This window comes from Dysidea avara, chromosome 9, assembly GCF_963678975.1.
Source record: "Dysidea avara chromosome 9, odDysAvar1.4, whole genome shotgun sequence".
Taxonomy (NCBI): Eukaryota; Metazoa; Porifera; class Demospongiae; order Dictyoceratida; family Dysideidae; genus Dysidea; species Dysidea avara.
In genome coordinates this window covers 15,634,551-15,895,930 of record NC_089280.1, presented here as the reverse complement: position 1 = coordinate 15,895,930, position 261,380 = coordinate 15,634,551, and the positions used below count along the sequence as shown (strand labels likewise).

General features: G+C 38.3%; 21 protein-coding genes and 2 long non-coding RNA genes across 62 annotated transcripts in view; 11 read left to right on the top strand and 12 right to left on the bottom strand.

Annotated features, from left to right (window-relative positions):
* Window positions 1-3,337: 3,337 nt before the first annotated feature.
* LOC136267359 (uncharacterized) lies at window positions 3,338-15,761 on the bottom strand. The gene is made up of 13 exons (XM_066062478.1): window positions 15,678-15,761; window positions 14,658-14,759; window positions 12,168-12,617; window positions 11,997-12,043; window positions 10,627-10,880; window positions 10,278-10,565; window positions 8,518-9,923; window positions 8,122-8,368; window positions 7,990-8,030; window positions 4,291-6,944; window positions 3,959-4,237; window positions 3,575-3,901; window positions 3,338-3,513 (listed from the first exon to the last, which is right to left on the bottom strand). Exons 10-13 carry the CDS (start codon window positions 4,343-4,345, stop codon window positions 3,446-3,448), a joined length of 729 nt encoding a protein of 242 aa, XP_065918550.1. The 5' UTR covers window positions 4,346-6,944; window positions 7,990-8,030; window positions 8,122-8,368; window positions 8,518-9,923; window positions 10,278-10,565; window positions 10,627-10,880; window positions 11,997-12,043; window positions 12,168-12,617; window positions 14,658-14,759; window positions 15,678-15,761; the 3' UTR covers window positions 3,338-3,445.
* LOC136267357 (uncharacterized) lies at window positions 7,628-8,675 on the top strand. Its single transcript, XM_066062476.1, has 4 exons — window positions 7,628-7,743; window positions 7,791-8,069; window positions 8,135-8,464; window positions 8,525-8,675. Exons 1-4 carry the CDS (start codon window positions 7,689-7,691, stop codon window positions 8,593-8,595), a joined length of 735 nt encoding a protein of 244 aa, XP_065918548.1. The 5' UTR covers window positions 7,628-7,688; the 3' UTR covers window positions 8,596-8,675.
* On the top strand, window positions 11,617-12,720 carry LOC136267358 (uncharacterized). Its single transcript, XM_066062477.1, has 4 exons — window positions 11,617-11,741; window positions 11,795-12,088; window positions 12,175-12,495; window positions 12,542-12,720. The coding sequence occupies exons 1-4, from the start codon at window positions 11,681-11,683 to the stop codon at window positions 12,595-12,597; spliced, it is 732 nt and encodes a 243-aa protein (XP_065918549.1). The 5' UTR covers window positions 11,617-11,680; the 3' UTR covers window positions 12,598-12,720.
* Window positions 15,762-15,767: 6 nt separating the features above from the next.
* LOC136267350 (trafficking protein particle complex subunit 10-like) lies at window positions 15,768-29,313 on the top strand. Its single transcript, XM_066062459.1, has 23 exons — window positions 15,768-15,853; window positions 16,809-16,905; window positions 17,164-17,311; window positions 17,899-18,077; window positions 18,626-18,815; window positions 19,334-19,543; window positions 19,768-19,932; window positions 19,981-20,139; window positions 21,428-21,533; window positions 23,237-23,316; window positions 23,452-23,543; window positions 24,901-25,041; window positions 25,118-25,230; window positions 25,467-25,588; window positions 25,636-26,037; window positions 26,123-26,279; window positions 26,326-26,636; window positions 27,451-27,557; window positions 27,656-27,773; window positions 27,822-27,873; window positions 27,958-28,034; window positions 28,087-28,137; window positions 28,777-29,313. The coding sequence occupies exons 1-23, from the start codon at window positions 15,823-15,825 to the stop codon at window positions 29,179-29,181; spliced, it is 3,513 nt and encodes a 1,170-aa protein (XP_065918531.1). The 5' UTR covers window positions 15,768-15,822; the 3' UTR covers window positions 29,182-29,313.
* Window positions 29,314-34,830: 5,517 nt separating this feature from the next.
* On the top strand, window positions 34,831-63,599 carry LOC136267422 (trafficking protein particle complex subunit 10-like). Its single transcript, XM_066062573.1, has 18 exons — window positions 34,831-34,933; window positions 37,107-37,244; window positions 38,248-38,300; window positions 38,359-38,431; window positions 38,977-39,171; window positions 39,537-39,769; window positions 40,576-40,740; window positions 40,789-40,947; window positions 57,715-57,814; window positions 59,432-59,511; window positions 59,648-59,739; window positions 61,096-61,236; window positions 61,313-61,425; window positions 61,689-61,800; window positions 61,847-62,255; window positions 62,336-62,492; window positions 62,539-62,848; window positions 62,997-63,599. The coding sequence occupies exons 7-12, from the start codon at window positions 40,636-40,638 to the stop codon at window positions 61,208-61,210; spliced, it is 651 nt and encodes a 216-aa protein (XP_065918645.1). The 5' UTR covers window positions 34,831-34,933; window positions 37,107-37,244; window positions 38,248-38,300; window positions 38,359-38,431; window positions 38,977-39,171; window positions 39,537-39,769; window positions 40,576-40,635; the 3' UTR covers window positions 61,211-61,236; window positions 61,313-61,425; window positions 61,689-61,800; window positions 61,847-62,255; window positions 62,336-62,492; window positions 62,539-62,848; window positions 62,997-63,599.
* A 10,542-nt stretch (window positions 63,600-74,141) lies between these two features.
* LOC136265540 (uncharacterized) lies at window positions 74,142-78,315 on the bottom strand. Of its 7 annotated transcripts, none has more exons than XR_010705589.1 (8): window positions 78,041-78,315; window positions 76,260-76,403; window positions 75,797-76,200; window positions 75,598-75,750; window positions 75,091-75,548; window positions 74,681-74,791; window positions 74,421-74,488; window positions 74,142-74,365 (listed from the first exon to the last, which is right to left on the bottom strand). XR_010705589.1 is itself a non-coding variant. In XM_066060413.1 (8 exons), the coding sequence occupies exons 4-7, from the start codon at window positions 75,378-75,380 to the stop codon at window positions 74,480-74,482; spliced, it is 363 nt and encodes a 120-aa protein (XP_065916485.1). In that variant the 5' UTR covers window positions 75,381-75,548; window positions 75,598-75,750; window positions 75,797-76,200; window positions 76,260-77,683; the 3' UTR covers window positions 74,142-74,365; window positions 74,421-74,479. The 7 variants fall into 7 exon arrangements, 3 of the variants coding, with proteins under 3 accessions (XP_065916485.1, XP_065916483.1, XP_065916484.1); XR_010705588.1 differs by lacking the exon at window positions 78,041-78,315 and adding an exon at window positions 77,708-78,014; XM_066060413.1 differs by lacking the exon at window positions 78,041-78,315 and having other exon boundaries at window positions 74,671-74,791; window positions 75,091-75,148; window positions 75,206-75,548; window positions 76,260-77,683.
* Window positions 78,316-79,061: 746 nt separating this feature from the next.
* LOC136267515 (uncharacterized) lies at window positions 79,062-84,059 on the bottom strand. The gene is made up of 9 exons (XM_066062681.1): window positions 83,546-84,059; window positions 82,698-83,483; window positions 82,441-82,631; window positions 81,268-81,562; window positions 80,910-81,223; window positions 80,491-80,680; window positions 80,282-80,448; window positions 79,727-80,110; window positions 79,062-79,679 (listed from the first exon to the last, which is right to left on the bottom strand). The coding sequence occupies exons 1-9, from the start codon at window positions 84,057-84,059 to the stop codon at window positions 79,062-79,064; spliced, it is 3,459 nt and encodes a 1,152-aa protein (XP_065918753.1).
* An 18,495-nt stretch (window positions 84,060-102,554) lies between these two features.
* On the top strand, window positions 102,555-104,123 carry LOC136267397 (uncharacterized). Of its 2 annotated transcripts, none has more exons than XM_066062539.1 (2): window positions 102,555-102,601; window positions 103,262-104,123. In XM_066062539.1, the coding sequence occupies exon 2, from the start codon at window positions 103,438-103,440 to the stop codon at window positions 104,077-104,079; it is 642 nt and encodes a 213-aa protein (XP_065918611.1). In that variant the 5' UTR covers window positions 102,555-102,601; window positions 103,262-103,437; the 3' UTR covers window positions 104,080-104,123. The 2 variants fall into 2 exon arrangements, with proteins under 2 accessions (XP_065918611.1, XP_065918610.1); XM_066062538.1 differs by lacking the exon at window positions 102,555-102,601 and adding an exon at window positions 103,036-103,151 and having other exon boundaries at window positions 103,208-104,123.
* A 7,502-nt stretch (window positions 104,124-111,625) lies between these two features.
* On the bottom strand, window positions 111,626-117,600 carry LOC136265853 (uncharacterized). Of its 14 annotated transcripts, XR_010705777.1 has the most exons (9): window positions 117,364-117,578; window positions 116,999-117,049; window positions 116,607-116,680; window positions 116,068-116,141; window positions 115,359-115,462; window positions 112,465-112,600; window positions 112,174-112,412; window positions 112,083-112,125; window positions 111,626-111,915 (listed from the first exon to the last, which is right to left on the bottom strand). It is a non-coding gene; the product is annotated as an uncharacterized lncRNA (long non-coding RNA). The 14 variants fall into 14 exon arrangements; XR_010705768.1 differs by having other exon boundaries at window positions 112,465-115,462; window positions 117,364-117,600; XR_010705776.1 differs by lacking the exon at window positions 116,068-116,141 and having other exon boundaries at window positions 117,364-117,574.
* A 9-nt stretch (window positions 117,601-117,609) lies between these two features.
* LOC136265852 (uncharacterized) lies at window positions 117,610-118,652 on the top strand. 2 transcript variants are annotated; one of them, XR_010705765.1, is made up of 8 exons: window positions 117,619-117,710; window positions 117,767-117,838; window positions 117,891-117,923; window positions 117,979-118,044; window positions 118,098-118,152; window positions 118,206-118,300; window positions 118,354-118,444; window positions 118,500-118,652. It is a non-coding gene; the product is annotated as an uncharacterized lncRNA (long non-coding RNA). The 2 variants fall into 2 exon arrangements; XR_010705764.1 differs by having other exon boundaries at window positions 117,610-117,710; window positions 117,767-118,044.
* A 3,528-nt stretch (window positions 118,653-122,180) lies between these two features.
* On the bottom strand, window positions 122,181-127,006 carry LOC136265872 (uncharacterized). Its single transcript, XM_066060809.1, has 8 exons — window positions 126,268-127,006; window positions 124,584-124,655; window positions 124,427-124,531; window positions 124,123-124,380; window positions 123,730-123,830; window positions 123,260-123,404; window positions 123,036-123,209; window positions 122,181-122,982 (listed from the first exon to the last, which is right to left on the bottom strand). Exons 1-8 carry the CDS (start codon window positions 126,284-126,286, stop codon window positions 122,414-122,416), a joined length of 1,443 nt encoding a protein of 480 aa, XP_065916881.1. The 5' UTR covers window positions 126,287-127,006; the 3' UTR covers window positions 122,181-122,413.
* Window positions 127,007-132,127: 5,121 nt separating this feature from the next.
* LOC136267514 (ankyrin-1-like) lies at window positions 132,128-147,203 on the bottom strand. The gene is made up of 21 exons (XM_066062680.1): window positions 147,032-147,203; window positions 140,596-140,637; window positions 140,453-140,535; window positions 140,345-140,394; window positions 140,188-140,284; window positions 139,753-139,848; window positions 138,511-138,621; window positions 138,354-138,453; window positions 138,165-138,285; window positions 138,053-138,116; window positions 137,911-138,000; window positions 137,132-137,248; window positions 137,040-137,078; window positions 135,750-135,872; window positions 135,639-135,700; window positions 135,506-135,586; window positions 134,203-134,271; window positions 133,993-134,156; window positions 133,885-133,914; window positions 132,315-132,401; window positions 132,128-132,263 (listed from the first exon to the last, which is right to left on the bottom strand). Exons 1-21 carry the CDS (start codon window positions 147,201-147,203, stop codon window positions 132,187-132,189), a joined length of 1,875 nt encoding a protein of 624 aa, XP_065918752.1. The 3' UTR covers window positions 132,128-132,186.
* On the bottom strand, window positions 147,204-150,834 carry LOC136267513 (uncharacterized). The gene is made up of 17 exons (XM_066062679.1): window positions 150,760-150,834; window positions 150,533-150,699; window positions 150,269-150,311; window positions 150,164-150,223; window positions 150,055-150,118; window positions 149,893-150,003; window positions 149,748-149,839; window positions 149,639-149,693; window positions 149,546-149,581; window positions 149,476-149,501; window positions 148,966-149,034; window positions 148,679-148,760; window positions 148,237-148,326; window positions 148,084-148,181; window positions 147,990-148,030; window positions 147,699-147,778; window positions 147,204-147,389 (listed from the first exon to the last, which is right to left on the bottom strand). Exons 2-17 carry the CDS (start codon window positions 150,657-150,659, stop codon window positions 147,204-147,206), a joined length of 1,260 nt encoding a protein of 419 aa, XP_065918751.1. The 5' UTR covers window positions 150,660-150,699; window positions 150,760-150,834.
* LOC136265871 (uncharacterized) lies at window positions 150,768-155,186 on the top strand. The gene is made up of 19 exons (XM_066060808.1): window positions 150,768-150,869; window positions 150,933-151,072; window positions 151,123-151,185; window positions 151,235-151,392; window positions 151,477-151,545; window positions 151,601-151,708; window positions 151,773-151,833; window positions 151,880-151,936; window positions 151,984-152,184; window positions 152,233-152,366; window positions 152,413-152,490; window positions 152,541-152,606; window positions 152,658-152,758; window positions 152,810-152,894; window positions 152,949-153,075; window positions 153,126-153,191; window positions 153,618-153,747; window positions 154,833-154,897; window positions 154,953-155,186. Exons 1-19 carry the CDS (start codon window positions 150,833-150,835, stop codon window positions 155,061-155,063), a joined length of 1,857 nt encoding a protein of 618 aa, XP_065916880.1. The 5' UTR covers window positions 150,768-150,832; the 3' UTR covers window positions 155,064-155,186.
* Window positions 155,187-166,280: 11,094 nt separating this feature from the next.
* On the top strand, window positions 166,281-169,461 carry LOC136267227 (uncharacterized). 2 transcript variants are annotated; one of them, XM_066062313.1, is made up of 3 exons: window positions 166,281-166,320; window positions 167,924-168,066; window positions 168,115-169,461. In XM_066062313.1, the coding sequence occupies exon 3, from the start codon at window positions 168,206-168,208 to the stop codon at window positions 169,442-169,444; it is 1,239 nt and encodes a 412-aa protein (XP_065918385.1). In that variant the 5' UTR covers window positions 166,281-166,320; window positions 167,924-168,066; window positions 168,115-168,205; the 3' UTR covers window positions 169,445-169,461. The 2 variants fall into 2 exon arrangements, with proteins under 2 accessions (XP_065918385.1, XP_065918386.1); XM_066062314.1 differs by having other exon boundaries at window positions 167,924-169,461.
* Window positions 169,462-170,614: 1,153 nt separating this feature from the next.
* On the bottom strand, window positions 170,615-185,034 carry LOC136265890 (nose resistant to fluoxetine protein 6-like). Of its 6 annotated transcripts, none has more exons than XM_066060832.1 (4): window positions 175,931-175,995; window positions 175,606-175,879; window positions 172,912-172,950; window positions 170,615-172,849 (listed from the first exon to the last, which is right to left on the bottom strand). In XM_066060832.1, exon 4 carries the CDS (start codon window positions 172,786-172,788, stop codon window positions 171,790-171,792), a length of 999 nt encoding a protein of 332 aa, XP_065916904.1. In that variant the 5' UTR covers window positions 172,789-172,849; window positions 172,912-172,950; window positions 175,606-175,879; window positions 175,931-175,995; the 3' UTR covers window positions 170,615-171,789. The 6 variants fall into 6 exon arrangements, with proteins under 6 accessions (XP_065916904.1, XP_065916902.1, XP_065916901.1 ...); XM_066060830.1 differs by having other exon boundaries at window positions 170,615-172,950; window positions 175,606-175,728; window positions 175,772-175,879; XM_066060829.1 differs by having other exon boundaries at window positions 170,615-172,950; window positions 175,606-175,710; window positions 175,772-175,879.
* On the top strand, window positions 180,040-181,084 carry LOC136265891 (uncharacterized). Its single transcript, XM_066060834.1, has 2 exons — window positions 180,040-180,649; window positions 180,732-181,084. The coding sequence occupies exons 1-2, from the start codon at window positions 180,040-180,042 to the stop codon at window positions 181,082-181,084; spliced, it is 963 nt and encodes a 320-aa protein (XP_065916906.1).
* Window positions 181,160-182,547, top strand: LOC136267512 (uncharacterized). The gene is made up of 2 exons (XM_066062678.1): window positions 181,160-182,077; window positions 182,389-182,547. The coding sequence occupies exons 1-2, from the start codon at window positions 181,160-181,162 to the stop codon at window positions 182,545-182,547; spliced, it is 1,077 nt and encodes a 358-aa protein (XP_065918750.1).
* A 2,440-nt stretch (window positions 185,035-187,474) lies between the features above and the next one.
* LOC136267211 (uncharacterized) lies at window positions 187,475-198,803 on the bottom strand. Of its 3 annotated transcripts, XM_066062302.1 has the most exons (12): window positions 198,770-198,803; window positions 192,524-193,152; window positions 188,794-188,847; window positions 188,652-188,740; window positions 188,537-188,605; window positions 188,451-188,489; window positions 188,340-188,396; window positions 188,131-188,284; window positions 188,018-188,083; window positions 187,884-187,968; window positions 187,578-187,817; window positions 187,475-187,522 (listed from the first exon to the last, which is right to left on the bottom strand). In XM_066062302.1, the coding sequence occupies exons 2-10, from the start codon at window positions 193,145-193,147 to the stop codon at window positions 187,963-187,965; spliced, it is 1,158 nt and encodes a 385-aa protein (XP_065918374.1). In that variant the 5' UTR covers window positions 193,148-193,152; window positions 198,770-198,803; the 3' UTR covers window positions 187,475-187,522; window positions 187,578-187,817; window positions 187,884-187,962. The 3 variants fall into 3 exon arrangements, with proteins under 3 accessions (XP_065918374.1, XP_065918372.1, XP_065918373.1); XM_066062300.1 differs by lacking the exons at window positions 187,475-187,522; window positions 187,578-187,817; window positions 187,884-187,968; ... (5 more) ...; window positions 188,652-188,740; window positions 188,794-188,847 and having other exon boundaries at window positions 188,855-193,152; XM_066062301.1 differs by lacking the exons at window positions 187,475-187,522; window positions 187,578-187,817; window positions 187,884-187,968; ... (5 more) ...; window positions 188,652-188,740; window positions 188,794-188,847 and having other exon boundaries at window positions 188,855-193,152; window positions 198,785-198,803.
* A 2,522-nt stretch (window positions 198,804-201,325) lies between these two features.
* LOC136267208 (serine/threonine-protein kinase ATR-like) lies at window positions 201,326-233,322 on the bottom strand. 9 transcript variants are annotated; one of them, XM_066062288.1, is made up of 88 exons: window positions 233,139-233,321; window positions 232,288-232,407; window positions 232,094-232,197; window positions 231,812-231,878; window positions 231,656-231,759; window positions 231,524-231,606; window positions 231,257-231,371; window positions 230,706-230,836; window positions 230,291-230,447; window positions 230,031-230,138; window positions 229,880-229,977; window positions 229,560-229,667; window positions 228,215-228,305; window positions 227,974-228,159; window positions 227,875-227,929; window positions 227,751-227,818; window positions 227,081-227,177; window positions 226,918-227,012; window positions 226,671-226,756; window positions 226,532-226,621; window positions 226,422-226,477; window positions 226,274-226,360; window positions 226,184-226,222; window positions 226,050-226,125; window positions 225,888-226,001; window positions 222,315-222,356; window positions 220,723-220,819; window positions 220,595-220,669; window positions 220,399-220,446; window positions 220,300-220,344; window positions 220,157-220,249; window positions 219,719-219,820; window positions 219,570-219,668; window positions 219,158-219,238; window positions 219,016-219,111; window positions 218,571-218,656; window positions 218,450-218,521; window positions 218,237-218,356; window positions 217,653-217,751; window positions 217,491-217,599; window positions 217,363-217,431; window positions 217,124-217,212; window positions 217,021-217,069; window positions 215,792-215,887; window positions 215,584-215,651; window positions 215,461-215,532; window positions 215,282-215,396; window positions 215,172-215,225; window positions 214,078-214,161; window positions 213,972-214,026; window positions 213,823-213,924; window positions 213,585-213,646; window positions 213,370-213,486; window positions 212,693-212,798; window positions 212,566-212,639; window positions 212,381-212,457; window positions 212,236-212,326; window positions 212,114-212,179; window positions 211,766-211,881; window positions 211,589-211,715; window positions 211,476-211,540; window positions 211,369-211,422; window positions 211,017-211,116; window positions 210,833-210,876; window positions 210,723-210,780; window positions 210,592-210,666; window positions 210,426-210,532; window positions 210,232-210,362; window positions 210,122-210,177; window positions 209,957-210,067; window positions 209,838-209,906; window positions 209,670-209,722; window positions 209,539-209,572; window positions 209,362-209,486; window positions 209,158-209,287; window positions 209,017-209,106; window positions 208,910-208,963; window positions 202,764-202,817; window positions 202,622-202,710; window positions 202,507-202,575; window positions 202,421-202,459; window positions 202,310-202,366; window positions 202,101-202,254; window positions 201,989-202,054; window positions 201,855-201,940; window positions 201,701-201,788; window positions 201,549-201,650; window positions 201,326-201,493 (listed from the first exon to the last, which is right to left on the bottom strand). In XM_066062288.1, the coding sequence occupies exons 1-88, from the start codon at window positions 233,236-233,238 to the stop codon at window positions 201,434-201,436; spliced, it is 7,608 nt and encodes a 2,535-aa protein (XP_065918360.1). In that variant the 5' UTR covers window positions 233,239-233,321; the 3' UTR covers window positions 201,326-201,433. The 9 variants fall into 9 exon arrangements, with proteins under 9 accessions (XP_065918360.1, XP_065918364.1, XP_065918362.1 ...); XM_066062292.1 differs by lacking the exon at window positions 215,584-215,651 and having other exon boundaries at window positions 215,805-215,887; window positions 233,139-233,322; XM_066062290.1 differs by lacking the exon at window positions 218,450-218,521.
* Window positions 233,323-233,371: 49 nt separating this feature from the next.
* Window positions 233,372-253,852, top strand: LOC136267210 (uncharacterized). 3 transcript variants are annotated; one of them, XM_066062298.1, is made up of 4 exons: window positions 233,372-239,630; window positions 249,233-249,663; window positions 250,109-250,230; window positions 253,107-253,852. In XM_066062298.1, exon 1 carries the CDS (start codon window positions 233,789-233,791, stop codon window positions 239,366-239,368), a length of 5,580 nt encoding a protein of 1,859 aa, XP_065918370.1. In that variant the 5' UTR covers window positions 233,372-233,788; the 3' UTR covers window positions 239,369-239,630; window positions 249,233-249,663; window positions 250,109-250,230; window positions 253,107-253,852. The 3 variants fall into 3 exon arrangements, with proteins under 3 accessions (XP_065918370.1, XP_065918369.1, XP_065918371.1); XM_066062297.1 differs by having other exon boundaries at window positions 233,372-239,635; XM_066062299.1 differs by lacking the exons at window positions 249,233-249,663; window positions 250,109-250,230; window positions 253,107-253,852 and adding an exon at window positions 241,487-243,381 and having other exon boundaries at window positions 233,372-239,635.
* LOC136267511 (zinc finger BED domain-containing protein 4-like) lies at window positions 243,476-244,614 on the bottom strand. Its single transcript, XM_066062677.1, has 4 exons — window positions 244,548-244,614; window positions 244,173-244,475; window positions 243,738-244,014; window positions 243,476-243,671 (listed from the first exon to the last, which is right to left on the bottom strand). The coding sequence occupies exons 1-4, from the start codon at window positions 244,612-244,614 to the stop codon at window positions 243,476-243,478; spliced, it is 843 nt and encodes a 280-aa protein (XP_065918749.1).
* A 5,470-nt stretch (window positions 253,853-259,322) lies between the features above and the next one.
* Window positions 259,323-261,380, bottom strand: part of LOC136266997 (inter-alpha-trypsin inhibitor heavy chain H5-like) — a 5,788-nt gene continuing 3,730 nt past the window's right edge. The window contains exons 5-7 of the mRNA XM_066062054.1: window positions 260,544-260,747; window positions 259,692-260,204; window positions 259,323-259,635 (exon numbers count right to left, since the gene is read on the bottom strand). Of these exons, the coding sequence (XP_065918126.1) occupies window positions 259,418-259,635; window positions 259,692-260,204; window positions 260,544-260,747 (935 nt within the window). The 3' untranslated portion in view covers window positions 259,323-259,417. The remainder of the gene's footprint in view (window positions 259,636-259,691; window positions 260,205-260,543; window positions 260,748-261,380) is intronic.

The window sequence follows — 261,380 nt, the reverse complement described above, 5'->3', positions numbered from 1 at the left end:
TCATACAGTTACAATCAAAAATATAGCCTTCACATGCCATTTCAAAACATATATTTTCAACATTTTCCTTGAGGGAGCATGTCCCCAGACTCCCTAGCTTGACATGCTTTGCACATGCAGTTGAGCATCACATGAATAGTGGTGTAGCCAGGAAATATTTTTACCGAGGCATAGTTTATACATTGACCTAATTAAGAGGGTCCGCTTCTGACTCAACTGATTTACAAATACTTCAAGTATGGGTGGTACAGCATTTGCTGGTTGACTATCTTGTTGGATGGAAGAAAGACTCTGAGTATTTTTCTACATGCCATAAGTAATGCTCCAGCTTAGTTAATGCTACAGTATGGCTCCCATGCTTCAGTTATTAGACTAGTTTAATTGCATTCAACACAACTTACTCGGAGATATTTTGAGTTGTCAGGTCATCCGTGGACTGCAACGGAGGTCATAGTCATGCACACTATACTTTTTATTGATCTGATGTGATATTTAAGTCAGAGATTATCTCTTTCATGATTCAAAATATCTCCAGAGTAAGTTGTGTTGAATGCAATTAAACTAGTCTAATAATTGAAGCATGAGAGCTATACTGTAGCATTAACTAAGCTGGAGCTTGAGCATTACTTATGGCATGTAGAAAAACACTCAGGGTCTTTCTTCTATCCAACAAAGTAGTCAACCTGCAAATGCTGTACCACCCATACTTGAAGTATTTGTGAATCAGTTGAGTAAGAAGCAGACCCTCTCAATTAGGTCAATGTGTAAACTTTGCCTTGGCAAAAAAAATTTTCTGGCTGCGCCACTGGATGATAATAAGGTTAGTGTTGAGTCAGATAGCTAGTGAATGTCTGGACATTGAAAATAGTGCATGAGGTCTGGAGTGAGGCTGAGGTTAATATCAAACCAGGGAAGTATTTCAAAAGATTGAGATTCTCTAATAGAACAGTCATGGCATGCAACGAGAGAATGAGAACCATTAAGAGTTTATCCCCAAAAGGCTGATCTGCTCTTGGCATGATGCAAATGCAAGTTACATATTGTACTGAGCGGTTGCTGTCCTTTGAATACCAATTGCTACAACTTAGAAGGTCAATCAGAAACAATGCATAATATTTTATTTGCATGCAAAACTACAAAGATATTAGACAATAAAATGTCTGTAGCTTCTGAGGGACTATAGATATGCCCCCAGACCCCTGCTCTAATATGCCTATGAACTCGAGAGCACATCCAATTTCAAGCTATTGTTATTATTTGTATATGCCAAGTGTTTGCAGTTGAAGTGACACTTATCCATTATATTGTATCATATGAAGAACTTCTCTGCACAAAGAAAAAAACACAAAATAAAAGCATAATGCATTTCTGAAAAGCATAAAACAAGCATAATAGGTGGAAAATTGGGGAAATGCCAAAAAGCATAATAGGAAAATTTTGGAGCATAATAAATTCAAGCCTAACCATTATTAAGCTTTCAATTGGCTTTGCAGAATGCAGTATTGTTAACATAACCTGTTATGTCATACAAAACTACTGTATAGTTTGTACCCATAATTTATGCCCAGTTTTTACAGAGCTGCACAGTGGCAGATCCAGAGGGTGGCTCAGGGGTCATGTGCCTTCCCCTCCCTTCACTACCACCACCACCCAAAAATTCTCTATACAAGATCAAACAAAGCAGTCAGACAAATAGTCTAATAGAACAGATATTACATGTAACACTATTAAGAGTCTCCCACTGAGTATGAAACTTGCATCTGCAGCCAGGGCCACCCAGAGAAATTAAGGGGCCCAGGGCAAAGAATTAAAGTGGGGCCCCAGAGGCAAAGAGGTTTTCATTCTGAATCACAACTCCACCCAAACTGTAAGTTGAAGACCAAAAAAAAAAAAAAAGGTCATAACCTACTGACAATGACAATAGCTACCCCTCACCAACCACATCTCCTTATCTATAAGCTTGCTACACTGCTCCTCTGAAGAATACTGTGACTGCTCTATTAGAGTATTTAGATCTGACTGCTCTATTAGAGTATATCGATCTTCTTAACAGATATTCAAGGGGCCCTTCATAGGGCCTTCTGGGGCCCGGGGAAAAATGCCCCAGTTCCCCCCCCCCCCCCCCCCCCCCTGTGGGCGGCCCTGTCTGCAGCCACAACCCATGAGCATGCTTAGCTATGCATCCTGCTAGGAATTAAATTCACTTGGTCATCTTTATAATTATTGACAATTGCTCATAGCTGAACTCATGACTGTCACTGATCCCTCCATGCAGCTAACCCTGGATCCACTTCTGCTGCATATATACAAAGTACGATTAATGGATGCAGCTAATCAGGGCCGCCCACAGGGGGGGGGGGGGGGCAACTGGGGCATTTTGCCCCGGGCCCCAGCCTGAAAGGGGCCCCAGGAGGCCCCATGAAGGGCCTCCTGAATACCTGTTTAAAAGATCGATATACCCTAATAGAGCAGTCAGATCTAAATACTCTAATAGAGCAGTCACAGTATTCTTCAGAGGAGCAGTGTAGCAAGCTTATAGATAAGGAGATATGGTTGGTGATGGGTAGTTATTGTCATTGCCAGCCAGCAGGTTGTAACCTTTTTTTTTTTTTTTTTTTTTTTTTTTTTGGTCTTCACCTTACAACTTGGGTCAAGGGCCCCACTTTAACTCTTTGCCCTGGGCCCCTTAATTTCTCTGGGCGGCCCTGCAGCTAATTATGTATGCATATCACAATATGTCATGTAGCAATATACGTATTATGAAAGAGCGACATTCAACAATAGGTAAACAGGCAGTGTTATTGTGTGATGCAGCTGTAATTGCGTATGGTTCAAGCAATCAAAGAAACCCCAAGAGAAAAGACTCAAACACAAATCTCTTCTGCATGGCAAAGTTTATAAAAACATGTCAAGAAAATAGCTGTAATAAAAATGACTGGTCATACATCGTGGTGTATTTAGAGTATGCATAGTAAAAGTTTAATGGCTTTATAGTAGTAAGGTGACTCTTTAAGATGGACACAGAACACGGTTGAAGTCCAGACACGAGCTAACAGGTCTGTGCTGGCTTAGTGGCTGATATGCAGCAAAATCCGCAGAAAAATAAACGTTTGGCCAACATTATGTAAGTGACAAATTTTGTAAGAATTCTTTGCTTTGTGATATACGTAATTGTACCAAGTTTTCTGTAGAAGTTGAGCAATGTGTAGCGCTACTATCATAAACAACCATTTAAGACATTATGGCACCTGTTCAATTGGTTTACAGATGACATACATGCTACAATTGCAGTGTGAAATCAGTTAAGCTACGTAAATTTATGTATCTTGCATTCATAATCACTAAAAAATATTAATATTAATAATACATTATATATATACATACATTAGATAGTACATTTTTGGCTAAGTATATACAACAAGTACATGTATTGAGGAGTTTTACATTAGGAGAAAAATCCAGACAAGGCATCCAACAATGATGAAGATGATGATGATGATGCCTCACTATTTCCTGCGAATAAGGAAAGGAAACATTGTAAACATGTATATAAATCCAACTGGCATATACGTACCTTTACTGATAGTCACTTGGTGAGTTAGTTGATCTACAGTGCTTCCATCTCTTACAGTGAACACTAGACACTGATATTTGCCATCATGTTTCACAGAGTGAACAGTGAGGTGGTGAGTGGTGCCTTGTAGTGACCTGAAGCTTGGAGACACAGAAACAGAGTGATCATCATCTCCATTTTGGATGATAGAACTTTTATGAAACCATCCCACCCAGTAGTGATTTGGATCACCATCCACTTCACATGATAAAGTGATGGGTAAACCAGGTCTAGTAACAGTAGCATTAAGTGAAGAACTGACTATCTTTGGTTTGCGATCAGATACCACTGAAATAATATAGACTGTAATAAAACCATTCTATACAATCATCTTGTCCTATTTACCTTGAACTGGTTTACTAATCACTTCATTCTTGTTGTTAGTGTTACATTCCAAGTCGAAAGAAATATTACTCTTCAAGCAGGTAATCTTGAAGTTGTTAACATAGTTTGCACGTTGTAGAGTGGGACCCGCTGCAAATCCTCCTTCAACTGTACAATTCGGACCCATCCCACTAACACGTATATACCTAGGTTTGTTTACTCCTGTAAAAGTACAGCTTCCATTGGCTGTTTCTCCAGTATAAAGGATGCTTGAAAGATTAAGCTCAACTTTAGCATCTCCTATACAGTATCTGTATTCCAGAAATGTTTCAACATATGAGTGAGATCCTCACCTTTATAGATCAGTACTAACAATATGAGACTTGCTGTTGTAGCAATTCTAGTCATCTTGATTGAAGATTATAATTGCAGCAATATCAGTTAGTCACACTATAGCTGGTTTGAAATGTTATAACTACTCAGCACAGAATATGTGTTGCTTTTATAGGCTGGTTGTTGATTTTCCCTCACCCACCATCAATTGAGTGTACTTCCCTTTACCAATAAATGTATCAAATGTGAGAAAAACACCTTAGCAATTATTTACATTTTTATCAAAACAGCTTTACGAGAACTGTAGATTTACAATCTGTACCGGTGGTGCACTTTATTTTAGTCCTGCTCTCGTATGTACGCAGTCATAGCCATGTACATTAAGCTCTAAACTTTTCTAGCTATACTAGGTATGATCATAATATGATATCCTAAGTTGTGTTTTAACATTTATTGTTTATATGAATTGTTCTATACAGAAACTGAAATAATACATCACCATTGGCTGTTATAATTGTGAACCACATCACAAGTATACACAGTGCTATATATAGGACATTACATATTCTTAACTAAGAGCACATACATAATATTGTGATCTGGCATTATTATGGAGACTGAGTATACACTGTTGCTTTAATGCTTAAAGAGCAACATGTGTTATGATGTGCAGGAGTGAAGATTCACAATCTGGTGATAATGGATATTCATAAATGATGGGACTTGTATGGAAATCTTAAGTTCCCCTAGCTATATAGCTGGTTTACTGTAAACCTGGCATGGCCTTTAGCCCACACACATGTACAATAACTGTCCTGCTTGAACTGCTTACATCACTCATGTGGTAGACTATAATCCCTTTAGCCCACACATCCATATGTCTGGTTATTGTTAGTATTCAAAAGATTGTCGGCTTTTTCAAAGTACAGGAAATTATGACAACTGTGTCACATTGTGATGAAATTACCTGGAGTTTCTTCCTATTGTGTATGTTTCCCATGCACCTGTGTGTAGACTATGTAATGATAACCTTGTACAAGCATCCATATATGGTATGATGATTTTGGATATATAAATATTATACATTTCCTTACCTGATGGAACAATCACACAACTTTTAACATTTTCCTATATAGGTAAAATCAATATACCAATCATCATCAGTTAGTTTTCCATTAGGGACCTGCAAGAAAACTATAAAGTCTGCTGTAGGTCAGAGTTTTTGTTCTCCATACAGAAAGAAATTTCGGCTTGACTTGTTATCTCCATACAATTTGTGTTCTAAAAAGTATATAAAGAAGCCACACAACTATGATTTGCGACTTTTGCATATAATTGATACTTGGACAGTGACTTCTCTTACATCAGAAGAGTTGACCATTTCTTACTAGCTATCCCAATGGGATGCACACAGAGGCTAATGAGCATTATTGCAGGAAAATTTCTTTCTTACATTTAGTGACAAACATTATCAGATGAGACTTGTAATGTTATTTCCCTAGCTTGAAATGCTATAAACCACTCACATGATGACCTCTGGCCCACACATACACATGTGTGTCTACTCATTGTAATCAACAAATATATTCACTGCAGTAAGTTATGATAACAGCGCCATACACTTCCCTCTTATAATAGATGAACACTGACTTGCTAGTATACTAAACAAACCTAAACGGTTTTTAAAGTGTTCAAATTGTGTACATTTACACTGCATTATATGTTTATTTTCAGTGTATATTGAGGTTACTTTCAGTCTTTGACAAATTTTGTAACTGTATAGCTACGTAGCTATAGCTTCAATGCATAGTGATTTGTTTTCATGCTAAGGTCTGTTAGTTATTTCACAGGTAAAGACATCATAACATCAAGAGCATATAGGGTTAATAGGTCAGTACAAATAAAAACATATCAGCAACAACAAAAAAATATTAAAATAATAAGCAACAGCATGCTCGTGTTAATTTGATGTCAGTACAGTTAACTAAAGGCAGTGACTGAAAAAACTTTAACTGAATGTTCATGCTTCATGCAAAAGTTGATAGTGACATTTTACCTTATAATCTTTTACTGATAGAAGTGTTTATAATATTTTGATCAGGTGGCCAACAAAACTAAAACAAAAGCTGCATGTGCATGGCATAACTAGTAATTAAATTTACTGACAACTGTTGACTGCAGCGTCTCGAGTTGTCCTATAGTTGTTGGCTATAGGTATTCTCTAAGTACATTTTTCTTGAGTTCAGATAATTGTGTAGCTTGTTTTGGGTCCATTACTGTACCTTTATCATCAATTATCGACATCAACTTACTATCAATTATCAGAAGGACATTAATTCAGTAATTAAGTTGATGTGAATCCTTCTTAATTGACCCAAACAATATATAGCCTTTGCTTACTGTCTCCAAGTACATTTACTGAGCCATTGTTATGTGCATGAAAGGACGTATATATTTGTGAGAATTAAAACCTAACTTAAACAAAAATTCTTTTCAGAGCCCATTAAATTAATGAGGTAGCATATAAATGTATAACATTTGTCAGAAAGCATCATTACTATACATAGGTGTGATTCTGCACAGCAATCATTTATATTAAAGTGTCCAGTTCCTGTTAGGTTGGGTAATCCAAAGGCTGCAGCACATGTTGCTGTCAGAACTTCAGTGCTGGCCACTGTAAAGCATTAATAATAATAATTATACAAAGCACACAAATGTCTTGACTAATATGGGAAATACCGCAGCCAATTACGTATATCATAATGTCATCCTATATAATTCCCTTTAGGGCAATTGTTTGTGAATGATCACAATGGGTAAACATTTTATAGGTGGCAAACCATTAAGCATTCAAAGAAACCCAGGGACACAAATCTTAATTGTAAAACACATCTGACAACTTTTCCAGAAGCTTGTTAAGGACATGACTATATATACAAAAATGATTAGAAATATGTGCATGGTGATGCACAACATAGATGAGGTATAACTGTGCCATATAGGTAGCCATCTTAAAATGACCATCTCCTTACGTTCAGTTCAGTAACATTTCCTCTCATCATTAATCTTTATACTTTGATCTGTTATGTAGTGCTACTACATAAGATTAATGATAACATAATATATTTGTTGTATGTTTGAAAAACGTCCCAACATCTTGAATATTTATAACATATACAGTTTGTAAATTTAAAGTTCCCGCAAAATTGTATTGATAAAAATGCAAACAATGGCTAAGGTGATTTCTTATATTGATAAACTGACTTTTGTATTTTGTGTAAAGGGAAGTACTTACAATTGATGGTGGGCCAGGGGAAGTTAACAACCAGCTTATAAAAGCAGATTTTATCTGTGCTAAGTTATAACATTTCCAGTGTAGCTAACTAACTGAATTTGCTGCAATTTTACATTAATCAAGATGACTGGAATTGTTACAATAGCAAGTCTCATTTTGATAGTACTCATATATAAAGGTGAGAATCTGCACTTAGTTGTAACATTTCCAGATCACAGTGTTTAGGGGATGCTGAAGTTGAGCTTAATATTTCAAGTACCCTTTATGCTGGAGAAACAGTCAACGGAAGTTGTATTTTTACTGGAGTAAACAAACCCAGGATTATACGTATCAGTGGGATGGGTCCAAATTGTACAGTTAATGAAACAACTGTAGCTGGTCCCATTCTAGAACATGCAAACTACATTAACAACTTCAAGATTACCTGTTTAAAGAGTAACATTTCTTTCGACTTGGAATGCAACACTAACAACAAGAATGAAATGACGAGTAAAACAATTCAAGGTAAATAACACAACACATGATGTATATATTGAATGACAATCTGCATACTTACTTTACACCTACAGTGGTATCTGAAGATTCCAAACCAGTAATAATCAGCAATCCAGTTAATGTTAATGTTACTAGACCTGGTCTACCCATCACTTTATCATGTGAAGTGGATGGTGATCCAAATCACTACTGGGTGGGATGGTTTTATAAAAGTTCCATCATCCAAAATGGAGATGATGATCACTCTGTTTCCATATCTCCAAGCTTCAGGTCACTACAAGGCACCACTCACCACCTCACTGTCCACTCTGTGAAACATGATGGCAAATATAAGTGTCTAGTGTTCTCTATAAGAGATGGAAGTGTTGTAGATCAACAAACCCATCAAGTGACTATCAGTAAAGGTACATAGATGCACAGTCGGTATTTATATGTTTATAATATCTCCTTTTCTTACTATATAGGAAATAGCAAAACTAAAACATCATCATCATCATCATCATTGTTGGATGCTTTGTCTGGACTTTTCTCTTAGTGAAAACTCCTCAATACATGTACTTGTATACTTAGTTATATCCTGTACTGGTGTAGATATGTAGTACGTATTAACATGAATTTTATTTACACGCAAGTTTAGTAAATTAGTAAGAAGTACAATAATTCTGAGGAATCCATGTCACCCAACTAGCCTATAAAGTATAGAGAACAGAATTTAAAATCATGATCAAGAAATTACACATAAAACATATAACATGCATGGCAAACACCACATCATGTTGTTACTAACCATTACCTAAGTTGTGAATGGTTAGAAGAAATTCCTGTTATCATTATAAAAGCTAAGGGAAATTTGGTAGATGTGTAATAGTTCAGTAAAGCTAGTGCTATAGCTGTCTAGTACTGAACACTGCTAGGTATATGATTGGGTTGTATGGAGTTTATAATAATCCTTTACAGCAAGTGAAATACTACCTCATTATACATTAGCTTTTGCATACACACAAACCATACAGCAGTACATTTATGTGTAGCACATTACAGTCCATGATTACATTAGTGACAACATTGCATCGAGAATGAGCCAATTTCTTGTAAATCTCAGCACATTTAATTTTGTGTAGGAAGATTTACAGTCTGGTGCATGATAATAGATATTCAGAAACACTGCATTATCATATGGGACTTAAACATGTTAAATTCCCCTTGTTTTGCTGTGAATCCGATCACTCATGTGATGGCCCAGCTTAAAATTTAACCCACACATACTCACTGTCATATCATACAACAATTGTCCCCAAGAAAGTTAGGCAGCAAGGTGATATTACCCATGCTGTACCCTTCAGTACACTGTATGGATAAGTTTTGAACAATTGCACTTCACATAATTTTTTTAATATGGCAGAGAAGTACAGACTCGGAGACGTACTAAGCTAAAGGATATATTTTGTGTAGAGTTTTGGCAGTCCAGACTATAAAATGCTGGCAGAGAGCATTGCTATCTATGAAACAGTGTAAATCATTTTACAAAGACCACCTTTAAAAACACATTGCAGAATACGTTAAGTTTAGCATTTCTTCTATTTTTTTATTGGCTTCAAGTAATTGTAAATGTATTGCTGTAAGTATGAATTGAACTAGCTATAATGTATCTATTATCTTGATTATGCATAGCTTGCTTGAACCACTTACATCACCCATACATATATGGTACATATACTGCATAATTTTCCTTATACAGCCCACACATCCACTTGTCTCTCTATTACTAGCGTTCAAATCATTATCCTCTTCAAAGTACAGGAAATTCTTTCAACAATGTCATGCTATGCTTGTTTTTTCCTTACTGAGTTGTATACTTCCCACCTGTGTGAAGTGTGTGGGCAATACAATAACTTGTGTGAATTGTATACAAAATATTTATTTGTGTATTTAGATGATGTTGGCTATAAGCTGGCAGATTGTGTATACGCTACTGAAGTATTTCTGTGTTTGTTAACAAGGAAATTTCAAGTGCATGGAGATTAGTAGCTACTTTGATATTATTTTAGTATTACAAGTTGGAAAATGTATATTATATAGTTATACAATGGCCACGAGTGTTCTGCCTGATATAAACGCACGAGCCTGAGGGCCGTCAGGCCCGAAGGCAAGTGCGTTTATACAGGCAGAGCACGAGTGCACGTTGTATAACTGTTAATAGTGTTATGTACCACTCACCTAATAGGTGGGGAGAGTCTCACAAGACAACTGTAACACTTATAAAGGCCAGGTTTCTAACATCAATTGTGGGTAACCAAGCCGGGCGTTGCGATGACGTTCCCCCTGCAGTACTGCAGCCACCTGAGATACTGAAAGCTAGTACGCTATGGGTTATATCACTAACCTGCATTCGCTGTTCTACTCTCATCATGTAGTGCTCAGCATGTCAGCGTGATCACTCAATCGCCATATAGACTAAGCACCAGACTAATCACCATAGTGATTCTCTCGAGCGAAAAAAAGCAGCTAAATAGACGGTTTAAGTAAACAAAACCTAACTACTAAACGATACTAGTCTAATTCTTACTATTCACGCTGGGAGGTGTCGTAGTGGTCTTGGCCACCGGCACTTGTGCTATGCTGCACAAAACCACAGCCAGTGCAATATCTGTATATTGCACTGCGGTCGGTGCATTAGTATAATGCACTCGTTGCGGTCTACAAAACCGCAACCAGTGCATTTATAAGTTATAATGCAGTCTGCAGCAGTGCAATATACAAATTATGGCACTGGCGGTGCCTTTGAACTTCCCACGCAGAGTGGTACATATAACATTTCATCTGCAAAATACACACATGCAACATCAAGTATAGTTGAGACAAGGTACACCATTAACATTCATGAATTGTGTCACGGCACAGTGCTATCGTGTGGGAAGTTACATATCTGCAAGCTTTGCACACTCTGGTGATAATTGGTGGTTAATGACAAACATTACCAGATGGGACTATAGTAAACTTATATGTCCCCTTTGATAAACATATTTTAAACCACTCACATGTTGACCTTTAGTTCACACATATCTACCTGTTGTTAAAATAATTGCCACTAAGTACATTCACAGAAGAGTTATGATACCAGTGCCTGGTACATTATCCCCAGTTTCAAATACTTGCTGAGTACAGTACAGCCATGAATTAATAAAATTTTGCATGTACAAGAACAGACTAATGTTCTTTAATGAGGACACTACTCTATAACAACTTCTGTATCCAACATGTGCTTAGATAAATAATGACTTTTACACTATTATGTCATTAATTGGATCCATCATCAAAACCTTGACACCTCCTACCCCAACACAGAAGTCAGTTGACCAGTGTTTCTGCTCAGTTAATTCACAATGTCTTATTGTTAAATGTAATGCAAGGTAGCTAAGACAAAAAAAATCCCTGAAGTAAAATTCATACTACTATAAATATTATTTGGTCTGAGGGGAACCACATCCATTAATTAAGGGGAACCACATCCATTAAGGGGAAGTTAACAGTTAGGCTATAAAAGCAGCTGAGTAGCTCACATTGCTCAAACGGTACAAACCAGTATATATACTTATAATATAGTGTTTTGTCAATATACAATGGAGTTCACTGGAATCATATCAACAGTTTTTGTACTAATGTCTGTTGTCTGTTTTATGGGTAAGAGATCATAAGTTGTAGTTGGCTGTATAATGTACATGTTGTTTTTACAGTTTCTGGAAACCAAGTAGAACTTAACATTTCAAGTACTATATATGCTGGAGAAACAATAAGTGGAAGTTGTACTTTCACTGGTAAAGATCAGCCTAAATATTTATGCATCAAAATGAAGCATGTAAATTGTACAATTGAGGGAAAGTTTATGAGATATGAACAGTTACAACACTCCAACTACACTAACAACTTCAATATCACCTGTTCAAAAAGTGGAATCACTTTTGACTTGACTTGCTTCGCTGTGACTAGTACAACACAGGAGCATGTAAAGGAAAACAAAACAATTCAAGGTAAGCATAATAAAATTTCACATGCATAGGATTTGTCTGCAAATTGTCACAATGCATATGCATTTAGTATGTTGTTTACCATGTAGTGATATCCAAACCAAAGATAGTCAGTCCCTCACTCAATGCTACTGTCACTAGACCTGGTCTACCCATCACTTTATCATGTGAAGTGGATGGTGATCCAAATCACTACTGGGTGGGATGGTTTTATAAAAGTTCCATCATCCAAAATGGAGATGATGATCACTCTGTTTCTGTGTCTCCAAGCGTCAGGTCACTACAAGGCACCACTCACCACCTCACTGTTCACTCTGTGAAACATGATGGAAAATATCAGTGTCTAGTGTTCACAATACAAGATGGAAGTGCTGTAGATGAAGTGACGCATCAAGTGACTATCAGTAAAGGTAACTGACTCCACAATAAATTTCAACATATACTTCTTTGTTACAGAAGAGAATGATCAATTTTCCTCACTACTTGACATCGTGCCAAGATTAATGACATAGAACAATTCCACAACAATGAACTGAATGAAGCATGTATAAAATCATATAATTACTGTGTATAAATACAACTGTATTGTGAATTTTAAAATGTTGCCAGATTTTTAAATAAATTGTGTTAACATGTATATATTAATAGTTTACACATATTAGTTACATGTGGGTATAACATAACTTACAATCATATACTACACGTGTAGGAAACCATCTACACTATACCATATACAGCATATAGCTGGGCATAGATATAACATGCAATTAGCTAGTACATCTCTGTAATGTGCAGTATTTAGCTTTGCTACGCGTATAGTTAGAAATACACATGTGTGTAGGGTGATGCTATACGTATATGAACTTCCATACAGCCTAACTGTAGTGGATGAAATGTATTGATCAGTATAACATGACTAGGTACCTAGTATAGCATGTATTATTGCAAATAAACGTGTAATGTGGATGTCAGTTGTCTAAATTGGAGCATATAGCACATGTGAATATGTACATATGTGCAAGTCATATCCTATAGGAAGAAACTATGGCTTCTGTTGGACTATACAAACTTCCACATTGTATATAGTGTGTCAGTCTCTGAAAAAGATGTCACTATTATCGTAGCACTATTCTGCAAAGCAGTATCCATCAGTACAGCTAATACCAATACAATGTTGGTGGTCATGAACTTTCGCATGCTTTATACACATTCATCATTCACAGCTGACTTGTGGTACAGTATTTCTCTACAACATATAGAAAATTATTCATTTGAACATGGTACTACCTACACAAGTATGCATGTGGGTAGCTGACTGGGAAAGTACCAACAACACTACCACACATCCCATTAGTTTCCACAACATGACTGTGTGGGTGATAACTACAACCACAGACAGATGTGTGTGGTTTAAAGGCTACTTTGTTATGTGATGTGAGTGGCATAAACTATTTAGGGCCTTATCAATATATACAAGGTCAAAATTAAATACTAATGTTATTTAGGGAAATTTCTGTATATACAAGGTCAATAATACTAATGTATATAGGAGGGGATTTAAATAAGTCATCTAGTATGAATGAATATGTACACAGGAAAGGTGGAACTTTTGAATAAAAGTCACAAAACACATTTCTGCATAGTGCCAGAGTCACACAGAAACACACATGTTTACTTTAGTGACTGTAAGGGGAGTAGATACGTGTAGCTGTACTTGTAAAATAATTGTGTGGATTGACCACACCCCTAAATGATCAGAACATGCTTGCATGTTTTAAAAGATCAGAGGATATGCCACGACTATGCCTTTTTAATGATGTAGAGAGTGAGCAATAAGTGCAGTTTTTGCTATAGAAAACTAGACATGGCAAACCATATTCCTTAATAAAATTATATTGTGTAACTCAATTGAGATAATTAATAAAGCAGTCACAACTACACGTAGCTACTAAAAAAATATTGATCTTGGCATTAACATCATTGCAGCCATTTCTTGGCTCAGCTTGGCTGTTTTGGTTTAGATTCTCATTGTGAACTCAATACTCATAGAGGCTTAAATTAAAATTCTAAGTACTATATTTTCTGGAAACTGATTGTCAAGACCCACAGATTGCTCTAGAGGTCGTAGCTGGAGTGACTTCAGACAATGTTATTGGCTTGGGGTGGCTGGCAAAGCTATGCAAACATGAAATTTGTGTTGTATGACATTGTGGTCCATCCTGGGTGTGTAATTTCACCTGGAGCTTGGCATTTATGACACTTAGCCCCCAAGTGTCCACCCCCAACCCTTTTGTGAGGAACTGTAGTCCAGCAACACTTGTGGTTGGAAATTGTAAGGCTTGCTTCTTGTACTCTAGATGCTCTGAAAGGCCATACATTTCTCCATCTTCAGGGAAATTTCACCCACATAGCTACCAAAGTTGGTGAGTTATTACCATTTCAAAAAATAAAATACTGTTTATGTATCTAGGAATGTACATCATGCCCAAAAGGTAAGTTTTCCAATACCAGGCCACATAAAAGTAGTGTATATTTACATACTCAATAGCCATAGGTTTATTAATGTGCATACCTTCCAAGACTGCTCCTATCTACACAATGATTATTTCCAAAACATTTTTTCCCCTCTTTCTCAGTAGCAGTAATGCACGTATCATTTGTATCCCCAGTCAGGCTACATAGAGGAATATAGGGGGGATTGTAGGAGGATTTACAAACAAGTTTGCCCCCAGTACTGGGTTTTTTTTACTCGGGGCTTTAAATCACACAGTCACAAGTAGAGACTTGTGTGCAGGCTAAGCCCACACCAGCTCTGACATGAATCGCCCTTCAAATACGGCAGGAATCAGTAGGGGATTAGACAAAACCCCTTAAATCACTTAATCAAAATTTTCCGTGATACTCTTAGGACTTGCCCATTCATGTTAACAAACGTAGTCACATTAGTTGCTGCTGTCCCATAACTGAATTTTTACAAGTTGGTCTATATAATAAATTCAGTGGTCGGTCTTGTATTGGCTTGGGTGATTAATCACTCATGGGCTATTAGCCTGCAATTGGCATGATACATATCAATTGTATCATATGCCCTCATAGTTTGTACAGTCATGCCCCGGGCCTAACAGCCCTCGAGCTTGGGTGTACATAACAGGCAAATCACTTGGACCCACGATACAACTATTACATGTGTCCCAGTAGTGGTTCTTGCAAATTCTCACTTAAGTCCCACACAGCCCATACTGAGGGTAGGGGCTTAACATTGATAGGCGCATAATTAACACTATTGTATGGTATCAGGCATAAAATATGTAACAAAAGCTCAAAGCTAAGGTTCAAAAGTTAAAGTCTTTCCAAAATAAAGTGATGGAGCTCCATTTCCTCCCCCTTTGTTACTGACTACACCAGTTACTACTTGCACAATATTAAAAAAAAAAAGTCTAGTCATATTAGCATAGATACTACGGCTATAGTATCTATATTAGCCTTTTTAAGAGATCACGTTTTTTACTTAATTTTTAGGTTTCCCAAAATATTGACCCACCGCATAAGATTAATTTGTCATGGCCTTACTAAGACTTAACTCATAACATACCGGGTATATCGAAAGTAGTGAACAGACTTCTAGGTCGAGCCTTTGAAAAAAACACTTGGTTTGCTTAATAATAATCGATTGTGGGTTTCAAATAACTGAAGGAAATTATCGATCGATTGTGGTATTGATTAATGTTGTACTCGCGATGCCAGGGGATCCACAGCCAGTGATCTATTGTAAGTACTACACTTGTGTGTCTTTAGTTGTGTCTGTAGTAGCTATTTGTCGAGTTCTAGTGGCACCATTCCGTATAATTTATTAAATTTAATCAATCACCACTTAGTTCGTATGCACGTGTGTTTTCGTCTATATTCTTGTAGTTTTTGTGTGTAGTTGTATGTATTTTGTGTATGTGTGTGCTCCAGTGCAACATAACGGTCAATATATTTAAATGGAATCATCATAGATGTAAATTGACGCTCATGCAGCTCGATGGGCACAACCATAGATAGTAGAGAGAGTCCCCTATAGACCTTGTGCATTCTAAGGCGTGGTCAGGCAAAAACCGGAAAAAGTTACTACGGTTTCAAGTTTCATGATAGTTTACGAGAAAAGTGAGGGCAAAGGTATGGAGCATTCTATTACAAAAAAACCTTCCCTAAGCAGAATAATTTGCCATGCCACAAGTTTATTATGTACTTTTACCTAGTAAATTTATACCAACGCTACTCTATCAATACAAGTCCTCCATATTAGCACTAAAAAGCTTCCCAGGAATAGAATACATACGTATTTTGCCCTCAAAAAATGACGGAAGCATTATTTTGATGATGTAATAAAGTGCCACGCCTTAATGTGCACATGGTCTATATAATTGGCACAACTAGACCATTTACGAAATAAACAGCAGTGTATGTACTACTATGTAATCTTAATTGCAGTGTGATTCAGTAGGATTTTATTATATAGTTTACCAGTTGATATGTATAAAAAGCATTGTGGTGTCTGCAACAAGTCAACTTGAATAGAATAGAGTGACAAAAAGCCAGCACAAAGAACTGGCCACTTGTGCCTCTGTGTACAGTTCACTCGGTGCATACCCTTTACATAGTCAGATCATGGCAATGCATGAGCCACTTGTTGTACAGTGTAGAGTTTCTGATGCTATTTATCAATCATCACTGTTAATAGGTAATGGTAACAAGAAGTTGTTTGATGTGGTGATCAAACAGGAACTACAGGAGAGACTTGTTGGCTTACACAAGGCATCCACTGCTACTCCTACCAAGTTAGTACTGAAATATTTATATATTGCGAATATGTACATGTGGAACTTCTCCCAGAAGGTTCTTTGTATAAAAGGAGGCCTTTGTGTAAATAGCAATTTTAGTCCCAACATTACTGAGATCACTTCTGTATTGCGGCTAAACCTTTTGTCCCAACAGTGTCCATTGTAAAGAGTTACACTTTTAACCACTGTGGTATTGACATACAAGTACATGTGTATTTCTGTGGTATATTGCTTGTACTGCTGTTTTGATCACAGATCAGATGATGGTGTTGCTACTACCTCGTTCAGTCCAATATGTCGAGGTTTCAACTTCATCTCTCATGACAGTATCCCAGAAGAGGAGCAGGAATGGATGACCTTTTACACTGATCCATGTCTGCATCTCTACTGGACTGACTGTTGTGTGAGTTGCATAGGATACCGCATGTGGTAGACATAGCAGTGTACATGACACAGTAGTGTATATATACCACAGTACTGTTGATGATACCAACATATACTATATAGAGGGAAACTTTGGTGGGGGTAAACTTTGGTGAATAGCAAGCTAAATTGCATTTGGCGAAATAAACTTTGGCGAATTCAAGCCCATGCAATCCATAGCTATTCTCAAGTGTTACAAGTAATTGGCAGGTTAAACTTTGGCGAATTTGTAGTGAATCATTAAATTCACCAAAGTTTTTCCCTCCCAAAGTTTCCCTCGATACGGTAATACTCTTGGCATATGTTATGAAAACATTACAGGGCTTCTGGTCAACTGCTGTTTTTTATGCTAACCTTAAAGGAGTAGTTTGAGTGTTCTTTCTTTGCTATGTAATGTGCACATTGCATCTTTTTTAAAAACACCAGTCTGTTGGAGAAAGCATACATGTATGTGTTATTATGTTTTTGTCTGCACTGAACTGAATTGAAACTAAGTATATATGAATTACATGGAATTATGAAAGCTAACAATTCTAATGTAAGAGTGTATTGTTACAATTACTCCAGGATCAAGAAGAGTACAGGACACGGGTGAAGCCAGACATCACCTCTTGGATAGAGTCAGTGGAGAAGGTGTACAGCTCTGTCAACTGGTTGATAGTCTACTGTATTACCAAGGAGACGAGGAGCAAGAAGAAACAACTTGGGGAGAAGATCAAAAATGATTTTTGCACTAAGCCCGAACAGTAAGATTGATATACAGTACTGTAACACTGTAGTTTCCTGAAGGTTACTGTTTTATCTTAAGATATGCCTAGTTTCTGTTATGAGCACAAAATATAGGATTCTTTTTGGTAGGTATCTTGGGATGTGGAATACTGTGTTTGATTGTGTAAGCTTACCTATTTTGCCTAACATAACTGAGCTATTTATGCTGGCCTCAAGCTTTTTGCAGTGCCAACCTTCTCTATGGAAGTTTCTCCCACCATAATTTAGTGAGCTTTAACAGTAGGTACACTGTTAATGAAATAATCTACCTTTCTTTTGAGAGGTGCTATTCCATTCTCCAGACTTTTTAATAGGCTAATAAGTCAATGTATTAAAAAATAAAACTCTCTAAGCATGTGACTTCAGCAGAATATCTCTTTTTGAACAACACCCCTAATTGTGGACAACATGAATTAATCCCTGGATTAAGGATGCATTTTCTATTAATTGCCCAATTATTAGAATAGTTTCAGTTCATGTTTCATTCTATACAATACACATCCTATACTTATCTTTCTGTCTTCAGGTACAGTATGTTGAAGCTGTTTTCATCTGAACCGTCACGTGTACAGGAGTCATGGCACACATTGGTGATGAAGATCAACAATTTGTCATTTGCCACCTTCCAGAGGAACATGCAGCCCCACATTGATGAAGTGACCAAAATGGATGGAAATTGTAGCAGTAATGAAACCTACCAGTTCTTTCTTACAAAAGTAATGCATACCACCATAATACTGCATAGTGTGAGATATCTCATGTGTATCAGAAGTATGCATGTGTGAGGGGGAGGGGGGGGGCTAGTTTGGCTTCTATGTACTACATACATACATACATACATACATACATACATACATACATACATACATACATACATACATACATACATACATACATACATACATACATACATACATACATACATACATACATACATACATACATACATACATACATACATACATACATACATACATACATATACCATAGCTTTGTGTGAGAAAATCTCTACAAATTCCAGCCAAAGTAGTACAGGTTTTTCCCTTTATATGTATGTCTTTTTGTTTCACTATTTTTAGCAGATTGATCCAGTCCTTAATTTCAAATACACTAGCACCTAGAGTTAATAATGTAACTCTTTCAGCAGAGGCACACTATGACTGCAACAATTATTTATCTGTGAAAATGCAGTTCATTTATTTGTATAAATATTTATATTCTATTTGCCCTCCAGCTTGACATTGCCATTGGCTATGAGATGTGTTCACAATATGACATAGCACTTTTGTTGTATGATGAACTACACTTGTTGTTGGAGCAGACGATGATGAAACATGCCTCAGAGACTCGTTCCCAACATCCACACTGGCTGAAGAAAATGTTGTCTAGCTGGTATCAGAATTGGGACTGTCCTGATTTGATGCACACAGAAAAGGCTTGGAAGGTCAGCGAGTGATTTGTGTTAAAACTATGTGATGGATAGTTTGAGCATTTGTTCCGGGTATCAAGTAGCATTCACTTTACTCATAAATCTTGTTTAGTTTATCTTTGTGAAATTTGAATAATGAAGACAGTAAATAGCATGTGATTCATGGATGGCCACTTTTTTATTACCAATATATGTTTGTTATGTATGTTAGTTGCGTGTTGTCTTGTTGTCTCTTATAGTATCTGGTGTTGATCCACTCCTGCTCAGCCCCTCTGATCACCATTAGAACATTTCTCTTCATGAGGGTGGCAAGCTTGTTGAACGTGTTGGGTCGTGGCTGGTTACTTACTGATCGTGCTCTAGAAGTACTCCACTCCACTGCCAGGGAAACCAGAGCACTAAAAGTACAAAGACTATTCCTTCAACTGATACATTAATATCTTTCTATATAGTTTAATTATCCTGACGGCACATTTGAGGCATGGGCGTATATGACATGCATGGAGACAGTGTCAGCCATTTTAAACCAAGTTAGCCAGGTAACATTTAAAGACATGACATCTTCATTGTTGCTGATCCGTGCCAGCCTCTGGGAATATGGAGTAAAGAAGGTAATCTGGTACTTACACTTTACCATGTTCAGTTGTCTTGTATAAAGAGTTATTATCCAAGCTTCTGGTTTAGTCACTGAAGAATTCTATGTGATTAGTTTAGTATGGTCATCATTGTTTTGTTATCTGTTCCTGTTACATCCTCATCACATTTTAGGCAGCTAGCACTAAATATAAATTATTTGACTATACATATCACATGAAAGCACTGTTCTGTGATAGAGGGAGGTACTAGAATGATGTAGTGAAACACATTATAGTATGTACACATTGAGCTGAATCCTCAAAAACATTTAATAACTTATGGATGCAATTACACATGAGCTTGAAATTTGGCACACTTGTAGTACTGCTAGACCCGCTAAAAATATTTCAAAAACTTTTTGTTCAAAAGTCTGATGTAACATTTACGGTCAATCAGAATTTTCACAATACATTTCCTATGGGGAAGCCACAAAAGTACAGTGTCCATTGTAGTGTTTTCCTGAATTGCAATGAAGCCAAACTGTATGTCTCTGTTGCTGTCACCATTAACTATCTGGTTGGCTGAAATATTTACTCTCTTGAGAAAAAATCCACTTTTAATTTTTAGCTGTTTTTTCAGGATCCAGCGCAACTTGTACATACTATAGCTGTGTGCATAAACAATCAGAAATGTAACTAAAAGGTTGTAGCCCCTCCACTCTCGTTTTACACCTTGCGCTGTTCAAGATGGAGATACTTTAATAGAGCTGTCATATACTCTAATAAAACAGTCAAGTATGGCCAAATGTAATATCAACAGTGTTGGCACAGTCAGTTACTTTTTAAATGTAACTTGTTACATATTAAATATTATTTACAACTGAACTATTTAGTTACAATTACATATTTATTCTTATAACCCCTATACCGCATCACAATGTCTTAAAGTGGTGTTGGCAATAGCCTGCTAGCATACGGTTGTGCTAAACACAAATTCAGGGCCAGTAATATGGCCTTGCTTGTACTGTATGTCTTTCTCTCTCATTGCCTCAATCAATAATTGCTTTCAATCAATCTCATTTCAGTAATTATGGCAGGTAACTACTATATTTGTACAACTAGCAGTATGGTCATGACAGTTGACTGTTGTATTAGAGTATTTTAGGTTAAGTCCATGTTTGTGTTGTGTCTGCATCTTCTCAAACTTTAAGTAACAAGTTTACTCTGGATAAAACACTTCAAATAATATTTCTACATAACCCATTGTCCATATAGAGAACAATTCTACAGAATGTGCTACTGAGATTATGTTTTAATACTATAGTTATATAAGCTTGGAGAGATATGCCAATTAGTGCCCACCAGCAATGCTCCTGATGAAAACCAGATCAACAGGATCACATCAGGAATAACACAACAACCATCCTGTGGTATGTTGCTAGTGTAGCCATTAGTGATTTACTCCATAACATTTATTCAAGCACTTACCTTAATTGTATTTGTTATTTTTGAACTTCTTTGTACTGATTCTATTGAAATATTTATTTATATGTATTCCAACCTGCCAATCCATACTCTTGAGATTTTCACCCTTGAAACAGCTAATCATGTCAAAAATGGCCTCATAACAACAAATTAATACAATACACATACACTAAACAATGTACACATTGCAGAACACGCAAATAAACTCTCCTCCCAATTTGGTCCCCCATCTGTGACAAACAGGGGAATGAAACAAAGTAAGTCTAAGACTAGTACCTTTTATAACTGGTGGTTGTCTGTTGTAAAGACTAAAACCCACGATCATTTTGTGAATGTACTACTATATAAGTAATGAGAGAAAGTTATGAAATTGGTTGTAATACAGATATTTTTTGGAGGCTTCAAGAAGCTTATTGGGCAAGCTAGCATAAAACAAGCTCCTAAGAATCGTGAATACGCAATATAACATCTAGGTCCCCACTAGTTTTCTGTGACCCCTTTGATGTGCTTGCACTGTATTGCATCATTGAACTTCATATCTGCTATGTAACACTGAGAAGAAAATGTCCAATATATACCATGCAACCTCATCTTGTGAGAGTGTGAGTGATTAAATAACTCACTAATTAAAGGGCGTGACACCCATTTCACTCGTGAGTATACATCCCATTTTTTTCTGGGATAAATACTCACGAGCGAAATGAGTGCCATGCCCTTTAATTAGTGAGTTTTTAAATTTATTTATTTATTTATTAAGGCTTTACAGCACAAGTGCTGAAGGTCTGTAGGACACCTGGTCCTACTGCCTTAATCACTTGTGCTCTCACGAGATGACTGGTACTGTAGCTGCAAGTGTGACATGTTTCATCTGTCTTGAATTTCAAATCCTTTCTTTGTATTTAATTCTTTTGTTACATAATCGTGACTGGTAAATCCATGCATGCCGCATCAAAGGACATAATCGTGTCACACATAAAGCAAATTTTGCATGTGAATGCATGCCCCAACTATTAATGAATGAAAGCTAAATGGTCATTTTGTGTTACCTAAAAGCAAAGAGCAGCACAGTAAATGCCCCTACAATCCAGTCACTATGGAAATTACGGATGGTTTCCATTGTAAACATGATAGTCAGCACAAACACCCACATGGTGATGGAGAAAAAATGAGTGGACAATTAAAGGTATCACTATCTCCATGATGCATCCACTGTAGCTACTGCAGTAGTGCAAAAGGTATGTATGTCTTTGGCCTAGCAAACAGCTAGCAGTGAAGAAACCAAACCCATAGTATTCACCATAGTCAAGTTATGCTTGGCTGAAGACATTAGTCAGACAGTTAGTCAGTCAGTAGAAAATTTACATTTGGTAGGATCAAGAGTTCATAATAGAAGAATATGAACTCTTGGTAGGATGAAACAAAGAAGATCATGTATAGCTACTAGTGGATATTTAATCCATGCTCAGTCAATAATATAGAAGTAGGGCTAGTATACACGTACATAATCTTTCTTCTTTTAATGCTTTTATTTCTATCAAATAAATTTTCCTTTTATTTTTTGTAATAACATAATTCACTTTTAGTGAACCAGTGTATATCTTAGTTACACCAGACACTACAGTACTGATTGTAAATATCTTTCATACAGCAGGTGGGGATTCTGAAGATCAAGGTCGGTTACTAGTGGCAACACTGATGTCCAAACAGCAGTTCACTTCAAAATACTTGGTAATTTGATTACATGTATGTGTTGAAAATTGCCATGTAGAACCAGTGTTAGTGTCCAATATATCAGTGCGTCATAGAAAGACTTTTTTACCAATTAAACACATATACTAGTATACATGTTCTTTGTTGTTATAGGAATTAGGAGAGATGGTGATTGGTGCATTTAAGCATGCTGGCAGGAAGAGGACTGCTTGTAGTGTTGGACTAGATATAGCTAAGTTCCACGTGTAAGTAAGCGGCTACATATAGACATATTGTAGCTGCTATTTACATGCATATGTGTATAAGAGCATATTCTCCCTCCCTCACAACCTTAAAGGGGTTTTCTACCCACGTAGAAAAATGTTGAGACATTCTGATATACATATATTATTCAATCTGTATTGTGAGTGGTACATAAAGGTTCAGTGTTACAGATCAAGATATCCACTGAGCGTATACAGATTCAGGCTATATAATGACCAAACAGTAACACAGGCAAGCTTTATTTATTGGTACTCTTTGTATATAAAATCTGTTGTGGCTCCAACTGAACAACTTGTGGCATTTTTCATGTGACTGATCATTGAGCAGTATTGTATATGGATGATATAAACTAGTTATCTTCTTTGTACTCTCATGTGCATGTGTGCTATCTAAGCACCAAATGATCAAGATAATAGAGCAGCCATATAACCTAATTTGTAGCTGCTCCTACAATTTTCTTCCTTTTCTCTTCTTCAAAATATACATACATGTTAGCAGTGATCTGTTTCTAAGTAGATACACTTCAGCCAACCTGGCGCCAAACAAGATGTCATGTTATTTTATTTAAAAAAAGACTCACAGTGGTGCCATAATTTGTTGGCCTAACATCGACAACACATCATAATTCTCTTTCCCATTCAATAGTTTCCTACCTTGCAGCTATTATCAGTTGACCATGGCCTAGAAGACCAGCTTGATGTACACAGTGTTATACAGTAGTTTGTGCCTTACAAGGTTATTCACAATATATTCAGACACCAGCCAGTTTTCTCATCATTTTAGGTAGGTTTTTGATAAGGTGCAAGTACCCTACGACAGGTAATTTTGATAGAAAGAAAAGTTGACAAATCTACATTTTATGAATTAACTGTTGACAAAAATCACAAAATCATTGTTCAGATGCTTATTGGAATTTGAAAATATGAGAATTGATGAATTTAACTAATTTGTCAAATTCATTCAGTTTTTTTTTCATGATAATATTATGCATGTTTTGGTGGTTGAGGGGTCAAATGTAGCTAAATAAGGGCAAGCAATAGAGTGTCATCAAATGTGGTAGGCTATCCAAGTCCACTAATTCTACCAGTGCAGACAGAAAATTAGTATGTGCAGGTTTACTGGTAGAGAAGGATCTATAAAGCTATGCTGTGTGAAAAAGGGCATGATCTCTCATAAATCCCAGGGTTAAATGTCCATTCAGTGCTGATGGGCTAATCTGCATTTTTACAATGACTGCATTGTTAGCTTCACTGCAGCCATTCTTTGCTGGCATTTCTGAGTGTAGTGAAATGATATCATAAAATATGTGGTTGTGTTCTTATCACTTACAATATATAGGGAGTTGGGACTGATAGAAGAGGCTGAACGTCTTCTCAGTGACATGTGTTCACTGTACTCCCCTGAGAACTGGACAATATTTTCAGCCAATGCCATATCTTTATTGGCCAAGTGTCAAAAAACTCTACACTTGGATTCCAAGTATCCTTAACAGGCACTACTGTATTACTCTTACATGATTTTGGTCAAGTCAGGTCACACTTCTTAACCTATTTAGATATTTACTGTCTTGCCTGTCACTTGCTGTGTTACCCCAAGGAGTGGGAACATCACATGATCCTCATCAATGTTTGGATGAAATAGTGGAGCTGTCAAAATCAATCAGTCAAGGTGAATATAAACACCTTCGATAGGATACATGTGTGTCTAATTTTGTAAGGTGGATGCATGGCTTATCTAGAAAGCATTTTTACCTTGACACAAGTGTATAAGCAAGTACGTAGCTTGCATAAACTTGTCAATAAGTAACTCCAAGTTCTGTATTGTATAATCAAAGATCGTTTTGAACCATCCATCAATGGTTTACTTTATTTTTCTAAGTTTATTCAAATCAATTTCTGTAATAGAAAATGGAGTGCTAGACTGGAACCCACTATTTTCAATTATTAAAGTAATTCCTGATAATTCTGAATACATGATTGAAAACACTGTTACTATGACAATCAACCTGCAATACAATGGACAAAAGGTATGTATGTTTCCCTCTTGTTGGATGATTATGTGTATTATTCCTAGGACTTGATAGTGGACAGCTTGTCTCTCCTATTAAGGACGTCAATCAAGTCACTACTTCAGTCACCTGAAATTGGTCCTGGTCAGTCAATTTGTGGTGAAATAGATCGTCCCAAGACACCGGATGATAACGAACAATCGCACTTTACAATCGGAGCAGAGAAACTTGATGATTTAGACATCAATGGAGATTATAGTAACTGTTCAGACTATAGGCCACTGTGTGATGTACAGGCTCATGTGAGGAGGACACTGAGTGAGACATTCTCATCTTATTCACTGGATCGGGCCTCACTTGGAAGAGATGCTGCTTTTGATGAGGAAAGTGATGAGCCAGATTTTGTGATCTCCTCTAACAAAATTGTCCTACATCCTGGTGAAAATGTCCTCCAACTCTCTGGAGAGGTACTGTACACACACCCTATCATACATACTGTTAAACCTGTGTTAAAGCTCTATTTCATGCTATATTTTTTTGTGTTTTCCTTAGCCGGTAACATCTGGCCAATACTATGGTAGGAAACTCACTTTGAAAGTTGGACAGCTTTCTTTCATCACTATGGTAACCAGTGCCCATTGGAATAAAGGTGTCCCGGTACTGCTAAAACCAGTGGACATCTCATTTGATCTAGAACCTACTTTAGGAGGTGGTTGTATTTTAACATGTTCATTTGTTATATAATTTTGTTGTAGACTTCTATGCTGGAGTAAAGCAAAAGTGTAAGATAACAATTTCGACTGGTCGAGAAGACATCATTCCACAAGATGGTGTACTGAGACTTTCCTCCAATACAGGAATCAAGTTTGTTCCAAAGCCAGATTCCAAAGAACACTTGTCAGAATTAAATCTGACACTTCCTACAGTAGATAAGTGTTCTGATTGGTCAGAATATGTGACAGTGTACTCTCCATCTGTGTACAAGGAGCCCAAGTTACTATTAGTGGGTGGAGATGATGATTTTGTGTTTCCTGTTGCTTCAAAACCAACTGCTTGGAATCACGAGGTGTGCAACATGTGGTTGATCTTGTGTGTGCACTCGCTCCATACTCATGTAATGTTAGTATCTGAACATCCCCACAATGACACAGAAACAATTATTATTATTATTATTAGAGCAAAACACTTCAAACTAAACTATGAGTAGTGACACTCATGTACCATCAAATAGTCATGACCTCAAAGAAAAGTCAAATCTCAATATTTCAGTAGTAATACCAAGTGCAGTGGAACCCCAGCTATCCAGACCCCACTTATCTGGATTGTTGGTTAACCGACCAACGGAAATGATTGCTCTATTGGAGTAGTGACTGTTCTATTAAGGTAGTCAAAATACAAAAATATCTACCAATGTTCTTTATGCTATTTTAAACTCATTTATGCACAGTTTCAGAGATATACATTTTTCAGACTTATGGACCACCCATGGTCCCAAGGAGTTCAGATAACTGAGGTTCCACTGTATTTTAATGCCCTAACTGCTATGTTAAGAACAACACAATGTGTGTCATCACTATCTAGCTAAGAATTGCTACTTCTTGTGGATGTGAACAGTGCTAATCACTCTTTTGTACATAATAGTCCAACTTTTTAATGGTGATATATAGCAAGTGCAAAATCCTTACAAATGTATGTACCATGAAGCAGAAAGTAAAACTAGCAGAAAAAATGAAGCTGTAGCTGATTCTGAAAGACAATGTATAGTCATAGTTTATTGTAAAAGTGCAAAATTAATTTTTTCCTTAACAGTATACGTACAATGTAAGCATGTATACTGACATAATTTATTCACATTACAATGACCTCTTATTGATGTCTAGGTGGTGATCCATTGTCAATGGCTGATGCCCATCCATGTGGCAACTTTATCTGTGACTTCTCCAGAACCACTGAGTGTGAACCATCAGATTTATTGTACACCTGACAGGTAGGCTGTACGCTAATATTGGTTGTGCTGTTATTGTGATGCCCTATTACATACACAGTACATTCAGGACAGCTTCACTATTAATTGTGTTGTTATAGGTCGTTTCTTCAGTTCTCAGTTACTAGTCACTGGCCACAAGGTGTGAAGCTTTGTGAAGAGCAGCTCTCTATTCCAAATGGTGCCTCTTCAGAAGCAATACAAGTCCCAGTACCTGAAGTAAGTGTACTGTAAAATGTAGTGTATGCACTTTAAATTTCTTTCTAGATTATGTCAAACGAAGAAAATTTTTCATATTTATGGGAGATACAAAGATCAGGTATGTGCGGTGTTTCTCCTTGCACACATGTACTTACTCTGTTGTACATTAATAAGACCATAGTGCTAATTTGTTCCCTTGTAGATTTAACTGTTAATGAGCCACTAAACAGTAAATGTTCCTTTGATCTCAGTAGTCAGCTGATCATGGATAATGACATGGTACAGTGGTGTTGTGTTAATACAGTGAGTAACAGGTCTTGTTTTGTTATAGGGACACTTGTCTGTCAATCACAGCTATCCTTTCACACTTCCTGCAGTGTCGGTATGTAAAATAACGTGTTCCCATGATTGTGTACTTCTATATGTTCTTGTGTTTCATGGATGTTAGTTTTAAGTGCAAAGTGCTACACACATTTGTTTCATATGGTGTGGTTACAAGATGGTATGTACCTATGCCACTTGGGGTACAACAACATAGCAGATTATAACAGTTGGCCACTGTACATTCTCCAGCCATTTAATTTATAGATTACCTACTGGACTTGGAAGAGGATGCCAACCATTTTTCACAGGCAAAGATTGATATACTCTAATAGAACATTCAGCTACTCTAATAGAGCAGTCACAGAGCTTGTTAAAAGAATGCACCTAAAAAAAACTTATGCCATCAACTAAGGGATCCAACTTTTCTGTTTAGGCACCACTGTGTAACTTATCACTGCATGTGGCATATTATACTTCAGTATTAAAGTGCATGTGTGGTGCACAATTCAGCTTTGTATTTAGGCTGCTGAAATAGTTTTGTATATCAAATAGCTATCAGTTGCAATCTCAAATCCCTAGAGGCATGCCCTCAACTTGGCATGCTGCACGTGATCTTCATGCAATGTCAGATCAACTTTGACCCTGATCTGACATTAATGAATGACTGGAATTACCACTTTACCTGTATATCACACAGGCCTTGTACTGTATAGAATGTACAGTGGAGTCAGTTTCTGGTCGAGGTGTGACAGAGAACAACTTGTGCCAGTTAAAGGTTGTTGTCAGATGTTGTTCACCATTGGGAACTGATTGTCCCAACAAGTTCCACTATTCCATCCTACATGACTCATACTGGCGTGTGCTAGAGGGTGTGAGTGGAACAGCTTTAGTGGAGAACGCCAGAACTGTCTACATTAACGTTGATGTTGTGCCTCAAATGTATGGAGAATTGCCTCTTCCCATAGTCGATATCACAGAACATTCTAGACGACGTCCTTCATTTAAGGGAAGCAGACAAGAGGATGTGTTTGTACCTGTGGACAAGTCACTGGTGTATAACTCATCTCGTGGAATGAGAGTGTGTGTTTATAGTGAATCATGACAACTTCCCTGATAGGACCACTATATATATACTATGCACTGTATATTATTATATTACATGTGATAATCATGATATTATGTACGTATGTACCTGTTTGGTACACAAAATTATTGGACTGAAATTGTAGATTAATCGTGAGTATACTATTAAGACACAATTACTGTATACTCTGAATGTAACAGTAATGGACAAATTTCATAATAATGAAAAAATTGACCATTGCCCCTAGCAACCTAAATTTTACATTATTTGCAGCTGTTGATGTCTTAAGTCACCTCTCCAAGTTTTAAAAATATAGCATATATAAGTCATGAGATATGACATTTTGAAGTTGTAATTTTCCCATACATTGTCAATGAGAGGGGCAACAGTTGCCCCTTCTTGCATGGTAATCACACAAATCATGGAATTTAAAGGATGTCATATCTTTCTACAACTGGCAGGAGCAACTACTCTAAGTGTCTTATCCTTGGCTATATAGTATAAAACTCCCTCCTTGAGAGTAAAACTATCTTGAGACAACACGATCTCCTTTGCTTCCTTATCCTCACTTGGCAATTCCCTCTTCTCCAGATAAATAATAATCTGTTTTACCTTTGGGTCTGCTCTCTGTAATTCATGTATGGTGGTAGTTTCACAATCCTGTACTTGGGGAAGAGCTGCCACAATACCAAAAGAAACATCATCACACTCCTTAGACTTACCAGGAAGGGGATACCTTGATAAAGCATCCGCACTAACATTGGGCTTCCCTGCCCGGTGGGTTATCTCTAAATCTAGCTCTTGAATTGCCATGCCCCACCTAGCCAACTTCCCTGAAGGATGTGGTGTGTTTAAAAGAGCCTTCAAAGCTTCATGATCAGTAAAGACCCGGCAACGATACCCATATATGTAATGGCGGAAATGCTTCAATGCCCACACAACTCCAAGTGCTTCCAGCTCTGAAACACCATAATTTTTCTCATGAGGTTGCAGTGTACGACTGGCGTAAGCTATTGGTCTCACTCTAGAGTCATCTTGTTGCTGGGCCAAGACAGCTCCTAAACCTTTAATTGAGGCATCAGTTTCCAATAGAATCTCTCGATCAAAGTTTGGAAAAACTAGTACTGTGGTTCCTGTCAGAAGCTCTTTAATCTTTTCAAAAGTACTCTGGCACTGTGCAGTCCAACAAAAATCAACACCTTTACGAGTAAGAGTAAACAAAGGTCCAGCCACTCTGGAGAAATTAGGAATAAATCTCCTATAATATGAAGCTAAACCCAAAAATGATCTCAACGATTTCAAATCAGTAGGGGTGGGAAACTGTTGCGCCGCTTCCACCTTCGCTGGGTCAGCAGCAACCCCATCCTCAGAGATGATGTGTCCCAAGTACTCTACTGTCTGTCTCACTAATTTACACTTCTGTGGCTTCAGTGTTAACTTGGCTGATCTAAGTCGGGAAAAGACTTCCTGTAAATTCATCAGATGCTCTGTGAATGTCCTGCCCATCACAAGAATGTCATCAAGGTAAACCATGCAGCATTCACGAGTCAGCCTTTTCAGTACCACTTCCATTAGCCTCTGAAACGTAGCTGGTGCATTGCACAAACCAAATGGCATGGAGTTAAATTCATATAATCCGGAAGAAGTAATAAATGCTGACTTCTCTCTAGACTCTGAATCCATATATACCTGCCAATGTCCAGATGCCAGATCAAGCGTAGAGAAGTAATGGTTCTGTGCTAGCAAATCCAAAGTGTCATCAATCCTTGGTAGAGGAAACACATCAAGTTTGGTCACAGCGTTTAGCTTCCTGTAATCCACACAAAACCGCATTGAGCCATCCTTCTTACGCACAAGAACAACTGGACTAGCCCATGAACTCTTGGAAGGTTCCACAATTCCTTGTTCCAACATACCTTGTACTAACTCTACAACTTTGTTACGGAGCGAGAAGGGCATCCGCCTTGGTGGTTGACGAATTGTGCATGATCACCCGTATCAATGGTATGTGTCACTAAATCAGTTGACCCAAGTTCAGATGGATCTAATGCAAATACATCAGCATTCTCCATCAGCAATTGCTGTAATTGACTCAGTTCATCCTCACTCAACTTGGCTTCGCTTAGTTGTAAATGATCCAACAATCTAGTGGACCTGTCAATTGGGGAATCTCCAGCACTTACACAACTAACGGTATTCTGACCACTTGACTGAATATCACACTCACTCTGCTCACTGTGTTCAGAAATGTCCAGGTCTGGGTGGCTCCCTACCAACTCCGCTGATGACAGTATTGCTTCAAGAGGTTCCACTTTTCCAATCACTGCTCCCTTCTCAATGTAAAGTGGCTGCGAACTGGTATTTGTTACAATTAATGTAATATTAGATCCTTCATTGGACCTTACAACTGCTTCCTCAAATGACAGTTCTTCATTTCCTTCCCCTGGCTTGAACATTGAGAGTGAAAGATTCTGAATTCCAGTCACATGTGCCCTCACTAATTTCTGGTGCCTGGCTGGGACTCTGGTAGCCTGTAGCAAACAAACAACATGTGTTAAATTGTCACTTACTTCAACAGATTCTTTTACTAGGTCTTCTGTTGGTTGTACAGCTTCTTCCATCATCTCGTTAGGCTTAACCTCAACTCCATCTAGTGTACTTGTCTTCACAGTACCTTGTAAAAGGTCAATCACAGTTCCATCACCCCTCTGGTGAATCAAAGTAATTCCAAGTGAAACTAGCAAGTCAGTTCCTAATAGTAGGTCTACAGATGCATCTTTCTGTACTTGCACCACTGCGGTCACAACAGCATTGGATAAGGATAATTTCACTTCCATTTGACCGATAATGTTCAAAGGCTCTCCTCCATAATTCTTTAGCAAAATAGAGGTTGGTTCTAACCTCGACAGAGCATAACGCTTCCACTGGTTGAGGTCATCAAATTTAGGCCGGTCTTGTTTTAGTATTTCTAGAGCAAACTTCAGTGACATTATACTGGCAGGAGAACCAGTGTCAAGCAATGCTTGAGTTGGGAGTCCATTAACACTAATAGACATCTGGACTATTGGCCCTAGTGATCCCTTCTGCCCTGTAGTGATCCCATGCATAGTATCTGTCCCCTCACTAATCGCTGCTTCCTTCACAGCCTCATTCAGTTCTTGTCGCAGTTTCACAATACGTTGCTGAACATCTGATGACCCTTCAGTTGGCACCACTGCATTCATTCTCTTAGTGACTGTGCCTGCTTTTAGGTCTTGTGTTGCTGAGGCTGGAGTCTCAGGCTTCTTGGATGGAACCCTGTATGGACACTCGCTCTTGTAGTGCCCTGCCATTCCACACTGAAAACATTTAACTCTGCTACTACTTGTTGCTAGTATTGCCTTACTGACTGTCTTATGGCTTCTGGTTTGATCACCAGTTCTATTATTACCTTGGTAGCTTCTGGTGTAAGGCTTCTGGTAGTTATCATTTCCACCACTCCCAGCTATATTGAGTTCATGCCTCTTGGCTCCCTGGTGAGTTGCTGCTCAAAGTTGCCTTCCAGTCCAGCTACTTTCTGTTTCAGCTCCGGCAATAACCCTGAAACAACTGATATGCCAGCACAGACTTACCCATGGCCTGTGCTGCAGAACTTCCCCTTGGTGCTTGGGAATATGCTTTCTGGTAAAGACGTCGTAGATCCTGGGTATACTCATCTACAGTTTCACCCCTCTTCTGTTTCCTGTCATGGAAAAGACCACTCTGAATTGCCTCAATCTGAACCGGCATAAATCTCTTGGATAGCTCTTCCACCAGCAGACCATAATTTGTTCGTTGTTCTGTAGAACAAGATCTATAAAATGCTAAAGCAGGTCCCCTCAGCCGAGTAGTTAGGTTGACTAGTTTAGCCTGTGCATTCCACCTAGCTAGAGTGGCTACCATCTCAAACTGTTCCAGCCAGTCCACAAACGTCTCACCATCATCTTCTTTACTATCACCAGCAAACTTTGTCAGTGGTGGTAGTTGCTGTGTAGCCAGTGCATAGCCTTCTGATGCTTGAATGGTGGCTCCTGTTCCTACTGGCTCCCCTGTACTGGTACTTGTAGTAGAACAAGTTACATAAACACTATCAGTGCTACTTACTACGCCTTGTGTACTTACACTTTGGGCCATCATCCCATTTGTATTCATAGTTCCCACTGGACAACTCTGATTACTCTGGCTACATCCTGCACTAGATCTAGCACTCATAACACTGTTCATTGTTGGTAGAGTCCCCTGTCACTGGTAGTAGACAACGAAAATGACTGTTGGCCGGTAAATACTGGTCCCCATGGAGGGGATGACATTCCAGTATTAGTTGTTGGTCCATGTGGTAAACCAGTAGCTACTTGGGGCCGTTGTAGTAGTAGCGGTGTGATGGTTGTGTCACCCGTACTCCAGGTAGTGGCATATCCACTTGATACAGAACTATCTTGCTGTCCTAACATGGAGGTTGTCCACACTAGTGTAGGATCCCATAGTGGAGTTGCCATGGAAACCATTAAGCCTTGTGTACTACTACTACTACTACTACTACTACTACTTTTAAGGGTAGTGACATTCCCAGACCATGGGGATGACAAAACAACATCTGTGCTAGCCCTACTAGAAGTAAAGAAACTCTTAGAAGTGGAAGAGGTCAAGGTAGATTCTGGCAAAACAACAGGTAATTGAAATTCTCTAGACATGTGTGTACCACTCCTTGATAAAGTTGTCCCTGGACTACTCACCAAATGGCTTCCTACAGTCTTATCACCCCAGCTGTTCCCAGAAGAAACCCCAGAAGTCACAGATAGTCTAGTCTCCAAAGATGTGGAAGGGGTTCTGGCTCCTTCAGACCTCTGTTCTCTGACACCGTCCTCCATAAAACTTGATTGTTCTGGCAGCTTTGGTAACTGCCGTTTTTGAGTGATACCCAGGTTTACTGGCTCCTTTCTCTTTTTCAGGGTAGCTACCTCATCCAATAGTCTCTCTTCCCGTAGTTCCCACTTTTTCCGCTCAATGTCCACTGCTTCATAGCACTGCAATTTAGCCTCAGTCTCAGCATACTTCAGTTTCATTTGACTTTCCTGAAGCTGTTGCATCAACAATTCAGTCTGTATCTGTTGGTCTGCCAACTCTGCTTGGAGCTCAACTAACTTTGATTCAAGCTGTTCTTTCTCCTCATGTAATGAGTGTACTGTCTCCAATGCTTCACTATAAGTTGCCTTGGTAGTCTCTAAAGTCTGGTGTAACTCTTTTAGTTCTGCCTCACCATCAATCCATTTTGCACTTTCTGGATTAGCTTCTTTCAGCTTGAGATTCTCTGCCTGTAGCCTGTTTACCTCCCACTGCAAACCATCCAGCTTTGTTCGCAAAGTCTCCATACTCAGTAGTACCAATACTCAGTCTGTTCCGCTGTTTCTCTTCCTGTTGCTCTCTCTCCCCAGACAAGCCCCCAAATGTAGCAACTTTATAGCAAGCGTACAGTCTTAGTGTTAACTAGTTACACCAATAGCAGAGTTTATCACTTATTATCAGCTTTTCTTATGGCAGACTGAAATATCAATACAAAAACTAGCCTATTTATATTAACCAAAGATTACATCAACTACAATTACATCAATACCAAAGAAATGTTCTAATGTCACACAGACTAAAGTTATCATTTATTACACATATCATACTACTGAGATATTAATTTTACAGGTCTCTCTTATTTGTTAGTGGATCAAGGGTTGGCAGCTTAGAGAAGCTGGTGAAGAATAAGGTGACTTATCTAGCTCTTAAAAATAGTCTACCTCTTAAGTCTAAGAGGATTAGGTTGTGTCATTTACTTATTTATTTATTTATTTATTTTATTCTGGGCAGGAAGCTCAGCTAATATGCCCAGGAAAAAAGAAATACAGCTATTTTATTGTTAATTAATGGGATAGGTTTGTTTGTAAATTACAAGTCAAAATCATCAATTTCAATTAGCATTTTACACATTTGTCGTTCTTGAATGGAAATAGACAAGCATGGTTTAATGAAAAATGTAAAGAGTAATACTATCTAGCATACATTTTATGTTGAGGAGCCAATCTGTATAAAAGGGTGCAGCATTCAAAAGTCTGGGTGAAAAAAGTTGTGAAATCAAAGTGGTGGCAATAAAATTGCTGCAATCATGTTGATGATAATAATGGATTTGTGGAATATTATATCATTAACATCATTGCAGTCATTTCATGGCAGCCACCTTTGATCCTTTGATCTTATACAGCTTGGCAAATTTCACTTTTTGTATTTTATATATTATAATATACCTATAACCTGGCTTTGAGGTTTGTTTTACAAAAATCATTGTTCTTATCTACAGATGCAATGAAGATGATATAAGACTAACTATAATGCTCTACCAATACAGAAAAATACCTACTGATCTGATACCAAAAACCAATCTATGCTGATATAATTTCGTGCTTGCTTGTCAGTTCATGGTTATATAAAGTTGTTATTTGCAATAGTGTTTTACAACAAAGTCAATTCCTTCCAAGTTAGGTATACATGAACATGATTATACATTAGGTTTTTGCATTGCCTGTTTTATAAGAGTAGTGATAAGTTGCAGTTGCTCAATATTTCTGAGGGAGATAATAACATGGGATGTCAAGTGCATGTCATGGTGGGATTTTGAGTAGTGTTTGTAGTCTTGCTAGTGTATATCTAAACCAAAACAGCCAAGCTGTAAAAAGAGTGCGGCCCCCAAAAAGGCCAGGGTGAAAAAAGATGTGACATCCAAGGTGGCGGCCAAGAAATGGCTGTGATGGTAGGTTAATGACAAAATTTTTAAGTATGACAATACAAGTAAATTTGGTGCTGAATCCTTTTTTGGGGGCTGCACTCTTTTTGTTGCTTGGCTGTTTTGGTTTGGATATCACTTCTTTTTGTATTGCAAGCCACAAAGCCAGCCATAAACTGGCTTTGGTACTTCCTTTAAACTTGTTTTGTTTCTTTACTGCAGGAATTGTGGAACAAAAGAAGTGGCAGTTGTGTGTATAGCTTTTGGTCTGATTAAACATTTGTATATTTAACACTGAACGATTATCACGTACTGTAGTTAATAAGGTGACTTCTTACATAACTGAACTGTAGCTGAAACTCTCATTGTTTGTAGCTGAACTCTTTTCAGGGTAACTTGTTTCTAGCTGCACTCTCCACATAGTGATTTGTTTCCAGCATATATTCCTACAGGGTGGTTTGTTTGTAGCTGATTCTCTATAGGGTAACTTGTTTCTAGCTGAACTATCTTCTGGGTGACTTGTTCCTAACTGATCTCTCTACATGGTGATTTATTTCCAGCACATATTTCTACTGGGTGATTTGTTTGTAGCTGATCTATAGGGTAACTTGTATCTAGCTGATATTTCTACAGGGTGACTTGTTTCTAGCTGATCTCTCTACATGGCGATTTTTTTTGTAGCTGATCTCTCTACACGGTGACTTGTTTCTAGCTGAACTCTCTACTGGGTGACTTGTTCCTAACTGATCTCTCTAGATGGTGATTTGTTTCCAGCACAAATTTCTACAGGATGGTTTGTTTCTAGCTGATCATCACTGTCAATAGGTAATGGTAACAAGAAGTTGTTTGATGTGGTGATCAAACAGGAGTAACAGGAAAGACTTGTTGGACTACACAAGGAATCCACTGCTACTGCTACCAAGTTAATACTGAAATATTTATTTATGTATTGTAAATTCTTAATATACACACGTGGAAATTCTCCCAGCAGGTTCTTTGTATAAAAGGAGGCCTTTGTGAAACAGCAAATTTTATTGCGGCTAAACCTTTTGTCCCAACAGTGTCTATTGTAAAAAGTTACACTGTTAATCAGTGTGGCATTGACATACCGCAAGTACATGTGTATTTCTGTGGTATATTGCTTGTACTGTTTTGATTACAGATCAGGTGATGGTGTTGCCACTACCTTGTTCAGTCCGATATGTCGAGGGTTCGACTTCATCTCTCATGACAGTATCCCAGAAGAGGAGCAGGAATGGATGACAATCCATGTCTACATCTTTACTGGACTGACTGTTGTGTGAGTTGCTGCATGGGATACTGCATGTGGTAGACATACCAGTGAACATGACACAATATGTGACTGGATCTACGAAAACTGGTCTTATCACCCAAGACAGGAAGTTTGATTTTTTCATACAAACACAAAGCTTTATGAATGCACTATCAAATTTCACTGTCACAGTCAGTTGACCAGAGTAAAGTGGTCTGCTTTTGCTATTTGCTTTTTTCAAACACAGTGGCGAGCTGTACAAGTGGTCTGGGGTCTTGATGGAACCCTGGCCAACCAGGAGGTGGCTGTGTGTGGGTATACAGCTCTGTGGTATATGATCTGTGCTGTAAATTCCCTTTCATTTTAGCCAGCTTTGAACCCTGAATGGCCCATAACTTGGCCTAATTCATCCCAAAACGTTCCTCTTCAATTTTTAAGCAGCATCTTGCCTGCCTTCCAGGTCCCCCACCTCCCATCCCTTTTGGAGCTCTCCTGATACTTGGTTAAAAAAACTATCTAAAATGGTGGGAAACTTAGCTGTTGACTACCTCTTTAGTGGATGATATGGAAGGTAATAAATTGTTGTAAAATGTGTGAAATTTTGGTATGCGTAGCTACCACCATTGACAAGCTACAAAACTCTGAAGATTTAAAACCAGCATTTCTTGATATTTTTAAATGGGCGATAAGACCGGTTTTCCCAGAGACATGCAGTCACATATTGTATATACCATTATAGTACTGTTGGTGATACCAACATATAATACTCTTGGCACATATGTTATGAAATGCAACATTACACGGCTTCTGGTCAGCTGATGTTTTTATGCTAACCTTAAAGGAGTAGTTTGAGTGTGCTTTCTTTGCTACATAATGTACACATTGAACTTTTTTTAAAACACAAGAAAGCGAGTATGTGTTACTATGTTTTTGTCTGTACTGAACTGAACAAACTAAGTATATATGAACTACATGGAATTATGAAAGCTAACAATTCTAATGTAAGAGTGTATTGTTACAATTACTCCAGGATCAAGAAGAGTACAGGACACGAGTGAAGCCAGACATCACCTCTTGGATAAAGTCAGTTGAGAAGGTGTACAGCTCTGTCAGCTGGTTGATAGTCTACTATATTACCAAGGAGACGAGGAGCAAGAAGACTTGAAACAACTTGGGGAGAAGATCAAAAATGATTTTTGCACTAAGCCTGAACAGTAAGATTGATATACAATACTGTGACACTGTAGTTTCCTGAAGGTTACTGTTTTATCTTAAGATATGCCTAGTTTCTGTTATGAGCACGAAATATAAGATACTGTATCTTGGGATGTGGAATACTGTGTTTGATTACATAAGCTAACCTATTTTGTCTAACATAACTGAGCTATTTATGCTGGCCTCAAACTTTTTGCAATCCAAACCTCCTCCATGGAAGTTTCTTCCACCATAATTTAGTGAGCTTAAACAGTAGGTACACTGTTAATGAAATAATCTACTTGAACATCTTACTTTTGAGAGGTGCTATTCCATTCTCCAGACTCTTTAATAGGTTAATAATTCAAGGTATTGAAAATAGAACTGTCTAAGCATGTGGCTTCAGCAGAATGTCTCTTTTTGGACAACACCCCTAAGTGTGGACAACATGAATTAATCCCTGGATTAAGGAAGCATTTTCTATTAGTTCCCCAATGTTAGAAAAGTTTCACTTCATGTTTCACTCTATACAGTACACATCCTATACTTATCTTTCTGTCTTCAGGTACAGTATGTTGAAACTGTTTTCATCTGAACCGTCACGTGTACAGGAGTCATGGCACACGTTGGTAGTAAAGATCAGCAATTTGTCATTTGCCACCTTCCAGAGGAACATGCAGCCCCACATTGATGAGGTGACCAAAATGGATGGAAATTGTAGCAGTAATGAAACCTACCAGTTCTTCCTTACAAAAATAATGTATACCACTATAATACTGCATAGTGTGAGATATCTCACATGTATCAGAAGTATGCATGTGTGAGGGGGAGGGGGGCTAGTCTGGCTTCTATGTACTACATACATGCATACATATACCATAGCTTTGTGTGAGAAAATCTCTACGAATTCCAGCCAAAGTAGTACAGGTTTTCCCTTTATATGTATGTCTTTTTGTTTCACTATTTTTAGCAGATTGATCTAGTCCTTAATTTCAAATACACTAGCACCTAGAGTTAATAATGTAACTCTTTCAGCAGATACACACTATAACTGCAACAATTATTTATCTGTGAAAATGCAGTTCATTTATTTGTATAAATATTTATATTCTATTTACCCTCCAGCTTGACATTGCCATTGGCTATGAGATGTGTTCACAATATGACATAGCGCTTGTGCTGTATGATGAACTACACTTGTTGTTGGAGCAGACGATCATGAAACATGCCTCAGAGACTTGTTCCCAGCATCCACACTGGCTGAAGAAAATGTTGTCTAGCTGGTATCAGAATTGGGACTGTCCTGATTTAATGCATACAGAAAAGGCTTGGAAGGTCAGCGAGTGATTTCTTTATTAGTGTGTTAAAACTTTGTGATGGCTAGTTTGAGTATTTGTTGTGGGTATCAAGTAGCATTCACTTTGTTCATAAATCTTGTTTAGTTTATCCTTGTGAAATTTGAATAATAAAGATTTGTGTACAGTAAATAGTATGTGATTCATGGATGGCCACTTTTTTTAATTATCGTGGGTTTTTGGTTATAGTGAGCAGTCATTGTGTTCCTATTAGTTTACAATGTAAGGACTCACAAGTGGACACACTGAGGCAGATTTTTAGTTGTATACTGTTTACTTTCTCTAAATGCAAAATACTAGTAGTTTAGCAAAATGGTTAGTATCCACCACATTCTCCAGACCTGGATATTTAAGGGGGGGGGGGGGGGGTGTGCCACTCTGAGATGCACGTGGGAAGAATCGCATGCAAGAATTAAGAATTTTGGCAAAATTTACAAGAAAAGGAAACACTGTTCATGTAAGAATTTTACAAGGCTTCTTTTCTTAGGAACTGCAACTACCCTGGCAATGAATCATGAAAGGGAATTGTTTTCATTAGTTGATCATGGCCAACTGCTTAAACACTTCAGAAAACAATAGCAAGAGTGGTGGGTGTCCATGGAACCTTTCGTCTGTACCTTTACAAGCACAACAACAATCTATAATCAAGCACTGAATGTTTCATAATGAGTAAAGGTCTTATCAGTAAAGCAAACGTTGCAAGATTATAATGTTGTTGAATTAGTTTTCACGCTGCTATATATGCCCCAGTAGTACCAATGTATGTTGTTATGTATGTTAGTTGTGTGTTGTCTTGTTGTCTCTTATAGTATCTGGTGTTGATCCACTCCTGCTCAGCCCCTCTGATCACCATTTGAACGTTTCTCTTCATGAGAGTGGCAAGCTTGATGAATGTGTTGGGTCGTGGCTGGTTACTTGCTGAACGTGCTCTACAAGTATTCCACTCCACTGCCAGGGAAACCAGAGCACTAAAAGTACAAAGACTATTCCTTCAACTGATACATTAATATCTTTCTATATAGTTTAATTATCCTAAGGGCACGTTTGAGGCATGGGCATACATGACATGCATGGAGACAGTGTCAGCCATTTTAAGCCAAGTTAGCCAGGTAACATTTGAAGACATGACATCTTCATTGTTGCTGATCCGTGCCAGCCTCTGGGAGTATGGACTAAAGAAGGTAATCCAGTACTTATAAGTTCACACTTTACCGTGTTCAGTTGCCTTGTATAAAGAGTTATTTTCTGGTTTAGTCACTGAAGAATTCTATGTGATTGTTTTAGTATGGCCATCATTATTTTGTTATCTGTTTCCGTCACGTCCTCATCAATTTTAGGTAACCACATTAAATTTAAATTATTTGATTATATAGATCACATGAAAGCGCTGTTCTGTGATAGAGTGTTAATAATAAATACTTTAGGTTTAAGGAAGAAAATCCATCCCCCCTGGAGGAAGACTGAGTGTGGCCCCGACTAGACATTGGGTGACCTGCAGTTCGAATCCTGGGGTTGGAGGGATTTTTTCCCTACTTTGGCCCCTTTCTGTTACACCTTTCTAGCTGTAAGTCATTAAGTCTAAGTCCTTGAAATTAGGTTAAGTAATCCTAAGGCTGCAGCACATGTTGCTGTAGACCTTCAGTGCTGGTCACTGTAAAGTGTTAATAATAATAATAAAAATAAATAGAAGGAGGTACTAGAATGACATGGTGAAATACATTAGCTGTATACATAAACAATCAGAAATGTAACTAAGAGGTTGTAGCCCCTCCACTCTCGTTTTACAGGTGTATAGGCCTTGTGCTGAGTATACATATTTGCTAAGATAGACTAGTTGGTTGTTACTAAAGGACATAATGAAGGCACAAAATAATTGTTTGGGCGATTGTGAATGCGTATTTCTACCCACCGCATATCAGCCTTTGAACAGACCATAGAACAGCTACTGCTACATTGAAATAGGTTAGTAACTTACAGTCCTGAGTACTTTATTTAATATAATAACTTATTTACTGTCCAATAGTGAAGTTAGTTGGCTTAACTTAGTAACCAATCCGACTATCGGTGCAACAGTATCACAAAGTCTGTAAAGTCACTATACCACCTGTATTTCAAACTGGCGAAAACAAATAACCTCAGTACAAAGCCTACCTATGCTGAAGTTTTATACGGGCTTCATTAGTGTTTGATTCTCTGCTTTTATCACTGAAAGAATTTGCTCGCATGGGTGCGTACAGACAAACATTGGTAGATAGATAGATAGATAGATAGATAGATAGATAGATAGATAGATAGATAGATGTTTTTATGAAACAATTTCAGTAAACCAGGTGTGCACCCATAGCTGTCCTTTGGCCAGCTGTGTGCGTGCATCTGGTTTATAAAAAGCATTTCAAACTGCACTGTATATTAAATACATCAGTACTGCACTATTATCTGCTGCAGTATTGCATTTCAAACTGCACTGTATATTAAATACATCAGTACTGCACTATTATCTGCTGCAGTATTGCATTTCAAACTGCACTGCACTATTATCTTGTATCTGTGAAATGTCTAGCCAGTTATTTGGTTGGAATCATGGCCACACAGATTGTATTTCTCAGCAGCAGAATCATGGATTACCATGCGCACTATACAATTTATGTTCTGTTTGGAGTTTGAGTGTCTTTTCATAATTTCAGAACCACTTCAAACACTCCATATTCGCGTTTTCTCAATCATTGTCTAAATAAACCAACAGAGCTCCATACAAGATCACATGATTGCTTATAAGGCTTATTTGGGAAGACCCACTGGCTGAGTTTAATCTTTTTCACTTCAATGGATGTTGTATTGCCAAAGTTGACAAGCAGAGGCCCCTTGAAATATTGTTTGCCCTATGTGAACCTCGATGTATTTGTGTTGAGCAAGCCTGGCACATTCAGTGAAAGATAATCCTGGGAGGGAGGAAAATTGTGATCATAAGATTGCAAATGGTGGGCATGAGTGCATGAGATTGAAACCTAAATCATGAGAATGCCTCTACGCATGTCCTTTTTTCCCACTGAACCGCTTATTTTTAATATATATATATATATCTTTCTGTGATATAGTAGTGTATTTTCAATTTAAAAAAACCATTGCATACAATTACAAAAGGTAATGTACTATAGGAAAAAACAAACTTTTACCAAAGTACATAGTAAACTACTAGCAAGATTAATGGTAAATATTAGTTCTGGTAGGCAGCACAACCAACAGGACGTATTTTCATTTCTATAAACCATGGAGTGTGCCAGATTCTTCTGTCATATGAAATAAAACCCTGCCGTCCTCCATAGTTGTAGTTGAGGTTGATGTAAAAGCAATTTTTATACCACCATCCACCCGGAGCAGTACTGCCATGTCCATCAATTGCACAGTTTCCCCCATTTGCGTCATTATCTCTATCCCGTGTGGTAAATGGTCGTCCGTTTAGTACATGTAAACTAAATGGATCAGTTGGAGTAATCCCAGTAAATCCTGATATACTTAGTTTATAGTTTGTACTTGGTGATCCTACACTGAAGTGATTGTAGTGGAGATGAGTCTTTGTTCCGTTGGAATATGTAAGATCTATCCATAGTTCCCATTGCCCTTTACTGGTTAAACAGTGTAGGGAGCGCAGTCCGTACCAAAATTCACTGTATAAACTGCCAAATCCTAGTTCATATTCTAACCAGAATCGATGAAAGTCTTCATTAACACCTTGTTTTCTCCTTTGGATTACTATCCATCCTCCACCATCAGTCTGTGTGTCGCAGTATCCTTTCACTGTACTCCCATATATATAAGAGCAGGGATCCATGAAGATGTGTAGTCCAGATGACGGCCTGCCTGTATGAAAGTAGTTGCCATTACCTTTAGCTGAAACACGACAACAGTTATCTATCACAGATCCATCAATTGTTGCTGCACTAACTAGCACTAGTACTGTTATAATAATGGTAGTCATCTTAGAAACAATACAGACACTCTGCTTGTAAAAGATCAAATTAATGCCGTCAATATAATTTAGTGTTTGGTTTTTGTTCTACTGCCTAATAAAGCTAGTTTAGGGTGGTTTGTATATATAGTCATACACATATATGGTAAATTATGGGTACCTTGTACATTACTATTTTTATGTTAAAATGCCCCTCCCTTTCTTGTTTACACCAATAAACCAACACAGTAGGATGATAAATATTTTGGTTAACCACAATTCCTGTTTCAATGTAAAATTATTTATCAAATTTATTTTAGTAGACAAGTTAGCAGTGCTGTACATTCAGTGTTAAAACTGATACAGACTATCGCATGGTAGTATATGCATCCTTCATCATTTTTACGTAGATGTTGAGTGACTAAATTCACTTAAAGTGTATATGTAGGTGTGTGCAGTTACATGAGTATTGTGTAATTGTGGTTGTTCCTTTTCCCTTTTCTGTCATACAGTTTTATTAGGCAATAACATGTCTCTTGATCTGCCTGTGTGTCCATCAATTTGTTAGAGTTCATGTTAACTAACCGGAATAGCAATTAGCAAAAAAACTTTTGAATTCACCAGACTTCCCTAATTTTAATTTTAAGGTATGTATGCACCAACACAACTCTTTTCCTGTCAGTATTTTGGCTTTTCACAACAGACCTTGCACTCTTTTACAGAAGCAGACTATTTGCCAAACTACGTACGAGCTTCCATGGAGTGTTTTGAGCAGTACTGTTTATAGTGTTTATTCCCTGATCACACACCAAAACATATGCATTTTAAGCAGATGCGTGCCAACAAAGGGCTGACTGTGGGCATGCACCTGGTTTCCTGAAATTGGTTTGGGAATAAGTTGATGTTGTGCTGCTTCTAAAAACCAGGCGCTAGTTGTACAGCTGGAAATATATTTTAACTTCTGTTTTGTAATAATGCAAATATGCATAGTTATTATAATTTTGGATTTTTTAAATTGGTGAATTATTTTGTAATTCTCTAATTACATTGCTGTGCATTGCTAAGGAAGCGCATTTCGAACAAACTGTTTTAAAAAACTTATTACGCACAGAAATATTTTGTCAAGTGTTTTATAGCTTGCCTATAGTGTTTTTTCCCATAAATTCTCTATAAAGCCTCAAGGCTACCCTTCGTTTTCATTCACATACATAGGGACACACCCCTTTTCCGAGTCGAAGAGATACACATTTTCTAGTTGCTTCAGAGACCTGCTACAGTGTTTTCAATACATGAAGGACCCAATGGGAAGGTAGTTCAGTGAAGTTTATAGAGTCGCTACACCCGGTTTTCAAACTAGTAAAAAGAAACCACTTCAGTGCAAACTTTGCCTATGCTCAAGTTTAATACAAGCTTCATGTAGTGTTGAATTTCGTAGGTTGGCTGCTTTTTATCACTAAAAGGATTTGCTCACGTGGGTGCGTACAGACAAACAGATAGGTAGATAGCACAGATAGATAGACAGACAGACAGATAGATAGACAGACAGATAGTTAGATAGGTACACGAACACGTTTTTATGAAAACAATTTCAGTAAACCAGGCACGCCTGGTTTTAAAAGCATGTTTCTGCATGTGTGCATGTCTGTCCACACTCCCATGTGAACAAACAAGCTTCAAGAGTACAATCTATAGATGAAGGCTGTTCAGCTTTCTTATAAACCATTTTTGTCATATATACCTTAAGGGGGTGTGGCCTGACACTGCTTAATGAGGCTTGCCTACGTGCTGTAACAGACATTTAACAACCAAAAACAACATAGCAGTCTTGTAAGCAGCCCTATTTATACAATCATGGACAGCTAGAGAACTTTCATAAGAAACTGTCTGGGTGTCATACTGTCTGTGTGGTATCCAGACTATCTGAAGGGGTAAGTGAAAAAAGGAAACATGCGCCATTTTAGATTTTTTTTTAAATTAGAAAGGCTTGCTTTCACTATTTGAATAATGTTGTTACTTTGTAAACAACAGAATTTAAAAGTTAATGGCAGCCTCAAATCAATTTTAGCAAATATTAATTCCCACCATGTGGTCACCTAAATTTTCAAATGACATTTGTCCTCTTTTGCCGCTGGCCCCTTAAACTATAAAATAGTTGAGAAGACACATTTGTGCATAATTTGTGGTTTAAAGTATTTATTCAAGTTGCTCTTTCTTAGCAATGCATAGCAGCATATTTAATTAACCACAAAATAATTGGTCAATTACAAGATACATTTAATTACCATGCCAATGCAGGCTAAGAGCCTGCGGGCGATTAATCACCCAAACCAACTACTGGATTCATTATGTAGACCAACTTGTGAAATTTGATTATGGGACCGCAGCAACTGACATTGTGACTACATTTGTTAACATGAATGGGCAAGTCCTAACAGTATCATGGAAAAGTTCAAATAAGCGGTTTTACAAGTATTTTAAAGCTACTGCATCATTTTACAGACCGTTAACAGCATTTACTAAACATCTATAGGGGTAAGCTTTGCTGTAGAGTGTTAATCTCGTGCTGCTCGAAAAGTTGGCGTGTCCATATTTGAAAATGTGGCGAACCGCTTGTGAATATGTTATAGCACTAGTTCTCACCTTAAACCAATGTTTCTTAACTCATAGGATGGCAAGGGTGACAAATCACTTCCTTCTGAGTGCTGTAGGATACAAAATCAAAAGTATGGTTATCATTACGTGCTCGATTACGTGACCAACAATACATTCCCACAATCCATACTCTATTATCTACGCTACAGAAAATTGCATTGTCTTTGCAACAACCAGCCATGCGCGGTTTGAGCATGCGCGTGTTTTGAATAATAAAACGCGCGCAATACTGCGGTTTTCCATGTCCTTGCAATGCAAAGCGTCATGCGCTAATATTGTGTCAGTATGCGCAGTTCTTTGAATACACCTGTAATGTTCTGTGGCTGTCGAGTTGTATGCGTAAGCATGCCTAAAGTCCTGTGAGTCAGTAGTCGTCACTGAAAATCCGCTGTTGAACAACTGCGCACCACATGCTTGTATAGCGCATGACGCTCTGCATTGCAAGAACTTGGAAAACCGCTGTACCGGGTATAACAGTACGCAGGTATCGAAGCCGTTCAATTCCGCGTCAGTTAAATCATTGCATAACCGGAATTATGCACACCTTTACGGCAAGTATACCAGGAATGGTAGGATCATCACTAGTTAGCAAATACCACAACCCTGTATTGTATGCATTTGCTCAAACCGTGCATGGCCGGTAGTTGCAAAGACAATGCAATTTCCTGTACTGCGGTTTTCCAAGTTCTTGTAATGCAAAGCGTCATGCGCTAATAATGTGTCAGCATGCGCAGTTCTTTAAATACACCTGTAATAATCTGTGGCTGTCGAGTTGTATGCGTAGGCATACTTGAAGTCTTGTGAGTCAGTAGTTGTCACTGAAAATCCACTGTTGAACAACTGCGCACGTACATGCTTGTATAGCGCATGACGCTTTGCATTGCAAGAACTTGGAAAACCGCAGTATTATGAGATATGATCTCCGCGGACCTCGAGGGAATTAGTTCCGAATCCGTCACAGAATCAAGGAAGCTGATGGTCGTCACCACCCTTGCCCAACTCCGGACGAAGCGCGACCAGATCATAGAACTGGATTCCGCCATCGCGGCGAAGATAGAAGCAGAAGAGGCGTTTGAGGAGGAAACGATTAGTGCTGACACTTACCAGCTCACTCTAGAAGAAAGGATTGCCTTTCTTGCCGAGTTCATCCGCAAGGCGGGTCTACCTCCACCACCTGTAGTATCCTCACTTCCAGTGTTGCCACCCACCTCAGCAGCTGACACCTCAAGTAGTACAACTCACACAGAGCCAGTACACGTGAGTCCTAGCAGTATGCATACACATGACACATTAGCTACATCACATGCATTCCAAAACGTCAGCCGGCTCCCTAAGTTATCTCTCCCTACTTTCAGCGGAGATTCCCTACAATGGCAAACGTTTTGGGATTCATTCAATGCAGCAGTTCATTTGAATCCAAGCCTTAGTGGTGAGCAAAAATTTAACTATTTACGTGCACAATTGCATGGTGATGCTTCTCGTGTCATTGCCGGTTTCCCCCTCACTGACCACAATTATGAACACTATCACCTTGCTGAAGGACAGGTTTGGCCAGTCTTACAAACTTGTCAATGCTCACATGGAAGCACTTCTTAATTTAGGAAAGACATCCAACAGTTTATGTGGTTTACAAGCCTTTTATGATTCAGTAGAGAAGCACATGAGGGCCTTGTCATCCCTAGGCAAGTCCTCTGATTGTCCTCTGATTCATATGGCTCCCTGTTGACTTCATCAATTTTAGCTAAGTTGCCCATTGAGACTAAGAAACACATGGCACGTGAGCACTGCAATTTAGAATGGACCATCAATGATGTTATGGCTAGCATGCTCAAGGAGATACAAATCCTTGAGATGAGTCAGTGTGTGGGGAAATCCGTGAGCTTTGACAACACCATGCCTACCACTGACACCTTTCATGCAAACACAGAGCGAACAACACGCAGTCACCACTCCCATGATGAACGTCAGAAACGGGAACCAGTTTTTGTGTATTGTAAGGGTAATCACAAACCCATTAGGTGTACCAAGGTTGTTGATCCCAAGGAAAGGCTGGCAATTGTACGAAGAGAGAATTTGTGTTTTAACTGTTTAGCAAAACACAAGGCAACACGGTGTCACTCTAAGTTCACCTGTAAAGAGTGTAGGAAATGACACCATACCAGTCTTTGCCAAGCCTTTCTTGTTGCAGATGTACCATCACCACCTGCCAGCACCTCCACACAACCTGTTAACACTGCCACACAACCCACTAATACAGCACCAGCAAACACCCAACAGGCTTCAACTGAAGCCTCACTGACTACAATGGCACCATTGTCAGCACATTATACTAGTGTTTGTTTGCTGAAGACTGCAAATGCTGTTGTTTCATCAGACACAGTTAGGGCCGAAGGGAACATTTTATTCTACGAAGGATCATTTGTTACACAACAGTTGGCTAATCACTTACAGCTTCAGCCAACCCACCACGAAACAGTATCAGTTTCGTCCTTTAGGGCACAAGTCACTTCTCCTAACAGTCTTGATGTAGCAACATTGTTTATATACACCCTGAGAGGCAGCCGTATTCCTATCTCAGTCCTTATTGTGCCCAAGCTTGCAGCTCCAATTAGGAACTCAGTGCGTGCCTGCCTGAAAGACATACCGTACCTCAAGGACCTCCCACTTGCCCATCCAGTGACCTCAGATGAGAACTTTGAGATTTCTGTCCTCATAGGAGCAGACTTCTACTGGCATTTCGTCCAAGACTGCATAGTTCGGGGTGAAGGACCTACCACTGTGCAATCACACCTTGGCTACCTACTGTCTGGCCCACTCCCTTTGCCCCACCCTGTGGAGACTACAAACCTTCATATTGCCATCCTATCGTGTACCAGTGTGACTGAAAGTATGGATGTGTTTTGGGAGTCAGAATCTGTAGGTACTGTGCCAACAGGAGAAACCCCGGATGACGTCTTTCTTCGACGATACATGCACACACACATCACTGAGCAGCCTGATGGAACATACAGCCTACGTTTCCCATGGAAAGACAGTCACCCACTACTGCCATCTAACTACTCCGTATGCTCCAGGCGTACAAGGTCGCTGGCACTCCGGCTAGCTAAGACACCAGAGCTATTGAAGATGTATGGAGAAATCATCAAGGAGCAGGAGAAACGAGGTTTTATTGAGAAGGTGAATACCACTAGCAGTCAGGCCAACGTACACTATATCCCTCACCATCCTGTGAGGAAGGAATCAGCCACAACACCAATTAGAATAGTGTATGACTGCAGCTGTAAGCAGTCCCCCGCTACACCAAGTCTGAATGACTGTCTACACCCAGGCCCACCATTTCTCAATGACCTCTGTGCAATCCTTCTCCGTTTCCGCCAACATAGTTTTGCCTTTTCGGCTGACATCAAAAAGGCTTTTCTTCATGTCTACCTTGCTGAAACTGACAGAGATAGCACACGCTTCCTATGGCTATCAGACCCTACGGATGAGCATAGCCCATTCATCACTTACCGGTTTAGAGTAGTTTTGTTCGGTGCCACTAGCTCCCCTTTCATGTTAAACGCTGCACTTACGTTCCACCTGACTAAGTATGTTTCACCAGTAGCCAAGGATCTTCTCAGTAACTTGTATGTCTGTCTGTTCACATGCGCTGTATCCAGAGCTGTGCATCTAGAAATTGTTATTGATCTAACCCATGAGTGTTTTTTGCAGGCATTTCGACGATTTACCAGCAGGAGATCTCTTCCGAAAGTGATGATATCAGACAATGCTACCACCTTTTTAGCCGCCGGGGAGGAACAGCAGAGTGTACTGTCATCTGCAGCATTAGCAGATAACCTTGCCAGGAGGGGTGTTGAATGGCGCTTCATTCCCAAGCGTGCACCCTGGTTTGGTGGTTTTTGGGAAAGGTTAATAGGTTTGACGAAGTCAGCACTGAAGAGAGTCCTAGGCCGAACCCATGCCACTCTTTGAGAGTCTTCGAACCTTGATAACAGAAGTGGAGACAGTACTGAACAATCGCCCCCTGACCTATAGCTCACCAGATGTGGATGATCCTTGTCCAATCACACCTGCCCACTTATTGTATGGGAGACCAATTATCACCTTACCCCACTATGATGTAACAACGGATGAAATTGACGATCCAACTTACGGTGATGATTCTGATGTACGAAGAAGAGCCAAGGTTCAGGCAGTAATAATTAGTCATTTCTGGAGGCGGTGGAGTAGGGAGTATCTCACTGCCTTGCGTGAATTTCACCGTGCGTCGGGCAATAATGTGCAGACTGTGAAGGAGGGAGATGTAGTCCAAATTCATGATGACTGCCCAAGGATTCAGTGGAGACTGGGAGTCGTGGAGCAACTGAACAAGGGTGCGGATGGACTAATTCATAGTGTGCAATTGAGGACGTCTACCAGAAAGACCAATCGCCCAATAGCGAAACTTTATCCATTAGAAGTGACAGCAGAGAAGACGACCACAACCACATCACAGATGGTGATATGCCTACATCTTCCACCAGACCTGTTCGCACAGCAGCAAAGAAGGGACAAGAGCAGATGAAACAATAGACTGCACTATTACGTGGCCCCCTGGAGGATGTCACGGACAGTGATTAACACAATTAACATTGTAGACTGTTACTATTATTAGCCGTTGTAATTGTTATGCGCATGTGTGATTCTAACACATAAGTTCAGTTGGTATTCAGTGTGAACACGTGTAGTAGCTTCGTTCTGATCTCGCACATTTACGCCACTATACTCCACAAGTTATTATATTTACAAATGTAACGGGTTACCTAAGTAATATAGTTACTGTAAAGGATCTAATATTATGTAATAGTAACAAAGTTACTATCTTATTAGTAATCCACTGAGTAACGCCTAGCCACAACAGAGTAGTGAAGCCTACTGAATGAAGCTTATTCACCAGCTTCTTACTTATAACCAAGATTTGCACATTGTCCAACAATGCAATCATGTCACATGATAAGGTGGTAGTTTCGCACGTGACAGCTTAAGGCTGTGAATACAAAATAATATAATATGTAATATTATTATAGTTACTTTATTTTATGGGTAATGTGTAACTGTAACTAAATAGTTCAGTTGCATGTAATCTAATCAAAAACAGCCAAGCTGTGAAAAAAGGTGTGGCCCCTAAAAAGGCCAAGGTGAAAAAAGATGTGAAATCCAAGGTGGCGGCCAAGAAATGGCTGTGATGGTAGGTTAATGGTAAAAATTTAAATAACGACAATTCAGGTGAATTTTGTGCCAAGACCAAGTGGCACCAAATTCACCTGAATTGTTGTTATTAAAATTTTACCATTAACCTACCATCACAGCCATTTCTTGGCCGCCACCTTGGATTTCACATCTTTTTTCACCTTGGCCTTTTTAGGGGCCGCACCTTTTTTTACAGCTTGGCTGTTTTTGATTAGATATCACTTCTTTTTGTATTTGTATACCCCAAAGCTGGCCATAGGCTGGCTTTGGGGCTTTTTTAACCTATCCTATTTCTTTACCACAGGCAGAATAAAAAGACAGAGCAGATTTTTAATACTTCAACTGTTTTTGATTTTATCAGTAATTATATAAATATATTTATTACATGTCTATTATTCCCTACTGGATAACTTGTTCGCAGCTGATCTTTCTACTAAGGGACTTGAAATGTAGCTAAACTCTCTACAGGTTGATTTGTTTGTAGCTGCACTCTCTACAAGGTGATTTGTTTGTAGAAGAACTCTACAGGATAGTTTCTTTATCACTGAACTCTCTACAAGGTGACTTGTTTCTAGCTGGCTCTCTACAAGATGACTTCCTCTACCTGATTTCTCTACAAGGTGACTTGTATCTAGCTGAACTATCTACAGGATGATCTGTTTGTAACTGAAATCTCTACAGGGTGACTTGTTTCTAGCTGATCTCTCTATAGGGTAACTTATTTCTAGCTGAACTCTCTACAAAGTGGGTTCTTTGTAGCTGAACTCTCTACAAGATCACTTCTTCTAGCTGATCTCTCTATAGGGTGACCTGATCTCTCTGTAGGGTGACTTTTATCTAGCTGAACACTCTACAGGGTGATTTGTTTGTAGCTGAACTCTCTACAGGGTAATTTATTTGCAGCTGAACTCTATGCAAGATGATTTGTTTGTAGCTGAACTCTCTACAGGATGGTTTCTTTGTAGCTGAACTCTCTACAAGGTGACTTGCTTCTAGCTGATCTCTCTACAGGGTGATTTGTATAGCTGAACTCTCTACAGGGTGATCTGTTCATAGCTGAATTCTCTGGGTGATTTGTTTGTAGCTGAACTCTCTACAGGATGGTTTCTTTGTAGCTGGTCTCTACAAGGTGACTTGTTTCTAGCTGATCTCTCTACAAGGTGACTTCTACTACAGGGTGACTTGTATCTATAGTTGAACTATCTACAGGATGATGATCTGTTTGTAGCTGAAATCTCTACAGGGTGATGTGTTTGTAGCTGAATTCTCTACAGGATGACTTGTTTCTACATATAGCTGATCTCTGTATAGGGTAACTAGTTTCTAGTTGAACTCTATACAGAGTGGGTTCTTTGTTGCTGAACTCTCTACAAGGTGACTTCTTCTGGCTGACCTCTCTATAGGGTAACCTGATGTCTCTGCAGGCTGACTGTTATCTTGCTGAACACTCTACAGGGTGATTTGTTTGTATCAAAACTATCTATAGGGTGATTTTTTTATACCTGAACTTTCTACAGGGTGATTTGTTTGTAGCTGAACTCTCTACAGGGTGATCTGATATCTCTACGGGTAGATTTGTTTGTAAGTGAACTGTCTACAAGGTGATTTGTTTGTAGCTGATTTCTCTACAGGGTAATTTGTTTGTAGCTTAACTCTCTACAAGGTGATTTGTTTGTAGCTGAACTCTCTACAGGGTGATGTGTTTCTAGCTGATCTCTCTACAGGATGATTGTTTGTAGCTGATCTCTCTACAGGGTGATTTGGTTGTAGCTGATCTCTCTACAGTGGGTGATTTGTTTGTAACTGATCTCTCTACAGGGTGATTGTTTGTAGCTGATCACTCTACAGGGTGATTTGGTTGTAGCTGATCTCTCTACAGGGTAATTTGTTTGTAGCTGAACTCACTGCAAGGTGATTTGTTTGTAACTGAACTCTCTACAGGGTGATTTGGTTGTAGCTGATCTCTCTACAGTGGGTGATTTGTTTGTAACTGAAATCTCTACAGGTTGATTTGTTTGTAACTGAGGTCTCTACACGGTGTTTTTTGTTTGTAGCTGATCTCTCTACAGGGTAATTTGTTTGTAGCTGAACTCACTGCAAGGTGATTTGTTTGTAGCTGATCTCTCTACAGGGTGATGTGTTTGTAACTGAACTCTCTACAGGGTGATTTGTTTGTAGCTGATCTCTCTACAGGGTGATTGTTTGTAGCTGAACTCTCTACAGGGTAATTTGGTTGTAGCTGATCTCTCTACAGTGGGTGGTTTGTTTGTAACTGAAATCTCTACAGGTTGATTTGTTTGTAACTGAAGTCTCTACACGGTGTCTTGTTTGTAGCTGATCTCTCTACAGGGTGATGTGTTTGTAGCTTAACTCTCTACAAGGTGATTTGTTTGTAGCTGAACTCTCTACAGGGTGATTTGGTTGTAGCTGAACTCTCCAGAGGCTGAATTGTTTGTAGCTGAACTCTCTACAGGGTGATTTGTTTGTAGCTGATCTCTCTAGAGGGTGATTTGTTTGTAGCTGATCTCTCTACAGGGTGATTTGGTTGTAGCTGATCTCTCTACGGGGTGATTTGGTTGTAGCTGATCTCTCTACAGTGGGTGATTTGTTTGTAGCTGAACCCTCTACAGGGTGATTTGTTTGTAGCTGATCTCTCTACAGGGTGATTTAGGTTGTAGCTGATCTCTCTACAGTCGGTGATTTGTTTGTAACTGAAATCTCTACAGGTTGATTTGTTTGTAGCTGAAGTCTCTACACGGTGTTTTGTTTGTAGCTGATCTCTCTACAGGGTAATTTGTTTGTAGCTGAACTCACTGCAAGGTGATTTGTTTGTAGCTGATCTCTTTACAGGGTGATTTGCTTGTAACCGAATTCCCTATATTGTGTCTAGTTTCTAGCTGATCTCTCTACAGGTTGATTTATTTGTAGCTGAACTCTCTACAGGGTGATTGGTTTGTAGCTGAACTGTCTACAGGATTGTTTCTTTGTCACTGAACTCTCTACAAGGTGACTTGCTTCTAGCTGATCTCTGCAGACAGTGACTTCTTCTAGCTGATCTCTCTACAGGGTGACTTGTATAGCTTAACTCTCTACAGGGTGATCTGTTCATAGCTGAACTCTCTACAGGTTGATTTGTTTGTAGCTGAAATCTCTTGTTTCAAACTGATTTCACTGTAGGGTAACTTGTTTGTAGCTGAACTCTCTACAGGATGGTTTCTTTGTAGCTGAACTCTCTACAGAGTGATGTTTTTTGTAGCTGAACTCTATATAGGGTGATTTGTATGTACCTGAACTTTCTACAGGGTGATTTGTTTATAGCTGAACACTCTGCAGAGTGATTTGTTTGTAGTTGATCTCTCTACAGGGTTTCTTTGCAGCTGAGATCTCTACAGGGCAACTTCTTCTAACTGAGTTCTCTCTTGTTTCTAGCTGTTCTCTCTACAGAGTAACTTGTTTGTTTAGCTGAACTCTTTACAGGTGGTTTTTTGGTTGCTGAACTCTCTACACTGTGACTTGTTTGTAGCAAAATTCTCTACAGAGTGACTTGTATGTAGCTAAATTCTCTACAGAGTGATTTACTTGTAGCTGAACATTGTATAAACTATAAAGTGACTTGTCTGTAGCTGAAATCTCTACAGGGTTACTTGTTTGCAGCTGGTCTCTATAGGTTAACTTGTTTGTATAGATGAACTCTCTACAGGGTAGTTTCTTTGTAGCTGAACTCTCTCCACAGTGACTTGTTTGTAGCTGAATTCTCTAGAGAGTGTAGCCAAACTCTCCACAGGGTGCATGACTTGTTTATAGCTGAACTCTCTTCAGTGTGACTTGTAATGTTCTGAATCACTACAGCGATATATCTGTAGCTGAACTCTCTATAGGGTGACTTGCTTCTTGCTGAACTGTCTATAAGATTAACTGTTTGCAGCTGAACTCCCTACAGAATAACTTGCAATGTAATAGAATTCTATAATGGATTAAATAAATTAGCTGAATGCTCTATTAGGGTGACTGTTCTATTAGAGTATCTCGATCTCGCATATGTTACACCAAGAGTAAATAATGGAAGAGAGAGTATCCAACTGCACCTTCTAGCTCAGACTGTTTGAAGTGCCCAGGCATGATTTGAAGTCAAACAGTCTGAGCTAGAGGGTGTTTATTACTTCATTCAACACTTACTTTGATAGCACTACAGGATGGCTTCTCTACTTGACGTGCTCATTTTTGATGCAGTATATGGCAGTTGGATACTCTCTCTTCCATTATTTACTCTTGGTTACACGTAGTTGGCTTTGGAATCATAACTCAGTGGTTTGTAATCCGATTCTTCTGTACTACTGCAAGGACTTTCTATGATGATTATTCCAGCTACACACTGATTTTCAGCTCACTGCTCTAAACGGTTTGCCTAGTAGGCGTGAAAACTAATAGTTTTTTATTCATAAAAATCGATCGCGTAATTGTGGGGTACTGATGAAAGCCGGAATGGAACGGAACGGAATGGAATCAATAGGGGCGTGCGCCAAGTAAAAAAAATCGTTTTAAACAGATTGTGTACTGTTTCCAACTTTCACACAATAACTAGAATTGTGCTAGAATTAGTTCGCTTCTGCTATAAACATGCTAGAAAACATTTGCTCGACAACTCTATTTAATGCCCACTGCAAGAATGCGTTGTGTAATCGTCTAAGCTGAACAACGATCATCTAGCTAAGTTGTTAACCTATTTTTTTGTAAGCACTGGTAATATAACATACTGCAGTTTGCGAACTCTCGTAAATCACTGCCAATAATGGTAGAATTATAGTCGCTTCAGAAAACCAGCGAAACATGTACAAAAAGGTTTGAATACCGCTACAACATGAAAATACTACAGTAGTTTACCTCTTGGAATGGTAAGGAAGTACTTCTACAACAGGATTAAACTAAACTGGATGGATTTTATTTACACACACCTTACCATGTGGTGGGCATTTAATAGAACTTTTGAGCGAACGATTACTAGCATGCCTATAAACAGAAACAAACTAATTCTAGCATAATTATAGTTATTGTGTGACAGTTGGAAATAGCGCACAATCTGTTTTAAACGATTTTTAACTTGGCGCGCGCCCCGATCGATCCCGTTCCGTTCCATTCCGGCTTTCATCAGTACCCGTAATTGTGACACAGGTTGGGTTTTGTGTCATATCTCGATGGCCTTTAACTGGATTCCTTTCAAACCACAAAAAGGCACTCCTACGATAGTTACTCCATCTACATAGCAATTTTCAGCTCATTCCTTCAAGCGGTTTACCCTGTGGGCGTGACAGACCTTCGACCTTATTTTACGCAAATAATCGGTCATAACTCGGTAAACGTTTATCGGATTCCTACCAAACTTGGTACTGAGATTCGCCTTAATGAGCCCTTTAAGTGTGCCAAATTTCAGTCCAATTGGAGCACGAATTCGTGTTTTATGGCGGATTTTGCAAAGTGTGCGAAATGAAAAAAACGAAGGAAAAAAACCCAAACTTTGGCCGATCGTATCTCAGAAATGGATGGAGCGATTTTCTTCCAATTTGGAATGTGGACTCCCCTACCTAGCCGGCACTTCTGTAGCAACTTTGGTTTCAATCGGATAAGGAATCACGGAGCTACAAAGGTGTGAAAATCGCGTTTACTTTCTTCCTGTAAATATACTCACGGTGTGGCGCGCCGGCTTCTTGGGCCGCACGACACACTACCGTGTGTCTTGATATGTAACTAGTTACTTTTAAAAAGTAACTTCCCCAACACTGGCTAGCATACGGTTATGCTAAACACAAATTCAGGGCCAGTGATAATGGCCTTACTTGTACTGTATGTCTTTTTCTCTCATTGCCTCAATCAATGATTGCTTTCAATCAATCTCATTTCAGTAATTATTGCAGGTAACTACTATATTTGTACAACTAGTGTCATGACAGTTTACTATTGTATTACAGTATTTTTTGGATTGAATCCATGTTCATTGTGTCTGCATCTTCCCAAACTTTAAGTAACGGGTTTGCTCTGGCTAAAACACTTCATATACATAATGCATTGTCCATGTAAAGTACAATTCTACAGAGTGTGCTACTAAGATTATGTTTTAATACTATAGTTATATAAGCTTGGAGAAATATGCCAATTAGTGCCCACCAGCAATGCTCCTGATGAAAACCAGATCAACAGGATCACATCAGGAATAACACAACAAAGTGGTATGTTACTAGTGTAGCCATGAATTAGTGATTTACTCCATAACATTTATTCAAGCAATTACCTTAATTGTGTTTGTTATTTTTGTACTTTTGTATTGATTCTATTAAATTATTTATACATAAGCCGACCTACCAATCCATACTCTTGAGATTTTCACCCATGAAACAACTAATCACGTCAAAAATGGCCTTGTAACAACAAATTAACACAATGCACGTACACTAAATATTGTACATACAGCCTGTATTGCAGCACACGCAAATGGTCCCCCATCTGTGACAAATAGCCTGGGATTATAGGAATGAAACAAGGTAGGCCTAAGACTATTACTTTTTTTCTTTTATAACTGGTGGTTGTCTGATGCAATGTAGCTGTAGAGACTAATACCCACAATCATTTTGTGAGTGTACTACTATATAAGTAATGAAAGTTAAGAAACTGTTGTTTATATTGAAATTGGTTGTAATACAGATTTTTTGGCAGGCTTCAAGAAGCTTATTGGGCAAGCTAGCGTAAAACAAGCTCCTAAGAACCAATATAACATCTAGGTTCCCACTAGTTTTGTGTGACTCCTTTGATGTGCTTGCACTGTGTTTCACCATTGAACTTCATATCTGCTATGTAACACAGAGAAGAAAATGTCCAATATATATGGTACCATTCAAACGCAACATCGTCTCGCGAGAGTGCGAGTGATTAAATAACTCACTAATTAAAGGGCGTGACACCCATTTTGCTCGTGAGTGTACATCCAGTTTTGTTTGGGATAAATACTCACAAGCGAAACGAGTGCCATGCCCTTTAATTAGCGAGTTTTTAATTGCTTGCACTCTCACAAGATGACATTGCATTTGAGTGGTACTATAGCTGCAGACGTGTCATGTTTCATCTATCTTGAGTTTCAAATCTTTTCTTTGTATCTACTTTTTTGTAACATAATCATGACTGGTAAATCCATGCATGCTGCATCAAAGAACAGAATCGTGTCACACATAAAGCAAATTTTGCATGTGAATGCATGCCCCAACTATTAATTAATGAAAGCTAAATGGTCATTTTGTGTTATCTAAAAGCCAAAGAGCAGCACAATAAATGCCTCTAAAATCCAATCACTACAGAAATTACAGATGGTTTCCATTGTAAACATGATAGTCAGCACAAAAACACCCACACAGTAATTGAGAAAAAATGGGCAGACAATTAAAGGTCTCTTCATGGTGCGTCCATTGTAGCTACTGGAGTAGGTGAAAGGTATGTATGTCTTTGGCCTAACCAACAGTGAAGAAATCAAACCCATAGTATTCACCATAGTTAAGTTATGCTTGGCTGAAAGCATTCATCAGATAGTTAGTTAGTTAGTAGAAAATTTACATTTGAGTAGGATGAACATTGAAGATCATGTACAGCTACTAGTAGATATTTAATCTACACTCAGTCAATAGTATAGCCATGACTGAAGTAGAGCTAGTATACGCATAGATGCTCTTCTTTTATTTCTATCAAATGAATTTTTCCTTTTACTTTTTGTAATAACAGAATTCATTGTTAGTGAACCAGTGCATACCTTAACACAGGAAAAATTACACCCCACACTACAGTACTGATCTTTCATACAGCAGGTGGGGATTCTGAAGATCAAGGTCGGTTACTAGTGGCAACACTGATGTCCAAACAGCAGTTCACTTCAAAATACTTGGTAATTTGGTTACATATATAGTGATGAAATTTGCCATGTAGAACCAGTGTTAGTGTCCAATATATCAGTGTGTTATAGAAAGACTTTTTAACCAATTAAACACATATACTAGTAAACATGTTCTTTGTTGTTATAGGAATTAGGAGAGATGGTGATTGGTGCATTTAAGCATGCTGGCAGAAAGAGGACTGCTTGTAGTGTTGGACTAGACATGGCTAAGTTCCACGTGTAAGTAAGCAGCTACATACTGACATATTGTAGCTGCTATTTACATGCATATGTGTATAAGAGCATGTTCTCCCTCCCTCACAACCTTAAAGGGATTTTCTACCCACGTAGAAAAATGTTGAGACATTCTGATATACATATATTATTCAATCTGTATTGTGAGTGGTACATAAAGGTTCAGTGTTACAGATCAAGATATCCACTGAGCATATACAGATTCAGGCTATATAATGACCAAACAGTAACACAGGCAAGCTTTATTTATTGGTAGTCTTTGTATATAAAATCTGTTGTGAACAACTTGTGGCATTTTTCATGTGACTGATCATTGAGCAGTATTGTATATGGATGATATAAACTAGTTATTTTCTTTGTACTCTCATGTGCATGTGTGTTATCCAAGCACCAAATGATCAAGATAATAGAGCAGCCATATAACCTAATTTGTAGCTGCTCCTACAATTTTCTTCCTGTTCTCTTCTTCAAAATATACGTACATGTTAGCAGTGATCTGTTTCTAAGTAGATACACTTCAGCCAACCTGGCGCCAAACAAGATGTCATGTTATTTTATAAAGACAAAAAGACTCACAGTGGTGCCATAATTTGTTGGCCTAACGTCGACAACACATCATACATTCTCTTTCCCATTCAATAGTTTCCTACCTTGCAGCTATTATCAGTTGACCATGGCCTAGAAGACCAGCTTGATGTACACAGTGTTATACAGTAGTTTGTGCCTTACAAGGCTATTCACAATAATATTCAGACACCAGCCGGTTTTCTCACCATTTTAGGTAGGTTTTTGATAAGGTGCAGGTACCCTATGACAGGTAATTTTGATATAAAGAAAGGTTGACAAATCTGCATTTTTATAAATTAACTGTTGACAAAAATCACAAAATCATTGTTCAGATGCTTGTTGGCATTTGAAAATATGGGAATTGATGAATTTAGCTAATTTGTCAAATTCATTCAGTTTTTTTTCATGGTATTATGCATGTTGTGGTGTTTGAGGAGTCAAAATTAAATGTGGAAAAATAAGGGCAAGCAATAGAATGTCATCAAATGTGGTAGGCTACCCAAGTCCACCAATTCTACCAGTACAGACAGAAAATTAGTATGCACAGGTTTACTGGTGATGTGCTGTAGAGAAGGATCTATAAAATAGCTATGCTGTGAAAAAGGGTGTGACCTCTCATAAATCCCAGGGTTAAATGTCCATTCAGTGCTGATGGGCTAATCTGCATTTTTATAATGACTACATTGTTAGCTTCACTGCAGCCATTTCTTTGTTAGTATTTCTGAGTGTAGTGGAATGATATCATAAAATATTCTTATTACTTACAATACACAGGGAGTTGGGACAGATAGAAGAGGCTGAACGCCTTCTCAGTGACATGTGTTCACTGTACTCCCCTGAAAACTGGACAATATTTTCAGCCAATACTATATCTCTTTTGGCCGAGTGACAAAAAACTCTACACTTGGATTCCAAGTATCCTTAACAGGCACTACTGTATTACTCTTACATGATTTTGGTCAAGTCAGGTCACACTTCTTAACCTATTTAGATATTTACTGTCTTGCCTGTCACTTGCTGTGTTACCCCAAGGAGTGGGAACATCACATGATCCTCATCAGTGTTTGGATGAAATAGTGGAGCTGTCAAAATCAATCAGTCAAGGTGAATATAAACACCTTCAATAGGATATACATGTGTGTCTAATTTTGTAATAATTTGTATTTGTAAGGTGGATGCATGACTTATCTAGAAAGCATTTTACCTTGACACAAGTGTATAAGCAAGTACATAGCTTGTGTAAACTTGTCAATAAGTAACTCCAAGTTCTGCATTGTATGGTCAAAGGATATACTAGATCGTTTTGAACCATCCATCAATGGTTTACTTTATTTTTCTAACTTTATTCAAATCAATTTCTGTAATAGAAAATGGAGTGCTGGACTATTTTCAATTATTAAAGTAATCCCTAATAATTCTGAATACATGATTGGAAACACTGTTACTATGACAATCAACCTGCAATACAATGGACAAAAGGTATTTCCCTCTATCATTGTTGGATGATTGCATGTATTATTCCTAGGACTTGGTAGTGGACAGCTTGTCTCTCCTATTAAGGACATCAATCAAGTCACTACTTCAGTCACCTGAAATTGGTCCTGGTCAATCAATTTGTGGTGAAATAGATCGTCCCAAGACACCGGATGATAATGAACAATCACACTTCACAATTGGATCAGAGAAAAGAGAAGCTTGATGACTTAGACATTAATGGAGATTATAGTAACTGTTCAGACTATAGGCCACTGTGTGATGTACAAGCTCATGTGAGGAGGACACTGAGCGAGACATTCTCATCTTATTCACTGGATCAGGCCTCACTTGGAAGAGATGCTGCTTTCGATGAGGAAAGTGATGAGCCAGATTTTGTGATCTCCTCTAACAAAATTGTCCTACATCCTGGTGAAAATGTCCTCCAACTCTCTGGAGAGGTACACACACCCTATCACACATACAGTTAGCATCTGTGTAAAAGATCTATTTCATGCTAATATTTTTGTATTTTCCTCAGCCGGTAACATCTGGCCAATACTATGGTAGGAAACTGACGTTGAAAGTTGGACAGCTTTCTTTCATCACTATGGTAACCAGTGCTCATTGGAATAAAGGTGTCCCAGTACTGTTAAAACCAGTGGACATTTCATTTGATCTAGAGCCTACTTTAGGAGGTGGGTATATTTTAACGTGTTCATTTGCTTTATAATTTTGCTATAGACTTCTATGCTGGAGTAAAGCAAAAGTGTAAGATAACGTTTTAACTGGTCGAGAAGACATCATTCCACAAGATGGTATTCTGAGACTTTCCTGCAATACAGGAATCAAGTTTGTTCCAAAGCCAGATTCCGAAGAACACTTGTCAGAGTTAAATCTGACATTTCCCGCAGTAGATAAGTGCTCTGATTGGTCAGAATATGTGACAATGTACTCTCCATCTGTGTACAAGGAGCCCAAGTTACTGTTAGTGGGTGGAGATGATGATTTTGTGTTCCCTGTTGCTTCAAAACCAACTGCTTGGAATCATGAGGTGTGCAACGTACATAATATTACATGTGATATAATAATATACAGTGCATAGTTTATATAGTAGTCCTATCAGGGAACTTGTCATGATTCACTATAAACACACACTCTCATTCCACGAGATGAGTTATACACCAGTGACTTGTCCACAGGTACAAACACATCCTCTTGTCTGCTTCCCTTAAATGAAGGACGTCGTCTAGAATGTTCTGTGATATCGACTAAGGGAAGAGGCAATTCTCCATACATTTGAGGCACAACATCAACATTAATGTGGACAGTTCTGGTGTTCTCCACTAAAGCTGTTCCACTCACACCCTCTAGTACACACCAGTATGAGTCATGTAGGATGGAATAGTGGAACTTGTTGGGACAGTCAGTTCCCAATGGTGAACAACATCTGACGACGACCTTTAACTGGCACAAGTTGTTTTCTGTCACACCTCGACCAGAAACTGACTCCACTGTACATTCTATACAGTATAGGGCCTGTTTGTGATATATAGGGAAAGTGGTAACTGTCATTCATTGATGTCAGATCAGGGACAAAGTTGATCTGACATTGCAAGAGTTGAGGGTATGCCTCTAGATTGCAACTGATAGCTACTTTAATTTGACACACAAAACTGTTTTAGCAGCCTAAACACTGTATTTTAAGCCTAATTGTACACCGTATATACCTTTAATCTATTTTCTATTTCTAGATGAGTGTAATGCAATGTATCTCTAATGCATATACTTTCATTGCTAGAATATTGTGGCCATATACTGTAGTATCATACTAAAAACACCACCGAAGACAGGTTAACAAGGGATGCACACATGCAGTGATAAGTTACACAGTGCATAAACTGAAAAGTTCAGAGTTCAATTCCCTAGTTGATGGCATAAGTTTCTTAGGTACACCCTTTTAACAAGCCCTTTGACTGCTCTATTAGAATGTTTTGACTGGGAGAGTGGGTGAATGTTCTATTAGAGTATATCAATCTTTGCCAGCAGAAAATGGTTGGCATCCTTCCCAGTCCAGTAGGTAATTGGGTGATCTTTAAATTAAATGGGAGAATGTACAATGGCTAACTGTTATAATCCTCTTTGTTGTAGTACCCCAAGTGGCATAGGTACATGCTACCTTGTAACCACACCAGCTTCTTGAAGTATGTACATGCACACAAATAAATCACTTTGCAACAAGTACGTGTAGAATTACACAATCATGGGAACACATTATTTTACATACCGACACTGCAGGAAGTGTGAAAGGATAGCTGTGATTGACAGACAATTGTCCCTATAATATAAAACAAGATCTGTTACTCACTGTGCTAACACAACACCACTGTACCATGTCATTATCTATGATCAGCTGACTACTGAGATCAAAGGAACATTTACTGTTTAGCGGTTCATTAACAGTTAAATCTACAAGGTAACAAATACGCATACCCTATGGTCTTACAACAGAGTAAGTACATGTCTGTAAGGAGAATACTTGCAAATCACCATGCATACCTGATCTTTGTATCTCCCATAAATATGAATAATTTTCTTCACTTGGCAAAATCTATAAAGAAATTTAAAGTGCATACACTACATTGTACAGTACGCCTACTTCAGGTACTGGGACTTGTATTGGTTCTGAAGAGGCACCATTTGGAATAGAGAGCTTCTCTTCACAAAGTTTCACACCTTGTGGCCAGTGACTAGTAACTGAGAACTGAAGAAACGACCTACAACAACACATGAGTGTATGTAATTGTGCATCACAACAACAGCACACAACCAATAGTAGCATACAATACATTGTTACCTGTAGGGAGTACAGTATATCTGATGGTTCACACTCAGTAGTTCTGGAGAAGTGACAGATAATGTTGCCACGTGGATGGGCATCAGCCACTGACAGTGGATCACTACCTACAGTACACATCAATAAGAGGTCATTGTAATGTGGATAAACTATGTCGGTATGTCGTATGTATACCGTTAGAAAAAATTTGTTGATTTTTTGTTTTTACAATTTTTTATCTATTATACATTGTCTTTTGGAATCAGTTACAAACTTTGAAAACTTAAGCTTCAAGTTTTTCTGCTAGAGTATCTAGAATCAATTTCTGCTTCATGGTACGTAAGGACTTTGCATTTGCTATCACCCTTCAGAAGTTGAACAATGTGTTATAACATGAATGCACACACAAAGAGTGATCAGCACTGCTCATCACATCTACAAGAAGTAGCAATACTTAGCTAGCTAGTAAGGACACACATTGTGTTATTCTAATAAGGTACAATGTAGTAGTTAGCACATTAAAATACTCGGTATCTCTACTCAAGTATTGAGATTTAATTTTTATTTGAGGTCATGAATTGATGATGGCACATGAGTGTCACTACTCATATTTTACTTCTTATGGGATGTTATTATCTACAGTTGAAGTGTTTTGCTTTTTCTGGGAATGTACAGTTACTAACATTGCATGAGTACAGAGTGAGTGCACACGCAAGATTAACCACATGTTGCAAGATTGCTGTATCAGCTCAATCATTCAGAATTACCGTACATTATCATAGATAGTATAATATATATATTATATTTATATATATATATATATCTAATCCAAAACAGCCAAGCTGTAAAAAAAGTGTGCGGCCCTCAGAAAGGCTATGGTGAAAAAAGATGTGAAATCCAAGGTGGCGGCCAAGAAATGGCTGTGATGGTAGGTTAATGGTAAAAATTTTAATAAAGACAATTCAGGTGAATTTTTGTGCCGCTTCACAAAATTTACCTAAATTGTCATTATTAAAATTTTTACCATTAACCTACCATCACAGCCATTTCTTGGCCGCCACCTTGGATTTCACATCTTTTTTCACCATAGCCTTTCTGAGGGCCGCACACTTTTTTTACAGCTTGGCTGTTTTGGATTAGATTTCATTTCTTTTTGTATTTGTATACCAGCTTTGGGACTTTTTTAACCTACGTTTTTTTCTTTACTACAGGAAGAAGAAAAGATGAAGTAGATGTACTTTAAATATTTTATCAGTAAATGTACAAATTATATATACTGTATAATACATATTTGACCGCATTTGCGAAAAGGGGTCTTCCACACACATCCAATTTGCCAACTTTGACAATTGATAACTTCAGATTGGAAAGAGCTATTGCCTTGATATTTGGGCAGTGGTGAGCACCACTATAACTGAATACATGGTGAAATTTTCAGGTTAATATGTTACTTGAACACTGAGTTATGGTCTCCAACGTTTACGGAATTGGATGTGTGTGGAAGACCCCTTTTCGCAAATCCGGTCACATATATTGATTACAGAAATCTCCATGGTGGTTTCTTTGTAACTGAACACTCTACAAGGTGACTTCTTCTAATTGCTCTCTCTACAGGGTGAATTGTTTGTAGCTGAACGATCTACAAGGTAACTTCTTCTAGCTGATCTCTCTACAGGGTGATGTGTTTGTAGCTGAATTTTGTATAGGTGATTTGTTTGCAGCTGAGCTCTTTACAGAATGGTTTCTTTGTAGCTGAACTCTCTAAAAGGTAACTTCTTCTAACTGATCTTTCTACAGGGCAATTTGTTTCTGGCAGAATTTTCTACAGGGTGATTTCTTTGCAGCTGAACTCTCTACATGGTGGTTTCTTTGTAGCTGAACTCTCTACAAGGTAATTTCTTCTAGCTGATCTCTCTACAGGGAGATTTGTTTGTAGTTGAATTCTGTACAGGTGATTTGTTTGCAGCTGAGCTCTTTACAAAATGGTTTCTTTGTAGCTGAACTTTCTTCAAGGTAACCTCTTCTAACTGATCTTTCTACAGGGTGATTTGTTTGTAACTGAACTATCTACAAGGTAATTTCTTCTTGCTGATCTCTCTACAGGGTGATTTGTTTGTAGCTGAATTCTGTACAAGTGATTTGTTTGCAGCTGAGCTCTTTACAGAATGGTTTCTTTGTAGCTGAACTCTCTACAGGGTGATTTGTTTGTAGCTGAACTCTCTACAGGTGATTTGTTTGTAGCTGAACTCTCTACAAGGCGATACTTCTAGGTGATCTCTCTACAGGATTCCTTGTTTCTAACTGAACTCTCAACAGGGTGATCTGTTCATAGCTGAACTTTCTACTGGGTGATTTGTTTGCAGCTGAACTCTCTAAATGGTAGTTTCTTTGTAGCTGAACTCTCTACAATGTGACTTCTTCTAGCTGAACTCTCTACAAGGTGACTTGTTTCTAGCTGATCTCTCTACAGGGTGACTTGTTTCTAGCTGAACTCTCTACAGGTGATTTGTTTGTAGCTGAACTCTCTACATGGTGGTTTCGTTGTAGCTGAACTCTCTACAAGGTAACTTCTTCTAGCTGATCTTTTTACACTGCATATTTGTTTGTAGCTGAGTTCTCTACAGGGTGATTTGTTTGCAGCTGAACTCTCTACATGGGAGTTTCATTGTAGCTGAACTCTCTACAATGTGACTTCTTCTAGCTGAACTCTCTACAGGGTGACTTGTTTCTAACTGAACTCTCTACAGGTGATTTGTTTGCAGCTGAACTCTCTACATGGTGGTTTCTTTGTAGCTGAACTCTCTACAAGGTAACTTCTTCTAGCCGATCTTTCTACAAGGTGATTGAGTTTTTTGCAGCTGAACTCTTTACATGGTGGTTGCTTTGTAGCTGAACTCTCTAAAAGGTGACTTCTTCTAGCTGAACTCTCTACAGGATGATTTGTTTGCAGCTGAACTCTCTACGTGGTAGTTTCTTTGTAGCTGAACTCTCTACAATGTGACTTCTTCTAGCTGAACTCTCTACAGGGTGACTTGTTTTTAGCTGATCTCTCTAAGGGTGACTTGTTTCTAGCTGAACTCTCTACAGGTGATTTGTTTGCAGCTGAACTCTCTACATGGTGGTTTCTTTGTAGCTGAACTCTCTACAAGGTAACTTCTTCTAGCTGATCTTTCTACAGGGTGATTTGTTTGTAGCTGAATTCTCTACAGGGTGATTTATTTGCAGCTTAACTCTCTACAAGGTGACTTCTTCTAGCTGAACTTTCTACACAGTGATTAATTTTTTTTGCAGCTGAACTCTCTACATGGTGGTTTCTTTGTAACTTAACTCTCTACAGGGTGATTTGTTTGTAGCTGAACTCTCTACAGGGTGATCTGTTCATAGCTGAACTCCCTATAAGGTAACTTCTTCTAGCTAATCTTTCTACAGGGCGATTTGTTTGTAGCTGAGTTCTCTACAGGGTGATTTGTTTGCAGCTGAACTCTACATGGTAGTTTCTTTGTAGCTCTACAATGTGACTTCTTCTAGCTGAACTCTCTACAAGGTGACTTGTTTCTAGCTGATCTCTCTACAGGGTGACTTGTTTCTAGCTGAACTCTCTACAGGTGATTTGTTTGCAGCTGAACTCTCTACATGGTTTATTTCTTTGTAACTGAACTCCCTGCAAGGTGACTTCTTCTAGCTGATCTCTCTACAGGGAGATTTGTTTGTAGCTTAACTCTCTACAGGTGATTTGTTTGCAGCTGAACTCTCTACATGATGGTTTCTTTGTAGCTGAACTCTCTACAAGGTAATTTCTTCTAGCTGATCTCTCTACAGGCCGATTTGTTTGTAGCTGAACTCTCTACATGATGGTTTCTTTGTAGCTGAACTCTCTACAAGGTGATTTCTTCTGTAGCTGATCTTTCTACAGGGTGATTTGTTTATACCTGAACTATCTACATGATGGTTTCTTTGTAGCTGAACTCTCTACAAGGTAACTTCTTCTAGCTGATCTCTCTACAGGAAAATTTGTTTGTACCTGAACTCTCACATGATTGTTTCTTTGAAGCTGAACTCTCTACAAGGTGATTTCTTCTAGCTGATCTTTCTACAGGGTGATTTGTTTGTAGCAGAACTCTCTACAAGGAAACTTCTTCTAGCTGATCTCTCTACAGGGAGATTTGTTTGTAGGTGAACTCTCTATACATGATTTGTTTGCAGCTGAATTCTCTACATGATGGTTTCTTTGTAGCTGAACTCTCTACAAGGTAACTTCTTCTAGCTGATCTCTTTACAGGGTGAATTGTTTGTAGCTGAACGATCTACAAGGTAACTTCTTCTTACTTATCTCTCTACAGGGTGATTTGTTTGTAGCTGAACTTTCTACAAGGAAACCTCTTTTAACTGAGCTCTGTACAGGGTGAATTGTTTGTAGCTGAACTATCTACAAGGTAACTTCTTCTAGCTGATCTCTCTACAGGATGATTTGTTTGTAGCTGAACTATCTACAAGGTAACTTCTTCTAGCTGATCTCTCTACAGGGTGATTTGTTTGTAGCTGAATTCTGTATAGGTGATTTGTTTGCAGCTGAGCTCTTTACAGAATGGTTTCTTTGTAGCTGAACTCTCTACAAGGTAACTTCTTCTAGCTGATGTATCTACAGGGTCACTAGTTTGTAGCTGAATTCTCTACATGGTGGTTTCTTTGTAACTGAACTATCTACAAGGTGACATCTTCTAGCTGATCTTTCAACAGGGTGATTTGTTTGTAACTGAACTCTCTACAAGAAAATTTCTTCTAACTGATGTCTGAACAGGGTGAATTGTTTGTAGCTGAACTCTCTACAGGGTGATTTGTTTGTAGCTGATCTCTATACAGGTTACTTATTTCTAACTGATCTCTTGAATTCTGTTCAGGGTGACTGCTCTATTAGGATGACTGCTCTATTAGAGTATCTCGATCTTGCACTTGCTACACCAAGATTTCGTGTTATAATAACTCCGTGGCTTTAAGGCTGATTCTTCTACACCATTGAAGAGCCTTTCTAAGATGATAACTCCATCTGTACAGCGATTTTCAAAGCATTACCCCAAGTGGTTTATCTGGTAGGCGTGGCAAGCATAATAATAATAATAATAATAATAAAATTCAAAAATTAAAAATTAGCTAATCTCGATTGCGTAATTGTTACACACTGTTGATTTTTTCGCTGTATCTTCCTGGTTTTTAGCTCGATTTCTTTCAAACCACAAAAGGTTTGAGGTTCAATAGTTAACCTATTCACCCACCGATTTTCAGCTTCTTCCCATACGCGGTTTACCCTGTAGGCGTGACAACATATTGGTGTTATTTTTCGTGCATAATCGCTCATAACTCTTTGCCTGTTTATGGTATTCCAGCCAAAGTTGGTACTGAGATGCGCCTTTATACCCCCCTTCTGTGTGCCAAATTTCAAGGCAATCGGATAACGCGTTCGCGTTTTATAGCAGTTTTTGTAAGTGTGCGAAAAGAGGAAGAAAAATAAGAAGAAAAAAACGAAGAAACTAAGCCAACTTTTGAAGTCGAATATCTCAGGAATGCCTGAAGCGATTTCGCTCAAATTTGGAATGTGGAGTACTGAAGGTGGAGAGAATCTACACAGCAAACTTTGTCTTGTTTCATCAAGGCAGCACAGAGCTACGGAGGTGCGAAAATTGCGTTCTCTTTCTTCCTGTCAATATACTCACGGGGTTGCGCGCCGGCTTCTTGGGCCGCACGACACACTACCGTGTGTCTTGATATTTTTTTACATGAGATATTTACAAGCTATATACAACCACAATGATAATAATATAAAACACTTAAACAGTGGGCAGAGAGGCAAACTCTGCACAGTCCTGGGATGATGGTATTGTTGCCATTACAGAAGCAGCATTGCCACGTTGAACATCAATGGCAACTTTCTGAATCAAAAATTGGGTGGTCCTATTATCACCAGACTGTTCCATTACCCAGGAACCTATCCACCTCACTAATGAGCGTGCACATGATCCCCAAGCACCCAGAATCTCAACACATAAAGGGGAGAAGTGAAATGATGGAATCAGAGAATACTTTCTGAACTTAGCTGACTCTGCAGAGTTTGCCAGCCGGCTGGCACCACTTGCAGAAGTAGATAAATTAGATGGGGCCAGGGTGTCTGAACAGGTAAAGTCCCAGAGCAAAGCCCCGTGACCAAGGAATCAATGACATGCCATCTGGCCTCTTACCATCATTACGACACACACCGACTGGCTCCAAAACAGCAGGTACACCTCCAGACACATCCAGTCAGCCTTTTTGGGTTACCAGCCAGCCAGCCTTTTTGGGTTACCAGCCAGCCAGCCTTTTTGGGTTACCAGCCAGCCAGCCTTTTTGGGTTACCAGCTAGCCAGCCTTTTTGGTACACCTCCAGACACATCCAGCCAGCCAGCCTCTTCACATCCAGCCTTTTTGGGTTCCTGTAACTCAGCCCGGATTTTGGTGTCCCGTTTAGCACCAAATTTTGATGTGACTTCCTTTTTTCCAGGTGAAAATTGTGCTATCTCCTATTCCAAAGTCTATCCATCTTGCCTTCTAACTTATCTTCCCAAAATGACTTACAGGCTTCCCTTGATGATCAATTATTTGCAAGCATTTTCAACACCTCCACAATCCGTGACCAGGCTCGTTTACGTGCTGTTGCTCACTCCTCTGGTGTCAGCAGTGGCTGGCTGAAGGCCATCCCTCAACCAACATTGGGTTTGGCCTTTTCTCCACATGAGTTTGTTATCGCTGTCCATTTATGGTTGGGTGTTCCTCTTTTCCCATTGTTACCACTTTGTCGTACATGTTTGTCTGTCATAGATCAGTTTGGTGACCATCTTCTTGGTTGCTCTCATGGCCCACTACGTATCCAATGCCATGATGCTCTTGTTTCTATAGTACATCATGCTCTACTGCAAGATCACCCTGGTGTTCTCCATGAGCAAAGCATTGCCTCTGATCAAACTCGTCCTGGGGACATTTACCATCCTGATTTTACTCTAGGCCGTCCTGCTTACTTTGACCTCTCTGTCAAGTGCACAACTCAGCCTTCCTTTATTTCCGCTGCTGCATCTAAGGCTGGGGTAGCTGCTGCTGCCGGTGAGGAGGCTAAGGATGACCATTAGGCCATATTAAATATTTGGAAACTGTTAACAACCATGGTGGTGAATTTTTTCCCCTGGTTTGCGAGTCGTTTGGTGTTTGGACACCATTTGCTTTATCAACCTTATCCACGCCGGATTGCCGACCGTACCACTGTTAAAAGTGGTATTCCCAGACAGTTAGCAAGGAAACAATTGCTTCAGCGCTTGTCAGTTACTCTCTGGCGATATAATGCCAAAATGATCCTGAGGCATTATGGCTTATGCCCAGAAGATGGCATATAGACTTGTTGAACTAAGTTATTAATTAAGGTTGTTTTGTAGTTAAGGTAGCTAGTTTTGTAGTTAAAGTACTTAGCTTGGTAGTTAAGCTAGTTAGAATTTTGTATAGCATATTTGCTTTAGCATACAGTCAAACATGTCTTTTCCCTCCAGACACCAGAGCACGACGAATAGTTTCATTCACTGCAGCGTGCCGAGGAATACGGCCTCCACTACGCCTGCAAGATAAACCGTGAGTTCCAAAAACATCAACTTTTAATACTGCCACAAACACACCGTGACACGTATGCTCGACAACGATGGGAACACCAAGACGTAGACCAAGAGCAATCTTCAAAGATTCATTAGGTACAGGTAGAGCACCAAGCCACGCACCAGACTCTGAGGAGGAAACTGACAATAGATATAGTATATTCTACGTACGTATGACATTATAAACGCATATTAATTTTATTTCGAGGTGTGTAGCCGAGCCAGCATCCACAATCGAAACTTCACACTACAGTCGGTTGCAGGATTCTTGAAAAAGGTATGCCGTACCGTGAGTGTTTCCGTAATGCTCCTTGTGAGTAAATTTTATTGTCCTTGCCACGGATTCAACAGCAATTGAACCACACTAATCTTTTTCCTCAGTCCGGCTGATCCGGCGTCACTACAGATAGTTTTCCAGCCCACGGAATGTTTACGGCACGGGAAGAGAAATTTCAACAATTCTGCAATCGACTGTAAGTGGGCGGTAAGTTACCGTATAGCGGGAAATTTTCGAAAGGTTAAATTTTCGAGAAAGAGTGCTTGATTGGAAATTCGAAAAAATATTTTCGAAACAATGCCTCTTTACCGCGCCGCACAGTAGATAATTAATTCACAGAGGAAACTAACAGTGCATGGTTGCGTTCATCTCATACATAGCTGCTTTGATTGTTCAGTATAGCTAGATAAACACCCAATCTAGCTTTGATAGAATCTCGTCTAGCTACCCTAGAGTCTTCCTTAATTTGTAGGTTGAACCATGTTGCTTGGCGGACTTCGCCTCAGAGGCCTGCGGATCGAGCTGCGGATTGAACCATAGCTAAGTACATGGCGTTTTTCAGCCCATAAAGATGTTTGCTGATAATTATAGTCTTTCCTAGTAATTTCTGGTCTCTCGAGCTCTTATAGGCTTCAAGACTCATGGCGTCATTCGTGCTCACTCATATACACGCGCATGCATGGTATTTAGCTATAGCTATATGGCTAGCTACTTGTTTGTGCCCCAGTGCCTAGCTATAGACTAATACATTAGGCCTATAGATAACTGATATAAGTAGAAACTATGCATGCGTGCACTCGCAAAAATCATTCATATATATATACCTAACCATACTTTCTTTGATTGTCATTTCAAAGCCGGGATGTACTATTTTCGAAAAAATATTTTCGGAAACACATTGTTATTTTCGAATTTTTCGAATATTTAACCTTTCGAAAATTTCCCGCTATACGGTACTCTATTGCAAGGGGTGTCACTGTTAGGCGCAATCTGTGAATTTGCGCAGTTTATAAATTGCGCTGCGCATTTTGTGAATTCATAAAATGCGCAACAATTTATAAATTGTTGCGCAATTTGTGAACTACCGTAAGAGCTGCGCATTTTATGAACTCTTTGGATTCTGGTCCATTCAGTGTACCGCCGTTACGTTCTTGGCTGATCAAGTGCGTATTATGGCTGCTTTCAGAGAGGTGTAATAAGCCCCACAGATTGGGAAGTTTACTGCTCTGCCCACAGATTGGTAGATGGCATGGATTGCAAATGATGCTACCAATAATTATCGTGTTTACGACTGGTTATTAATGATTCTAATGGTCTAATGTGATCCAATTTTTTCATTTTCTTTTATATAACTTTAATAAGCCCCTTGATAGCTATATGTTTACTACAAGGAACATGGGTCAAGACGGTTCCGCTTTCTCTGTATTGACTATCTCTCCCTCCAAGGTTCCTTTGCGTACTCTGCAGTTGGATTGGATAAGGTGCATTCTGTCTGATCAAGTTCCTGCATGGAGCACACATCCAACACCACGCCCCTGATGTACTAGCTAGAACACAATATTTATATTCAGTATAGATCTAATTGATTTTTTAATATTCAAATTCAGCTTGTGACAAAGTTACAATTTTAACTTGGAATTAGCTCCAATACAGCAGTTAGCTATACACAAACACAGGCCCATTCTTTGAACAGCATGGCCCTACAAAGTTAAAACTGTTTTCGTCCTGTGAGATTGTCACTTCATGCCTTCTTAAGCACTGTCTGTGGTACCCCCATGAGTAACTATTGCACCTGACCTATACAGAGTTCACACACATAAATACAAGATTCGTTAATGTAACTAGAGCTTACCAAGGGAGTTGTATCATCATCCACCAAACCAATCATTCCACAGGAATGGCAATAGTCATTCAATGGTTCTAAATAAACAAAAAAATATATATGTTTTCTCCACAGGATTATAATTATCACAAGGCATTGACTTCTATTGATGCACTATACTACGTATAAATGCATGTGAACACCATACTATTGACCTGGATGTCAAACCAATGCATGCACATAAGTGTTGTCTACAATGTTTAACTTAACAATGTTTAACTTTTGCATACTGCAATTTCATTCTTTCAGCATTCTTTCGGTACTCTAAGTCTGCTGCCTCCCGAATTGCCTTATGGCGATCACAAGTAGTGAGGTGATCATATGATTTTTCACTGTTTTTGCTAACAGAATAATAACATATTGCTATAAACATAAGGGCATTGCTGAAATCACATAGACAGAACACCAAACACTACAGTTATAACAAAACCTCCATGCTTAAACAACTTGATAAAAGAAATATAGGCCTCACACAATAAGGACAAAGATTTTCACTGAAACTAAACATTTTCACTTCTTGATATGAAAAAACCTTGATCCCACAGAATGTATTTATACACGGCTTGTGTAGTTATAACTAGGAGGTTTCACTGGTCAAAAAAGCTATAGCAGTCTACACAAAATTGGTAATGATTTGTACCTCTGAGACTCCGACTCCATGTGATCAGGTGGTGATGACGTATCATCTGTAGGAGATGCTATAGGAGATACAATTTGATTTGACAATGGTTTGTCAGGTAACAGTGGTGGCACACTTTGACATGCTTGCTGTGGTGACATCCTTGAGCTAGTTAGTGGTGATGCACTTCTACTTGGTCGCTGTGGTGACATCTTTGAGCTAGATGGTGATGTACTTCTACTTGGTCGCCGTGGTGACATCCTTGAGCTAGATGGTGGTGATGCACTACTACTTGGTCGCTGTGGTGACATCCTTGAACTAGATGGGGGGTGATTAACTTCTACTTAGTCGCCGTGGTGACATCATTAAGCTAGATTGTGGTGATGTACTTCTACTCAGTTGTTGTGGTGACATCCTTGAACTAGATGTTGGTGGAAACACAGTTGGTGGTAATTCATCAAATAGCAGTGACACATCATCTAGTTGAAAGCGCCACATGATTTTTTACATCACTATTGAACCACTAACCATCTTTGATAAGATCAGTTAAATCCTCTTCCATTATACAATGGTCAACTCCTTCGGGAAGTTCAGCAAATGGGGCTAACCTTGGTGGCTGGCCAAACACCACTTCATATCAGCTTTGTTTTAAAGTGCGACATACTTGAACATTTAAATTATCTGCAAGGGCACATTACATATTAGTTGGGCTCATACTAGTACTTACATTGAATACATGGCAGCCAGTCAGTCAGTCCAAGATACACAGTTGGAATCCTTGTGCTCACATTTAAATGCTTGCAACTGCATTTCTACAAGATGGTTGCCCTTTTCAATTAAACCTTGTGACTGTGAATGGCAAGGTCTACCATTGATTATTGTCACTTCTCCTGGCCACGACTTCAATATCTCTCTAATAACTTCATTAACAAATTCCCTTCCATTATCTGACTGCAGTATTTTGGGGAGCCCAAAATATGGGAAAACCTTGTGCACAAGCCCACTAGCTACTTCAATGGCACTCTTGTTTATCAGTGGCCATAGCACGTGAAACTTTGACCAGTGGTCCATGTAATGTGCAATGTAGCAATAAGAATCATCTGGCATGTGCCTCATATCTATCAAATCAATCTAAAATAAGCAAGAGTGAATAATCCTCTATGTAAATTATACTCTCTCCCACAACAAACCTGATAACGTGTTAAAAATCCTGATGAAATGATTGGCTTCAAAGGAGCAGTACAATTCTGTGGCTGCTTCAGCTGGCAAATATGGCATGTGCTACAAAAATATTGAGCTGCCTCCCTTGGCAAACCTTCATACATTCTTTGGACCTACAATAGTAACACAATTAGAAATTATGATAATTGTGGGCAAGTTTGTTAAATACACATACTTAAGAATGCCGGGAAATATAATTAGACATACAAACAAAAGTGGGCAAAGTGTGAAATAGGTACTGCTATCAAATACTAAAGAAAATAAATGGCGCCTCTCAGAATGTTTTAGTTGAAAACCATACAAATATGAGATGAAAATGAGTTTTGAATAGTCTTAGTGTATCAAACATCAATCCTGTATTTTTAAAAATCATCAAAACCCATTTTTTGTCTGCCTGACTGTCTGTCTGACTTGTCACAACATCAGAGGCCAAACCAAAGCAAGCAGTACATGGCCACCACAATAACAAACTCACGGATAGACCTTTATGGTTCTGACAAGTGTCTGTTTTCTGTTATATTACATGATCATCTCCTTCATGCAAGGAAACCATAATAATAAGGTGTTAAATTTCTGTATAGACACTTTCCTTAGAAGAACAAGTCAAACAACTATTTGACATTTAAACTACTGACAGATACAATACATGTAGCTTCAATGATACAATGACATGACTGGACCACACTCTTAAACAATCAGAACACATACATGCCACACTTCAGAGCCACACAATTATGTCCTTTAATTGCAGTCAGCTGCTGTTGAAAACAAAACAATGGGAACTGCACTCCTATACCTTTAAGTATTATCAAGACACTCTAATAAAGCAGTCATAGCCAAATGTGTATAACATAGCTATGCCATAACAAGAACAGTTAACACACTAGTGCAATCAGAAACAAGTTGATATTGTGCTACTTCTAAAAACCAAGCACCATGCAGCTAGCTAACTCATCTGGAATTAACCATTACTATTTTAACCAATTCATTAATTATATCCCTGATAGATATATGCCAATATATTATGGTCAACATCCAAACCAAATTTTCAAACTCTTCTAAAGTTATGGCTGTGAATATAAGCACTTGTAGTCAGTATATTCACTGTTCAAATTGATTTCTTTACTCAATTTTCTACTGTGTAGCACTATATTCCCAAAACTACTTCCACAATAGGCTAAAACATTAGTCGATCATCTCAGCAAAAGCCTGTATTGCACGCACGTAATGATTTCTTTTATTATCTCACCAACTCAGTACTCCAAGGAATGGGCTCACATGTTTAGTTACAAAATTAAATTAAGCGTGGCTTTAATATAAACATAGGACCACCCCATCTTCACTATATTATGCAGTCTCAGTGACCATAAAACTTGGTGACACTTTAATAATATGACAGCGTACACGATTCTTATACCTCTGCAAGCGTTTTCTTGTAGCCTACATGCCCATTTTCCGTTGAGTGCACACGTTCTAATATATCATAAAACTTCTCAGCTGTTGCCACTATGCGATGATGACCAAAGACAGTTTTGTCATTATCATTCTGTAATATAGTTTTGTGAAGAGAGGCACAAAAAACCATCATTTCTTACTCTTTGCTTGGCTGGCAGACATAGGACATTTTCTAACTTCAACTCTAGATAGTTTAATAAAGCAAACTTCTTCGTTTTAATAACCCAGAATTTGAAGGAGTTTGAAACATCGCTCAGCCTTTCAATTCCATTCAAAACGTCTATGATTTTCTTACTTAGTAGCCTTCTCCTCTGATACTGTCTTGCTTGTAGTGGCGTGATCAAAATACTTCGTTCTGCAGAACTTTTCGAACAGCTCTCTGTGACCTTCTTTCGACATACTGACTAGCTAGCTAACTCGTTGAAGCTCACACCTCGCAAGCACTATAAGAACCACAAGGAGCTAGGTCTCGTGAACCACCAGGTGTGAAACGAAATTAGGTCTAAATCGCGTGAACTACCAGGTGTGAAACAATAATAGGTCGTAAATTGCACACTCGATCGCATCGCACCGTGTCCTCATTCGAGCTGCGCAATTTATAAATTGTTGCGCATTTTATGAATTCACAAAATGCGCAGCGCAATTTATAAACTGCGCAAATTCACAGATTGCGCCTAACATCACTCCAATATACACTGTACTACGATCTGCGACCGCGGTCAAAGCTAAAGGTCAATGAACAAGGCCGACTTTTCACGAAGAACAACGGTCAAACTGTTTTCCCAGCACGGTCAAAGCTTCGCGAGTAAGTAGTGTACGAAAATATAGCGAAAATAAACGGAACCAGGTCCATGGTCAAGACAAAAATTCGATGAGTCAACGGTCAAAATCGAAAATCCATCTTGACCAGCTTTGACCGCGGTCGCAGATCGTAGTACAGTGCTTATTGGAGTGACTGTGGGGGAATGTCACGATAAGAACACTGGTTCGTTCGATACTCGTAGGATTACTGGGAAGACGATACAAATATCATACTACAACTTTTATTGATCACATGTACAAGCGTGGCATAATCACGTGATTACAATCTATAAATAACTTACATTACGTATTCTATAATTACTACTACTAATAATAAAGGTTACTAGTTCATCTCGACATCCTCCGGGGAGGGGGCCGTAGAATTTTGGTCCACTCTGAAACTCGCATTCTTCCCCTTCTGGCTGCATCTATCTGAGGACGACTATCAGGTAAAGTGGAGGAGTCGGTAGTACATCTCTTGCTGCTTCAAGTAGGATCATCAGATTCTGCATTGGTCACTTCAGGTTGATCGGTCTGTTTGTTTTACCGGTTGAGGTGCGTATGTTTGCCGCAAGAATCAATCCATCACCACCAGGTATCAACTCTTCAATGCCAGCTAATCTCCAGTCCACACGGGGTTTATCATCATGTATTAGCACAATGTCACCTGTCTTGGCCTTCTGTTGGTTGTTGCCTGAAGTCTTATAGGATTCTCTTAACGATGTCAGATATTCATGCTTCCATCTGGAACAAAAATGTTCTATGATCAGTGCCTGTTTCTTAGCTCTCTTCCGGATCTGTGCTTCATCTCCAATAGTAGGATCTGTCAGTTCATCTTCCTCAACATGTCTGTAGGGTAGAGAGGTGATACGTCTTCCATAAAGCAAATCAGCTGGTGTTAACGGATCTGGGTCCAGGACATCACTTGAGACATAGGTGAGCGGTCGGTCATTTAGAATGGCTTCAATTTCTACCACTAGAGTTTGTAGGGTTAGGAGATTAATATGTGCTCTTCCCAAGACTTTCTTAAGGCAGCTCTTCGTTAGCCCGATCAACCTCTCCCAGAACCCCCCATACCAGGGGGCCCTCTTTGGTATGAATTCCCAGGTTATTCCTTGTTTACTCAGTGTTTGCTAGATCTATTGAATTGAACAGCTCAGTTAATTCCTCCGCAGCCGACATAAGTGGATGCATTGTCGGAAATAACAATTTGAGGTAAACCCTTGCGACTGGTAAATCTGCGAAAGGCAAGTAAAAATGTTTCAGTTGACAGATCGGTGACTACTTCCAGATGTATAGCTCTGGTTGTGGCACACGTAAATAAACAGATATAAACTTTCACCTCATCTCTGTCTTGTTGGACATAGAGTGCCCCAGTGAAGTCTACTCCAGATACTGTAAATGGGGGTAAATCTTGTGTTCTAGATTGTGGAAGAGGTGCTGGATCTGGTGCCATGTATGGCTTTCCTTGATGTCTCTTACATATGGTACAGCAGCGCAGTAAGCTCTTAACATATTGTCTTGCTGTGGGAATCCAATACTCTTGTCTTATAGCAGTAACGTGCTATTGACACCAGTGTGGTACAGTTTGACGTGTATATTGAATACGATGAGGGCGGTAAGATGGTGTTTAGGTGGTAATAGGTACGGAAACTTGGTAAGTTGACTCAGCGGTGCATTATGAATCCTCCCTCCACATCGGATAAAACCATCATCATCAAGGAAAAGACGTAACTGTCGCAGCAATGTCAATTGTTTGCTTCTTTGGGAGGTGGACATGAGACTGGATCTCTTTTCCGTACACTTGAAGTTGACAGCTCTTCACCCATTTCATCTTGGCATGATACAGTTCTTGTGGTGTCAGCGTTCCTGTTTGCTTGGTTACACCAGGTTTACAGTTTGCTATGAAACAGAGGACATAAGCAGTGGTGACAACAAGCTTACCAAGGCTGCTGAACTTCTTCAGATCAATGACACAGTGTAGTCCCAATGGTTCAGTAGTAGGCTGAGATGGAGTAAATTCTTCAGCAGTGATTACAGCAGCATGAAGTTGAATATCTGGTGAGGACTGCCATGTTGGCCAAAGGGTGTCTCTTGTAAGCCATGATGGGCCAGATGACCAAAGTGTAGACGACTTCAGTACGTGTGAACTCAGTCCCTGGTCAGAAGGTCAGCCGGATTGTCATCAGTTGGGCAATATCTCCACGGTGCATTGCTGGTAAGATCCTTAATCTCAGTGACACGGTGAGAAACAAAGGAGGGAAGCTTCTTATTACTTTGAATCCAGTAGAGGACGATCTGACTGACCAAAGGTGTAGTGGTATGGCCTGTAATGACAAGGAGTTAACAATAAACTTGCTTACCCTGCTAGCAAGTACGGCAGCCATCAGCTCCAATCTTGGTAAAGTCAAAGTCTTTACTGGTGCTATTCGGGACTTGGCAATAATGAAGTTTACTTTGTCTCCAGCTGTGAGGTAAGCCACGGTTCCATAAGCTTTCAAACTGGCATCAGCAAAAACATGTAGTTGTAGACTTGTATCAGAACTGTTAGTAGCAGAATAATGTCTCAGCATGGAAACAGTGGTGGCATCTTCAATTTCATGGGCTATGGTAAGCCATTCATCCTTAAGGCTGTTCTCCAGTGGGTCACCCAACTGATCTTGTGTTGCCAGAGTTTCTTAAGGAACAGTTTATCCTGGACTGTGACTGGAGCCAGGTAACCTAAGGGATCAAACACTCTTGATGATTGTTGGAGTACCTGACACTTTGTGATTACAACGGTAGTGTGGTTCTGAGGAAGGATCATCTTTGGGATAAAGTGAAGTTTATCAGTAACAGTGACCCACTGCAAGCCAAGTACATTGACTAAGGTAGTGCTATCAGCCACGTTCTCCTGTTGTGCTAGTGTTGAGTTGGGTACAACTGGATGCCCAAGCTCGAAGATTAAATCTTGCCTCAGACATGATGGATCTAGATTCATGATAAAACTGAGTGGCTTGCTGTGATGTAGTACATCCTGTGATTATGTTATTAACATACAGATTTCTTAGCATGTTAGCTGCTGTTAAGAGTGTGTGACTGTTGTAGGTGGTGAAACAGTACAGCATGTAACATAAATGGTGAACTGGTTGCACCAAACAATACTACTTTGAAACGGTACACCTTGAACTCACAGTTGGGGTTGGTTACATCTGACAACCATAGGAATCTTGTGAAGTCCCTGTCATGGGGATGGAGCTGGACGTGAAGGAAGGCCTTCTCTATGTCTGTTGAAATACCAAAACTGTGACCTCTGAACTAGGGCTGGGACGAAGCTTCGAATGTTTCGATGGTTCGAAGGTTAAGTAAACTTCAAATTTTAAAAGTATCCTTCGAAGCTTCGTAATGCACTCATTGTTTACGAAAGAATTACAAATAAATGTCGTTGTCTTTATTGCAGCTGATTATTTATCTTGCGCGATCGATGTTCATCTCTTCGCGAGTGCCACGCCCACTTTTAAACCTACGCATTTTAGCTTGTTATAGCCTTGAAACACCTTATAAAGTGATAGATATTGCAGGAAAACATTGATTTAGCCATTATTTGGTGTTTACCTACGCATGATTGCAGTATAGCGGACACGCCCACTTGCAATCGATCGATCGCGTCATTCAGTACTGCTGCTATACACTTTCCAAATGCTTACAAACTTATTAAATAGGACTAGAAAGATAAAACTTAAGAAGGATGTTAGTAAGTACAAGAAAACCTGTAACTTGAAAGCTAACACCGAAGCTTCGAATGTTCGAACATTTTACAAGCGAATATTCGAAGGTAAATTTCAATATTCGTCCCAGCCCTACTCTGAACCTAAGGAGAACAGAACACATGTCAGTAAGAAACGGTAGGCCAACCTCTAAACAATCATTTAAGCTTGGTGAGTCCTTGGATTCATGACAGCTGCAGTCGTAAACGATTCTTATTGGCATTGTAGTTGAGTCCTTTCGGACTGCATGATGTGGTATGTAGTGACAATTCTTGGTGAACGTTGGTATTGGTACTTGTTCAATAAAACCTAGTTGTTCTTGTTCGTTTAGGATGCTGTCTTAAACATGTAACAGTTTAGGAGTTTGCACTAACTTGTTGACTAGGAAGCATGTTCTTTTCTCACATATAGATCTGTTACTTGGTAAGGGAGGATGATTTTCCTTCCACGGAAATCTTGCAGTATACGACCCATCATTTCTCGAAATACAAGAGTCAATGTAGGACTGTATGGGTTCATTGTCAGTGTTACAGGAAGGTGATGTACCAGATGCCTCAATAGCCCAGAACCTTTGCAAGTCATATTCGTTGGTCTGTAAAGCAGCAATGTGGAGAGCACTTGTGGTTGTGTCAACAGATTGTGGGAGTGGCCCTGAAAGCACATATCCTAATTTTGATTTCATGGCTGTGGGTCCATTTCCTCGGATGATGTGATCTTCGATGATGTCCCAGTAATGATCTGCTCCAATAAGCAATGACAGCTCAAATTCTTTCTCAGAGGTAACTGGGTGGGCAAGTGTAAGCCCTTGTAGGTATGGTAACTGGGTAAGTTGTGATTGAACAGCGTTCTGGAGAGGGGCAGCAATGGTTGGTACGATCAGAACAGATAATGGTAGCTTGATGCCAGTCTTAGTTTCAAGATAGATCTTTGCTACTTCCAAATGTTGAGGTGATGGTATCTGTAATGCAAACGCTGATAGATAAATCATCTCTTTCTTGAGTGGCTGTAACTGTAAAGTGTTCGCCAGAGACTGTGACATGAAAGATCGTTGTGAGCCTTCGTCAAATAAAACGTTTGCTTCAGCATGACAATTAGAACTGGAAACAGTGGCAACAGCAGTTTTGAGTAAACATACGTTTCTGTTGTTAGAGTGAAGAATTGTCTCTTGTGAGGTAGAGGAAATGGTGGTAACTGCAGTGTTTGGCAAAGCTGGATTCTGTGTAGTAGTCTCAGTGGTAGGAGGTGGTGCTTACGTTTGCAGTTGCGGCACCGGTTCTTCGATTGGCACTGTGAGCTCTTGTGATGAGCTAGGCAGTTAAAGCACAGTCGTTGTTTGACTATCTCCAAACGTTTCTTAGAGTCAGCAATGGCTACACAATTGGATGGAGGGTGAGAACCAGAACAATAAACACATGGATACTTCCTCTTGATCTCTGGGTTACTAGTGTTATGGGCGTTAGCAAGGAATGAAGCAGTAGGATGCTTGTGGGAAGTAGATGTAGTGGTTTCTAGAATACGAATTTCCACAAGTAGTGCACCTTGTAGCTCACCAAGTGTCCATTCTTCACTTCGCCACTCTCTGGCTAGGTTTCTCTTAACCTCAGTAGGCAGTTTCCCAAGAGTGATGGGCACAAGTAAATCGCTGTAGGAGTCACTGTTCTTTCCAAGTGCAGTAAGGCTTCTGGTGTGACTCTCAATAGAATCGTGAAACTGTTGCAGGCTAGTGAGAGAGTTACTAGGGCTTGGTAGGTCGATGAGTGCCTGCATATGAGCATGACCAACTTGTGAGGTTGAGCAAATCGACTACGAAGCAGTTCAACTGATGGTAAATAATTGTTATTGGTAAGAGGAAAACCCGATATCACTCTGGCCGCATCCCCTTGTAATTGAGCTCTGAGATAATTCAGTTTCTGTACGTTGCTTAATACAGGGTTTAAGTTGATGGCCGCCTCAAAACTGTCCCAAAATGGTTGTCACATTAGGGGGTCTCCGGTAAACATTGGAATGTTAAGCTTAGGTAGACGACTCACATTGTATCCAGAGACTGGGTTCTGTGGGGGTGTAATGGCTGTTGAATCAGTGGGTGGCTGTTGTGGAGTGTCGTCTATGTGAGTTAGGTCTCCTTGTTCAGTGACAGACTGTGAACTAGTGTTTGTAGGTCGAGGAATGACTGGCGGTATTGAGGTTGTCGGAACATCTGTAACTGCAGGCGATATTGGTTTTGAAGGACGAGTTGTTTGAAAGCGAAGTAGAAACTGAAGTTGAGCAATCTTTTCGACGATATTGGTTTGAATTTCTTCGCACTCGTAGATATCTGTCTCTAATTCTTCTTGTTCAATCAGCACTGTTTTTCTATCGAGGTTCGTCAAAATTTCTTTCCTGCGTTGTAAACCTTCCAACGTGGTGGTCAAAGTGATCGCTTGAAGGTCTGTTAGTAGCTCACTACTGTCCTTCTCTAGTACTTCTGTGACGCTTGTGAGAGTCTTCTTAAGATGTGATCGGTGTGCGCGACGAGAGGCGCGAAGCTTCTTGAGTTCCTCCATGAACAAACTGTTGAACGCGTAGCGAACTGGTCACAGCACCAAAAAATGTGAGGGAATATCACGATAAGAACACTGGTTCGCTAGATACGCGTAGGATTATTCGGGAGGAAGACGATACAAATATCACACTACAACTCTTATTGATCACATGTACAAGCGTGGCATAATCACGTGATTACAATCTATAAATAACTTACATTACGTTTTCTATAATTACTACTACTAATAATAAATGTTGCTAGTTCATCTCGACAGTGATACCCCCTTGTATTGGTGACATGGGTACGTGCATGGATAAGTCTAAGTGCGAGGAGTGTGAAGCAAAACTTGCAGACAGCCATGGAAAACCATTTAACATCTTAAGTCTTCCTGTGGAGCTTATAGTTTACATCATGTCTTTCTTGGCTACAATGCGCGACAAGGTGAAGTTTCGATACGTTTCTCAAAAACTACGAGTCGTCAGCGAAACACCGTCGCTATGGAGTGAGTTTGTGTGGCCACTTTATGACAGTCGAGAAGAGCGTTCTCTGATGAATTCGCTGAATATCTGTGGTGAGTACATTAAACGATTCGTCGTACCTGATCATGTGACACCGTCAACACTATTTGAAATGTTGAGCCATTGTGGCAATGTAACGGAACTTAGTCTGCCACCTGTAACTCATTTAGACTCCGAACAATTAAGAATTGCTGTCCATCATATGAAACATTTGGAGAAATTAGAAGTACAACTAAGTACTGATATAAATCCCTTGCTTCTTATTGACGGGTTGAAAGAACTCACAGTACATGTACCACAGCAATATCATTCACTGTGCTCTACATGGGTACAAGAGTGGATGAAGAAAGGCTTTGTGCCGTGTCGCTTAAATCTTATTGCTGAGCTTTATGATCAAGAAGAAGCAGTATTTCTGCAGTCATTGTTGCAGTGGAGTTTCACGCCGCTAGTAGGTTATACATCGTATTTCAAGCATTATAAAAGCTTGAGATTGCCATTAAATCTTTATCCACCTATACCAGCCAATCAGTTAGTGTTTGGTCAAACTGTCACACTGCCAATCATAAAACCAAGCAGTTTTGGAATATTATTAGTCCAGGATATGGCTATTGTAACAGACTGTATATGTGATGATAGGGTAGTCAGGAAGGTAAATGCTGGTGTGTATAACTTTTTTCAGAGTTTTGTGCTTAATGAAGCTATTGATAATCTGAATTGTGTCACTGAGTTTGATTTGACAAATGCTGAGACACTTCAATCTGAAAATTTGGAACAAGTAGCAGTTGCTTGTCCCAATCTTCAACGTCTTAACATACAAGGTAATCATAACTGTTTGCATCCTTTACAAGGTCTCCGCATGATTGCTAATCACTGTCATGAGTTGTATGGACTTAACTTAAAGTACATTTCAGTGACAGACATGGAAAGTCACCTGGGATTATGGGAGATATTGAGCAGCATGAGTCTTTCTCATCTGGTAGCAGAGGTATGCGTTTTGCATAGTAATTCTGATGGTGAGTATGAGCAAAAACTGATAGGTTTGTTTCGAAAATGTTACACTCTACAAGCATTACAATTTGACTCTTTTTACGATGATGGATCATGTGATGTTTGTACACATAGTGGCATCAAATGGTCATTGTTGTCCCATTTTCCATCACTAAAATACTGTAACCTGTATGGTGATCACCCAGATCTTGTACAGGATGTTATCAGTGGTTGTAAAGAGCTTATGGTTTTCTTCTGTGAGTCTATTGCGTGTCTCCTGATCTCACCAGTGCTCACTGCCAATTTGCAGCAGCTTTACATTGAGTCAGGTGATGCTAACATCCCTGAGATCTTCATGGAGACAGTTTCGGGTCATGGTAGATTACTACATGTTGTCTTGTTTGTGAACTGTCTTACCATTGAAGGAATTGTAACTCTGATTAGGAACTCTCCTGAACTACTGAGCTTCATTATTCACGCAGAGAATATCATAGGACGAAATGAAATCACAGTGGTGGATGATTTAGGAGACAGTTTGCAGAAGAAATTCCCTGATAGAAAATTGTTCAGAGTTGGTAGCTTTACAGTTGGACAAGTTTCCCGTGACGTCATTTTAGCTAGAACTGATTTGCTTCCTCTATGGCCTATAATGTAAGTATCTGGTACATAGCATATACAATCACGTGCACTTTAGAGACATCATCTCTGTAATCATACTCCCATGCACATCAGAACAAGATTTACGTAAATCAATAAATCCTATATACCATCATATTTTCCTGTTCATGTTGTACACGTAATCCATGATTTTAATCTTTGGTAAGAATTGCAAATTGATGAAACTTTTAAATTGGTATATAGTCTGTATGCAGCAGACCTATCATGTATAATTTCAACATCATAATGTTTACCTTATCATAAGCTTCACACTGCATGTGACGTAATAAGTATAGGGTAAATAACCAGCATTTGGATAAATGCTATATAAACAGGTGCAATTTAATCAAGATATACTCTCATTTGCTGCTCTGCATGGTTATGGATGCATGATATTGCAATCATGGTGCACAATGCATGCTATAGCCAAGCAACTGTTGAACATGTAAGAGATGCAACTTGAAGGGTTTGGTGCTACACGCATGCATGGTTTTGTATTCCTAGCAGTTTAGTGATAGTCATTTCTTATAATGGTTATAGTATATCTGATTGACTCATCTTATATCTAATCCAAAACAGCCAAGCTGTAAAAAAAGAGTGCGGCCCTGAGAAAGGCTATGGTGAAAAAAGATGTGAAATCCAAGGTGGCGGCCAAGAAATGGCTGTGATGGTAGGTTAATGGTAAAAATTTTAATAACGACAATTCAGGTGAATTTTGTGCCAAGACCAAGCGGCACCAAATTCACCTGAATTGTTGTTATTAAAATTTTTACCATTAACCTACCATCACAGCCATTTCTTGGCCGCCACCTTGGATTTCACATCTTTTTTCACCATAGCCTTTCTCAGGGCCGCACTCTTTTTTTACAGCTTGGCTGTTTTGGATTAGATTTCACTTCTTTTTGTATTTGTATACCCCAAAGCCAGCCTATGGCCAGCTTTAGAGCTTTTTAACCTGTCATTTTTTCTTTACTACAGGAAGAAGAAAAGATGAAGCAGGGTGATTTCTTTGTAGCTGACCTCTCTGCAAGGTGACCCTTCTAGCTGATCTCTCTACCGGATGACTTGTTTGTAGTTGAACTCTCTACAGGGTGGTTTGTTTGTAGCTGAACTCTCTACAAGGTAACTTCTTCTAGCTGATCTTTCTACAGGGTGATTTGTTTGTAGCTGAATTCTCTACAGGGCGATTTGTTTGCAGCTAAACTGCTGAACTCTCTACAATGTAACTTCTTCTAGCTGAACTCTCTACGGGTGGCATGTTTCTAGCTGATCTCTCTACAGGGTGACTTGTTTCTAGCTGAACTCTCTACAGGGTGATTTGTTTCTAGCTGAACTCTCTACAAGGTAAATTCTTCTAGCTGATCTTTCTACAGGGTGATTTGTTTGTAGCTGAATTCTCTACAAGGCAATTTGTTTGCAGCTGAACTCTCTACATGGTAGTTTCTTTGTAGCTGAACTCTCTACAATGTGACTTCATCTAGCTGAACTCTCTACAGGGTGACTTGTTTCTAGCTGATCTCTCTACAGTGTAACTTGTTTCTAGCTGAAATCTCTAAAGGGTGATTTGTTTGTAGCTGAATTCTCTACAAGGTAACTTCTTCTAGCTGATCTTTCTACAGGGTGATTTGTTTGTAGCTGAATTTTCTACAGGGCAATTTGTTTGCAGCTGAACTCTCTACATGGTAGTTTCTTTGTAGCTGAACTCTCTACAATGTAACTTCTTCTAGCTGAACTCTCTACAGAGTGACTTGTTTGTAGTTGAACCCTCTACAGGGTGATTTGTTTGTAGCTGAACTCTCTACAAGGTAACTTCTTCTAGCTGATCTTTCTACAGGATGATTTGTTTGTGTCTACAGGGCAATTTGTTTGCAGCTGAACTCTCTACATGGTAGTTTCTTTGTAGCTGAACTCTCTACAACGTAATTTCTTCTAGCTGAACTCTCTACAGGGTGACTTGTTTGTAGCTGAACTCTCTACATGGTAGTTTCTTTGTAGCTGAACTCTCTACAATGTAACTTCTTCTAGCTGATCTCTCTACAGGGTGACTTGTTTCTAGCTGAACTCTCTACAGGGTGATTTGTTTGTAGCTGAACTCTCTACAAGGTAACTTCTTCTAGCTGATCTTTCTACAGGATGATTTGTTTGTCTCTACAGGGCAATTTGTTTGCTGCTGAACTCTCTACATGGTAGTTTCTTGTAGCTGAACTCTCTACAATGTAACTTCTTCTAGCTGAACTCTCTACAGGGTGACTTGTTTCTAGCTGAACTCTCTACAAGGTAACTTCTTCTAGCTGATCTTTCTACAGGGTGATTTGTTTGTAGCTGAATTCTCTACAGGGCGATTTGTTTGCTGCTGAACTCTCTACATGGTAGTTTCTTTGTAGCTGAACTCTCTACAATGTAACTTCTTCTAGCTGAACTCTCTACCGGTGACTTGTTTCTAGCTGATCTCTCTACAGGGTGACTTGTTTGTAGCTGAACTCTCTACAATGTAACTTCTTCTAGCTGAACTCTCTACAGCATGACTTGTTTCTAGCTGATCTCTGTACAGGGTGACTTGTTCCTAGCTGAACTCTCTACAGGTGATTTGTTTGCAACTGAACTCTCTTACATGGTGGTTTCTTTGTAGCTGAACTCTCTACAAAGTGACTTCTTCTAGCTGATCTATCTACAGGATGACTTGTTTCTAACTGAACTCTCTACAGTGTGATCTGTTCATAGCGGAACTTTTAACTGGGTGATTTGTTTGCAGCTAAACTCTTTGCATGATTGTTTCTTTGTAACTGAACTCTCTACAAGGTAACTTCTTCTAGCTGATCTCTCTACAAGATGACTTGTTTCTAACTGAACTCTCTACAGTGTGATCTGTTCATAGCGGAACTTTTTACTGGGTGATTTGTTTGCAGCTAAACTCTTTGCATGATTGTTTCTTTGTAACTGAACTCTCTACAATGTGACTTCTTCTAGCTGATCTCTCTACAGGATGACTTGTTTCTAACTGAACTCTCTATAGTGTGATCTGTTCATAGCGGACTTTCTGAGTACTGGGTGATTTGTTTGCATCTAAACTCTTTGCATGATTGTTTCTTTGTAACTGAACTCTCTACAAGGTAACTTCTTCTAGCTGATCTCTCTACAGGGCAATTTGTTTGTAGCTGAATTCTCTACAGGGTGATTTATTTCAGCTGAACTCTCTACATGATGGCTTCTTTGTAGCTGAACTCTCTATTAGGCAGGCCCGTAGCCAGGAATTTTGAAAGGGGGGTTCTTTTTGACCAAAAGTGGACCTTTACTTGCATGATGATTAATAAAGGTACTGAGACTGGGTGTGCGAAGCACACCCAATCTAGGGGGGTCTGGGGGCATGCCCCCCCAGAAAATTTTTTGAAAACAGATACTAAAAGGTTGAATTTAGTGGCATTTCAGTCAATAAAAATAACAATTTTTTTAGGTAAGCTGAAGACCAGCTGTATGAATGATATCTGGAAAAATATCTCTACTGCTACTGTAATTATACCATCTGCACATGTATGTGTCTAAATATAATATATTGGAATATCACATTGAATAAGAATGGGAAAGATTGAGCACTCTGCCATGATCAACAGGGGCAGTGTAGCAGAACAAAGGGTGTCTTAAACAATGAAATTTACACATTGCATGGAGTTGAAGCATGGATGCTATTTGTGGGCTCTGAATGGAGGGGCTTGTCCACCAAAATCTTTTAATGAAAGCTCGGTTTAGACAATCTACATGTAAATTAAGTAGCTTTTAAAAGAAAATGTAATTGTGACTGTTCTATTAGAGTGATTGTTCTATTAGAGTGGTTGACTGCTCTATTATAGAGTATCTCGATCTTGCATTGCATTTAATGCAAGCACTGAATGAGTTACTCGGAGCACTTATTTTAGCTTCTTATTATAGTGGTATCTAGTAAACTGTAGCTAATGGACTTTTGCTCCTGAAAATTTGGACTTGTATACTAAAATTGTGGACCTTTTTGCTAAAATTGTGGACCTTTTACTGAAATTGTGGACCTTTTTTCCAAGAGGGCGGTTCTTCAGAACCCCCCGAACCCCCCCTGGCTACGGGCCTGTATTAGGTACCTTCTTCTAGCTGATCTGACTACAGGGTGACTTGTTTGTAGCTGAATTCCCTACAGAATAACTTGCAATGTACTGTAACTGAGTAAATTATACATGCAGCTGAATGCTTTATTAGGGTGACTGTTCTATTAGAGTATCTCGATCTCGCATTTGCTGCACATAGTTGCCTTTCGAATCATAACTCAGTGATTTGTAATCCGATTCTTCTGTACTACTGCAAGAACTTTTCATGATGATTATTCCAGCTACATACTGATTTTCAGCTCGTTGCTCTAAGCGGTTTGCCTGGTAGACACGAAAACTAATAGTTTTTTTATTCATAAAAATCGATCGCGTAATTTTGACACAGGTTGGGTTTTGTGTCATATCTCCATGGTCTTTATTCCGATTCCTTTCAAACCACAAAAAGGCACTCCTACGATGGTTGCTCCATCTACATATCAATTTTCAACTGATTCCTCCAAGGGGTTTACCCTGTAGGCGTGACAGACCTTCGACCTTATTTTACGCAAATAATTGGTCATAACTCCGTGAATATTCATCGGATTCCTACCAATGTTGGTACAGAGATCCGCCTTAATGAGCCCTTTAAGTGTGCCAAATTTCAGCCCGATCCGAGCACGCATTCGTGTTTTATAGCGGATTTTGCGAAGTGTGCAAAATGAAGAAGTAGAAGAAGAAAAAAACGAAGAAATTAAAACGAAATTTTGTTCGCTCGTATCTCGGAAATGGCTGGAGCGATTTTCTTCAAATTTGGTATGTAGACTCCCCTAACTGGGCGGCACGTCTCTAGAAAATTTGGTTCCAATCGGATAAGGGATCACAGAGCTACATAGGTGTGAAAATTGCGTTTTCTTTCTTCCTGTTAATATACTCACGGTGTGGCGCGCCGGCTTCTTGGGCCGCACGACACACTATCGTGTGTCTTGATCCTGTGACAAAATACACCCAATCATCTTATATTTTGGATGCATTTAGCAGTGGTCATGCTGCAGTTCGGGCTCATTGTTACAGCCAAATTAGCAAATTTGGTCCAAGTTTAGCAGTATCATGATCAAAATTGATTACTTAGACACTTTTAGGATGCAATTTTGGCGTACGCCCCACAAGGCATTCGTGGGTACTAGCTATCCAGTTCACTACAATGGGTATATGCATGTGCCTATAAGTAGGGCTGCACCGATTCCACTTTTAACCGATACTTCAAATGTCAAGTACTCAGCTGCGAAGTATCTGCAAGTACAAGTACCTTAAAGTAGCTACTTCACAGTGCACACATTTATTATATATTGCATTTCATGGTATTCTTGTACACGTTTTCAGTATGGTTCATGTTTATAATGAAGTAGCCAATCAAGATTCACAAAGAAGGAAGTCATGATCACTGAAATGCAAACCAGTGGATATTCCAGTATTCTTCTGGAGAAGTGTAGATAATAATATCATAATGGTGCTTACAAAAAAAATACTGAAAGTCACTTTTACCTGATTGCTCTATTAGAGTTATTGACTGTTCTATAGAGTATATCGATCTGTTTCTCAGTAAAGCGTTTTCACACGTAGGTTTCAGTAATTTTGCTGGTAGCTATTGGTGTTATACTTGATGCTTTTAGGCGTCCACTGTGTAGCGGGCGCCGCCAGACTATCCACTGTGCTAGTAAAATAAGCAAGTACAAACGAACGTTATTTTATTCTCGCACGTGATAAGAATCGGTATTTTCAACAATATAATGGCCGATTCCGATACTTCATGAAAACAGCAGTATCGGCCCTATACCGATACCGATACTAGAATCGGTGCAGCCCTACCTATAAGATATTTTAATTGAAATATACAAACATTATTGTATACCTATGTGTATTGTCAACGTCTGAGTCTTGCGATATTTAATATGCACCTACGCCACTTGGGTTACAGTAACACCGCAGTTATTTTACCACTATGCTTAATTATAATATGCGCATTATGTACTATCCATGCCCACAGCACTATTACATCACTGCCATGCATGGTTGGCAAGAGACCCCTAAAGAAAATGACTTTTCTTATCAACTGTTGAAAAGTATAATTATAGCTATAGGTCAAAGTAATGAGGAGTAACTAAAACCTGAGTTAAAACTTACATACTTAACCACTGGCCAACCATGTGGCTAAGTGAATGCCAGGTCTAGTGTGTCAAAATCTGCGCACAATTTCAGTATATAAAATATCTACAGGTATGAATTTTATATGGAAATGTCTCCAAATTGCAGTATTTTAGCATCTATTTTTCAAAATTTTCCTGGGGGGAGGGGGCATGCCCTCAGACCCCCCTAGTTCCAGCATGCTTTGCATGCTGGGAAGTGTGCTTCACACACCTTTACCCAAGAGATTAGTACCTTGAGTTAGCCCCCCCCTTTTATAAATCCTAGATCCGCCCCTGGTTTAGTTGCAACAGTTGAGAATTTTTATGATGTAGTAGAGTGTGTGCATTCAACTGAAAATGGACATGTAGACTACAAGAAAATACTTGCAGAGGTATGGAAGTATAGTAAATTATGTATGCTATCATATTCTTAAGCATCACAAAAATTTATTATTATTATTATTATCATTATTTATTGCTTTATGGTGTAAACACACCAAAGGTCTGTTGGTAACATGTACCAACAGCCGCGAAAGTACATTACATTACATTACTTATTTACCTACTTACTTACTTACTTATATACACACATACATACAGATTCTACAAGTATAGTTCAGGTTTGAGGTGGGTGGACGTGACTGGTGGCATCTTGAGCAAGGACAGAGATAGTGCAATGAGCAATTGTTGTTATCTTCAAAGTTAGTTATAAAATGATCCCAGAGAAAAGTTTTTAGTTTTGATTTTAGCAGAGGAAACGTTAGATCCAAGTTAAGGATAGGCATGGCATTCCAGAGAGTTGGTAATCTATGGAAATAAGAATGTCTAGATACGTTATTTAAATGATGAGGGATGATCAATTTGTTGCTGGTGCCGGATCTAGTATTAGCTGAGCTGAAGTTGATATGATCATGAATATTGAACTGTTTAGATTGTACCTTGATTGATTTGATTGCAAATAATATATCTTGTAACTCGAACAGGTACATCAGAGGAAGGATCCTTAGTTTTACTAGACGGGTTTTGTAACTACTGGTGTAATCATTTAATAGATACTTAGTGGCACGGCGCTGGATTTGCTCGAGAGTTAAAATGTCTTTCATCAGGTGTGGACGCCATAGTTGGGTGCAATAGAGCAGCTGAGATCGAACCATTGAAATATATAATGTGACCAATGTAGAAGCAGAATGGGTAGAAGCAATAGTACGACGTATTAGTCCCAATACCTTGTATGCACGAGCAGAGATTGATTTGTAGTGTTTGTCCCAACTTAGATTCTCAGATAATATGAGCCCTAAGTCCTTGTGTGAGTCATTATGTGGTATAGTAATATCCGAAATGGTGTAGGTGGTTTCAAACTTGCATTTAAATGATAAATGTACGAATTTTTTTAGATTAAAATTCAGATCTGTCTCTCTGGACCAAGTAAATAAAGCGATGATATCTTCTTGCAGAGCGATGTAGTCAGATGTAGTACAGATGTGCATGAAACACTTGGTATCATTGGCAAATTTTAGGAGTTGGCTTTGGTGTATATATGATGTCATGTCATTTATATAAATTAGAAATAGCACGGGGCCAAGTATGCTGCCCTGGGGCACACCTGAGAGAACTGGCAGTAAATCGGAGTAACAGTTGTTAATGCAAACACGTTGATATCGATCAGTCAGATATTCCCTGAACCAAGCCCAGAGTGTACCAGTTATTCCAGCAGACCAAAGCTTGTTGAGCAAGATGGCATGAGATACGGTATCGAAGGCTTTACTGATATCGAAGTACACCACATCAGTTTGTGAGGAGCTGTTAATTATGTAGTCTAGGAAAATTAGCATTTGTTGTAAGGTTGAACAGTTTTTAGTGAAACCAAACTGAGAACAACTAATATATTTACTAATGTGAGTGATAATTTTGTTGTAGATTAGTCTTTCAAGAACTTTAGATGTGTTGGATAGGAGCGAGATGGGACGATAATTTCTTACAGAACAATGGTCACCAGCTTTGAAGATAGGTATTACTTTGTGAATTTTCCAGCTAGAAGGTAAGGTGGCATGACGTAGTGACATGGAAAACAGATGATGTAGTGGCTCACACAGAGGTCCAGCACAGCTGTGAAGTACTTTAGGAGCAATTCTGTCAATGCCGCAAGATTTCTCAACATCTAATGAAATGAGAGCTTCAAAAACATCAGTGACAGTAATAGTTATGGAGTTTAAAGATTCATGTGTGGCTGGGTAATTGTCATGGTTTGCTGGTGAAGATGAATTGTGAAAAACAGAGTGGAAGTATTGATTAAACAAATTGGCCTTGCTGGAGTCAGTGCTAGCAGATGAAGAGTCAAAGTTCATGATAGGAGGATTAGTATTAGACTTAGTGATAGATTTTAGATATTTAAATATTTTGTTGTTGTTAGTTGGGGCAAAATTGTTTATGAGGTGAAATTCATAGTTCTGTTTGGCTGCTTTTATTTTGTCTTGAAGAGAGTTCTCAAGGGAGTCAATGATATGGGAAATGTGATATGTTGGGTGCCGCTTATTTCTACGTCGAAGAGTTCTGAGACGTTTGATGCAGTGCCTTATTTCTGAATTGAACCATATGGGGTGTCGGTCTGAATGAACTTTATTTACAGGAATGAACAGTTCCATGGCTGTAATTATCTGATATTCAACAATGAGCCATATATACTCAACGTCATCACTTGAATAGCATGATGTAAAGTCAGAGCAACATAGGTAGTCATGTAAACCTAGCTTGGTAGTCACCTTTGGAATAACCAAATGTAAAGTAAGTGGTTGGCTTAGAAGACATTGTAGTACTTGTAGACAGTGAAAAGGTAATGTTGAAGTGATCAGATGGTAGTAGTGGAATTGAATGGACTTGTAAATTGGAAATATTGTCATCTAAATTAGTAAGAACCAGGTCTAGTATGTTGCCATGATTATGGGTAGGTATGTCGATGAGCTGACTTAAACCAGTCTGGAAAACCAGATCACAAAACTGATTGGAAGGAAGAGACTGACTTGACAATGAGTCCCAGTCTATGTCTGGAAAGTTAAAATCACCAAGAATGATTAATTGATCAGACGCATTAGATAAATTTGAAAGAAAATCGAACAGGGTTTCATAATAAGTAGCAGTACTGTTGAGAGGTACTTAAACTGTGCAAACGGTGACAGGATTAGGTAGATTCAGTATGACACATACGGCTTCCAAGTTTACAGGTGAAGTTAATTTCTGGGAGGAAATTTTGTCGTTGACTGCAATGAGGACCCCACCTTATAGCCACTAGTCATAAGACCTGGACATTGTGGAGATGGGTGGTTAATTATATAGCAATATTATATAATTCTGAACAAGTAGTCCAGTTCCCAAGTTTGTAATAATGCCAAGCTGTAGTGAAAGACAAGTCAGGCTGGGTTTTAGCTGATATTTTTACAAGAGACCAAACCTTTGTGATCCCCATAGACATAGCAACCAGCTATCAATTTATGGAGCCCACCTATCAATTTTCTGATATATAAAAAGACTGATAGAACAGTCATTTGTTCTAATAGAGCAGTCAGTAAGTATAAGTGATCTTAGAAGAAATCTGTAGGGGCATGCCTCCAGACCCCCTAGCTATGTGTGTATTTTCACATGGTACTTAGCTTTACAACTACCTGGAACAGACCCCCCTGATTTCTTCACTGTTCAACATCGCTTGGTATCTTAATTTGGCATACCGCAGTACTTATATAATGCAAACATCATGTACCTACTTGAGTCTTCTTTTATGTATCTTTGCTAACAGTGGAAGATGTTGATTTGTGGTAGCTAGCTTCACGTAATGGCTTCCCTACACGTGTAACAGAAGTTATCTGTATTTTCTGTTACTGTATAGTGACTGGAATGGTTCTAGAGGAGCTTCCCATGCAATGCTGTGTAACCGGCTGAACATGGCTGAAAGCAAAGTGTAGTGGCCTAATTATTGTTGGGGGCACGTTCAGATGAATACATGAAGTCCGGCACCTGTTTTTGGTTAACTATTTGCAGTGTTGGGCAAGTTACTTTGTAAAAGTAACTAGTTACATATTACATATTACTTGCAACTTAACTAATTAGTTACAGTTACATATTACCCATAAAATAAAGTAACTATAATAATATTACATATTATATTACTTTGTGTCCACAGCCTTAAGCTGTCATGTGTGAAACTACCACCTTATCACGTGACATGATTGCGTTGTTAGACAATGTGCAAATCTTGGTTATAAGTAAGAAGCTGGTGAATAAGCTTCATTCAGTAGGCTTCATTACTTCGTTGTGGCTAGGCGTTACTCAGTTGATTACTAACGAAATTAGTAACTTTGTTACTTGTAGTAATAATATTACGTAATATTAGATTCGTTACAGTAACTATATATTACTTAGGTAACGCGTTACATTTGTAAGTAAAGTAACTTGAGTTATATTACCTGTTTTTATAGCATATTTCGTTATATTACTTAGTCACCACAAAAGTAATAATATTACGTAACGCGTTACATAAGTAGTGCGTTACTCCCAACACTGACTATTTGAATTAATTTACTCTGTTTATGTAGATTACCCACTGATTGAAACTCAACTATCCTTTGTTTAAAATGAAATGTATTGAAATAAGTTAGACTATGCCACATAAATTATTATAATTATGCACCTATTAACTGCTTCAGCAAACAGTTCAATATACATCATCACATTCTGTGTACTCATTTGTACCATTAAGTAAACATATACACGTTTGTATATATCTATATTGTTCTAACCTTCTTGGTAAATAGTTGGATTTCTTGGTGAATCAGTGAATTTCTTTTCATAGTCTGTTGTATATTCCGATGAGTTATGATGTGTCACATGCATTATTAACAGATAGTGTTTGTTTAATTAGAATCACTTGATGACTATTGTCATTCTTGTGGAATGATTAGTTTGGATGATGATACGACTGACATGGTGAGGTCTAATTATGCAAACAAATTTTGTATTCATGTGTGGATTCCATAGGTCAAATGCAATAGTTGCTCATCAGGGGTACCAGTACCATGAACGGTGTCTAGGAAGACATGTGGTCACAGCCAGGCAAGATGAAAGTGGATATAACTTTTCTAGGTCTTGCTGTTCATCAAGATTGATCAAATGGAGCTGTGCCTTTGTAACTCATGTATTGGAGTATATACTTAGCTACATGTGTAACACAGCATACCTGATTCCAAACACTATATGTTTGCACTAATAGCTGTATGAGGTGACATTATGTAACTACGTGTTGTGTTACATGACATCTGCATGCATGAGATAATGTGAGAGTGAAACTATTAAGTACATGAACTGGACATTAAAGATATAATGTTGGGACATTAGTTACAATGCACCAAACCTTATGTGCTGATATACATTTCATTATAACTGGTGGAGCATGCATGTGCAGTGTTTGTTTATGCTGGACACCTGCTAGAAAAACATACATGCAGGCTGGACTGTACATGTGCCCATCAATATCATGGCAGCTGATCGAAACGAGATGAACCTGCCAGCTACTACCACAAATGCTACATGCAGAGAGCAAAACTGAGAGAGAAACACAGTATACACCTTATCCAAGCCAGCTGCAAGTACGCAAAGGAACCTTGGAGGGAGAGCTAGTCTGCAATGTAGCTAGAATGCGTTTTTATTTTTTTACAAATTAATGACATAAGATAAAACAGTACATAATAAACAAAAACAAATTATCTTAAATATGGACCTCGGCGACCTGCACAGCAATCGGTGCCTCAGCAATGGGACAGCGCAAACTGGACCTGGAACCATGAAAACAAAGAGAAGCTCAATTTACATCTCAGCCATCCCATCACTATTCCATAGGAAAGATTGTGTTTTGCACTCAAAAGGTTGGCCAATCTCTTATAAAACTGAGTAGAATTCATTTGTACAGTTTGTCCTAAGCTATAAGCTTAACACAAACTATATACCGTACGACAGGAAATTTTGACGAAAGGAAACTTTGACGAATTTGACGAATTATTTGTGTCGTCAATATTTAATTCGTCAAACTTCTACTAAATAAGCGCCTCGTTTTGTATTAATTTTTGTGCGTATTATAGCAGTAGTTCATCTGAAGCGAAATCAAATGTTTTTACAGGCGCTATAAGCTAGTCCAAACGTTTCGTCAATATTTAATTCGTCAATGCTCGAGAATTGTGGATTCGTCAAATTTTCCTTTCGTCAATATTTCCTGTCGTACGGTACTTGAAACACCAAAGTTTACATATTTGTAGATCACTGTATGGGTTTCATGAATAGATGTAGATTTTTTTTTTTTTTTTTTTTTTTTTAGATAAAACAGTACATAATAAACAAAAACAAATTATCTTACATATGGGCCTCAGCGACCTGCACTGCAATCGGTGCCTCAGCAATGGGACAGCGCAAACTGGACCTGGCACCGCGAATGCACATAATTGCAGACCTCAACAAAGAGAAGCTCAATTGGCATCTCAGCCATCCCATCACTATTCCGTAGGAAAGACTGTGCTTTGCACTCAAAAGGTTGGCCAATCTCTTATAAAACTGAGTAGCAGCATCACCCATTCCACCAGTAGTGGTAAAAATTAAGGGAGTAAATGAGGCATTCTCTACTTCATGAACCCGTTGTTGGTATTCACGTCTCTTTTCCTTGTCATGACGTCGGTATGCAGAGTGTAGGGGTTGATTTGAGGGTGCACTAGGGTTAAAAATTCTGACATCAAAGTATGACCTCTCAAACCGTCCTCCCCAAAAACCATTAGCTGCAATGTCAAGCCTTGCGTTATCATCACGATTAGCTGTTTTGTATTGAAGGGTCTCACCAGAAAGAGGCTGAAGGTGGGGTTCAGTGACAACATTGTTACAGACCTCGGAAAGTAAATTGGCAGTTAGATCACGCACTTCATTATGTCTCAGAGAAGGAAACCCACCCTTTGGGCAAGACAGAGCATGTTCTATGGTAAAAGAGTGACCACAGGCACAGGAAGTAGGGCAGGCAGATGGTAGCCAATGATAGCGAAGCGCAATTGCATCACGAAAAGCAGTTTTATGAAGCACAAAATTATGCGACTTCAATGGAAGACAAGAGAGCCAATTCGATGCACCCTTCTCCTGAGCCAACATGACTGAGGAACGCATGCTAGGAGGAAGTTCATCGAACAAATGATTGGCAGATTGAAGTTGCTCTTGATGGCTCCTAGAGTGAAACTTGGATCGCAACTGAACCTGTGCATCAAGACAGTCACCTAGTTGATGTACCTGAGAGATAATCAAGCCAACGAGACCAGCATTTACTTCTACAGAGCAGGAACGCTGCTGTGACACAACAATCGAAGGATCAAACACACCAAGGCCTCCTAGCCGCACAGGCAAGGCAAATAGCTTTCTCTCAACATCACCAGGGACAGTTCGACCCAATAGACTAGGAAGGAAAACAGATTTAACAAAATGTTCAAGAGGAAGGAAAAGGTCTGTAGAACAAGAAGAAACACGAAAAAAATAGTTCCATCGGAAAGAGAGACCATGACAAAAAGCAGCATAGGAAGCATGAGGTTGTGTTTCGGCAAAGAGGCTGAATAGATGTAGATGGACAGCTAGACTTACAACTTCCGTGTGCAGTCACTGGGTCACAATCAATATTTTGTCACTTCAAGTTATGAATATGTCAGTATATGGGATTATAGTGATCAATAATAAACATTATTATTCCAAGAAATATAATATGATGCGTGTGCGTGCGTGCATGCATGCGTGCGATACAGTTTATATATACACCTGTAATTTTGTAGCAATACAAAGTTCATAGCTAAAAAAGCAGCTATACTGTACTGTATGTTACAGTATTTCCGATCAACTATGGATATAGTAGACACTGACACTGATATGTGTGGTGGTGAGAATTTGTCCCATTTCTTGTTACACTGTTGGAGAATCTGTACTAGCAGGCTAGTTAGCACCATTTAAACAGTAATTAATCATACACACAAACCATAATACATGCAGCAGTAGCTAATACACACACTGAGCATAATGTGTAGATTAACATATGTACGTGTTTTGTGAATCTTATTGGACAAATATCATAGTATGCAAATACCAATGTACATACCAATTTTATTGAGTAACTTGCCTTTAGTAATGAATTAGCGTCATTTGAGTATGGCTAAACATTTTTACGCATCCTGCTGCAATTCTCTATTATTCTTGTGAATGTGAATCTCATAGCTACAGACTTTGTAAACAACACATTGCATCACTAACTCAGGGGCGTAACAAAGCAAAAAACTATAGGGGGGCCACTACTGGTAACTAAAGCAGTGGTGGAGGAGGGTGTATGCACAGTGCATGAAGCGCATTTGCATGCTCTCCTTCTAAGGGGGTTCTGGGGGCACGCCTCCCAGGAAAATTTTGAAAAATAGGTGCTAGGAGGTTGAATCTGGAGGCAATTTTAGCCAATAATCGTAATCACAGTTATGCTAGATAAGTAATCTTATAGCAACCTTGTATACCATGTTAATGATGTGATAGAACTGATGACATCACAAAACACAATTAATAAGGCCTTTAAGGGGCTGTTACTTGAACTAATTTCATGTTGTTAAATATACCCCCCAGAAATACACATAGATAAGATATATAGCTAGTTATAAATTACTTGTATGGATGAATTAATTAACATTTTCCCTCCTGAGTAGCTATTAGTTACATTCTGTGTTGCGGGGAAAGTTACGCGTGAGAAAAGTTTCGCGAATGGCTCTCTACTCTGTATACCAGTGGAAAAGTTTCGCGATACTGACTGTGTATAGTAATATCTTACTGCACAAATACAAGCATGTAGACAGTCTAGCAAGACAACCGGCGTAAAAGTTTCGCGATGGTTACTGCAATCGCAAAATTCGCGAAAGTTTTCCCACGCGTAACTTTCCCCGCCTATGGTAGTTCGAAGATCTGTAGTTGTCTGGGAAGTGCAGGGGGAAGTGGGACTGCTCTGATTCAGCTTCCTCCATCACAGGTTCGTTATTAGGGCTAGAGCCAGGCCAGGGCTAGAACAATACTATCTCTGCTAGAACCGCTTGGGAACCGCTAGAAGCTCCTTCACTAACAACTGGACTCTTTGAAATAGGTCTACCACGACTACGAATTAATTCTGACAAAGTTTTCTGGCAGTGAGACTGAGATATAAGTTAACTCTCTGCAGATGCACAGTTCTTTAATTATTTTCTAACACGAATCACACGTGAGGTGTAGCTTATTATCACAGCATTTTAAGTGCCTCTAATATTATTTCAAATAAACTAGGACCAACATTTCACTTGGTGAGGAAGGAACATAGCTTATCAGCGTCCAAGTAGGCCAATGATCTATAATTATTACGTGTCACATGGTGCATTACTGTAAAAAATGATTCCTGCTGCAAACTGGAGGGGTCCTGGCCTGTTCTATGCCACAGACTAGGGGGGCCCTGGCCCCTGTGCCCCCCCCCCCCCCCCCCTCCTGTTCCTATACGCCCATGTAACTGATTATATCAGTACTAAATAAAGCTCAACTAAAATCCTCACTGAAAACAATTTGAAGTTACAGCCAGTATAAATTATAAGAATTGTCACATTAGCTCTCAATTGAGAAGATAGTAATCATGATAATGATGTGGAGACTGTACATACTGAATTTAACATATATTATGTCCAATTGAAATTCATCTTAGTTTTGACCTTGACTGAGTCATTAATACTATGCTTTATCTTGCCTCTTAAAAAGAAACTGTAAACACATTTGAAGTATCCATGATGCAACTTTCATTATTCTATGTGCTCAAAATCAAAAAAAAACGTATGCTATTCTGTTACAATTTGTCACATCATGAAACGGATATGGTTTGGTGGCTACTAATAATTATGGTATGTATACTAATAATTGTTATCTAAACTTAATGCCACTGTGATATAAAACACAGAACATACCGAAGCAACATTTCAGTTCAAGATGATAAAATTGATAATTGTTCTAGTATTACATTGTGCTGGGAAGTTGGTGGGAACAAATGAGCAATGTGACTTTTACCAATTTGATCATCCCTTCTATCCTGGTGAATCCTGTAAGGAGATCTATGACAGTAACACACAAACTCACAACAGGTCAGGATATTATTGGCTTATTAATCCTCTTCGTCATGTGTACTGTGATATGGAGCAACGATCAGAATGTGGTAATATTGGTGGATGGACTAGAATTGCTAGTGTTAACATTACCAGAGGAGATGAATGCCCAACTGGATGGAACAAGAGCTCACATGATGGCATCAGTTTCTGTAGATCACCAAGTGACAATGGTGGGTGTTATCGTACATTATTCTCCTCTAAAGGAATAAGTTACCAGAAAGTGTGTGGAATGGCTAGAGGTTACCAAAAAGGATCACCTGATGCATTTGTAAGCAATGATGGGGTAATTATAACTCATGGCAGAAACCCTCGTGTACATATATGGTCATACATAGCAGGGCATTCTGATGAAGATCCAGAATTCGGTGGTTTTTATAACTGTCCCTGTGCTGTTGTACCTGGCCAAAATTCTAGTTCTAACAATTATTACTGTGAATCAGGCACTAATGATCGATCATCTAGTAGTGCTTATTACCTTTCGGATCCTTTGTGGGATGGTTTTGACTGTCCTACTGGTAACACTTGTTGTGATAACCCCAACCTACCATGGTTCTATAGGGAGTTGGATATGACTACTCTGGATGATGTGGAGGTGGGAATTTGCCCTGATGAAAATATTTCTGATGAAGCTCTCCTTGTTGACCAGTTAGAACTGTACATACAGTAACTATAAAAACTTTTACTTGCACCCAGGCACCTAGTGTTGATAGCTACCAGCATGTACATTCGTTGTAATGAATTTGATTTGTATAATCCATTTCCTTTTTCAAAAATTGCAGGAATTTACATTCTTTGTTGCATTAAATCAAAACTATATGGGCAATACCAGAGAAAATTATAAACACAACTTAGCTATGGTCAATGTATGCAATCATTGTAATAAGATGTGCATATAAAAAGGCTGCCCTTCAGTACATATTCTGGCTAGACACTGTGGGGGTCATTTGTAGCTACTGATTCACGTTGGAAGCTAATTCATTTCTGCATGAGTCAGTTGTCATCAGTCACTATAATATATACCTGTCTCTGGTTTTTATACTTATCATGTGTAATTTGATATAGTGTTGCAAACCGGTATGGAAAAACCCAGCATTGTCTAGGTCAAACCCTTTAAACTGGTTTTGGTAAACCTTAAATTACCCCTGCTGACAAGTGTTAACATCATAACATAACCTCAAAGCATGTGATTGTAATAACTGTTATTGTAAGGCAGGATGTTGATGGTCACTTTGTACCACCCTGAGGCTTCCAACAGGCACATTGAGTACCATTATATGTCTGCTAATTTACAATCAGACAATAACCAACTAATTTAAGGTCAGACAATAACTGGTCAATATCCAATTGTTCACCTTCCAATAAATGGTTTTAGTAAACTCTGTACCACTGACAGCAATAATCTGCACAGACCAATAGAATTAATGATAGAATGTCTCTTCCCTTTACAATGTGAAATATTCTGGAAGCATGTAGATGTGCTCACGAATTATACTATGCACTATGGTTTGACTGGTGTCTAACAAGTTAATCAAATTAGACAATAATTTAAAAATACAGAATAAGGATTGCTGGAAAAATTTATGAAAAAAGGGAACACTGGTGTAATCATAGATTATGCATACTTTACAGGGATAAATAACATGCTTAACAATCATTTCACAATCCTGACACATTTATGTGTAAGTAACATAATTGAAAACTTGGTCTCAATCTTGGTAGAGACAGCTACTTAGCAAAAAATGACTACTATGCATCTATATGTTGCCTGAACCATTAGAGAGTGCAACTAACAAATTTTTGAAGAAATGTTAACAGTCATGCATGCTTATAAAAGATATGATGAACAACCAACTGAAACACTTTTGACTGTACAGTATGAAGAAAACAAGTTGCATGTGTCCAAGGTTAACTAATTGTATGCATGTGTTTTTTTAAAAAACATCTTAACATGCATGCATGGTGATAAGTATATGCATGATGATTTGTGAATGTTTGAAATCCAGTGATGAAGACATCCAGCAACATAGCAACATATTTCTAATTGGATTATACATCTCAATGGATGAAGATGGGTGGATGGTATAGTTAATGATTTTATTTTTTGTTATTTGAGGGCTATATGCAAGTGGAGTTGATGAGCCATCTTGTGCAGAGAACTAATCCACCACCTGAACACAGTGAACAGTCCTCAGGGAAATAAGAAACATTCACATAATGAGTGATTCTAATATCAAGACACACGGTAGTGTGTCGTGCGGCCCAAGAAGCCGGCGCGCCACACCGTGAGTATATTTACAGGAAGAAAGTAAACGCGATTTTCACACCTATGTAGCTCCGTGATTCCTTATCCGATTGAAACCAAAGTTGCTACAGAAGTGCCGGCTAGGTAGGGGAGTCCATATTCCAAATTTGAAGAAAATCGCTCCAGCCATTTCCGAGATACGATCGGCCAAAGTTTGGGTTTTTTTTTCTTCGTTTTTTTTCTTCTTCTATACTTCTTCCTTTCGCACACTTTGCAAAATCCGCCATAAAACAGGAATTCGTTCTCCAATCGGGCTGAAATTTGGCACACGTGAAGGGCTCATTAAGGCGAATCTCAGTACTAAGTTTGGTAGGAATCCGATGAACATTCACGGAGTTATGACCGATTATTTGCGTAAAATAAGGTCGAAGGTCTGTCACGCCCACAGGGTAAACCGCTTGAAGGAATGAGCTGAAAATTGCTATGTAGATGGAGTAACTATCGTAGGAGTGCCTGTTTGTGGTTTGAAAGAAATCCAGTTAAAGGCCATCGAGATATGACACACAATCCAACCTGTGTCACAATTACGCGATCGATTTTTATGAATAAGAAACTATTAGTTTTCACGCCTACTAGGCAAACCGCTTAGAGCAGTGAGCTGAAAATCGGTGTGTAGCTGGAATAATCATCATAGAAAGTCCTTGCAGTAGTACATAAGAATCGGATTACAAACCACTGAGTTATGATTCCAAAGCCAACTACGTGTAACATATGCGAGATCGAGATAGTCTAATAGAACAGTCACCCTAATAGAGCATTCAGCTAATTTATTTACTCCATTATAGAATTCTATTACATTGCAAGTTATTCTGTAGGGAGTTCAGCTGCAAACAGTTAATCTTATAGACAGTTCAGCAAGAAGCAAGTCACCCTATAGAGAGTTCAGCTACAGATGTATCGCTGTAGTGATTCAGAAGAATCAGAACATTACAAGTCACACTGAAGAGAGTTCAGCTATAGCTGAACTCTCTACAGGGTGATTTGTTTGCAGCTGAACTCTTTACAGGGTGATTTGTTTGCAACTGAACTCTCTACAGGGTGATTTGTTTGTAGCCAAACTCTCTACAGGGTGATTTGTTTGTAGCTGATCTCTCTACAGGGTGATTTGGTTGTAGCTGATCTTTCTACAGTGGGTGATTTGTTTGTAACTGAAATCTCTACAGATTGATTTGTTTGTAGCTGAAGTCTCTACACGGTGTTTTGTTTGTAGCTGATCTCTCTACAGGGTAATTTGTTTGTAGCTGAACTCACTGCAAGGTGATTTGTTTGTAGCTGATCTCTCTACAGGGTGATGTGTTTGTAACTGAACTCTCTACAGGGTGATTTGTTTGTAGTTGATCTCTCTACAGGGTGATTGTCTGTAGCTGACAATACTTACATGGGAGTCTTTTAAGAGTAAGTAGAACACAATGACTTATAATGAAGCAGCCACAGCTTACTGACCAAGCACTATCTTGTGGCAGTAGCAGATAGTTAGCAACCAAAAGGGTGCTTGAATTTAAGAGTGGGTCTGCATGCAACCATAACAAAGAGTCTCCATGATGTCAGTACACATTGCTATGTTTATCACTAATCCCTGTTAAGCATGTATAACCTATGGTGTGATCAACAAGGTTTATGGTTACATCCACAAGTCACTAATTTGACCTATTTGCTAGTGTCATGCGCAGTAGCAGAGTCAAAATAAGGATTTGAGGCTGTCATGTCAGATAGAAAAACAGATAACGGGAAACTGTGCCTCTCTCATCTATACCTTTGGAACCACTAGACCACCAACACACACACACACACACACACACACACACACACACACACACACAGAAACGTGTGCGCACACTCACACACACATTATCGTGTCATGTAAACACATGGGTTTACTCAATGTAACCACAATTAACCTTTTTGACTAGACCAATGATCCCTTCTTGCTTTGTGGGTTTTTCAGTGATCCCTATTCTTTAAGTTTAATATGTCTAGTAATCCAATAAAACAATCATTTGTATTTGGAATCAAGAGTTAATGCTATGTACATGTATGCCACATCAAGGAAGTCAATTGTAATAAAGAAAAATTAGGAATTTCAAGTTTGATTAGGGATCATAGAAAAGGTAGGGAAACAATGGAGGTTGCCTACACATGAAGATATAGTGAACATTTAATCCCTACTTCAGTCTATTCCAATGACTGAATTAGGGATTAAATATCCACTAGTATATCAGTAGGTGTAGGTGACCTCCCTTGTTTCCCTACCTTTTTCTATGACCTTTCAAAAATCTTAGATCCATCACTGCTACAGTCTTTCTTCACACACACACACCCACCCACCCACCCACACACACACACACACACACACACATACACACACACACACACACACACACACACACACACACACATGCACGCACGCACACACACACACAAATATGTATGTCTAACACACACACGCACACACAGACGTGCACACACACACATGCATGTCTAACGCACGCACGTATGCATGCATGCACACACATTCACCTTCTGACAGTCCATCAAGCAAATTGTCAATATAGTAGGGTCAAAAATTGTGGTTTCGTGACCAACCTAACGTTTGATGGTTTAATATTGTACTTTAGGGTATTTTAAACAAAATGAGCTCCCATGCCGCTTTTTAAAGTCCGGGGAAAGTTTGAGAGAGCCAAAAGTCCAAAATGGCTACTAGCTGACATGCGCAAAAATAAAATAATGATAAAAATTTAAATAAAGGTTCTTTTTAGACTAATTTGGGGTCAAGGAATCCATTTCTGATGTTATTTTAGTGATTGGATCTGTAAAATTTTAAGAATTTTGCTCAATAATATGTAATGCATATAAATAGTGTGTTAAGTCTAATTCAAGGTTCATCCAATAACTCCAACTCATTTGATGATTCAGGTTCAGTATTAAAACCAGATTCAGATGCAGAGCACCTGTGTTTTACAAACTGTAGGATTTACTACTTCTAGCACATCCATCCATCCATTCATTGAAAATATCACGCATCTATTCAAATCTGACTTGGAAAGTAACCATATTGTAAGGCTTCTCTACACTTTGAGATGAGGCAACAGGCCTCAGTACTTTTTGACAATTTCTCATAGAGGGATATCTTGCTGTGCCCAGAAAAACAACTGTTGGCATCACAGCCAGTCAAGACATGAAAAGGTATAAAAAATCATCAGTACACATGCCTCTGCAAAAAAAAAACTGCTTCTTAGAGATACTATAATACCTGGAATGTCATGTGAAATGGCTGCAGCCTGAATATACACATCTGTGTTTACTGCATCAATTACTATGAGATTGCTATAGCTTGGTGATATCGATCTTAGAGCTGCAAAAACAGATATCATAACTGTGTCAGCCTCACCCTGACTAAAGCTCAGGCTTTCTTTGGTGTCACCAGTTGACAGACTCTCACACAGTCCTCATCCACTGAGTAGACTAGTTCCTGATTGATAGACTTAGACAGTTCTGAGAGCTGATGAGTTTTGATTAGAGCCTGGAGGCATTTCTTATTACCAGCAGTGCAGAGAATTGTCTTGAATGGGGCCATGGGAAACAGATCAACTGGCTTCATATACACATTGGGTATGGGACCTTGACCCTGAATGCGCAATTCATGCTCATCATCTTTGGTGGACTCAGCATAGTCATGGGGATCAATGATGCAGATGATGGTGGTAGCACTGACATGCTGTGCCAGGATCACAGACCCTTGGTGTAGTCACCCCAAGTGTATGGAGACTCATCACTCTTGACTTGTAGGTGATGCTAGGCACTACATCATGTCCACTAATGCTGTGTAGGAGTAGACATCAAGGGGCTGTAATGCATGAAGTTTGTTCTTTTGAGTCTTTCTGAAAGTACCATTGGGATTAAACAGTGTTAGGTATTCTTCATGTTTCATGAGCTCAGGTAGAGATAGTAGACCACTGACATTAACACGGATGCTATTGTCCTGTTATCCATTTTTCCTCGTTTTATTTTTAGTGTCGTTTCAGAGACTTTTCTTGATGGAATCCCTGCAAAGGTGAGATGCGAATTATGTTTTATGCGGTCATGGATGGATTTTTCTTTAGAATAGATGCGCTCATCCATGAAAATTTTTATTGGCTGGGTCCCCCATCTTGCTTGGCCTTCTTGAAGTCTAAATGAGCTCAGGTGTAGCTGGAATAGCTAATTGTAAGGGTCTTAGAGCAGGTGGTGCTGGATCAAATGGATAGCAATGTTGAAGCATGTCGTTAGATCTTGTACAGCTTGCCCATCTCTGCGCATATGTGCTGGAGTATATTCCTCGTGCTTTTGAGAGAGCTTTCTATTCACCTGAGCAGCTTGAATTCGATCAATGTTGTTGACAATTTTTGGTATCAGCCATTAATTGCTTCTCATTGCAAAGAATTGAGTCAGCTAGCTTTAGTCAGCTAACTCTGTAAAGGGGGTTGTTCACTATCAAGAAAGGTACTACTGACTGTGGAGCTGAAAGAACAAGGCTTAATCACTGTAAACAGCTAGCTAGTTGTTTGTTCCGGTAGCTACCAAACTTAAATTTCTTGGTTATAAGAACATCCAATCACAAAATTAACATCAGAAATGGATTCCTTGACCCCAAATTAGTCTAAAAAGAACCTTTGTTTGAATTTTTATCATTATTTTATTTTTGCATATGTCAGCTAGTAGCCACTTTAGACTTTTGGTTCTACTGATCTTTCCCCAGACTTTAAAAAGCGGCGTGGGAGCTCATTTTGTTTAAAATGCCCTAAAGTACAATATTAAACCATCAAACTTTGTTAGCCAGAAGTTGGTCACGAAACCACAGTTTTTGACCCTACTATTAGTCACTGTGAAGCCAGGATATAGCATCAAGCAACATAATAAACATTGTCATGATAAGAATGAATGTGTCTGTGAACCAACTGCAACTGTTCATGTGTGCTGAAAATTGGCAAGCTATAGATGACACATATCAAGATATTCTAACTAAAGAAACGCGCTTCATATTCACTAAACATTTTGTAAATTTCAAATAAAATGTTACACATAAAATTTTGGCAGGAAATTAATATTGGCATGTTTGACACAGCTTCAACCGTTCATCAATTTCTTTTACTGCAAGAATTCTGTCTAGGATTTTGCCACATAGTTACCATAAAATATCAAGCAACGGCTAGCAATCGAAAGGTTCCAGGTTTGATGCCCAATTATGCCAACTTGGTGTTGTTATTTCTCATATTGCTCCAGTATACCCAGCTGTGTATTGGTGCCCTGGTGTCATCAGGGGAAGCAGCCAACCCAGCTGTAACATCAATGGGTAACTGGTGTTTACTGGAGAAGCAAATGCAGGCTGTCCTTATCTCGCTTAGTGGTGTTGGGGTCATTGTGGAATTCAGGTTCCACAACCTCTTTCAGTGAGACCTTGACAGTCCTCCTGCGTGTTACTAGCAGGAGGGTTTGAGTGGTGCACAGGCATCCCAGTGCTGGTTTGCTGGGCAGCAATGGCTGTGTTTCGTATGATTGCCATAGACTTTGCTTGCTTTGTGTGTGTGTGTGCATGTGTATGTGTGTGTGTGTGTGTGTGTGTGTGTGCGTGTGTGTGTGTGTGTGTGTGTGTGTGTGTGTGAGGCTTGTTGTAATTACCCACCGAAAGTAATCAGTACAATCACTGTGCAAAAAGTTTGATATACTCAGGTGCACACTAGTAGGCATAACTCAATTATACATTCAATTTACACAGGTATGTATGAATATGATATACTATAATTGTATATCCTGTGTATTACAAATTGGCTGCTATACACTGGTGTGTATACATCATGTGTACATATGTAATAGATATACACAATGTAGTATAGCTTACCACAGCTTGTTGGCATGGCTACGTGGGCACAGTACATACAGCTAACTTATTATTAAATTCTTATGTATTCTGTGCTATTTTTAAAGAATTTATGTATAAAAATGTAATTCAATAAACTGTAACACACACAACAACAGCTCCATTGTCATCCCAAGTGGCATTAATCTAAGCTTGCCTTTATGTAGAATTACATTTGTATAGAAAAAAACATTAAGATGTTCTCTGTCATGGTGGCTTTTCTTCATCTACACCAGGCCTGACCCAGTTGGTGGTTGCTGTACATCAATTCAAGCCATACATGTAGTACTATTTTCACCAGGCTGCATCTGCCAAGACATAGTTATTTTAAAGAGCACATAGGCTACAATTACCAGTATAAAATTTATGGTACAACTTTATAACTGACTGAAAGAAACTGCAAAAGAACAGTTGTAAAGTTGTAAATGCTCAGAACAGTTGTAAAGTTGTGAATGCTCAGACATACAGTACTTACCAGTTGTATGTCATACAGCTTCAGTTCTCTTCGCTGACTGAATCTGCAAAGGATATCAGTTGTTAGTGAACAAATGCTAGTGAAAACTTACCAGCTGTCCATCGTACACATGGGTACTCTCTGTTGAGTGAATCTGCCAAGGATATCGGTCATTATTATACAAAGGCCGTGGTCATACTTAGCAGTTGTCTGCCGTAAACTTGGGTACTCCTTGATGGCCGAATGATATTGATTGTTAGTGCACAAAAGGCTATTGCAAGTTGTCCATCATACAAAGACCATGGTCATTATTGTCCATTGAATAACTTGAGTATACTTTGCTGACTGAATCTGTCAAGAATATAAGCTGTTATTAGTATGCAAAGGCCATGATCATACTTACCGATTGTCTGTCATTATAACTTCAGTACTCTTTGCTGACCGAATCTGCCAAGGATATCGGTTGTTAGTGCACAAAGGTCATCGTACAACTTGAGTACTCCCTACTGAGTGAATCTGGCACACTTTACTGGTTGAATCTATCATACCAAGAATATCAGTAGTAAGTGCACACAGGCTATAGGTTATGAGGGACAAAACTGTGCAAAACTGTGTAAAACATGCCTTTAAATTCACAAAATCTAGAGAGCATCATTATACATTACTTCACTAAGGTAATCACTCAATGATTTCATCAATATAAAATTATATAGAAAACTGTCAATATTCACAAATTTGCAAGAATTTCATCCCTCAAAAATTTCTAGCATTTGTTGTCATTTCATCGATGCTTTTTTAATTATACAGTATTTAGGCATACTTAACAGTTGCTGGTGGAACATGACTGTTGGCGTACATAACATCTATGCTTTTGGGTAATGTCGTACACCACATTTATACCGCTGCAGTACCGGGAACATTGGCTTCATCGTCATATCATACACAAAGTATTAGGAGGATCTGTATACTTGAAAATTATTATTAAGTCCTATATAAGGTAGGTAGTCAATTTAACTTTTAAGAACAGTATGTAAGCCACAGTGGTAACTAGCAACATGCATACATACATTTGGCCAAGACTGTGATATTAATATAGTCACCTGTAGTAACACTATAGTCACCTGGCTACTTGTTCTTCCTTAATAAATTTTGTTACAAAGGCCAGCTACCCAAACGTTTGATAGCACACACTGAAAGAACAAGTAGGCCTTACATAATATATATTTAGTATGGACTATTCAGGCGTAGAGAAACGTGTAAAACCACTGGAAGCGAGCATATGCTCACCTCTTTGATATGATTGGTTATAGTACCTATCTCTAATGAAAATTTTAATGAGCTGGACACATGCAAGTGCTGTTGTTTTCCATGAGTAATGGTGCACCGCAGTGCTGATTCACTGGGTAGGCGCGACCACATGTCTGCACATCCCAGACCAAACTCGTTTGTATGGAATTTTCTATTTAGCCAAATTTTCTGCTGACGCCTTCATAACTCTATAATGTTTAGCACTATGGGTATGATTTCAGTTAAGTCATACAAGAGACCAAAAAGTAAGCTGCATACTTTCGTATAGTGTGATAGAGACTTTAGTCTATAATAAAAATGATTCATTGTAGATTGGTCACTTACTACACACAGTGTAGAATTATTCACAGATTCTTTAACTATATGTATGTGATTACACCCAACATTCTTTGTTTGTGTACAGTCATGAACATCCATTGTAATGCCAGTTTACAGCAATGATTGCCAATTTACCAGACCACCACTGGAACATGAAGCATGACAAAGTGAAACTTGACAATCTATGAGGTACATACAGGCTGCTGTTGCTTCCTCCAAGAAAATTTCATATATAGATCCTCTGAGGATGAATTATAGAGAAATTTCAGTAATTTATCATAATTTTCTCAAATGCTGATTCACTGGGTAGGCGCGACCACATGTCTGCACATCCCAGACCAAACTCGTTACTATGGAATTTTCTATTTAGCCAAATTTTCTGCTGACGCCTTCATAACTCTATAATGTTTAGCACTATGGGTATGATTTCAGTTAAGTCATACAAGAGACCAAAAAGTAAGCTGCATACTTTCGTATAGTGTGATGGAGACTTTAGTCTATAATAAAAATGATTCATTGTAGATTGGTCACTTACTACGCACAGTGTAGAATTATTCACAGATTCTTTAACTATATGTATGTGATTACACCCAACATTCTTTGTTTGTGTACAGTCATGAACATCCATTGTAATGCCAGTTTACAGCAATGATTGCCATTTTACCAGACCACCACTGGAACGTGAAGCATGACAAAGTGAAACTTGACAATCTATGAGGTACATACAGGCTGCTGTTGCTTCCTCCAAGAAAATTTCGTAGATCCTCTGAGGATGGATTATAGAGGAATTTCAGTAATTTATCATAATTGTCTCAAATTATGGCTGATCTCATATCACTCACTGGTCTGGTTTCATTTAGCCACCAGAGTATAACCAGAAAATGCCAATTCAAGTATTTTAGTCATCATAGTGTAAAAACAGTGTGTGTGTGTGTGTGTGTGTGTGTGTGTGTGTGTGTGTGTGTGTGTGTGTGTGTGTGTGTGCGTGTGTGTGCATTTGCATGTGTGTACTGTGTAGCATTAATATTTATTATGCATATGTGTGTGTGCATTTGCATGTGTGTACTGTGTAGCATTAATATTTATTATGCATATGTGTGTGTGCATTTGCATGTGTGTACTGTGTAGCATTAATATTTATTATTAGGGACCTGCCGATTATGTTAGCATAATTTTGAGCATAATAGGTACCTAAAAGCATTGAGCATAATGCCAGCATAATAGGTTAAATATTTGTACGATAGTGTAAACTCTTGCTGGGAAAATGACAATTGCAAAATAAGATGGATATACTCTAATAGAGCAGTCAGTAACTCTAATAGAACAATCATCAAACTGACTGTTCTATTAGAGTATATCGATCTTGTCTCTTACATGCAGGCATGCAGCAAGAATTTATTATTTGTGTTCCAGCCACTCATTTTTTTCTTTCTATATAGTGTTAAACTAGTAGCAAAGCATATGAACTAAGGCATGAACATTGAGCATAATCGAGCATAATAGGTAAATATTGAGCATTAATTTAAGCATAATAGGTGAATTTTTTGAGCAGTGCAGCATAGCATAATAGGTAAAATTATCAGCATAATCGGCAGGTCCCTATTTATTATGCATATGTGTGTGTGCATGTGTAATGTACTGTAGCCTACCTATACACACATGTAGGCTCACTTATCTCGTTCATAAAAAGGATAAGCTTGATCACTGATGTAAGTTCCAGGGGAGACCACAGTTTTCTCCTGCAGTGTAGCCTTCTCCATCACATCGTGTAGGTACTGTAGAAACAGGAGTACACACCATAAAACTTTCAGTAGCCACCCACACTATGAATAGGAATACATATATACATGGAATCCTTGCAGTACACTAATCCCTATAAACACTGTAATCAACTAGGATGACCTTCACACATACCTGTACAAACATATGACACTCAGTTACTGTAGTAGCCCTACGTGGAATTTAAAAAAATCGATGCACTAAAATTTTCTCCAATTTCCTTCTTCTATAGCTCATTTAAATTGCCATGCACTACTTTTCCAACAAAATCTGAGGTATCTATTTGCCATGCACTACTTTTCCAACAAAATCTGAGGTATCTATTATGTGTCATGAGATATGTCTTTTATTGCATTTTGCAATACAAAATTTGTTACACCAGGTTGATTGGGTCATTGTGGTGCCAAAATTTCCATGAATTAGATCATTGTGCTCATAGAGGGTTGCTCTACACATATCACACCTGAAAAGTTACCAGACACAAAGTAGGCTGTACACAATAATTAATTTTACAGAAACATATTGCACATACTTCTTAGCTGTCATTTTAGCCATGAGCAAACAGTTTGTACAATGATTGTTTTACAGTATACAGTCAAACCTCTCTAATGCGACGCTCAATGGGAGCCATAGATTTTGCTGAATAAAGGAGGTTGTTGGATTATCAAGTCACCTCTGTAATCCGACATTATACAATATGTCAGATTATGCAGTAAATAACAGGTAAAACAGATCACACAATGTTTTAAACATGAATTAATTTTAGAATTTGTAAGTATTACAGCTTTTTTCTATTACTGTCAACCAATTAAATACTTTGGTTGCTTAAAAATTATTTTCTGTGATTATTCTAATGCCGCTATTATTCTCTGTCAGATTACAAAGGTCAAAAACAATGCATTTCCAAGTCTAGAGAATCACAGTTTGTGTCGGATTATGGGGTACAGAGTTGTCAGATTACAGAGGTTGTTTTCTATACAAAAATGTTGGTAAATGACATTTCAGTCGGATTCTGGATTATGCAGGTGTTGGATTAGAGAGGTTCGACTGAATATACAATTACTGTTTTACAGAGGACACCTGCATAACCTGGACACTTAGTTGAGGCCCCAAAGTACCAGCTTTTACATGTAAACTGACCTGGAAAATCAGGACATCTTAATAATCAGGACATTTTTGGTTGATCCCAAGGTGTCTTTAATACACAGGTTCCACTGTAATGAATTTATATTTCATTTTGAATATCAGGACACCCTCCTATCTCACATAGCTAGACCAACTTTTTCAGGGGAAGTTCCACTGCTTGGTGCAAATTGGCAAAGCCATTATCTTCTTACTGTTTAGGTTCTGAGACTATTATACTTTAAAATGTGGCACAGTGTTTGCTTGAACACAACAGGATACAAAACAAGCATGTTGCTCAATAGCAAAAGGCTTAGTCAGTCTGGCTATGCGAGATTTGTTGGACTCCTGAACATACATACAAACTAAATCATCTGTACATAATACTTGATACATCACTCTTAACCTACACTTCGGATGGTGGTGGTCTATCAAAGCGTCGTACCAATGATGGTGACCGGCTATACAATATGACACAGTGGGAGATACAAAATGACACAGTGAGACATACAATATTATGACACAGTGAGACACATAATATGACACAGTGGGACTAACACGTGCAAAAGCAGTGATGTCATGCTTAGAGGTGTGTCCAGAATGAGTGCGACTATTCAAACTGGACCACACCCATTTTTCTCCCTACAAAGATAAAGTGGTCTAGCCAGGTGAGACTAGTACATAAAGTATAACATGCTTAAGTAATCTGTAAAGGACAATACAAACATATCATAGATCCTTTACACTCTAAGGATCTATGAACGTATCCACTCACCAAGAGGAATGTAGTAGTGAAGGTAGTATTCACAGCGGAATCAACACTAATAACTAACTAGTTACTGTCTGTCCAGTTTGCCACATAACTGTAGGAATTTGCGCGGTGGTCTAGGACGATGAGCTCTTCCAGAGTATCAAATCACGTGATTCGTAAGTGTTCGAATTTATAAGCAACACTAGTTTTACAACCGGATGCGGTTAGACCTCTTTTGCCGAGAGCTCAGACTAGCAGTGTGTGAAGTCAGCGCAGTTCTTTTCATCCGAGTTTTTATCGATGATACTTTGTTTCATTGCGCACTGTTCTGTCGGGTCAGAGGCACTTTTATGTGAGCACCGCCTCCAGAGGTGAGTCAGTGTAGCTACTTCTTATTGCCGTGGTGTACTAAATATTAATCTTTTAGGTGTTAGCTAGACGCGCGTAGTTGTATCGCTCTCAAGACTAGGTCAAGGCGTCGTGCTCCACTAGTATCACGGTAAGCGTACATGAATTGTGCGTGTGGTTCATTAAAGTTTCTGTTTATGTAGTTTTGTCTTTAGGTACAAAAGCACATTTAAAAGGTTTGTTAGTTTACTTGTTGTCTATACTGTTTTACGGGCTGATGATTCAATGCAGGTATTGTATGGAAGTTGCTTTGGCGGCATAGTTTGTTGCATCATGCACTGACATAATAATAGCTTGGTAAGCAGTAGTGCTTCTTTCTTGCCAGCTTTAATTTTTCTTTTCAATGATAGTGGCAATGGAACTGCTGCTGCTTATTATGATTGCACAGCATTTCAATAGTTACAGGTATGTCTGTTGTCGTATTACTGACTAACTATTTTAAAGTATTCATTTTGTAGGGCTGAATTGTAGAATCACATGCTACTGATACTTCATTGTGTAGATGCCAGGCACATGATCATGATTGAGTTAACTGTGTTTATGCAGTGAACAGGTATAATAGCTTTTCATAGTTGTCTATTGGAGAATACACCTTTTCTATTGTAGAACAGTGTGTGGAGTTTAGGAGATGTGAACTAGGAAGAAGAATTATGTCCACACATGTACATCTGGTGAATTTATCAGCTTCGTTTCATTGGTAAGGCCACAAAAGAGCATTTGAATCATTGTTAAGTGATTTCTTTTGTCTGTAGACGTCGTTTGATGATGAGACCTATATAGAAGAAGAATGATGTACCTGCTACTTTTATCAAAGTGAACACTACTGGACACATTTCATGTTGTTTACTCAATGTTGTACAATTTTAAATTTTTTAATATGAAACCTCTAATCTTATAATAGTAAAGATATTCACATCAGATATACTACATTGAGTTACACCACAATTATACATTGGTGAGTATATCAAATATGTATTTCTTACATATGCACATATTATACTTATGTAAACAGAGGTTATACACGTGGTTAACCAGTAGTGTATAAGTCAATTATAATCATATATTATACATAGTAGTGTAAATGGTATCTATACACAGGTACAACCATGGTGTATAACAGATGTGCCACACATGTGTATCCTTGGTGTATATCATAATAATACATCAGTTATACACCTATGTATTTCAAATGTTTTGCATGGTGAATTACAATTACATTTTGAAGCCAATCTAATAATTACAATTACAATTACTTCAGTATGTAGAATAATGATTAATAATTACAATTACTTTTCAATTACTATATACTGTACATTGTGGCACAAGAATAACTTACAATTCTCCAGCATTAATCTTATATTAAGGTATATTAACTGTTCAAACTTTTTTGGTTATATAGTCTACATCTATTTGGTCTGAGAACATTGCCACTGTGGTGCAAATGTTGCTGGAACTCTCAGCTATTCTTTTCTATTGTACTTAAAATGCAGGGGCGGATCTAGGGGGGGGGGGGCGCTTTGGGGGCTGAAGCCCCCCCCCCCCCCCCTTCATATTTAGACTTTACTTGATCAATATGCTGAGTATTATAATGAAATTTTGTCTTAGCATAATTATATGATCACTAATAATACAAATACTCATAAAACCACCTTATAAACATCTTTCCAAGGTATTATCAGTGGATTTATGCTAAAGTTTATGCAACAAGGACCTAGATCAGCATTGGAGGTGTACAAGATCGAGATACTCTAATAGAGCAGTCAGCTAACTACTCTAATAGAACATTCACTGGAAACATGTAGTTGGTTCTGTTATGGAATTTTTCCAAATCTGCCTGCACCTATACATACAATGAAGTGCATTGGTCTGTTTAAAGGGCTTCATTCATCTACTTGTGTAGTTAATATGTATGGCAATACTTAATTCAGGTACACAATTACCATTGAAAATGCTCTCTAATTCAATCTTGTATTGTTCAAATTTCAAAATTTTCCACTTTCAACATTATTATTCTAACATGCACCTATTCTTGGTTGTCTGTACCTACCCAAACTTTTCCATTAGCAAAATGCTTCAGAGAGCCATACCTATAATCTAAAGGCAGTATATAAAATATCTACAGGCAGAAAATATTAGGGATTTTATGTGGAAATGTCTCCAAATTGCAGTATTTTAGCATCAATTTTTCAAAATTTCCTGGGGAGGCATGCCCCCAGACCCCCCTAGTTCTAGCATGCTTTGCACACCTCTACCCAAGAGATTAGTACCTTGACTTAGCCCCCCCCTTTTATAAATCCTAGATCCGCCCCTGAAATGGGATATTTATTTACCTTTATTTTCCAAAATTTTAAAGGGTTTTCATCCTTTGTAAACTCTGTGTCATCTAGATACGTTTAAATTCTTTCTCTACTATCGAGCATTATGTACCCCATGGGTATCCCATACTGTACATAAAATGTTAAACTATGTAGTCAACAAATATATGCCTATAATTTCAATAATTTACTGCAGCTGCATGGGCCACATGTCATACACATGGGATTGTGTACATAGTATAGTCAAGTTATGGAGTAGTACTTTTATATACCATAACTTTGATTCCTTACATTTAATTACATAATGATTATTGACTGAACAGCTAATTACAATTACAATTACTTGAAAATTGCTAATGATTAGTAATTAATTACAATTACAATTACAACTAGCCTGGTGTGTGTGTGTGTGTGTGTGTGTGTGTGTGTGTGTGTGTGTGTGTGTGTGTGTGTGTGTGTGTGTGTGTGTGTGTGTGTGTGTGTGTGTGTGTGTGTGTGTGTGTGTGTGTGTGTGTGTGTGTGTGTGTGTGTGTGTGTGTGTGTGTGTGTGTGTGTGTGTGTGTGTGTGTGTGTGTGTGTGTGTGTGTGTGTGTGTGTGTGTGTGTGTGTGTGTGTGTGTGTGTGTGTGTGTGTGTGTGTGTGTGTGTGTGTGTGTGTGTGTGTGTGTGTGTGTGTGTGTGTGTGTGTGTGTGTGTGTGTGTGTGTGTGTGTGTGTGTGTGTGTGTGTGTGTGTGTGTGTGTGTGTGTGTGTGTGTGTGTGTGTGTGTGTGTGTGTGTGTGTGTGTGTGTGTGTGTGTGTGTGTGTGTGTGTGTGTGTGTGTGTGTGTGTGTGTGTGTGTGTGTGTGTGTGTGTGTGTGTGTGTGTGTGTGTGTGTGTGTGTGTGTGTGTGTGTGTGTGTGTGTGTGTGTGTGTGTGTGTGTGTGTGTGTGTGTGTGTGTGTGTGTGTGTGTGTGTGTGTGTGTGTGTGTGTGTGTGTGTGTGTGTGTGTGTGTGTGTGTGTGTGTGTGTGTGTGTGTGTGTGTGTGTGTGTGTGTGTGTGTGTGTGTGTGTGTGTGTGTGTGTGTGTGTGTGTGTGTGTGTGTGTGTGTGTGTGTGTGTGTGTGTGTGTGTGTGTGTGTGTGTGTGTGTGTGTGTGTGTGTGTGTGTGTGTGTGTGTGTGTGTGTGTGTGTGTGTGTGTGTGTGTGTGTGTGTGTGTGTGTGTGTGTGTGTGTGTGTGTGTGTGTGTGTGTGTGTGTGTGTGTGTGTGTGTGTGACATCCCAGTGGTACAGCACTGGCCTGATAATTCCAAATTTTCAGGTTCAATACTCAGTGATACCCAGTTGTTGTTATTTCCTTGAGTATGAAGTTAAGTATTTACTTATGTCATTGTTTCAATGTAGCATAATTTCCAGGTATGGGTGGTGAAAATAAAGGGAAAGCATGCCCCCAACTTTTATTAGTCAAGATACTCTAATAGAGCAGTCAACTACTCTGATAGAACAGTCACATTTATATGTCTCTCATATACTGTCAGTAGTTACACAATTTACAGTACCTGTAACAGCACAATGACAATAACCTCAAATAGTACTTCAGAGCTCTTAAATCTGAAAATTTTTCCCAGGGAATGACACCAGCTTTTGCAGAATGACATCCACATCTTGTTGCATACTTCAAGCTCCACTGCGTAAGTTATATTGCCAAAGTTGGCCATCTACTGTTTGGCCTGCTTCACTGACCCATGCATAATTACAGGAATAAAGCTTACCATAATCTGTTATCCACACAAGTGGTGTGCAAATAGAATTTAATCCTGAAGTAGCTACTTATTTTAAAGCAAGCTGTTTGTACCAGTTGACTGTGATTGTGGATGAGCTGTAGATATACCTATTGTCCTTGTGATATAGCAGTACTAGTAGACTTTAGCATACTGTGTACTATAATAGCAACAATCACGGTATGCCAAAACATGAACAAATGTTATCACCACTGCAATTTTACATGTAAACTAAGTGAAGAATGTGTACCTTTTGAATTACCTCTTATATTTACTCAAACACACTAATATGCTGTGCACTATTGCTAAGTTTACGTGTCATACTGTTGGATCAATACAGGTGTCTATAAAGCAAATGTATTTTAAACACAGAAAGTAAACATTTTTGTAATATTAAAATGCACTTTATACAGCACATTACAAAATATTTTTTAGTGTTTTTAGTACAATGTTTTAATTTTTTTTATTTTGCTTTATTTAGTTTTAATTTTTTTATTTTGTTTTTGAAAGTTTTGAATTTTTTATTTTGTTTTTTAAAGTTTTGAATTTTTTATTTTGGTTAGTTGTTTACTTTCAATGATCCTTGCTGCTGCTATTCTGTGGGTGCCACTTTAAGCTTGTTTTTCTTTATCCATTTGTCTTCCAATTGATATAATTTCTTGTTGCATTCCCTCTCATTCTTGCGTATTATATACTTCTTCTCTTCCATCAACTGTTGAAGCTTCACATCCAAATTCGGCTTATTCTTTGTCAGTTTCTTTTTCATTTTAATAGCACAGTTTTTTTCTACTTTCTTTATCTTCTTGTTATAATTCTTTTCTATCTTATTCACACCAGATTGTTGTTTTGATGTCAGCTGGTAACGTGTACTCAGGTTATTCTTTATCTCTTGTATTCCTTCTATTTGTCTCTGATGATTCTCAAGCTTTCCTGTCAACTCATCATTAAGTCTTTTCCCTTCACCTTCCATCTTGATTTCGTAATGCATTTTTGTTTCATTTTTGTGTTCTTGTATTTGAACCATCGATATTTCTTCATACTCCTCCCTCTCTTCCATACAAATTGCTTGGTGCCTTTTCTCTGAATTGTCAGCCATTTTTGCAAATATCTTATACTTCTCATTTAGCAGTAATGCATGTTTAAAAGTAGTTTTCTTGACTTCTGTAGAACAATAGATATGTATATATGGGTTATAAAATTCAAGTGATACTTGCCTGCCTGTAACTGTTTTTGTGGTGCACCAAGTTGATCTTCCCAGTTCACTTCAGCATCTTTCATAAAACTTTTGCTTTGATCCATCAAGCAACATTCTTCATCTGAAGTATCAACCACCTCCCCAACTGTCTCATTGAGTTGTGCCGTTTGATTAATGACAGTTTCTTTGAAATCTGTATATCATAAGTAATATATACTAGGATTGTATTAATTGTTCTCTTACCATCTTTTAACTGCTGCAATGGTTCTTGACCTTGTTTCACAGCACAGTTCATCATGGAATTGTATCCCTCATCTCTTGGTCCAATGGAATAAACAAAACGTAATCCATGATTTGATGCTATGTTGCTGCTAGCTGTCAAATCCACCTGTGTACCAGACAAATGTATTTGTACAAAGTTCTAGCCTTTAATACCCTGTAATAATTATGATCTAGTATATCATGTGTATATCTGTCAGGTTTGGCAGGGGATAGCTATGTTAGCAAATTTGCAAAAGATGAAAAGATTTTAAAAATAGCAAATTACTAATGGAGGAATTTAGCTTCTTGAAATACTGCTCACTTTTCAAGCTTCCCTACAAGCTATACTGCAATAGTGAATCATAAAATTGAGTTTTACATATTCGTTAGTGTAGGATTGTCATCACACTGCATTACAATTCATTCATGACTGTGTACCATCTTTACACTACCTCTATTGCTGAATCTGCAGTGATGTCTTCAGGTTTGGTAGAATCATCTTCTACTACATCACCATCCTCTAGCTCATTGTCTTCATCAGTGCAGTCACAAGCTGTATACAGAATTTACAATTACAATAGCAGTATACAGTCTACTGTATATAAGGTAGTATGCATGGTTATGACTCAGTGAGTACCACATTATATACAGTTCAATTCATGAAAGCTATTGTTTATTGTTTTTTAGATGGTTAGTATTAAAAGTTATTATTTGTCATGTATGCTACTGTATAGGTTACTGTTTTGGCCAATGAAGCCTTTCATGAATATATTCATACACTAAAGTACACTCTATAGTTGAAGCCTGCATACAGCATAGATAACAGAAGTGCTATACAGTCTTACCAGTGAAATAATCATCATCACTAGAAATACTATCATCATTTGTTGTGTGGTCGTCAAGTGTAATTAATTGGCCATATTGATAATTCTTAGCATCATGTAATTCCACTAATCGCTCGAACATTGGCAGTTCCAAAATTGTCGGTAGTTTACAGGCATTTTTGTACTGCAAACGATAATCCGTCATTAGCCATGGATCTGGTGGTACATCAAGTGCACTAATGCTTGATTTCCATTGCACCATTTCCTCATCACATTCATCTAAACAAGAAACAAATAATCACCTCAAAATTTAGTATGATCTCACCAATGTCATCCTTGGTATCTACAGTGGTACCATCATCCTCAACAACTACATCACGTGGTACTAACTTCTGACACCGAGCAGTGTAATGGAGTAGTATTAAAATACCTGTTGATGTTTCAAGAGTATTAACATTGTATAAAAGGGATATAAAACTTACCCCAAATAAAGATGTTAATTGTGCACCAAATAATGATATCTAGTACAGGACTATCATGGTCCAGTAATTGACCTAAAAATTGAACAATCAAGTGAACGGGGAGGTGCTGTTTGGGTGTCCACAGACAAACTTTTGCAACTTACATACGTACACAGTGTACATAAGCATGTTTATGCACACACATACTCACACACAGCAAAAAAGCAAAAGCCTTCAGCTGCCGCTATGTGGTCACATTCCCCAGTGGCCAGCATTGGGGCACTACTTGAGTGCTATGGGTCAGTGCAGGAATGCCTTCCTGGAGCAGGACTGGTAACCTGCATGAGGCTGTACCATGTCTCACAGGTGAGGGTGTGGGCACCCAAAGTCCAACCTGTACCTTCAATTGCTATTTGAGACATGGACAATTGAGCATTTGCTTCCCAGGTACCCATTTTTGTTACAGCTGGGTGGGCTGCTTCCACAGTTGGCACCAGGCCACCAGGTCCCCATTTTAACAGCTGGGTGGACTGAAGCAATCTGAGTAAAGTTTCTTGCTCAAGGAAACAACAACAACACCAAGGTGGCTCAACTGAGAATTGAACCTGGAACCTTTCGATTACCAGCCCAATGCCCTAACCACTTGGCTACGTCCCCCCTCCCCCCCCCCCCCACACACACACACACACACACTACAAAAATATGTGTACACACACACACACACATGTTCAGTTATCATGAATCGACATCTAATGTGGTATAGTTAGGAAAGAAATGGGAGGACATCAGTAAGTTTATGACGCATGTACTGTAGGGTACTGCAAGGCACATCTGAGGGTATATACGTCTCAAGTTGAAACAATGCTAAACAAAGAAGAGTTTTTTGGAGTCCTTTCAGGAGGCATACAGTGAACCCTTGGTTATCTGAACCTCTTTGTTTTCAGACAATGATAAAAAGTGTTTAGATAAGTGGATTGTTCAGATAACTGAATCCCATACATTTATATACAAAGCTCTGCTGAAACACTCTAATAGAACATACACCTGCACTTAAAATACTGAACAGTCATTTCCTAAATGAAGGTTGGATAACTGAGGGTCTACTATACCTGGGTTTTATTTATGCCACATAACCAGTGTACTGCCAAGCTAGTTGTTTGTGAAGGAAAAGTGAGGCAGGTTTCTGGGTGACATTTTTGAGCAGGAAAGTCCAAGCCTTCATGACTCTTACTTCCATTATTCATCATGCAAACAATTCTCAAGATTAAAATTTTCATGTAAAATATTTTCGTATGATTTCCGTGAATGACTGCTCTATTAGAGTATCTCAATCTTTCCAAAGGTTCTTGTGCAAAAAAAATTGTCCAATTTTTGCATACGAAAAACAATAAAAAAAAGTGAATTATAGTATACAGTACGTATGATAGTATGATAAACCAGTCACAACAAATATTTATGAAATGAAATACTCTGAGCAACCAGTTAAAAGAGTACAAGATCATTTGAAACTGAAACATCACTGTAAATGACAATAAAGTTACATCATTTGCCTATTATATATAAAGATGTCATAATTTTGGTAAGTATAATAGTGTATTCTTTGAGCGCTACTCAAAAGAATAATGTAGTACATGTCTAACACACGTGGATACACACAACATGTACGCTATAGCACAATTATAGCTGAGCTATACAGTCGGTATACCTGGACCACTTCCTTCCATTGAAAAGCACAGGTAGCTGACTATCTCTTTGTAGTAAGCTCAACCTAAAACAACAAATAGTATACACGCTGTAGTGTACATTATACATGTGGATTGAAAGCTTTTTGTCTAATAGAAAACAACGAGTTGTACTAAATGGTCATCAGTCTTGTTCCATACCAGTTACTAGTGGTATGCCCCAAGGCTCTGTGCTGGGGCCTCTACTATTTACAATGCTTGTGAATGAGATACCATCAATTGTGTCAAGCCCTGTCCTAATGTTAGCTGATGACATGAAAATTTTTCGTGTCATTAGAAATAAGGATGACTACATCATGTTTCAGAATGACTTGGACATACTCCACAGATGGTCACAACAGTGGCAATTGAAATTTAATGTTTCCAAATGCAAGCATCGTCACTTTGGCCCAGCTCACCACCATGGCCCTACTATAGTATGTTCACGTTGAGCTGAATCCTCAAAAACATTTAATAACTCATGGATGCAATTACACATGATCTTGAAATTGGCTCATTTGTAGTACTGCTTGATCCGCTAAAAATATTTCAAAATCTTTTTGTTCAAATGTTTGACTTAATATTTACGGCCAATCAAAATTTTCACAATACATTTGCTATGGGGAAGCCATATAAGTACAGTGTCCATTACAGCCCTTTCCTGAACTTGTAATGTAGCCAAACCGTATGTGTCTGTTGTTGACACCTTTACTGTTACCAAAAATCATCTGGTTGGCTGAAATGTTACCTCTGTTGAGAAAAAGTCTACTTTTAATTTTTAGCTGTTATTCAGGATTCAGCTCAACATGAACATACTATATCTCAATGGAACACTAATTGAACTCGATACATCACACAGTGACCTTGGTATTCTTTTTGACTGCCAATTAAAATTTCATGACCACACTGCTCAAGTCACCACCAAAGCTAACCGAGTACTTGGATTGATTAAAAAATCTTTTGATTATCTTGACCCTATCATGCTAACACAATTGTTCAGTACGTTAGTTCATCCCATCTTAGAATATAACAATGCTATTTGGGGACCTCATTACACTCTTGATCAGAGAAAGATAGAGAAGGTGCAACGAAGAGCTACCTGTCTTCTCCCACAACTACAGGATAAATCCTATTCTGAGAGGTTGATATTATTATCATTACCATCACTCCAACACAGACGTCTGAGAGGTGACCTAATTTTCCTTTATACTAATTCTTAATAACTACTTCGGCACAGATTTTGCTAATTTATATACTTTCTCAAATACTACCACCAGGGGGCATCAGTTCAAGTTGTTTAAGGAACGGTCAAGATTGTTGTGTAGATCAAATTACTTTATTAATAGGATCACCAATGATTGGAATAGCTTACCTACTTACGTAGTAAATAGTAAGGTAAATGCGGGTATTTCCGGACAGCGCACAATTCCGGACACTTTATGTATAGCACCCAAAAATGGATCAACTAGAACACACTTTTCGATTTTTATAATCCCTATAAGAATAGCTATTCACACCAGAAATTTCAAGGCAATCCGTTGTTTCGTTCCTGAGCTAGCTTGGTAAAGGTGCCAAAGTGTCCGGAATTGTGCGCTGTCCGGAAATACCCGCATTTACCTTACCTCAATTAATACTTTTAAATCGTTGTTAGACAGTTAGGCCATACCTATTGGATCTTATGTTGCACGGGCGAAACCTTGAAAAATATGGGTAGGTAGGTCGATTTGATAATGATAATGATAGTTTTTTCAATAGTATTATTTAATGTAAACATAAAAAGTATCACAGTACATGGCTACTAAACTTTAAAATTCAAACTACATAAAGCATGGTACATCAATACAAATACGAAAGCATTTGTTACCAAAAATGAACCTATGTAACTATACGTATGGTTTTAGTTTTTCTTTTGCTTCTTCATATTATTAGGTTGTCTAGTGGCAGGCCTTTTGCCACTAGATCTACACAAAAAACAGATTGGCCGTACAACAGCGTATTGCTTGCGTAACTCTTTGATGGAATCATCATTGACCAGTCCATCTGGTAAGCCACAAAAGTAACAGATTAGAGGAAACGATACGAGCGTTGCACTGTAATATTGTACTTCAATGGAATCACTGCATATCAGAGCTGCACGTGTAACTATCAAGTCATAGCGGCATGAAGTTGGCGGAAATAATTCAGAACCACAGGTATACAGCTTCGAGTAATCAATTTGTAAACCCAGAAAAACTTCTGGGATTATGTAAGCTCGTGAGGAAAATTGATCATGATGTGGATCCAGCATCCACAAGCAATCTGTAAGGGCCTTCAAAAACTTTATACCTGTGGTTTCAACAATACCTGGACTCCATCCTAAGTTTCTGCTGTTCAACAGTTCAAGTAATTTATTGTAAATGGCATGATCACCTCTCAATGGCTGTTCATCATATGGTCGGGGTAACACTGTCTTGTGAGCTGCAGACATCATAACCTGGAAGGCGTTAGGTTTGTCTCCACTGTGTGTACAGGACAAAGAAGTGCTCACACTTCTATTATCTTCCAATGTAAAGCATACAAACTTGCAATGAAACTGATTACAGAGAAACACTGGGGCATCAATGCTGACCTTTTATGAAAGGCACAGGAAATGAAGTTCGCATGGCATAATACAGTGAGTAGCTATATGATTTATAAATATTAAATACCTTTTAATAACTGTATTCTACTGTATAACATTCACATACATACATAATTCAATAATAATAGTAATATAGCCCTAGCTATATAGCTATATAAGCAAACCTCGTGGGTAGACAAAAATTGATCAGTCTGGGAGATCTCCACTTTTACAACTCTTCTTTCTGTGCTGTACGACTTCGAAAGTAAATCACCAAAAGAGTTTTCCCAATTACAACTGATTATTTTTGAACGCTGTACAAGCTTCAGCCCTTCTTTTACAATCACGCTTAACCACGCGCACGAGTTAGAAGCCATATTAGAACACGTGATCAAAAATCACGTGATTATCATTATCATTTTAGGTTATGAAAAAAGACAGTCGGTCGGGCCCGCGCAACATAAGATCCAATAGGTATGGCCTTATTTAGGTCTACTAGATTCAAGATTTATTTTTGTATAATACATTGCATTGATCGGGTATACAGGCTATGCCTTTACCCGTATTTAATCATAATCATGTCAAATTATGGCATGGTACGCGATCTGTTCAGTGAATTAATTGCTATAGCTAACTATTAACTTGACATACGTACCTCTCGCTTTTCGGTTTATAAATCGCTCAAAAATATCGCACTCTGTTACAACACAATCGTTATAATCGCACACAACGCGCTACAACTCATCGAACGCCACAACGCTCAACGTGGTTTTGCGTCTACAAACGCTTGTATCACGTGATGCGTTACTAAGGTAATGATGTAATACGTACAGGACCAGCCTTCAGTTCAGCTGGAAAAGCAGTATATTATATAGACTGAAGTGTTGATATAGGAATTTATCCAGTCCAACTCCGACCCAGAGACTCAGACGCTTCTTCGGCAGGTCGCCTTGAAGTTCCAAGTCGGCAGTCGCTGAACTACCGCAGTGTGTGAGTGTAAATGTCTAGATGTATGCATAATTTAGGTGTTCATACATACCGCAAAGGCCGAGGCTAAGGCTAACCAATGAGTTCAGATTCGCGTGACAAATTTGTCCGACAGCATTTTAAAGTTCAATTACCACGTTGTGGTGGAGGTGGCAGCATAGATTGCATTGCATAGCTCCGAAGCTATACAATCCCTCACTGTCACTAAATCTAAGACTTGAGACCAGAACAGTCAGTAGCTGTACCTAGATAGCAAGTGCAGTATGTACACTAGCATGCAGGGGCGTAACCAGACCGCTTTATTTATTTATTGTACTGGGCAGTCAGCACTGCTGGTAAATGCCCAGGAAAAGAAAGAGAGAAAGAAGAGAAAAAAGAAACAGCATACATGCAGAATTAATATGCAGTTAATTATTGGTTAGGAATAGTTGCAAATTATTTGAAAAGGCGTCATAGTCAGTTGTGTCTAAAATAGATGTTGGTAAATTGTTCCATTCTTTGATTGTTCTTGAAAAAAAATGATTGTAGATGTGATGTGGTTGATACAGGTGGGAGAATGAAATGATAAGGGTGATAGTGTCATGTGTCTCTTGTTACAGGTAAGTAGTAAGTTGGAATTGACAGGGATATTTGATGATGAGAAATCTTGTGAAATAGTTGTAATCTTAAGATGTTCTATCGAATTTGTAAGGTAGGCCAAGATAACTGATGTAACAGTAATGATACTGAACTAGTTCTACTATAATCACTTAAAACCCACCTAGCCAGCTGCTCTTCGCTGAATTGATTCTAATTTATCTCTATTGTTATTATAATATGGATCCCAAATAACAGAAGCGTACTTCATCTGAGGTTGTACCATTGTTATTGAGGTCACTTTTCTTCTTTTTCGTTTGTACCAAAAAGGCCTTTTTTACTAACCAAATGAAAAAGAAAGAAAAAAGTCGTCTGGCCAAGCGAGACTACAGTAGGGTCTGCAAACCAAAAAATCATCTTTTACAAATTGATCCCCCTACCATTGTGGGATGTTCATCATAGCATACCATGAAACCTGGAAGCACGATTGTTGTCTTCACAGAAATATTGAATTTTACAAGACGTAAAATTTATTTTTTAAGTTTCGTGCTCCACACAAATGACCAGATGAAACTTGCTACTTAGCCAGATCTTATCTAGGGTTGTTGTAGTTGAAAGTACACACAGCATTAAGCAAATGATTTGTTTGATTCCCAGCACAGGACTGCCTTCTTTCAATAATCACAAAACAAAGCACGATTTTTCAAATTCAAGCTGCCCCTACCAGCCAAGACAAGTAAAGCCAACTATTCTTCACAGTATTCTGACAAGGTTGGGTGCATAGTCTATCTATGCTGTTAGTCTGGAAAGGATCTGAGACTTCTCACCATCTGGGTGATGAGCGTCAAAATTTTTGTGCTTTCTTTCACAGGATTCTCTCAATGATGCTGAAGTTCCTTCCAGCACTTCTGATGCCACATTGATCACCTACTTTTGTTTAGAATGATGATAAAAGATGGACCAAAAATGTTTGGCAGTAGTAACAGTCCTTGTTTCTATGATTTCATATGATGTAGTATTCTAGCAGCTCGCCAGGAGTCCTACCTAGCTTGATTTGATAATGAAAGATTGGGTCTGGGAAAATGCAAAGCTTCAATTTCACTGTTACAGTCAACCAGAGTTTGCTTGCTGCTTTTTCTGAGCTCAGTGGCAATTCATACATGTGGTCTAGGGCCTTGATAGAGCCCTGGCCAACCAGGAGATGACTGTATTTATTAGGTAGATTATTTATTTATCAATACTGTGAAAACTTCAAAAATGGAGATCATACACAAATATAGCTAACTAGTGTCCATAGTAATAGTTTCGTGTGTGGCTATACAGCTTTATATGGTATTGGATAATGACCTGTGCTATAAATTTCCTTTCATTTTAGCTAGTTTTGAGCCCTGAATGGCCCATGATTTGGCTTAAGGTTTAAAAACTATCTAAAATGGCAGTAACTTAGCTGTTCACTACTTATTCAGTGAATGATCTGGAAGGTAATAAATAGTAGCATGTGAAAATTTGGTACATGTAGGTACAACCATTGGCAAGCTGCAACACCTTGAATACTAAGGCCCAAACTTAAGTCTGATGGAAATGCAGCAAACATCCCATTTTAGTAGTCACAATGGTATACAGCAGAGCAGACCAGGAATTCAGTAAATGGTGTTGATATTATTTGGACTTTCAACTAAATGTCAACTGACATTAGTGATCATGTTTATTTACAAATATACATACATGTATATATGGTAAGCTAATACTGTCCTCGTGTAGTGTGTAACCTCCTTTCTATTTCTGACACCAGGTGTTTTGTTTTCCTCCATTTATGTACTAGAAGTATAACAAGTGTGTATGATTACTATTGTTATAAAATTTCAGAACCTGATAAAACTGATTGCATTTCCTCATCAAATAATCCACTCCTGATCCATACATGATGTTCAGGTATGACATCGAATGGAGTCAGACCTGTACATGTGGCATAGTTTCCACTGGTAAATAATGTGTATCTGTATACAGGGGGTGTAACAACATTTTAAGTGAGGGGGCTAAGAAGGGTGACAATTAGGTGACAATTTGTAGGGTGCAAAGGACACTCAGAATATGAAGTATGTGCGGTACCTAAGGGGGTTTGGGGGTATTCCCCCACAGGAAATTTTGAGAAATTAGCTTGAAGTTGGAAACAATTTGGCTGAAAATGTATTTGAATGCTTTACTAGAGTACCTAACTGCTCTATTAGAGTATCTTTATCTTGTAAAGTGGAGGGGCTAAGCCCTAAAATACTTGTTCTGTGTAGCTTTATGTATATTATATTGTTGTTATGTGTGTGTTATTAGGTGTGCTCCTGTATGGAAGAATGGCTTTGAGTACTGCGACTTTAAATAATAAGTCAATCAATCATTCAATCAAGTGGAGGGGCTCTAGCCTCATAACCTCCCCTATGCCACACACGCACACACACACACACTGATACCCACAGGGTGGTTAGTAACCCCTAGCAAGACTTACACTATTAAATAAATAATAATTAGCAAGCAGAAAAGTCCAGTTTAGGTAATCCGATAGATCCCCTCCAGAGAGGCTCTAGAATTAAAAATCCCAAACAGGGATCTTGTAGTTTTCTTCGTCACTTGGCAAACATGCCTAAACAACCAATCTCAATGGAAATAAGATCAACAGCAGCCAGAAAGCTGAAGGTCATGTTGTGATTGTTTGGGTGCATGTTCTGACATGAAATTACTTTTATGGCATTCCTGGCACCATTCTTTCTTTTGATGTGGTATGTACTGGTTCATTTGTCGTGATTACATTATAGAAAAGTAAACAAACAAGTAGAAGGAAAAATTAGTTGGATTAGGGATCAAAAAAGTAGTGAAACAAGGGAATAGCTAAACAGTGGTGAAGCAAGGAAAGTTTCCTATACCAGCAGATATGCTAGTGGACATTTTATCCCTAATTCAGTCATGGTTATAGACTGAAGTTTAGGGATTTAATGTCCAGTAGTATATCTGCAGGTATAGGCAACTTTCCTTGTTTCATCACTTTTTAGCTATTTCCTACTTATTTTGATCCCTAAATTCCCAATTTTTCCTTCTGCTTGTTATAATATAAGTAAAAAGAAATGGGACACAGGACCAAAGGTAAGTCCGTCATGCTTACAATATATAACAGTGAAGAAATCAAGTCTGCATAGCCATTATTGAGTTGCACTTGTCTGAAGGCATCCGTAGGTGGTGTTAGTACAAAATTCCGTTAAATAAAAACACAAGTTTCATTAAAATTTTTCACAAATATGTAGAGTTAATTCAAAGACGTATACATATAAGGATGCTAACAAATACTTTCAAGGTGCCATGAGGAGTTATAAGACTATCGATACTTTTAGTGGGAAATGTATGTAAAGTCTATAATATAAATACTCAACAATCTTACATTACAAAGATTACATACCTTGACTATTCTCTGTAGTGTAGTTTGCCCCTACAAAGCAATCAGTACACACACACACACACACACAGAGCTAATAACTATTGTAGAATGATGAAGCTTACACCACACCTGCTTTTAGTAACATGAGAGCAGCATGAGGGTTGTTAGCTTTACAGGCACAGAAGAGTGGACTTCCTAATTCACTATCTACCATGTTGGGATCTGCCCCTTGATCAAGCAGTAACTGGACAAATTCAGGGTACAGTGGTTGCATTGCTGCCAAGCACAATGGGCTAAATATCAGATATTGAAATGTCAATATTTATGATCAATAATTACCTGCATGCACTGTCATTAAAACTAGCTCCATGTCTGAGTAACAACTGGTATGTTGACACAACCTTGGTCCTATACAACACATAGTAATGCATATAATTGCACGGCAGATACAAAGTTGGTCCCTTAGATTATGAGGCCATCAGAAAGGTGATATGTCATAAATTAGGTGGAGAAGATGACAAGGGAAGATTCAAAAGTGGTAAACAGCTACATACAAATTTACACTAAAATTGAAAATTTTTAACAGAACATCCAAATGCTCCAATAGAATGGTCATCACATGAAACAGTTGACAGGAACAAAAGTTTACATACATAGGTGGATCTAGGAGACACTGGTGAGGGGGGGGGGGGGGGGGGCGGAAGCAGTTTTAAATGTTTAATATAGGTTATTGCACATTTTATTTACACTCTAGCGATGGTTTTGTGACTGGAATCCAGCAAAGCACGTGACACATGTGACAAGAAGTTTTGTCACGGGTATCTAACCAGTTTAGATACCTACCCGTGGGTATCTATTGGATTTTAAATACCTCATTAATGACTAAACTTCAAAGCATACTATGCGTGACATAGTCTAATTCCACTAATAGGAGAAGAATGGAACTCTAGTATTGCACATACCACTTAATACAATTATTCATTAGCAAACTTTGATTGGTATAGCTGGATAAATAGAAAACATACACTTTCTAAGACCCTAGTTGGATATCTTCTGAGAAAATTTTACTTCCTATAAGTTTGAATTTGGGAGCATTTTTGATAGCAATTAGCTAACAAAGTGTATGCTTTGAAAAGCATAAATTAGTCAGCCTATCTGAGATAAACCTGTTTGATGGTAAATCAAATTATTGTTTTAGTTTTATAAATTAATAACATTAGAATGCGGCTGTTCTATTAGAGTATCTCAATCTTGGCACAAAAATACAAAATTATTTATCTTACTTTCTTCACAGTGTACAGTTTATACGTAACTATAAAGTGCATTAATTACTGTTGTCTTCTATTTTCCCATTGGCTTTCTGTACTTCTGAATACAGTGTGAATGCATAATTCCAGTTTCTGGTGTCGATATAGTCCTGTAGGTCCAAGGGGGGCAAGAGAAGGGACCAGGGGTGGGGGACTTTGCCCCCTTGGCCCCCTCTCAGATCCGCCTATGCTTACATACATAACCTGAAGATCCTATATTGTGTTGTGGTGCTCCTGAGGGTACTATCATATCTTATAGTTCATTTGGCCTCTACCCACAAGTCAAAGTGACCAATAAGGTGGTTAAGATGGATTTCTGCACTGAACATACTTACTGAGGTAACTTAAGTGTCAATATCAATGCTGCCAGTCTATCAACTTCACCTTCCTTAAATTCTAATTGTTCTTTTTCCAGCCTTTCAGAATAGTATTCACTACACATAATCAGTAACTAAAGTACAAACTCACATTTCAGCAAGTTTCAAGTGATTGTTCTCAATGGATAAATACAACAAGCTTGGAGGACGAGGCTAATGTATGGAATGTTATAGCACAAAATGAATAGAGTTTGATGCATACCTCAACCATCTCTTCTTTGAGTGCCTCCCTCATTTTATCACCAGTTTGGGCATCAAGCCTTAACAAAAGCAACAATCTGTCACAATCTCCAGCTACAGCAGTACAGTGAACAGGCATGAATCCCTATGGAATAATAAGTTAATCATACAACTGTGAGGTTATTATATATGAACTTGCTACTACACAAACACCATTAGCTCATTGCATCTATAAAGTAATCCACCATGTACTTTAGATATTGTGAAATGGGTATGTCCGCAAAGTCCACAGTACAAAAGGGTTTCTTTTATATAACTCTTTGCTGACTATATATGCATAATGCAGACAGAATGCCAAGGTAATAAAGGTAAGTAGAGTTCTAGGGAAATGGAACAGGATGAGAACGACCAATGAAAAAGGTAAACAGGTCAGTACAAGGATGTATTTTACGTTACTGTGTCTTGGTAACATATTGTATTCTTCCAATAAAATGATTAAAACACTCTAATACAGTTCATTAAAATACTTTAATAGAGCAGTCAAGAAGTTTTAAAATAACCACTCCACTACATTAAAATCCTATGAGTTTGATGGATTAGCCAGTGTACATAAGGTATATACACTAGCTAACTAGTTAACATGTTAGTCTCTTGAAATATTTATTTTAAAGAGATTTAGGTTTGGGAAGCTCACCTGGATAAGAAGTCACATGATAGGGGTATGCTGCAGTATTTTTATTAGCTACAGAAGGAGGCTAGTGACTGTCCATAGTCTCCTCATATGGCATAGTCTCGAGCCGAACACAGCACTCAGCTTTGCCTCATGTTGTATTAGTATCTCCCACACCCTCATGCTATTTTTCCCATAATGCACTCGTGGTAGTGCTTTAACTAATATATTACAGGTTGATACAGTACACTTGGGCAAATACAATATAGCTATGTGGAAGATACAGTACAGTTATGTAAGGAATGTTACAAAAAACAACTCTATTCAAACAGTCACTGATAGTCTGATCACCGAAAATTGAAGCAGTTCAGGTACTCAAAACAAACACTCTAAGCAAGATGACCAGGAAGAAGTACAATATAACACTTAAACCACCACCTATGCTCATGTGTACAAAAACAGCACTCTCGAGACTAATACAACACTTGGCATCACCTTATGCTGTATAAGCTTCTTATTTATTTATTTATTTTATTTAAGACACACACCCATGTGCTGACAGTGATTTAACTATGATATAAACCTTTTTGGTTGATAAATTAAGAAGGGTCCACTACTATGATACAAAATATGTACATGTACCTCCTTATTCCTAACATTTAGCAGTGCTCCATGGTTTACCTATACAACAAGGTACACATGATTGTTGACCTTCATACTGATTAAAAACTCACTAGTAGCTCAATGCAGTTATTGGTAATTAATGAAGGAACCAATTTGCACAACAAATGGAGGACAGTGTTTCCTTTTGAAGTAGTAGCATTCACAGCAGCACCAGCTTCCAGCAGCATCTATAGTATACAGTGTAATCTTCTACAAAATATAGATACAGAAAGAAACAGTACTTCACTAAACAAAAATTCTCCCATTTATTATATAAGCTGTGTTCATTAGTAATACATTTTCTTGCAAGCTTCTCTACTCCCTTCTCAGCTCCCTATTCCCTGAATGGTACTTTGTCTCACTGAGTGACAGAATAAATCAATATCAGCTTGTATAATAATAACCTGCAGTGGCAGGTGGGCCTGGGCCAACCACCACATAACTTTGTCGTCCTTCCAGAAGTGCTGTATGCAAGACTGAGGTAGAACAGTCAGATACTACAGTAGTACTGTATTTGAAACGATTTGAAAACAGTACAACAATTTATGTAGCTATATAAAAAATTATGCATTTACAGTACCAGGATTCTTAATTTGCATTCTTAGAATTGTAAAACCTTTCGGGAGCAGTCCTAGATTGGTACGTAGCAGCTATTAATCATGTGTCCTACCAAACCAGATATCACACCACTATTTATAATGATGAAAGTGACAAATATATCAAGGTAGTAAACATGCCTTCCTAGCATACAGATTAGAATGCTGTACACTATACCAATGTAATGCAATGATTGCAAATAGATGTAACATTTTAATAGGGCTTGCTCAGGCTTGACTCAAACAGCTAATACCTTGATGATATCAAGGGATCTAGTCAAGTGTAAAGGAGTAGCACCTTGAGCATTGAAGATGTTGACATCAATGTGTAGATCAATACACAACTGTGAATGATACACAAACTGAAACCATCTATTGATAGAACTGATACGTTACCTTCACAGCTTCCAAGTTCCCCAATTTTGATGCAATATGAAATACAGTGTTTCCTTTGCAAACTCTAAAACATTACAATAATTTAAATTTGCTTTGGAATGGGTGCGACTACCTGCTTTGTAAGTTGATGAGAAATTGTTTATCAGATGAATGGTTTTTAAGAAGACCTAGCAGTTCTGATACATTACCATTGATTAATGCTCTACGCAATGTTGAATATTCAGTATCTTTAGCTAGAAATTAAAAGAACATGCTAACAACAGCTTTCTGGTGTGTATGAGTGCATGCATGAGTCACATACATTGAAGGAGTTCTCTAAGATTGACATTCCTTGTGACTTCAATAACTGTTTTGCTCTGTCTGTTTCTATGCTGAAGGTCAGCATTCCACTCCAACAATAGCTACAGTATTACAACACTGATAATGTATTGTGATATTAGTGTACCATCAGCTAGTACCTGACACATATCCTTGTGAATTGATTCAGCAGCTAAAAAGAGTGGAGTACAGCCGACCATGTTGACACTGTTCACACCAGCATTGTTCTGAAGTAAATACTCTGCCACTTCCTGTATGTAGGAATTACATTTGCAATATAGTGCATAAGTGGATCAAAAGCTGCTGCCAGTGTTACAAATCAGCTGGTTTACAAATGGTTGGAACACCACTTTCAGTCTCACAGTTTGGCCACTAATCAGCTAGTTTAAAGCTATCAAAACTAAACATTGTACCACCACAGGAAATTACAATGCACAAGGTTAATTTGAAGAAGACTTATATACATATCTATTTTTCAGCAATGAATATTTTCACTTTGCATGCAGTACATGTACAATGGCTGAGCTGGGGTGAACTGATGTTGATACTCTACATGCTCATTCATGTGATACTATAAATGTAAGATTGTACAGTACTCAGCAGTAGCCATATAGCTTTATGGCTCCTTCCATGTTTAAAATGGGCACCTTTATTCTGCTCATACACCATACCACCCATTCAGTTTGCATTGGATTTGCAATCAGGATACCCAAGGGTCAAAGATACAAACTTTACAGTTGTATTGTAACTACTACAGTGGACCCCTGTCCCAATGTGTCTCAGGCAATGGTAAAAGTGTTCAGGTAAGTGAATTGTTTGGATAGCTGAAGCCCATACATTTATATACAGAAACTCTGTTGAAATACTCTAATAGAACATACACTTGTGCTCAAAATTCTCTAATAGAACAGTCATTTCCAAATTTCGGATAAATGAGTAACTGAGGGTCTACTGTACTTATGACTCAACCAATAATTGACAAATGACAACTTGTTTAATGAATAAAGTATATGTAGCAATGGTCAGCCCCTAGTACAATAAATATTGAAGTTTCAAGTTATGTACTATAGATCCATTAAAGGCATGGGAAGTTACAATTATTCAAATTTGGATATCTGGAAAGGATAAGGCTAATTATGTCACATTTTTCATGAAATAGGTTACAACAATTTGTCTTTTAAAAGCATAAAGTGGACTGCAATGGTGATTGTGTGGCCAAATTGAGCTAAATCACATTGATAACTTGAATGTTATAACATGATTTAGACCTAATGAATAGCTAATGCCTTAGTATAATGTCACAAGTGACTACAATTTCAGAATTCTTCCATTAATTCGTAGTGAGGAGTCAACATACAGCAGTACTGTGTAGGCACACTTACCAAGTGGCCACATCTAGATGCAATGTGGAGGGCTGTGTTTCCTGTTGAAGGATCTTGACAATTGATAAACGATGGGGTAGATTTGAAAAACACAACCTGTAACAATTGCAGTGTTGTATAAATCATTATTTGGTTGCCTTGGTATTCTATACTTTACAAAACATATGACACTCTAACACAGTCAATATTTGTCCTTATCATGGAAATTGACTATGATTTAAGCTTTTAATTCAGACGGTATGTTTATTTAAATTTTTTTCATTACAAGTGGACGCAGCACTCTTATACTTGGACAATAACCTTCCACCAATACAATACACGGATTTGCTACTCTAAAACGATGAAACAAAGTCTTCTCTTCAGTTAAACACATGGTATTCTTAAATGTTACAGATAAGGTTTATATCACAACAGTACAGTAGATTAAGAACAAACCAGTTTCTGAATGGTGTCTAAATCTGCAATTTTAGCTGATCGAATCAGCAGTCGTTGGCATTGCTCTGTAGTACCAGGCACCACCTGGTACAAAAATCTACATAATAACATTATGACATATACACTGTACAATATGAATACAGTTTGTTAAACTTACTTAGATCCACCCTTCATTGTTTTATTTCTAGAGGCACTTTCAAAGTAAAGCTACAGGGTGCAAAACCAAATAAAAGTAGATACAATTAATGTTAGATTATTATAAAACCTCATAACGAGGATACTTAGCAGGAATAACTTCAACCAACTCATTGGCAGGGAGGCCCAATATCTCCCTGCATGTAGCTAAAGCTGTAACCAAAAAAGCATATTATAATGTTTTTGCCCAATATATAATTGAGTTATTTATACCTCTATCAGTGCTTGATGCTGAAAAATCATCCATAAATTCTCCTGTGTACAAAATAACACTATGAGCTATTCCCTAATGCATACAACATAAATATCATTAATGTACATGTACAGTGGATGTACAGTGGATGCCCACTTTTACTGCCTTAATACAGGTCATGTAGTCTACACACAGAAACACTACTGCATGGCAACTCTGCTGGCAAAATTCCCATGAGCAATGGAAGAAAGTTGGCTATGACATACTCTAAAAGAAGTCATATACTCTGATAGAACAGCTGTTTGATCACTTTACAGTACTCAGTGCTTTGGCATCTACTCTACAGCTATACTGTAGGAATCCTTGTTTGATATATACAAGGGAAATTGCATAATTGTTTTAGCTTAGCAAATGAACTATAGTTTGGCTCTTTAGCTTCCTTTTATTCTCTGCTGGTAGGTTCAACTTGATCACACTTTCACATTTTTTTACTGATTGTAAGTATCAACACACTAAAAGTAGTCAAAAACTCTATGTCAGAGTTCTTATTTTGATTTCAGCAAATTTACTGCCCAAGAGATGGCAAGATGCCTCAAAGGTACATACTCATTCAATTTCAGGCTTCTTGTCTAATGTTTCACCAATCCCACCAAGTCAAATAAATGTATTCCTTTTCTGATTCAGTTTGGTCGCTGCCATTCCCAATATGAACAAATGATTATTTGCTAATTCCCAGAGATTGCGCCTTGGATTTACTCAGAAATTTTGCTACTCACTGGTAGAATAATACCATCTGACTTCCAACCTGCCATCAAAGACCTCCACTACCAGCAATTTCACCACAATTATCATGCACATCTACTTAATAATTTGTAATATTTAGTTTGTATCTGTTGTCTGTTTTGTAATTGAGTTTTGGTTTTGTATTATATGTTAGTTGTTCTTGCTTGTATATTGTGTGTTTAGCTAAGATTTGTACTGTGTATTTTTAGTGTTACTGTATGTTGTCACTCCTGCAAGGAAGAACGACTCTAGCCGATTGCATGGAGTAAAACAATAAATCAAATCAAATCACATGCACACTTACACTGCATTCAGAGAGCCAATGGGTATACTACACATGCATAGTAAAGTAGTAAACTGAACTGTCAATAATATGCACAGCCACTGCAATTGTCTGACCAAATTCAAGGGTGGAGGAGACACCTTTACTTAAAGGGGGCGGGGGTCTAGATTGGTGATGCATGGCCTAGCTGTAAGTTGAAGACCAAAAAAAGAAAAAAGTCACTACCTGCTGGCAATAGTTTCCCTCCACCAACTATAGACTATATCTTCCTAATTTAGAACTACATACGTAACTTGCTACACTGCTCCTCTAAGAATTAAGAATACTGTGACTGCTCTATTAGAGTATCTCGAATTATTAATGCTATTGAACAGGCTCTCCATTACAGCTACAGATAATTTTAGGGGGCTAAGCCCCCCCCCATATTTTTTTCACAGGGGCTACAGTCCCTTTTGACCCCCCTCTCCGCCGCCCCTGACCAATTTATCACCACAGTCTAGCCAGACAATATACAGCTGCCACATGTGGTCTCCATTTCACTCCAGCCCCAATATCGTTTAACCAAACAGTACTTAGATTAAACCTAACTGTGATAAGATTGAAATACTCTATTCAATACTGTAACTCTAATGAGACAGTCAGTGTTGGTACCAATGAAACTAAGGCCAGGCCAAGTTGATTCACAGTTTATCGTCACCACCCACAGGAATTGAGCAAAAAAATCATAATTCATTCTCACTGACATGATTCCCGAATACGTTTTTGTAGATATGGTGAACTATTGTAATGTCTTTGTCAGGGGCACAGAGAAGAAGGGCTGTAACCCCTGTCAAAGAGATTATGGAGGGTTCTATATTATCTCCAGCTATCACTGAACATGCATCAAGATCAATATACTCTAATAGAACAGTCACCCTTATATAAACAGTCAGCAAAAACTGCACTGCTGGAATCACAGTCAGATTAAATTTTGGAGGGTCTATTATCAAAAATTCCTGCAGGAAGGAGGCATTGCCCCAGACTGTCAACTGTATAATTATTTAGTATAAATTAGGGCCCAAACGAACTTGGATTGTCAGGGTTCGAACATTTATCAACTAAAGTTCACGAATCTTTCAAACTTTTAAATGGAGCTAGTTCCTGTTTACAAATTATAAATCACAGCATATTAAATGTTAAATGCATGTCTCAAAAGTTTTGTACTGACTCAACAATTTTACAGAGAAAACTTGAAATTGAATACCACAAGTGAAACTACTTGTGGTTACCAGGTTTTAAATACATTTATAGTTGAGAGAAGTGACTGGCACCACATAGATACCTTAAAACCTCACAGAGGCATGGCCTGTGACCACCACTAAACCATCAACACATACCTTAATTAAATGCTAAATACCATATGTCTAGCATCGTTATGGAACACAGGAAGATGGATAGCTTAACTAATTAGTGGCTAAAGTTCGAACTGATTTGGACAAACCTTCAAATTCATTTGAGTTCGCTTGGGCCCTTAGTATAAATACCTAAATATTGAGATACCCTAATAGAGCAGTCACCCTAATGCAGAAAAGTCTGCTAAAATTAACACATTCAATCTCAGAGGGTCTAATTTTCAAATTTCCTGAAAAACTGGAGGTATGCCCCCAGATCCCCTTGATTGGCAAGCTTCATGTTAAGCTGAAGACATCTAGCTTCCCTAAAGAAAGGTGCCCCCTCCAGATCCACCCCTGGTCTTTGTGTGTGTGACAAACAGTTGATGACTGTTGTATCAGTAGCACCTTCAATGAATTGTATAAAATCAGAAGCATGCATTTTCAACTATTTTGATGAGCTTTCATCTTCAGTATTGAATTCAGTCTACATAGGACAAGAGTAACTACTAATTCAATTGTTAATAGTATAAATAACATAGTGTGTGTACTTTATTTGGTAAACTGTGTGGTGATGTTGGACTGTTGGTGCATGAGGTAGGCGAAAGCTCAAGTCAGGTTGCAACTGTTTTCAAACTTTAAATGCTGTACCATGTATAAACCATTTTTATGAAATATGAAAAATGACCTCCTGCCCTCATGACTTTTTCAAATATCCCTGACGATAAACTGTGAATCAACTTGGCCTGGCCTAAGCATCATTAATTTTAGTCTCAGACCATTACTTTTCTTTTGTGTGGGGGTGGGAAAAGTCAACGCCCACACAAAAGAAAAAAGCAGTCTGGCTACGCTAGACTAAACATCATTAGCTATAGCTTTCTTCGGTTGTGTCCAGATTGAATTTTCTGCCCTGTTAAAATACATTGATTGTACATCTGACACTCAACTGTATATATGCAGCAGCAAGCATTTCTGCATTTGTGCCTTGGTCGTATTTTTCCTGTTTGGCGCTTTATGCCCCTGCTGCTTGCACACGCCCCTACCAATGCATACAAATTTACGTAGAAAATCGAGGATACGCGGAAAGCGCCGGACAACTCCTACGTGATATAAAAGTGAAAGAGGAATGTTTTATTGTTCGGTTCATTGAAAGAAACGCAGAGCAATAATGCTAATTCACGTAACCGTTCGCAGTGGAAAAAAACTGACGTTCGATGTAGAACGACAACAAACAATTGCAAATGTTAAGACACTGATTCAGGACAAAGAAGGGGTATCACCAAACGACCAAAGGCTTCTCTTTCGTGGCGATTCCTTAGAAGACGACTTGACATTAAGTGTGTGTAATATACCGGACGAGTCCGTTTTACACCTCGTTCAGCGACTGACCCTGTTCGTAGTTTTGCCCAGTCATAAACAGATCACTATTCAGATGGACGAGGACGAGACCATTAGGAGTTTGAAGGCGAAGATTCATGATCGAGAAGGGACACCACCGGATCAACAAAGACTACTGTTTCATGGTACAACACTATCAGAAGTGGATGATAATAAAAGACTAATTGACTGCAACATACGTAGTGGATCCACAATACATTTTGTGCTCCGGTTACCAGGAGGGGAGACAGCAGCACAGTCTGTAGTGTAAGAAATCATAGAAATGTAGTGAGGATACCCTACAAGGTGTGTGGATCGTGTGTCACAGAAATCCCAGATGTTAATTATTTATTATATCGTGTAATTGCATAACTAGAATTCTGTCTACTTGTAAACATTCCGGTATTGTATTGTATGTGTAAATCTATTGTATTGTGCCAGGTTCTGCCAAAAAATTATGAGTGACAGTGTAACGTCAGACATTAGTACCTACCCTTTTTGTAATGTAAAACATCACGACTATTTTACACTAGCTTGCAAGAGTAGTTGTGGATCTAAATAACTGGATTTTGTGTAACACGGGAAGTTCACTGCAGACCACATATTTATGTGGTGACATGCATATCATCATGTGATACTTAAAGCATACACCAATGTACAGTAGTTGCTATTACTGCATCTAATGGTTTTCTGATATTCCTGAGTCATCCAGAGTACTACAGCACTTGAATTACCAAATAATTTTGGGTATCATTGAACAAGTTTTTATCATGCAATACTTTTACATGCTAGTAACTAATAATAATCTTGCACATGACAAGCCAACAAGACCATTAGATCAAACCAAAATTTACTAGCTTCCTAACTGCTAACCCTCAAATAAAATGTATGCATTGTAAACAATGCTACTCATCTTTTCATGCTGATTATTATACAAATAGTAGGTGTTTTAGGGCACATTGGGACCAACCAAAGATACAGTAGCGGACAAAAAAGTTCCCGTTCTATTGTGTTTAACAGTTAATTGTAACGCATTTCTCAATTAGCCGTTAAAACAGAATGGAACCTTTTTCTTGTCTACTACTGTATCCTGATTTTCCCCTGCTAAGGGATTCTTTAAGACCTTAACTAAGTGTCCAGATTATACAGGTTTCCTCATTTTCAAGTGTCCTGATTAGCAGGTTCCACTGTATATGCATGTAACACATACACATGCGTTGTGGATCTTACATGTAGTAGCATTCACGGCCAAGTTTGAGCATTTTAAAATCTACAATTAGCATTTTACACCACGTACATCCATGTAAGCAAGTACACAACACTCGTACACTAAACCACGCATTCCTCCCACACAGAGGTGCATGTGTTAATGAGCATTCCAGGTATACGTGTAGTGGTCAGTAAATTTTAACGTTATAATAGTTTACCAACTTTGGCAGAAATGAATGAGACTGTTTTTACTGTTAGCTGAGACTTTCTAAGAGTACAGTATTTGGAGCACAAGAAGCACGTGATCTATCATTTTAAGCTGTGTCATGAATACAGTGAAACCTTGATTATCTGAACACCGATTAACCGAACTCTCAATTATCCGAACACCAAATTGACTGCTCAATTAGAGTATTTTGTCAACAAGTGTATACTTTATTAGAGTAGTTGAGCAAAGCTCTGTATGGATGTTTGATTTTACGTACTATTTGATTATATGAACACCCCTTCCCCCCAATTAGTTTGGATGATCGAGGTTCCGCTGTACTCACACTGAAGGGGTGGAGGACCAGGGTGATGGTGATGTTAGCAGGCTCCAGCTTGTTAATATTCATGTACAATTAAAACACAACCCTGAGAACATTGCTTATTGTAATAGCACAAATATTCACATTCGCATAGATTGCGCAGCTAAGTTACAAACACTGTCCAGTCACTCAAATACCTTCACAGGAACATAGACTTTGACACGCCACTAAGTTTAGATCCAGAAAGCAGAGCCATAAGTAGTTGGTGTGAAAATTGTGTGGTCACCTTGTGGAGACATTGATTTTAATTTTGTTTTGTACCAAACTGTCAAAATCTGGGAACGTATGTACAAAGTACTCTAATATATAAAATTCCCAATGTACTCAGAGCATACAATAACTCCTACAATGTGCTGTATACTTGATAATTTATGTGCTACATATAGTAACAAACGCTTATGTAATCTAAAATATCACCACAATTTATTTTCTGACAGTGGAACGCCAGGATAATGACAAGACATTACTGTACTGAGGGATTACTTACAAGCAACAAAAACTACAAAACTACTTAAAGGAAACTAAAACTACCAATAGCTACTTACAAGACAGTAACTATGAAATTTAATCAAAGTCTATGCCATCCTCTGGGCACAAAGCATAGTGCTTAAGAACCATTCTGGCATTATATTTCCACTGACAAGCATTTGTCTCCTAGCTAACTTTTGGGACAAACCATTTGTAACAGTTGTATATGTGATCGACAAAGTAGGTAATGCTAAAGGTGACCAAACACCAAACTACTCACAAACTAGAGGAAAATACAGTATATCGCTAAACTTAGAATACTTGGCTATCCAAATAATATCCCACTACTGTGAGAAGGCTAACCAAGTAGTTCAGTTACCTGTTTGAGTGTCCCTGATAACTATCTTTCTTTCAGGCCACCATCTCTCCTTGGTGTCGCTTAGGTAGAAGCCATTCCCTCCAGTCAAACTCTGAAACCAAACAAAAACTGGAACTGGCAGAAATGTCTTGATGTTGTGTGAACAAACATAATGCTTTAATGCTGTAAGCATCTAGAACTGCATATAATGTAGTATAATGCCAGATTGATATAGTATTAACGGATCAGGATCTGATTGTCTAGGTCTGTAAAGTGATTGTACTAGGGCCTTAAAGGGCTGATCAATGAATATCAAATACCTTGTTAATGTAATTATATCAAATCTGTCCTTCATTTTTTGAGTAATAACTCTTCTTACCTACAGAGAAATGTGGATGATGGTATCACAGAAATTACTATTGTGAAGTGCTGACATCAAACTGCTACTAAATTTTACACACTAAATTATACAGTGATTGTAAATTGAATGTTCCCATTCCTTCTGACACCGACTTTGCCAACACTATTCCCAGATAAACCGGTATATATGTGTATTTATCCTTTGAATCCCATCCAAAAGACAAATTGTAGCACGTGCATACCTGCGTAAGACTGTCACTGTTCTATTAGAGTGTTAAATGGTGACACACTGTAACCCACCCTGACATACATGTGACAAGTGGTTTACTTTTTCTTGCTCTTCCAATGCTTCTTCTTTCCATATGGTACATGCTTCAATATCATATACTCTAGACAGCCAGTCAATCTCTGTACATATTTACACATAGATGTCAGATAAGTATCACATCATAGACAAACTATTAGTTGACAATATATTTGCACAAGTAATGCCTTAATTTTTATGCTACTTAGTTAATGCACCTACAATTCCCCTTGCCATTTTACTGTATGAACCATGATTTATTGACTTCACTAAACCAGTGATGTAAGATGTGTATATGTAAAATAAGGTAAACACCTTTCTCTGTAGACTCCATACTTGTTTCTAACTCCTTCCGCCTATTATAATATGAGGAAAAGTACAGTGTTCTACTACAGTTACTGTAGCTCACTTTATGATGTCACACACTTCTAGTTTGGTACTATCCTGAGAATCTTGCCATGCAGAATATTTCTTCTTTAAATCAGTGATCTTCTCTTGCAGGTAAGTCTGAAATTGTATATGTGCTGTTACAGATCTACCACAGTGTTTAATGATGTATTACCATTCTCCTGACAACTGCCATGGCTTGCCGTAACTGAAAGCCACACAAAAAGAACCAGGTAAGAAATGCTGATATAGCTGATGAGTCACCCTTAAAAACAAATCAAAACAAACTGTGTCATTACCAGCAATATGTTCTGAGTTCTATTGTGCTTTCTACATGAATATTTACTACAAAAGCCGGCGCCATGCCTTGACATACACACAATTACTCCTGGCTTTACAGCTAGATAAGCTAAGGATAAAGCATTTCTTGCTGGGACCTTGCAACCACACTGATGATGTATTAATTTTGCTGTGACTGCTTGAGCCAAGAAATGAAATCAGCTGAACCTTGACAAGCTACATACATGATATGAGAGGTCCCATATATGTGGATATTATGATATGCAATTTTAAAGGTACATTTTGTAGTTATCATACTATTATATGGTTGAACCCACCTGGCTGAGATCTTCAGAATCTACCAAACAGTTAATCTTGAACATTTTAGTGGCAACTTTGAGAGCAAGATTAATTGACCATCTAGGAGGTTATAAATGGATGTACATTTCCAGTACTGTAGGTACATATTTAATACAGCTATATGTCATAGGTAGAGCAAAGGTATATTTCAGTGGCACCAAATATTAGGATATATGGCATACAAAATTTTGCCTACCAAATTATACCAAACTTCAAGTTACCGTTGAATGCAGAATATCACCAACATCTAACAAATCTATTATACCTGTCATTGAGTAGTACTTCAGTAGTGAAAGTTCCTGGTAAGAAAGAATTGATCAGTCCACACCAAATCCTGGTGAAAAGAGATTGAATCATAAATTGCAACCATGGATAATGAAATAAATCAACTACAGACAATCAATACGTACGCATAGCAATAACAATCTAAATGCACAGCTCTATAAGTATATCCCTACTATACTCCACAACCCCATACAGAGCCAATAGCCTGATGAGTGAGTACAAGTGAAAGATTTTCAAGCTCACGAGATCTCATGGGAAGAGTGGTATACAAAGAGCACCTGCATCCCCAGAAGGAAATCTGATTCTACAAATTGACCAACCCTTCAACCCTATCATTGCCCCCTTTTCATCAACACACACTTCAAGATCATAGAATACTTTGCATGTCTCATGAAAGTCACAACTTCTTGGCAACAACACATAAATAAAATAGTAAAAATACTCTTAAAACATACAGGCACTATTGGTCACTATGTACACAACAAATTACCTGTTATTTAGTAAATCATCCCAAGACTAGAAATGAAAAGTATTCAATGTACAATCACAACCCATCTCACTTGTATTATATCTTGACAACCTGGCTCCCCTGTACTCTACACATAATACAATACACTTAACATATTGTGTGCTACATAATGCATCAACGTAACCTCCAATTGTGAAGTGATCATTCTCTTGAGATACTGGGAATATGAATATGTGGATCTGTAGACCATATAGATAAAACATATTATTATACATATAAGGATGTTAAGTTACTTTTTCTTAAGCTTTCTTGTAATTGACATCCCGTCTTTGTCCAAATGAAAGAGTGATATTTCATCAGATCTGTATATTGTATGTGGCCCCAACTATACAAGAAATAACACTTGGACACATACATAGACACATGATTCACACTGACCACAAATGGCTCTGCTAACACTATGATATCATTATTGCTTTGCATGACCCGAGAAAATTTCCACATGGACTTGATGTCGTTGCATACTAGTTGCCACAGCACAGTTAGTACCTTGGTGAGAAGAAGTTAAATTCTCTTCCATGTTCTCTGTTGTAGACTTACGTGTGTTTTAGATCCCTTTGCAAACATTTCCAAATTAACCCTAAGCATTGGAGGTATCTTCTCCCTGCATTGCAAAAGCAATACTGGTTTTGGACTGTATTTCACTAACTTGTTTTTCAGTGCACTAATAAACCACTCGGACCGTGTTACTTTCTGAGATTCTGTAAGTCTGCAATATCATGATTAAAAACTATCTTCCATATCATCAACTAACCCATCAAGTGATCCTAATCTCTTTGGACACTCACCAGTTACACCTAAGGATGTGTAACACAATTTTAATGTTCACACGTGCTATGCCATGCTTTTAGACTTATTATTATCCTTCTCTGGAGCTCGGGAATACCTGCCTTTAATTAGTACATGCAACCATAGTTTACATTATCTATGATACCACCCCAGAAATGGCTGGCTGCAGTGAATTAAGCAATGGAGTCGGTGTATTAGGCTAGAGTGCTAGCTACAATAGCTCTATTACTTTCTAGAAATATTTTCATAGTGTTCCCTTGTGTGATAGAATGCAGAATATTATCAGTGGTCATGACTGGGGATAATTTCACACTGCTCCAGGAGCTGAATGCATGTATCTCCGCCCTTAGGGACATTGTTCGCGGATATTCCCGGAAATCTTCTTCAAAAGGAACACTACAGAGGAAAGAAAAGCATGCCGTAGATTAACACAGAATGCTTTTATATTTCTTTCACCTCTGTCGCCACAATCAATGCTCGCGAATCACTTTGTATCTCTGTTGCTATGACGACAACACTATAAAACAAAATGGAGGTCGAAGAAGACGCACTGTATTATATCACAGGTTAGCATACTCGTGACGTGTCGTGTTTTATGAGTACCTGATCTGATTTATACGTCATCTCAGAGGCTACGCTAGAAGAAGACGATGGAGACGACGAGCAAGCTTATCAAGAAGTGGTGGTGGATAGTGCGTCGTCGTCAGACCAAGATGAAGACTGGGAGGCTATTGTGAAGCGAGTGAAGAGCAAGAAATCACGTAGCATAGTACGTGCATGTTATATGAAGATGCAGTTAGATTATATGCTTGTGTGTAGAACCTAATAACAGAACCTGCTGTTCGTGCTTCCACTACATCCATTGAACCTACATTGACTCAGGTTGGGAATAAATATTTAGCTCTTGTAGACTTATAGATAGTATTGTTAGCGTTCTGAGGTGGTTGATGATTTTGTGAGAAACTTTTTATTGCGTATGGGGATGTTACGCACTTTAAACTGCTTCCAAACTGAATGGTATGAGATGGCTCAAACTGGAAAACTGAGGAAGTCTGCAGACAATCCATCTCTTCCTGATGTTTATTCACAGTAAGTGCATGTGTCACTGTGCGAGTCTGTACCAACAATCAGACCATGCAATACTTAGCTACATGTTGATTTAGGATGATTTAGGAATCGTCAATTGGATAAGGAAATAGAAATGTTAAAGGCTGAAACAGAAGGTTTCAAAGAAGCTGCAAAGTTTGTTATTGAATTAGTATCTGTCTCTTATCGTATCCAACATCCTACTTAGCAGAATAGCAAAAGAAAAATATGTTAAAATGAAAAAAGAAAGGGATTACCATAGGATGCACCACAGGCAGACACTTCAGGAAAAGAACAGGCTTATAATTGATATTAAAAGGTACAATCGGCTACATAGGGCCTGCACAGCTATATTTACACACTGTCTAATTGTATATACATAGATTGAGGAAACATTATGCTTCTTATGAACCAGCTATGCAACAACTGAAGCAGAAATATGAGGTATTATACTACAATTATGCAAGGTTTATATAAGATCATTTTGTAGACTGCCACTAGAGAAAAGATGCTAGCTAGACTTGAACGAGACAAGACCATAACTGAGGTGACTGCAATGAATGTATCTAGATATTCTATTAGTATTCTGTGTAGTTGAATAATCTCCAGTCTACGTTAGCCTGTCTTCAGCCATTATCTGATAATACTAGCAACCCACAACCAGTTCCTGTGGTCACGGCTACCATTCCTGTGACTCCTGCACGAGAACCTGTTACACATGATACTGATAGTGTTAGAAAACCTGCTGAGCCTGTTAATGAAGTTCTACCTACTATGGCTGGGAAAACAAAGAAGGTAGCCACATCACAATAATTGCTATCTGGTGTATTAACCTGCTTGTAGGAATTTTCTTTCCCACATAACCAAGCCAATCCTTATTTGACTTATTCAGCACTGCCAATGTGTGCTCATTTAACAAGAACTGGAGGATTTAAGATGACTAACTCCTTTCAGGCCCATGAGTGTGGTGTCAGCAGGTATAAGGATAACCTTAAAAATAAATTTAAATTCTGTTATTTGTAGATTATGTTACCATCCTACCAAGCCACTTGCTGTCTCATGTAGTGATGACCATACATGGAAATTATGGAATATCCCAGGGTATTTCCCTTGTTAATTAATGGTCAAATATTTACATAAATGGGTTGTAGTGGTGAATTATTGATGACTGGAGAGGGACACAAGGATTGGCTAGGAGATGCAGACTTTCATAATAGGTAAATATGTATGTCACACTTTATGGTATCATATCTCTGAAATGTATACAGTGGACTATATCTGGCCACATGTTCTGGTGATGGTACCGTTAAAATATGGGACTTCACTAAGAACCAGTGTATGCTCACATTATCAGAACATATACAACCTGGTAAAGTCATTATGTATTTTCTTGTATTTATTATACACTATTAAAATGTAGTGTGGGGATGTTCTTGGCACTCAACTGCTAACATACTGGCATCATCATCAATGGATCAGACTATACGTGTGTGGGATGTGACTAGGTTAGTAGTTTACAGTATGAATCTACTCTCAGTAACTGTATCATTATAATGTAGCAAGCATTGTGTACTGACGCTACGAGGACATGCTGATTCAGTGAACAGTGTTCAGTTCCTACCTTACTCCAGTGTGTTGTGTAGTTGTTCTGCTGATAGGACTGTGTCATTGTGGGACTGTAGAACTGTTAGTTACACATTGATTAATAAGTGTGTGTATAGTGTGATTCCTTGTAGGGTTTATGCTGCCATACTTTCTATGGCCACGAACACTCCTGCAATTATGCCACAGTTAATATAAAGGTACTAGAGTGCTAGGGTTTGTGTCTCAGGCAATTGTAAAAGTGTTCAGATAAATGAATTGTTTGAATAACTGAAGCCCATACATTTATATAGAGTTCTATTGAAATACTCTAATAGAACGTACACTAGAAGCCAAAATACTCTAATAGAACAGTCATTCCAATTATGGATAAAGAAGGGTCAGATAACTGAGGGTCTACTGTACATATATGTTTTTTAGTCTTCATAATGTTTGTCCATTACAAGTCCTAACTTGATAAATACAGTCTTCAACATTTGATTTTGTAATGAGAGGAACTTATAGCAATATACTCATCTACAAAGTGCAAACTAGTGTAGAAATTGGCACATATTGTCCTCAGTAACACAACATTTACCAGTTATCAGATAACCTTTATAAGCTGCTATTGTCATCACATCACACAGGGTGACACTATTGCTTCTGGTGACTCATTTGGACATGCCTACCTATGGGATACTAGGGGACAAACTGAAGCAATGACTACTATGCAGTTTGGATCATATTCACTGAACCAATTAACATTTGATCCTAACAGTGAGTCTTGTTTTGTAGTCAACTTGTCCTATCTTATAAATGCATTGTTGTTGTAAAACAGTCTGTCATGATCAGCTAGACGCTGACCCTAGTTGGTTGTAAGACTATCTTGCCAATCTAATATTCTGATGGAAGATCTTCATCTGTAAATATAATTCCTCATGATTGGCACATCAACAAATGCCATATGAGAAAAGAGAAAAAATAACTAAGATAAATAAATCAGCTCAGTATCTCTTTGTACCATGGGAACCATGTTAGTTGCCTCAGTACCACTGAATAATGGTGTTACAAGGTACAACAAAAGCAAATACTGTAGTTGCAGATTTTTATACAAACTGTGCCTTTCTCCACCAATCAAACAAAACGTGCAGGCAGTATAGGAGGAGAGAGTTTCTGATGCCATATAGTCCTGTAACAAATTATTACACGAGGCCCTTTCCACATTTTGTAGTTATCCACAGATCATCATGGACACAAGAGCATGCGTTCAAACACAGCAAGCGAGCAAGAGCACCGCTATTGTAAACAGCATGGCTGACAACTTTGAAAATAACTCTGTGAAACTGCATCTTAGTTGCTAGACAGACTGCACACAAAACTAGCCTTTGAGCATATTGTAATTGAAGGAGCGCTGTCTATATTGTATATCTTGGATGATTTGCTGGATAAAAGCCTTCGGGTATCTTGAACATTCATTACCATGAGGCTGTGGTAAGGAAACAAACAAATACAAAAGTCAATTATGTGTAATGCATCACATAATCTGATTGGTTGGTGATTAGTCTATACTATAATTTTATATAGAGTCCATAAATTCCATAAATGTTCACTCAGTTACTGTGATTTGATCAGGAAAAAGATTTCACACCCCTTAGTCAACGTTAACTTTAAATTTGCCGAACCACTGATTTCCCTCATATGATTTGCACACTTTGTTAAAGTGTTTGTTGAAGTCAGTATGTAGATATATTATTCCCATTTCAGTGAAATTTTCTTACTTGGCCACATTTCAATAGCTAACAAACCAAAATTTAATTATGTTTGACTTATTCGTCCACTTTCTTTGTAATTGTTCAACACAGGAACATTATTAGCTTTAGCAAGTAATGATGGTACCATCAAGATGCATACAATAGATTCCCAAAAGGTCAGTATAGACCAACACTACAAGTCGTTGGGTTATTACCTCACATTATCTACAGACTGATCAACTAGAGGGACACAATGAAGCAGTACAGACGGTGATATTTGATCAACGTAGTGCCATGATGATATCTGGATCATCTGATGGAGTGGTAGCAATATGGGAATAAACAACAGTGCAGTGAAATGACAGCATTCAGTCTAAGTCACACTTGTAATTCTGTGTATACAACAATATACGACCTATACTACCAATTACATGATTTGTTGTCATTTTAAATACCATATGTAAATGTGTTAGTGTATGAATGTGGGTACACACATGTACTATCTTGATATGTACATAAGTCCAGGCTATTACGCCAAGGTTGGCAAATGCAGTGCAGGATTTGAATGCTGGGCTAACTTAATTTCCTTACACACTGTTGGAAAATAGAATAAGGAGCTCTTAAGAACCAAGACAAAATCTGGATAGTCAACAAGCCAAGCACTGCATTATGCTATATAAGTACAGTGCTCGGACTTATGTATTGCCCTACATGTGGCTATGGGAGCATCACTTTGTCCTTGCATTCTTCTCTAATGGATTTGCCATACAATTTCTTGCACTGTTGCTGATGGTGCATTATATGCATCAATATTTTTGTCAGATTGTTTGTTGTTTACGGTGACTGTTTGAAGGATGTTTAAATGTCTTGTGCATGCAGTGATGATCATATGATAATAATCCAATGCTTCAGAAATATTGCTAAATTAAATTTTGTTCACAAGGCTGCAGTGGTCTATGCATCAAAAATTCAATGAATTGCTGACACATAATAGCAGTAACCCAATAATGACTATAGTTTACTTTGATGGTGTATATAGCTCAGCCAAATAGCACACCACATTAGGGAAAGTTCAAACTATGCACCTTATGTCATACAATAAAGGTGTTATCCAAGAAGAATGCCCTGTCTAGCATGACATGAGCATCAGGTAAATGTCCACTGTATGTGGTTTCACAATGGTGTGTGATCAATAATACAATATACTGATGTCTTTTAAGTTTTTTTTAATGTGATTCAGTTGTCATGTTTGCAATATTCAAATTAGGCTTTTCTCTTTCCTGCAGGTTCTGAATTGCTTACATGTAGGAAACCTGCAGACAATGTGGGTGAGGGATAGCCACAAATCAGTTACCAAGCTAGGCTGCACCTTCTAGGTGCATTTTATGTGTGTTACAAACAGTGTTGGGAGTAACTCGTTACTTATGTAACGTAACGCGTTACGTAATATTATTACTTTTGTGGTAACTAAGTAATATAACAAAATACGCTATAAAAACAGGTAATATAACTCAAGTTACTTTACTTACAGATTTAACTCGTGTTCTAAGTAATATAGTTACTGTAACAAATCTAATATTATGACTACAAGTAACGAAGTTACTAATCTTGTTAGTAATCCACTGAGTAACGCTTAGCCACTGAATGAAGCTTATTCACCAACTTCTTACTTATAACTAAGATTTGCACATTGTCCAACAACGCAATCATGTCACGTGATAAGATGGTAGTTTCACACGTGACAGCTTAAGGCTGTGGACACAAAGTAATATAATATGTAATATTATTATAGTTACTTTATTTTATGGGTAATATGTAACTGTAACTAAACAGTTCAGTTGCATGTAATATGTAACTAGTTACTTTTACAAAGTAACTTGCCCAACACTGGTTACAAAAACTTATGGGTAAAATAAATGAAGAAAGGGCAAAACAAACTGTACTTGCTAGCATTGAGCTTTACTCCCTTTAACTCAATGGCAGTATTACAATGGTGTTCCAATCCAATGTAAATGACACCTGTCTTGTACAAAAAGGTAAGTTATCAGTAGAACCTTTTTGTTTTTGATTTTCATTTGATCAATGGAGTGAACAACAAAAGGCGAGATCACAGGTTGCTTTGTGACCAGTTAACCCTATTGTAGGTTGCTATCCTAAACAGTACATAATATGAGGACAATGCTTTTCAATTTGTACCACAAATTGATAGTATCATGTTTGTACAATAAATATTAACTTTCACCCCCTAACTTGCACTACATATCAAAACTTATGCATGGAGGTTTAAAATGCACACATCTGCATGGCTGTGGTAAATTGTGAGGTGTGCATATTGGTCTTATGGTGGACTGATGGTATAATCCCTGGGTATTACCCATGCATGCTTATGTCATTCCCTGATCTAATCATGCATAACTAATCAATAAATACTACATGTTACACATGTATGTGTGAAAGCAATTTTGAATAACTACCTAACTTTTATACCAATAAGGCTGCTTTACAATTTAGCAATAAACAGTCATGACATACATACCACAATTGACGACTGTATACATCATGCATGTTTTCATCCTGACATGATACCTATGCATGCATGTAACAAGAAAGCACTGGCTGAGTAATTTTGGTCTACTTGCCATGATTGTAATTGAATATTCCCTTACTGTAGGTTAGTTGTTATTTCTGTGCAAACTTCTGCCATTACAGGTACACTATTGTGAAGCTTCCTCTTTCTAAAATGCATACACCAGCTACACTAACAGTTACTATTGTTTGCAGGTGAAATAGATGGGTGATGGTTGCATAAGCACATGCAAGCCAATAAACTTCTAGAATAAATGCATTCCTTTATAACTCTGCCATGAGCCGATTGAGAATGGATGGATGGATCTTGGCTTAACAGTATTAAAACTATTGGAATTTGCACCTATTGCCAATTAATGGCTATAATGCTTGCAGGCAATATTTTATGGTAGACAAGTGTTAGAGGTAATTCCTGGAATTCCCAGTGGCCACCATCAATATATATGGTTTCATACAGATCAGTGTTATCTAGGCACTGAACATGAACTGTGGAGTACGATAGAAAGAGAAAATAGATACTAACACAGTCTGTGGCTTGTATAAGAACAAGAAAGATTCTGTTCATAAAGGAGCTTGTGTTACACAAACAGGCATCACCCATTTTCTAGTCTCCTAGAAATGGATGTCAATTCGGTGAATCTTGATTCATTGTTTCATAGCCTAGGAGAGAATGGTGCCAACTTCAATGATCCATATCAGTTAGCAAGAAATAACTGTATTCACTATGCTTTGAAATGCTGGGAAGGACTTGGAAGTACAGCTACTTAGAATGATGTGTAATGGTCACAGCTTTTACTTGCCTGTTGAAAATCATCCAGATGCATGTAGAAGAATACTATGGCCATTCTTCAACTTGAAATACATATAAGCACATGTATGCTTTATTGTTATGTGTTCTAGATACTTCACACTATTATATCTTTTCTATATAATTATTTATTTGTGCATACCACAGGCCTCAATGTGCATAACTTAAACACAGGTACATTGAGTCTATGCTAAATGAAAAGTGATTTGAAATTAGATGACGCAAGTATGCACGACACATGAATAATCTTAAAGGATCATGAAAATGCAGTTCTATACATAAAACATGTGAGAAACCTATACATGAGTGTATTGTTGGCATTCAAAGCTTGTTATGAATAATATAGAAAGATGCATGCATGCATGCACATAACGAATAACCATGCATGCAGCAGAATTGCAGATTATATATTACAGATGTTGCATGTGGGATCATCAATATTGTTTTCATAGGTGGATCTGAGGGAAGGCCAAGGGAGGTTTGCCCCCCGCCCCTCTCTTGCCCCCCTTGAACTTACAGGACTATAATATTTAGTACACCAGAAACAAGAATCATGCATTCACACTGTATTCAGAAGTACAGAGAACCAACAGGTAAACAGAAGACAACAGTTATAAATGCACTTGACAGTTATAAACTGTACACTGTGAAGAAAATGAGACTAATAATAAGTTAGAATTTTTGTGCTAAAGATCGAGATACTCTAACAGAGCAGTCACTACTCTAATTAGCGATTTCCAACCTACCAATTTTTCACACATATTTTTGCTACTTAAATTATACACCTTCAATAACGTTTCACAAGCTGCCGTTCCAGTAAATGGTAGCCAATGCTTCGTACTTTGTATTGCACTTCACTGGATTAAAATCCATGCGGTATTTATTGAAATACAGCAAATCAAAGTTTGAGAAATAAAAATCTCCATAGGAAGCCCATACAAATAATTGCGTACGTAATTCTAATTGGAAGAATGTGGCACCTGTGATAGCCGAAGTTTCCGAGTGTTTCCGCGTGAATCTGCTGCTGATGAGGACGAAGAAAGTGGTTCTGGGCAAACCGTATATGCTGATTTCGATTTTTCCATGTGTTTTTTGATTGGAGGACGATTGATGTTGGATTACGATGGAAATATGGCCCTTTTAAAGGTAAATCGCCATCTAACACTGCTCAGAATTCAGCATTACAATCACCCTGGGCTTCAAGGCACCCCCCTGCATCGATGCAAGCATAGTTTGAAGGTGAGCAGTTTGTTGTCTTGCGCGGAATTGCAAAATAAGGTTCAAGGTTGAGCCGGCATAATCTTTTCAAAAGTGGAGACTGACATATCATACCAACCTTACATGGCTTCACACTTACCTGTTGTTATATTCTGGTGTATTTACTGCTGTTTTGATCCATTTTATAGCAGCTTCAGTGATTGTAATTTTGATCAGAAACTATTTATAATTTCTCTTTGTAGTACAGTGATGTCATTGTGTTATATAATAATTATCATCCTTAGTGTTTACAATGTGACAAATAAAGCTGAGCAGTGTCCAAACAAATCTATATTAAAAATAATGTTGCTCTTACATTGTGTTATCTGATTGTCATGTTTCCGAAGTACGTGTTAATTGCGACTTGTGATGCCAGTACTTGCCATTTATAAAATATTACCGATTTTTCTAGTTAGTTATCCTTGAAAATGCATTAAGTACCTGTGTATATATATTTAGTATTACATAATACACAGTTTTATTTATGCATCACTTGCTTTATTCATGTAATATTCTGAGTGGTCAGTCCAGGGCCGCCCAGAGAAATTAAGGGGCCCAGGGCAAAGAGTTAAAGTGGGGCCCTTCACCCAAGTTGTAAGGTGAAGACCAAAAAAAAAAAAAAAAAAAAAAAAAAAAGGTCACAACCTGCTGGCAATGACAATAACTACCCATCACCAACCATATCTCCTTATTTATAAGCTTGCTACACTGCTCCTCTGAAGAATACTGTGACTGCTCTATTAGAGTATTTAGATCTGACTGCTCTATTAGAGTATATCGATCTTTTAAACAGGTATTCAGGGGGCCCTTCATGGGGCCTCCTGGGGCCCCTTTCAGGCTGGGGCCCGCAGTTTCCCCCCCCCTGTGGGCGGCCCTGGGTCAGTCTACAAAGAAGTGGTCACTTTTGAGAGGTTTTACTTACTTCATATGCTGTTCTTCATAAAATAGATATGTGGTGAAAATTTCATGTCGTTATTAGTTTCCTATCTAGATTTATGACACTTTGTATATTGTGTTTGGTGCCATGCAATATACATAAAAAGCATTGAAATGCTGTACACAAAAATCATCACACTGTCCACTTCTTTTCCTTATATCTTTTGATAGGAACCACTGATTGAGGTGGGGTTTGCACTAAAATGACCCTGACAAAATGCACAATATTGTACATACCAATGAATGTATGGAATGTTAATTATTTAATTTAGTTGGAAATCTCTACTCTAATAGAGCAGTCACTATTCTAATATCATTAACTGACAAATTTGTAAATTATAACAATACTGCCTTATATTTAGTACACTTTACTATCAAAAAGGTTTGTCTAACCAATTTTACATGTTTTCAAAGCATGCATTTTGTTAGCTAAATAGCTATGAAAAATGCTCCCAAATTCAACCTATTTTAATTGTTTTTCTCAGAAGATATCCAACTAAAGTCTTAGAAAGTGTATGCCATTCATTCATCTAGTTGTACCAAACAAAGTTATGTAACTTGTGTACTAGAGTTTCATTCGTGGATTTTATCTCATAACTTTCTGCCCCCCACACACACACACACACACACCACAGCAGTGTCTCCTAGATCCGCCTATGATTGTTTTAGTAAAAATGTCATCATGGTTCTGTAAACTTCAAATGGACATTATTTTGGAGTGACAAATGGTTTCATCGATGCTTTAAAGGTAGTGTTAAAAAAACTAAAAGTGAGGGAATTATACTACTGCATGCTAAGTCACTTTGTGCATGAAACTTTTATAATTATAGTTTATGTGGCTCACTCTACCACAACTATATGAAGTAATCAACCTCCATGAACTGATGGTGGTTGTTTTTGGTAGGTGTACAGGTTCCCAAAGTTGTTTGTGTTAACCTGCAACTTTCAACTTGATTGTATCATTCTTTACTATTATGCATACACAAAGTCTAAAGGCTTTGGGTAACCCTATGTACAACAAAACATGCTAAGTTAGGAGTCCTCACTATATAGGTACAACCTCTTCTGGACCCCAAAAAAGAAATATCATGGGTGTGGGTTAGGAGGGCAAGAGTCAGCAAGTCAAATATGGTGCTCACAATTAAGCACCCAAAACCGGATTAACCAACTACATGAATGCACTATTCTTTACGGTTGCAAGTACCATACAAGTGCTCTGAATACTCGGTACAACTATCAGGTAAGCCATTTTCCAATTAACTCAGTTTAAATTAGAGAACAGGATATATGATGATCTGAGTAGTTGAAGCTTGTGTCCAATCAATAGCCAAACAGATAGTTAGTTTAATTCCTTCTGATCATTAGGTGATTTAATTTGTTATAACCATGACAATTTTGAATAGTTCATTAATGCCTTTAATGTGCTTGAAGTTATACATGTACACCACCAATGTTAGCATGTCATGTGGGTAACATTTGGTATGCATGCTTAACCCTTTATATAGGTATGCTACCCAAGACTGCCAGTATTGATCATTAATAGCAGCAAAGCCTTTGACAGTTGTGTATTATTGCCACCCAGAGTTCAGGTAAATATTCCTAAATTGACTCACTAAGAAAGATGACATTATTGATTTTGTGAAGGTGCCTCATTGATTTCATGCTCACTATGGACTAGTGTCCTAATTGCCCATTATACCACTGGGTATAATTATTATAGACTGGGGCAATGTAAAAGTATATTTATCAATGGAAACCACAACAGTGACAGAATGCATACTAAGTGACTTACATACTTCACAGCTCCATACAGAGCCAATGACCTAATGAATGAGTGAAAGATTTATCACACAAGCTCTCATAGGAAGAGTGGTATATGAGGAGCAATTCCAGGATAAGGTGTGGCTAAGGTTCGAATTTGCCAATCCTTCAAACCTACCGTAATTCGATTTATTTTCGTGCAAAATATTTTTCATGATAAAAATTTTCATGTAAAAATATTTTTGTATGATTATGTGAATAACTGCTCTATTAGAGTAGTTCAATCCTATGTAAAATTTTTCGCACAAGTTTTTTGCATACGAAAATTAGTTTACAACGAAAGAAAAGCAAATTACGGTATGCTGAGTCTACTTTTCAATACACACTTCAAGAGCACAAGTACAGAATACACATGCAACTTGCATGCCTCAAGAAAACCACAACTTAATTGGTATGGAAATAGCACATTAAAACAGTTTATTAAAGCATACAGGCACTATGTTCACTGTGTACACCTGTTATTTTAGTGAATCATCCCAAGACTAGAAGTGAAATGCATTCAATGCAGTTACATTTGAACAACTCATCTCACTTGTAATAATTATATTCTGACATCTAGACACATTGTGTGCTACACACTACATCCGGACCTGATCCGGCAACACTACAAGTTGTTGGATTAGCTATTACCATGCATTATCTACAGACTGATCAACTATAGGGACACAATGAGACAGTACAGACAGTGACATTTGATCGATGTAGTGATATCTGGATCATCTGATGGAGTGGTATATAGCAATAACGGAAATAGAGACCAATAACGTGGCTTACATGACAGTATGTATAAGTATTCAGTCTTAATCATGTGTGTGTGATTTCTAATGACTCCAATAAAATTTTACAATATAATTATAAAGTACAAAACTAGGATTGCCACATGTAGGTAGCTGTAAGTCTTAAACATCTTGCTACTATACCAGGGGTGGATCCAGGGTTTGCCAATAATCTGTACTAGGGTAGTGGCTAGACACCTGTGGCTACCCCAGATCAAGCAGTAGACATTTTACCTTAGATTTTTGGTGTTGATTGTTGTTTTTATGCGTGATGTGCAAATATCTATCTAACTTCCTGAGTGATCTTCTTTAAACATGAGTAGCAGAGATGTAGTTCCAGTAGCAATTTCAATGAGCGGTATAGATCTCCCCCCCCCACACACACACACACACACACACACACACACACACGTACACTTATTTTGTTAATAAAGATCAAGATACTATTCTAATAAGGCAATCATCCACTCTAATAATACAGACAAATGTTCTTGTAAAAGCATACTAGAGAAGACTGTTAAATGACCATAAAGCAGGGAGCCAGAATGTTAACATCAATACAATGATGTTATAGAATCATGTGCCCTAGCTATTATGCAAGTCTGTTGGATTATTTCTTATAACAGTTTGTAAAACAAAACCTTCTTTGTAATGAAATGCATATGTACACAAGTTGAATTTCAAAATATTATGTGTATGGAAAATCCATCAGTTTAGGGATGTAAGATGCAGTTGCAATTGTATACAGTATTACTGCACGTAAAGTTGAAGTTCCTTTACTAAAACACCTTCATTTGAAAATGCTTCATCATAGCAGATTCTCACTTCAATATTTTCATTACTAGTGAGTGGTATCTGGTGATAGAACCATGGTTGGTTGGGCTGGGCACAGCAACTGTTTTCACTGGTGCAGTGTTTACCATCCCACAAAGGGTCGGAGATGTAGTAAGCTGGTGAACTGTATGAGCCCGTATCTCCTGATTCACAGTAGAAATGATCACGAACAAATGATGGAGGTAATGGTCCTTGATACTTTGCACAAGGACAATTGTGTTGAGGAAATTCATTGCTATCATCACTTAGACCTGCACCAAATGACCAAATATGTTTCCTTGGATTTCCATATGTTACAGAGACACCATCAAGGTATGGACCATTGATAGATTTTGAGGAATAAAATAGACTGGCAAATGCATCTGGAGTTCCTTTTTGGTAGCCTACCAACATTCCACATACTCTGCTATATGAGACATGTTGAGTGTTGAAATAAGCAGAAAAGCAACCAGCACTGTCATTAACAGCTCTACATGCTGAAACAGGAGTATTAACTTTTTCCCATCCACTGGGACATCCATCTCCATTAGAAACATTAGTGTGAGCTATCCTCATCCAACCTTTATTTCCACTACCACATCTTAGTTGCATGTCACAGTGAACAAGGTGGAGGCCATTACTCTGAATAATATATTTTCCTGATACTCCATGGCTACTTGGATTCTTGTGATAGATATCCATACAAGACTTACCAGGACAAGATAAGCATTTGCCATAGTCACAGCCAGCCACTAGCATGCACCCAACAAATATTAACAACACTACTGTAACAACTGATGTCATTGTCAGCATAAGACACACAGTGAGATGAAAAATGTCATTCATGTGTTATAAGCATACATATAAACACCACAGGAATTACATGTGATGATGTGTTTACCCCATATTTGGTTGTGTGAGTATGTAGGCTGTACTAAAACTATGTACAATACTTGTGTTGCGACCAGTATTTGCACAGATCTTATCAATTCATATACAAGTTATCAACAGAATGGACATCAATTAAATTCAATTGTACATAACTACACAGCTAGTGCTACCATAATAATAGACACACTAGACAGAAGGATGACTATAGGATGTGCTAGACCCTAATAATAATACTATACAGCAATGAATATGGTACATGAATAGAATTGGCAAACATGAATATGATTGTAATGATGCAAATAGGCAAGGTAACAAACCTTTCTGTAGTGCTGTATTAAAACCTCAGAAGAGCAAATCTCTTTGCAGGGATCATGAATATTCCTACCCAAAGTATCACCCAAAAATTACCCTCACTTTTCTTAACGACATAGCTTAGCGGCAGAATTAGACATTATATCAAACCCAAATGTGTCGTCAGAGAGACTCCAAACACTTTTAACAAGTTTCTATGGGGCCTTTAAAAATATTTTCTAACTGCCAGACTGAATGATGCCTTCAACTTGAATTAATGTTACAGGCTCGATTTCTTCACTATTTGATATCACTTATTCCCAAGATGTGCCATTCGCCTACCATAGCAGCTACAACACATGCATCATGGACTCCCATTCCTTTCTCCACTACCACATAGATGTTGATTCATGAGTAGCATATCAATGGCTTCCTGCTGACTATCACATCTATAGGAATCATCTGTAATTTATAGTGTATTTTCATAACTGATGTTGCACTGGTCTTTATTTTTAAGGCCATCAAGTGTCTATATTATATGCTGCACTCTACCCAAATCTAGTCTACTATGTGTTCTTTATTTGAGTATGCATGACTGACTGCTTAGCTAATGGAATGTGCTTGATTATTATTTTATAACCTTCAACAATCGGCAAAGTTATTCTTCCTTGTTGGAGTAACAAAAAGATATGTAAAGCACATGCAGTTACAAGGACAATTAAGTAAGCAGGACAACAAAAAACAACTACAGAAAAACGAAAACAATAATGACAAAAACAGAGATTAAGTTTACGGATCGGATGATATACACATAGTTGGGAATGGTAACTGAAGGAATTCATGGGCACTTATATAGCTATGATAATGAGGAGCTGAGATGGCCAACATTAAACGCATAATATAATGTGCTCCTTTATGCTTGCTTTGAGTATATATAGGTAGTTTGAGTTGACATTTTTAACTATGTATACACACAATAATCTTGCCATGGTTGAATGTGTATAATCATACTGACTGAATGGCCAGGGATTTACTGCTAATTTTCCAGGTCAGTTTAGACCTTAACTATGGTATGGACTGTGTTCAAAGTGAGGACTAGTATCCAAAGGTTGAATTATGCATATATCCTCATATTTGTTTTCACTGTATACAATTTCATAGTGTTTGGTATGGATTTGCCCATTCATCAAACTTGTGGTTTACCATGCTGTATAAATATGTATAATTGTGTGAAGTCTCTTCACTGTTACATTGTTATATTCAGAGTAATTCAAAATGCATAACTTGGAGTTAACTGTTCTTGTTATCACAGGTCAGAACATTAATTTATTATCTACGCATATACATAGCTATAGCATGTGTACTCTCATGTATTTTTATATAGGAATGATGTTAGGAAAAGGGTCAGCAAGTGAACCAGGTTAGTCTAGATAACAGTCTTTATGCTATAGTCAAGAGTGACTACAACTGCATATAAAATGCTGATATCTATGCATGCATATGCATATCCATGATTTTCTGTATGGTGTAGTAGAAGCATATGTAGTATAGTGGTTTGAAAGTTGTGGAAATAACTATTATTGCAATAATATATTCACATTAGTAAAACTTAGGCTGTTTGAGACAAAACTATTAACCATTAGCAATATTGCAGCTGTTTATCTAGCTACAGACATCAATCACTGAAGATCATATTTAGATACAACCTGAGTACTTAAGGGAAAATAGCATAGCACATGGCCTATATAGTCTAGTTTATGTGTTTTAAGACCAGTGTCTAGCTGTTTAAAGATGTCATAAAGTAGTTATATCTACATCTTATTGCAGCCCATGTAACAGTGAGTAAGGCTCTTCAATATAGAGTTGATAACTGACACAAGATTGCTACTTATAGAGCTTGCAAAATTTGCTGTTTTGATTTTCTCCCCACTTTTTTAGGGACATAATAAATGGTAACATTGCCAGCTAGGTAGCAAAATATACAAGTTGTGGTATCATAAATATTAACTAAATAACATTTTTATTATGAATGTACGAGGTTCTTTATACACTGATGAAAAACTCAGCAAAGCACCTGGAAAAACACACGGTACCTGCATGCACCAGAAAGTCAACTGGTAATTACACATAATCAATTACCATGTAGAAGAATTCATCTAAAGGAGAACTGAACAAGACTAGCTATCTGACTTATACAGAGCCGCTCAATTGTTACTCATGACCATGCATAATACAAAAGCCATGCATCAGTATCAACATTGACAGTCAAGTAATGGCTGCAATGTTGTCATCGTCGGTCTTTAATTTTAACAACATCAGCATGCTGTTGTTAAAAAGTAAGACTGTTAGCCACCATCTTTATTTCAACAACTTTGTTAACCCTGGGATATAAAATTGGTTCTCGGCAATTGCAGTAGTAAGACAAAAGCAAATTTCATGTATACATAAGGTTTTTATGAAACTAAATATGTGAGTTATATGCATGTTTATACAGAAAATTTCTTTGAAATTCATTTTCACAAAAGCAATAACAAATTCTTGGGACAATAACTGCGTGGGTATAGTAGATCTATCATCAAATTGAAACTGCATGTGCAATGACCTTGTACGTTGTGCCTTTTTTAGTATGCCCCACTAAAAGTTATTTGCGACACGAAATCCATTATATTTACCATGTTAAACCATAGACATAAGGAGCCTATATGTATAAGACCTTCAGCAATTGTGCTGTAAAGCATTAATAAAAAATAAAAATAAATAACCCTTATATCTCTGATAAAACAGGTAATGCAAGACTATTCTAATTCTAAAGATATGCTGAAGCAGATACATACAAAATGGGCAATTCACTATAGGCAATATTCCTTCTCCTCAAATTCGAACTTGGATAAGGTATTTCCTTGTACTATACACACAGTGGAGTACTTCCTGCTGGGACCCATATGAAGGGTATAAAAATAATTCTATTGTATTTTATCACTGAACAGGAGTTCTATACTGTTTATTTTTATGTCATTACACAGTGAACCAGATGATGATAGTGATTGGTATTGCAGTAGATGTACTACTCGTTGTCTTTATTATATGCAGTACTGTGGTGTGATTATCTTACGGCAAAGTAATAGGAAGATTAGAAGGAGGATACAAGCAGAAACAAAATTCCATAGTATGTAGGTTTTAACTTTGTTTATCCTTATTATAAGTTTCTGTGCAGATATAGCACAGATTCTCCAGGATATAGCAAAAAGACACAGAAGAGTCCCAGTATTGCATCAATTAATTCCAATAGTTCATCAGAGCATATTATGGAAAGCAAGACAAATGGTACCCAAAAGAATAAAGAAGAGACAATAAAAACACTAACAAGTAATGGTTTACCAACTTATAAAGAAATGGTGACTAAACCTTGTAATCAAATCACCATTGAATTGCATAAACTAACACTAGCTAATGATAGTCAAGAGCTTAAACACAATGATTTATCTATTGTGCATATTAAGTCTAACGATGACAAAAATAAAACACATGAGTTATCAAAAGATAACTTCTCCATTGAAGAAGTGAAAGATATGTCTGAGACCAGCCATAAAGTAACTACCAAGTTGAGTCATGGAGATGGAAATACTCAGTCAACAGATGTACTACAATTTACCATCAAAGGCAATACATGTGATATTCAGTTCAGTGCTGAAACAACAAACACAACACAGTCAGTCATGGTTACACCAGCGGACACTTCAAATATTTCATATACATGTAGCTCTGAAGTACAGACAGTTGAAAACCCTCTTTATATAAGGGTTACTCACCAAGAGATCAACAATGATAAAAAGGCGCAACAAACCAATACTGCTCCAGCTGTTCCTGATGAAGCAAATCTGTTGGTTGTGAGTGATGCTATAGAACCAGAGAGTGATGAATATGTTGAAATGCGATCACTTGTGACAGATGCTGTTGTTCCACAAGGAAAACTTGGTGCTCTTAACACTGTGGTAACAACTAAAAGCCAGAAGCTGCATGCTACAATTGGCAAGGATCCAAATTTTGGAAGTGCTCAGGTAGATCCATTACCAATGCATTATAATTATGACCATGAATCCGACACAAGGGTGAACAGCAAGTTGCAGCATAGTGCCTCATGGTCAACAGTCAATAATGCTCAAGTGACTGTGCATAAAGAAACACACATTCAAGGGACAGCTGTAGAATTCAGCACAGATGAAACAGAAACATACCGAGAAAAAAGTACCGACTCACGCTATGACAAGGTACCACAAGTGCCACCAGTTGATTTCAACAGCAATAGTAGCCAAGAGAAAAATGACAATAACATTGATGCTTCTAGTTGTGGTAACATCAATAGCACACATGTAAAGATGCACAGGAACCCAGCATATGTTGTCACAGTCAATTATACAGCACATAATAGAGGTCATACATATGATTGTATTCCTCTTGTCCATACACTACCCAGGGCTGTCAATACGGCTCCTTCTCACTCAACAAACAGTTACACAAAAGCATGTACACAAGACCACATGTAAACCATTTGTAATTAAAGTTTCTGTCATATTCTTATAGTAAGTACGATTCAGATTACGTAACTAGTGTTAAGTTTCTGACAAATCTCATGAAAATTTTGATGATAACATCTTGAACATACATTCAGGTTATCATAAACTTAATAGCAACCTTCAAAGATTTATAATTAGTGACACACAGTTATGCATAAAATTATTATTTTAAACAATGTCTTTATAACATAAAGTTTTGCTATCTTCTGCAATATGCAACTCCTTTATGCAGTAATTTAAGCACTCATATTTTTTTGTGCAATTTTAGCAGAGGCAACCCGGTTACCTATATGTCACAGTGTTTTGAATTACATACACATAGCTGATTTTACAAAGCATATAAACCATTACATCATTGACGCATATGTAGTAGTAGGAGTACCTTCTTTACTGTCTAGCTTATATGCACAGTTTATTTAGCCTAAGGCATAGTCCTACTTTTTTAGCATCCTACGTATCCTATAATGCAGTACTAATAGTATAATATGAAAGAACCAAAAAGGACAGGTAAGATATAAAATAAGTGCTGAAGAACCATTGGACTTTGATGGTGAACTCTGTTGTTGGCATGTATTATGTAAGTAAGGTTAAGCCAGGATACAGTCATATTCCCTAGCAAAAATAAGTAGATAAATAGTGATTTGAATGGGATCTAAAAATTGACCAAGCACTTTCCAATCACATTGCATAACTCCTTGTAGAGCAGGTGAATGTATCCACTTATTAGCACTGTTGATGTTCTACATACCTAGTCCTAGGTGGTTCCAATAGTATGTAAATATTTTATTGAAATTTGATTGATATGGTGCATTATAAGTGTGACTGTTGTATTAGAATATTGTTTCACTGTTGTTATAGGGAAGCTATATCATTTGAACTTATCCTGTTTAACAAACTTGTTAAATGTGCATGCAGCCATTCATTCCTTTTCTTGTTCCTTATAATTAAACACATAATAATAGCTATAGTAGTCCAAGCTCTTCAAAATTATGGCATCTATTATAGTATCTTAATGCCTTGGTATGCACAATGATGATGACAAGAATGATTAGCATTAAAAGTGACCAGAGAGTGATACGTTTTAATTGGAACTACAAAAAAGCATAAGGTAAGATATTAAGTACATACTATACTGGTAAATATAATGTTACAGGTGCTTATAATTTGAATATTTTGGCTCCTGTATAAGGCATTTATTTGTATTAACTTCTTCACTGCATATCTTGATATTACAGTAGGAACGTGCAATACTTTTGATACATTCATTGCTGCTTTCTTTCATTACTAAAACATAGAAGGAGTAAACATACACTATATATAGTACTAGCAAACAGTACATCTAATAGTACTAACAGTAAGTGCTATAAACTGAATTACACTACTAATGTTGTTACTAAAACAGCTAATTATTTGCTACGAATTTCTGCTCTAGTTAGCTTGAAGCAAAGTGACACTACTTTTGATATAGGGATTTCTGCAATTAGAACAAACACTGCTGATACACTGAAAGCTCCAACAGCAAGATTTACACAGAGCATAGCAAATACGGTGTTTGTAAATATCAAATTTGTCTGCATAGTTCCTATTATGTAAAACATCACCAAGAAATGGAATAAGAACACTCCATAAGATAACCTAACTAGTGGATCCCATCCAGGCCAAGACAATATAGCATTCGCCATGCCCCCCATAGCCAGTATTGCAATTATAGATGATGATGGCAACACCAATACTCCAAGCCAATCCTCCAAACATCAGGAAAATGATATTTTCCAAATCAGTGAAAGGACGAGTGCCATTGCATTCTCCTATTGTTCCAAATAGTGTATTACTACAAAAGAATATTGCTACAAACCACAATAAAATGTATATAAAACATTTTGTTGAATTGGCGATTTTTAATTTAGCTATGCTATACTTCTTGTAAAGAATGTATCCCAAGAGAATACCAACCAGATAAGGAATAATTCTATAAAAAGTCTGAATGTGTAAATATTGTGCCTGTTCAAAAAGTTTCGGTATTACTGGATTGGCATACATGGCACCCATAAAGCCAGCAACAACTCCAATGGTAGCAGTTGATCCAACTATTCCCAAAGCCAATACAATCACTCCAGCAAATCCTCCATGGTATAACGCCAATATGAATATTGGAGAAAACACAAATAGTTGCATATCAGCACTAACATGCCAGCTTGGTCCAACACATATGGCAAAAGGAAAGATAAAATTATTAATGAAAAACACATTAAGCCACCAGGTTAATGAACAGCCAACTTCTGGGAAACTCCATAAAGCACCTTGTGAGAAATGTACTAGGAAACAAATGTCGCTAAGTACAACATTGGAGCTAGACGGAAATATCGGTTGATATAAAAGTACCAAAATCTAAACCTTTTGTGCTTCTCCATGTCCTTAAATGTTAGATAGGAAGACAGTGTACCACTTACAACAAAAAACGTATCAACAGCAAAGGTAATGTTCATGAATGGTTGACTAACTATTTTGGTGGGAAATTTACTGATATAGTGTGGAATATTCTGGCTAACACGTGGGGAAAATTTACTTAGCAAATAAACATGGAACACAATTTCGCACAAAAGAGCTAAGACTTTAATAGCATTGACAGCTTTTAATACTGAAGGTGATTGCTTTGTGTTCAACAGGGTAGGAACAGTGCTACATAAGGAAAAAGCTGTAATGAAGTTCTTCAAACTTGGTAGATCAGCAGACTTTTCTCCATCTTTATCCTTCTTAATATTTTTTGCATCGCCACCTTGAGTTTCATAAATGGAAAGCAACCATGAAAAGAAGTCTAAACTAGTCCCAATTACTACTAAACCTACCAAGACTGCAAGCACTACAATGACTGCTACTGTGCCTCCATCATACTCTGGATCAGTTTGGGGACAGAATGATGGTACATCACTGGTACTGGTAAGTTTTGTTATGTGAGTGTCCAAAACATTATTGAATGGATCAACAGTCACTGATGTGGTACTGGAGATATCCATCCTTGATAACACAGTTGCAAATTCATTTGGAGAACATGCTGAAGGATAACATACTCCAATCTCAATACTGGTTGATGCATTGAAATTCAATGGCTTGGGACAGTCCTCAGAATGGCAAATGTTATCTTTGGAATCAAGCAAGGTAGTAGAGTTCATTTCCATTGTATAAATGCAGTACTTTGTTTCACCCACTGCTGTGTTCTTCAAATCAATACACTCATCATAGTAGCCAAGGAAGACAGTATGACCATACATTATACCGTGATTTGGTTTTCCCCAGGAGTCCCAGTATTGAGCCATCAAGGTTGGTTCTGTGACTTCCAATGTTGAAAGTCTGCGGATTGCTGCTTCACAGCTCTCACTAACATCAATTGAAAATGGAAAAGATTGGTGTTGTGATAAAGCAGCAATAACATTGCTTACAATCAGTAGTAGATATAACGTCTTTATCATCATTTTTTCCTATTAAAATATACACATATATAATATCTGCCATGTACACCTGTATTACAAGGATCAAAATATTTACTAGTGTGGCACTAATATCAGGACCATATGCATATTTTGACATTCATCGATATCGATTATTCACCCATTCCCATAACCAATATACTGATATTTAACTGATATTCTTCACAGCAGGAGGAGGAGCAGAAAGTTTACATGAAATTGCAATTGTAGTGATACCGTAATTAAATATGTGGGTAGCCGTCTACAGTGTTTGCTATAGCTTTGCCACTCTCAGTCACTGTGTATTCCAGACCCTTTGCAAAGGGCGATTGACTAATTGCATGGGTGGTCAACATTTATTCTTCTTATTCTTATCCTCTTTACCAGTTTGGCACTGGAGGATGTACACAGAAGGCAGAGCCTGTATGAGGTGTTTACCCATAGCCAAGGAACCTAAGCGAAAATTATATACACAGCTTGCTATAACCTTGCAACCATACTTTTCACAGAAAAACAACCTTAAACAGTTACAGCAAATAAACGCTTTACCACTTACTTCACCACTTTCTTTACTGTCACATGTTCGTTAATGATTGATTGTGGGTTTTGGTTAATTGGTCTACTTGGCCAATACTTGCAAAAGAAAACATTATTGGCTGTTACTGATTATTCAACCAATTATTGGTGCAACACTAATACTACCTCAGTCATACTGTCAGCTGGCAAATGGAAACGAAAATTTGTTTGTGATGGGTATAGTACCTTTCATACCTAATATCTGTGAATGCTATCCGACTAGGGACCTCTGAGAAGGCTAAAGCCTGTGAATACAGGGAGTCATAAAGGTGTATGTACTGTGACAAAACAATTAAAGTAGAAACTGGGCACCTTTTGGTGATAAGATATCTTTAGCATGCAAAGTTATCTTAATTAGGGTATTGATGGACCTCAGTTGTGGTGCCCAGACTGTATCACCAAAGAAGACCATCTGTGCATATAATGGTGGTTGGATTTCCTAACAACATGACAAGTGATGTTAGATGGTGTACAGTATAGTGCAGTGATGCACCTATTCACTGTAATGTCTCTAGCACAGATGGTTTAAGTGAATAGTGTTCAGGCCAGAAATGCAAGCTCATTAGTCTCCCATCTTCCAAGGGCAACATCTGGAAAGTGCTGTATTTCACTGTTGCTGCTACAAAGAAATTTCACTAACCATTTTCATCCACAAAGATCTGCTACTGACAACAAATGCACAATCTGCAACACACACCAAGTGAGCATCCCACAGCCCATCTGCTGTGACTGGAATATGTCTGTACCTATATTATTATTCGTTTATGGACATACAAACACAGGATAAACTATGCAAAAATAAGTTTAGGCACTAGGCCTTTGTTCATATCCATATCCTAACATCTATGTTTGTCTGTATGCACCCACACGAGTAAAACTGTTAAATGGTAAAAACAGCAAGCATGTAAGAATCTAAGTCTGTATTAGACTACCGCAAAGGTAAGCTTTGTTCTGAGGTGGTTTCTTTTTGGCGGTCTGAAATACAGGTGTGGTGATTCTCTATAGACTTTGTGAACTACCTTCCCTTTGGGTTTTACATGTGTGTAACAACTGAAAAAAAAATGGTGCACACCTCGTAGGCTACCTACTAGAGATGCAACAATATATCAATATATCGCGTATTGTATCGTTTTAAGACAATGTCACTGTATCGATACAAAGTCAAACCGTATCGATATATCGCGTATCATGATATATTGACATATCATGGCTTGTTAACATGGCTGACAATCAAATTATTGTACATTGTGGTTAAACTGAGTAGTATGTAATGCTTCTCAAAGAAAAATTAGCTCACTTATTTCTCTTAAAAAACAAAAAACAAAATTAAAAAACAACATAGACCATTGCTAGACTCCACTTTGTATCGCGCAATATATCGCTGTATCGTGATACACCAGAGGCAATATATCGATACGTCTATACACTGTATCGTTGCATCTCTACTACCTACCAGATATAGCATATCCCTTTGAGTTGAAAGGTAATATGAAACAAAAATTAAGGACAGCCTTGAGAGAGAATTTACAAGAAAGAAGCACATAAACATACTTCTATGCATAATATGTTGTTTGCTTGAATAGTGCTTCTTTAGCAGTGCATAGCAACATAATTAGAGAATTATGAAAAATATGACACTAATTACAGCATACAAAATTAATATAACTTTATTAATGTGATAATCCTGCATGTATGCATTATAACAAAACAAAACCTATTAGATAAATAGCTCCATGGCCCTCGGTTTTTAGAAGTAGCATAACATTTTTTGAATGTTGACTCTATACTGCATTGTTCTCACTGCCAGCAAAATAGCTGGCAATGCAAGATAACCTCAGTCCTATATAACCTGCCTTTCACTAATTCATTATCATGGAGAGAACACTATGAAATGGTTTCTTCTAAAGCCTACAAGTCTGTTATGTAGAGTCTTCGAGGACTTGCATTGTCTTTATTATATAGTTATACAACGGCCACGAGTGCTCTGCCTGATATAAACGCACGAGCCTGAGGGCCATCAGGCCCGAAGGCAAGTGCGTTTATACAGGCAGAGCACGAGTGCACGTTGTATAACTGTTATGTACCACTCACCTAATAGGTGGGGAGAGTCTCACAAGACAGCTGTAACACTTATAAAGGCCAGGTTTCTAACATCGATTGTGGGTAGCCAAGCCAGACGTTGCGATGACGTTCCCCCTGCAATAATGCAGCCACCTGAGATATTGAAAGCTAGTACGCTATGGGTTATATCACTAACCTGCATTCGCTGTTCGACTCTCATCATGTAGTGCTCAGCATGCCAGTGTGCCATATAGACTAAGCACCAGACTAATCACCAGTGATTCTCTCGAGCAAAAAAAAGCAGCTAAATAGACAGTTTAAGTAAACTACTAAACGATACTAGTCTAATTCTTACTATTCACACTGGCTAAACTCGAATCTGGTGGCATGACAAAACTGGTTCCCACAATCGAACGTAAAGGTTAGTATTATTTAGAATATATTTGTTTTATTGAGTCATTGTCGAAGTGGACTATAGTTTAATTTGGGCTAAGGTGGCACCAGACTAGTAAGGTGTATAAGTACGTTTATATATATATATATATATGTGTGTAGACTAGAGTTGTGGCCACCCGCGTTGGCTTTTTCGATCGCCATTGGCTGCTTGTAAACATTATACGAATTGGTGACGTTATGGCCCACAATCGACCTTTACATGTCAGGCTATAAAAGAATTCAAGTGATCTGTGAAGTGTCTTTCCACCTATTAGGTGAGGTGTCGTAGTGGTCTTCTCCACCGGCACTTGTGCTATGCTGCACAAAACTGCAGCCAGTGCAATATCTGTATATTGCACTGCAGTCGGTGCATTATAACTTATAATGCACTCGTTGTGGTCTACAAAACCACAACCAGTGCATTATAAGTTATAATGCACTCGCTGCAGTCTGCAGCAGTGCAATATACAAATTATGGCACTGGCGGTGCCTTTGAACTGCCCACGCAGAGTGGTACACAGGCAATAAAATCTTTTATATCTCCATATAGGAAGGTCTAACTGTCATACTGTTCTACTCAGTGAAGACCTTATCTGTTAAAAGACAATGAATTAGTTGAAAAGTACAAAGGTGTGCTACTATAAGTTCATACCCACAGGTTATTGATCAGACTATAGGAAAAGGTTAATCCAACTTGCTAATGTACATATATTTATGAAGTAGCTGATATCCTTTTTTCATAAACCCTTCAACAATTGTCACAGACTAACTATTATGTAATATAACTTAGGCCTATTATATATGATGTAATGTAGATCACGTGTGTATTACTGAACAATATGGACGTGTTGCTGGCTTAGTACTATCCGTCAAGGGCGAAGTAATCCTCCAGTTTATCCATGCAGACGAACTGCTACTATCACTGCCAACCCCTCATATTACTGGTGCTGTGACCAGGATACGATTCGTTGTGTCTTACGCCCCTTGTAACCCGCTACTCAAACGTCGTGGTACCGCGGCAGATTAACGGTACCCCGTAAGGCAAGCGAATCGTTTGTGTGGAACAATTGTTCGCTGTATCCCCATATAGCTGTCAGAAGAAGACTATGGCGGAGGACCCCGAACATCTAATTCAATCACGTCGAGGATACAGGGCGCACCTCAAGCGCCTCTTTAGCTCTGCCGGAGAGATACTGGAACGATGCAGCAGCAATTCCCCTGAAGCGGATGATAGTGTCACAATAACAGACTTAATCGCTCAACTGGACGGGAAGAGGACAAAACTCGCTGAGTTGGATACACAGCTCTTGGGCCTTGTGTGTAGAAGAAACAGAACTGGAAGCTGAAGTGATAGAATCTGAGGAAATCGATGCAGAAATTTCAAGAACAATAGCACGACTCAAACAACTTCTACAGAAATTTCAAGGACCCACATCATTACCACTCAGCCATCCTCCCACATCTCACGCACAAACTGAACCCTTATTGACAGAGAACTGCACAGAACTTATTCCACCCAGCATACAACCAACCTCAGAAATAGTGCACAGACTACAGAGGCTTCTGTCACACCCCGCACTGATCCACCTCATGGATCTAACTGTACTGTATGCCTGCCCAGGCTTGATCTTCCCACCTTTTCAGGTGATCCACTAGAGTGGCAAGCATTTTGGGATGGATTTGATGCAGCAGTAAATTCAAACCCTACAATACCTGGAGTTCAAAAACTCAATTACCTGAGATCACAGTTACGTGGAGATGCATCACATGTCATTATGGGACTCTCACTAACAAGTGACAATTATGAAAACTCAGTAGCTCTCCTAAAGGAACGATATGGCCAATTGCATAAACTACAGAAAGTCCACCTGCAGGCACTCTTGGATCTACCTAAACCTTTCAATTCCCTAACTAGTTTGCAGTCATTTAGTGATACCATCGAGAAGCATGTACGTAGTCTGACTACATTAGGCAAGTACACAGACTCGTATGGTGACCTACTGGTTTCTGTCATCCTCAATAAGCTGCCACCAAAGACCAGGAAGAATATGGTGAGGGAGCATGACAATGACGAATGGGACTTACAAGGACTCCAAGAAGCCATACGTATGGAAGTTAGGGTGTTCGAGGCTGAAATCACTACAGGCCACCTCCCTCAGAACCTACATCATACAGCTACATTCCACACTGGTACCAGTAAGGCAACAAGTCTTACACCACGATATAGTGTACCAAGCAACGCACATGTGCCTACTGCAAAGGCTCTCACTCTCCCCTGAATTGTGATGTTCTTACCACCTGTCAAACCCACAAGGACTTTGTGGTCTGTCAATTTCCACATTTGGAACACAGAATAGCTGTACCAGTCAATTTGAAGCAGGTGTGATCCACCTCCACACTCTCTCAGGCCAATTAATCCCGTTAACAGTGCTAATAGTTCCAACCATCGCTGCACCAATTCACAATGTTAATCAGAGCTCCCTTGCTAACTTTCCTCATTTAACTGGTTTACGTCTGGTCATCCTGTTGCATCCTCAGAGCAGTTCACTATATCATTACTGATTGGGGCAGATCATTATTGGGATATAGTTGAGAATCATATCGTGAGAGGCAATGGTCCTACAGCAATGAGATCCATCATTATTGGGATATAGTTGAGAATCATATCGTGAGAGGCAATGGTCCTACAGCAATGAGATCCATCATTATTGGGATATAGTTGAGAATCATATCGTGAGAGGCAATGGTCCTACAGCAATGAGATCCAAGCTCGGTTACCTTCTCTCTGGACCAATGAGGACAGCTACCCCACACAGTACATCTACAGTGTTTCATGTGGCTACACAGTCTATTCCTGAACCTGATTTACAACAGTTTTGGTCAGTAGAATCACTTGGTATCTCTCCCAGAGACGAGTCCGCCAACACATTCCTAGAGTAGTACATTACAAACAGTTACCAGATGGGTCCTACAGTGCCCACTTTCCATGGAAAGATAGCCACCGATCCCTTCCTATCTACTTCTCAACATGTGCTCATCAAACCAGAGCACTAGCACGTAAGCTGGCACAGACTCCCTCTTTACTCAGTAAATATCATGAGATCATCACAGACCAGGAACATCGTGGTTTCATTGAGAAAATTGATTCTGCAACAGGCTCCAAGCAATGCCACTATATTCCACATCATTCTGTCTGGAAGGATTCACCAACAACTCCACTTCGCACAGTGTACGACTGCAGCTGCCAGCAATCCAAGGAGCAACCCAGTCTGAATGAATGTCTACACACTGGTGAACCTCAGCTGAACGACCTCTGCTCCATCATTTTACATTTCCGGCTGCACCCAATTGGATTCTGCACAGACATTGAGAAGGCGTTTCTACATATATGGCTCCACAAGGATGACAGAGACTGGATCAGATTCTTATGGTTGAGCAACCCATCAGATCCAGATAGTGAGTTACAGACTTATAGATTTAAGGTTGTATTGTTTGGAGCTGTCTGTTCGCCATTTATGTTGAATGCTACTCTGCATTACCATTTGTCTAAGTACAGGAATACCGTAGCACATGATATGCTCACAAGACAACATTGTATCTGGGTGCCAGTCAGTAGATGAAGCTCATCATCGCTATGTCACTGCTCGATCTGTCATGAAGGATGCACGATTCAATCTGAGGAGCTGGGCATCCAACAGTCAAGTAATTACTGACCAAGCATCCAAGGAAGGAGTGCATGATGACAACAATCCAGTGAATGTTCTGGGTCTGCAGTGGAATACCCATACTGATGCTTTATCTCTCACCACTAAGTCACCCCTACCTGCTGCCACCTCATTAGTTACCAAACGTGATGTGTTATGTGAATCATCCAAGGTTTTTGACCCGCTAGGGCTTCTGTCGCCAGTAACAATCAAGGCCAAGATATTTATGCAGAAATTGTGGCAGTGCAATGTTCAATGGGATGAACCACTAACTGATGAAGATCAGCAACAATGGTTAGAAATAGCTCATGACATCTGAGAAGCTATGGACTTGGTTATCCCCAGACAGTATTTTCCTAAGAATACAATAGCCAGTCAACCTCACCAACTCCATGTGTTTGCTGACGCTAGTCCTCTAACTTATGGAGCAGTGGCCTTCCTTTGTAGGGAAAGTGACGTATCCTTTGTAATGGCAAAATCTAGAGTAGCACCTCTTAAACAACTCACATTGCCCAAATTGGAGCTCATGGGTGCACTCACTGCTGCCAAGTTGTGTAATTTTATCTCTACTGCATTCAAATCCCTCAGTTGCTCTATTCACTTTTGGACAGATAGCCAGATCGTACTCCACTGGTTGAGAGGTGAGAAACGGAATAATGTGTTTGTTGCTCATTGTGTTACAGAGATTCTTGCTGTTACTGGAGTAGACTCTTGGAGATTTTGTCCAACAGGGGACAACCCAGCCGATTTGTTAACAAGAGGCATCACCTCCTCACAGCTCAAGTCATCTACATTGTGGAATCGTGGGCCGCAATGGCTGCCATTTCATACCAGTTGGCCCACCTGGGAGTTCTCTCCCACCATTGAGCTACAAGCATTGGCCATCACTGCAACAGATTTCCAGCCATCTACTTCAGTGTCACCAGAATCCACAGGTATACAATGTGTCATTGATATATCACACTATAGCACACTCTCAAAGCTGTTGGCAGTTACAACCTACATGTTCTGGTTTAGTGTCAGTTGTCGGAAACAGCCCCAGGACAGACTCACAGGCCCCAGAATTACTTAGTGCTGAAATGACATGGGTGAAACAGTGTCAGTTTGAAGTCTACAGTAGTGAACTCACCAATCTTACTTCCAAGTCACCATCCCAGAAACGCACAACCCTAATTCGACAACTACGTCTCTTTCTTGATGTTGATGGTCTAATTCGCTGTCGTGGTAGAATCCACAACGCTCCTCTGAGTTCAGCTACCAAGTTTCCCCTACTGCTACCACCGAAGCATATGTTTACTTCACTGGTGATCCTGAGGACACACACTCAACTATTTCATGCTGGGACTAATGCCACATTGACTGTGATATGACAGAAGTTCTGGATTCCAACCGGTAGACAATGTGTTAAGTCACTTCTCCGCCGCTGTACCACATGTCGTAGACATATGGGAAAATCCTACACCATCCCTGATCCTCCACCTCTACCTGACATCAGAACACGTGACTGTAAGCCATTCTCTGTTACAGACATTGATTTCATGGGAGCAATGTATGTGCGTCAATCCCACATTGAGATGAAGATATACATTTGCCTGTTCACGTGTGCCACCACTCAGGCAATACACCTAGAAATCGTAACAAACCTATCAGTGGAGACCTTTATGCTAGCTTTCAGGCGTTTTGCCAGCCACAGATCCCTGCCACAAGTATTAGTCTCAGACAATGCTTCGACATATTCTTCAGCAGCTGATGAGCTACAACATCTTCTACAGTCTGATCACCTCACAGAGATGCTAGGAAGACGTGGTGTTCAGTGGCAGTTTATACCCAAGCGTGCACCTTGGTATGGCGGCTGGTGGGAGTGTCTCATCGGACTCACGAAGATGGCACTGAAGAAGGTCCTCGGGCGATCAAGAGTAACACTAACAGTTTTACAGACACTAGTGGTGGAAGTGGAAGCTATCCTCAATGACAGATCCTTAACCCACATCTCCCCAGACATTGATGATCTGGAACCATTGACTCCAGCCCACTTGTTACATGGCCGTCGCATAGTATCACTGCCACATGAAGTGATCGAGGAACAAGAGCTGAATGACCCTACCTTTGGTAACTTGACTGATGTGACTCGAAGGGCACAGTTACAAGCCTTCCTCCTCAACCATTTCAAATCCCGTTGGAGACACGAATATTTAACGTCACTCAGGGAATACCACAGAACCTCAGGAAACAATGTCCAAAGGATCAAGCCAGGTGATGTAGTCTTGATACACGATGACACTCCACGGATCACATGGAAACTGGCAGTCATCGAGGAACTGTTAAGGGGAAATGACAGGCCTGCCAACTCTCACGGGTTTACCGTGAGTCTCACGGTTTCACTACCCTGCTCAAGGGCAGCAGATCGAATCTCACGGTTTTTGAGAAAAGTTGAGACCTTTTTTTTTTTTTTTTTGGTCTCAGCATAGCATCTACCAGTTTTTTTTTACTACACACTGCAATACTACAATAAAGGTACAGAAATCTCAAGATTTTTTTACTTTCCAGGTTGGCAGGCCTGAAATGATGGTCTGGTACGTGCGGCTAACGGACAGCACAAGGTAAAACTAATCATCCCATTGCTAGACTAATCCCATTGGAAGTATCACAAGAAGTATTGTCTATTGATCACAAGACAACCTCACCAGACCAAAGGAATAGTACCCTGGACAAGGCAGCAGAGGATACTGAAGGGACAGGCCGACCAAAGCATACAGCAGCTCAGAAAGCAAGGGTCAAGGTGAAGAATTGGATCACTGAGCTTGGCGGCCCCCAGGAAGATGTCACGGACTAACTATTATGTAATATACTATTGTATATTTAGTGTATGATGTAATGTAGATCATGTGTGTATTACTGAACAATATGGACGTGTTGCTGGCTTAGTTCTATCCGTCCGTCAAGGGCGAAGTAATCCTCCAGTTGATCCACGCAGACGAGCCGCTACTATCACTGCCAACCCCTCATAACAATCCATCAAAACTATACCACAAGACAGCTCATACTAGCTCGACTATGGATTCTTATTTCTTTCATCAACCTAAACTATGGAACTTTTTACGAATATCAATTTATCACAATCAAGCAGTAATAAAACAATTACATTTTGCAACTAAATGTTTTTTTTTCCTTTTGTAGCTAGTGTAGTCATGAATTAAAGTACATTAGGCCATAATAAATCACGAGAGAAAAGCATTAAAATGCTCACGATAAAACCATACAAAACAAAAAAATAAACAGTATCTGAATCCTTAGACAAAACGTGCGACCACATAATTATCTGAACTCAACACAGATCAGTTTGATAGTTTTGCATAAGAAGAAGTTTGCTATACTTTGTTCAATGCCAGCTGGAATAGGCATATTTCTACTGAAATGATGTTAGAAAAGCCTCAATTTGTGGAAATTTTGGCACGTCAAAATGGCCTGAACTGATGCAATGTAGCAAATTCCCCCATACCAGGGTCATGGAATAATAAGGTAAGTAAGGGGGTTTCGGACAGCTGCGTATTCTGGACACTTCGTTTATAATCCGCTACTGAAGGATGGAATGGAAACCAATCAGGCTATGATTTGAGCACTTAAGTACCCCACTTGTGTGCTATAAAATACCAAAGTTTTATCTTGATAGCTTCAAGGATTACTGAGATTTGTCATGATTTGCTTGCGCATGTAGAACATTTTTGTGTAAAAAAATTTTCTAAACGTGTATTAACACATGTAACAGTAGATTGAGGGCATTGTTCATAATTCTAAGCAACCATATGCACCACAAATAGTTAATCACTATACAGTGAACAGACATATGGTTTAGAGATAGTACAACTGGCCCATTACCTGTACCGTGTCAACTTGAATGCGCAATCAACACAGCCAGCAGTCCGGAGAAGCTGTAATCAACACAACCAGCAGCCAAGGATCCGCTGGGCCTCATTACTAAAGTATGCTGTTTCTGTGTTTAGGTAAGGGCCAGTACAGATTTCCAGCAGTAGATCAAACTTCGCATCTTTGAAAGCGTTGCAAGACAACTGCAAGGTCCGGAGCAGCATAACGCAATCCTGTTGCTAAAAAAAATCGCTGCCATAAACAAAGTAACCAGCCAAACAGGACGCTATCAGTCTCTGCTGGGCCACGGCACTCAGTGGAGTGCAGCAATTCCCATAACAATGCCAGGTACGCCTACTTTTACTGGTGTCCGGAAACCCCAACCACATAATTTTTTAGCATTTTCTCAAATTGCAAATTTAGACTGTTCTTTCTCCTAGCACCCTACACTTTACCACTCACAATTTATACCACTGATAGTAGTGCTGAGCAATATGACAATATTTTAGTTACACTGTGGTATCTGCTTTTGATACTGTCCAAATTTGTAACTACCGCAAATACCGTGAATTCGAAAACACAAGTCTTTTAGTAGCTAAAATAACGTATCCTGTGTGAAGAAGTCTACTTACAACACATATGAATGGATATGTACTGCAGTAAATATATTGCAATTGGCTTTCAACACAATTCTGTCATTAACTGAAATTTTTAGGGTTATTTCTGTGTCTAAATCTAGTACTGTAGGTCTAAAACTACGGTATGCCAATAATTTAGTCATACCGCAATATCAAGTTGACAATACCGTACCGTCTATGAAATATCAAAACCGCTCAGCGCTAACTGATAGCCTATTTCATTGGCTCCAATTTGGCACCAAGCATGTTAGAATCCGTTCTACTCTCGAAGAGAAATAAACAATTTTCTAATACATGTAAAACTTTGTCCAGAGACACCCGCCCCTACCTTAACCCATGACATGTAATAGATACCTCAGATTCTGGACTAGATTTGGAAAGAGCAGTGAATGGAGATGTGAATGAGTAATAGCAGAAGGAAATCAGAGCGAGAATCAGAGGTCATTTTGAGGATGAAAATCACTTTCTTGTTCCGGTATGGCAAATTCAATAGCAGATATTAGGAAAGGAACACTTTATAATGGCATTTTGACCTCTTGACACTCATTAGCCCTCCCTCACTACATTAGAAACAAATAGCTTTGCAGTATCTGTAGAGCTGTATCACAAGCCCGGCTCCGCCCTGTACGAGGCCCTGTATAAATTTATGCAGAAATTTACAATGAATGGGTCACAAAACGTATTGATTACCACAAGAACTCACGTAACTATAACGTACACAGCTTGTCTAGCACTAGACTTTAACCTCTTCTGTCACGTCCACAGCGAACCCAGGTATATATATTGATATACAATAGTCTCGTCCCCAGCCGCCCACGCGCTTTGACCTTCGCGTGATCGAGCGCGTGGGCGGCTGGGGATGAGACGAAAACTTTTACTCTTGACCGTTGATTTGGCACGATTTTGGTGGCCTTGACCTTTGACTTAGACTTTGACCGCGGTCGCAGATCTACCTACAGTGAGTGCCTGTGTGTCACCCCCTTGCTATACGGTATGAATTATGATTCCCGCGGCTTCGATTCCCGAGCTTAATCCAACTAACATACCTAGTCTGTAACTGTACGCTTGATACATCAAGGATAGCTAGGAGAAATTGCATGCGATTACTAAGGAGATTAACTGGGCATGTCATTACACTGATCACGTGATCATCACTCCACAATATTAAAGCATAGATATTAGAGGAACCGTAGGCTCTAATATCTATGATTAAAGCACTGCCTGGTCTACAACCCCAACCGTATCATTTCTGTTCTGCATCGTAGCAATGTGTAGCAACAGCTCAAAGATAATTATTCTTTTAACTCTTGCGGTTATGTCTTTATGTGACCCCAAAGTAGAGGGATATAGCTATGCATTTGTCAACAAAATTTAGCTAATGATTATGACTTCAATTCAAATGCAACATCCAATATTTAAAAGAAAAAAAACAAAACACATGTATCAGTCACTGAGTTATGTGAGCACATTGAACTTGCAGACCCATTTACTACAGATTATGTGATTTGCTTTTGTACAAGTTGTTCCAAAGAAAGCTGCACTCCAGAGAAGTTTGTTTCCGTGAAAAAATTAAGCACATGCATTTGTGACTGAATTTTGGAAAATCACCCATATGAGCACATTAAATAATTAGAATTTTCATGTTTAGTGGGTTGCTAATAAGAGCAGGGCACAGTTTTGAAAATATTTCAATAATTTTCTTGTAATTTAAGGTATTGAGAATAGCTTAAAACTATTAACAAGTAGATTTGCACTATAAAATTAATTTTGTGATTTGATCATTAAATATTTTAGGTGTCAAATGCGCCCAATGTTTATGACCACAAATGCACACAAACACACAGACTCTAAAATATGAAGTGTGTCTGACACACCATGAAGTGTGTCCTGCACACCAAAGTGTTGCAATATACACACCAAAGTGTTGCAATATACACACCAACTTGGCAAGTGATGTGTATTTAGCGACATTTTGGTGTCAGACACACCAATTTTTTTACCACACACAGTCACATACGCATGCACACACACACATGCACACACACACATGTACACACACACATGCACCAAACACATACTATATACACCACACACATGCATATGTCCATATACATGGCATGGAGCCAACAAATGGGGTCCAAATTAACTATTCATTGCTTTAAATAACCACAGAAGTTTACAGTACATCAAAGGCTCAACACTAGTGTGATGCAACATTCACTGGCATTAGCTACAGGGAGTGAAAAAACACAGCACTAGCGTTAGAGATATGTAGTAGATTAATATGTTCTTGGGGAAAACATGAGTTGCCTCTTATATTAGAGAGATGGCCACATCTGTGTGGATATTCTGAGAATGCTATATATCCCACTAGGGACCTTTGATAGGATTACAAATGCCTCAGACACATGTGACTTATGTGTAAAGTACACAGTACAGAATTGCAAAGAAACCACAAAAATGAGTAATACATGACAAACAAACAAACAAACTAATAGTAACAGACATTAACAAGGACACAACAAAATTATAACTAAATTTGTTCAGTGTGCAACTGAAGCACACTCTGACAGTGAGGTACAAAGCACAGTCAAACCTCTCTGATAAGAATTTTGCTGGATTAAGGAGCTACAAGGTTGTTAGATTATCAAGTCACCTCTGTAATCTGACATTGCATCATATCTAGAATTATGTTGATTATGCAGTAAATTACAAGTAAAATGAAAAATTTTACATGAATTAATTCCTAGTATTGTCAACCAATTAAACGCTTAATGCTGCTATTATTCTCTGTCAGATTACAAAGGTAAAAAAACAATGTATTTCCAAGTCTAAGGAATCAAATTTGGTGTCAGATTATGGAGTACAGAGGTGTCAGAATACAGAGGTTGTTTTCTATACAAAGGTGTTGGTAAATGACATTTTGGTCAGATTACAGAGGACTCTGGATTACGCAGGTGTCGGATTAGAGAGGTCCGACTGTATATTTTTTTATACAAGAAGGTCTGGGAGCATGGTCTCAAACTTTATTATATTTAACTTCCTTGTTATAGCTTATTATTTCCACCAGATATTTTATCTGGTGACTGTTCTATTAGACATCCTTTATCTGGCCACCCTGTATGCTTTAACAACAATGCAAGTGAAATTTGGCATAATGTACATTTGTGACTGGAAATGATTGGCAATATCTACACAGTGATCATGATAAAAACATTGTTGTCTAAAATTATACGTGTTTGGCTTTCACATGTAAGCAGCCCATCCAATAAACATTTTACTGAGATTGTCAATATCTGTTGCCTCCTAATGAAATGTAAATATGATGCAAACAGAGTTACTTAACAATTTATCATCACACCTGTATAAGAGAATGTACTTGTCCTTCAATTGACAATGGTAGTCCTTTTGCTTTAGGGAAATTTCCCAACAAACGATCCTCAATGTTTTTAATAGAAGTAGTCTGTAGTACGGCCGTATACATTACAACTGTTAAACTAAACTGATCCATACTGTCTCCTTATTGGCAAGTGTTGATTCACTTCTACCTCTTCCTCTATTCCACTCCACAAGTGAGTCATGTATAAAGGTTTTTAAAACACTACATATACAGACCATCAAAGAATTATCTAAATCTCCTACAGTAACAAGTATTAAAATCACTTACCACATTAAGGGATCACTCTGTTCTCTCAATAACCTAAGTGTCACCTCACAACTTTTACAAAATATTCCCTCATACCCTGTTATCCCTTATATGGAGTCACGTATACGGTGATTAACCCTGGTACTTATTCTTACCATAGCATGGACCATATTGTGGGTGAGACGGAAAGGTACTCTTTCTGGTACTCCTAATTGTTCTCCCTGCAATTTACAAAACTTACTTATGAAACTAACACAATGAATCGTACCCTGTTAAACAAGCAGTTAAAGTCAACATGTACACAGTCTCCATTGGTAGAATCAAATAGTATGTTCTCTCCATGTCTGTCACCTAATCCCAGTATATAGCCAACTATTGACATTACAGCACATGTTCGAATGTATGCCACACGTGCTTGATACCTGTAACATGAAGCATACAACATGTTACATCTAACAATAGTATTATCTATCATACCAAGCAGTGGGGTCCAGAAAATTATGCAAAAACCACTCATCAAACACAACAGGGAACCTTTACAAAGCTGAACACTACTACTGGAGAACAATATACAGTTTTATTGCATACTTTGGTAGTAGTTGGTTAAGGAACACGTCTCTTGCAATTCTGTGTAAAGATGAACATGAGGAAGGAACATTAAACACATCACTTACTCTGGGTCTTTCTCAACTGCCTTTGCAATCTCCTTTAATTCTTTACCTGTTGTGTACATACCCCTTTGCCTAGTGACAAAAGTACACGTATGAACATGTTGCATTATGTGCATACTGATAAATTTTATTGAGTATTTGTCTCAGTCCATTTGTGTTGTGTACCCATTCCAGTAGACCACACTTCTCATTCAGAGGTACGACTGACTAAATGCCATCAATTATACATATTTGTAATATGTACAATGAATATAGCTCACATAGGTTCTGATGTAGAGTTGTCTTCGATGACATTCGGCATCATTCCTCGAGCACTATGACAACAGAGTCAAAAGTAAACTTACCAAATACGCAAACACAATACAGTACACGGATACAAACTATTGCAATAAGAACCTCTGAGTACACAACTAGCTAATGTGTACAAGTTGATCATGGCCTACATGTACATGTGTGAACTACTACGTGAATGTACATAAAAACCTCACTAAATGTGTGTATATCTCTTTGAATGGTATGTTTAAATTAAATTCATTTTTAGTTGTAAATTAAACCCTTGTCATGTTAGTGGTTAGGTTGTTTGTATAGCTTTTTAATTATTGCTTGAAATTCATTATGGTCCATTTCTTGATTTTATAGGTAAGTCAATAATAAGTAGAAATGGTCAATAATTGATGGATGCACGTCGTCCACTATAATTGTCATCCTTATCATACTGTTGGGATCAATTTTTGTTGTGAGTGCTGGGAGATAGTACACATAGGTCTGTCAAAAATTTATTCCTGAGTTATTGTGCATAAAACCTTAGATGGTCAATAACCAGTGAGCTACATTACTACTGTAGCTGATATAGCTATCATAGCAAGAAATCACTGTTTAATTCCAACATGCCTCATTCCGTGGTGTAACCCTGATTTGACAAGCTCAAATTCCCAGCTTCTGTCTTGCAATCTTAAATGATTGTGCAATCAACAGTACATATGCAGTCATGTCTACATCACAACCATTACATGTACAAGAAATACCATTTTAGGAGTGCTTAATAATACAATCTTAAAGCTAATGCACATGGATAAATACAGAGGTAAATAAACAATTAGTTCTTATTACGTATTGTTTATGGAGAAGTATCCTTATTGAAGACATCTCTGCAAAGCTTGGTCATCCTTTTATAATACAGAAAGGAGGTCATGATGACGCACCGCTGTATGGACAGCAATATAGCGGCAACTATCCCACCAATGTAATCAACAGCAAAGAACAACTCCAGCAGAAAGATGAATTCAGAGATGCCAATGGTTCCACCAATGGAAATGGCAATCTTGAATAGAGCACACGATTCTGCTTCTTAGAAGCCTCCGAAGCTGGTGCTGAGCTTGTAGTAGTAGCACAGGTAGACTATAAACAATGCTATTTGAAATATTTTATTGACAACAGCGTTGGTACGTGGGATCAATATGGTATCATAGTCTAAAGCCCAATAGTTACAATGACCACTTGGTAGAATTATGTACCTGCCATCACGTGTTACTATGAAAGAACCAAACAGGATGAGTAAGCTTATACTATAAGCAAGGCTGCATCTGAAGATCCACTTGTCCCTTGATGGAGAGGACAGCTGTAATCTGTTGCTAAGATACACTGTGAAGCCAGGATGCAGGTAGCAAATAGTTCAATGGCTATATCCCCTAGCATAAACAAAAAGAAGATGGACTGGAATATGTATTGTGAGTTGGTTGTGATCCCAAAGTGCATTATCATCAGAATAACAGCAGCAACACACTGTAAGCATAGGGCACCATTGTACAGCATCATCAGTCCTAATGGCTCCAATTGTAGGTAAATGTACTATGGCATTGATATGGTGCATAGACTGAGTGTGACTGTTGTATTAGAATACTGTGACAATTAATTTTACCTCACTGTTTTTGTTCTAGGGAAGCTATATCATTGTTTTGCTTGAAAATCTGAGCCTCTCCCACTTGACAAATTTTAAGAGTGTGGTTACAGTACTTTAACTGTTTTCTGTGTTCAACAAACCAATTGTTACAAATGCTTGCAGCCATTCATACTTCCTTAATTATCATATAATATAGCTATAGTAGTCTAGGCTCTTCAACAACATTATTAGTTGTGACATCTATACTATTACATGCACACCTAAAAGCAGGTATATCCATACACAAATTCAATGCCTTGGTATGTAAAAAGATGACAAGAATGATTATCATTAAAAGTGACCAGAGAGTGGATACGCTGCAACCTCAAAAAAAAAACACATGGTATAAGAGATCTTTACTATTAAGTTTATACCATTGTGTATTTAATGTTATAGGCACTTATAATTTGATCATTTTGGTTCCTGCATAAGACTTTTATTTGTATCAATTTCTTACATTAGTAGAAAGATGTAATACATTCATTGCTGCTTTTAACTTCTTTCATTATTTTAAAAAAGGAGTAAACACACGCTATATGTAGTACTAACAGTAAATCCTAAGAAAACTGAATTACACTACCAAGAGTTTAAAATCATTTGCTACGAATTTCTGTTCCAGTTAGCTTGAAGCAAAGTGACACTACTTTTGATATAGGGATTTCTGCAATCAGAACAAACACTGCTGATACACTGAAAGCTCCAACAGCAAAATTTACACAGAGCATAGCAAATACGGTGTTTGTAAATATAAAGTTTGTCTGCATAGTTCCCATTATGTAAAACATCACCAACATGTGGAACAAGACCACTCCATAAGATAACCTAACTAGTGGATCCCATCCAGGCCAAGACAATATAGCATTCGTCATGCCCCCATAGCCTGTATTACAATTATAGATGATGATGGCAACACCAATACTCCAAGCCAATCCTCCAAACATCAGGAAAATGATATTTTCCAAATCAGTGAAAGGACGAGTGCCATTGCATTCTCCTATTGTTCCAAATAGCGTATTACTACAAAGGAATATTGCTACAAGCCACAATAAAATGTATATAAAACATTTTGTTGAATTGGCGATTTTTAATTTAGCTATGCTATACTTCTTGTAAAGAATGTATCCCAAGAGAATACCAACCAGATAAGGATTAATTCTATAAAAAATCTGAGAGTGTAAATATTGTGCCTGTTCAAACATTTTCGGTATTACTGGATTGGCATACATGGCACCCATAAAGCCATTCCTACCAGCAACAACTCCAATGGTAGCAGTTGATCCAACTATGCCCAAAGCCAATACAATCACTCCAGCAAATCCTCCATGGTATAATGCCAATATGAATATTGGAGAAATCACAAATAGCTGCATATCAGCACTAACATGCCAGCTTGGTCCAACACATATGGCAAAGGCAGGGGCATAATTATTAATGAAAAATACATTAAGCCACCAGGTTAATGAACAGCCAACTTCTGGGAAACTCCATAAAGCACCTTGTGAGAAATGTACAAACAATTTGTAGGAAACGAATGTTGCTAAGTACAACATTGGAGCTAGGCGGAAATATCGGTTGACATAAAAGTACCAAAATCTAAACCTTTTGTGCTTCTCCATGTCCTTAAATGTTAGATAGGAAGACAGTGTACCACTTAAAAGAAAAAATGTATCAACAGCAAAGGTTATGTTCATGAATGGTTGACTAACTATTTTGGTATGAAATTTACTGATATAGTGTGGAATATTCTGGCTAACACGCGGGGAAATTTTAATTAGCATATAAGCATGGAACACAATTTCGCACAAAAGAGCTAAGACTTTAATAGCATTGACAGCTTTTACTACTGAAGGTGATTGCTTTGTGTTCAACAGGGTAGGAACAGTGCTACATAAGGAAAAAGCTGTAATGAAGTTCTTCAAACTCGGAAGATCAGCAGACTTTTCTCCATCTTTATCCTTCTTAATATTTTTTGCATCACCACCTTGAGTTTCATAAATGGAAAGCAACCATGAAAAGAAGTCTAAACTAGTCCCAATTACTACTAAACCTACCAAGACTGCAAGCACTACAATGACTGCTACTGTGCCTCCATCATACTCTGGATCAGTTTGGGGACAGAATGATGGTACATCACTGGTACTGGTAAGTTTTGTTATGTGAGTGTCCAAAACATTATTGAATGGATCAACAGTCACTGATGTGGTACTGGAGATATCCATCCTTGATAACACAGTTGCAAATTCATTTGGAGAACATGCTGAAGGATAACATACTCCAATCTCAATACTGGTTGATGCATTGAAATTCAATGGCTTGGGACAGTCCTCAGAATGGCAAATGTCATCTTTGGAATCAAGCAAGGTAGTAGAGTTCATTTCCATTGCATAAATGCAGTACTTTGTTTCACCCACTGCTGTGTTCTTCAAATCAATACACTCATCATAGTAGCCAAGGAAGACAGTATGACCATACATCATACCGTGATTTGGTTTTCCCCAGGAGTCCCAGTATTGAGCCATCAAGGTTGGTTCTGTGACTTCCAATGTTGAAAGTCTGCGAATTGCTGCTTCACAGCTCTCACTAACATCAATTGTAGATGGAAAAGATTGGTGTTGTGATAAAGCAGCAATAACATTGCTTACAATCAGTAGTAGATATAACGTCTTTATCATCATTTTTCCTATTAAAATATACACATATATAACATCTGTCATGTACACCTGAATTACAAGAACCAAACTATTTACTACTGTTGCACTGATATCAGGGTGATATATGCAAAGTGGCCAAGCTATAGCAAACATTGTAGACTTGGCTGCCCACATATTTAATTACATTATCTGTACAATTGCAATTTTCATGTAAACTTTAAGTGATTTTCTCCTCCTGCTGTTCTGAAGAATTGAAGAATATCAGTGAATATCAGCATATTAGTTACGGGAAGGTGTGAATAATTGGTATCGGTAAATGTCAAAATAACCATAGAAAGGAAACCAAGTAGTTGTAAACAGCTTCTCAGTGTTTTTAGTGGGATTCCAGACCCTTTGCAAAGGGCGATTGACTAATTGCATGGGTACACAATGTCATATATACAGCTTGCTATAACCTTGCAACCATACTTTTCACAAACAACCTTAAACAGTTACAGTAAATAAGTGCTTTACCACTTACTGCTGTATTCACCACTGTCACATGTCTGTTAATGATTGATTGTGGGTTTCAGTTACTCAGTCTACTTGGTAACTGATGCCGATACTTGCAGGCTGTTACCGATTATTCAACCGATTATTGGTGCAACACTAATATTTACTCAGTCATACATTCAGTTAGTAAAATTAGTTTGTGATGGGTATAATACCATACCTATATCTATGAATGCTATCCGACTAGGGACCTGTGAGAAGGCTAAAGCCTGTGAATACAGGGAGTCATAAAGGTGTATGTACTGTTACAAAACAATTAAAGTGGAAACTGGGCACCCTTTGGTGGTAAGATATCTTTAGCATGCAAAGTTATCTTAATTAGGGTATTGATGGACCTCAGTTGTGGTGCCCAGACTGTATCACCAAAGAAGACCATCTGTGCATATAATGGTGGTTGGATTTCCTAACAACATGACAAGTGATGTTAGATGGCGCAACAGTATAGTGCAGTGATTCACCTATTCACTGTAATGTCTCTAGCACAGATGGTTTAAGTGAATAGTGTTCAGGCCAGTAAATGCAAGCTCATTAATCTCCCATCTTCCAAGGGCATCATCTGGAAAGTGCTGTATTTCACTGTTGCTGCTACAAAGAAATTTCACTAACCATTTTCATCCACAAAGATCTGCTACTGACTAAAAATGCACAATCTGCAACACACACCAAGTGAGCATCCCACAGCCCACCTGCTGTGACTGGAATATATCTGTACCTATATCTATGTTTGTCTGTATGCACCCACATGAGTAAAACTTTTGAATGGTAAACAGCCAGCATGTAAGAATCTAAGTCTGTATTAGACTACCGCACAGGTAAGCTTTGTTCTGAAGTGGTTTCTTTTTGGCGGTCTGAAATACGGGTGTGGTGACTCTCTATAGATTTTGTGAACTACCTTCCCTTTGGGTTTTACAGGTATATAACAACTTAAAAAATGGTGCACGCCTTGTAGGCTACCAGATATAGCGTATCCCTTTGAGTTGAAAGGCAATATGGAACAGAAATAAGCCTTGAGAGAGAATTTACAAGAAAAAGCACTACTTCTGTGCATAATATGTTGTTTGCTTGAATAGTGCTTCTTTAGCAGTGCATAGCAACATAATTAGAGAATTATGAAAAATAAGACATTAATTACAACATACAAAATTAATATAACTTTATTAATGTGATAATCCTGTATGCATTATTACAAAACAAAACCTATTAGATAAATAGCTCCATGGCCCTCGATTTTTAGAAGTAGCAACATTTTTTGAATGTTGACTCTATACTGCATTGTTCTCACTGCCAGCAATGCAAGAGAACCCCAGTTCTATATAACCTGCTTTTCACTAATTCATTATCATGGAGAGAACACTATGAAATGGTTTCTTCTAAAGCCTACAAGTCTGTTATGTAGAGTCTTCAAGGACATGCATTGTCTTTATAGGCAAGAAAATCCTTTATATCTCCATATAGGAAGGTCTAAACTGTCATACTGTTCTACTCAGTGAAGACCTTATCTGTTAAAAGACAATGAATTAGTTGAAAAGTACAAAGGTGTGCTACTATAAGTTCATACCCACAGGTTATTGATCAGACTATAGGAAAAGGTTAATCCAACTTGCTAATGTACATATATTTATGAAGTAGCTGATATCCTTTTTCATAAACCCTTCAACAATCCATCGAAACTATACCACAACACAGCTCATACTAGCTCGACTATGGATTCTTATTCCTTTTACCAACCTAGACTATGGAACTTTATACGAATATTGATTTATCACAATCAAGCAGTAATAAAACAATTACATTTTGCAACTAAATGTTTTTTTCCCCCTTTTGTAGCTAGTGGAGTCATGAATTAAAGTACATTAGGCCATAATGAATCACGAGAGAAAACCATCACAATGCTCACGATAAAAACATACAAAACAAAATAAACAGTATCTGAATCCTCAGACAAAACATGCGACCACATAATTATCTGATCTCAACACAGATCAGTTTGATAGTTTTGAGTTTGCGGACATTTGCTATACTTTGTTCAATGCCAGCTGGAATAGGCATATTTCTACTGAAATGATGTTAGAAGAGCCTCAATTCGTGGACATTTTGGCATGTCAAAATGGCCTGAACTGATGCAATGTAGCAAATTCCCCCATACCAGGGTCATGTAATAAATGGTATAATAAGGTAAGGGGGTTTCGGACAGCTGCGTATTCTGGACACTTCGTTTATAATCCGCTACTGAAGGATGGAATGGAAACCAATCAGGCTATGATTTGAGCACTTAAGTACCCCACTTGTGTGCTATAAAATACCAAAGTTTTATCTTGATAGCTTCAAGGATTACTGAGATTTGTCATGATTTGCTTGCGCATGTAGAACATTTTTGTGTAAAAAAATTTTTCTAAACGCGTATTAACACATGTAACAGTAGATTGAGGGCATTGTTCATAATTCTAAGCGACCACATGTACGACAAATAGTTAATCACTATACAGTGAACAGATATATGGTTTAGAGATAGTACAACTGGCCCATTACCTGTGCCGTATCAACTTGAATGCGCAATCAACACAGCCAGCAGTCCGGAGAAGCTGTAATCAACACAACCAGCAGCCAAGGATCCGCTGGGCCACATTACTAAAGTATGCTGTTTCTGTGTTTAGGTAAGGGACAGTACAGATTTCCAGGCAGTAGATCAAACTTCACATCTTTGAAAGCGTTGCAAGACAACTGCAAGGTCCGGAGCAGCATAACGCAATCCTGTTGCTAAAAAAAATCGCTGCCATAAACAAAGTAACCAGCCAAACAGGATGCTACCAGTCTCTGCTGGGCCACGGCACTCAGTGGAGTGCAGCAATTCCCATAGCAATGCCAGGTACGCCTACTTTTACTGGTGTCCAGAAACCCCAGCCACATAATTTTTTAGCATTTTCTCAAATTGTAAATTTAGACCGTTTTCTCCTAGCACCCTACACTTTACCACTCACAATTTATATCACTGATAGCCTATTTCATTGGCTCCAATTCGGCACCAAGCATGTTAGAATCCGTTCTACTCTCGAGGAGAAATAATCAATTTTCTAATACAAAAGCCATCTAAATGTGTCTCATTTCTTTTTGATGGTGCTAAACACCTATCTCAAGGTATCCCTTTGTCCAAAGGAACAACTAGATTAATATCAGAAAGTGGGACAAAATTTCCTTCTTAACTGAATTATTATCTGCTACAGACTCTCTCCCAATTCGTGGAGAGTACAAGTTGTGGATCTATAGGAATTACATCATTTCATTATTGAGGTTTCGCTTATGTGTGGATGCCATCACCAATCACACAATCAAAAAACTTGAATCTACAGTTACACGTTACCTTAAGAAGTGGTTACAGCTCCCAAGGAATGCCACCAGGGCGATTTTATATTTTATATTACCCTGGTATTTGCTGCCCTAGTGTTTCCCATGTATCTAGGGAAGCAAAGCTTAGTTTACTTTCATGTATTTCCACTTCATCCGATTCCAGACTGCAGGAACTGGCTTGCATCTCCATCTTGGCAATGTTCTTCTACAGTTCCAGTCACAAGACTATACCATCCTGTTTGCTGCACGAAGTCATCTCTCTTCCATGCCATTGGCTCGATCCTTATATAAAACAGCCAAGGCTCAGTTAGCCAAGACAGTTACTTCAGATTGTGAAACTCACCTTAATCATCTCAGTGTACAATATAAATTTCTAGATTCAGCAAGATTGGAGTCTTCTTGCAGAACATGGAACAAGCTCTTAAGTGGGTTTCATCCTGGACAGCTTTTCTTTTTGTTGAGGGCTTCCTCAGACACACTGCCCACTGCAGTCAACTTACGTCGTTGGCACATACAGAGTAATGCCAAATGTACCTTGTGTGACTCGATCCGGCCAACTACAGCCCATATTCTTGGTGGCTGCCCAATGGCACTATCTCAACAGAGGTACACTTATTGTCACAATCATTGCATATTTTAGTCTCCAAGTTGACGACCCTTTTTACTGATCACCAAGATGTCAGGGTGTATGCTGACTTAAATGGTTTTCGCTTTAATGAATCACCACAGGAAATCATTCCTTCAACAGTATTGATCACACCTTATCGTCCTGACCTCATTCTCTATAATTCCCATTCTTCTTTGATGGGTATTATTGAACTAACCTGTCCTCTTGACTCACGACAGCACCTTGAGTCTGCTCACTATCGAAAGCAACAAAAGCCTGAATATTTGCAGCTGCTTGCAGAGTTGGACCGTTTGAATATCGCTAATTATTACACTACTGTTGAAGTTAACGTCTTGGGTCACTACCTTCCTGATTCAGTCAATGCACTTAAAGATGTAGTTTTTTTCATGGATCAAGATTTATTGTTTTCAAAAGCCAGTGTTAGAGCTGTTTTGAATGAAATGGCTGGGGCATCAATTTCTGCATCTCAGAGGATCTTTTTTGGGAGGAACTGTAAAGAATGGACTATCGACCCAGACTGATTGAACTAGATTTTGTAGTTACCTTATAGGGCTTTTTCTTATTGTATGTATGTATGTATGTATGTATGCATGTAGTTACACTTTTTCTTTCCTTGCCATGCCCACAACTGACTACTGTGTAGTAGTCGCATGTTAGTCCGAGGATTCACATACTTGTCTCTTTTTTGTTGTTATTGTTGTACACATTCATCATAATCATGATGGTCTTCTCTCTCTGTAAAACTTAGTCCAGAAACGCCCACCCCCATGACATGTAATAGATATACCTCAGATCCTGGACTAGATTTGGAAAGAGCAGTGAATGGAGATGTAAATGAGCGATAGCGGAAGGAAATCAGAGCCAGAATCAGAGGTCATTTTGAGGATGAAAATCACTTTCTTGTTCTAGCTATGGCAAATTCAATAGCAGATATTTGGAAAGGAACACTCTATAATGGCATTTTGACCTCTTGACACTCATTAACCCTCACTACATTAGAAACAAATAGCTCTGCAGTATCTGCAGAGCTGTATCTCAAGCCCGGCTCCGCCCTGTATAAATCTACGCAGAAATTCACAGTGAATGGGTCACAAAACGTATTGATTACCACAAAAACTCACGTAACTATAACGTACACAGCTTGACTAGCACTAGACTTTAACCTCTCCTGTCACGTCCATAGCGAACCCAAGTATATATAAGAATCTACAGCCGGCGCTTATACCGATAGCCTAAATATTTCGAGAGGGAAAATTTTCGCTGATTTCGCGGTTTTGGGTGTCATCAGCGAAAATTTTACCCTCGAAATATTTAGACCTTCATTATAGTTTGGGAGTGTTTGCAAATCCGCGAAATTTTTATTTTTAGCAACATTGCTCAACCTCGAAATCTAAAAATCGATAAGCACCTGGCGCGAGACTAGTACAGTAGTACCGTATAGCCTAACTATTTCGAGGTTGAGCAAGTTTTCGCGGATTTGCAAACACTCCCAAAATGTATTAGACTATGTCAGATGGAGGTCTAAATATTTCAAGGCTAAAATTTTCGCTGATAACCCCCAAAACCACAAAATCAGCGAAAATCCAACTAACACATCTAGCCTGTAACTGTACGTTTGGCACATCAACTTTTTAGAGGATAGCTAGGAGAATTGCATGCGATTAGTAAGGAGATTAACTGAGCATGTCAGTACACTGATCACGTGATCATCACTCCACAATATTAAAGCACTGCCTGGTCTACAACCCCAACCGTATCATCTGCATCATGATAGCAATATGTAGCAAAAGCTCAAATATAATTATTCTTTTAACTCTTGCGATTATGTCTTTATGTGACCCCAAAGTAGAGGGATATAGCTATGCATTTGTCAACAAAATTTAGCTAATGATTATGACTTCAATTCAAATGCAACATCCAATATTTAAAAGAAAAAAAAAACAAAAACACATGTATCAGTCACTGAGTTATGTGAGCACATTGAACTTGCAGACCCATTTACTACAGATCATATGTGACTTATTGTTGTTCCAAAGAAAGTTTGTTTCCACGAAAAAATTAAGCACATGCGTTTGTGACTGAACTTCGGAAAATCATCCATATGAGCACATTAAATAATTAGAATTTCATGTTTAGTGGGTTGCTAATAAGAGCAGGGCACAGTTTTGAAAATATTTCAAGAATTTTCTTGTAATTTAAGGTATTGAGAATAGCTTAAAACTATTAAAAAGTAGATTTGCACTATAAAATTAATTTTGTGATTTGATCATTAAATATTTTAGGTGTCAAATGCGCCCAATGTTTATGACCACAAATGCACACAAACACACAGACTCTAAAATATGAAGTGTGTCTGACACACCATGAAGTATGTCCTGCACACCAAAGTGTTGCAATATACACACCAAAGTGTTGCAATATACACACCAACTTGGCAAGTGATGTGTATTTAGCGACATTTTGGTGTCAGACACACCAATTTTTTTACCACACACAGTCACATACGCATGCACACACACACATGCACACACACACATGTACACACACACATGCACCAAACACATACTATATAAACCACACACATGCATATGTCCATATACATGGCATGGAGCCAACAAATGGGGTCCAAATTAACTATTCATTGCTTTAAATAACCACAAAAGTTTACAGTACATCAAAGGCTCAACACTAGTGTGATGCAACATTCATTGGCATTAGCTACAGGGAGTGAAAAAACACAGCACTAGCGTTAGAGATATGCAGTAGATTAATATGTTCATGGGGAAAACATGAGTTGCCTCTTATATTAGAGAGATGGCCACATCTGTGTGGATATTCTGAGAATGCTATATATCCCACTAGGGATCTTTGATATGATTACAAATGCCTCGGACACATGTGACTTATGTATAGAGTACACAGTACAGAATTGCAAAGAAACCACAAAAATGAGTAATACATGACAAACAAACAAACTAACAGTAACAGACATTAACAAGGACACAACAAAATTATAACTAGATTTGTTCAGCGTGCAACTGAAGCACACTCTGACAGTGAGGTACAAAGTAGTCAAACCTCTCTAATCCAACCAATAAGAGTCATAAATTTTGCTGGATTAAGAAGCTACAAGGTTGTTGGATTATCAAGTCACCTCTGTAATCTGACATTGTATCATATCTAGAATTATGTTGATTATGCAGTAAATTAGTGATTAACATGAATTAATTCCTAGTATTGTCAACCAATTAAATGCTTTGGTTGCTAAAAAATTACATTCTGTGATTGCTTTTAATGCTGCTATTATTCTCTGTCAGATTACAAAGGTAAAAAACAATGTATTTCCAAGTCTAAGGAATCAAATTTGGTGTCAGATTATGGAGTACAGAGGTGTCAGAATACAGAGGTTGTTTTCTATACAAAGGTGTTGGTAAATGACATTTTGGTCAGATTACAGAGGACTCTGGATTACACAGGTGTCGGATTAGAGAGGTTCGACTGTATGTTTTTTTTCTACAAGAAGGTCTGGGAGCGTGGTCTCAAACTTTAATATATTTAACTTCCTTAGATTCACTGTTATAGCTTATTATTTCCACCAGATATTATACCTGGTGACTGTTCTATTAGACATCTCAAACACCCTTTATCTGGCCACCCTGTATGCTTTAACAACAATGTAAGTGAAATTTGGCATAATGTACATTTGTGACTGGAAATGATTGGCAATATCTACACAGTGATTATGATAAAAACATTGTTGTCTAAAAATTATACATGTTTGGCTTTCACATGTAAGCAGCCCATCCAATAAACATTTTACTGAGATTGTCAATATCTGTTGCCTCCTAATGAAATGTAAATATGATGCAAACACAGTTACTTAACAATTTATCATCACACCTGTATAAGAGAATGTACTTGTCCTTCAATTGACAATGGTAGTCCTTTTGCTTTAGGGAAATTTCCCAACAAACGATCCTCAATGTTTTTAATAGAAGTAGTCTGTAGTACAGCCGTATACATTACAACTGTTAAACTAAACTGATCCATACCGTCTCCTTATTGGCAAGTGTTGATTCACTTCTACCTCTTCCTCTATTCCACTCCACAAGTGGGTCATGTATAAAGGTTTTTAAAACACTACATATACAGACCATCAAAGAATTATCTAAATCTCCTACAGCAACAAGTATTAAAATCACTTACCACATTAAGGGATCACTCTGTTCTCTCAATAACCTAAGTGTCACCTCACAACTTTTACGAAATATTCCCTCATACCCTGTTATACCCTATATGGAGTCACGTATGCGGTGATTAACCCTGGTACTTATTCTTACCATAGCATGGACCATATTGTGGGTGAGACGGAAAGGTACTCTTTCTGGTACTCCTAATTGTTCTCCCTACAATTTACAAAACTTACTTATGAACTAACACAATGAATCATACCCTGTTAAACAAGCAGTTAAAGTCAACATGTACACAGTCTCCATTGGTAGAATCAAATAGTATGTTCTCTCCATGTCTGTCACCTAATCCCAGTATATAGCCAACTATTGACATTACAGCACATGTTCGAATGTATGCCACACGTGCTTGATACCTGTAACACGAAGCATACAACATGTTACATCTAACAATAGTATTATCTATCATACCAAGCTGTGGGGTCCGGAAAATTATGCAAAAACCACTCATCAAACACAGCAGGGAACCTTTACAAAGTTGAACACTACTACTAGAGAACAATATACAGTTTTATTGCATACTTTGGTAGTAGTTGGTTAAGGAACACATCTCTTGCAATTCTGTGTAAAGATGAATATGAGGAAGGCACATTAAACACATCACTTACTCTGGGTCTTTCTCAACTGCCTTTGCAATCTCCTTTAATTCTTTACCTGTTGTGTACATACCCCTTTGCCTAGTGACAAAAGTACACGTACGAACATGTTGCATTATGTGCATACTGATAAATTTTATTGAGTATTTGTCTCAGTCCATTTGTGTTGTGTACCCATTCCAGTAGACCACACTTCTCATTCAGAGGTACGACTGACTAAATGCCATCAATTATACATATTTGTAATATGTACAATGAATATAGCTCACATAGGTTCTGATGTAGAGTTGTCTTCGACGACATTCAGCATCATTCCTCAAGCACTATGACAACAGAGTCAAAAGTAAACCTAAATCAATCTACACTGCTTGCCAAATACACAAACACAATACAGTACATGGATACGCCGTACACACTATTGTAATAAGAATTATGATTTTAGAAAACCACCGCTTATAAATGGAAACTTCATGCTTAAGGGATAGATGTTAAACAACACAATGTAACATTCAGGAGCACCACAGCTATCTGAAGACCAGCTGAGTGATCAAACATCTGGACCTAACTCATGACACATGATACAGGTATCTACCATGTGGCCACATAACAAGCTGACTTTATTAACAATGAATAAATCAGTGTAATAGTATACACCTGGACTGATCACTATAACAAAGCAGTGTCTCAAAACAAGGTAACTGCAACAGTGAGATATGTAATTTAGAATAGTTTTCAATTTGAGTTGTGCCATCTAGTACTTTCTTAAGTGAAACATGAGTAGAAAGAAGCTATGGCATTTGAAAGAAAAGCATATTATTTGCATGACAGTAAAGTGTCCATGAAAGTCACATCAACAAAATGGCTGAACATTAAAATATTGAGGAGAAATTTAAGGGAAAGCATGAAGGTGTGTACACAAAAGAGAAAATAAGGTGCTGGGCTCATCTTACTCAAACAAACTATACAGTCATTTATTGTTACTCCAAGCAACCCATTTGCAGAGAAAAAAACTCTGAAAAGCATCAAGGTGAAAACAGCTGTTCGAAAAGCTTGCTGGCTTCGAGAAGCAATATTTGACAAAGGTGCTGCAGTTTCTTTGGCTGTGCACGATGACAATATCAGTTTCAGGGGCTGTGGTCACAATGTTGGCATCTTTTGGGTCAACGGTGGTGGCACTATTTGCTCATAAGGGTCCTATGGAAGTAAATCTTCTGGGATGTTAGAGTTTGCTGTTCTTGCAGTGTGTAATTGTGTATACAGGAGTTGTCATGTTCTACTTCAGTGCTCCAGAGTGATAATATTATAACAAATAAGTCAGTCGGTCAATCAGTCAGGATTTTGCATGCTGCTGTAATCATTTTGCATGCATCATAAATGTTTACATGTTTTGGTGACAACTGTAGGATAGAAAGAGGAGCAATAAGAAAAGAGGAGAAATGATGAGAGATGTACTCAAAAAAGGAGGAAGAGTAAAGCAGACGGCAAAGAAAAATTGTAGATATCTGCAAAATAAGCCAGTCCAGTGCAGTGGTACCTACCAGAACCATTTTGACAACTTGGAAGTGGTATCTGTCAAAGAGGCTGATAGTGAATATAAATGCTACACAAGCAGACATGTAGCAATGATTAATTTGTTGCCAATGCCTGCCATATCCTTTGGACTGCACATCAGCTACTCATAATGTCTTGTCTATTGCACTGAAAAGTTGATAAGGGAGTCAGCGCACTAATGAGAACCTCTGAATACACAACCAGCTAATGTGTACAAGTTGATCATGGCCTACATGTGCATGAGTGAACTACTACGTGAATGTACATAAAAACCTCACTAAAATGTGTGCATATCTCTTTGAACAGTATGTTTAAATTCGATTCATTTTTTAGTTGTAAACCCAGTGGTTAGGCTGTTTGTATAGCTTTATTGCTTGAAATTCATTATGCTCCATTTCTTTGAAATGGCTGATTTTATAGGTAAGTCAATAATAAGTAGAAATGGCCAATAATTGATGGATGCATACCGTCCACTATAATTGTCACCCTTACCATACTGTTGGGATCAATTTTTTTTGTGAGCACTGGGAGATAATACATGTAGGTCTGTCAAAAATTTCACTATTCTACAATGTTAGATTCCTGAGTTATACCTTAAGTGGTTGATAACCAGTGAGCTACATTACTACAGTAGCTGATGTAGCTATCGTAGTAAGAAATCACTGTTTAACTATAACATGCCTCATTTCATGGTGTAACCCTGATCTGACAAGCTCAAATTCCCAGCTCCTGTCATGCAATTTTACATGATTGTGCAATCAACAGAACATATGCAGTCATGTCTATATCACAACTATTACATGTTCAAGAAATACTATCTTAGGAGTGCTTAATAATACAGTCTTAAAGCTAATGCTTTGACAAGTACATGGATAAATACAGGGGTAAATAAACAAATTCTTAGTACGTATTGTTTATGGAGAAGTATCCTTCTTGAAGACATCTCTGCAAAGCTTGGTCATCCTTTTATAATACAGAAAGGAGGTCATGATAACACACTGCTGTATGGACAGCAATATAGTGGCAACTATCCCACCAATGTAATCAACAGCAAAGAACACCTCCAGCAGGAAGATGAATTCAGAGATGCCAATGGTTCCACCAATGGAAATGGCAATCTTGAATAGAGCACGATTCTGCTTCTTAGAAGCCTCCGAAGCTTCAGTGATGCTGGTGCTGAGCTTGTAGTAGTAGCACAGGTAGACTATAAACAATGCTATTTGAAATAATTTATTGATAACAGCATTGGTACGTGGGACCAACATGGTATCATAGTCTGAAGCCCAATAGCTACAATGACCACTTGGTAGAATAGTGTACCTGCCATTACCTGTTTGTAAGTCACGTGCTACTATGAAAGAACCAAACAGGATGAGTAAGCTTATACTATAAGCAAGGCTGCATCTAAAGAACCACTTGTCCTTTGATGGAGAGGGCAGCTGCAATCTGTTGCTAAGATATACTGTGTAGGCAAGGTAAGCCAGGATGCAGGTAGCGAATACTTCAATGGCTATATCCCCTAGCATAAACAAAAAGAAGATGGACTGGCATATGTATTGTGAGTTGGTTGTGATCCCAAAGTGCGTTATCATCAGAATAACAGCAGCAACACACTGTAAGCATAGGGCACCATTGTACAGCATCAGTAGCTTTCCAAACAAATTGCGAAACTCTTTGTAGAGCAAGTGGATGAGTAAAATATAACCACTTACTACTGCTACCAATGTCTCTATCGTTACTAATGCTACAAACTCAGCCGTTCGATCATCAGCAACCATTGTCACACAAGGACACCGATCTTCATTCTTAGCAATGGCCATGGAAGTTTGGTTACCAGTTGGAGTGACTACAAGGATGCTATCAGTGGTGTAGATAATGTCCAGTTGTTGTCCAGTGTCGTTCCTCTTGATGGTGCACTCATCAATGAAGCAATATGGTATTGTAGTAACTTGTTGGAGATCAAGGACACCACTACCACCCAGTTGTTGATAGGAGCATTCTTCAGCTGCTGCCTTACCACCAGTAAGGATGAGGAAGAGTAGAGCACTGTAAGCCATCAACCTTCTGCGACAAAGTATCCAGTGAAATAAATACAGAAAAGTGTGACACTGCTATAACATGAATAGTGGTGATCAGGCAGTATGCAGTAGTGAAAAACAGCAAAGGCAGATAGGATCACATGTAACCCAGTTTGTGTTATCAAGTGTGATTGTGTGGTATTTAGAGACGTATACTTGTGACAAACATAAAAGCTAACCACAAGACCCCACACACTTTTAAGGTTACAGTGAGCGACTGCCGAACAAGAAATTTTATTATATAATTACGTAACCAAGGTGGGTTTGGTGTTGTTGTGTGTGTATCAGCTGGTAACAGGCTTAAATTGTTGGGAAAATAATAGCGTGCTGACCGGACAGTTACAAGATACAAGAAAACACATGTAACAGTACAAGATAACATGGAAACAACACACTTAGCAACTGGAGCACTGCTGTAAGCGCATGCGTAGTGTTGCTCTATTTCATATCAAAACATGCTATTGGGATTTGTAAAGTCAGAATGGCAAAAATGAAAATTAGTAAGTTACACCCAGTAATTTTATTAGCAATACTGTACACTACCAGTGTCCTTTGTTTGTTTTTGTACTTAGATCATGAAATGGACTGTGATTGTCTGAAAGGTCTCAGGCTATTTCTTTGATTTCTGCAGTACAAACATATTTTCAATTTCTGCAAGCACTAGACATGATCAAATATCATAAACTTTAATACCACTCAACTCCTTATGAATTGCTCTATCTGATTTCGCTCAAACAAAATTCATGGTTGTGGCGTGATGCCACTATTTAATTAGAATGCATACTTCGTAATTGATTCTCCAATGGATTTTGTATTACGTAAGTTGATACTTACTACCATTTGCTGCAAATTTGTAACCTGTAAACACTTTGGCAATGATTTAATTTTGATATCAGAGGAGGTTTATTTGTGTATAATTAAAAAAATGATACTGCCTTCAGAATAAGAATTATGATTGTAACTTACCTCCTGTATATTTATTTATGTATGATAATGTTTTATGGAAAACTTAAATTAATGCATGGTTAATTTTATACAATAATTATGTGTTTTGATATGTTCCTGAACAGAAAATCAGGACTGTCAAACAAGTTGTTAACATTAATTTTTTTTTGTATAAACAAACAACTAGTTTGGCTTCTTGCCTAGGTCCTGATGGAGCCATTTGCAAGAAATAACCTTTCTAGTGCCAGTAGTATGAATTTAAGAAATAAAGTTGTGACCACAATATCTTGGTTAGGTCATATTGTAGCCATATTTCAGCAACTAGACACACATTATTCACAAATCGTCTCGTCAGTCCCTCACAAGTGATGTTCTTCAAACTTTAGAATTATCAAATTATCATGGTTCTTCATTGGTCTGATTTTTGGTTCATAGTTTTCACTAATTGACATGGGGACAACTCATGTTTCCATGACAACATTTGAATTCCATGTCAATTAATTAAGAAGAAAAAAAACCTATTTATAGTGTACATTTGAGTTTACCATAAACCACAAACACATACCAAGACATCACAAGACAACTGGGTAATTACAAACAACATAAATGATGGATGCTATGTCATAGTGTCTTTAGCAGAGACACACCGTACAATCTTGTAGTGTGTATGTAGCTAGTCTGATATGTAATGTGCCACTAGATAACCATAGCTGCTTTGCTATAATAATGACACATAGACAGGCTTGGTGTTTTTCCTGAAGCATTTGTTATCTGCTCTTTCGCTGCATTACCCACCACAGAGCACACAGATCTTTCTGTAAAATGTTAATGTATCTTGAAATAAGCTGATTCCACATACGTAACACAATTTTTATTATAACGGTATCAGAATGTCTCTGAATATGAGAATGCACAATTTTATACAAAACAAAAGTTATGGAAATAAAATGGTAACTGCCTGTAGATGAAAGAATAACTCAACTGTACATATGCACAGGCGATCTGTTATATAAAGTAGAACCGATGGAAATCCCAATAGATGGCTTGTCTACATATTTACAGACTGTAATTATTAACTAGTAGTCTCCATTTCCATCTCAACATCAACAGTTAACTTATAAGTGTTTTTTTTTTTCTGCTTTACCGGTTAAACACTGGAGGGTGAACACTGGAGGCAAAACCTGTACGAGGTGTTTATTACCATAATTGTTTGGTACAGTAGCACTTCGCAAGGTGACAAAAAAGCTTCTTCCTAAGCATACTAAGACATCTGTGTTCGGTGATTTCAAACATTTAACATGCCTTCCTGCCTGTCTGGTAGCCACTACACATATGCATGTGGTACTGCTCAAACGTAACATCGGCTGGTGAGAGTGCAAGTGATTTAAAACTCACTAATTAAAGGGTGTGACACCTATTTTGCTTGCGAGTATTCACCCTAAACGAAATAGGATGAATACGCGCAAGTGAAACAGGTTCCACACCCTTTAATTTAATTAGCAAGTTTTTTAATCATTTGTACTCTTGTGAGATGATGTTGCATTTGAGTGGTATCGTATTTCATTTTCCAACTTGACACACAAAGTTTCAATATACAAGTGGGATGAACCATTTAGTGGTCACTGTATTGTAGAAGCTACATACACAAGCTACTGTAGGTAATGAAGGATGGCTAGCCAAGGTATATAGGCAAGCAAACAGTGTATGTTCATTGTAAAAAGTCTTGTACATCACCTAATGCAAGCATCTTAGGAAGATTATTTTTCCAACTTTCTATTGTTTGATTTGAGGCATTATTAATCCAGTATACAAGCACATTTTACTTGTAAAGACAAACCTACCTTATTCACAATGGTATTAAACTCCATTAGCCGGCTGTCTTTCCTTAGATCATCCTACACAAGTTATCAGTAAGGTCTTGAAGACACACAAGTGTTACCATACATACTTCTGGTTTACACAACATCGTATAAGACTTGCCATCGCTGGCTAGAATACTGATCTTCTTGGGCTTCTGTAAAGATGCCAAGATCTCCACCTGAAGCATAACAGCAGTGATAGCATAATTTTTCTGCCATTGCCTACAAACCTTTTCATTAAACTTAACGATGTAAGGGATTTCCCCAGGAAAGGGATTGTGATCTTGATGGGAGCCTTTTGACATGGGTAGTGTGACAGTGAGGGATGACTGGATGGGCACCATGATAGAACTGAAACCACTACATAATGTACAGTACACATAATATAATAGTTTAAGACATAACCAATAGTTTTGGAAAAAAATCAATCTGACCTTGCACTGGTCAGTCTTGCTAGTGAGCGACACATCTTGTCCATGGTGACCATTGCTGGCAGTCTTTGTCCCTCTACTTTTTTGTTACACACTTCAAGCAGTCTGTCTGTTAGCTTGACTACATCCTAAAATGAAAGAAATATTTTTTAAGTTTCCCACATAAATGATATTACCCACATCAATCAATCTGTCCATCTGAGGAATTTGACTCCTACATAACAAATAAATACATAACAAATAAATAATCACACAGTCAGTTCACTTAACGTACTAAAAGTCACTTAGTTATTTTTATATGGTATACATACATTGCCTTCTCTAGAATCCTTTTACATCTTTGTTGCCTTTCTGGGTAGGTTGACTGAAATGCAACACAAATAAAAATTTATTACATATGAAAGTTAAACCTAAAACACAACTATAACTTTCACATGACTTGCATTACACCAAATACAGAAAGGGTAAAGGAAGAATACCTTGCTGATGGCTATCATCATCCACAAAGCTTGTTGTGGAAAATATCTCAGCAGTTTCAACACAATGGCCTACAAAACAACATTAATACCATGAAGTGTATGTGATTTTATTGCTATACCTCTATGTGATAGAATACATCCATATTTGGATGTGTTACTCTAGACACCAGTTGAGAAAATGCCACCAGAAATTGGTAAGGTGGCAACATCTCAGTGAAGTCAGATATCATCTAGTAATGGACATTATTATCATTGGGAATATGCATAGCAACACTGAATATCACCTTGTTGAGTAGCATCAGTGTACTTTTAATTTGTGGACTCTCTCTCGGTTTTCTTTCTATAATATCAACACATATAAATGACTACACACATGAAATGTCTACTATAATACCCTCTTCTTCCGTGACCTTTGCACCAAAGTCCAACCACAGTGAAAGAAGTCGTGGCATACACTGGTAGATGTACTTGTTACCATAGCGCAGCGCACTACCATAGTGTCTCAGTACAAATTGCAGGAACTCACTAAACATACAAGTATTGCAACTGTTAAATCAGACAGCAGTGAATGCTGCTAAATGTCGTTACCCCAATTTGGATGGCCTGTCCCCAGCTAGAAAAGCCATAAGCCGGTCATAGTACTTTGCAAGATAAAAGTGTCCATCTTCAAATTCTGGTCGCTGCCCAAGAACATTCTGCATACAATTGTACCACAAATATCCATAAATACCCTAATCATCCACACAAGCGTTACCTTATACTGCTTGAGAACGGCTTGTGTCTCATATCTGGCAGTGCCTTCCATCCAACGAGCAAGTAATAACAACCCCTGTAATGCAAGGAGTTGATCACAAAGTGCATCAGTTAGTTCATCACAGAAAACACCTTTGCGTGTGCTTCAACATTACTTCTACTACCATCACTTGTAGGAGGCCACTGTACACTGGTATGATGACACATGTATAATGTTAATGTTGGTAAAGTGCATGACTTACTCTATTGCCTTCTGTAAGCTGACTAGTGCTTGCAAATGGTCACCCTAGAACAAAACAACTTTACTACGTATTATGTCTGATGTTATGTCAGATAATTAAATGAATTCAAAAATACAAACCATGATTGAAGTATTCATTTAAATTACTACACAAATTGTCATGTGATAGAGGTCATACTTGTTACCTGTTCTCTGATGTATTTTGCCTTTTCAATACACAATTCAGGAAGGTGATAATCTTCAGCGTGAAGGAGTGAAGTGTGAGCAATTTGTAATTGTCGAGCTCTGTAGAAATAGGAACACGTTCATTTAGTAGTACAGTGTGAGTAAAATAGTGAGTGTGTGTGCGTGTGTGTGCATGTGTGTGTGTGTGCGTGCATGTGTGTGTGTGCGTGCATATGTGTGTGTGTGCATGTGCATGTGTGTGTGTGTGTGTGTGTGTGTGTGTGTGTGTGTGTGTGTGTGTGTGTGTGTGTGTGTGTGTGTGTGTGTGTGTGTGTGTGTGTGTGTGTGTGTGTGTGCATGCGTGCGTGTAACCTTCTAGCAACTTTAGTACTTTGTAGCCAACAGTCACCAACTTCATGGCTCATCCTACACAGATAAATTTACAACAAATTTTGGAGTGTGTGTATATATATACGTACCTGGATGAAAGGCCTAATATTACACGTCTGAGGTTTAATACAGGTTCCATAATGTGAAATGAAGTCTAGAAACAACAGCCATGTAACAGACACAGTACTGCAGCATATACAACCTGTATAAATTGGAATCTTTCATTCCACATGGATGTCAACTCTTTCTTGCTGTCATCATCAACCTCACCACCCTCAAACAGTTGTAACTTATTCACACCTTGTTCCAACTCCTTCAGCATGTGCAGCCTGCAAGCAACACTATGACACACCACACTTCCTACACAACAGACACACACCGGACTATATACTCATAAGCCCTTGAGTATGATCCTTGATCCATACTAGCTGCAGACAATGGGTACATCTGACTGGTATAGAGCTTCTCTAGTTGTGACTGAAACATGGTTGAGTTCTACAAGACATGTGTACCAGTTATACAACAATGTACATAAAGGCATTGTTGTCCAAGAATACACAGTGAACCTCAAGCTCTTGAAAGGAATAAATAATACATGATTTTAAACCTAACAAGTCTAGCTCTCCATGCAATTTTACAACTGCAAAAAAAAAACAGTTTCCAATATGCATGTTCTAGAGAGGTTACAATGTACAGCAGCGTTGCTAAAACATTTATTATAACTAACTTGCTTCTTCACAGATAATAGTAGTCTACCGATGCCGATATTCCAGTTGTTGTTTGCTGGTGGCTCCTGTTGCATACAAAGCAACACTCTCTGATACACATTGCAACAGAATCTAAGCTCACATATGCTAGGAAGTGCTCTAAATCACCCCACTGAGATAACCGCCATGAGGCTTCTACTCTGACTGAATTCAGACAACGCATCCACTCCGGTCTGCACAATTACAAAATATGTCGCATTATAATGTAAATAGTTAACTAGTCTTACTTCTCATTCTCTAGATTGTTGACATACACAAGAGCTGATGAAAGTTGACCCGATGCCATCATACATTTCAAATAGCCCTGAAAAACAATATTTAAAAATAATTATCAAGAGCATTGCAGTAAAGACAACAGCTACAAGCATGAAAAATTCTTATCGTGCTATACAGGTAGGGTAGTTACACATACCACTCGATCAGTTAGTTTGTTTGGATGTTGCTCAATAGCCTTCTGGAAACACACAGCAGCGCCCAGCACATTTCCTGTGAGGACAAGTAATGTTAGTGTACTCTCTGCGTTGTTATCACATCACAACCTGTGCTTTCATGTTGAAGGATCTGCTCATGTAGTGATGGTTCCTCTTTCCTAACAGCAGCTGCTCCTGTTACCCCATCAGGCTCATCCATAGAAGCATACAAGTTCTTGATAAGCAAGAAAATAACTATTATAACACCATAGCTTATAGACCACACACGGGATTGAAAACTCATCACATGATATTACAGAACTCATTTCAAAGTCACCCTCAAAGAAAGCCTTCTTAAAAAAAAGTGCTATCAACTCACTGAACAGGTAACTACTTACACATGTATTATGTACCCAAATCAAAGTGAAATGTTTCTTTACTGGGTTATGATTTACGTATGACTCAAAGCAGCATCCGATATTGAACATGGAGACTATTATGAGGCTGCACATCGAGTAACACAATCCTTTTAGACCACAATTTACTAGAGTCATAATATCATTTCTCCTCCCACTTGTTAGAGGAGAGTTACACGGGCATAAACATTAATCTTTCGGTGAGGAGTTCCCGTGTGCACGTTACAGTTTCCAATCTCTCTATCATACACACATACGTGTGTGTGTACGCTTGGCCAGATGAAAACAATTACAGAAAATAGCTGAGACAACACAGCAAGATCAGCATTAAGCAATACGCATCTATATTATCTTCTTCATGCCTTTGGAAGACATATGTAATGTTAGTACCTGCAAAAAAGCAATGTTCTTCTGCAAAGAGTCAGGATTTTCTCTAATGTTCTCCTCCAGCCACAGCAAAGACCGAGCATGAGCTCTACAGTGAAACGCTGCTAGAGACAACTGGTCCTATCAAATTAACAACACAAAATTAGTAAATATTTATAACGCAACCCACTACAGAGTATAAGGTACGTATTCATTAGTACATATGACATTGTCCATACCTTTGGTAGTGAACAGATGAATTGCTTTACACGAGGTAACTGTCGACTCAGATTAGCATCAACTAGAAAAGAACAGTTTCATACAGAGATATATCAGAAGGATATTACACACAATAATGCCAGATATATCAGAGGATTGATGGCTATTTCAATGTACAAATATTACACAAAATATGCAATGAATGCATGCATACTACACGTAAGAGAATAACTCTAATGCATGTATGTTTATGCTCACTTCCTTTTCTCTTCTCAGCAATAGCCATGTCTTTAGTCCTCATCCAGTGCATCACATGATCAAGAGTTGAGAAGATGGTTTGACAAAACATTACTCGCTGATCTACATCAGGACATAAATCTTTCACTCTATACAAGTACCATCACTACCATTATTAGCTGGACTGGTACAGTGATTAATGACTGCCATCATTTCTTCCTTAGCCTAAACACCAAGCAGTTACACTATTCGGTATTACACACACATAGTCAGTACCTCTTCAACAGCAGTATCTGATCCTTCTTTCAGTACAAAAGTTAATATGTATGGTAGCAAATACAGTGCTATCTGCATATCATGCTACAGTGTGTACAAGTAAAACAACTGAAACACAGTCCTTGTAACGGTAATGTTTTTAATGCTATTCTCAATAATTATGCCAATTATTTACTACACAGAATTACAGAGTGAAATTTTGGTGGTGGTGGCAGTGTATGAGGGGAGGGGAGTTTGGCAAATCACCTATTAAAATAGTCTTTGGCAAAATAAAAAAAATTGGTAAATAGCAGTTTGGAAGGCATCCCACATCTATAATTAGGTCCACATGACTAGGTATTCAAGCTTGCTCAATCAAAGTTAGTGGGCTTTCAACAAGCTATATTCACTAGCCAGTTAGCTTGGCTATAACAATGTTTACCAGTTATGTGGTGCTTCACCTGGTTTGCCAACTTGTTCTAGCTTAGCACAGCAGGTTACTGTCAGTGCCTGCTATGTTGTACAAGTTTCAAGTCTATAGTATGTATGTGTTGAGCTGGATCCTCAAAAAACTTAAAAACTCATGGATACAGTTACACATGATCTTGAAATTTGACTCATTTGTAGCACTGTTTGACCCACCAGAAATGTTTCAAAGTCTAATTCCCAACACAACATTTACGGTCAATCAAAATTCCCAACATACATTTCCTGTATGGAAGCCATAAAAGTGGACTATCCATTACAACCCTTTCCTGAACTTGTGATGGAGCCAAACCACACGTGTCTGTTGTTGACACTTTTACTGTCACCACTAGTCATCTGGCTAGCTGAAATGTTAATTTACTTGAGAAAAAAAATCACTTCATTTTCAACTGTTTTTCAGAATCCAGCTCAAAGTGTACATACTATAGCTAATTTAAAGACAGGCTTCAAGATTGACTTGACAATAGATCCTTTACAGTTTGACTGAACCTCACTTGGCTAGCTGTATGTGAGATGATTTAAAGGAAAAACCTTAGCAATTTTTTTTTGTCACTTGCTAAATTTGGCAGTTTTATTGTGCCAAAGTTTTTACCACGTGGTAGTACTAGTGTCGCCTGTATTGCACTTACTTTGAAAATCAAACTACAAGAATCAAATACTTTCTTTGCCTTGGAATCCACAACCTGAAAAATATAAACAACTAACAAATAAGGTACACCTACAGAATAAGTGTACTGACGCTGTTTAATAGATGTAGGCTCCACAGATTGACCCATTCTGAGAGGGACAGCTGTCGTTTAGGCCGAAAAATTGGAGTAGTACGATCATTGTTTAGTGGCTTCTGTGTAATGTACCTAAAAGTAAAATATATAACAACCAAGATTGTAGTAGGTGTGTGGTATAGTCCACTGTACTAACCTAGAGTTAAAGTGTGGCTTGAGAACTTCTTGCAATTCACTAGGTATCTCATTCCAAATCTTATAACCAGTACTGTAAGAACACAATATCATATAGACGAATACATTAGGGTACCAATTGCACCTTGTTACATCTATGGTAGCACAGTTGTACACTTGCAATATTTCTTGGATAGCATAAGAACATGAATCCTGCAAGGAACACCATGAATAGATACTACAACATATTATACTGTAAATAAGTGTACACATGTTAGTGATTCAGTAATACTTTCAATTGAAACAGACTACACACAATATAAGTCCAACAGAGACATTAACACTCAACACACTTGTGCTCTGGTATTGTCTGATGATGTTGCTGTAAGGTAAGCTCTAGCTAACCCTTTGAGTAGACCAACAGCAAATTCTCCACTACCATCATCCAACTGTGAAATTAAAAATGCAGAATGTGACTAGTACCATACATAATAGAGTACCAGGAAGGGATAGGAATGTGACCAGTACCATACATAATAGAGTACCAGGAAGGGATATGAATGTGACTAGTACCATACATAATAGAGTACCAGGAAGGGATAGGAATGTGACCAGTACCATACATAATAGAGTACCAGGAAGGGATAGGAATGTGACTAGTATCATACATAATAGAGTACCAGGAAGGATAGGAATGTGACTAGTACCATACATAATAGAGTACCAGGAAGGATAGGAATGTGACTAGTACCATACATAATAGAGTACCAGGAAGGGATAGGAATGTGACATTACAAAACACGTACATTTCTCTGTGTATTGCCTTGTTACAATTGTGTGTTTGTATCAAACAGAAATAAAATGTTGTAGCAACAAAATTTCATGACCAGTGATTGCGAAACTTCGCTACAGTAGTTGAGGCAACTAGGATGGTCCCAGCACTCAAGGAAGATACAAACGAGATTGAAAGTGTAAAAAAAAAATGGAACAAAATTTTAAAGCCCTACAATCCATGCTTTTAACTGTGATAATGACAAAGAGTGCCAGAGGGAATATCACAGCAAGACAGTAGCAGATGCTTGAAAGTATCTTCCATTTTTAGCTAAAGTTCCTTAACAGTACAATGTCAGGGTAAAAGGCTATGTTGGTGACACCCCTATTTTACCACATGTCTCAGCAGTGGAACTGGCCATACAAGAAGCAGTATGGATGAGGCTTGAAGGTACTATATGAGTGAAAGCACAACAGAGTGAAGTTAATGCAATACCCTTTGTTACAAAATCTACTGGCCAATATCTCTCACAAAGGCCTAAACACTTGCTGTAGTCTGTTGAAGATACTAATTTTCAATATTTGAGCACATGCTACTATCTTGTCCTTTCAAGTCATGCGTGTGAATTGTGAATCAATTGTTTATGTTCCTTATCCCTTTTATGTATGCTATTATCTACACGTACATAAGTGTACACAATCAACTAAACCGTTTTCCTATAGTAACACTATTACGGGTCCTTAGTGACAAAGCAAAAATTTACTAAGGCTTAGATATGTCATACAACGGGTCATCAATAGTGATCATGACCTCATGCATCACAAACGGCTTGTTCTCTATCACTGTAGAAATCTGGATCCTACAATAAGAGATATATGTTATAAGAATCATATGGAAGAATTGTTAGTGATACCTTCTAGGATCAATGGCTCCAAGTTCTCCTAAACATTCACCAAGTAACTTCCTTATGTGTAAGTCTTGGTCACAACAAGCTGATAACAACTGTAAATAACACAATAATACATTTAACACTACAGACAGGCAATGTCTATGCATGCATACACACACAACATACACATCATGGAAGCTTGCGTGCACATAGTATGCATGTATACGTATGTATATCCACAATACACTACAAACATGTATTACCATTTTAATGACAGTGACAACAAGTGGGTCAACCAGTTCATTCCCCAATATCAGCTTGTGTAATTGAACCTGAGTGTGATACACACAATAAAGCAAATGCACTATTCACTCTTTCAGAATTTTATTACCTTGTCTTCTGTTAGTAATTTCTTCAGGGTGCAGAGTGCATTAGACCTCACATCAGCATTCTCATGGCTGACTCCTTTGAGTACATTCCGTAGTAACTTCACCGGATTTCTAGACAAATAAAACAGTAATACATACGCTCAAGCAGCGATTACATTACATACTTTTCACCAGATGACTGTTTCAATACAGTGTTCACATCCACCAACATGGGGTGATCTGACAGATCAAACACCTCCATAAAGTGTGGCTTGGTTATGGCCCTGTGGACATATAGAGACATTTGAGATTCTTGTGGCACCTTTAGTGAGTATATAACTGATTCTGTTTTCACATATACCATACGTATGTAACAAAGTGTCTACACATCTGTCTCACAAAATGACCACCGCTCTTTTATTCCAACCCAGCAACCTTCTATAAGTATGATTAGAAGCATAGGCAGTGGAAATAAGGGGACTATGCCCCAACCCCCACCCACTTGGACAATGCTTGCAAGAAAAGATCGAGATACTCTAATAGAACAGTCAGATACTCTAATAAAACAGTCACCTCTACATTTAAAAACTGTAAGTAGTAACTAAAAACACAGTAAAATGATCTAAAATAGGCTCTCTGGGCTTCTACACTATGAAATGTTGTATGTTTCAAATAGCATTGGGTAACAAAGTTGGCCCTGGCCCCTCACTCTTTGGCCGGCTCCAAAGCCCCTGATTAGATCATGTATATTGCACATCTACCAATATACCTGTGTTCAATGATGAGGTAGTTTAAAGCTTCAGCAACAATCTTTGGATAACTGTTCATCAGTGATGATAGCGTCACAACTAACTGAGACAACAACACCCCAAGACATTCTGGTTCAAGACTGCAATAAAATAAGTACAGAGATGATAAAAATGATACCACAGTCATCCAACAACAAAGGACATAGTGAATATATACAATACAGTACACCAACTTTTTCACAAAGCATAACCAAGCTTGGCAGCATAACTCCAAACATTTTTCATCTTTAAACTGCAGTCCCACCCTAACAGATGTAATAATGAAGTTGTGTATTGATGGTCTAGTCTACATACCTCAAAATTCCCATTAGTTTAACACGGACTGGAGTAATGTAAAATGGTCCCATTAACTTGATCAATCCAATAAGACTATGTAGAACCTGTGTAAGCAAACGTTAGAATAACAGATACCAGTGTATGTAAATCATTTGGGAATACATAGAATACACTAGAATACACTACTTATTCACGTGTGTGTGTGTGTGTGTGTGTGTGTGTGTGTGTGTGTGTGTGTGTGTGTGTGTGTGTGTGTGTGTGTGTGTGTGTGTGTGTGTGTGTGTGTGTGTGTGTGCTTATGTAAAAATCATTTTGAGTGTGTGTATGTGTGTGTGCAAGCTTCCAGCCTCCACATGGCGGACACAGTAACTAAGATGGCAACCCTTACTCTACAATGTACTGTAGTGAATACCAGGCAGGATCCTTGTGTTAGCCTTGTAAGCCAACATCCATATATACTTACCAATTGCCCACGACTTGTATCATCCTTTACACAGCTATCAAGTTGTGTCTGGAAGAAAGCCAGTATACCAAGTAGTCGGGGACTCAGCAACTTTGCCTGCAACCAGCATGACAACTACGTAAGCACACTTAAACAGCCTTACAATGTCTCCATCTTTAAGGTTGGACCTGTCGTGTTGAATATCTGAAGTAACACTAGCAAGTAACTTTAACCCTTCCATCACCTGTGGCAAAATTAATTGAGGGAACACAGTAGAAGACCAAACTGCATACACATAACAGGGGCGGATCCAGAAGCTGGCAAGGGGAGGCTAAAAAGTATTCATTTCTTGAGTAATAAACTAATATTGGCCTAACTGGCATTATCAAAGTGATAGCTATAGCTAGCTATTCTTCCTAAAAGGAAAGGGCAGTGGAGGAAGAGGGGGGCATTTGCCCCAAATGCCTCATCTTGGATCCGCCATTGCATAATGTTTCCATACACCTTCAATATATCATAAAACCTGATCATATTGTCTAATCCTACAAAAGGACACAGCCACCACATTCAATAACCTGGTCAGGTGCTGCTGAGTAGTGTAGGATGAGCTGATTGTGCAGAGCTTGTGCCTCACTACGAAACAAACTCTCCATCTCAACGTTCTCTGTCTTCAACTGTATGTATGCAACACAATCAGTAAACAATCCCATCTAGTTTACCTTACCCTGATGATGTTGAGGACCATGGGCAGTTCACCAGGATCACAATGACACACAAGATATGGAAATATGAATTTGAAGTTCTCGACCAACAGCTCTCGTTTGTCCTATGATAAGAGAATAACATATACTACACACACACACACACACACACACACACACACACACACACACACACACACACACACACACACACACACACACATGCATGCACACACACGCACCACACATACACACACCACACACACACGCACCACACACACGCACCACACATACACACACCACACACGCACCACACACACACACACACACACACACACACACACACACACACACACACACACACACACACACACACACACACACACACACACACACACACACACACATGCACCACACATACACACACAGATGATAAATGCACTGGCTGTAGCAGTACTCACTCTTTCCAAAATCTCTGCTAAATTCTCCAAGATATTGCTTGTTTCCTGAGAAAGCTTCATTATTACTCTTGGCAGTAGCTCTTTGAGACACGACTATAAACACGTACAGACACTACTACAGTTCAAGACAACAGATATCTTACTAGAAGGAGACTTTTAATAGTCTGATAGTCAAACACTGCAGCTATCTACATACACAAACAAGTATACCCCAATTTTATAATGGATGCAATATTATGTACTTTGGACAGAACTTCTTCACTCTTGTCGTGTAGGAAAGTCACAATAAACTGCAAAAGTAAAGCATTCATGCACTTGCTAAGCATATACCAGTACCACTCACAGGCACACACACATACTCATGTAGCCACATATCAACACTCCACTATGCACACACTCCACTATGCACACACTACACTACACAACACACACACACACCTCTGCTACTGGTGCTTTCATTTTTGCTAACAGTCTGCCATTGTTGACTTTATTCTGCTTACAAATCTTCTTGATCTGTATGTCAGTTTGTAACACCATTGTGTGACCTCTTCCTTTATACCACTCACCACTGTGAAGGCAACTGATTCCACCAGACTTGAGGAGTCCAACAGACAACCCAACAAACAGATCACAGCCTTGTTGAATGTTTCACCATTACAATGCCTAGCACATAAAATGTACTGTATACAAGTATTAGGAAAAATTAGGAATTTCAAGTTCAATTAGGGATCATAGAAAAAAAGTAAGGAAACAAGGGAGGTTGCCTACACCTGCAGATACTGTATACTAGTGAACATTTAATCCCTACTTCAGTCTAAAGCTACCCATGACTGAAATAGGGATTAAATTTTCACTAGGTGTAAGCGGTTCCCTACTTTTTATTTCTACGAACCCTAATCAAACTTAAAATTCCTAATTTTCCAATTACTGGCTTGAAAGTGAAGTGGTCATTACACTTCACTTTCAGCTATGTTCAGCCAGTTACACAGTGCTACAAACGAAGAACAGTAGCAGAACTGCCACTGTAATTAATCCAGTCACCACGGAAAATATGGACGATTTTCATTTACAAACGGAAAGCCATGCATTGCGCTACCGTGAATCGACACCTTGGGCTGTCAGCAGAAAGAAATGGGTCTCAAAGGAGGACAACGGTAAATCTATGATGTGTGCATTGTACATACCGCGGTACGTCAAAAGGCACGTCTTGGAACAAATCGACATCAAACAGTGAAAAAATCAAGCCCGTAGCCTTAGCCGTTATCAAGTTACATTTGCCTGAAGGCATCAGGCAGTTAGTCAGTGGAAAATTCCATTTTCGTAACAATGTATTTAGGGTCATACTAAAGGCACTTTGGGGCTTGGTTATACCTAACCAATACTGCCAAGGCGCTAGTGTGAAGCTGGTTTTTTGGTGACTTTTTGGGCCAGAAAGATCCAAACCTCTAATACACAGTACTACCCGTACTGCATGATTGTACTGCTTAGATGCCCTATCAATATGACTTCAATACATACATACATACATGTATATTGTAGAGTACAATTACACACAGCTGAGTCTTGAACTGCAATGCTTTAGGAGAAGCGCCTCTGCAGCCACCATGGGAAATATGGATGATTACAGTTTACAAACATAGGGAAACCATCTCACTAGCTATCACGAATTAACACCTTTGGCTGTCAGCAAAAGAAATGGAGGACAAAGGCATTAAGTCCATGATGTATGCATTGTACGTACTACAGTATACCAAAAGGCACATCTTGGGATGCAATGACATCGAACAGTGAAAAAATCAAGCCTGTAGCCTTAGTCATTATTGAGTTATGCTTGTCTGAAGGAATTAGTCAGTCAGTCAGCAGAAAATTCCACAAAATTTTTTTAAAAACTTTTTGGAAGCATTTCAGATTGTACCGGCACTTTTGGGCTTGGTTATACCTAACTAATACTGCCAAGGCGCCATGAAAGTATTGTGAGGCTGGTTTTAGGGTGATATTTTTTGGCCAGAAAAGCCCAAACCTTCATGATCCCTAATATACAGTACTACTGTACTACATGATATAGATAAGTTTGGATGAAATTATTTACGCATGACATAGGTATCAAAGGTGTCTATACAGAACAACTATCGCATTGGTAAACACTCAACAAACTCACTTCGCTATTTTTCCAAATGTGTACGCGACTGTTTCTCTCAACCTTGATAATAAGATAGATAGCAATATAAACAGGTACATACAATATCTATTAACCTCAATTATTTGACTGGGTTCAATGATGTGTACACTGTCTACCATTCATGTGTACTACAGTTAATACAAGCCTATACTAAGCTTGGAGAGCATTTGGATAGTTTCACATAATGATAAACTTGATGTGAAAATTGTGTATCACTTGAAGTAGCTACTGCAATTGTGCTGTTTGTTAACAAAATTAGAGTCTTGGATATTAGAAATTTGTTGGCCTGTTGTTTTTTGTAACCAGAAAGTTACTGTTATGTGCACACAATGTCTGTATTTAGTGGGTGGTAGTGACCACAACAGGTACTCGTGGTATATTGGTTAGCTTTGATGGTGTCGTGTATATCAAAGTTCGGTGCCATAAAATTAATGATTTACAACATGTGTACGTACCTACAAAATAAGTTTTTTCGTCAAAATCTACTAGAGTTAGCAAATTCATAACATTAACCCTGTAAATCAGCTAACACATACGTATAATGAATTAGTCGACAGAGACCTGTAGTAACAGCCTTTGTACTTTTATGCCTATTCCAACAGGGACAGTTGCTAAACATGCAGTGAGGTAAATAGAGGTAGCTTCATGACTGGGGTATGTAACTTCATGAACTTGATTTGGTTAGAAAAACAAAGCAGTAAAAGCTACAGAGTTACAAAGCAAAAAAACCAAACAACTGTAAATCATGGGGTCTTCAAAAATCATCATTATGCAGATAAGAAATGTGGGTGAAACAAATGACTTTGGGGCCACATTGAGTACTAAGAAATGGCTGCAATAATGTTATGATGTACTGGCAATTATTAGCATTAAAATCATTGCAGCCATTTCTTGGTTTGCCAACTTTAACTTTTTTTCACCCAGGATATTAAAGGCCTTGCCCTTTTTTCACAGCTTTGCCTTTTTTGTGTGTATTATATAATTTTGCAACTTCAATCAACAGGAGGAGCTCCAAAATATTTACAAGCAGGAGCCATTAAAACTTAATTAACATCAGTGAATTGTTCTTTTTCATTTCTGTGCACAATCCCAATTGCCATCAAACAATTTGGGCACCCATCATTACCACACAAAGAACAAACGTGACAGTATCCTCTAGCCACAGGCACATCTTCCCATGCAAAGTAAAATTTAAATACCTACTTGATACTGTGGTTGACCTGTTTGTACCAAAGTAGAATGAAATCAGACAAGGAAAGGAAATGGAAAGAAAATATTTAGATAGAATGTCTGCATAAATGTGTGGAGCTGAAATAACATAAAAGTAAACACTTGAAAGCCAATGGGTATGAATATTATTGCTCTGAAATTGCTCATATTCAATTGTAGTGAAATCTCTAGATTGCAACCAAGTCACATTGGTAATCCAACATCCTTACCTGACAACACAACTTTCAGTATTTTGGTACCAAAAAGCATCAAGTTTCAGAGTAAGTACACAGCCAGGATTGTAGTCAAGATTTCCTGAATTGGACTTCAGCCCCTAACTTTAAACAAAACCGATGCATACCTAAAATGTGCTCTTAGGCAGTAGCTGTAACAGTGTTGTCCGTGCATCAAACTAGCTGAGACCTACATGCATTATTACTTCCACTGTTCATGCAACTTGTAGATACTACGTAGTATACAGATTGAACTTTCTAGATCATCAGCCTTTCTCACGCCTGAGTCCTTGTTGGCAAAGCTTTTTTTCCATGTTTGAAAATATATTCTTGGTTCTCCTCGTGAGGGGTCAATAATCTATTAGTAACAATGAACACTTTGTACTCCAATATGTTCAAGACATCATGTGCCAGTCTTACATACGTTGTCAAAAAAATATCAGCTATTCAGCAGATCATCCTAACCTGGCACATGTATTTTAGGGTAAAATTAGTTTCTATTTTCTTTGCTGCGGTTTCTGCCACACCCCACTTAAACATTTCTCTTTAGACATTATCTAACTCCTGCAGAGTGGGAGAGATATTTTGCGGTTGATATGGTCATCCTGTTCTACTACTATAAAAGACCCTACAACATTTACACAGCATTGTCATGAACATGAATATGAAATACTGCAACAACTACTGATCCCGCTGGTCTGCAGTTACACTTGCTACTCAAAAGAGTGCTATACCAAAGATGCCTACACTGAATCAGAGAGGCCTTCATCTTGTAAGGATATACTGGATAAGTACCCTGCTACTCCTTCAGGATATTACTGGATACAAGCATCTGGTCAACCCACTAAAGTCTATTGTGATATGACAATTGAACATTGTGGCAGTAAGGGTGGTTGATGTTGATATGTCCAAAAGACATCATTCCTGTCCTGGTAACTTTAACCTCATCTCAACTCCTATACGTACCTGTGGAGGTCTGACCACCCCCGGATGTGCTAGTGCCAAGTTCCCTACTCATGGAATAAGCTACAATAGAGTTTGTGGCAGGTTGAGAGGATATCAAGTTGGATCGATTGATGGGTTTGGCCCTTATGTAAATGACCAAACAAATGCTGACTTGATAATGGATGGGATATTAATATCTCATGGTGATGGGCTTAAACATGTCTGGGCTTATGCTACTGGTAATGTTTTCTGTCCATGTGCCGATTACAGGTTTAATGGAACTATACCAGCAATTATAGGAAATGATTACTATTGCGACAGTGGAGTTGTTAGTAATTCAAGAAAAGATGTGTTCTATCCCACACCATTGTGGACTGGCCAGGGATGCACTTCACCAAGCCTCTGTTGCTCATAATATAGTGGCATGCTGTGGTTCTGCAAGACAGTGCCTGTGGAAACCACTGACTACCTTGAGGTACGTACTTGCCATAATGAAAATGACAAAAACACCACAGTAGAACTGATAGAACTTCTTGTATGCTAAAACAAAACTGTTATTAGCTGTACAACGCACAGTTTTTTCAACTATTTTTCTTGGAATTATATACTTTTATTGAATTACACAATATGTGGACTATCTGTTGTATATATTAACCATTAGTATAATATAGAAATGTAACTAACTGTGGGCAGTTGTTTGAATATATGTTAATCCATGTACAAAAATTAACAGTGTGTTTGGCTACCACACAAACGCCTAACCATTAGATAAGCTGCAGCTAAAATGTACATCTTACTAACACCACGTAACAATATCCTTTAGTTTTATGATCGTAGCCATTGGTACTGCCAAGCTTAATAGAACATGTACTGGTTTATGCTATTCATTTTACACATGTAGAAGGTAAAATTAGGAATTTTATTAAAATTTGAGTATGGATCATAAGATATAAATAGTGAAACAAGAGAGCTTGCCTACACATACAGATATACTAATTTATCGGAGGCATTTTTGGCTGCTCTGAAGACACTTTTGGACTTGATTCTACCTCACCAATACTGTCAAGGCACCATGAAGGTATTGTGAGGCTGGTTTATAGTCAATATTTTTTTTGTAGACCTCCATGATATGGTACCACCATACAGTATGATTAAGGTCACCAACCTGGGATTATCGTCATTAGTAGCTACGACAAAGGCATCATTTAGTTGTTGGACCAGTACATGATTCTCAACAGATGACAACTCATCATCAGAAAACACATTCAGAACATGTGAACTACAAAGAATCATATACAAACCTCCTCGTCATTTATACAAATGTTACCTGAATGCTTTTCTGGTAGTGTAACTACTACTGGTAATAAAAGCGAGAAACGCTTCGTTGAATGGATGAATGTCAACTAAATGTCATCAGAAAGATTTTTTGAGTTACAAATTACACACAAGTTCTATACTTACTTATGAATGGACTAAGCTGATTCCAGTACAGCAGAAACACTACACCAATCACACAATATAACATGTAGAAAAGTAATCACAATGACCTACTCTGCCTGGCTGACTGGTTAGAATCTGATTGCAACATTTGCAGGTAACCAAGTGAGGGAGAAATCTTATCGGCATCTGTTGCCACCACTGAAAATAAAACTCAATAAACTAATGAACACTCCTATGAGTCCTATCGCTCATAGCTAACCTTTAATACTGCTTGTATAATGCAATGGCACCAACAGCTTGTTAGTATCAAATACACTGCAACAATAAACACATATGTAGCAACACATACGGGGTACCATAATATCATACTATTTCACTGGTTCATTGGAGCAATATACAGTTAAGAGGGATGGTAGTACTGTAATGAGACCTTCAGTGATGTCATCATGTGATGTGCTCCTGTGGGGATCAGGTGATCTGATGTTTACAATGATGTAATGTGGCTCACATGATCAAGTGTTTTAGTAATTGGTTGTCTTCTATTTGAGAACAGTAGGCACCCAAATTAGGTAATATCTTGAGCTCTTTGTTCCCCTAATGATGGATAAATTCAGCAAGTCCAAATCATAAACTACATAAAAGATGTGCAGTACATAACATGGTACATAACACGGTACATAACACGGTACATAACACAGTACAAAACACAGTACACACACACACACACGCACAGAGAGAGTATAATTGTGACTGACCATGGCTAACTGTAAGATTTGTTTACGAAGAATTGAGTACTTATCAACTGGCATCACTGCAAAACTTCTAAAACTACAAACCAGCAGTTCACCAGCTACAGAACAAAACACACACACACACAATAAACTCAAAATACTCTAATAGAACACACACTTAACTTACAAGCAATTTCCAGTAATCTTATTTTGATCTCTTTACGTTGTTGTGCTATCAGTGATCCACCCCCCACCACACTGGACCAGTTGGTGGTCACATCAGACTAAGTGACACATCACAACCATTAGCACACTGTAATAAACTAACACCCTGGAGCACTAGGCTCAGGGACTCAGACATGTTATGCTCAATACTTTCTACAAATTCTCTTGTAACTATTGGTGTTCTCAGACCTAGTTACGTCAACAGTGACAATACTAATATGATTGCTGGTATACTAGCTCCATTAGGATGGAGATGACTGTTTTATTAGGATAGAGAATGCAAATTTTTAGGTGAATGTTCTTTACATTAACTGTTAATCAAAGAAACTGGCTACTCTTTCCTATCAATTGTTTTCCAAGTTTTGCAACAGTGATGCTTGAGATTACTGTGGAGCCTGAACACTTTTGTTCCTAGAGTTATACAAAGTTTTCAGATAAGTGAAGTTACTTGAATAACTGAAGCCCATTGACTTAGTTCAGTTACTCTAAAGATATGACACACTAGCAACAAAATACTCTAATTGAACAGTCGCTTTGGAACTCAGATAATCAAGGTGTTTAGGTAACTGAGATTTGGAGAACCAGATACACTGTATTTAGTATTTCTGCTGACATAGTTTAGTTGTGCTTACCTCTTCCCATGGCAGGGAAATTATCCAGCAGAGACAATCCATTGTTGACACCGATATTTTGTAATCCGCTAAAACAGATGCACAACAGAAACATACACAAAGTACAGACTCCATCTTAACTGACCACACAGTGACGCTGCAAACACTGCACCAATTGCATCACACATGATGTAATAGATCTAAGGAATAATATGTTAGGGAGTAGTATTCTGTACTGGTGTACCTTTTCTAATGACTTCACATCAATTGTGGAATGTTTGTTGAACACTGTTGCTAGGATGGTTTCAAAGCTGTGTACTACTTGTGACAGGTCCCAAGTGTTAAACCAACAGTTTAGCTGTCTCTTTCTGACAATAGCTCTAAAGTGGATCTCCATAACTGCCCGTATTCCTTCTAATGCCAAGATCAGCTAAGTGGTACAACACATCATAGGAGTGATATAGTAGTATACAGATAGTACTTACTGCTTCTGTGTTGTCTCCTAATTGTCTGGCAACGTTGAGCATTTGTGTCAAACGTTGTATCAGCCGGTTTGTAAAGGTGGACACAGCCTCCCTACATAATACAGAGGGTAACTCATACATACAGCGTAGGCAATACAGAAACACATCAAGAGAAATCTTGTTTACTGAAACCTAAGACACCACCCAAACTCCATCTTTTGGGAGTCACCATGAACAACATTTGTAACAAAAAATTAAATGTACGTGTCATTGGTATACAAGTGGCCTGCCTAATTTGGTCCTAAGATAACCAGAATAGACAGGGTTCACAATTATTTGACAACTACATATACTTAAAATATCAATCCTCATACACACTACTTCAATAACAAATTGTTCAGATAAGCAGCTCCATTCAACTATTCTAATAGAACATACACCTGTTGAGAAGAGTCTAGTATTCAGTGTTGGGGGTAACGCGTTACATAAGTAACACGATATGTAGTAATTATTACTTTTGTGGTAACGAAGTAATATAACGAAATATGCTGATAATATAACTCAAGTTATTTACTTGCAAATGTAACGCGTTACCTAAGTAATGAAGTTACTGTAACGAATCTAATATTACATAATATTATTACTTTAAGTAACGAAGTTACTAATCTCATTAGTAATCAACTGAGTAATGCCTATCCACTACGAAGTAACGAAGCCTACTGAATGAAGCTTATTCACCAGCTTCTTGCTTATAACCAAGATTTGCACATTGTCCAACAACGCAATCGTGTCACGTAATAAAGTGGTAGTTTCAGACGTGACAGCTTAAGCTGTGGACACAAAGTAATAAGTAATATTATTATAGTTACTTTATTATATGGGTAATATGTAACTATAACTAAATAGTTCAGTTGTAAATAATATGTAATATGTAACGAGTTACATATAAAAAGTAACTGTCCCAACACTGCTAGTATTGTACTGCTGAATAATCAAATGTTTGGGATTCAGAGCACTACTGCAAAATACTTTAAACTGTTGGTAAGTGCCTTCAGTACACCCTGAAATACTTTCAATAAGTTGCTACGAAATTATAATTCTTCATTTTAGTGGATTTTTTTGACTGACTGACTAACTTACTAATGCTTTTAGACAAGCGTAACTCAATAACGGCTACGGTTATCGGCTTGCTTTTTCGTCATTTCAGCCCAAGAGGTACTTATTGGCATACCACACTACAGATGTTATAATATGTAAATTATAAGATGCTGCAGTAATCTATATCTATTGCAATTTGTATATGCAAAGTGTACATGATTCTTATGTAATCAAGATGTGTGTTCCCTAACTTTAGCTAGGCACTCACTTGTTTTGTGGAGCAGGTGACTGCGTGAAGATCACACTGCTACAGCGTCGCAGTCGCTTGTCAGAACCTGCAGTCTTCTTCAGCATCAGGTGTGGCAACTTTACCACACTAAATATGTGAATATCAGATGTGAAACTTTATAGTGTGTTTTTGTGTATGTTTGCAAGAGTGTAAATGCTGTAAGGAAATGAATGGGTTTTATTCTAAGGAACAGTTTGATCTCCTTATTATAAATACTTTTGTACTTGTCCCCAATGACTGTTGACAAAGTAAACATATTTAATTCTAAAACACACACACACACACACACACACACTTACTTCTTCTTAGGAGTTACTGTAACAGGTGCCTGAGTGTTAGTCGCATTATCCTGTTGGCTCTCTTTGTAAACTGCCCAACTGAAGGCACCAACAAATGGCTACACACAAAAAAAAACTAGTATAGTCTCATACAACTATACACTACACTCACCTGACAGTTAGCCACATGACCTATGACATCACAAGCAGTCCAAGTCAGCTTGACAGTAGAAGACGGTCTCAACTCAGTCATACAATACAGCAGGTCCCCTATCACCTCCTATTAATACAAGTAAGTTAGAAATGGCAAATGAACCAAATAATCGATTACTGTTTAACACAGAAATGTTATTAGGCTATTCTCTATTAGGAATACTGTTAGAAAATTACTATTCCTAGCACTGTATATCAATAAGTGTCATTATACTATACCTGCAGATCAGGTGATAATCCCTTCACTCCCATGACTAGTACACGATGTAACGTATTGGCTAGCTCATCCCAGTGAGCCAGTGTGATAAAGTTCCTCTTCTTAATGTAAACTTGTCTTAGTATGTTGACCAGGGGTAAAGTCAGTTTAGCAAATTGACTGTACAAGAAAAAAAAACTATGATAACAACCCACATATTTAAAGTCACAAATCTATAAGATCTGAACTAAAAGAAATGATTGTTCTATTAGAATAAAGTGCATCTGCACTTCAGTTAGTAACTGAGAATTTTTTATAAGTTTTTTTCAGGGACAGCTAGCTGAGGATGTACTGCACTTATTATCCTGCAGCAACATATGAATACAGGGTGGTCCCCCAGTAGTTCAGATAACTAAGGTTCTATTGTTACTGACTTACATGGAGTGGTTGTGATGTGCTTGGATGACCTTCACCAGTAAGGCCATTACACAGTGGATCACATGATCTCTGATGTTGACAAGGATATTGGTCCCATGTTCCAATAAAGCTGCAACAGTCCAAAGTGTGTGCTGAAATAGAACATATTATAATAACTATTAGCCATTTAATGTATATTTTTATAAACATGGCCACCAATTAAGGTACAGTCACTAAGTAATCATGGGCTATTCTCAGAATTCTGCGATTTGACCTTCGCCATCATATTCTAAAACAGAGCAACCTGTGTAGATTGTTCTCCAAAATTGTATAAACACACCATGTTTACATAAAACTCTATACAGTGGCTATCACACTAAAGTACACTGCATCAGGAAAATTAAAGCCATTAATACTCAATCTTTTTGATACTTATTCACTTTTTATTAACAAGAACGATCTGACAATGTTCCTTTACATACATATACACAAAAGCCTTGAGCTCTGTGTGCAAAGTCAGAAGAACAGATATACCTAAAGCAAATCCCAACCTTCACAAATAAATAACTCACCTCTTTGACTAGTGTTCCACTAACTCTCAACTGTTCAGCCAGTGTAACCCACAAAGAATTCAACATCTCCGAACCAAACAAAACTATTTCTTGTGATAATTCAGTCACAGCATCACTATACAAATGATTAAATAATACACGCACAACACTACACACACAAACACAGGCATGCTTGCATGCACGCAAAAATTCTATCTTTTTATGCACTTGAACCACAGACAGGGTAAACTATCTTACACACATTTCAACAACATACAGTACACCCACCACAGTGACGCTTGTAGTAGAGCACAGTCTCTTGCACTGTTTAACTCAATTAATTTCTTAGAGAGAACAAGCTCTGGATCTTCCTGTGACAACAATAAATCCTTAATAGCTTCTTGTGATGATAGAGAATACCTTAATATTCTTCTCTTTAATCAAGTGCTGAAAATGAGCACAATATATTGGGAGTTTTACAGGACATCCTTCATGAAATACTCTCATGGAGACGATAAATAAGTCTGCAGTGAAGAAGGTACAATAACCACATTGAAAACTCAGTATGTTACTTACCTGACAAAAGTTGACATAATTCTTTAACAAGTAGTGAAAAGATTGCGATATCCTTCCTTCTCCACAACTGTGTGTACCATACAAGAAATTAATTATATGAGAAAATAAAAGGTAAAAAATAGCTTAGCACATAAACAAAGACAGAATAATTTATGGCTTTAAATGAACTTATTAGAATAGAAATCGTACTACATGATGACAAGTTGTCATAAAACTGTGCTCTACATGTATACACTATAAGCATGCTGTTTAGGCTTAACACAACTGTACACAATTCCTTACATGTAATATGCTACTGAAACATTCCAATGCTTTGGGGTGGAGTGGGTGACAAAGTTCTGAAGCTAACAGTCGTAATATCCGAGTAATCACCCAGGCAACAAACGCTGCAGAAATGAGACACAACATGTAGTGCATGTGCATATCATGCATGCTTGTATGCACACACGAACACAGACACTACAGCAACAACTCACAGTGGTTTAGATCAGGGGCTGAAGACACCAGGAAACAAGAAATAATATCATTAGCAATACAATTCAGTGTCATTTCACATGACGACTCATGGGGGGCTGCATTCTTCAGCTGCAGAGACACTGTACAACACCACAATTACTATACAACTACAATCAACATTGATGAAGTGATTAAAATATACATAAGGCCATCATTATTATATTGCTCGTTTCCAGTCACCCAATGAAACAAAAAGTGATGCGGGTGGGAGGTGATTATTGATTAATTATACACTTGACTTGTTATTTCAGTCTCTGACTGCTCTATTAGAGTATTTCAATCTTGAAGGCTGCCAGGTCTGTACACCCATGCACCCTGTTGAACAAGAGTGGAGGAACTTCCAACTTTCTGCTATGTAGGTTAATGTGTTTACCTTAACACTTAGTCACTCTGTACCTCCTTCTATTATGAAATAGTGCATTCACGTGAACTAAATAATCAAATAATTAAAATTGGTGTGGCTACCTAAAAAATTAATGCGGGCAGTGACGGGAAACAAGGAATATAATGATGGCCTAACCTCGGTCACATGCAACTACATAAAGTAAAAGCCAATGAAGGAAAAATACAAATAAATTGCAAAAAAAAGCTAATTAGATAAGCATGTTTTTTGATTTAGGAAATTACTTGGATTTTACGTTGTGCTGGCAAAACTGAATTTGGGTAATGCTAGCAAAAAGCCAACAGTTCTATATGGCTTGATATGAGTATTACAAGGCTGACTTTGAATCACACGTAAGCAACACGTGCAACAGATTTATGGCCTTTAACACGTACACGGAGTAATATCCGATAGATACTAATTTCGTACCTTCATTCAAGTCGCTAGCATGTTTGTTAATAAACATCCATAATAACTTGATCGCTTCTAAAGATTGATCTTCCGCTCTGCAATCATTTCCTGTGTCCATTACACGTTCTTGTTCGTAACAAACTTTCGTGGGAATTTTGCTCTACCCACAATCGAATTTTCGTAAAGCGCGTGGCGGGAGTGCAGGGAGTGGCTCAGACTAGAGAGGACGACCCATGGCATCTAATTGTCGAGATTGATGACTGAATAACTCTATTTGTAGCTAGTGTACATTCATTTATTTATTGTATTAGGTTAGGTCATAAACTTAGGTATTTCCCCTTGTGTGCTTGTACACGTGAGCTATTGTGTGTGCGTTAGATAGAGTTCTCCCCGCCTCGTGTTGCAAGGTTACAAGAGTCGAGTGGCTTTCATCGGGCGTTCCGACCTGCAGAACCTGGTAGCTGTTACGACCGGTATAGAAGATTATCGTACATCCGTAACATTGGTGCTGTGACGCAGTTGAATCGCGAGCCTTACACTTCTAACCCGCCATTGAAAAGTCGTGGTACCGTGGCATAAAGGATAACGGTACCCAGTAAGGCAAGCGATTTCGTTAGTGACACTGTTGTTCTTGCTTGTTATTTCAGTTGGCGATCGGAATTTGTTCGATGGAAGTTTCACACCTCCGAGCATCAAGAAGGGCTCACCGCGCTCACCTGACACGTGTATTTGGAAAGATTGCTTCCATCCTGGAGAGTGATGAGGCTCCCAACGAGAGAGATGCTGCCACCCTTCAAACATCATTAGAACAAATTGAGGCTAAGAAAGCCACACTAACAGAGTTGGATGCTAAAATCCTAGCCACCATCAGTGATGCAACAGAATTAGAGACAGAAATACTGGACTCAGAGGAGATAATTTTCACATTGGCAGAGAAGATTTCCTTCATTAAGGCAGTGCAGTCAAGACCGAAACCACTCAATGTTCAAGCTCCACCTTTTCAACCACTGAGTGTCCAAAGCCCACCACCAACACCAGCAAGTGATTCAGTTAGTGATCAACAAGGAAGTGATTCAGTTAGTGATCAACAAGGAAGTGATTCAGTCAGTGATCAACCAGGTAGCCATCCGGCTAGTGATCAACAGTCTAGTGAGGCCACGCTGGTAACTAATACCACTCAACAACAACCAAGAGAAACCAATGAAGGATCACAACCTAATCAGGCTCAGGGGTATGTTAATACATTTGCTGGTGTCCCCCAGAATGTTAGCCGCCTCCCTAAGCTAACATTACCAACATTTGGAGGTGACCCATTGAAGTGGCAAACATTCTGGGACTCCTTTGACTCTGCTGTGCACTCCAATAATGTGTTAACAAATGTTCAGAAGCTTAATTATCTAAGGGCACACCTTGAGGGTGAAGCTGCAAGAACCATTGCTGGGTTTCCTTTAACTAGTGTCAATTACCAACAGTCAGTAGACCTTTTAAAGGGTAGATTTGGTGATCAACAAAGGATTGTCAATGCCCACATGCATGCTTTGATGAACTTGCCACTAGCTAAGAACAACATCACAAGTTTAAGGGGTTTTCATGATGCAATTGAGAGCCACGTGAGGGGACTGTCAGCATTAGGGCAAGCAACAACATCGTACGGAGCCCTACTAGTTCCCATGATACTAGGGAAACTTCCAGTGGACATTAGAAAGAACTTGGCCAGAGAACACAGCAGTCTTGAGTGGACACTTGACAAACTTAGAGAGGCAATCACAAAGGAAATACGAGTCCTTGAAGCTGGTGCCTTTGTTCCTCCATCTCAGTTTGAAGATCATCACTCTACCGCATCATTTCACACAGGAGCCTTAAGTAGACATGAACCCAGGAAGCTGCCGAAGTGTGTGTTTTGTAAGGGATCACATCCAGCCACACAGTGTGACTCCGTCTCAGACCAATCCAAACGTATTGACATTGTCAAAAGGGATAAGTTGTGTTTTAATTGTCTTGGACACCACAGAGTCAGTCAGTGCCAGTCTAAGGGTCGCTGCAAACATTGTAAGGAACGGCATCATACCAGTTTGTGCCGAGGAACACACAATCCCCAGACTCCCAGTAACACACAGAAACCAGCTTCCGAACAGCCATCTGTCCCTCCTACGCAAGCTTCACAGAATCTGATCAACTCTGCAATGTCACAACCCCAGCTAGCTAAGGTGTGCTTCCTGAAGACAGCCGTTGCCACAGTTAGAGCTAACAACTATTCTGCACAAGCAAACATTCTTCTGGATGAGGGAGCACAACGCTCATTTATCACACAAACTCTTGCAAATTCTCTACATCTTAACACTCAAAGAACAGAACGTATTGCTATTGCTGCATTTGGAACATCAGAAGCCTCCAACCAAACCCTTCCAATTGCCACAATCCAATTACAGACTACTGAGGGCACAGAGATTCCAATATCAGTCCTTGTCACTCCAAGAATTGCTCAGCCACTCCGTAACCTTCCATTTTCCTATGTTAAGCAATTGTCATATTTGAAAGGGTTACAGCTCAATCATGCAGTGTCAGATAGTGGTGACATTAACATATCCATGCTTATTGGAGCTGACGCCTACTGGTCAATTGTGAAAGAAGCTGTAATTAGAGGACCAGGTCCCACTGCTGTGGAAAGCAAGCTTGGATTCTTACTTTCAGGACCACTGTACAACTACACCCCTGCTCTAACATCTGGCATGTTCCACCTCAGTTCTGTATCACTGTATGACTCAACTGATTTTACCAACAGTGGCAACGTGTGGGAAACTGATTCTGAGCAAATTAGCCACTTGTCCACATTCTTACAGGAGTACCTACGTGACTCAGTAACTCGTCAGAGTGATGGTACCTATCTTGTGAACTTTCCGTGGAAATCTAACCACCCCGTATTGCCTACCAACAAGTCTACTTGTGAACGACGAGTGCAGTCACTCACCCGTAAACTGAGTAAAACACCTGAGCTGCTCAAAGTTTACAACGGAATAATTGAAGAACAATTGAGACGTGATTTCATTGAGAAGGTGCCAGACTCTGATTTATCGAAGCCGTGCCACTACATACCACACCATGGGGTACACAAGGACTCGACCACAACCCCCTTGAGGATAGTCTATGACTGCAGCAGCCATGAAGCTAAGCACTTGGCCAGTCTCAATGATTGTCTAGAAACAGGGCCTCCATTTTTACAAGAGCTACCAGCTATCCTCCTCCGTTTCCGTTCCCGCAAGTTTGGTGTCAGTGCTGACATTGAGAAGGCGTTTCTGCATGTGCAGTTACACCCCAAGGACCGTGATTTCACCCGTTTCCTGTGGCCATGCAACCCTGATGATCCTGAGAGCCCACTTCAGACCTACCGCTTCAAAGTTGTTTTGTTTGGGTCAGCCAGCTCTCCGTTTATGTTGTATGCTGCTCTTCACTGCCATCTAACACAATGCAATTCAACCACAGCAAAGGATCTTCTTCACAATTTGTATGTGGACAACATTTTGTCAGGGTGCTCAACTGAAGAAGAAGCCATTCTATACTACACTGAAGCCCGAACAACACTTTCTGAAGCCAATTTCAATTTACGGAGCTGGGCATCTAACAGCAAGCAAGTTTGTGCAGCAGCAGAGAGGGATCATGTCGCAGACAATAGTGAACAAGTCAACACTCTTGGACTAGTGTGGAACACAAGTAATGATAGTTTGTCACTTACTCAGAAGGCCTTTCCATCATGTGATTCTCCAGTTACGAAACGTGAGGTGTTGCAACAATCATCAAAGATCTTTGATCCACTGGGTTTTACCTCCCCAGTTACAATTAGTACTAAGTTACTACTACAACAGCTATGGCAGAAGAAGTTATCATGGGATGACCCACTCCCACCAGAGCATCAACAACAATGGCAGACACTACTTCAAGATCTTGAACAATTGCACATTATCTCTATTCCTCGATGTTATTTAAAGAATGGATTGAGTACAGCTGCACCAATTGAATTACACATATTTTGTGACGCAAGCACTAAGGCTTATGGCGCAGTGGCATACTTCCATCAACACTGTGAATCATCATTTGTCATTTCCAAAACTAGAGTAGCTCCACTGAAGCAGCATACACTCCCCAGACTGGAATTGATGGGTGCCACCGTTGCTGCACAGATGTACACTTGGATCAATTCCTCAATCAATTACAAGATTGACGTAGTTCACATGTGGTGTGATAGCCAAATCGTACTCCATTGGCTCAACAGTGACAAGAGACTGAAACAGTTTGTTTCAAACCGTGTGTCATCAATTACCGAGGCCTGCCCTGCTCAATGGTGGGGTTACTGTCCATCTGCAGACAATCCTGCAGACTTGTTAACCAGAGGCATTTCACTTTCAGCACTACGAACTTCCAGTATGTGGACACATGGTCCAGAGTGGATTGTCCGTGAAGAGTTACGGCCACAGTGGAGTACGACTGACATACAGCATGTTCAACTCACTGTTGCAGAGACTGAAGTGCTATCCCCCAACCCAGTTGAGGAAACAAGTGAAGACAATCAATTATCCTCTGTAGCAACCATCATTGACATAGAAAGGTACAGTACACTGTCTAAACTGTTATATGTCACTGCATATGTGCTACGATTCATTGAGTGTATTAAATCACACGGGTCCAAGCCTACAGGACCAATTACAGCTGGTGAACTAAGCAAAGCTCAGAACATGTGGATACAAAGCTGCCAACACTCAACATACTTGAAGGAAATCAACTCCTTACACAGAAGCCAGACATCTACTAGACGTTTGCCACTAGTCAGACAGCTTCGATTGTTTTTAGACTCCTCCAATTTTCTCCGCTGTGGCGGGAGGATACATAATGCTCCTGTTGACCACAACACCAAGTTTCCTTACCTCCTCCCTGAGAATCACAGACTGACCACATTGATTGTGTACGCCACTCATGCCACTCAATTACATGGAGGCACTCATGCTACTGTCACAGCCCTAAGACAATGCTTCTGGATTCCAGCAGCACGAAGAGTGGTAGCCAAGTTACTAAGGAAGTGTGTGATCTGTCGCAGAGTCGCTGGTAAACCATTCCCTACCCCTGATCCCCCACCACTGCCGCTGGCCAGAGTCCAAGATGGGCCTCCCTTCAGTGTAACTGGAGTTGACTTCACAGGAGCCATGTATGTGAAGAGTGAAGGAGCAACTGGTGAGTACAAGGTATATGTCTGCCTGTTCACCTGCGCCAGTACCAGGGCAGTGCACCTTGAAGTGGTGACTAATCTTACTGAGGAAACCTTCCTACAAGCCTTCCGTAGATTTACAGCACGCAGGTCATTACCTCGGTTAATTATATCTGACAATGCTTCGACCTACGCATCAGCAGCAAAGGAATTAAATGAGCTTTTCCAGTCACGAACACTGCAGTCTGCTCTCACATGCAGGGGCACAACATGGAAGTTCATTCCCAAGAGAGCCCCTTGGTATGGGGGCTTTTGGGAAAGGTTAGTCGGGATGGTGAAGATGTCTTTGAAGAAGACTTTGGGCCGAGCCTTCATCACTCTGAACACCTTACAGACTACTATTGTGGAAGTAGAGGCAGTACTTAATGATCGACCACTGACCTACCTTCCATCCTCCACAGGAGACCTGGTGCCATTAACACCATCTCACTTACTGTATGGTCGCCGAATCATTGCCCTACCACACCCTGATGTACAGGAAGAAGAGATTGCAGACCCAGATTATCCTTCAGCTGAACAACTGCGAAGTAAGGTGGACCGGCAGGGGCTGCTGTTACAACACTTTGTATCTCGTTGGAAAAAGGAGTACTTGACCTCCCTACGAGAAAGACACCGTACAGCGGGCTCTATGGAACAGACAGTGAAGACAGGTGATGTGGTACAAATTCATGATGACATACCCAGAAGCCGTTGGAAACTTGGAGTAATTGAGGAACTTGTGAAGGGGAATGATGGGTATATCCGATCAGTGACGGTACGCACAGCAAGTGGACGTACCAACCGTCCCATTGCCCGTCTATACCCCCTGGAAGTGGAAGATCCCTCGACAGATGTTGAGCCAGTTCAACAGGAAACTGAGTCAACTGTCCAACAGAATACTGATCAAGTTTCACCCAGACACCCTAGAGCCGCTGCTGTAAGAGCAAGGAAACAGTTGAGTGAATGGACTGAAACTCTACGCCGCCCCCCGGAGGATGTCGAGATTGATGACTGAATAACTCTATTTGTAGCTAGTGTACATTCATTTATTTATTGTATTAGGTTAGGTCATAAACTTAGGTATTTCCCCTTGTGTGCTTGTACACGTGAGCTATTGTGTGTGCGTTAGATAGAGTTCTCCCCGCCTCGTGTTGCAAGGTTACAAGAGTCGAGTGGCTTTCATCGGGCGTTCCGACCTGCAGAACCTGGTAGCTGTTACGACCGGTATAGAAGATTATCGTACATCCGTAACACTAATATCTCGTCGAGTGTCTGAAGTACGGTAAGCTAGTAACCTTGATAGCTCTTTGCGGGTAGGGTTAAAATTATATATTCCCTACCCTATATGGTTAAAATAAATTTTGTGATAGCTACCAAGTAAATTAACAATTAAATTAATTTTGTAATTTTTTTTTCTGCTCTAGTAACCGTTAAACAAACAAGTAGGCGGTTCTCTGGTTCTCCGTGCAGACGCCTTTATTGAGCACCACTGGTACAGGGGATTTATTACTTCTTGCAACACAGAAGGCAAAATTCAAAAAGCGTTAACTTGAGCGTCACTGATATGGCTTCTTTAATTGACCAAAGAATGTTGTTCTATAGTCTATATTAGGAATGATAACTGTAAACAACCATTATAATGGGAATAAATATAGTAGTGTCTAATCACTGGACTGGAATACTGGACTGACATTTTTTTGGGTTTACACTGGCATTTTTAAGGGTAGGGTTACCCAGTGTACATTTGGGTGACTTGTGACAACATTTCAGCCTGAGTGGTGAATATTTTCCTAAAAAGTAGCTGTGATAAGCCAATTGGGTTCAGTTAAATGTGTTCTATTCACTGCTTGAAAGTATCTACTCTCTGACTGTATAGACTGACGTGTGTATGCCCATTCTCTCACTGTTAGGCATACGTGATTATTGTGTGATCGTAGTACACCTTTATATGGCATGTATGAACACACAAACTAGATCCCATCGTATAACTGGTTATATTTCATTACTGGAATGAAATATCTGCATTCTGTTAATTGTATTACAATGCCATTTAGCTTTAGTAGGAGTAGAAAATTGCATGGTCATAGCACAATGGCATACACTAGTGTGTACAAATTTAAAAGTAGGTTAATTTAATGTGCCCCCATTACACAGTTACATATCATGGACTCCAGTGACTAGTCACCAGTTCATATGAAGTTGTATCACAATAATCATGTGTGCCTAAGAGTGAGAGAAACATTTTTGGGTATACCTACATGTCAGTATATGCTATATATAGTAGAGTAGCTACTGTCAAGCCGCAGTGAATAGAGTACATTTAATTGAACGCATTTGGCTTATCACAGTAGGATCATATTCACCACTTAGTGCTGAAATGTTGTCACAAGTCACCCAAATGTACAGTGACCCCTCCCTTAAATGTCAGTCCAGTAGTCCATTCCAGTATTCCAGTCCATAGTCCAGTCCAGTCCAGTGATTAGGCACTACCAATGAACTATACATGTTTGTGGCTAGTTAACATGTAATAAGAAGCCATATCACACTACGCTTTTCACTCTCCAATGTTGCAAGAAGTAATAAATCCCCTGTAGCCATGGCACAAAACAAAAACAAGTCATTTTGGTGTGTTAATTTTCATAAACAAACACTACTAATACATTCATATGTCATATTGTGATGGTGCAATTTGTGTTTACTTTGTGTGGGGTATGTGTAAATGTGCTAAGCCAGTTTCCAGGCAGTATATATATAGTTACCATATCTGTTGGGCACTGGAGTGTGCTATACCATCTTTGGTACATTTGCTGGATATAAAGAAATAGAACTGAACAACTGCATGATTATTTTGTGCATATCTCTGTGATAGTGTTTGCTGTTGATGTTAGGCATGCACAGTCTAAATGTATCATATGTGTATTTATATTTAGTGTCAACTAATGTATTTTCCAAAGCCCAAATGTGAGCCTAACCATTGTAAATATGACTAAAAATTTGCTTTAGAACATGAGTTACAGTTTTTCCCTTTATACTAGAACTAGTCCTACAGTTTACACACAAGAGCCTTGATACTTTTATGATACACTATGCTAAAAAGCAGAAACCATTGTGCGTTTTTATTTTTGTCTTTTAGCTTCTCAATCATCACATATTTATCTTTCGGGTTGACACTCCCAGGAATCCTTTTCTTTACTTCCACGTTATTCATCATCTGAACTTGCTATTTGAAAATGGAAAACGCTCTTCTTTGATAAAATTACTAAAGTAGCTTGTGTGAAAATTTCATATCTATTGAATTTAAAATGACGGATTAGTTCTAATTTAAGTGAGAGAGTGTAGAATAGCAAGATGCGTGTGTTTGTTGCTATGGGATACCTAATTTACAGGTACTAAAATGCGTCAACACGTCACAGACTAATTAAGTGACCATAATATTTATTTTAGTGCAAAACAGACTATGTCTTGGGAAGCCTTGTACGAACTGTACAGAGCACCCTTAAAGACCACGAAGATACAACAAAAAAAACCAATAGTGTGTAACAATTATGCAATCGAGATCAGCTAACAAAAAAACGATCACTTGCTTCGCCTACTAGAAAAACCGTTCAAGGGAACCAATTGAAATTTGGTGCACAGATGGAATAATCATCTTAGAAAGGACCTTCAACTGTGTAGAAGAATCAGACTTCAAGCAACAGAGTTATAACACGAAATCCAACTCGGTGTAGCAAGTGTGAGATCGAGATACTCTAATAGAGCACTCACCCTAATAAAGCAGTCAGCTATGAAATAAAAATTACTATATTTAAGCATTCAACTATGTCCTGTAGAGAATCTAACTCAGTTATAAGCCACTTTGTATACAACTCAACTGCAATAAAATAATCATGTGGAAAGATCAGGTCACCCTGCAAAGTGTTAAACTACTGATACATTGAGTCACCCTGTAGAGTATTCAGCTAGAGTCACCCTGTAGAAAAATCGGCTAGAAACAAGTTACCCTGTGAAGAGATCAGCTAGAAACCAGTCACCCTAAAGAGAATTCAACTATATTTCAAGTCACCCTGTATAGAGTTCAGCTGGAAACAAGTTACCTTGTAGAGAGATCAGCTAGAAACAAGTCTCCCAGTAGAGAGATCAGCTATGTAATCATCCTGTAGAGAGATCAGCTGGACACAAATCACCTTGTAGAGATAGAAACAAGTCACCCTGTGGAAAGAACAGCTAGATGCAAAGAGAGATTAGGTAGAAACAAGACACCCTATAGAAAGATCAACTAGAAACAAGTCACCCTGCAGAGAGTTCAGTAGAAACAAGCTGCCCTGTAGAGAGACTAGCTATAAACAAGTCATACAGACAGTAGAGATATCAGCTAGAAGCAGATCTCTCAGTAGAGAGGTCAGCTAGAAACAAGTCACACAGTAGAGATATCAGCTAGAAGCAGATCAAGGAACAAATCACGCTGTACAGAGATCAGCTAGAAACAAGTCACCCTGCAAAGAGTTCATGCAGCTACTTTTCAAGTCACTCCTAGAGAGATTAGCTAGAAACAAATCACCCTGAAGAGGGATCAGCTAGAAACAAGTCACCCTGCAGAAAGTTCAACTATGTTTCAAGAGCGAGTTCAGTAGAAACAAGCTGCCGTACAGAGAGATCAGATAGAAACAAGTCACTGTGTATACAGAGTTAATGCAGTTATAAGCAAGTTGCCATGAAGAGAGGTCAGCTAGAAACAAATTGCCCTGTATAGAGATCAGCTTGATCTAGTCACCCAGTGGAGAGTTCAACTATACTTCCAGTCACCCAGTAGAGAGTTTAAAGGTGGACAGATACTGATTTTTTCCAATAATTTCGATACCGAGTACTATGACTATTATTTATGCCAATTCCGATACCGATATTTTTGTATATTTATGTCATTCATTTGTAATTTTGACAACTTGTACATGTAATGAAAGTTATGAAATATTTTTGTACTTTTTTGTAGTGTATACAATTTTATTACAATGATTAAAAAGTTAAAAACCTGTTGTTTGATTGCTTTCTTGATCAAATGCTTCCTAGTCATTCTTTAAAAACATGTTCTTGTTTAAAAACAGTAACATTTCCACTTTTTCTGCATCTAGCCTTGTTCTTTTATCGGTAACAATATTGCCAGCTGTACTAACAGCCTCTCCGATGGTACAGTTGTACATGGTGGTGCCAAATCTAAGGTAGCAAGTAAAGGCCATGATGCCTGTTTCTCATTCCAATATAGTAGTGGACTACTGTGCCGAGGAGCACTGGCTTCACTGAGGTAAGCATTCACCATCTTTTGGCTAATTGTGTAATCATTATCAGGCTCAGAATCATGCACCTTCACCATTTCATCAACCTGCACTCACAAAACACTTGTAGAATCATCCTGTCGACATCGCTTGGCTGCTGACTCTAATGAGTTTGGGTTAGCCTCAGACTGGTTGGACTCCAGATAATCTTCATATGTAGATATCAGCATTTCTTTAGAAGAAACCATTCTGGACTGGCTAGAAAATACCCTATCCTTAAATCTCGGGTCCGGCAATGTGGAAAAGCAGTAAAGATCTTCAGTTTCACAACTTGCAAAACGGCTTTGCATGGATAGCAACATCTTCTGCTTCATAGCCATAATTCCGTGGTCTCCTGGAGCAGTTTATTAAGTGAGTTTACAATAAGTATAAACAGAGCAATGGAGGAAGAGTTAATGCTTATGTCTTCAGTAGCCTCCTCAAATGGCTGCAGCAACTTAATCACCTTTTTTGCCAATTTCCACTGAGCTGCACTGAGATCGAATGACGCACCAGCCTCAGCATTAGCAGCACTGATAGCTTTCCTCTGCTCAACCAGCCTCTTCAACATGTAGTAGCTGCTGTTCCATCTGGTTGGCTCATCTTGGTATAATGCACACACGTTTAGCTCCAATTGGGCCTGTATTCTCTGAAGCAAACGGAAAGCAACATTAGAGTGCTTGTAGTGCCCAACTATCCTCCTTCCAGCAGCTAGAAGTTCTTGAACATCCCGCTGTGCTAACATGCCATCATGTATTACATGCTGAAGACTGTGAGCTAGGCAGGTAATGCTAGGGACACCAGAGCTATTAAACCCTGCAACAAAATTGGATCCACCATCTCGCAAAGCACAAACAATTTTTGATTCAATTTTCCACTCACACACACAATCAGAATATACTGTGGCAATGTTGTCTCCAGTGTGACGTTCATTGAGCTTGCTTGCAGCAAGCATTGATCTCTGGTGAACTTATCTGTAACAAAGTGGGTTGTAAAGCTGATTACAGAACCGTGCCCATGAGAGGACCAAATATCACTGGTAAGTGCAATGAAACTCTGTGCATCCATGATTTTCTATACAGTTTCTTTACAACTACTATACAGCTGAGGAATCATGGTTGACAAAAATACTTTTGGCCAGGAACCTGGTAATGGGGCTGTAGATAGTTCAATAGACATACAAACCCCTGGTCTTCAACTACACTAAACGGCTGGCAATCCAGAGCCATCATTTCAGCAATTAAACGAGTAATCCTTTGTGCTACTGGATGGTCGAATGGGTAAGGACGCGACCATTCTAAACAATCTTCGAGCATTGCTTGCGAGAAACTTGCTTGTTCTTGGGCACTGGCTTTTTTTCTTGCTGGCCGCCTTTTCACTTTCCTCGAGTTCCCTTAACTTATCTGGGTGACGATTTTTTAAATGCTTCCGTAAATTGGAAGTGTTAAATGAATTTGTCTTGTCTTCTCCACGAGCTACATTCTCCTTGCATTCATGACAAACAGCCTTGTTGTTGTCAGAGACAGAAATTGAGAAATAATCCCATACTTCGCTTTTTTTTGTCCTACGTTTGACATTTCTAATCAGTGCGGTCTAATAGGAAACTCTATTAGTATTGAACCTTTAGTTATTTCGATACTGATCTTAGCCGATACCATGAGTATCGGTTCCGATACCGGTATCGGTATCGGTCCACCTTTAATAGAGTTCAACAAGTCACTCAGTAGAGAGATCAGCTACATAATAACCCTGTAGAGAGATCAGCTAGAAGCAAGTCATCCTGTAGAGAGATCAGCTGGAAACAAATCACCTTGTAGATCTAGAAACAAGTCACTCTGTGGAAAGATCAGCTGGAAAAAAAGATTAGCTAAATCACTATGTAGAAAGATCAGCTAGAAACAAGTCACCCTGCAGAGAGTTCAGTAGAAACAAGCTTCCCTGTAGAAAGATCAGCTATAAACAAGTCACACAGTAGAGATACCAAATCTCTTAGTGGAGAGATCAGCTAGAAACAAATCACCCTGTAGAGAGATCAGGTCATCCTGTAGAAAGTTCAATAGAAACAAGTTTCCCTGTAGAGAGATCAACTACGTATAAACAAGTCACACAGTAGAGATATCAGCTAGAACCAAATCTATTAGAATAGAGATCAGCTAGAAAACATTACCCTGTAGAGAGATCAGCCAGAAACAAATCAAAATCAACTAGAAACAAATTGTCCTGTAGAGAAATCAGCTAGAAACAAGTCACCCTGCAAGGATTTCAGCTACGTTTCAAGTCACGCTGTAGAGAGCTCAACTGAAACAAACTACCCTGTTAAGAGATCAGCTAGAAACAAGTCACCATGCATAAAGAGTTCATGCAGCTACGTATAAGCAAGTCACTATGAAGAGAGATCAGTAGAAACAAATCGCCTTGTAGAGAGATAAGCCAGAAATAAATCACCCTGTAGAGAGATCGGCTTGATTAAGCCACCAAGTAGAGAGTTCAAGTACATTTCAAGTCGCCCTGTAGAGAGTTCAGCTAGAAACAAATCACCCTGTAGAGAGATCAGGTTACACTGTGGAGAGTTAGCTAGATACAAGTCACCTTGTAGAGAAATCAGCTAGAAATAAGTCACCCTATAGAAAGTTCAGGTACATTTTGTAGAATGTTTCAGCTAGAAATAAGCCACAGTGAAACAAGTAACCTCGTAAAGATATCAGTTACATTCACCTTGTCTTGAAACAAATCACTCTGGAGAGGTCTGGTAAGAACAAGTCAACCTGTACAGAGAGTACAGCCAGAAAGAAGTCACCCTGTAGAAAAATCAACTAAAAACAAGTCACCCTGTAGAGAGAATAGCTAGCTAGAAACAAGTCACCCTGTAGCGAGGTCAGCTATATTTCAAATCACCCTGTAGAAATGTTAACTTGAAACAAATCATCCCATAGAAGGATCAGTTAGAAACAAGTCACCCTGTAGAAAGACCAGCTAGAAACAAATCACCCTGTACAGAGATCAGCTAGAAATAAATTGCCCTGTAAAGAGTTTAAAAAATTTTCAAGTCACCCTGTAGAAAGATCAGCTTGAAACAAATCACCCCCGTAGAGAGAACAATTAGAAGCAAGTCACCCAGTTAGAGAGATCAGTTACCCTGTCTAGTGATCAACTAGAAACAAGTCACTGTGTACAGTGGTCAACTAGAAACATGTCATCCTGTAGAGAGGTTAGCTGCATTTCAAATCACCCTATAGAAAACTCAGCTTGAAACAAATCACCCTGTACAGCGATCAGTCAGAAACAAGTTACCCAGTAGAGAGATCATTTACCCTGTAGAGAGATCAGCTAGAAACAAGTCACTGTGTAGAAAAATCAGATACATTTCAATATCACCCTGTAGAAAGGTCAGCTGGAATCATATCACCCTGTGGAAGGATCAGTTAGAAACAATTCACCCTGTAGAGAGATCAGATAGAACCAAGTTATCCTGTAGAGAATTCAGCTAGAAGCATGTCACCCTGTAGAAAGATCAGCTACATTTCAAATCACCCTGTAGAAAGATCAGCCTGAAACAAATCACTCCATAGAGAGATCAGTTAGAAACAAGTCACCCAGTAGAGATATCGGCTTGAAACAGTTACCCTGTAGAAAGAGCTAGAAATAAATCACCCTGTAGAGAGATCAGTTAAAAACAAGTCACCCTGTAGAGATATCGGCTTAAAACAGTTAAAGAGCTAGAAATAAATCATCCTGTAGAGAGATCAGCTAGATACAAGTTACCCTGTAAAGAGTTTAGCTAAAAACAAGTCATCATGTAGAAAAATCAGCTGCAATTCAAATCACCCTGTAGAAAGGTCAGCTTGAAACATATCACCCTGTAGAAGGATAAGTTAGAAGCAATTCACCCTGTAGAGAGATCAGATAGAACCAGGTTATATACCCTGTAGAGAGTTCAGCTAGAACATGTCACCCTGTAGAGGGTTCACCTACAATAAAACTACCCTGTATAAAGTTTGGCTATCTTGCAATTCTTTCTGTAGAGTTTAGTTATGTTACAAGTCACTCCGTGGCGACTTCAACTATATACAAACTGTTCACCATGTAGTCTAAGTGTACAGCCACATTATGATACTCCCTGTAAAACTTTCAGCTACATACACATTTCCCTATAGAGTATTCGCATTGAGTTAATAATTAATCAACACAAATATTGTTAAATGTGCATGTATAGCTAAACAATATAATTAATAATCATTCCTATAGAAAAGAAACAGACAAGTTAAAAGAAATACCCAAAGCTAGCCATAGGCTGGCTTTAGGTATGAAATTACAAAAAGAAGTGATATCTAATCAAAAACAGCCAAGCTGTAAAAAAAGGGTGTGGCCTCCAAAAAATCCAGGGTGAAAAAATTCAGTTCACCTGAATTGTTGTTATTAAAATTTTTGCCATTAACCTACCACCACAGCCATTTCTTGGCTGCCACCTTGGATTTCACATCTTTTTTCACCCTGGCTTTTTTGGAGGCCACACCATTTTTTTACAGCTTAGCTGTTTTTTGATTAGATAGCTATATACTGGAAGTACTATATACTGGAAGTATGCCCTAACACACCGTGTATGCTATAACCATATAGTCTCAGTTACTCTTAGCAGGAGAGTATTTTCACTTCACAAGTGCTTTCATTTCCATAGTGACTGGATTGATTGTAAAGGCGCTTTTCTTGTAATGTTGTGTAATGGGCTGAATGTAGCTGAAAACAAAGTGGTATCGCTAGTTGGCTACTTCACTTGTTTAGTAATTGGGCACGTGTTTCAAGCAAAAACATTAGTATGGTACCATTCTTTCCTTGGATAGATGCAGTACATGCTATTTCACCATAATTATGTTACAAAAAAAAGAAAACAAACTAGTACTCTGTAATAGTTAGAGACCCACCATGAGGATCTTCATGATTTAAAAAACCTGGGCAAAGGTGAGGTTTTTTAAAGCCACGAGGATATGAGTAGATGGTCTTTAACTGACTTAGAAAATGGTATGGGTGTATTTATACGTACTAGTAGATGGGTTGATTGTGGGTTGAGTAACACATCATCATGTCATCATATCTTGCACAAAATGTAAACCCACAACTACTTTCTACATTGTTATCTATAAACGAGAGCTCACTGATCTGCTCTGCCTCTTGCAGGAGACATAACAAATCAGTGATCAACTGTGAGATCTGCAATGCCACTCAGCACTTCAGTGATCAATAGTGAAGTGTGCTGTGGATTGACTCCCTCAACTGGGGATATGCAAGTACCCGGGTCTTTATAATCATTTTAGAGAACCTCTCCAGAGATTTTTAAAAACACGGTTATCTTCATGGTAGGTCTCTAACTATTAGTGGACATTTAATCCCTAATTGAGTCATGGGTATAGACTGAAGTGCAGATTAAATGTCCACTAGTATATCTTCAGATGTAGGAGACCTCCATTGTTTCACTACTTTTTATCTCTTTGATCCCTAATCAAACTTAAAATTCCTTGTATTTGTAAACTTCATACTAAGTTTGCAATGAACTATTACATATGCTTAAATCCATGTAGGTGAATCAAATGGATCCTGCTCGTGCTTATGAATATGCTTATTATGCTACTACTACTCCTGCTTTAGCTGCTTTTGTTCCTGCTTTTGTTCCTGCTTTTGTTCCTGCTGTGGTTACTGTTTTTGCTGGTGTTGTTCTAATAAAGTATATATCATCACCGTCACAACCAGTAGAAGAGTTTACACCAATTACAGAGCTAAAAGAAGGAAAGTTTACACCAAATACAGAGCCAAAATCGAAGCCAGAAGAAGAAAAATTTACACCAAATACAGAGCCAAAATCGAAGCCAGAAGAAGAAAAGTTTACACCAAATACAGAGCCAAAACCGAAGCCAGAAGAAGAAAAGTTTACACCAAATACAGAGCCAAAATCGAAGTCACAAGAGAATAGAGAGCCAAAATTGACATTAGAGAGACAACTACAACCAACAAGGTAAGGTTAATAAGAATACAAGTGTACTGATTTCCTGGATTTGTATCAAATTGGTGCCAATCTTGACAAATTGAGCAAAAATCAGTTATGTAATAGTGTGTAGCTAGAAAAGGCCAGTTGAATGTTTCTATTAATTTCAAGTATACTAGACTCACTTTATTTCTCTTCTCCATTTGAATACATGTATATTTAATGAAACAGCTTACTCTTGACCTTCTTGTGAACCGCAGCTATTAACACACTATAGTGCTGCAGTACATGCAATAAATTAAAGCATTTGGATACTGCACTAGCTACAGCAACTTACAAAGTGGATGTGTAATTGAGGTCATACTGTCTGAAAATGGTATCTGAAATTTTCATAAATGTTGAATCAGTACATCTCTAATGTTTAGTGTGACAAATGTCAAGCGTACACTGTACTCTGTTTTTTATGACCTTTCAGGCACCCAAGACTGCTATTAAAGCCACATTTGCAGTCAAAATTAGATTTTAATTTGTCTGATGTGTGTCTAACAATATGTATCGAAGAATCAAGGAGATTTATTCACATTAAACTAAAAGAAGGTAGGTTATGTGTCATTTTCATATTTTTATGTTATGTTTTTAATAATATTTCTTTATAATTGTCAGTGTCTAGCATCAACCATTCAGTATCAAAAGCTTTACTTGTTTTAGTAGTCATGTTACATTATCTATTTAGAACTGTGAAACAAGGGAGGTCATCCACACCTGAAGATATATGTACTAATGGACATTTAATCTCTACTTCAGTCTATAGCCATAACTGAAGTAGGGATTAAATGTCCACAAGTATATATCTGCATGTGTAGGCAACCTTCTATAATCCCTATTTGAACGTAAAACTCCTAATTGTGTTCCTTGTACTTGTTTGTTTACTCTATTTGTAGCTTATATAACTTTACGTGGGTGAGATCAAAGGAAAGTGTACTTTATATTTCATATAGTACACTTTAGGACAAACAATGCTTTATTGCCCAAAGAGTGCTTTATTGCAGAATTAAAGCACTCTTTGTGGGCAATAAAGTACAGTTGTCCACATGCTCTAGTGCAGGCTAATAGCCTACGGCACTCTCGCCAGTATGACTAATCACCCTAGCCGGTGTAGGCTGATAGCCCGCACTGTGCTAAGTGGTCAATCATCCCAGTCAACGCAAATTCTACCACTGGATTGCTTTTATAGACATACTTCAATGATGGGTGGGAGAAGGTAATGTTACTGTTACGCTTGTTAATGTAAATGGACAAGTCCTAGAGATATCATGAAAATGCATCACCATATGTCACAATAGAATCGATCGTGGGTTGTGACCAAAACCTGCCAAAATATGCGATGAACGTCTACCATGCCAAACTATGGTGAACTACGCTCACCATAGTTTGGCATGGTCATGCAAAATGTACATTGGCTGCTATAACTCTGGGATGAAGCTTTCTTACATGCTGATGTTTATGATAAGACCCATTATAGTTCATAAATTAATGCCCCAGCCTTCATCTGGGGCCATGTGGCGTTTACTTGAAAAAGCTTTGCACATCACTGTGGTGGTTGGTCTGTAAGCTACACTGCCAGTTGATTGTAGTATGTATGTAATGAACAGTGTATACTGTTGGTTCAGCAGTTTGATGTCACGTGATGCTCGGCTACGGCAATAATTGGTGGATGCCTGCCCTACAAGTTTAATGGAATAGCTTATAGCTAGTAAATGTTTCCATGCATGTAAGCAGCATTTGTTTACACTATAGCACAGGTAGCTGTAGGCTTTGTGTCCATACACTTTTCATATTATTCTTTGATAATGTCTCACATGAAAATGAGCATGTTTCTTGTGTGTGTAGTTAAGTTGATGTTATGCCCAACCATCAAATATTGGCTGGTTACGTCACTGGTCAGTGTAGCATTACCCATTATGTGACCGGATCTTGGAAAACCGACCTTTTGGGCACAAGTAAAACTTTTGGAAAATCTCAAATGAAAATGTCAATAATTTAAAAAAATTTTTTTTTTTTTGCACATTTGGATAAAGCAACTATTAAACCTTCTTGCTGTGAAGTTTTTCACCCACAGTTTCTTTTTCTAGGAGATGTGGATGATTATATCAGACCATGTAGTGATTTCACATTAGGACACTGAAAACTTACAAACTGAGTGATTAGTTCAGGTGCTGGAATGGAAAGTCTCAGACAATGGTACATGCCTGCAAAAATTACCAAGAATACTTCACATTAAACTATCACTAATCTCTTTTAAAGTATTTTAGATGGTAGGAATGAAATTATTTGTAAACAAAATGATTGTAATGTACAGGACAAAAAATCAGCCATATCTCAGGAATGCTTAAAGATAGCAAGCTAAAATCTTAACACAAGATAGATAAACACCCAGTACCTCATTTAAGCTATAAAACAGAAAATTGACCAATGTGCCAGAAGGGTAGGTTTTCCAAGATTAGGTTACATTATTGAGTTATTCTTGTCTGAAAGCAAGCTAGTCAGTATAAAATTCCACTTAATATTTTAAATATCATTGTAACCAATTGGAAGAAGGCATTTTTGGGCTTAACCAATGCTGCCAAGGTGCCATGAACATATAGTAAGACTGGTTTCTGGTTAACCCATTAATGGCCACTGTTGCCATATGACGGAATGGCATCATAGCTCACTCATATAATAAACTTTAGCTATAATTTGTAAAACGTGTTTCATAGCAAGATGTGCTAGTACTGAAGTGGGCACACCCATAGAAGTTTCATTTCTGGGATAGCCAGATCTTTCCCTGACTAGTGCACGTTTATTATGTAATAGCTCAAAACGTAACCTTTCATAATAGGCGAGTTAAATTGTTCTTCCAGCTGAAAAGTATTATTTGATAATAAAGGAAGTGTTATACATTAATGGAGACAAGTAAAGTTGACAGTTGGTTGCTTTATCCCGGACATGGCATGGTGAACATGAGTACATATACGCATGCGCAACTGCAAAAATGGGACAAATCACAAAGAAATCAGTAATGTGAAATGGATTGCACTGTAAGTAAACTGTATAGAATAGTTCTTTGGAGTGCAATACACCTTTGTAAATAGGTGATTGGGATTCCGTTGTTTGTTCCAGCTGGCTTTTGCTGAAGTTTAGACTTTGTTGCTTCATTGTGGTTATTACTATATGTAAAAAAAAAACAATATAGTACACCTTTTTAGTTTTTAGTGAGTATTTAGATACATGGTTACTAAGTAGTTCTATGTATTGGATGGTTAGTATGACATGATTCAGCAATTTGACCAGTGGTCCCTGAGAATTTGGCATTTTAAGACCTGCTAGCAAGTTTCTTAGAGGATTTTAAAGGCCTCAAAGATCAAAGCATATTGTGCATACCATTATCCAAATAATATATGCAGCTACATAGTATTTTTGTTTTTATACAGTTACAGTAAATGTGCAGCCTATCCCCCGGATTATCCTAGTGGTCTTATCACGAGTTTGCATAATCCCACTTCATGTCTTTCATACAAAGTACCGACTACAACTAACTGTATCACATTTATATGAAATAACTATTGAAGAGGTTTTAATCACTGCAATAGATATAGCAGGAGATTGTGGAGGTTGCTTTGGTGGAAAATTAACTAAATGGCGTTTTCCTGGCTGTAAACTAGCAATTAATATAGGATATTCTGCTGGAAAATTTTTTCTTGAATCCTTGTCACATGCTATTTTGCACAGTAGAGCTATCAACTTTGAATGTATTGCTAAAGAAATTGTCAAAGATGTTCTTGTGAAAATACTGGATAATGCTGCAAAATTTTGTGGAGGAAAAGTTGCTGATTACATTTTTCCAAATTTTCAGATTGCAAAAGACATTGCAGAAAAAATTGTAACTTCGATATTGAAAATATGTATACGACTCTTACCACTACTCGTTAATACTCAGGATGTAGATGTTAAAGATATCTTTAAAGCTGTTGCTGAAGTTTGGCTTCCTGAAGCTGCAATAAAAGTGCTGGACATACTATGGCTTCAGTTGTAATTTAACAGACTTTTGTTACAGCATTAAGTAAGTATATATTATTTTCTACATTTTTTTTACATTAGCTACATAGCTGCTATTTTTGTGTATAGTTTCTTATGTCTGTTAAATGACCTTAGATTTAATATTAGTTTTCCTCTGAAATATATTATTGCTAGATTGTATAAGCTGTGTAAGTACACTATAATTATAACATACGAGTTAATCTATATCAAAACCATATATCTTTGCAAAGTTATATAGCTTTCATAATGTCTGTGCATGTGATTCATGAACACTCCTGTGGCAGTGCCTCTATATTTACAGGAACAATTATGATTTTCATGCATAGATAAATTGACCCACTGAGCGAAAACCTGACTGGTTTGCATAATTCTGTTTTTGAGAAAGACCGCATTGAAATACATTGGGTAAAAATTGTGTACTACAGAAATAATTTTATGCACGTTTTAATCACTTCAGTAAACAATGAAACAAGGCTCAAATCGAGATAACTAAGTGACCAACAGATTTTGCCTGTTAATGGTGAGTAAGAATATCTTTGTTTTGTTTCAATGCCATGAAGCAAATGTCAGTTATGGGTGCATATAAAAACTTGCTAAATAGATTAGTGGTTAAGTTGAATAATGAAGGTGATAAGGCAAGGGCAGATTTAGGGGGTGCTTGAGTTGCTGAAACACCCAAAATTTTACCATGTGCAAGCTAGGAAGCTTCTAGATGTTGCAGCATCTTATACATATGCATGGGCAATGAAAAGATGGAAAGAGAAGGGAGAATGGCTAATCTTTACTAAGAGGGGTTCAAATTATACGTTTGGTGTGAGACTAAACCTAAAAGCTGTTAAAAATCGACATACTCTAATAGAATAGTCAACTACTCTAATAGAACATCCATCATAATGTTGTTGTTATTTCAAGAAGTTGCCAGTGTGTTTTCTTGACTTGTGCACTGCTATCTTACCATTGCTCCAAACATCTGCCATATAATAATCACTTTCTGAGAACAACTTTTGTCAAATGGTTTAATATTATAGTGGATATTCTCGGTTGTTGCTACAAACTTGATGCTTGGGTTGACATGCTTAATTACAGTCAATTTCTTAGCATGTATACAGTTAATAAGGCTGTAGTATCTGAGAACTGTTTGTTTTTGCTTTACCACCAAAGTTCCATGCTGCATTTATCTGATCTGAATCTAGCATCAATTGAAGCTAATAAAATTTAATGTCATACAGGTTTGCACTCCCAAACCCCTTGAAGCTCAACTTTATAAGCTCAAATGATACCACAGCATTTGCGCTGTCACGTTATAAGGGGGTTAGTTGTGGCCAAAATCTAGTTGTATATGTAAGTGACTTTGGACTCTGGCTGTAAAAAATTAATGTGGTGATGGGGCCATATAGTTGTAAAAAGTCAGATTGAAATAGCAACAGAACTGTCTGTGACTATATATACTACAAAGTTGAAGTTATTTTTGTGTACATTTTAAATCTCTACAATGACCTTAAGATCCAATTCTGTGTATTGTCTTTGACAATCCACTATTATGTATTGCCTTATAATCCAATAGCATTTAAAAGTGTAGTTCTGTTTTTCTAGAATTGCTTACGATTGAACTCATCCATCTTGTACCCACAATCTTTCAGTGCAATATAAAAATAGCTTCCAGATTCAATCTTGTGATAGCCATATTCCAAAATTTCAAGAGGAAGCATCGCCCCAGAGTCCAGACCCTCTAGCTGGAAAATTCTACGTATGCGTACTCTATACACTGCATGGTGAGTGTATACTTGCCCTCTCAAGCCCTCTCTTCATTGTTACTGTTTGGATATTATAGTTTGAGCCATGAGACTGTAAAGCACACTAGCTATACCTTAAGCCAAGCAATACACAATCTTGTATATTGATGAATTTACCCACCATTTAAATTTTATTAATTCGTGAATTGATGTAATCAATTAGCAAAAAACCAAAACTCTAAAATTGCTAAATTTAATGTACTGCTAAATTAAGATACTTCAAACACAAAATTAATGGCAAGTATTGATCATGTATAGCTGATATTCATATCCTTCCCCTTCCTATTCTTTATGTAAAGAATATCTTTTTAGTTACTGGCTGCTGTGCCCTTATATGACAGCTAGTATTATAACTGTTCTAGAATAATGGTGTCATTTCATCATTATTACACTGAGGTGACTCAATGCTTTACAAGCATTGTAAATCACTTAAACAAAGTGGCATCATTTTTCAGTCAAAAATATTACCAAATTGTAATACTGAATAGGCTAAATTTGCAAAATTTTCTGTGGGGGGTGTCCCCAGACCCCCTAGATAGAGCATGCTCCGCATTCTGAGTGTGCTTTGCACACTATAGCTAGTTATTAACCAGTCATCACTTTTCTTAGCCAACCAACCATTATGTTAGCACCCCCCCTTCTGAATCCTAGATCTGCCCCTGGATAAAGTATCAACCTGGAAAACTCTTCGGTGTATAGAAAATGCTGTAGTGTTCCATGTCTTTGTGGCCGGACACATATGCTGACAATTTTGAATAACAGCTGGTAATGTATGAGATAACAGGAGAAGGTAACTTGATGTACTGCAAAATATCAAAGGGGGTATTGATGACAGACTGACTCAAAAGCATTCTTCAGGTCAAGAAACAACATAACATTGGGATTTTCTTAGTAATTCTGGCATTATCTAATAGCTAATCAGTACTGAATATATGCTCCATTGTACCATTCACTCTGTAGAGAAAACCCTTCTGAAGTGAGGGGTTTAACAATTTGTTGTTCAAAGCAAACTTCTCTAAATGAATAGACAGAATTCGATGAAAGAGTTTCCCAAAGACCAAGGTCAGTGTAATGGGATGGAAGTTTTAGGGAGAGGTTGGGTCCCCTTTCTTATAAAGTAATATATTTTTCTCTTGGCACCAACACTGGGGATCAAGCAGAGTGGGAGTGCAACAGTATCTTGGAGTATAAGGTGGCCAAGAATAAATGACAACTGGGTAGTTTCTTCAGATGGAAGTCAAAGTCATGATTAGAAATTGACCGCACATCTTGAATCCAGTCAGGGAAGCCATCATATCTAGTTGGTGTAGAAGTTGTAGATTTGAAGTATTGGAAACTCTGATCTGAGAAAGCAAGATCTACCTTTTGAGGTGGTCTACAAATGGACTGAGAAAATTTCCAAGGGTTCTTACAAAATGACTGTTCTTGGCTCTTTGCAGAATATTGATAAGCGCCTGGCGTGTATTGGTCTGGCAATGCGAGATTAGGCTTGCCACCCAGCATAGCCATAAGTAGTCTAACTATTTCGAGGGAGCAACTTTTGCTGATTTCGAAGTTTTGGGAGTTAGTTAACAACGAAAATATTCTTGAAATGTTACCTCAATATATTTGGAATTGTTTGCAAATCTGCAAAAACTTTTAAATTTGATAACTAGCTGGCATTGCTCAACTTCAAAAATACTTTACCACTCTTCAGTGACCCAAAGAAATCTGTGGGAGCTGACTATATTGGACCTATGATCACCTATCATACTACAATCTTGTTCCACCGTTCTGTCTATACCTCTTTACCATCTCTGCTCAATGTCTTTCAAAATATGGTAGCTACAATTCCTGACTCCTGGAAAATTCACAAGATACTGTAGTACCCATCTTTAAATCTGGAAACTGGAACTCTATCAAATATTACCATATCATCTTCTTTATCAGTACTAAGCAATGCATCAGAGGTCTTGCAACCAAATCTGCAACAAAATTGTTTCACTGACAAAACCTAGCAATGCTCAATTTGGCTTTCTCTTCAAGACTGCTCTACTTTACCCAAGCAACTTTTACTTTTTACCAACAACGTTAACCTTTTCTCTAGTACCACTCAAATTGACACCATCTATTTTGATATAGCTATAATATGCAAAGCCTTTGACTCAGTATCCCCACAACTAACATCTAGTCAAATTATGGCCTTGTGGTATCACTGGAAAACTCTGGTCCTGGGTTTTGTATTTGTCAAGTTGGCATCAATTTGTAACTATAAGCAATCACTTTTCAGAGCTGTTACCTGTTGTATTCGGTGTCCCTCAGAGCAACATTCTTGGTCCTCCATTATTTTTACCTACATCAATGACATTTTCCATTTCAATATTCTGAGTAAATTATTCATATTTGCCAACGACACCAAAAAATGCTTTATGAAAGTAATGAGTCATTTAGACCAACTGGCACCACAGAGAGACATCAATCAGCTAGCTTTTTGGTTGGATTTTTTACATATTGTTTATCCTTTAGTCCTACTAAACTGTGATGTGTACACTTATCTTTCAAGTGCACAATGAACACCGCCGGTAACCTAAGGTAGACAGTCACAGGACCTTGGAATCACCATTTCTAATAATAATCTCTCGTGCATGGAGAAATCATTACATTTGCATCTCATCCAAAGTGCATAAAACTTTAGGTATCATCCATCGTATTTTTAAATCATCACATGCATTAGTAATCAATGACAAGTTCTACCTATCATTAGTTTGACCTGTTTTAAATTACTGTTCTCCTATTTGTGGCGGCCTTATCTCATTACTGATATCAATAGTCTTGAGAGAATTCAGCGATGTGCAACCAAATAATTTGTATTCTGAATGACTTTACCAGTGAGTATCGACAGGGACTAATCAAACTCACTGAAACTTTTACCACTTATGCATCAATATGAGATTTCTGATAAACTATTCTTCATCAAATCCTTGAATACTCCAACTGTCAATTTCAACATTAACAATTACATTGTCTTTTCCTCTGGAACAACTCTACTTTGCTAAAGCTCGGAAATTGAAACACAAGACCAGGATCAGCATCTTGAACATAGACATAGAAAATGTAGACTGCATGAATTATTAGGATCAAAATTGATCAGAAAGTGATTGAGCATGAAATATTTCAGCTGTCTTTTGATGGTGTCCATTGACTGATCAAGATTAATAATTGGCAGGGCATTGCATAGGTGAGGAATTCTAAATAAGAATGTCTTGTGACATTGTTCAAAGATAGTGCAACTTTGATAACTTAAGTAGAAACTTTAAGTTATAAAAAGTGGCAAGCTGTTCCACAGAATTAAAGTCAACTACATGTGTGCACAAGTTGTTAAACGGAAAATTTTAGAATTTTCGGATTCAATTAAGTAAAAATCGAATCCAAAATGCAGAATTGTCATTGTATGACAGAGCAATTATAAATAAATTAATAATAATAAGTGAAACAAGGGAAGTAGCTTACACCTGCAAATATACTTGCTAGTGGACATGTTATCTCTAATTCAGTCATGGGCATTTGCATAAATGCATTTCTCATCAAGTCAAACTTCTTAATGTGTTCCTTAAAATCCTTCATTGTGTTGTCAAACCGGAAACTGCATTGTGTGCAGATGTATTTGGATAATCACTGGAACAGCTATCATTACAATGCACATACTCAGCATATTAGAGTGTTGAGAGATTTTTACAGACACTCCCATTTTTACTTCAGGTTGAGCAGTTTTACAACCAGTCACAGGATAAAAGTTGAGCCATAGCATATATATATATTCGTATGTAGCTAGTCTTGCAAAATCCAACACAGAAATCACATATATAATGTAAATACAAAAACTGCACATTAATTTTAAAAGGCAATGATAATTATTACTATTAGTGGTCTCATTAAAACCCTGGAAGGAGATCTTCTACCACATAATCTAAATAAGTGCCTTCTATCACTCCAGTCCCCTGTTTATCAGTGGATACTCCATACCAACACTGGTCATCAGTTCCTAAGAAGTGCCACGCTGGACCCTTCACTACTGCTATTGGCTTGTGATTTGCTATCTTCATTATTTTGTAGTTTTCATCAATTTCAATTATTTTCTTCATAAATTGTCCTATTTATGAACAAGTGTAATACTCAATTTGTATGAATACATGTACATACACTTACCTATCAACCCATCTGCTTCACTAGTTAATCCATCACATTTGGTAATCATCATGTCTAAATGTTTCTTATAGAATCTTACTTTCATTCCAAATCCAATGACTGAGTTGATGTAAAGCCAAGCAGATTCATCCTTCAATTTGTCTTGCACATCAGCATACACAGTAGCAGTAACAGATGTGTTAGAAATTGTTACTGTAACTGGTTTGTTCCCAACAACAACATGTTCGTTTTCCACTTTGATACTGTGATCTCTTGCAGACACTTGGATAGCTGTAGTAATACCAGTATCTGGACATCTTAATAATAGCCCAAGATCACCGAGAAATGTAGAGACATTGGCAATTGTGTGGCTCTCATCACTGGCAGGCAGCACAAACTGAGCATTCAACTGTACATACTTGTCTTTGATCAAACTGAACATAAAGTCGGGTTGTCCTTGCACACTATAGCACAAGTTTTCTCCATTAGGTAGTGGTATGAAGAAATGAGGATCATTTTTAATGGTTTGGCCACCTAAAAAAGACATGCATTTGATGTGTTTCTGCCAAGCTTAACTTACCACTGGTATGTTGCTACATAAATGGATAGCTATTACAAACATTTTTAGAAGGTATACTATTGTTTTTCTGTGTAGCTACCAGCAATGCATGCAGAATTATAACAGTAATTTAATGGTCTTATATAATATACAAATTCTACTAATCATTCATGTATAGGTATATTTTTATCTGCTGTATTGTAGTTTGTATACCTTATACTGTAACTGTACAAACCATTTATAGCCTGAATGTGATTTTGGTGACTTGAAATGGCATGCATATACAAAAAGTATGACAAATCTAATTTGCTCACCGTCATCATCCAATATTTCTACAATAGCTTGTGAAGGGTCACCAATCAGTACACCACTAGGTGCAAATGCGGGATGTGTGTCAATGGAAACAGTAAATTCTTCAGTAGATTCAAAGTCATCATCATTTGTTATGCTAATTTCTACCGAAGCAGTGTTTACTCCAGGTAGAAAGGTGGCACTGTATGTTCCAACAATAAAATCATCTAGAAAGGCAATAATCCGGTATGTAAAGAAATTTTAGATTTTTACGGATGCACACCAATTTTTTTCCTACTTTACAAGTACAAAAGAAAAATAGGAATTTGAGTATCATACAGTATGATAGTACTGTATAGTAGGGACCACAAAGGAGTAGGTGTGGCCCACAAAATAACATCATCCAAAAACCAACCTCAATTTTCCCTGACAATGATGAGGCAGTATTGGTTAGGTAAAACTAAGCCCAAACAAGCCTGAAATGCTTTTAACAAGGTGCTACGGAATTTAAAAAAAAGTTATTTAGCGGAATTTTCTACTGACTGAGTAACTGACTGACTGATGCTTCAGACAAGCATAACTTGATAACAGCTAAGGCTACGGGCTTGATTTTTTCACTGTTCGACGTCACTTCAGTCCGAGAGGTGCCTTTTTGGTATACCGTAGTACGTACAATACATTCTTCATGGGTCCTCCTTTGTGTCCCATTCATCTTTGCTGACAGCAGAAGTGTCAATTTGGCAGTAACACGTGATGGCTTCCCTTCGTAATGGAAATCGTCTGTATTTTCATAGCGGCTATTTTGATTGCAGAGATGCTTTTTGAACAGTTCTTGAGTCATACTGCTGTGTAACGGGTTG

Bases quoted from the DNA above. Each gene is read 5' to 3' on its own strand.
- LOC136267359 (XM_066062478.1), bottom strand. From the start codon at position 4,345: ATGACTAGAATTGCTACAACAGCAAGTCTCATATTGTTAGTACTGATC. The intron at 4,238-4,290 runs GTGAGGATCTCA...GATACTGTATAG, and splicing joins GTTAGTACTGATCTATAAAG to GAGATGCTAAAGTTGAGCTT. The intron at 3,902-3,958 runs GTAAATAGGACA...ATATTATTTCAG, and splicing joins GATTAGTAAACCAGTTCAAG to TGGTATCTGATCGCAAACCA.
- LOC136267357 (XM_066062476.1), top strand. From the start codon at position 7,689: ATGACTGGAATTGTTACAATAGCAAGTCTCATTTTGATAGTACTCATA. The intron at 7,744-7,790 runs GTGAGAATCTGC...CACAGTGTTTAG, and splicing joins GATAGTACTCATATATAAAG to GGGATGCTGAAGTTGAGCTT. The intron at 8,465-8,524 runs GTACATAGATGC...CTTACTATATAG, and splicing joins TCAAGTGACTATCAGTAAAG to GAAATAGCAAAACTAAAACA.
- LOC136267358 (XM_066062477.1), top strand. From the start codon at position 11,681: ATGGAGTTCACTGGAATCATATCAACAGTTTTTGTACTAATGTCTGTT. The intron at 11,742-11,794 runs GTAAGAGATCAT...TTGTTTTTACAG, and splicing joins GTCTGTTGTCTGTTTTATGG to TTTCTGGAAACCAAGTAGAA. The intron at 12,496-12,541 runs GTAACTGACTCC...TCTTTGTTACAG, and splicing joins TCAAGTGACTATCAGTAAAG to AAGAGAATGATCAATTTTCC.
- LOC136267350 (XM_066062459.1), top strand. From the start codon at position 15,823: ATGCCAGGGGATCCACAGCCAGTGATCTATT. The intron at 15,854-16,808 runs GTAAGTACTACA...CACTGTTAATAG, and splicing joins TCCACAGCCAGTGATCTATT to GTAATGGTAACAAGAAGTTG. The intron at 23,544-24,900 runs GTAAGTAAGCGG...TACAATATATAG, and splicing joins GATATAGCTAAGTTCCACGT to GGAGTTGGGACTGATAGAAG.
- LOC136267422 (XM_066062573.1), top strand. From the start codon at position 40,636: ATGAGAGTGGCAAGCTTGATGAATGTGTTGGGTCGTGGCTGGTTACTT. The intron at 40,741-40,788 runs GTACAAAGACTA...CTTTCTATATAG, and splicing joins GGGAAACCAGAGCACTAAAA to TTTAATTATCCTAAGGGCAC. The intron at 57,815-59,431 runs GTATGTTACTAG...TCTTTCATACAG, and splicing joins AGGAATAACACAACAAAGTG to CAGGTGGGGATTCTGAAGAT.
- LOC136265540 (XM_066060411.1), bottom strand. From the start codon at position 75,380: ATGTCACCACAGCGACCAAGTAGTAGTGCATCACCACCATCTAGCTCA. The intron at 74,792-75,090 runs GTACAAATCATT...TTATTCTGTTAG, and splicing joins ATGGAGTCGGAGTCTCAGAG to CAAAAACAGTGAAAAATCAT.
- LOC136267515 (XM_066062681.1), bottom strand. From the start codon at position 84,059: ATGCAGGCACTCATCGACCTACCAAGCCCTAGTAACTCTCTCACTAGC. The intron at 80,681-80,909 runs GTAAGCAAGTTT...CACGTACTGAAG, and splicing joins CTGCCGTACTTGCTAGCAGG to TCGTCTACACTTTGGTCATC. The intron at 79,680-79,726 runs GTCGGCTGCGGA...CAATAGATCTAG, and splicing joins CCGACAATGCATCCACTTAT to CAAACACTGAGTAAACAAGG.
- LOC136267397 (XM_066062538.1), top strand. From the start codon at position 103,237: ATGATAAAATTGATAATTGTTCTAGTATTACATTGTGCTGGGAAGTTG.
- LOC136265872 (XM_066060809.1), bottom strand. The intron at 124,381-124,426 runs GTGAGATCATAC...TTTCTTGTTTAG, and splicing joins AGATACCAAGGATGACATTG to ATGAATGTGATGAGGAAATG. The intron at 123,210-123,259 runs GTAAGAGAACAA...TATGATATACAG, and splicing joins ATTGCAGCAGTTAAAAGATG to ATTTCAAAGAAACTGTCATT.
- LOC136267514 (XM_066062680.1), bottom strand. From the start codon at position 147,203: ATGCTTACAGCATTAAAGCATTATGTTTGTTCACACAACATCAAGACA. The intron at 138,286-138,353 runs GTATGTGACTCA...TTTAATTTCTAG, and splicing joins TCTTAGAGAACTCCTTCAAT to CTAAAGATACTGAATATTCA. The intron at 135,587-135,638 runs GTGAGTTTGTAC...CTATTCTGAAAG, and splicing joins CACTTGAAACTTGCTGAAAT to GCTGGAAAAAGAACAATTAG.
- LOC136267513 (XM_066062679.1), bottom strand. From the start codon at position 150,659: ATGTCCCTAAGGGCGGAGATACATGCATTCAGCTCCTGGAGCAGTGTG. The intron at 148,761-148,965 runs GTATAATAGATT...ATAACCTCCTAG, and splicing joins GAAGTACTACTCAATGACAG to ATGGTCAATTAATCTTGCTC. The intron at 147,390-147,698 runs GTAAACCACTTG...ATTTCTCTGTAG, and splicing joins CATTGGAAGAGCAAGAAAAA to GTAAGAAGAGTTATTACTCA.
- LOC136265871 (XM_066060808.1), top strand. From the start codon at position 150,833: ATGGAGGTCGAAGAAGACGCACTGTATTATATCACAG. The intron at 151,393-151,476 runs GTAAGTGCATGT...AGGATGATTTAG, and splicing joins CTTCCTGATGTTTATTCACA to GAATCGTCAATTGGATAAGG. The intron at 151,834-151,879 runs GTATTATACTAC...ATCATTTTGTAG, and splicing joins AACTGAAGCAGAAATATGAG to ACTGCCACTAGAGAAAAGAT.
- LOC136267227 (XM_066062313.1), top strand. From the start codon at position 168,206: ATGGAAAGCAAGACAAATGGTACCCAAAAGAATAAAGAAGAGACAATA.
- LOC136265890 (XM_066060831.1), bottom strand. From the start codon at position 172,944: ATGATGATAAAGACGTTATATCTACTACTGATTGTAAGCAATGTTATT.
- LOC136265891 (XM_066060834.1), top strand. From the start codon at position 180,040: ATGGACTTGGTTATCCCCAGACAGTATTTTCCTAAGAATACAATAGCC. The intron at 180,650-180,731 runs GTATACAATGTG...GTTCTGGTTTAG, and splicing joins AGTGTCACCAGAATCCACAG to TGTCAGTTGTCGGAAACAGC.
- LOC136267512 (XM_066062678.1), top strand. From the start codon at position 181,160: ATGGGAAAATCCTACACCATCCCTGATCCTCCACCTCTACCTGACATC. The intron at 182,078-182,388 runs GTGAGTCTCACG...ATTGATCACAAG, and splicing joins CCAACTCTCACGGGTTTACC to ACAACCTCACCAGACCAAAG.
- LOC136267211 (XM_066062300.1), bottom strand. From the start codon at position 193,147: ATGATGATAAAGACGTTATATCTACTACTGATTGTAAGCAATGTTATT.
- LOC136267208 (XM_066062288.1), bottom strand. From the start codon at position 233,238: ATGGACACAGGAAATGATTGCAGAGCGGAAGATCAATCTTTAGAAGCG. The intron at 217,600-217,652 runs GTATGTAATGTA...TTATTTGTCTAG, and splicing joins AAACAGTCATCTGGTGAAAA to AAATCCGGTGAAGTTACTAC. The intron at 214,162-215,171 runs GTAAGTGCAATA...TACACACTGTAG, and splicing joins CTTGTAGTTTGATTTTCAAA to CATGATATGCAGATAGCACT.
- LOC136267210 (XM_066062298.1), top strand. From the start codon at position 233,789: ATGGAAGTTTCACACCTCCGAGCATCAAGAAGGGCTCACCGCGCTCAC.
- LOC136267511 (XM_066062677.1), bottom strand. From the start codon at position 244,614: ATGCTTGCTGCAAGCAAGCTCAATGAACGTCACACTGGAGACAACATT. The intron at 244,476-244,547 runs GTGTGTGTGAGT...ATTTTGTTGCAG, and splicing joins TGCCACAGTATATTCTGATT to GGTTTAATAGCTCTGGTGTC. The intron at 243,672-243,737 runs GTGAGTGCAGGT...TTACACAATTAG, and splicing joins GATGATTCTACAAGTGTTTT to CCAAAAGATGGTGAATGCTT.